The sequence below is a fragment of the Oncorhynchus nerka genome, linkage group LG17 (assembly GCF_034236695.1).
Source record: "Oncorhynchus nerka isolate Pitt River linkage group LG17, Oner_Uvic_2.0, whole genome shotgun sequence".
Lineage (NCBI taxonomy): Eukaryota > Metazoa > Chordata > Actinopteri > Salmoniformes > Salmonidae > Oncorhynchus > Oncorhynchus nerka.
The window spans coordinates 33,667,733-33,956,090 of NC_088412.1; the positions used below are offsets into that span (position 1 = coordinate 33,667,733).

General features: G+C 44.8%; 3 protein-coding genes, 1 long non-coding RNA gene and 1 other non-coding gene across 6 annotated transcripts in view; 1 reads left to right on the forward strand and 4 right to left on the reverse strand.

Moving 5' to 3' along the window:
* The window catches only part of LOC115145122 (uncharacterized), a 66,414-nt gene extending 63,408 nt beyond the window's left edge, over positions 1–3,006 (reverse strand). Inside the window, exon 1 of the long non-coding RNA XR_003865914.2 lies at positions 1,156–3,006. This is a non-coding gene — a long non-coding RNA (uncharacterized LOC115145122). The remainder of the gene's footprint in view (positions 1–1,155) is intronic.
* Positions 3,007–11,490: 8,484 nt separating this feature from the next.
* scfd2 (sec1 family domain containing 2) lies at positions 11,491–115,537 on the reverse strand. Its single transcript, XM_065003131.1, is given in 8 exon segments — positions 11,491–14,269; positions 73,102–73,221; positions 73,223–73,278; positions 97,771–97,804; positions 97,806–97,899; positions 114,216–114,239; positions 114,241–114,367; positions 114,613–115,537. Coding segments are annotated over 8 exon segments (1,563 nt in total). The 5' UTR covers positions 115,424–115,537; the 3' UTR covers positions 11,491–13,972.
* Positions 115,538–116,048: 511 nt separating this feature from the next.
* Positions 116,049–159,113, forward strand: fip1l1a (FIP1 like 1a (S. cerevisiae)). The gene is given in 17 exon segments (XM_029686411.2): positions 116,049–116,390; positions 116,720–116,759; positions 118,027–118,081; positions 118,288–118,394; positions 121,457–121,518; positions 121,936–122,046; positions 122,166–122,293; positions 123,876–123,979; positions 125,827–125,926; positions 127,718–127,784; positions 127,787–127,855; positions 143,694–143,720; positions 144,109–144,157; positions 149,565–149,623; positions 150,670–150,874; positions 158,475–158,621; positions 158,713–159,113. Coding segments are annotated over 17 exon segments (1,542 nt in total). The 5' UTR covers positions 116,049–116,323; the 3' UTR covers positions 158,858–159,113.
* A 78-nt stretch (positions 159,114–159,191) lies between these two features.
* lnx1 (ligand of numb-protein X 1) lies at positions 159,192–239,341 on the reverse strand. 2 transcript variants are annotated; one of them, XM_065003130.1, is made up of 11 exons: positions 239,042–239,341; positions 229,549–230,070; positions 198,219–198,466; positions 196,592–196,747; positions 188,141–188,346; positions 186,387–186,788; positions 184,475–184,609; positions 178,279–178,456; positions 170,471–170,729; positions 160,376–160,534; positions 159,192–160,145 (listed from the first exon to the last, which is right to left on the reverse strand). In XM_065003130.1, exons 1-11 carry the CDS (start codon positions 239,080–239,082, stop codon positions 160,010–160,012), a joined length of 2,442 nt encoding a protein of 813 aa, XP_064859202.1. In that variant the 5' UTR covers positions 239,083–239,341; the 3' UTR covers positions 159,192–160,009. The 2 variants fall into 2 exon arrangements, with proteins under 2 accessions (XP_064859202.1, XP_029542269.1); XM_029686409.2 differs by lacking the exons at positions 229,549–230,070; positions 239,042–239,341 and adding an exon at positions 223,665–224,365.
* Positions 206,497–206,549, reverse strand: LOC115145544 (U7 small nuclear RNA). Its single transcript, XR_003865992.1, has one exon. It is a non-coding gene; the product is annotated as a U7 small nuclear RNA (small nuclear RNA).
* Positions 239,342–288,358: the final 49,017 nt, after the last annotated feature.

Sequence of the window (288,358 nt, forward strand, 5' to 3'; positions counted from 1 at the left end):
TACCACTAATCAACACTACAGTGATGTTATGGGCTATTCAGGAGTCATCAGCTTGAAGAGAGAGAGAGAAGGGAGGAGGAATGGCTGGCGGAGAGAGGGAGCCAACAGGAAACTAGTAAATTAGAACCACATATCCCGTAAGTCCGTAACACATAACACATACTGTAGGTCTACCCTCCAGTGGATATTCTTAGGATTTGCTATCTCTACAGAGCAGAGAGGAAATTAAAAGACAGCCAGAAATAGAGGTTGTTTTAACAGGGGAGTCAGAGAGAGGCAGGCAGGCAGACAGTCTTCAGGGTCAGAGAGGGCTGAGGGGATCTATACGTCTTACAGAGTATGAAGCGTCTAAGGGGTTTAGCCTGAGGGACTGAATAACCCATTAGGAGGAATGTGTGTGTGTGTGTGTGTGTCTTCTAATGTATTTTATTTTCAGAGGTCAGAGTTTACATAGTCTTAAATGGCCTTTCCAGAACTCTCTGTTCACACAAACTAACACCACATACAGTAACGCTACAACACCACAGATATTACAGAGAGCCGTGAGATGACAGGGCTCCTCTATAAAGTGCCTCTCACCTAGTAAAGTCTGCCAAGCACTCGCATCCATAGCGCCATCTCTCTCTCTCTCTGTCTATCTCTCCATCTCTCTCAGTGTGAGAGGTTCACCTGGGTTTAAACAGGGTTTACCGGGCGGAAGTGAGAGGTTCACCTGGGTTTAAACGGGGTTTAGCCGGGCGGAAGTGAGAGGTTCACCTGGGTTTAAACGGGGTTTAGCCGGGCGGATGTGAGAGGGGGTGAGCTCATAGACGGAGCGCAGACGTAAAGCAGCTGTCAGCATCAAAGAGCAGAGCTGACCTGTGTGTGAGTGTGTGTGAGTGTGTGTGAGTGTGTGTGAGCCAGCGGGAGACAGACAGACAACCGGAGAGGACCAAGAGAGAGACCTGGCTCACTCAGAGCAGATAACAGAGCGGGGGGGAGAGGGAGAGTGATAGAAGGGGGAGAAAGTGAGTGTGCTTTTGTGCAAAATGGAGAGAAGACGGAAACGGCGAGAGCGAGAGTGAAAAAGGGTGCGCCGAGAAAGACCCGAGAGCGTGGAGATCTTGGGTTGAAGAGAGAGCGAGGAGGGTGAGACAGTTTTCTGTATTTACTCACAACAGAGCTTATCAGAGTCCCTGGATCCCCTTCCTCTGTGGTAGTGGAACAGCAACAGCACAGGAAGAACACTCATCTCTCTCTAGGTACTGACTGCTGCTGCTGGGAGAACCAACTGACAGCTGCTCTCTCTCTCCTCCACCTGAGGGAGGCGCTGCTGAGGGCACAGCTGGAAGCAGCTACACCAACGATGCTGAAACAGATTGACCCCTGTCTGTTATTTCTAAGGAACAGTGTAACAGAGGAGCTATTACTGTGGAATAGTGGGTTTGAATGAGTCACAAGTTTACTGATATTGGTATTGTATATCCCTGTCCTAAGGTCTGTGGGGACGAGCGCTTAGATGAGCATGTTGTGCCTGCTGATCCAGTGAGGAATTGGAGAGGAGGAGAGGGGTAGCAATAGAGGGAAGCGAGGGGAGCAGTAAAGGCTGTGGAGGAGAGGGGTAGCAGTACTAGGGGAGTAAAAGGGGGTCTGGAGGGCGTTCCCCCTGGCTCAGGGCTTGATTAACACCAGGCCTCCTGACAGGAAATGACCCGGCCAGCGCAGAGCAAAGCCGAGCGGCGGGAGAGCTTCCATCTGGCATCAGGGCTGTAGTAGAGGAGCACACACAACCACTAGGACCAGAACTACCCATCTATTCCCTCTATCTATCACTTCTCTACTGTCCAGTGTCCAGTACCAGCAGAGAATCCGTTTCTCTCCCCTACTACTACCACCTCCATTGTCTCTGTACTACAATCTAAATGTAGGCCCGGGATGTCAAACGTATGGAACACATGCTAATGAAAGTTGTCTAGATCTTCTCACAAGTCCCAAAAGCAACTCCATTCCAAACGCTAATCATTTCATGCAGTACTTAATGTAATTGTAAGGGGTTAGGGAAAACAAGTCAATCACAGAGTAACTTGAGCCGAGTGAGAGATAACTAGTTGCGAGTAGTTGATAGCAGAGCTGTAGGAGTGAGGGGGGGGGGACACGGAGGAGAGGGGACAGTTTGGGAAGGAAAGCGGGTACAGAGTGGCAGGTCATCTCTCACCGCTGTCTGGGATCCGTAATATAAACAGGCTCTCTAGTAGCAGCCAGATACAACACAGATAAGCCGTAAAACACAGAATACTCTGGGAACAGGAGAACACGAAGGCACAAGCACACATCCAGTCCCTAGTCTATTTCCATTAGTATTGAGACCCCTTCAAACTCTCCCCGTCTCTGGCTCTCTGTACAGTAGGAGTGCTGCAGATGCATTTGTAGTTTCATATAACTGGATGACCCTCTATGTGGGTAGCTCTGGGGTTGATGGGAGAGAAAGGTCAGGGGGAAGTAGAGAGCGGTTCAGGGGGCACACAGAGGACAGAGAGGGGAGACACACGGGGGAGTAGAGAGGACAGGAGGCCCAACAGGACCTCTCAACTAACCCTGTGTTAGAGGGTGACAGGGTGACCCCAGCCTGCACTGATGCGTGTGCAGGGGGGCCACTGTCACAGAAAGGGGTTCTCTGGAGCCAGCGTGTGTGTGTCTGTGTGTGTGTGTGTGTGTGTGTGTGTGTGTGTGCGAGTGAGTGTGTGGGTAGGAGGAGAGGAGAAGAGGACGAGTGTCCCTCTCCATTCTTGTAGTTATAACTGCTTATGACTAGCCTTTTATGATATGAATGTCCTGTCCATAAACACACAGAGGAAGAATTCTGAGCTGAGGTTTAACACACTCCATAAAGCCCACGGTCAGTCTGGAGGTGTAAACAACACATTGGGCCTGGTTCAGAGATGAAACCCCGTTTGGGGTCAAAACCTAAAGCGATATTGCAATGGTCAACCTTCAAAACAGGATCGCTGTGGATGAAGGGAACAGGCTGTTTTGTATTACTGATGACGACAGAAAAAGTGGAGTGGGCTGAGTGTGACGCGCGTGCACACACACACGCACGCACGCACGCACACACACACACACAGACAAACAAAAACACACGCACACACACACACACACACACAGACAAACAAAAACACACACACACACACAAGCACACCATGGCCTAACCTTCTGACCAGTTTAATTTCCGTTAATTAAAGCCTGGGGTTTCATGTCATCTGATGAACCGGAGAAGGCTGCACTATTGACTTCTCTGATAATCTCTCAGCATGGTTAAGGGCCCTGTGTGTGTGTGTGTGTGTGTGTGTGTGTGTGTGTGTGTGTGTAGAGGGGGTCGATGGGTTGATGAATGTTTTCCAATTAAAAATGCAGGCTAATTTTGAGTTATTTCATAAATGCAGTGAGGGAACTGGGGAAATAATCTTAACCAAGCCTAATCATCACCCATGCACCCTCACGCTCCACTTCCCCCTGTAACTAGTGCTCTGCAGCAGGGCCTAGGAGAGACATAGAGCAAGGAATGAACTGAGAGAAAGGATGGGAGGCAGAAAGAGAGTGAGAGAAAGGATGGGAGGCAGAAAGAGAGTGAGAGAAAGGATGGGAGGCAGAAAGAGAGTGAGAGAAAGGATGGGAGGCAGAAAGAGAGTGAGAGAAAGGATGGGAGGCAGAAAGAGAGTGAGAGAAAGGATGGGAGGCAGAAGAGAGTGAGAGAAAGGATGGGAGGCAGAAAGATGGGAGGCAGAGAGAAAGGATGGGAGGCAGAAAGAGAGTGAGAGAAAGGATGGGAGGCAGAAAGAGAGTGAGAGAAAGGATGGGAGGCAGAAAGAGAGTGAGAGAAAGGATGGGAGGCAGAACGAGAGTGAGAGAAAGGGAAAAGACAGCAAGAAGAAAAGAGCAAGAAAAAAAGACAGAAAAAGCGGATGGCCAGAGTGTATTAGAGAACCTTTTATGTCCCAGGACTGTTCCCATCAGTGGAGAGAGAGGCGTGTTGCCGTGCCAACCTAAACAGCAGCATTGGGGAGGTCCGTCTTTCCCGTCGCTCCCTACTTCCCCTCACACAGCCCATGGACAGGATGGAAAACAAACCCAACCCGTGTGTGTGTGTGTGTGTGTGTGTGTGTGTGTAAGACAGGGGTGCTCAGAACATAAAAAGAGTGCAAATCCAGTAAAATATACTTAAACCTTCCTGTCCTCCCCTTCACCACCATCGTCACATACAGTACCAGTCAAAAGTTTGGACACACCTACTCATTCAAGGGTTTTGCCTTGATGACAGCTTTGCACACTCTTGGCATTCTCTCAACCAGCTTCATGAGGTAGTCACCTGGAATGCATTTTGAATAACAGGTGTTCCTTGTTAAAAGTGAATTTGTGGAATTTCTTTCCTCAATGCGTTTGAGCCAATCAGTTGTGCTGTGACAAGGTAGGGGTGGTATACAGAAGATAGCCCTATTTGGTAAAAGACCAAGTCAATATTATGGCAAGAACAGCTCAAATAAGCAAAGAGTAATGACAGTCACAAAAACAGTCGCAAAAAGTGTAGTCGCAAAAACCATCAAGCACTATGATGAAACTGGCTCTCATGAGGACCGCCACAGGAAAGGAAGACCCAGAGTTACCTCTGCTGCAGAGGATAAGTTCATTAGAGTTTACTTACCAGCCTCAGAAATTGCAGCACAAATAAATGCTTCACAAAGTTCAAGTAACAGACACATCTCAACATCAACTGTTCAGAGGAGACGGTGTGAATCAGGCCTTCATGGTCAAACTGCTGCCAAAAAAACTACTAAAGGACACCAATAAGAAGAAGAGACTTGCTTGGGCCAAGAAACACGAGCAATGGACATTAGACTGGTGGAAATCTGTTTTTTGGCCTGATGAGTCCAGATTTGAGATTTTTGGTTCCAACCGTCGTGTCTTTGTGAGACGCAGAGTAGGTGAACGGATGGTATCCACATGTGTGGTTCCCACTGTGAAGCATGGAGGAGGTGGTGTGAGAGTGCTTTGTTGGTGACACTGTCTGTGATTTACTTTGAATTCAAAGCACACTTAACCAGCATGGCTACCACAGCATTCTGCAGTGATATGCCATCCCATCTGGTCTGTGCTTAGTGGGACTATCCTTTGTTTTTCAATAGGATAATGTCCCAACACACCTCCAGGCTGTGTAAGGGCTATTTGACCAAGAAGGAGAGTGGTGGAGTGCTGCATCAGATGACCTGACATCCACAATCACCCGACAACCCAATTGAGATGGTTTGGGATGAGTTGGACCGCAGAGTGAAGGAAAACAAGTGCCCAGCATATGTGGGAACTTCTTCAAGACTGTTGGAAAAACATTCCAAGTGAAGTTGAGACAATGCCAAGAGTGTGCAAAGTTGGGTGGCTATTTGAAGAATCTCAAATATAAAAAATACTTTTACTTTACCTTGAATAAGTAGGTTGTGTCCAAACTTTTGACCGGTACTGTGGCTTACAGCAAGTCTCCATCATCATCATCATCATCGTCATCATCATCACCCATCCTGTACAGGCTACAACACCATCATGGGACAGAGCCTGGGCTGGGATTTCACACTCTCACTGTAAATACACACTCTCACTGTAAATACACACTCTCTGTAACTGGAGCTGAGAATACACAAACACTGAAATACACCAACTTATTATCGACGCACCCACACGCTCTCACAAACACACATACAGACAGAAAGGCATGAACCCTCATCTTAAGCTACCTCCCGGTGTGGGACAATAGAGGGGTGGATGACTGTGGGTCAAACCAAACCTTGAACTACCAGGGGTGACAGGAAAAGTGACAAGGAATGGATGAGGATATGGTGTGTCTGCAGTATTCAACTGTGTACAGTATGTGCACCATAAAGGACCATATGCATTAGGAATTGATGTTGCGTTGGGTTCCTGAACTCATGCCCAGGTATTGGTGTGTGTGACCGTGCTGTCAGTGACTCCTATGAGACACACAGTCCTACACTTTACTACAGCATAAACCAAATAGAAGGCACAGTCAATGTAAGAATATCCCCTATCCCCACACAATCACGACTCACTGAAAAAATACAAGGCTCAAACTATTGGCCTCTACCTCTTGACTATTTGACACGGACCCCCCCCCCCCCACATTCTATCTTTTTCCCCTTCTCCTGCCTCCCAACCATCGCTCTCTCTCGACTCTCTCTCTCTCTCTCTCTCTCACACACACATACACACACAAAAACACAAAGCCACAACTGACAACGGGAAATTATCGAAGTCACTACGAAAAGTATTTCCAACCTACACACATCACACACTACTCATGTCTGGGACAGGCAGAAATGAACCAGCCAATCCCCCACTGTGTCTCAAAAGTGAGATGAGGCTCATGTCCAATGACCATCTCTCTCTGCTATTCACAGCGCTGTTTTTAGCCAATCATCGTCTGCCTCCTACATGTGGTGTTGGATGCGGAACACTTGGTTTCAGAGCTCATTTCCTAGTCTGAGCTCTAAGCGGAACCATTTTTATTGGGCAAACACCATTTTTCCCTTTAATTATACCCATACTCTGACTTCACACACAGAACTCATACAGTACTCATTCACATTCATCACGCATGCACACACACGTTTAGGTTACACACACACTTCCCCTTCAATTAAACACACAGACATTCTCTCGTTCACACTCTCCGAGTGTGTGTCAAATTGCCAGCCTTTTTGTCCTCTTCCTCTCCTCCTCCCGAATCCCTTCTTCCGCTAAGAGCGGTTGAGACAAGGTCTATTCTCATGTCGAGGATGTGGACCACGCCTCCACTTACTGTACCCCTCGATCACTTGCAGCTAATGTTGGTAAACAACATCCCCTCCGACCAGCTAGGTAACTCGTACCAGCTGTTCCTGGGTTTGTTGCGTGTGTGTGTGTTGTCTTGCGAGTGGCCATTAGTGCAGATTCATGCTCGTCTCCGGGACGGGGATGCTCTTTAACGTGTCCCTGAAGGGGGTTGTTAGAAGGTTCAGCGTGTGACTGAGACTGTCAGCCTGCCTTTAACCTGCTGTGTGTCTTGTTTGTTTTGCTATTCACTCTGTTTGTGTGCTCACTCAATCCTCCTCCTGGTATTTCCATCTGTTTGTTTGTGTATGTGCGTGAGTGTGTGTGTGTGTACAGTATGTATATTCATGTGTGTGTGTCTGCTAAGCCCAGGCTGCTTACTGTAGCCAAGGGGAACAGAAAAGAGAATTTGTAAAAACATTGTTCTCATGGCAAGTTGGTGACCAGGTTTCATGCAGCGTCTGGTTTCCATTTGACTGCTTTCATTTGGGACAATGTCGCAATCAAGGTTGTTCTCGGCTGCTCGGACAAAGACGGCCCCCTGCACACAAACCAGTTCATCTACAACCATGAAAACTAAAGCTATTTACACACACACAAACACAGAACACACACATGCACGCAGGTCGCAGGTACGCGTGCACACGCAAAAACAAGCCCACACATGCACACGCACACAGCTAAGAAAAAGTACTCTATTTCTCAGACACACCTGGTGTGCATTGACAGGGTCATTTCTAGTGAAGTGTTTATAACAGAGAGTCAAGTTTTTAACATGAGCCACATCCCTGGGCCAGAGCCTGCCAGGAGGCCCCTCAGCCAAATAGGACAGGAAGAGAGAGACAGAGCCCAGAATTCTTCATTAGCAGCTTTATAGTGAGAGGGGGAGAGAAAGAGAGAGCGAGAGAGAGCGAGAGAGAGAAAGACGGAGGGTGAGCGAGAGAGCAGGGGAGAGAAGAGAGAATGAGAGAGCGAGAAAATGAGAGAGAAGTCGAGAGGCAATTTAGAAAAACAGAGAGAGAGAGAGAGAGAGAGAGAGAGAGAGAGAGCGCTACCCAACCACGTCCATGTGTGTGATAAAAAGGTTGTAATAATAAGCAGTGTATTATTTCAGGGTGTGTGTTAGTTTGAGAAGGTAACGAGAGGGCCAAACTAAAAGCAGCTCTAATTATGAGCTATGTGGCTGGGGAGGACTGTGTGTGTAGCTTCAAGGTCAGAGAAACTCAAACTGGGGGAGGTACACTGTGGTCTGGAGGTACAGAGCTAATTCATCATCCGAAGGAGCTGGCCACAAACCCTGCTGCCACACAGAGACTGATCCATACAGAGAGACCAGTTCAGGGGCGGACGGGGACAAGAATTCGGCCCCGGCATTTTATCTACACCAGCCCACATCACCGCGCCGCAAACTAACTCCCTCCCCCCATGTGTGTGTGCGTGTATGTGTATGGCCACCAGCCATACACACATACCCAATCCCCACACATACACCCTGGCCTTACACACCATGCCTAGACACGGGAAGTAGTGCTGATACAGGACATTGCAAGTACGGCGTTTCTCTACCCTTTCTGTACCCGTGTCTGGCGAGACATGGTCGTCCTCCTCTTTTTTAACCAGCTCATGTTTAAAACATTACACAATATGTAAAAACCCCACTGGAGATGAAACTCACCACTATAGCCGTGCCTCTGCTCTAGCCATTTTGTCACTTTGTGCTTCCTGTCTGTCTGTCTGTCTGTCTGTCTGTCTGTCTGTCTGTCTGTCTGTCTGTCTGTCTGTCTGTCCAGAATCAATAGGATGTTTTGAGTGAGGTGACAATGTAGAATGTGCTCTTTCTATGTTTATAGGCACCCATTCCGTTTTTCTACGATCAGTGATCATAGCTATCCAACTGATGACAGAGTTGGGGAAGGTCTCTTTGACTTTGAATGTGTGACCTCAGCTCAGCCTATCAGAAAACCGGGCCGGCCTTTGTCCACTGATCTGCCAAAAGCTCATTATAGATTAGTGTAACAGCAAAATTTCTCAAACATCTTCATTAATAGGGTTTCGGTTTTATACAAAAAAAAACATTTTTGTGTGTGCCAATTTTGACCAGCCCACCTAACTCAAAAATTGTCCAGAACATCTGGCATTTGTCAGAATTGCCAAATGACCAATCCGCCCCTGGACCAGTTCCAGAGAGACCAGCTCAGACCTCGAGACTGTAATGTTTTCACAAAGTACAGTGTCAGTGGGCAGGGATCAGCAAAGCTAAGATAGTACACAGGCACCAGGCGAGAGGTCAAAGGGCGTGCACACACATACGCACACAGGCACACTCTCTCGATCACCCTGTGATTCTGCAGCAGGTTCCCACAGTCGCCTCGGTGTTTTGTGTAGTCTGTTACATGTGACCTGACAGGGTGTGTGTCTGAGTGTTTGTGTGAAGCGGGGAGAGAAATGGGGTGTAAAGTCTTTGACAGATTCCTCCTACCATCAAGCAGCACAGAGATATAAACAACAAGCGCCTTCTCCATCTCTACTTAAGTTAAATAAAGGTTCAATTAAATCAAATGAAATACTGACCATATGAACAGTTAAGTAACTGGGGTCATTCTGATATCAGTATAGACGGGTTGGCTGACGGCCTCGCGGAGATGACGCGCGTGCATTGTGGCTGGAAGCTGCGTGTTGTCATGATTCTGAACAGGTCAGATAGCGAGCACCAATGACAAGAAGCTGCCACGAGGGGAAACATAGTTGGATCTATTTTGATCAATTTCGATCAATTTCTTGATATCATGTCTTGTTCTGATGTGTTTTGACTGATTTCATGTCAATGCTAATATGGAAGAAAAAAACAAAAAAACAACAACAACAATAAGACCAAAATGGCGCCGGAAGAAATGGCAGCAGTTTTACGGCGCCCAACAAATTCTGCTATTATGTGTTTTTTCCCCCACATTATTTGTAACTTATTTTGTACATAATGTTTCTGCAACTGTATCTTATGGCAAAAAAGAGCTTCTGGATATCAGATCACTCACCTCGGACGAGACAAAGATTTTTTTCTTCAACAAGCAAGACGCACAAGACATTCTCCAAACACACGACAGGGCCGACATCCCTGTTATTTGCAAGAGGAAGCGCCGCAGGTAGAGAGGACAAAGAGACGGATGCCTGGTCAGGACCCGGAAAGCTGTCGTTACCGTCAATACCACTCGCCAACGTGCAATCATTGGAAAATAAACTAAACGAGGTACGATCACGAATATCCTTCCAACGGGACATCAAAAACTGTAATATCCTATGTTTCACGGAATCGTGGCTGAATGACGACATGGATATTCAGCTAGCGGGATATACGCTGCACCGGCAAGATAGAACAGCACACTCCAGTAAGACAGGGTCGGTCTGTGCATATTTGTAAACAACAGCTGTTGCACGAAATCTAAGGAAGTCTCTAGATTTTGCTCGCCTGAAGTAGAGTATATTGTGATAAATTGCAGGCCACACTACTTGCCTAGAGAGTTGTTAATTTACCACCACAGACAGATGCTGGCACTAAGACCGCACTCAGTCAGCTGTATAAGGAAATAAGCAAACAGGAAACCACTCACCCAGAGGTGGCGCTCCTAGTGGCGGGAGACTTTAATGCAGGGAAACTGAAATCAGTTCTACCAAATTTCTATCTACATGTTAAATGTGCAACCAGAGGGAAAAACTATCTAGATCACCTGCACTCCACACACAGAGACGCGTACAAAGCTCTCCCTCGCCCTCCATTTGGTAAATCAGACCACAACTCTGTCCTCCTGATTCCTGCTTACAAGCAAAAATTAAAGCAGGATGCACCAGTGGTCTATATAAAAGTGGTCAGATGAAGCAGATGCTAAACTACAGGACTGTTTTGCTACCACAGACCGGAACATGTTCCGGGATTCATCCGATGGCATTGAGGAGTTCACCACATCAGTCACTGGCTTTATCAATAAGTGCATCGAGAACGTCGTCCCCATAGTGACTGTACGTACATACCCCAACCAGAAGCTATGGATACAGGCAACATTCGCACTGAGGTAGGTAGAGCTGCCACTTTCAAGGTGCGGGACTCTAACCCGGAAGCTTACAAGAAATCCTGCTAACCCCTGCGACAAACAATCAAACAGGCAAAGCGTCAATACAGGGCTAAGATTGAATCATACTACACCGGCTCCGACGCTCGTCTTATGTGGCAGGGCTTGCAAACTATTACAGACTACAAAGGGAAGCACAGCCGCGAGCTGCCCAGTGACACGAGCCTACCAGACGAGCTAAATCACTTCTATGCTTGCTTCGAGGCAAGCAACACTGAGGCATGCATGAGAGCATCAGCTGTTCCGGACAACTGTGTGATCACGCTCTCCATACCCGACGTGAGTAAGACCTTTAACCTCTCTTGGGTAGGGGGTAGTATTTTCACTTCCGGATGAAAAGCATACCTAAAGTAAACTGCCTGTTACACAGGCCCAGAAGCTAGGATATGCATATACTTGGTAGATAGAAAACAGTTTCTAAAAGTGTTAAAATAATGTCTGTGAGTATAACAGATCTGATATGGCAGGCGAAACCCTGAGGACAAACCATTAAAAAAATAATTTCAGCCTACCACTGTTTCCATGGATTTCATGTTTATTATGAGACAAAGTCCCCACAGATTGCAGTTCCTAAGGCTTCCACTAGATGTCAACAGTCTTTAGAAAGAATTTCAGGCTGGTTTTTGGAAAACTTAGCTAGAAGTTGTAGTTTTTCTAAGTGGCTCCCATTTTGGCTGTAGTGCTTCCATGTGCAAGAATGAAAGCGCGTTCTTTGTTATTTATCTCAGGTAATGAACATACTATTCTCCGGCTTAAATTTGATCGTATATTTCCGTATTAGGGTACCTGAGGTTTGATTATAAACGTTGTTTGACCTGTATGGATAAGTTTATTGTTAGCGTTTGGCATTCATTTTATGTGCATTTTGAAGGAGGGAAACCGGTGGATTATTGAATGAAGCGCGCCAGCTAAACTGAGTTTTTATGGATATAAAGAAGGACTTTATCGAACAAAAGGACCATTTGTATTGTGTGCTCCCCCTAACCCCTCTTTTTACGCTGCTGCTACTCTCTGTTTATCATATATGCATAGTCACTTTAACTATACATTTATGTACATACTACCTCAATTGGGCCGACCAACCAGTGCTTCCGCACATTGGCTAACCGGGCTGTCTGCATTGTGTCCCACCCACCAACCCCTCTTTTACGCTACTGCTACTCTCTGTTCATCATAGATGCATAGTCACTTTAACCATATCTACATGTACATACTACCTCAATCAGCCTGACTAACCGGTGTCTGTATGTAGCCTCGCTACTTTTATAGCCTTGATACTGTATACAGCCTGTCTTTTTACTGTTGTTTTATTTCTTTACCTACCTATTGTTCACCTAATACCTTTTTTGCACTATTGTTTAGAGCCTGTAAGTAAGCATTTCACTGTAAGGTCTACACCTGTCGTATTCGGCGCACGTGACAAATAAACTTTGATTTGATTTGAGTTGACAAACAACTGTAAAAATCTATTTGAGAGACATGCGCTCATTGTGTAAATGTATTTACAGTGCATATGGAAAGTATTCAGACCCCTTGACCGTTTCCACATTTTATTTTATTCTAAAATGGATTAAATTGTTTTCCCCCTCATCAATCTACACACAATACCCCATAATGTCAAAGCAAAAACAGGTTTTCATACATTTTTACAAATTTATAAAAAAATATATATAATCATATTTACATAAGTATTCAAACCCTTTTCTCAGTACTTTGTTGAAGAACCTTTGGCAGTAATTACAGCCTCAAGTCTTCTTGGGTATGACGCTACAAGGCGTCACTGCACAGCTATTTTCAGGTCTCTCCAGAGATGTTCGATCGTGTTCAAGTTCAGCCTCTGGCTGGGTCACTCAAGGGCATTCAGAGACTTGTCCCTAAGCCACTCCTGTGTTGTCTTGGCAGTGTGCTTAGGGTTGTTGTCCTGTTGGAAGGTGAATCTTCGCCCCAGTCTGAGGTCCTGAGCTCTCTGGGGCAGGATGCGGCCACCACCATACTTCGCCGTAGGGATGATGCCAAGTATCCTCCAGACATGACACTTGGCATTCAGGCCAAAGAGTTCAATCTTGGTTTCATCAGACCAGAGAATCTTGTTTCTCATGATCTGAGAGTCTCTAGAGGCCTTTTAGCAAACTCAAAGCGGTCTGTCATGTGCCTTTTACTGAGGAGTGGCTTCCGTCTGTTCACTCTACCATAAAGGCCTGATTGGTGGATGGTTGTCCTTCTGGAAGGTTCTCCCATCTCCACAGAGGAACTCTGGAGCTCTGTCAGAGTGACCATCGGGTTCTTGGTCACCTCCCTGACCAAGGCCCTTCTCTCCCGATTGCTCAGTGTGCCTCGACACAATCCTGTCTTGGAGCTCTACGGACAATTCCTTCAACCTCAAGGCTTGGTTTCTGCTCTGACATGCACTGGCAACTGTGGGATCTTATATAAATCATGTCCAATCCCCTGAATTTACCACAGGTGGACTCCATTGAAGTTGTAGATACATTTCAAGGATGATCAATGGAAACAGGATGCACCGAAGCTCAATTTCGAGTCTCATAGCAAAGGGTCTAAATACTTACGTAAATAAGGTATTTCTGTTTTTATTTTTGAATACATTTGCAAACATTTCTAAAAACTTGTTTTCGCTTTGTCATTATGGGGTACTGTGTGTAGATTGATGGTATTTAAAAAACAAACCATTTTAGAATAAAGCTGTAACGTAACAAAATTTGGAAAAAGTCAAGGGGTCTGAATACTTTCCAAATGCACTGTATGTTTTCAATAAACATTTACACGTTGTCAACCATCTAAGCCAACCCAGTCTGTTTTGTCCCATAGTTGGTAAAGAAGCAACCCATCTATAATGTTGTGATATGTTGCATCTGGTTCAGTTGAGTCTTATCAAGAGAATGGTGCAATTTTAGGTTCCTCTATTTCAAACATACGCAAACCAGCGACCCCATCAGCCAAGATCCACCCCACAGTTCCCTTCACCCCTGCCCCCCACCCTCCTAACTGGTGAGTTTCTGCAGCAGCGGGCTGAGCTCCGTCTCTCTGGTGACGACTAGGGTGAGCGCTCCAATCAGCTCCCTCTCCACCTTCTCCACCTCTTCATCGTCTGCAGGCTGAGCCTCTCCAGCCAGGGAGTACAGGTAGACCAGCAGCACCAGCAGCTCGTCTGGACCACACTCATCCTCCCCCGACCGACAACCTGAACTGGACTCTGATCTGGACCCCTCCTCACCGCGGGGCTTCATCAGGGGCAGCAGCTGCCTCAGAACACCAGCAAAGTCAGAGTCTCCGAGAGCCTGCAACACACACAGGGCACAAGACACATTTTAGAGATACGAAGTAGAAACTACAAGCTGGGTAACACAAAACACATCAAATCCCCACACACATACAACAACTAGCAAGACAATGTCAATGATTGTCTAGAGCGGCATGTTTTTGCGTTTGCTTTTTTTTACGACTATGAGTAATCCAGTTGTATGTAAACTCATTCTCGTTTACTCTTCTCCATTTTTGCGTTTCTTTTATCATGCAAATGTGTATTAGACATCATTTACCTGATCATTTGCATGCATGCACAGACACAGGGTGCACGCTTCTATTCTGTTTAGGAGCAGTGACCTGTTTCTCTGTGTTGTTGTGAGTGAGTTTGTTCCCATATGCTGGTTTTGCCAGTCCTGGCCCACGTGATGTGGACCCTAGGCTCTTAAACAGAACGATACACAGTCTAACAGCCAGGCTGAGATCATACACACAGGTGTGTGTTTTGTACAAAAGAGTGAGAAAGAGAGAGAAGGAGAGAGAGAGGGAGAAAGAGAGGGAAAGAACAAGAGAAAGAGTGAGGGGAATCCGCTAGAGCTGTGGTCGGATGCCTCTGTGCTATCTCTCTCAGAAAGACCTTCTTGATCCAAATCAGTCAGGTTTCAAGACTTCTCTGTATCACGGAGGCGCTCCGCACTGCTAAAGCTAACTCTCTCTCCTCTGCTCTCATCCTTCTAGACCTATCGGCCGCCTTCGATACTGTGAACCATCAGATCCTCCTCTCTGGACCCTCTCCAGTACTGGGCATCTCCGGCGCGTGAATCCACGGCTTGGTCTTGCGTCCGTACCTGACAGGTCGCTCCTACCAGGTGGCGTGGCGAGAATCTGTCTCCTCACCACGCGTACTCTCACCACTGGCGTCCCCAGGGCTCTGTTCTAGGCCCTCTCCTATTCTCGCTATACACCAAGTCACTTGGCTCTGTCATAACCTCACATGGTCTCTCCTATCATTGCTATGCAGACTTACACACAATTAATCTTCTCCTTTCCCCTTCTGATGACCAGGTGGCGAATCGCATCTCTGCATGTCTGGCAGACATATCAGTGTGGATGACGGATCACCACCTCAAGCTGAACCTCGGCAAGACGATTAACAGCTGCTCTTCCTCCCGGGGAAGGACTGCCCGAACAATCCATGATCTCGCCATCACGGTTGACAACAACATTGTGTCCTGACTCCCAGAGCGCTAAGAACCTTGGCGTATCCTGGACAACACCCTGATCCATCTCAACTAACATCAAGTTCGGTGGCCCGTTCCAGTAGGTTCATGCTCTACAACATCCGGACAGAGTACAGTACCCTGCCTCACACAGGAAGTCGGCGCAGGTCCTAATCCAGGCACTTGTCATCTCCCGTCTGATTACTGCAACTCCTGTTGGCTGGGCTCCCTGCCTGTGCCATTAAACCCAACAACTCATCCAGAACGCAGCAGCCAGGGAGTGGCGTCTGGTGTTCAACCTTCCTGTTCTCTCACGTCACCCCGCTCCTCCGCTCTCTCCACTGGCTTCCAGTTGAAGCAATGATCCGCTACAAGACCATGGTGCTGGGAGCTGTGAGGGGAACGGCACCTCAGTACCTCCAGGCTCTGATCAGGCCCTACACACCAAACAAGGGCACTGCGTTCATCCACCTCTGGCCTGTCGCCTCCCTACCACTGAGGAAGCAACAGTTCCCGCCCAGCCCAGTCAAAACTGTTCGCTGCTCTGGCCCCCAATGGTGGAACAAACTCCCACTCACGACCCAGGACAGCGGAGTCAATCACCACCTTCCGGAGACACCTGAAACCCCACCTCTTTAAGGAATACCTAGGATATGATAAAGTAATCCCTCTCACCCCCCTTAAAAAGATTTAGATGCGCTACTGTTCCACTGGATGTCATAAGGTGAATGCACCAATTTGTAAGTCGCTCTGGATAAGCAACAGTACTGCTAAATGACTTAAATGTTAAATGTAAATGTAATTAAACCCCTGCAACTCATCCAGAACAAGCCCGTCTGGTGTTCAACCTTCCCAAGTTCTGGACTCAGCACAGTCACCCCGCTCCTCCGCTCTGAATCCACTGGCTTCCAGTTGAACAATGATCCATCCGCTACAAGACCATGGTGCTTGCCTACGAACTTGAGCTGTGAGGGGAACGGCACCTCAGTACCTCCAGGCTCTGATCAGGCCCTACACCCAAACAAGGGCACTGCGTACTCATCCACCTCTGGCCTGCTACCTCCCTACCACTGAGGAAGTACAGTTCCCCGCGCAGCCCAGTCAAAACTGTTCGCTGCTCTGGCCCCCAATGGTGGAACAAACTCCCTCACGACGCCAGGACAGCGGAGTCAATCACCACCTTCCGGAGACACCTGAAACCCCACCTCTTTAAGGAATACCTAGGATAGGATAAAGTAATCCTTCTCACCCCTTACTTAAAAGATTTAGATGCACTATTGTAAAGTGGCTGTTCCACTGGATGTCTTAAGGTGAACGCACCAATTTGTAAGTCGCTCTGGATAAGAGCGTCTGCTAAATGACTTAAATGTAAATGTAAATGACATTTTATTGACTGAGCTGTGTGTTAAGACCTCAATGTTCCTCCAAACCAAGACAAACAGACTCTCTCCCTACCCTGCTCCAAAATCTGAGCCCTGATCTGGTCCACTGAGGGGATCCAGTGTCCGATCCATTAGAACCCTGTTCTGGGACAGGGAGTGGCGAATCAGACCTAACACACTCTGGACCAGCAACAGTACTGAACTGACTGTCTGTGCGTGTGAATCCGGCTCTGGTCTTTTACTCCGTGAACAATGATCCATTACAACCCTGTTCTGGGACAGGGAGTGGCGAATCAGACCCAACACACTCTGGACCAGCAACAGTACTGAACTGACTGTCTGTGCGTGTGAATCCGGCTCTGGTCTTTTACTCCGTGAACAATGATCCATTACAACCCTGTTCTGGGACAGGGAGTGGCGAATCAGACCCAACACACTCTGGACCAGCAACAGTACTGAACTGACTGTCTGTGCGTGTGAATCCGGCTCTGGTCTTTTACTCCGTGAACAATGATCCATTGAACATCCACGTTTTTTAAAATTGGATTGAACCTTTATTTAACAACAAATTCTTATTTACACATGGGCCAAACCCGGACAGTTGGCACTACCCACTACCCTCTAGTTGGCACTACCCACTACCCCTAGTTGGCACTACCCACTACCCTCTAGTTGGCACTACCCACTACCCTCTAGTTGGCACTACCCACTACCCTCTAGTTGGCCCAACCCACTACCCTCTAGTTGGCACTACCCACTACCCTCTAGTTGGCACTACCCACTACCCTCTAGTTGGCACTACCCACTACCCTCTAGTTGGCACTACCCACTACCCTCTAGTTGGCACTACCCACTACCCTCTAGTTGGCACTACCCACTACCCTCAGTTGGCACTACCCACTACCCTCAGTTGGCACTACCCACCCTCTAGTTGGCCCCCACTACCCTCTAGTTGGCACTACCCAGGCACTACCCACTCCCTCTAGTGGCACTACCCACTACCCTCTAGGGCACTACCCACTACCCTCACTAGTTGGCACTACCCACTACCCTCTGGCAGTTGGCACTACACACTACCCTCTAGCTGGCCACTACCCTCTAGTTGGCACTACCCACTACCCTCTAGTTGGCACTACCCAGTACCCTCAGTTGGCACTACCCACTACCCTCAGTTGGCACTACCCACTACCCTCTAGTTGGCACTACCCACTACCCTCAGTTGGCACTACTACCCACTACCCACTCTAGTTGGCACTACCCACTACCCCCAGTTGGCAGTTGGCACTACCCACACTACCCACCTCAGTTGGCACTACCCAGTTGGCACTACCCTCTCAGTTGGCACTACCCACTACCCTCCCACTCTCACTACCCACACCCTCTAGCTGGCACTACCCACTAGTTGGCACTACCCACTAGCCCTCCCTCAGCTGGCACTACCCACTCACCCCCAGTTGGCACTACCCACTACCCTCCACTACCCACTACCCTCAGTTGGGCACTACCACTACCCTCTAGTTGGCACTACCCACTACCCTTGGCACTACCACTACCCTCTAGTTGGCACTACCCACTACCCTCTAGTTGGCACTACCCACCCCTCTACACTACCCACTCCCTCTAGTTGGCACTACCCACTACCCCACTCCCTAGTTGGCACTACCCACTCCCTCTAGTTGGCACTACCCACTACCCTCTAGTTGGCACCCCACTCTCTAGTTGGCACTACCCACTACCCTCTAGTTGGCACTACCCACTACCCTCTAGTTGGCACTACACCCCACTACCCTCTCTAGTTGGCACTACCCAGTTGGCACTACCCACTACCCTCTAGTTGGCACCCACTACCTCTCCCCCCTAGTTGGCACTACCCACTACCCTCTAGTTGGCACTACCCACTACCCTCTAGTTGGCACTACCCACTACCCTCTAGTTGGCACTACCCACTACCCTCTAGTTGGCCCAACCCACTACCCTCTAGTTGGCACTACCCACTACCCTCTAGTTGGCACTACCCACTACCCTCAGTTGGCACTACCCACTACCCTCTAGTTGGCACTATCCCCTTGTCTTAAAGTGCTTGATATCTATCTAGGAGATCTCATTTTAAAGTACATGAGACTGTAGTGTGTCAGAGCACCAGTTCTCTTCCAGCTAGTCCTCAGCCCCAGCCAACCACCGCCCTCAGGGGGTATTCAAACACACAAACCAAATCACAGAACACCTTTTTCCCCTTAAACACGGCATAATCAAATACATCTCCGAGGCCACACTTCTGCCAGATAATGTTCGGGCTCTTTCCCTTACTTTCTCCACTGTGAGGAGAAAGAGAAGCAAAGAGGTTTCAGGGTTTCACGGTAAGGCGAGCAGAGTAAACACCTCGTCTCTGTCATCACTCTCTACTCTCAGCGGACATGGATCTCCTGCTGCTCAGTCAGTCCACACATGTCCAGGGGCTGATCTGTCCTGTAGCCTGCAGAGAGGACGGTCAGCAGCAGCCACATGAGGCTGAGAACGGAGTGGCCTGGTTCGGGAAGCAGGTGAAGTGGAGGGAAATGGGTTCTATGGCCCCCTGGAGTTTTTCCACATGAGCTGCCCAGGAGAAACTCCTCGCCTTACTCATAAGACAGACTCTACGTGACATTAACTCTGACCTGTAGTCATGAGCTCTGTGGAGGGTTCAACTACACCGAGTGTCTGTGTGTATCCAGCTTTCCTTTCTCACCCCCTCCTCCTCCTGTTTCTGTTGTTCTACCTCCCACTTCTGACTTTCACTGGACCTTTGCTTCTTCTCAATCCCACGTTCACTCTTACTCTTTCTTTTTGCATCCATCTCCCCGCTCACTCACTTTCTTTATCCTTTGAGTGATTGAGTTCCAAGCATTGTAGAGATTAATGTTTTGTGTGTGTTTGTCTGTCACACACACACAAGCTCCATACGAAAACCTCCATGTCCTGTCCTGGCAGCTTTTGATATGTCTCCTGAAGACAAAAAGCTCAAAGGACACGTACACGTACACACACACACACACACACACACACACACACACACACAGACACACACAGACAGGTTTACAGACATAGTCCACTCAGCGCCAAGCCAAGGTGGAATTCTGATAGAGCCAGACATCCCTGCCCCTGTACCCCCGTCCTCGCCCCGCCAAGCCCCCTCTGACCGAGCCTTTCCCCTCAGCCTGCCTGTCACTATAAAAGTCTCCACACGACAGGCTCTAAAAGTATGCTGCTAATTCCATGTCAAGTTTTAGGTTCAGTCTGTAAAAAGAGATGTATTTTAGTGGCTGTAGTGAGGGCAGCCCAATACCAGACCATTACTGCAGTAATAACAGGAAGCTGTAGCCTGCTCGCTAAACGCTAACGTTATTATTACACACCATTACTGGATCGACTGGTCCTGTCGCCATGCCCTAAATGCCATCATTACACACAATTACAGAATAACCGTGTAAATACTGTCAAAACAATGGTAATATTAGGACGCGCAATTACTGAAATAATGCCATTACTTTAAATGACTACTATACAGTTTGTTATCGTGACATACTATTTCCATTGAAAGAAGAAAGAAATAACTATCTAAGAAAACACTCTTAGAAAAAAGTGCTATCTAGAACCTAAAAGGTTTCTTCGGCTGTCCCCATGGGAGAACCCTTTGAAGAACCATTGTTGGTTCCAGGGAAAAACCTTTTTGGTTCCAGTTAGAACCATTTTGGGTTCCATGTAGAACTCTCTGTCGAAAAGGTTCTACATGGAACCCAAAACATTTTTACTTGGAACCAAAAGGGTTCTACCTTGACCCAAAAAGGGTTATCCCTGGAACCAACAATGGTACTTCAAAGGGTTCTCCCATGGGAACAGCCGAAGAAACCTTTTAGGTTCTAGATAGCACCTTAGATTGCACGGCCGAAGAACCCTTTCGGAAGCTTTTTTTCTAAGAGTAAAGCTATGATAAAATGTTGATAGCTGATACCCTCACAGTGACGAGAGACAGAAGCCTCATGAAGTCCCTGATAGATACGGAACTTAACTGCTTGGCAATCTGCACCAATCAAACACTCTCTCTGGTCTGATGCTGTCAGTTAGGTCAGTGATTGACAGACTAGTGTTTGGCAGTTCCATCCATCCTGGGGTTCATAAAGCCTCCATCTCACCCAATCACAGGGCTGGGCCAAACCCCGCCCCTGGCCAGTGCAGTGCAGCCAGCCCAAACAGGAAACCAACTCCAGATGCAGCCCCTAGAGGAAGGTGAGTGTTTCAGATGGAGCTGAGCTAACCAGAACCAGGCGCCAAACGCTCGCTGCTGCACAATGAACCTTTTTCTGGGCCCAGGGGCAGAGAGGGAGGAGAGGGGGAGGGGGAGGGGGAGAAGAGGGAGGGGGAGGGGACAGGTCCAGGAGGTTCAGAGCAGGACGCTCTACACTGGTCAAGAGTCACTTTTCATTGGACGACTGACAGCTTGCCTTTACTATGGCTACGAGGATGAAAAACTATTTTGAATTAGACTGAAGCAGACACGCACACACACGGCAGGCTCCCACAACAATTTGCATTCACAAACTCACACCAGACATACGCAGCTGGAAGCGAGACAGGCAACTCGCTGACAACATAAAGCATAAATATTGAGGTGAAGAGACAATGATGAAGTTCTCGGAGTTAAATAACAGTGAGCATGGCTTGCTTTTTATTGATTTGTTGGAAAAGAAATTGAAAAACCATAATCAACTGCATGCAGCCGGACTCCAAAGAGAGGCGGAGCTTTGAACATGTAAACAACCCAAAAAACAGACAAAAACAGACACACACACCGCACGCACGCACGCACTCACACACACACACACACCGCACGCATGCACTCACTGTGACCCACGGTCACACACACACACACACACACACACACACACACACACACACACACACACAAGGTGACAACCATGATGAATTCTAGCCTGGTTCACCGGAATCTCTCTGTTTATCAGAAGATGGAAATTTGTGTGAAGTCCTGTCGGAAATGGAAAACTAAAGTGAATCCATGGTCTCTTTTTAGGGCCATAGCTCGGTCCGGTGTGAGAGGTGTGGATATCAAACAGAGTCTTTAAAAGAGGAGAGCGGAAATTAGACTATAAACACTGTGGCCACTGGCACTGAGCACACTCATAATGTAGATGAAATGAGAAAGAATGGTTGAGAAACTGCTCCCAGCTCTTACCTATACACAGTGGTTCTAGTGTGTGTGTGTGTGTGTGTGTGTGTGTGTGTGTGTGTGTGTGTGTGTACTGAAATGCACAAACAGGTCATTGCTTTCTATATCCGACACTCATTTGCATTCAGGCCATCCTGCTATTAACATAAAACCAAGAGGGAGATAAGAGACGCGAGCAGAGAAGGGAAATGGAATTGGATTTGCATTGGAATAGCTCCACTCATACCTACACAGACAATAAAGGAACCGCACCGTAGACATAAGGACAGTCCCTTTGCCTCTACGCTCTGCAGCATCTTTATTCACCGCTTTCCCTCTGTGTTTCTAAACGCAGGCTTGCCGTTTCCCCCAAGTTTTACAGTGCAGAGGCCTCTACTAATCCAGAGTATATTGTCTTTTAACTACACCCGCTCTCTCAATTAGTAAGATCAACGAGGGTTGAGGCAGTGAGCCGTCTATCAGGTAATCTCCTTAACGTCTCCTGGAAAACATGTCGTTCTTCCACCAGCTCTTTTACAGCACCTAAAATGGCCTCTTTGGAGAGGATCAAAGGCTCTGCTTTGAAGCAGTCAGAGTCAGACAGTCACTGTGCTGACTGTCCCCCACGGGTAGGCTCTGTCCCCCACGGGTAGGCTCTGTCCCCCACGGGTAGGCTCTGTCCCCCACGGGTAGGCTCTGTCCCCCACGGGTAGGCTCTGTCCCCCACGGGTAGGCTCTGTCCCACACGGGTAGGCTCTGTCCCCCACGGGTAGGCTCTGTCCCCCACGGGTAGGCTCTGTCCCCCACGGGTAGACTCTGTCCCCCACGGGTAGGCTCTGTCCCCCACGGGTAGGCTCTGTCCCCCACGGGTAGGCTCTGTCCCCCACGGGTAGGCTCTGTCCCCCACGGGTAGGCTCTGTCCCACACGGGTAGGCTCTGTCCCCCACGGGTAGGCTCTGTCCCCCACGGGTAGGCTCTGTCCCCCACGGGTAGGCTCTGTCCCACACGGGTAGGCTCTGTCCCCCACGGGTAGGCTCTGTCCCCCACGGGTAGGCTCTGTCCCCCACGGGTAGGCTCTGTCCCCCACGGGTAGACTCTGTCCCCACCACGGGTCCCCCACGACTCTGTCCCCCACGGGTAGGCTCTGTCCCCACGGGTAAACTCTGTCCCCCACGGGTAGGCTCTGTCCCCCACGGGTAAACTCTGTCCCCCACGGGTAGGCTCTGTCCCCCACGGGTAGGCTCTGTCCCCCACGGGTAGGCTCTGTCCCCCACGGGTAGACTCTGTCCCCCACGGGTAGGCTCTGTCCCCCACGGGTAGGCTCTGTCCCCCACGGGTAGGCTCTGTCCTCCACGGGTAGACTCTGTCCCCCACGGGTAAACTCTGTCCCCCACGGGTAGAATTTGTCCTCCACGGGTAGACTCTGTCCCCCACAGGTAGACTCTGTCCCCACGGGTAGGCTCTGTCCCCCACGGGTAGACTCTGTCCCCCACGGGTAAACTCTGTCCCCCACGGGGTAGAATTTGTCCTCCACGGGTAGACTCTGTCCCCCACAGGTAGACTCTGTCCCCCACGGGTAGACTCTGTCCCCTACGGTTAGGCTCTGTCCCCCACGGTTAGACTCTGTCCCCCACGGGTAGACTCTGTCCCCCACGGTTAGGCTCTGTCCACCACGGTTAGACTCTGTCCTCCACAGATAGACTCTGTCCCCCACGGGTAGACTCTGTCCCCTACGGTTAGGCTCTGTCCCTTACGGTTAGGCTCTGTCCCCCACGGTTGGGCTCTGTCCCCCACGGTTAGACTCGGTCCCCCACGGGTAGACTCTGTCCCCCACGGGTAGGCTCTGTCCCCCACGGTTAGGCTCTGTCCCCCACGGTTAGGCTCTGTCCACCACGGTTAGACTCTGTCCTGCACAGATAGACTCTGTCCCCCACGGGTAGGCTCTGTCCCCTACGGTTAGGCTCTATCCCCCACGGTTAGACTCTGTCCCCCACGGTTAGACTCTGTCCCCCACGGGTAGACTCTGTCCCCCACGGGTAGACTCTGTCCCCCACGGGTAGACTCTGTCCCCTACGGTTAGGCTCTGTCCCTTACGGTTAGGCTCTGTCCCCCACGGTTGGGCTCTGTCCCCCACGGTTAGACTCGGTCCCCGACGGGTAGACTCTGTCCCCCACGGGTAGGCTCTGTCCCCCACGGTTAGGCTCTGTCCCCCACGGTTAGGCTCTGTCCCCCACGGTTAGGCTCTGGGACATGCTTACAAACAACAACAACACACACTATAGAATATGACCTGGCAAAGAGACTCAAAATGGACATGGCATCAAAATGAGCGAGAAAAGTGTAAGAGAAAATAAATGACTTGTGGAAAATAAAACAAGTGAGGGAAAAAGAGGGTTGAGATAGATAGGAAAGAAACATGAGGAAAACTATGTTGAGAGATAAGTGGATATGGAAAGACAGATTGTTGGATACATTTACACTTAGAACGAAAGAAAAAGAGAGATGGAGTGATAGGGACTCCAGAAGGGGGATGGAAAAGCTCTTAAAGGTAAGGTGAAGCCTGCTTGGGCCCATCAGCCTGTTGCCTGTTACATTTATAGAAACTTGGGACCGTATATCTTCCCCTTTAAATGAGGCTTGCATTTCCAAACAACAGTGTGTGTTGAGACCAGGCCATTTCCGCTCAGCTGGCCTGGCCTGGACACACTCCTCGGCTAGGGACTCATTCAAAGTCAGACTAGCGGCAGAGAGGCAGGGACAGAACCACCTCCAGCAACCCCACTGAGGGAGGGACACACATCAACTGTCTGCCAATCAACAGCTATCTCTGCCAATCTCTTGCTCTTTCGAAATCTATCCCCATCTCAATGTCTTTCAGAATTCCTCTCCCTGTCTGTCTGTCTTTCAGAATCCCTCTCCCTGTCCGTCTGTCTTTCAGAACCGCTCTCTCTCTCTGGCTGTCTGTCTCTCTGGTTGTTTGTCTTCCAGGACCCCTCTCTCTCTCTGGCTGTCTGTCTCTCTGGTTGTTTGTCTTCCAGGACCCCTCTCTCTCTCTGGCTGTCTGTCTCTCTGGTTGTTTGTCTTTCAGAACCCCCCTCTCTCTGGCTGTCTGTCTCTCTGGTTGTTTGTCTTTCAGAACCCCTCTTTCTCTCTGGCTGTCTGTCTCTCTGGTTGTTGGCTTTCAGAACCCCTCTGTCGCTGGCTGTCTGTCTCTTTGGTTGTTTGTCTTTCAGAAGCCCTCTCTCTCTCTGGCTGTCTGTCTCTCTGGTTGTTTGTCTTTTAGAACCCTTCTCTCTATCTGGCTGTCTGTCTCTCTGGTTGTTTGTCTTTCAGGACCCCTCTTTCTCTCTGGCTGTCTGTCTCTCTGGTTGTTTGTCTTTCAGGACCCCTCTTTCTCTCTGGCTGTCTCTCTCTCTGGTTGTTTGTCTTTCAGAATCCCTCTCTCTCTCTGCCTGTCTGTCTCTCTGGTTGTTTATCTTTCAGAATCCCTCTCTCTCTGGCTGTCTGTCTCTGGTTGTTTGTCTTTCAGGATCCCTCTGTCTCTGGCTGTCTGTCTCTCTGGTTGTTTGTCTTTCAGAATCCCTCTCTCTCTCTGGCTGTCTGTCTCTCTGGCTGTCTGTCTCTCTGGTTGTTTATCTTTCAGAACCCCTCTCTCTCTGGCTGTCTGTCTCTCTGGTTGTTTATCTTTCAGAATCTCTCTCTCTTTGGCTGTCTGTCTCTGGTTGTTTGTCTTTCAGAACCCCTCTCTCTCTCTCTCTGGCTGTCTGTCTCTCTGGTTGTTTATCTTTCAGAATCTCTCTCTCTTTGGCTGTCTGTCTCTGGTTGTTTGTCTTTCAGAACCTCTCTCTCTTGGCTGTCTGTCTCTGGTTGTTTGTCTTTCAGAACCCCTCTCTCTCTGGCTGTCTGTCTCTCTGGTTGTTTATCTTTCAGAATCTCTCTCTCTTTGGCTGTCTGTCTCTGGTTGTTTGTCTTTCAGAACCCCTCTCTCTCTCTGGCTATCTGTCTCTCTGCCTGTTTATCTTTCAGAATCTCTCTCTGGTTCTGTCTTGTTGTTTGTCTTTCAGAATCCCCCTCTCTCTCTCTGGCTATCTGTCTCTCTGCCTGTTTGTCTCTCTGGTTGTTTGTATTTCAGAATCCCTCTCTCTCTCTCTCTGGCTGTCTGTCTCTCTGGTTGTTTGTCTTTCAGAATCCCTCTCTCTCTCGGTCTCTCTGGCTGTCTGTCTCTCTGGTTGTTTGTCTTTCAGAATCCCTCTCTCTCTCTGTCTGTCTGTCTCTCTGCCTGTCTGTCTCTCTGGTTGTTTGTCTTTCAGAATCCCTCTCTCTCTCTCTGGCTGTCTGTCTCTCTGGTTGTTTGTCTTTCAGAATCCCCCTCTCTCTCTGTCTGTCTGTCTCTCTGCCTGTCTGTCTCTCTGGTTGTTTGTCTTTCAGAATCGCTCTCTCTCTCTGTCTGTCTGTCTCTCTGCCTGTCTGTCTCTCTGGTTGTTTGTCTTTCAGAATCCCTCTCTCTCTCTGTCTGTCTGTCTCTCTGCCTGTCTGTCTCTCTGGTTGTTTGTCTTTCAGAATCCCTCTCTCTCTCTGGCTGTCTGTCTCTCTGGTTGTTTGTCTTTCAGAATCCCTCTCTCTCTCTCTGTCTGTCTCTCTGCCTGTCTGTCTCTCTGGTTGTTTGTCTTTTAGAATCTCTCTCTCTCTGGCTGTCTGTCTCTCTGGTTGTTTGTATTTCAGAATCCCTCTCTCTCTCTGGCTGTCTGTCTCTCTGGTTGTTTGTCTTTCAGATCCCCTCTCTCTCTCTGGCTGTCTGTCTCTCTGGTTGTTTGTCTTTCAGAACCCCGCTCTCTCTCTGGCTGTCTGTCTCTCTGGCTGTTTGTCTTTCAGAATTTCCCTGTCTCTCTTTCTCTCTCTCTCTCTCCGTCTGTCTGTCTGTCTCTGTCAGAATCCCTCTCTCTCTCTGTCTGTCTGTCTGTTTTTCTAGAATATATCTCTCTGGCTGTATGCTTTCAGAATCCCTCTCTCTCTCTGGTTGTATGTCTCTCTGTCTGTCTGTCTGTCTGTCTGTCTGTCTGTCTGTCTGTCTGTCTGTCTGTCTGTCTGTCTGTCTGTCTGTCTGTCTGTCTATCTGTCTTTCAGAATCCCTCTCTCTCTCTGTCTGTCTGTCTGTCTCTCTGGTTGTTTGTCTTTCAGAATCCATCTCTCTCTCTGTCTGTCTGTCTGTCTGTCTGTCTGTTTTTCTAGAATATATCTCTCTGGCTGTATGCTTTCAGAATCCCTCTCTCTCTCTCTGTCTGTCTCTCTGCCTGTCTGTCTCTCTGGTTGTTTGTCTTTCAGAATCCCTCTCTCTATCTGTCTGTCTGTCTCTCTGCCTGTCTGTCTCTCTGGTTGTTTGTCTTTCAGAATCCCTCTCTCTCTCTCTGGCTGTCTGTCTGTCTCTCTGGTTGTTTGTCTTTCAGAATCCCCCTCTCTCTCTGTCTGTCTGTCTGTCTGCCTGTCTGTCTCTCTGTTGTTTGTCTTTCAGAATCGCTCTCTCTCTGTCTGTCTGTCTCTCTGGTTGTTTGTCTTTCAGAATCCCCTCTCTCTCTCTGTCTGTCTCTCTGCCTGTCTGTCTCTCTGGTTGTTTGTCTTTCAGAATCCCTCTCTCTCTGTATGTCTGGTTGTTTGTCTTTCAGAATCCTCTCTCTCTCTCTGTCTGTCTCTCTGCCTGTCTGTCTCTCTGGTTGTTTGTCTTTTAGAATCCCTCTCTCTCTCTGGCTGTCTGTCTCTCTGGTTGTTTGTATTTCAGAATCCCTGTCTCTCTCTGGCTGTCTGTCTCTCTCTGTTGTTTGTCTTTCAGAATCCCTCTCTCTCTCTGGCTGTCTGTCTCTCTGGTTGTTTGTCTTTCAGAACCCCGCTCTCTCTCTGGCTGTCTGTCTCTCTGGCTGTTTGTCTTTCAGAATTTCCCTGTCTCTCTTTCTCTCTCTCTCTCCGTCTGTCTGTCTGTCTCTGTCAGAATCCCTCTCTCTCTCTGTCTGTCTGTCTGTTTTTCTAGAATATATCTCTCTGGCTGTATGCTTTCAGAATCCCTCTCTCTCTCTGGTTGTATGTCTCTCTGTCTGTCTGTCTGTCTGTCTGTCTGTCTGTCTGTCTGTCTGGTTGTTTGTCTTTCAGAATCCCTCTCTCTCTCTGTCTGTCTGTCTGTCTCTCTGGTTGTTTGTCTTTCAGAATCCCTCTCTTTCTCTGTCTGTCTGTCTGTCTGTCTGTTTTTCTAGAATATATCTCTCTGGCTGTATGCTTTCAGAATCCCTCTCTCTCTCTGGTTGTATGTCTCTCTGGCTGTTTGTCTTTCAGATCCCCTCTCTCTCTCTCTCTCTGGCTGTCTGTCTCTCTGGTTGTTTGTCTTTCAGAATCCCTCTCTCTCTCTGGCTGTCTGTCTCTCTGGTTGTTTGTCTTTCAGAATCCCTCTCTCTCTGTCTGGCTGCCTGTCTGTCTCTCTGGTTGTTTGTCTTTCAGAATCCCTCTCTCTCTCTGGCTGTCTGTCTCTCTGGTTGTTTGTATTTCAGAACCCCTCTCTCTCTGTCTGTCTGTCTGTCTGTCTGTCTGTCTGTCTGTTTTTCTTTTAGAATATATCTCTCTGGCTGTCTGCTTTTGTCTTTCAGAATCCCTCTCTCTCTCTGGCTGTCTGTCTCTCTGGTTGTTTGTCTTTCAGAATCCCTCTCTCTCTGGGCTGTCTGTCTCTCTAGTTGTTTGTATTTCAGAACCCCTCTCTCTCTGGCTGTCTGTCTCTCTGGTTGTTTGTCTTTCAGAATCCCTCTCTCTCTCTCTGGCTGTATGTCTCTCTGGTTGTTTGTCTCTCTGGTTGTTTGTCTTTCAGAATCCCTCTCTCTCTCTGTCTGTCTGTCCCTCTCTTCTCTGCCTGTCTGTCTCTCTGGTTGTTTGTCTTTCAGAATCCATCTCTCTCTCTGTCTGTCTGTCTCTCTGCCTGTCTGTCTCTCTGGTTGTTTGTATTTCAGAATCCCTCTCTCTCTCTGTCTCTGGTTGTTTGTCTTTCAGAATCCCTCTCTCTCTCTGTCTGTCTGTCTGTCTGTCTGTCTCTCTGGTTGTTTGTTGTCTTTCAGAATCTCTCTCTCTGGCTGTCTGTCTCTCTGGTTGTTTGTCTTTCAGAATCCCTCTCTCTCTCTGGCTGTCTGTCTCTCTGGTTGTTTGTCTTTCAGATCCCTCTCTCTGTCTCTGGTTGTTTGTCTTTCAGAATCCCTCTCTCTCTCTGGCTGTCTGTCTCTCTGGCTGTTTGTCTTTCAGAATTTCCCTGTCTCTCTCTCTCTCCGGCTGTCTGTCTGTCTGGTCTGTCTGTCGCTTCAGAATCCCTCTCTCTCTCTGTCTGTCTGTCTGTCTGTCTGTTTTTCTAGAATATATCTCTCTCTGTATGGTTGTATGTCCCTCTCTCTCTCTGGCTGTTTGTCTTTCAGATCCCCTTGTCTCTCAGAATCCTCTCTCTCTCTGGCTGTCTGTCTCTCTGGTTGTTTGTCTTTCAGAATCCCTCTCTCTCTCTGGCTGTCTGTCTCTCTGGTTGTTTGTCTTTCAGAATCCCTCTCTCTCTGGCTGTCTGTCTCTCTGGTTGTTTGTCTTTCAGAATCCCTCTCTCTCTCTGGCTGTCTGTCTCTCTGGTTGTTTGTCTTTCAGAACCCCTCTCTAACTCTGTCTGTCTGTCTGTCTGTCTGTCTGTCTGTCTGTCTGTTTTTCTAGAATATATCTCTCTGGCTGTATGCTCTGAATCCTCTCTCTCTCTCTGGCTGTCTGTCTCTCTGGTTGTTTGTATTTCAGAACCCTCTCTCTCTCTGGCTGTCTGTCTCTCTGGTTGTTTGTCTTTCAGAATCCCTCTCTCTCTCTGGCTATATGTCTCTCTGGCTGTATGTCTCTCTGGTTGTTTGTCTTTCAGAATCCCTCTCTCTCTCTGTCTGTCTCTATGTCTATCTGGCTGTCTGTCTCTTTGGTTGTTTGTCTTTCAGAATCCCTCTCTCTCTGGCTGTCTGTCTCTCTGGTTGTTTGTCTTTCAGAATCCTCTCTCTCTCTCTCTGTCTGTCTCTCTGCCTGTCTGTCTCTCTGGTTGTTTGTCTTTTAGAATCCTCTCTCTCTGGCTGTCTGTCTCTCTGGTTGTTTGTATTTCAGAATCCTCTCTCTCTCTGGCTGTCTGTCTCTCTGGTTGTTTGTCTTTCAGATCCCCTCTCTCTCTCTGGCTGTCTGTCTCTCTGGTTGTTTGTCTTTCAGAACCCCGCTCTCTCTCTGGCTGTCTGTCTCTCTGGCTGTTTGTCTTTCAGAATTTCCCTGTCTCTCTTTCTCTCTCTCTCTCTCTGGTCTGTCTGTCTGTCTCTGTCAGAATCCTCTCTCTCTGTCTGTCTGTCTGTCTGTCTGTTTTTCTAGAATATATCTCTCTGGCTGTATGCTTTCAGAATCCCTCTCTCTCTCTGGTTGTATGTCTCTCTGTCTGTCTGTCTGTCTGTCTGTCTGTCTGTCTGTCTGTCTGTCTCTCTGGTTGTTTGTCTTTCAGAATCCCTCTCTCTCTCTGTCTGTCTGTCTGTCTCTCTGGTTGTTTGTCTTTCAGAATCCCTCTCTTTCTCTGTCTGTCTGTGTCTGTCTGTTTTTCTAGAATATATCTCTCTGGCTGTATGCTTTCAGAATCCCTCTCTCTCTCTGGTTGTATGTCTCTCTGGCTGTTTGTCTTTCAGATCCCCTCTCTCTCTCTCTCTCTGGCTGTCTGTCTCTCTGGTTGTTTGTCTTTCAGAATCCCTCTCTCTCTCTGGCTGTCTGTCTCTCTGGTTGTTTGTCTTTCAGAATCCCTCTCTCTCTCTGGCTGTCTGTCTCTCTGGTTGTTTGTCTTTCAGAATCCCTCTCTCTCTCTGGCTATCTGTCTCTCTGGTTGTTTGTATTTCAGAACCCCTCTCTAACTCTGTCTGTCTGTCTGTCTGTCTGTCTGTCTGTTTTTCTAGAATATATCTCTCTGGCTGTATGCTTTCAGAATCCCTCTCTCTCTCTGGCTGTCTGTCTCTCTGGTTGTTTGTCTTTCAGAATCCCTCTCTCTCTCTGGCTGTCTGTCTCTCTGGTTGTTTGTCTTTCAGAATCCCTCTCTCTCTCTGGCTGTCTGTCTCTCTAGTTGTTTGTATTTCAGAACCCCTCTCTCTCTGGCTGTCTGTCTCTCTGGTTGTTTGTCTTTCAGAATCCCTCTCTCTCTCTCTGGCTATATGTCTCTCTGGCTGTATGTCTCTCTGGTTGTTTGTCTGTCTGTTGTTTGTCTTTCTAGAATCCCTCTCTCTCTGTCTGTCTGTCTCTCTGCCTGTCTGTCTCTCTGGTTGTTTGTCTTTCAGAATCCATCTCTCTCTGTCTGTCTGTCTGTCTCTCTGCCTGTCTGTCTCTCTGGTTGTTTGTATTTCAGAATCCCTCTCTCTCTCTGGCTGTCTGTCTCTCTGGTTGTTTGTCTTTCAGAATCCCTCTCTCTCTCTGTCTGTCTGTCTCTCTGCCTGTCTGTCTCTCTGGTTGTTTGTCTTTTAGAATCTCTCTCTCTCTGGCTGTCTGTCTCTCTGGTTGTTTGTATTTCAGAATCCCTCTCTCTCTCTGGCTGTCTGTCTCTCTGGTTGTTTGTCTTTCAGATCCCCTCTCTCTCTCTGGCTGTCTGTCTCTCTGGTTGTTTGTCTTTCAGAACCCTCTCTCTGCTGTCTGTCTCTCTGGCTGTCTGTCTCTCTGGCTGTTTGTCTTTCAGAATTTCCCTGTCTCTCTCTCTCTCCGTCTGTCTGTCTGTCGGTCTGTCTGTCTCTGTCAGAATCCCTCTCTCTCTCTGTCTGTCTGTCTGTCTGTCTGTTTTTCTAGAATATATCTCTCTCTCTCTCTGGTTGTATGTCTCTCTGGCTGTTTGTCTTTCAGATCCCCTCTCTCTCTCTCTCTCTGGCTGTCTGTCTCTCTGGTTGTTTGTCTTTCAGAATCCCTCTCTCTCTCTGGCTGTCTGTCTCTCTGGTTGTTTGTCTTTCAGAATCCCTCTCTCTCTCTGGCTGTCTGTCTCTCTGGTTGTTTGTCTTTCAGAATCCCTCTCTCTCTCTGGCTGTCTGTCTCTCTGGTTGTTTGTATTTCAGAACCCCTCTCTAACTCTGTCTGTCTGTCTGTCTGTCTGTCTGTCTGTTTTTCTGTCTGTCTGTCTGTCTATGTCTCTCTGGCTGTTTGTCTTTCAGATCCCCTCTCTCTCTCTAGAATATATCTCTCTGGCTGTATGCTTTCAGAATCCCTCTCTCTCTCTGGCTGTCTGTCTCTCTAGTTGTTTGTATTTCAGAACCCCTCTCTCTCTGGCTGTCTGTCTCTCTGGTTGTTTGTCTTTCAGAATCCCTCTCTCTCTCTCTGGCTATATGTCTCTCTGGCTATATGTCTCTCTGGTTGTTTGTCTTTCAGAATCCCTCTCTCTCTCTCTGGCTATATGTCTATCTGGCTGTCTGTCTCTTTGGTTGTTTGTCTTTCAGAATCCCTCTCTCTCTGGCTGTCTGTCTCTCTGGTTGTTTGTCTTTCAGAATCCCCCTCTCTCTCTGGCTGTCTGTCTCTCTAGTTGTTTGTATTTCAGAACCCCTCTCTCTCTGGCTGTCTGTCTCTCTGGTTGTTTGTCTTCCAGGACCCCTCTCTCTCTCTGGCTGTCTGTCTCTCTAGTTGTTTGTATTTCAGAACCCCTCTCTCTCTCTGGCTGTCTGTCTCTCTGGTTGATTGTATTTCAGAACCCCTCTCTCTCTCTCTGGCTGTCTGTCTCTCTGGTTGTTTGTCTTTCAGAACCCCTCTCTCTCTCTCTCTGGTTGTTTGTCTTTCAGAATCCCTCTCTCTCTCTGGCTGTCTGTCTCTCTGGTTGTTTGTCTTTCAGAATCCCTCTCTCTCTCTGGCTGTCTGTCTCTCTGGTTGTTTGTCTTTCAGAATCCCTCTCTCTCTCTGGCTGTCTGTCTCTCTGGTTGTTTGTATTTCAGAACCCCTCTCTAACTCTGTCTGTCTGTCTGTCTGTCTGTTTTTCTAGAATATATCTCTCTGGCTGTATGCTTTCAGAATCCCTCTCTCTCTCTGGCTGTCTGTCTCTCTGGTTGTTTGTCTTTCAGAATCCCTCTCTCTCTCTGGCTGTCTGTCTCTCTGGTTGTTTGTCTTTCAGAATCCCTCTCTCTCTCTGGCTGTCTGTCTCTCTAGTTGTTTGTATTTCAGAACCCCTCTCTCTCTGGCTGTCTGTCTCTCTGGTTGTTTGTCTTTCAGAATCCCTCTCTCTCTCTCTGGCTATATGTCTCTCTGGCTATATGTCTCTCTGGTTGTTTGTCTTTCAGAATCCCTCTCTCTCTCTCTGGCTATATGTCTATCTGGCTGTCTGTCTCTTTGGTTGTTTGTCTTTCAGAATCCCTCTCTCTCTGGCTGTCTGTCTCTCTGGTTGTTTGTCTTTCAGAATCCCTCTCTCTCTCTGGCTGTCTGTCTCTCTAGTTGTTTGTATTTCAGAACCCCTCTCTCTCTGGCTGTCTGTCTCTCTGGTTGTTTGTCTTCCAGGACCCCTCTCTCTCTCTGGCTGTCTGTCTCTCTAGTTGTTTGTATTTCAGAACCCCTCTCTCTCTCTGGCTGTCTGTCTCTCTGGTTGATTGTATTTCAGAACCCCTCTCTCTCTCTCTGGCTGTCTGTCTCTCTGGTTGTTTGTCTTTCAGAACCCCTCTCTCTCTCTCTCTGGCTGTCTGTCTCTCTGGTTGTTTGTCTTTCAGAATCCCTCTCTCTCTCTGGCTGTCTGTCTCTCTGGTTGTTTGTCTTTCAGAATCCCTCTCTCTCTCTGGCTGTCTGTCTCTCTGGTTGTTTGTCTTTCAGAATCTCTCTCTCTCTCTGGCTGTCTGTCTCTCTGGTTGTTTGTATTTCAGAACCCCTCTCTAACTCTGTCTGTCTGTCTGTCTGTCTGTTTTTCTAGAATATATCTCTCTGGCTGTATGCTTTCAGAATCCCTCTCTCTCTCTGGCTGTCTGTCTCTCTGGTTGTTTGTCTTTCAGAATCCCTCTCTCTCTCTGGCTGTCTGTCTCTCTGGTTGTTTGTCTTTCAGAATCCCTCTCTCTCTCTGGCTGTCTGTCTCTCTAGTTGTTTGTATTTCAGAACCCCTCTCTCTCTGGCTGTCTGTCTCTCTGGTTGTTTGTCTTTCAGAATCCCTCTCTCTCTCTCTGGCTATATGTCTCTCTGGTTATATGTCTCTCTGGTTGTTTGTCTCTCTGGTTGTTTGTCTTTCAGAATCCCTCTCTCTCTCTGTCTGTCTGTCTCTCTGCCTGTCTGTCTCTCTGGTTGTTTGTCTTTCAGAATCCCTCTCTCTCTCTGTCTGTCTGTCTCTCTGCCTGTCTGTCTCTCTGGTTGTTTGTATTTCAGAATCCCTCTCTCTCTCTCTGGCTGTCTGTCTCTCTGGTTGTTTGTCTTTCAGAATCCCTCTCTCTCTCTGTCTGTCTGTCTCACTGCCTGTCTGTCTCTCTGGTTGTTTGTCTTTTAGAATCTCTCTCTCTCTGGCTGTCTGTCTCTCTGGTTGTTTGTCTTTCAGATCCCCTCTCTCTCTCTGGCTGTCTGTCTCTCTGGTTGTTTGTCTTTCAGATCCCCTCTCTCTCTCTGGCTGTCTGTCTCTCTGGTTGTTTGTCTTTCAGATCCCCTCTCTCTCTCTCTCTCTGGCTGTCTGTCTCTCTGGTTGTTTGTCTTTCAGAACCCCGCTCTCTCTCTGGCTGTCTGTCTCTCTGGCTGTTTGTCTTTCAGAATTTCCCTGTCTCTCTCTCTCTCTCCGTCTGTCTGTCTGTCGGTCTGTCTGTCTCTGTCAGAATCCCTCTCTCTCTCTGTCTGTCTGTCTGTCTGTCTGTTTTTCTAGAATATATCTCTCTGGCTGTTTGTCTTTCAGAATCCCTCTCTCTCTCTCTGGCTGTCTGTCTCTCTGGCTGTTTGTCTTTCAGATCCTCTCTCTCTCTCTGGCTGTCTGTCTCTCTGGCTGTTTGTCTTTCAGAATCCCTCTCTCTCTCTGGCTGTCTGTCTCTCTGGCTGTATGCTTTCAGAATCCCTCTCTCTCTCTGGCTGTCTGTCTCTCTGGTTGTTTGTCTTTCAGAATCCCTCTCTCTCTCTGGCTGTCTGTCTCTCTAGTTGTTTGTATTTCAGAACCCCTCTCTCTCTGGCTGTCTGTCTCTCTGGTTGTTTGTCTTTCAGAATCCCTCTCTCTCTGGCTGTCTGTCTCTCTGGTTGTTTGTCTTTCAGAATCCCTCTCTCTCTCTGGCTGTCTGTCTCTCTAGTTGTTTGTATTTCAGAACCCCTCTCTCTCTGGCTGTCTGTCTCTCTGGTTGTTTGTCTTTCAGAATCCCTCTCTCTCTCTCTGGCTATATGTCTCTCTGGCTATATGTCTCTCTGGTTGTTTGTCTCTCTGGTTGTTTGTCTTTCAGAATCCCTCTCTCTCTCTGTCTGTCTGTCTCTCTGCCTGTCTGTCTCTCTGGTTGTTTGTATTTCAGAATCCCTCTCTCCCTCTCTGGCTGTCTGTCTCTCTGGTTGTTTGTCTTTCAGAATCCCTCTCTCTCTCTGGCTGTCTGTCTCTCTGGTTGTTTGTCTTTCAGAATCCCTCTCTCTCTCTGGCTGTCTGTCTCTCTGGTTGTTTGTATTTCAGAACCCCTCTCTAACTCTGTCTGTCTGTCTGTCTGTCTGTCTGTTTTTCTAGAATATATCTCTCTGGCTGTATGCTTTCAGAATCCCTCTCTCTCTCTGGCTGTCTGTCTCTCTAGTTGTTTTGTATTTCAGAATCCCTCTCTCTCTCTGTCTGTCTCTCTGGTTGTTTGTCTTTCAGAATCCCTCTCTCTCTCTCTGGCTATATGTCTCTCTGGTTGTTTGTCTTTCAGAATCCCTCTCTCTCTCTCTGGCTATATGTCTATCTGGCTGTCTGTCTCTCTGGTTGTTTGTTTTTCAGAATCCCTCTCTCTCTCTGGCTATATGTCTATCTGTCTGTCTGTCTCGCTGGTTGTTTGTCTTTCAGAATCCCTCTCTCTCTGGCTGTCTGTCTCTCTGGTTGTTTGTCTTTCAGAATCCCTCTCTCTCTCTGGCTGTCTGTCTCTCTGGTTGTTTGTCTTCCAGGACCCCTCTCTCTCTCTGGCTGTCTGTCTCTCTAGTTGTTTGTATTTCAGAACCCCTCTCTCTCTCTGGCTGTCTGTCTCTCTGGTTGTTTGTATTTCAGAACCCCTCTCTCTCTCTCTGGCTGTCTGTCTCTCTGGTTGTTTGTCTTTCAGAACCCCTCTCTCTCTCTCTCTGGCTGTCTGTCTCTCTGGTTGTTTGTCTTTCAGAACCCCTCTCTCTCTCTCTGGCTGTCTGTCTCTCTGGTTGTTTGTATTTCAGAACCCCTCTCTCTCTCGGTCTCTCTGGCTGTCTGTCTCTCTGGTTGTTTGTCTTTCAGAATCCCTCTCTCTCTCTCTGGCTGTCTGTCTCTCTGGTTGTTTGTCTTTCAGAATCCCTCTCTCTCTCTCTGGCTGTCTGTCTCTCTAGTTGTTTGTATTTTAGAACCCCTCTCTCTCTCTCGCTCTCTGTCTGTCTGTCTGTCTGTCTGTCTGTCTGTCTGTCTGTCTGTCTGTGTCTGTCTCTCTGGTTGTTTGTCTTTCAGAACCCTTCTCTCTCTCTGTCTGTCTGTCTGTCTGTCTGTCTGTCTGTCTGTCTCTCTCTGGTTGTTTGTATTTCAGAACCCCCCTCTCTGTCTGTCTGTCTGTCTGTCTCTCTGGTTGTTTGTCTTTCAGAATCCCTCTCTCTCTCTGTCTGTCTGTCTGTCTCTCTGGTTGTTTGTCTTTCAGAATCCCTCTCTCTCTCTGTCTGTCTGTCTGTTTTTCTAGAATATATCTCTCTGGCTGTATGCTTTCAGAATCCCTCTCTCTCTCTCTGGTTGTATGTCTCTCTGGCTGTTTGTCTTTCAGATACCCTCTCTCTCTCTCTCTCTGGCTGTCTGTCTCTCTGGTTGTTTGTCTTTCAGAATCCCTCTCTCTCTCTGGCTGTCTGTCTCTCTGGTTGTTTGTCTTTCAGAATCCCTCTCTCTCTCTGACTGTCTGTCTCTCTGGTTGTTTGTCTTTCAGAATCCCTCTCTCTCTCTGGCTGTCTGTCTCTCTGGTTGTTTGTATTTCAGAACCCCTCTCTAACCCTGTCTGTCTGTCTGTCTGTCTGTCTGTCTGTCTGTTTTTCTAGAATATATATCTCTGGCTGTATGCTTTCAGAATCCCTCTCTCTCTCTGGCTGTCTGTCTCTCTGGTTGTTTGTCTTTCAGAATCCCTCTCTCTCTCTGGCTGTCTGTCTCTCTGGTTGTTTGTCTTTCAGAATCCCTCTCTCTCTCTGGCTGTCTGTCTCTCTAGTTGTTTGTATTTCAGAACCCCTCTCTCTCTGGCTGTCTGTCTCTCTGGTTGTTTGTCTTTCAGAATCCCTCTCTCTCTCTCTGGCTATATGTCTCTCTGGCTGTCTGTCTCTCTGGTTGTTTGTCTTTCAGAATCCCTCTCTCTCTCTCTCTGGCTATATGTCTATCTGGCTGTCTGTCTCTCTGGTTGTTTGTTTTTCAGAATCCCTCTCTCTCTCTGGCTATATGTCTATCTGTCTGTCTGTCTCGCTGGTTGTTTGTCTTTCAGAATCCCTCTCTCTCTGGCTGTCTGTCTCTCTGGTTGTTTGTCTTTCAGAATCCCTCTCTCTCTCTGGCTGTTTGTCTCTCTAGTTGTTTGTATTTCAGAACCCCTCTCTCTCTCTCTGGCTGTCTGTCTCTCTGGTTGTTTGTCTTTCAGAACCCCTCTCTCTCTCTCTCTGGCTGTCTGTCTCTCTGGTTGTTTGTCTTTCAGAACCCCTCTCTCTCTCGGTCTCTCTGGCTGTCTGTCTCTCTGGTTGTTTGTCTTTCAGAATCCCTCTCTCTCTCTGGCTGTCTGTCTCTCTAGTTGTTTGTATTTCAGAACCCCTCTCTCTCTCTCTCTCTCTCTGGTTGTTTGTCTTTCAGAATCCCTCTCTCTCTCTGGCTGTCTGTCTCTCTAGTTGTTTGTATTTTAGAACCCCTCTCTCTCTCTCTCTCTGTCTGTCTGTCTGTCTCTGGTTGTTTGTCTTTCAGAACCCCTCTCTCTCTCTGTCTGTCTGTCTGTCTCTCTGGTTGTTTGTCTTTCAGAACCCCTCTCTCTCTGGCTGTCTGTCTCTCTGGTTGTTTGTCTTTCAGAACCCCTCTCTCTCTGGCTGTCTGTCTCTCTGGTTGTTTGTCTTTCAGAACCCTTCTCTCTCTCTGTCTGTCTGTCTGTCTGTCTGTCTGTCTGTCTGTCTGTCTGTCTGTCTCTCTGGTTGTTTGTATTTCAGAACCCCTCTCTCTCTCTGTCTGTCTGTCTGGTTGTTTGTCTTTCAGAATCCCTCTCTCTCTCTGTCTGTCTGTCTGTCTCTCTGGTTGTTTGTCTTTCAGAATCCCTCTCTCTCTCTGTCTGTCTGTCTGTCTCTCTGGTTGTTTGTCTTTCAGAACCCCTCTCTCTCTGGCTATATGTCTCTCTGGCTGTCTGTCTCTCTGGTTGTTTGTCTTTCAGAACCCCTCTCTCTCTGGCTGTCTGTCTCTCTGGTTGTTTGTCTTTCAGAACCCTTCTCTCTCTCTGTCTGTCTGTATGTCTGTCTCTCTGGTTGTTTGTCTTTCAGAATCCCTCTCTCTCTCTGTCTGTCTGTCTGTCTCTCTGGTTGTTTGTCTTTCAGAATCCCTCTCTCTCTCCGTCTGTCTGTCTGTCTCTCTGGTTGTTTGTCTTTCAGAACCCCTCTCTCTCTGGCTGTCTGTCTCTCTGGTTGTTTGTCTTTCAGAATCCCTCTCTCTGGCTATATGTCTCCCTGGTTGTTTGTCTTTCAGAATCCCTCTCTCTGGCTGTATGTCTCCCTGGTTGTTTGTATTTCAGAACCCCTCTCTCTCTCTCTCTCTGGCTGTCTGTCTCTCTGGTTGTTTGTCTTTCAGAACCTCTCTCTCTCTCTCTGGCTGTCTGTCTCTCTGGTTGTTTGTCTTTCAGAACCCCTCTCTCTCTCGGTCTGTCTCTCTCTGTCTGTCTGTCTGTCTGTATGTCTGTGTTTCTGTCTGTCTGTCTGTCAGAATCCCTCTGTCTGTCTGTGTCTGTCTGTTTTTCCAGAATATATCTCTCTGGCTGTATGCTTTCAGAATCCCTCTCTGGCTGTCTGTCTCTCTGGCTGTTTGTCTTTCAGAACCCCTCTCTCTGGCTGTCTGTCTCTCTGGTTGTTTGTCTTTCAGAACCCCTCTCTCTCTGGCTATATGTCTCTCTGGCTGTTTGTCTTTCAGAATCCCTCTCTCTCTCTCTGTCTGTCTGTCTGTCTGTCTGTCTGTCTGTCTGTCTGTTTGTCTTTCAGAATCCCTCACTTGGTCTGTCTGTCTGTCTCTCTGTCTTTCATAATCCCTCTCTATGTCTGTCTCTGTCTGTGTGTCTTAGAATCTCTCTCTTCAGAATCTCTCTCTTTCAGAATCTCTCTCTTTCAGAATCTCTCTCTCTTTCAGAATATCTCTCTCTTTCAGAATCTCTCTTTTTCAGAATCTCTCTCTTTCAGAATCTCTCTTTTGGCAGAATCTCTCTCTGGTTGAATCTTGTCTTTGAGAATCTCTCTCTCTGGCTATTTCTCTCTGGCTGTTTGTCTCAGAATATCTCTCTCTCTCAGATCTGTCTGTCTCTCTGTCTGTCAGAATCTGTCTTTCAGAATCTCTCACTCTCTCTTTCAGAATCCTCACTCTCTCTGTCAGAATCTCTCTCTCTGTCTTTCAGAATCTCTCTACTCGCTCTTTCAGAATCTCTCACTCGCTCTTTCAGAATCTCTCTCTTTTCAGAATCTCTCTCTTTCAGAATCTCTCTCTCTTTCAGAATATCTCTCTCTTTCAGAATCTCTCTTTTTCAGAATCTCTCTCTTTCAGAATCTCTCTTTTTCAGAATCTCTCTCTTTTAGAATCTCTCTCTTTCAGAATCTCTCTCTCGCTCTTTCAGAATCTCTCGCTCTCAGAATATCTCTCTCTCTCAGATCTCTCTCTCTCTCTCTCTCAGAATCTCTCTTTCAGAATCTCTCACTCTCTCTTTCAGAATCTCTCACTCTCTCGTTCAGAATCTCTCACTCTCTCTTTCAGAATCTCTCACTCGCTCTTTCAGAATCTCTCACTCGCTCTTTCAGAATCTCTCTCTCTTTCAGAATCTCTCTCTTTCAGAATCTTTCTCTCTTTCAGAATCTCTCTCTCTTTCAGAATCTCTCTCTCTTTCAGAATCTCTCTCTCTTTCAGAATCTCTCTCTTTCAGAATCTCTCTCTCTTTCAGAATCTCTCTCTCTTTCAGAATCTCTCTCTCTCTCAGAATCTCAATTCAATTCAATTCAAGGGGCTTTATTGGCATGGGAAACGTGTTAACATTGCCAAAGCAAGTGAGGTAAATAATATACAAAAGTGAAATAAACTATTAAAATTAACAGTAAACATTACACATACAGAAGTTTCAAAACAATAAAGACATTACAAATATTATATATATACAGTGTTTTAACAATGTACAAATGGTTAAAGTACACAAGGGAAGATAAATAAGCATAAATATGGGTTGTATTTACAATGGTGTTTGTTTTTCACTGGTTGCCCTTTTCTCGTGGCAACAGGTCACAAATCTTGCTGCTGAGATGGCACACTGTGGAATTTCACCCAGTAGATATGGGAGTTTATCAAAATTGGATTTGTTTTCTAAATCTTTGTGGATCTGTGTAATCTGAGGGAAATATGTATCTCTAATATGGTCATACATTGGGTAGGAGGTTAGGAAGTGCAGCTCAGTTTCCACCTCATTTTGTGGGCAGTGAGCACATAGCCTGTCTTCTCTTGAGAGTAATGTCTGCCTATGGTGGCCTTTCTCAATAGCAGGGCTATGCTTACTGAGTCTGTACATAGTCAAAGCTTTCCTTAATTTTGGGTCAGTCACAGTGGTCAGGTATTCTGCCGCTGTGTACTCTCTGTTTAGGGCCAAATAGCATTCTAGTTTGCTCAGTTTTTTTTGTTAATTCTTTCCAATGTGTCAAGTAATTATATTTTTGTTTTCTCATGATTTGATTGGGTCTAATTGTGCTGCTGTCCTGGGGCTCTGTGGGGTGTGTCTGTGAACAGAGCCCCAGGACCAGCTTGCTTAAGGGACTCTTCTCCAGGTTCATCTCTCTGTAGGTGATGGCTTTGTTATGGAAGGTTTGGGAATCGCTTCCTTTTAGGTGGTTGTAGAATTTAATGGCTCTTTTCTGGATTTTGATAATTAGTGTGTATCGGCCTAATTCTGCTCTGCATCCATTATTTGGTGTTCTACGTTGTACATGGAGGATATTTTTGCAGAATTCGGCATGCAGAGTCATTTTGTGAAATCTTGGTTGGTGAGTGGACCCCAGACCTCACAACCATAAAGAGCAATTGGCTATATGACTGATTCAAGTATTTTTAGCCAGATCCTAATTGGTATGTTGCATTTTATGTTCCTTTTGATGGCATAGAATGCCCTTCTTGCCTTGTCTCTCAGATCGTTCACAGCTTTGTGGAAGTTACCTGTGGCGCTGATGTTTAGGCAAAGGTATGTATAGTTCTTTGTGTGCTCTAAGGCAATGGTGTCTAGATGGAATTTGTATTTGTGGTCCTGGCGACTGGACCTTTTTTGGAACACCATTATTTTGAATCTGTGCAGAATATCTAGGTGTTGCTGTAGGCCCTCCTTGGTTGGTGACAGAAGCACCAGATCATCAGCAAACAGTAGACATTTGACTTTAGATTCTAGTAGGGTGAGGCCGGGTGCTGCAGACTAGTGCCCGCGCCAATTCGTTGATATATGTTGAAGAGTGTGGGGCTTAAGCTGCATCCCTGTCTCACCCCACGGCCCTATGGGAAGAAATCTGTGTGTTTTTTGCCTATTTTAACTGCACACTTGTTGTTTGTGTACATGGATTTTATAATATCATATATTTTACCCCCAACACCACTTTCCATCAATTTGTATAGCAGACCCTCATGCCAAATTGAGTCGAAGGCTTTTTTGAAATCAACAAAACATGAGAAGTCTTTGCCTTTGTTTGGGTTGTCAATTAGGGTGTGCAGGGTGAATACATGGTCTGTTGTACGGTCTGTTGTACGCCAATTTGACATTTGCTCTCTCTCTCTTTCAGAATCTCTCTCTCTTTCAGAATCGCTCTCTTTCAGAATCTCTCTCTCGCTCTTTCAGAATCTCTCTCTCTCTCTTTCAGAATGTCTCTCTCTTTCAGAATATCTCTTTCAGAATATCTCTCTTTCAATCTCTCTTTCAGAATCTCTCCCTCTCTTTCAGAATCTCTCTCTCTCTCTTTCAGAGTCTCTCTCAATCTCTTTCAGAGTCTCCCTCTCTCTCTCTGTGTGTTTGTGTTCAGAGGCTGTAATTTAGTGGAGACTGTGTATACAGAACACAAACAGAGACACACGCGACACACAGCCCCCACGCTCCACCATGTCACCGCCGCTAGCCACACACTGGTCACTGTGTCCGCACTTAGACCTCAGACGGCCAGGCACACCACACACACTATGACATATCAAACACACTTTGTATAACATATAACACACACAACCCTAAACTCCATATTGTACTAAACTCCATATTGTACTAAACTCCATATTGTAATCTACAGAATCTATGGCACAGTTCTCCATTGCTCAATAATCCATATGCGAAAATACTTCTAGTTTATGTCATGAACTTCAAGTTCAATAACCTCAAGTTCTACATGTAAACATCCATGTTTTTTTTGGAGACGGGGGAATTGGTGAAGCTCGGCTGCAACACTTTATGGCGTAATTCACCAGATGATAGTTTCTATTCAGCCGCAAACCCCTGGGCCATGTAAAAACTTCCACACTTTTCACATACGGGGAGAGAGAGAGATTCTGAATCACTCGCACACTGATTTACACACAGATACACATGATTCTAGTACACATCATTCTGGTAAAGCCAAGGATTACAGTCCCTAACACCCAGTCCTCATTTACTCTGGTGGTGCCAGCAGAGCAAAAACTTTGAGGCAAAAATACCCTTTCAGGACTAAGTGAAACAGAGTGTGTAGCCTTGCCACTAAGATTCAGAGAAGAAAAAAACTCACTCTCTCCTATACCACTCTCCTTCAGTTGCTCTCTCTCCTATTCACCTCTCCTTCAGTTGCTCTCTCTCCTATTCACCTCTCCTTCAGTTGCTCTCTCTCCTATTCACCTCTCCTTCAGTTGCTCTCTCTCCTATTCATCTCTCCTTCAGTTGCTCTCTCTCCTATTCACCTCTCCTTCAGTTGCTCTCTCTCCTATTCACCTCTCCTTCAGTTGCTCTCTCTCCTATTCATCTCTCCTTCAGTTGCTCTCTCTCCTATTCATCTCTCCTTCAGTTGCTCTCTCTCCTATTCATCTCTCCTTCAGTTGCTCTCTCTCCTATTCACCTCTCCTTCAGTTGCTCTCTCTCCTATTCATCTCTCCTTCAGTTGCTCTCTCTCCTATTCACCTCTCCTTCAGTTGCTCTCTCTCCTTCGTTGTACATTTAAGTCATTTAGGGGACACTTCTCCAGAGAGACAATTCATATAACAACAGAACCTTTATTTTTCTCAGCGAGAAACTACACTTAGTGTTTAAAAGGGTTAAGCTAGCCCATCTGATTCCAGTTTCAGTGTCTGGCGGTGGGGGGGGGGGGGGGGGGGGGGCATAGAGAGGAGGGAGGGAGCAGTGGATAACTATGAGTGTGAACAGTACAAAGGAGGGGAGGGACGGCTTTTTCACAATAAGAGTTGTGCCTTCATTCACTTTGAATCTGAATGAGAGTGAGTGTGTGTGTTTGAGAGCGAGTGTGTGTGAGCTAACTAGTGTGTTTAAGAGAGAGAAAAAACATGTATGCATGGGCAGGTGTACGAGTGTGTGAGTGGTCAAGAGAGAAAATGTGTGTGCGCACATAGATGTGAGAGCCTTTCAGTTTGTTTGTTCTCAGTTGTCCAGACAGTTCTATAGTGAGCCAGTGGGGGTCAGTATTACACCATGCATGAGTCGCATCACTCTAACACGGGTAGGGAAGAGGAGGAAGTCTTTATTAGACAGGGACCATATCATTTGAATAATAGTCACATTTTTGGACTATTAGCAGTGTGTGTTTCCTGTGTGCCGTTGCTTTGCAACTGTACATTCTGCACTGTTGACTTCAACGGTATGTCACAGCCATGGATATTCATTCAGTCCTAACTGCCATTTCTGCATAGTGTCCAGCCAGGGTGTGGCATCTTACGCTTCGTATAAAACATTGCCAAGGCTTTAAGAGTACACGGCAGTGTCTCATTGGTTAGAATACTAGGGTTGAGACCGTTTAAGAACAGCTGTGTTGCTGACACTGCCAGTCCCTTAGTGAAGGGGGGGGTACATAAATGAGGAGGAGCAGTACCCCACTTACAAACCCCACAGATGTACAGGGGTCACAGAGGTAACCCTGTGTTTACAATGTGTGTGTTTGTGCACGTGTGTGTCTGACAGAGAGCAAGAGGCTCAACATCTGCACATCTGCTTGAGGGGGGGGGCTTTGCCGTGAGTGTGCATATAAACAAAGTCTCCATCCCAGTCCACTCCATCCCCTCAACCTTCTTCCCCCTTCAATCTGACCCTGTCTGACTTGGATTACCCTGAGGACTGCATCTGTTTACCTCAACCTGCCTCGCTATCACACAGACTCCTCACAAACACACCTCCATACGCCTACGCTTCTACAAACATTTACACTCATCTGCCTGCCAGAGCTATACACAGGAAACGGCTAAATACAGCTTACACACACACTCACATACGTGACTGTTCAGCCGCGCACACCAGTGGAGGCTCCTTGGAAGAGGAATGGGAGTGAATTTCAGAGAAGAAAAAAATGGTCTTCCTTTTTCGATAAAACTATCCGAAATATATTTGAGTCACCCAATAACTGACTAAAACACACTGTTTTGCAAAGAAGGTCTACAGTAGCCTCAACAGCACTCTGTAGGGTAGCACCATGGTGTAGCCGGAGGACAGCTAGTTTCTTCAATCGACTTCAATACAAAACCTAGGAGGCTCATGGTTCTCACCCCCTTCCACAGACTTCCACAGCAACTATGACGACTTCCGGAGGATGTCCTCCAACCTATAAGAACTCTTGCAGCATGAACTGGCATGTTGTCCATCCAATCAAAGAATAAGAGAATGAATCTAGCACTGAAAGCATAAGCTACAGCTAGTTAGCACCGCAGTGCATAAAGTGTCAGAGAAAGACCATAGTTTCACAGTGTCGAACAAATTCATTTCTTTAAGGAGAAACTACAGAGAGAGAGAGCGAGAGAGATAGCTTATATTTCGCTGTTTCTTCTTAGTTTACCTTCCACTTACTTAGCTAGCTAATGCAGCTAATTTAGCCTACTCAACAACCTGACTCAAACAGAGAGGAATGCTATTTTTGTTAGCTAGCTGGCTAAGGCTATCCAACACGGCAACTCTTCCAAGTCAAGGTAAGCTTTCGGTTTTATAAATGCTTGCTATAGCCTACACTGTACTGCATGATTGTACACATGGATTGGATAGTTGGTTTACCAACGCATTAGTTCGAGTAGCTATGTTGACTATGACGTTAGCTAATATGGTGACAATGTAGGCTGTGTAGCGGTTAGCGGTTATGGTACAGTATGAAGGTTTGGCTTGGGAGAGTTTTTTGTTGTTGTTTCCTGGTCACAGACAGCTGTTGTGTTGTGCACTGAAGTCCACAAGCGAAGGGAAAAGGTGAGAGGAGGAGAGCACGTAGATGTGAGAATAAATTATACAGCGAACAAAGTGATGATACTGTAGGCCTATGTGACTGCTATGAAAGTGAACTGTGTGCGCGGGTGATCAGGGGTGTATTCATTCCGCCGATTCGGTTGCAAAACGTTTCTTAAAACGGAAGCAAACGGAACGAAACAGGGATGGACCTAGCTGAATTTGTCCAATGGAAACGCTCGTTTTAGTTTGGACTAATAATTACACCTGAGATAAACTAGATTCAGGCAAGAGTGTGCAAGGCGAAATTGAATGTTTTACTGTCTGTCACATCGTTACCTTGATTGCTCCCATTTGTATCTCGACCTGTCAAAAACTAATTCAGAGGCTAGGTTGTAAGCAACCTCATGATGGGTACAAGGAACATTTTAGTATCATGTAGTAGCCTAAACCTATCGATGTTACATTGAACTGGGAGAATGGAATACGAATAACAGTGCTGTAATAGAAACAAGGCCATGCTCATTAAAAAAACATTAGTCTTCCCTTATCTTAAATGGCACCGACCGCCACTGGCGCACAAACAGACACACATTTACAATCCGGCACTTACACTATCACAGAGACACATCTAGCCTGCAGCATGTAATTGTGGAAGACAATTATGGGGAGAATCAACAACCATGAGTCAACAAGCACAGAAACGTCTTCCTCGATGTCTATGGGAAAAAAATAAGATTGTGAAAAACAGAAGAATCCAAAAGATTCAGGAATTCTGATTAAGGATGCAGTGGACTTGGGGGAGATAAAGAGAGAGCGAGGAATTCTGATTAAGGATGCAGTGGACTTGGGGGAGATAAAGAGAGAGCGAGGAATTCTGATTAAGGATGCAGTGGACTTGGGGGAGATAAAGAGAGAGCGAGGAATTCTGATTAAGGATGCAGTGGACTTGGGGGAGATAAAGAGAGAGCGAGGAATAAACAGAGCACAAACACGAAAAGGAGACGTATAAGGAGAGATATTATCGCCTAGGTGAAGGGGGTGTACGTGCAGTTGGCTGGATGGTCGTCCCCGGCGACCGCTGCTGTGAGGTGACTCATAAAGCTCATATTTACGAGTCAATTATTATTATCATGATTTCTTTCTGCACACACAGCTCTGTCAGTGCTGCTAATACAGACTAGTTGTAACTACACAGTTCCACCAAATCACTGCCGAGTGCTGAAACCAGAAGGCACGCACGCACACACACACACGCACACACACCTTCACAATGACAAACACACACATTCATATTGAGAGCCGTGTTCACAAGGCTCATGCGAACATCCATATAAATGGAGTTTCCAACATGACGATGGGAATGAAGGACGGAGCCGTGTGATTGACAGCTGTCTGGACACATCATCCAACATGCAGGCCTCATTAAATAATTGACAAATAGGAGGAATGGTTCCTCACAGCAACGGTCATACCGTTGTGTGCCTGTTAGAAGGCAGGGGTCGAAGACAACATGCGGTAGCCAAAGACTGAGAAAGTTTAGTCAGACATACACGGATCCTTCCAGACACACACATCCTCACACCCATTTCCCTAAAATGACACCAGCGCTAACACTGAGGATATTACAGGATAGCAAACCTGCTCTCACATGGAACAGGATTGTATACGACACACCCTCACTCTCTCCGTCCAGCTCTGAAATCACAGAAATATCATTTGTTTTGCACCGTCCGCTCTCTTTTACGCACACACACACACACACACACACCTCTGCCCCGAGAGAGGTTGCTGGCAGAGGGAGTGTATTTACATGGGGTAGTCAGGGTGGAGACAGAGTGGCAGGCTGATGGGTGCACAGCACATCGGTCTTTGTGTGTGTGTGAAAACACACGCCCATGTCTGCTGACACCCGCTCTACACACACACGGTGAAACTGAACAATACAAACAACATTAAACCAGGGGGGAGGCAGTCGAGTCTCCACAGGACAAACTTTCCCACAGCTCAGCAGAAAACCACTGTGGCTGCAGCAGAGAGAGGTTCAAATGGAATATCCAGTCATGTAGTATTCTCCCTACCTCTTTGTGTGTGCCTCGCTCTAAAATGTTCTCCCTACCTCTTTGTGTGTGCCTCGCTCTAAAATGTTCTCCCTACCTCTTTGTGTGTGCCTCGCTCTAAAATGTTCTCCCTACCTCTTTGTGTGTGCCTCGCTCTAAAATGTTCTCCCTACCTCTTTGTGTGTGCCTCGCTCTAAAATGTTCTCCCTACCTCTTTGCGTGTGCCTCGCTCTAAAATGTTCTCCCTACCTCTTTGCGTGTGCCTCGCTCTAAAATGTTCTCCCTACCTCTTTGCGTGTGCCTCGCTCTAAAATGTTCTCCCTACCTCTTTGCGTGTGCCTCGCTCTAAAATGTTCTCCCTACCTCTTTGCGTGTGCCTCGCTCTAAAATGTTCTCCCTACCTCTCTCTATACCTCTTTGTATGTCTCTCTACCTCATCCTTCCTACATCTCTCTCGTCTTCTCACCTCTCTCTCCCCCTCTGCTTCTCAGGGTGTGATTCCGTTCCTCAATTCCAGAACACTCTGACCCTCAGTCTCTCTCCTCCCAGTCTGGGAAGATAAGAACTCCTATTCTTATTCCAGCTATGATAACTCAGAGTAATCACAAGATATATCCACAATAAACTCAGAGCTACAATAACTCAGAACTACAATAACACAGCTCTAATCAAATCAGCCCAGGCTGAGACTTCACAAGAAAGCCCATGTGTGTGATTAGGAGAGGGGCTCTGGGGGCCGGGGATGGAGACGGTGTGTGTATGTGTGCGTGTGTAGAGTGTTGGACTACAGTCAGCCAGGGTACACAGCCTAAACAACAGTTGTTTTTCGGATATACATTGTGTGTTCTATGTACATGGCTAAAAGTGCTGCAGAGGTTTAGAGGTGCAGCTGTCGGTTTCTGAATGCCTCTGAATTTATGTTCAAGGTGAAGCCTCTTGTCAAAGCTCAACGACAGGTTGTGATAGAAAAGTGTTTTATGGAGTCCTGACACTCTGATTGTATAAATGTCCGTGTTCAGACTGCAACCCCGCCCCCCACACACACACACCCTTAAAGCATTGGTTCACCATTTTTGAATCCCCTTTGGACTCAGAGATTTGCTATTTCCTACAATCTAGAGCAAAAAAGGGCCTTGTATGATAACAAATCAAGTTAAAAAAAAAATATATATATATTTTTTTAAAGAGTGCACCTCATATTCTTTGGGGAAAACCCTAAACCTCCCTCATCTCCATACCGTGAAAATGCCTCTTCCTCATCCGTCCTGAGCATCTCTCTTCCTGACCAGATGCTAAACACATCACTAATACTCCATCCAGCCTCCAACAACTCTCCAAACCTCAGCCCCTAAACAAGCCTTAAAAACATCACCACGTTATGGAGACAACTAAGAGCTCCCTGCTCCATTTCACTCCGCCCGGTAACTGGTCTGATAACCCAGACAGACCAACGTACATGGTCACAAATCTTTTTTCCAACTCTTTCATCTTTGAACTCCTGTTTACAGTATCTTTCCATTCCTATGTTCTTATTTTCTTTCAATCACCCGTCTCCTTCAATCTCCCTCTCTAGCATCCTGCTGTATCTTACATTGGTCTGCCATACAGGGTTGAGTTAGGACTGTATCTTACATTGGTCTGCCATACAGGGTTGAGTTAGGACTATATCTTACATTGGTCTGCCATACGGGGTTGAGTTAGGACTGTATCTTACATTGGTCTGCCATACAGGGTTGAGTTAAGACTGTATCTTACATTGGTCTGCCATACAGGGTTGAGTTAAGACTGAATCTTACATTGGTCTGCCATACGGGGTTGAGTTAAGACTGTATCTTACATTGGTCTGCCATACAGGGTTGAGTTAAGACTGTATCTTACATTGGTCTGCCATACAGGGTTGAGTTAGGACTGTATCTTACAGTGGTCTGTGTTACGAATCCCTTTTGGCCCGACAGTCTAGGGGGGATGGTAACGAGACAGGTGAAAAAGTATGAGTGAGAACAAAATAACCACAGACAACTAAATTACCGTCAAACACTCATGGTTTATTTGAAAACACACGGTAATGGGGGGAGCAGGAAAAGGGGCTGAGCTGGACCCAAGAAAAGAAATAAGTATCCAAAAACACCCCTAAGCTAGACAGACCGATGGCATTGACAGAGAGATTGAGCTCTAGAGCAAACAACAGACAGGGGTTTTTTAAACAAAGGGAAAGGGAATGTGATAGGGTAATGGGAACAGGAGGAGGTGTGTCTTCTGATTAGTGGCTGATTGATGACTGATTGGGGAATGATGATTGCCACCTGTGAGGAGGAAAGAAAAGAAATACACACACAGGATACCTGCATCCGTAACACTCCCACCCTTAAAAGAGCAACCCTATGGGGTGGATTGGGACCAAAGTATTACAATGAATACCCACAAGATCAACAACAAAGTCAATCTTACAAAACATACAAAAATCATCATTTTTACACACGAGACAAAGCATCTGCTAATACATTTTTCAGAACCTTTTTCATGCCGTATCTCCAAATTATAATTTTGCACAATAAGGGCCCAACGCATTAGGCGCTGGTTCTGGTTGTACATCCGGTGGAGAAACACTAAGGGGTTATGATCAGTATATACAATCACTGGTAGGGCACTGGAACCAATATATACTTCAAAGTATTGCAGGGCTAACAATAAAGCAAGAGCATCTTGTTCGATTGTCGCATAGTTTGTTTGACATTTGTTAAATCTACGCGAAACATAACAAACGGGATGATCCACTCCACTCTTGTCCTGTTGCAGTAGAACAGCACCAGCACCTCTGGCACTAGCATCTACCTTCAGTTTAAAGGTTGTTCAAAATCAGGAGCAGCAAGTACAGGGGTGTTACATAAGAGTGCTGTCGCAGATTCAAAAACTCTCTTACAATCATGGGACCACTCATACGCTCTAGCCGGACTGAGAAAATCGGTTAATGGAGCAACTACCAGAGAGAAATTTTGACAGAAACTACGGTAGTAGCCAAGCATCCCTAAAAAGTGGCGTAGCTCTCGTCTGGTGGTAGGTGCGGGTGTGGTATGCTTTCAACATGTTAATGTGGCACACACGAGATTGGCGTTTTCTATCAGGAGTTTGAAGCACATAGTCAGTTTCACTTATTTTCTTTTCAATGAAATAAGGACCAGAGAAACGAGCTGACAGTGAAGATCCTGGAACAGGCAATAACACCAGTACTTGGTTACCTGGCTGTAGTGGACGAGAAACAGCCTCTTTATCATCGTGTCTTTTCATCCTCCTCTGTGAGGAACACAGAGCTTCCTTTGCGAGAGCACAAGCTTGATGTAGGCGCTCACGAAAGCAACAAACATAGTCCAACACATTCTCATATCCTGTACACAACTCTTGGGACAAAAACTGTTCTTTAAGGACTTTCATTGGTCCTCTCACTGTGTGACCAAACACTAGTTCAGCCGGGCTGAAACCTAGGGGCACCTGCACAGTTTCACGAGCAGCAAACACAACTAGAGGGACTCCCTCATCCCAATCTTTCTCAGATTCCAAACAATATTTACGTAGCATAGACTTCAATGTCTGATGCCAACGTTCAAGCGCACACTGAGACTCTGGGTGATAGGCGCTTGACACATGGTTCGTAATTGATAAGGATTTTAACACCTGCTTGAAGAGCTTTGATAGGAAATTGGTACCTTTATCACTTTGTACCACCTTAGGTAACCCGAATGTCGTGAATAATTTATTTAAGGCCTTACTCACTACCGGAGCAGCAATCCTTCGCAGAGGAATGGCCACACATTGGTGTGGCAGGCTCACTAAGAAGCAGTCCGGGTTGGTTGGGTTGTGTTTCGGAGGACGCATGGCATTCAACCTTTGTCTCTCCCGAGCCCGTACGGGAGTTGTAGCGATGAGACAAGATAGTAACTACTAACAATTGGATACACGAAATTGGGGAGAAAAGGGGGTCAAATTAAAAAAATAAATTAAAATAAAAACATTTATGCACGATGGCGCACGCACGCAGATGGTTTGGGTTCCGTGTCACTCACGCGGCTCTCCGTCACGTGATCGGGTCTTTCTCACAGGCTACATACAAGTGAAGACCGACGCAACTCTGAGGTGTATATTAAAGAAATTGGAAGAACGTTCCACAAAAAAACATTTTTATGCAATGTGGCTGACGCAACAGATCAGAACGTTTAGCTTAAACTGTTGCTAAACCTATTAGGCTATTTCTTCACATTATACGCGCAGCAATGCACACATGGTATTATGCTATAAGCGCAAATGTTCCATTAGAGGAAAAACCCATTATCAAAAGTGACCGCAAATGCAATTATGCAAAAAGTAATGCTTTTATTATAAAAAGTGAATTTTTATGGTGAATATTATCTTCCTCAAACGTGAAACTCACGCGCAGCTTATATATGCCAGTTAGGCTTTACTCCCCTTGTAAAGCGGATGAATGTGCTTAATTTTCAGTTATTTGGCCACTTTAGTTAACCTTATTAAAATATATTAGGCCAGGCTACATGAGGTGTGCGACTATGATTAGAAAAAGTCACACAATGGGGCCTCCCGGGTGGCGCAGTGGTTAAGGGCGCTGTACTGCAGCACCAGCTGTGCCACCAGAAACTCTGGGTTCGCGCCCAGGCTCTGTCGTAACCGGCTGCGACCGGGAGGTCCTTGGGGCGACGCACAATTGGCCTAGCGTTGTCCGGGTTAGGGAGGGTTTGGCCAGTAGGGATATCCTTGTCTCATCGCGCACCAGCGACTCCTGTGGCGGGCCGGGTGCAGTGCGCGCTAACCAAGGTTGCCAGGTGCACGGTATTTCCTCCGACACATTGGTGCGGCTGGCTTCAGGGTTGGATGCGCGCTGTGTTAAGAAGCAGTGCGGCTTGGTTGGGTTGTGTATCGGAGGACGCATGACTTTCAACATTCGTCTCTCCCGAGCCCGTACGGGAGTTGTAGCGATGAGACAAGATAGTAGCTACTAATTGGATACCACGAAATTGGGGAGAAAAAGGGGTGACATTTTAAAAAATCACACAGTATACTTGTCACGTATACTCCCTCTCCAGCCTCTAGGTCACCAGGCTGCTCGTTATGGTGCACACCTGTCACCATCGTTACGAGCACCTGCACGTCGTCAGACTCACCTGGACTCCATCACTTCCCTGATTACCTTCCCTATATATGTCACTCCATTTGGTTCCTTCCCCAGGTGTCATTGTTTCTGTTTCATGTCTGTGTTCTGTTAGTGTTTCTTGTTTTGTATTATGTTGCGTTTATTTACTAAAACACTCACTCCCTGAACTTGCTTCCCGACTCTCAGTGCACATCATTACATTCTTATACTGGGCATCATTCACAAGTGATAGGCTAATATTGTCCCCCATCAGACTATTCTTGTTTTAATCTTGTCTTTACATATACTAAATAATATATGTGACATTTATTTTGATTTCGAATGGACTATTATCATGCACCTGTATCAAAATACATGCCGTCTATGCCCTTAAATAGCGAATGGAGGACACTTTTCCCCGTGGTTTATTTTCATGCCAGTCAGGTAGGCTATACTCCTGTTGTAAATATAAGCAATGTGCTTACCATTAGGAAAGTTGAGAAATAAATATAGTAGGTCTAGTCTATAGAAAGCTGATGTGATCCTCCTCTTTTTATTAGCGGCCATCACTCTGTTTTCTCCTGCAATTACATAGCCTATAGAAATGTTGAGCAACATGAGCTCATTGGCTCTCATGAAGTGTTTGATTTTCGATCACAGTTGCATTGAGTGATTAGAGGGACAATAGAGTGCTGAGTACCAGGCAGTTAGTATGTTTGGTAGGATACTAATGACCATCAACAGCATCAGAGCTTGGAGAAGTCTAATTACCGTGACTAAACGGTCATGTGGAATTTGACTGCCTTCATGACTCGTGACCACAGTTGTGGTCACCGCAACAGCCCCTAGATATGACCGTTTTTCATGTCACGTTGATAGGATAGTTTGAAACGGAGCTCATTCAGTTTGTTCCCAGTGACTGCACGTTCGCCAATAGAACAGAGGGCAATGGCGGTCTATTCGCTCCCAGACGTAGTCTCGTCAGGATGCCGCCTCGCCGGCCTCTCTTTCACCACCGCTTCTCTTTCAAGATTAGCACCTGGTCCAGAGTAAGCAGAACGTCCAGCGCTGCCAACTCATTTTCATCCAAATCGAGGATAGTGATCACTGTTCGGATGTCCAGAAGCTGTTTTTGGTCATAGGAAATAATGGCAGAGACATTATGTTCAAAAACAGTTAAGATCAGCTTTAAAAAAAAAATACACAAAATAGCAGAATTGTTCAGGAGCCCGTATGACGGCTGCTATACACTGCAGCGTCATCTTCTAGCCATCTTAGCCAACCTCAGATATGCAAAGCTGCAGAATATAATGTGGATTCTGCACTTTGATATTTGTATTATTATGTCATGAGCAGGATGTGGAGCAATGGTTAGAGTACCCACCAGAAGGTAATGTACAATGTGGTGATGTCAAATCCTGCGTGGGCCGTTGAACTTATGACCTTTATATTGTTGAAGGGCGTGCATCTTCATCTCAGTATCCGGAGCATTGGAGACCTACACAAAACATCTAACCTTCAACAAACTGGTGTCTGCTCCAGAACACTAGATGACACTGAGTGACTTGTCTAAAAACGCACAAGGCCAGCCGTACACACACACACACACACACACACACTTTAGATCCCAAACACACAACGTAACCATAAACCATCATCATGTCGAAGGCTTTCAGCCACAGAAAGATACCCTCCTGCCATGATGAGAGGGGAGGAGCAAAGCAGACAGCACTGCTGTTGGACTATGATGTTCATAACGCAGCTCTCATAACACACACACACACACACACCATTCACACACACACACACACGAAAGGGTGAGCCCTAAGAATCTTAAATAATTCATAACAGAGGAAAATGGGACAGGGGGAGAGGTAGGGGGAGCATATGGCAGGCGTATGAGCCACCCCACCCTCTCTCACTCCCCCTCTCCAGCCCCCTCTCCTCCACCACCACCCCATCCACTCATAATCAGCGGTTCGGCATCGGGGCTCATTTTGGGTTTCTTTCATTTATTTTGCCATTTCCATGAAAACAACACTGGGACAAACAGACCCACATGTATCTACTCATCTAGTCAGAACAATAGGCAGAGGGAGGAGGCCATTTGAGTTCACTACAGATGAAAGCTAGAGGGGGAAAAATAGAGAAATAAATGAGGTTTTCCCTACATGTGTTTCTGAGTGTGTTTTTCCATGTATTGCGTAGTTAGGGTTAGAACTACACTCCATCATGGCAGGCGATGGGGAAAAAACTCACTCAGTTAGACAGTATCTTCAACTATTTTCAGCATTAGAACCCGACTCAGAGCTCTACCTAATCCAATGTAACCACAAACGTGTTTTTATTCATGCATAATAACCATGAAAAGCATCATACATTTTAACTAACCATGTTTTGGCTTAGGGCTTTGTGTTTGACATGTGTTAGCAATAAACATGTTCAGTGCTTTGACCATTGTTCTCATACCTTTATAATATTGAGATGAGTGGCATTGTTATGACCATAGATACATATCTACTGCTGAAGGCGACTCTGGTCTGGGTTTGGTATTGAGCTCACAGAGAGAGGAGATCTGACAGTATGTTGAGCGCTCACAGAGAGAGGAGATCTGACAGTATGTTGAGCGCTCACAGAGAGAGGAGATCTGACAGTATGTTGAGCGCTCACAGAGAGAGGAGATCTGACAGTATGTTGAGCGCTCACAGAGAGAGGAGATCTGACAGTATGTTGAGCGCTCACAGAGAGAGGAGATCTGACAGTATGTTGAGCGCTCACAGAGAGAGGAGATCTGACAGTATGTTGAGCGCTCACAGAGAGAGGAGATCTGACAGTATGTTGAGCGCTCACAGAGAGAGGAGATCTGACAGTATGTTGAGCTCACAGAGAGAGGAGATCTGACAGTATGTTGAGCGCTCACAGAGAGAGGAGATCTGACAGTATGTTGAGCGCTCACAGAGAGAGGAGATCTGACAGTATGTTGAGCGCTCACAGAGAGAGGAGATCTGACAGTATGTTGAGCGCTCACAGAGAGAGGAGATCTGACAGTATGTTGAGCGCTCACAGAGAGAGAGATCTGACAGTATGTTGAGCTCACAGAGAGAGGAGATCTGACAGTATGTTGAGCGCTCACAGAGAGAGGAGATCTGACAGTATGTTGAGCGCTCACAGAGAGAGGAGATCTGACAGTATGTTGAGCGCTCACAGAGAGAGGAGATCTGACAGTATGTTGAGCGCTCACAGAGAGAGGAGATCTGACAGTATGTTGAGCGCTCACAGAGAGAGGAGATCTGACAGTATGTTGAGCGCTCACAGAGAGAGGAGATCTGACAGTATGTGGTTGCATGTTCTTCATTTATACTCCAGGAACAGATTGATCCCTGTGGAATACAAGGGGGCCCATATCTACCAATCAACATATGACATGAATTAGGCTATAAGTATAAAACCAAGAATAGAAAGAGGGGGAAAATAAAGATTGGGTAGCAGATTGGGTAGCAAGAGAGGGGTGAGAGGAGGAGGCACAGAGAGGGAGGGAGAAAGGTGATAGCCTACAGAAACAGAGTGGGGATAAAGAGACATATAGGAGGGAGAAAGGTCATAACCTACAGAAACAGAGTAGGGATAAAGAGACATATAGGAGGGAGAAAGGTGATAGCCTACAGAAACAGAGTGGGGATAAAGAGACATATAGGAGGGAGAAAGGTGATAGCCTACAGAAACAGAGTGGGGATAAAGAGACATATAGGAGGGAGAAAGGTGATAGGAAACAGAGTGGGGATAAAGAGACATATAGGAGGGAGAAAGGTGATAGCCTACAGAAACAGAGTGGGGATAAAGAGACATATAGGAGGGAGAAAGGTCATAACCTACAGAAACAGAGTGGGGATAAAGAGACATATAGGAGGGAGAAAGGTGATAGCCTACAGAAACAGAGTGGGGATAAAGAGACATATAGGAGGGAGAAAGGTGATAGCCTACAGAAACAGAGTGGGGATAAAGAGACATATAGGAGGGAGAAAGGTGATAGCCTACAGAAACAGAGTGGGGATAAAGAGACATATAGGAGGGAGAAAGGTGATAGCCTACAGAAACAGAGTGGGGATAAAGAGACATATAGGAAGAGAGGGGCGAGAGGAGGAGGCACAGAGAGGGAGGGAGAAAGGTGATAGCCTACAGAAACAGAGTGGGGATAAAGAGACATATAGGAGGGAGAAAGGTGATAGCCTACAGAAACAGAGTGGGGATAAAGAGACATATAGGAGGGAGAAAGGTGATAGCCTACAGAAACAGAGTGGGGATAAAGAGACATATAGGAGGGAGAAAGGTGATAGCCTACAGAAACAGAGTGGGGATAAAGAGACATATAGGAGGGAGAAAGGTGATAGCCTACAGAAACAGAGTGGGGATAAAGAGACATATAGGAGGGAGAAAGGTGATAGTCTACAGAAACAGAGTGGGGCTAAAGAGACATATAGGAAGAGAGGGGCGAGAGGAGGAGGCACAGAGAGGGAGGGAGAAAGGTGATAGCCTACAGAAACAGAGTGGGGATAAAGAGACATATAGGAAGAGAGGGGCGAGAGGAGGAGGCACAGAGAGGGAGGGAGAAAGGTGATAGCCTACAGAAACAGAGTGGGGATAAAGAGACATATAGGAAGGAGAAAGGTGATAGCCTACAGAAACAGAGTGGGGATAAAGAGACATATAGGAGGGAGAAAGGTGATAGCCTACAGAAACAGAGTGGGGATAAAGAGACATATAGGAGGGAGAAAGGTGATAGCCTACAGAAACAGAGTGGGGATAAAGAGACATATAGGAGGGAGAAAGGTGATAGCCTACAGAAACAGAGTGGGGATAAAGAGACATATAGGAGGGAGAAAGGTGATAGCAGGATATTTTAAGGTCCAATGCGTAGGTCTTTTAACTCAATGTCAAATAATATCTGGGTAACAATTTCTCAAGCAAGACTCTTGCTAGGACTGTCTGTGAGTGGTCTGAGTGGGGAGGGGAAAACTGAAAACTAGCTGTTATTACCAGGCAGGCTAGAACTCCATCCCACGAAAACAGGCAAAGATTTCAGGCAGTCTTTTCAAACAGCTCTTAAACTAAAAGCCCATTATCATCATGTTCACAAATTCACAGTATAATTCCAACCTCATAGTGTGGAAACATAGACTGAGTATACAAAACATTACGAACACCTGCTCTTTTCATGACATCCAGGTGTAGATCGGTGTAGATGAAGGGGAGGAGGCAGGTTAAATAAGTATTTTCAAGCCATGAGACAATTGAGGCATGGATTGTGTATGTGTGCCATTCAGAGTGAATGGGCAAGACCAGATATTTAAGTGCCTTTAAACTAGAGGTCGACCGATTATGATTTTTCAATGCCGATACCGATAGCGATTATTGGAGGACCAAAGAAAGCCAATACCGATTAAAACGGCCGATTTTTAAAATGTATTTGTTATAATGACAATTACAACAATACTGGATGAACACTTATTTTAACTTAATATAATATATCAATAAAAATCAATTTAGCCTCAAATAAATAATGAAACATTATCAATTTGGTTTAAATAATGCAAAAACAAAGTGGTGGAGAAGTAAAAGTGCAATATGTGCCATGTAAAAAAGCTAACGTTTGAGTTCCTTGCTCAGAACATGAGAACATATGAAAGTTGGTTGTTCCTTTTAACATGAGACTTCAATATTCCAAGGTAAGAGGTTTTAAGTTGTAGTTAAAATAGTATTTATAGGACTATTTCTCTCTATACCATTTGTATTTCATATACCTTTGACTATTGGATGTTCTTATAGGCACTTTAGTATTGCCAGTGTAACAGTATAGCTTCCGTCCCTCTCCTCGCCCCTACCTGGGTTCGAACCAGGAACACATCGACAACAGCCACACTCGAAGCAACGTTACCCATCGCTCCACAAAAGCCGCAGCCCTTGCAGAGCAAGGGGAATAACTACTCCAAGTCTCAGAGCGAGTGATGCTGGCAAAATGCACAAAGTGCTGTTTGAATGAATGCTTACGAGCCTGCTGCTGCCTACCATCGCTCAGTCAGACTGCTCTATCAAATCATAGACTTAGTTATAACACACAGAAATACGAGCCTTTGGTCATTAATATGGTCCAATCCGGAAACTATTTCAGTGAAATAAGGAACCGTTCGGTATTTTATCTAACGGGTGGCATCCCTAAGTCTAAATATTCTTGTTACATTGCACAACCTTCAATTTTATGTCATAATTACGTAAAATTATGGCAAATTATTCTGGCCAGGCGGCCCAAACTGTTGCATATATCCTGACTCTGCGTGCAATGAACGCAAGAAAAGTGACACAATTTCACCTGGTTAACATTGCCTGCTAACCTGGATTTCTTTTACCTAAATATGCAGGTTTAAAAATATATACTTCTGTGTATTGATTTTAAGAAAGGCATTGGTGTTTATGGTTAGGTACAGTCGTGCAGTTGTGCTTTTTTCCGCAAATGCGCTTTTGTTAAATCATCCCCCAGCTTTGCATCGATTATATGCAACGCAGGACACGCTAGATAAACTAGTAATATCATCAACCATGTGTAGTTATAACTAGTGATTATGATTGATTGATAAGGTTGCAAGATTGGTTCCCTTGAGCTGACAAGGTGAAAATCTGTCGTTCTGCCCCTGAACAAGGCAGTTAACCCACCGTTCCTACGCCGTCATTGAAAATAAGAATGTGCTCTTAACTGACTTGCCTAGTTAAAGAAAGGTATATAAAAATATTTTTTTAATTATTTTTTATTATCGGCGCCCAAAAATAGCAAACTCAATATTAAGAAGGTGTTCCGAATGTTTGGCATACTCAGTGTACATAAAACACAGAAAAATCATGTTTTTGACTGCACTGGGCCTTTAAGTATCTCCAGACCCGAGCAGACAGAGCGCTTGGGGCATCTCCCCCTCTCTGTGTCCAGCTGTCAATCACACTGTGAGAGAGAGAGGGGGTAACAGGGGGGCCGCCCCCAGAAAACTCCACAGATGAGTTTAATTTCTAACTCATAGCAGTTGATTCCAGAAACAACAAAAGTGAACCTGCCTCGTCAACGAAGCTAAGAAAAAGCGGCATGCAATTTCTCAAAGATTTCCTCACGAACGCAAACACCAGCTTCACTTGGAAAAAGAAAAAAGAAAAAGCATATAAATCCAGCGTTGTCAAAACATATAAACACAGAATGTTGGACAGGACTGGCGCTGTACACAGCGGTAGCTTAACTAAAACACGGGGAGAACAGTATTACATCTTCTTGCCTACATGAGGCCTTGCAATGACTCAGACAGGACACTACAGATCTACTCTCAGGGAAACGTTACTCCAAGGCCTTGTTGAATAGTGAAAAGGTCAAAGAGTGAGCTCAGGTTCTGGCTAACATGAGTCTGTTGTTTCCTAAACACTGTCAGAGGTGATTCACCTGTGTGACTAGCATAACACATAACATCACCCTGCTATACAGACAGATAGGGTGTCATGAAAATGCCAAACCCATCTCACTCAACTTCACCTGGACCTATCCTATTGGATTTAATGGGTTGACACCGCACCAGAGCACATGGGAATTGTTGGTAATTAATGACAGGGCTAGGGTGGCAGGATTCCGTCTCTGATTGACCCAGCCTGACCTGCGCTGCTTAGTTACCATGGAGATCGGGGGTCACCATAGTGACCGGGGGAGTCCTGTTCCATATGGGTGAGTGGGTTGCATCCCCGGGGCAAGAGGGAGGGCGGTCTAAAGGTGGGCATGAGTAAGCACTGGGGTGGAGGAGAGAGGAGGGGGAAGGGGGAGATGTGGGGGGATGACTGGAGGGGTCCATGGGTCTCAGCTGGGTATAATTACAGGGTGTTACAGAGAGGAGCCCTTGTCCCCTTGCCCGTGTTCTACATCGACCTGAGGGGAACACTCCTACACTCCCCTCACCTCCCCATCCCATCCCTGTGTCCACAAAGAGGAAGTCTGTGCCCCATCCAGGGAACTGTGGGCAGTAGGGGACACGACCAGTCTGCTGCCTGCCAATTCAGACTGCCCAGGAAGCTACAGGCAAACAGGGCTCTGCCCATAGTGCCCAGATCAGCTCTGAACATCCCACACACAGACTGGTCTTTCATCATCACACATACACACATTCCAGTCAGTTAGGTTTCCATCTGTACAGCATGGGCCTGCTGGGGTTAACCCTCTACAGGCCAATCACCCATTACAGCTCAAACAGATCAATTATCTCATCCTTAACTCTTCAATCAGATAAGCCCTTTGCCCTCGGTTGTTCAATCACCCCCTCCCCTCCCCCGGCCTGCGACCTCTGTTGGCCTGTGCTCAGCAGGTAGTGACAAATGAGCTGATAGCTAATCTCTGCTGAGGTGGAGCTGGTAGAGGGCTGAACAGAGAGCCTGTGTCTGATGCCATGGGACATGGCAGGAAGCACAGCCACTGTTACAGCCTCAGTGCACACACATAGACACAAACACACGGTATTGAGAGGGACCAGAAAGGATCTTTGTCCAATACTACTTACTGTATCTACAATGAATGGTAACTACACCATAAATAGTATAAAGAGAGACGTTGATACTCTATTAAAACAGACAAATAAACGGAAAGGTAGATGAGGTGTAGAGACAGCAGGATAAGGGTCCACCACAGGAAAGTGTTGTTCTAGCTGAATCACTCTCTGGCCTGGGCAGGGTATTTCTACACGGTCTGTCTGGGACACTGGGTCACTGTTAGGTCTCGTTCTCCAAGGGCCCCAATCTCTTTCCAGAACCTTCCTCATTAGAGTGAAGGGGTGAATGTAGAGCATTGTGGGGGATTTCCCCAGTCTGTGGTGTCCGGCTGGAGCCGAGTACGCTCAGAAGAGCCTGACGCCAGCAGGACCAGTCAGCAGACCACACTGACCCGATTCACCAGGAGAGGAGAGGTTCTACTGAGGACAGTCAGACCCTGCTCCCTATACCGCACAGCAGCCCTCTCCCCTGGACACTCACAGTCGCAACCCCAAACACACAGAGGGGAAGACAAAACACAGAGCTATGCATGAGATCACTTGTGTTTACACACCTCTCCTATTGGACATCATTCTTTACCTGCGATAGCAATGAGCATTGTGTTATGAGTATGTTCGCTTTGAGTTTTGTGTACAAAGTGTGTATTTCTGGCTACGTTGAGGTATTAGGTCTAAAGAGTGAGCCTGCGGAAACGCACGAGGTCCTCTCTCCCATGACTGGGAAAAACATTAGATCTACAGCCACACAGAAATAAATCCTAGCCACATGAAAACTCCTGACATCAATGGTTCTGACTCCACAGCCAAGCTGCCACAGCAAACAATAGAGCCAAGTTCAAAAATGTGTCACAGACGAGAAGTACTGACGTGGTGTGAACATCGCGCCAACAACACGTGAAGCTCTGCCAAAGGGGGAAAAATACCTCCTCCAAGGGAAGAAAGAGGGAAAAGTGGGGATATGAGAGCCAAGGATCCCTTAAGCACATCAGCCGTTTCAATGTTCTCAGGCATACTGTATACTAGTGATGGAGGGGTAACATGTGATATTATTTTTGGACTGTATTATATTGATATTTTGTTTGCTACTGTAGGTACTGTTAGTCGGTTGTACCTGAGCCAAAACTCTGGTATTTTTCATTCTATAGCTTGTTCTCCATCTTCTTTTTAAATACTGAGCCAACATGTTTTCAGCACTTTTATTTCGGACTGATCAAAACTGGCTCTCTTGTCTCTCTGCAGCAAACATACGGTGAGCAATATGTTTGGAACATCAAATCGCAAAAAAAATCAGAATATCGATTTTGCAACACATATCATATCGGCACCTATAGTAAGTATCGTGATAATATTGTATCGTGAGGTCCCTGGCAATTCCCAGCCCTACTGTATACTGTAATACTCAAATACATTGTCAATTCACACTAAGGCCTTTGTCATGAGGTATTATTTCAATGGTCTGTGATATGGATTTGAAGACCTTGCCACTGATGAAAATGTTAACATCAAGCGCTTGACAGCACATTATTAAACATACTACTGAGATTAATTGTGGTGGATCAAAATGGTTAAAGACTCCAGCCACCCAAGTCATAGACTGTTCTCTCTGCTACCGCACGGCAAGCGGTACCGGAGCACCAATTCTGGGACCAAAAGTCTCGTGAACAACATCTACCCCCGAGCCATAAGACTGCAAAACAGTTAATCAAATAGCCACCCGAATTATCTGCATTGCCCCTTTTCTGAAATAACAAATGTTTTTTAGAAATTTTTTTATTACCACTTTTTCTCCCCAATTTCATGGTATCCAATTGGTAGTTTACAGTCCTGTCCCATCGCTGCAACTCCCGTACGGACTCGGGAGAGGTGAAGGTCGAGAGCCGTGCGTCCTCCGAAACACAACCCAGCCAAGCCGCACTGATTATTGACACAACGCCAGCTTAACCCGGAAGCCAGCCGCACCAATGTGTCAGAGGAAACACCGTACACCTGGTGACCGTGTCAGCGTGCATTGCATCCGTCCCGCCACAAGAGTCGCTAGTGGCCAATAGTTTCTACCATTAAACCATCAGCTCTCCCCTACTTCCCCCATGGACATTTTCCCCCACACCCCCTCAACAGCATGTTGTTTTTCATTATTTTGTTTTAAGCCTTCCCTAAAACCATAGCCCTAACCTTAACTACTCAGAATGAATGCCTAAACTTGACCCTTTGAGTTGTTAATGTTTTAACCCTGTAACCACACAGAATAAACCCTGTAATCTTGCGGAATTGTAGAAAATAGACGTTCATCCATAATACGTTGAATTTTGAAGTGAAATTAAGAGATCTTGTTGCTCACACACCATACCAAAGACAGGCTTTTTCTCTCTCGGTCTGTCTCAGTTTGCTTAGGTTTTGCAGGTGAGTGTGGAACAGGGGGTGGTGGTGACACTGTTGAGGCGAGATGACCACAAACTTGTTGGGATAAACTGTCTCGTCAGAGAGAGAAACACACACTGTGACTCTCTCTCCTGTGGTTTATAAACACAGCCAGTTGTGTTTGGAGGAAAAAACATGCAGGTCCTGTAAATGTCTGGGGGGGGGCTGCTTTCCTGGAGGTGTGTTGTTTAGAGTTGTTGAGGAGACAGGAGACGAGGAAGCAGTGTACACGGGGATGGATGTGCACATGGTGTCAGACCATGGCAGGGTCAGGGGTTGCTGGAGAAGGGGAGCGAGGGAAACAGACAGGACAAGAGAGGGAGAGTAAGTCTCATCACTCGCTCTCATCACACCTCTAACCTATAGCAGTGGTCTGCTAACCGTTTAAAAACTCTCTCACACAGAGTGGCGACAGAGCCGTAAGGCGCCATGTTCTACCGTCTTCTAATCTAATTAATACTACTCTATTCCTAAGCCATTTCCTCGTCCTCTTACCTCTGTTTTCATAGTCTCTTTATATTCCTGAGGCTGTAAAGCCAGCAGCAGGACAGCACAGTATTTAGGAACTTATTAAAAGTAAATCACGGAAAAACAAAACAGTCCTGCACCAGTCAGCGTCCCATGCCAAAGTGGAATTTGAAAACAACCTTGTAAATCTGGTTTCTGAGCTGGACCCATGCTTATTAAAAAGGGAGGAAGAACCCGCGGCTTACTTGGTACCAGTATCCTTTGTCCCTCCTTGATCCACATTAGTCTATGCCTGTCCTGTACCCTTCTGACCTCTGTAGTTCTCACAGTCCACTCTGCCTTCCAGCTTTAGTATCATAGTAATCAGCAGGCTTTTATAGAAGAAAGTGGAAAATGTGTCCTCAGGTCCTCTGGATACCAGGTAGGCCCAGTGATAACCATCTGATCCCCACTGTGTATTGTCGTTTCTGTTTTTAGCTGATGTATGTGTGTTTTGTGTATGTTCGGAACCCCATTCAAAACATGGTCTTGCGAAATCAGATCTCACGATCAAGGCTTGTGACGGGAGAGTTGATGTTTGCAATCAAAATGGACCCGTAATATGTGAGCCCCAAGTTTTATTGAGCTATTAAGCGAAATGAGTTTGTGTGCTCCTCTCCTCCCTCTCTATTGATTTAATTTCACTGTTCTTGGGCTCTGGCTACAGGGTGGACACAGAGAAGTGTAATTATATTGGAAACTGCATGGCAGAATGAAATGGCTATTTTCTCTGGCTGGTGTGGTGGTTGCCCTGGGTTGCACTGAAGGGAACGGTGGGCAGAGCTGGGCACCCTAGTGGTGGTGTAATGTTAGTGAAGCCATGGGAATGGACTGGAACTATGTGAGAGAGGTCCTGTGAGGTCAGGTCATCCTGTGATCAGGTCGACACCTCTGACCTCTCATTCACTCTGTGGTTAACAGTAAAAAGACAAACAAACAGAAAACTGTAGATTGACTTTTTACCTACTCACGTAAGAAAGCTTTCCCTCACTTTAGAAGTTAGTTACAGTATATTGTCGAGGTTATAGAGTGTGAAATATAGTTTTATTTTTCAGTGATAAAAATGTGGTTGTAGTAATATAGATGTGGTTGTGTAGGCTGACATGGTGGTTGTAGTGATATAGCTAGATGTGGTCAGTGTGATCGGAGGTGTTAGTTCACGGTGTTTACAGAGTTATGAAGAGGGCTGTTTGGCTCCAGTAAATACCTCTCCATCAGGTTTTGCCTCAAGGTTGGTGGGGGTAGGGTACCCACTTTGCTGGCGCTGCCACGCTACCTGCCAATGCTGCCCCCGCCTCTGCCCCCCCACTGGAATGGAAGGGGGTTTGTCTGAATGGGGCAGATTGAGCAGGTTTGGGTCGTACCCAGTCCACAATCACAGGGCCTGTGTGCAGCCTGGGACTAGCGCTGGACAGGGGTGGGGTATGCCTCAACAAACACTCCCTTTCACCCCTTCCTGGAACATCACACTAGTTACCTCTACGTCAACAGCCCAGACTGAGCTACTCACACACCATACATGTACTACATCCCTCCCATAGACCAGCTAGTGGCTGAGCCAGTTAGTGAGGGATACAATCTCTCTGAAAGACAGGGATAAACTGAATGAACAGGGAGTAGGCCTACTTTATTGAATGAGGATACGAAAGGGAGAGCGACGGTCAGTCAATGATGTTGTCTGTTGTTCATTAAGAGGCATAGCAGTAGTCAGTAGTATGTATGTTAGCAATGGGAGAGCAGTGGAGCAGAGTAGAACTAACCTCTCCACCCCGGCCTGTTGCTCCATCCCTGCTGGGATTAGCCCGACCTGCCTCTCATAACATTCCGGCTCCCAGCTATTACTGATCAGAAACAAGGCTTCTGCTCTGTCTGTCCCTATGCCCCTGGGTCACATTCTAGAACAACCAGCCAGATGCTTTATCCCTGTCTAATTGTCTGTGGGTTGCTATTTTTGACTATCTGACTCTGGTTACTATGTTTGTATGCATGTTTCTATTTTTACGGCGTTAACATTGTACGAATGTGCAGAACAGCTGGCTGGGAGGTGTAGCAAGGATCGGACCAAATTGCAGCGTGGTAATTTTCATACATCTTTAATAAAGATAATGACGAATACAAAACAAAACAATAAACGTAACGCGAAAACCGAAACAGCCTATACTGGTGCAAACTAACACAGAGACAGGAACAATCACCCACGAAACACTCAAAGAATATGGCTGCCTAAATATGGTTCCCAATCAGAGACAACGATAAACACCTGCCTCTGATTGAGAACCACTTCAGGCAACCATAGACTTTTCTAGAAAACCCCACTATACCACAATCCCAATACCTACAAAAACCCCCAAGACTAAACACACCACATAATAAACCCATGTCACACCCTGGCCTGACCAAAATAATAAAGAAAACACAAAATACTAAGACCAGGGCGGGACAGCTGGTGTGTTTACGGACATATTCAATTGCTCCCTGTCCCAGTCTGTTGTCCCCAAATGCTTCAAGACGGCTACCATTTTTCCTGTATCCAAGGAGGCAAAGATAACTGAAATAAATGACTCCCACCCCGTAGCACTCACTTCTGTCATCATGAAGTGCTTTGAGAGGCTAGTTAACCTCTTCAACCTATGGGGGCGCTATGTCATTATTGGATAAAAAAACGTGCCCGTTTTAAGCGCAATATTTTGTCACGAAAAGATGCTCGACTATGCATATAATTGGCAGCTTTGGAAAGAAAACACTCTGACGTTTTCAAAACTGCAAAGATATTATCTGTGAGTGCCACAGAACTCATGCTACAGGCGAAACCAAGATGAAACCTCAAACAGGAAATGAGCAGAATTTTTGAGGCTCTGTTTCCCATCGTCTCCTTATATGGCTGTGAATGTGCCATGAATGAACCTGAGCTCTCTGCCGTTCGTCCAAGATGTCTGCAGCATTGTGACGTATTTGTAGGCATATGCAATGCCACTCTAAATAATACCACTTTAATAATGTTTACAAGGCCACATATCTTACATTACTCACATCACATGTATATACTGTATTTTATACCATCCATTGCACCTTGCCTATGCCGTTCGGCCATCACTCATCCATATACTTACATGTACATATTCTCATTCCCCCTTTAGATTTGTGTGTATTAGGTCATTGTTGGGGAATTGTTAGATGACTTGTTAGATATAACTGCACTGTTGGAACTAGAAGCACAAGCATTTCGCTACACTTGCATTAACATCTGCTAACCAGACTCCTGAACTCTAATCCCTGAACCCTAACCTCTGACCTCTCCTGCGCAGGCTCAAAACTACAGCCATGGTAGGCCCCGCAGAGTGTGAGTAGGCTGCGAGAAACATTTCTGCAAAATCAATGTTTTATTTTCCCTTTCAATCAGAAAAAGTTAATAAGAAGATCAATATCCAATCTAGTCTGGTTTAGTCAAATCTGGTTTACATCAACATGGCCAGTTTAGTCTAACTATTGGTCGGGTCCACTGTATGTAGTCTCTTATCTGACCTGCATGCCACAGACAGAGGGGCTTTAAGTCTGTAATTGTCTTTACCCCAGGGGTATGAAGACTGTCCCCAACCCAGCCCAGACATTCCTCCCCTCTCTGGACTGTCTCAATCTGCTACTGTTGTCCCCTACCTACCCCCACAAGGCATCGTGACATTCTAGACCAGTCCTCAAGTACCCCCAACAGCATACATTTTTATGTAGCACACCTGATTCAACTTGTCAACTAATCATCAAGCCCTCAAAGAGTTGAATCAAGTGAGTTTGTCTGGGGCATCAACAAAAATGTCTGCTGTTGGAGGTACTTGAGGACTGGAGTTGGGAAACACTGCCCTGGGGGGCTGCAGACTGTAACAAATGAGTGTGAATGACTGACATGCTGGTGTGAGTCATCCAGGAGTCCAGTGCTGCAGACTCCCTACCGTCTCTTTACAGCCTCATATCTGGGGTGACCTGGACTGACTGTCCTCTCATCTATTCCCCAGACACCCCCTCAACACTGGAGGAAGGGAGGAACCGGTAAGCCCGGTGGAGACAGAGGGCCACTTCACAGTGTGAACAGCAGGGGCCTGGAAGTCCCTGAGTCTCTCTAGCACAATTTCAGAGACTCTCTGTCTTACTTCAGAGATATCTCTCTCCATCTTTACTCTGTCTTTCCCCCTCTCTCCATCTCCTTCCCTCTCCCCATCCTAGCCTCTCTTCCGTTGTTCAGCATGTTGTGTCCTGCTCATATCTGTGTCACTCTGATCTACAGACATGCCACACACCAACATGGACATATCCTGACACTGTTACTGTTCGAGTCAAACCAATCCATTCAATTTACTTCAGGGAAGGAGAGAGAAGAAAAAAAAAAGTTGCTTGGTTTATCAGAGAAGTGAGTTATTTACCCATCTCTTCCTTCCTGTGTTTAGTCAAGGGGGATTACAGTGGGAGGGAATGCAGAGCAGATAGCTAATGGAGTTTACTCACTGTCAGGTGACCCAGGAATAAACCCCCCTCTCTCTCCCCCTGCACTGGACCCTGAGACAGTCTGAGATGGTCTGGGACGGCTGTGTTTACATACACCAGGCCTGACTGCACAGCCACCGCATGGCCCCAGCCCCAGAATAATGTACTATCTGTTTAATAGGGAGAGAGAGCCCTGTTTATAGAGAAGGCCCTTTTTAACTGGCTAATGGACTGTTGGGTCAGAGGTCAATATTAACCCATGTTACTTCCTGTTATCATTACCACTCTGCTCTGATGAGGATAGGTGCTCAACTCGCTGGACTCTCAGATCTACTTATCCAAAATTGACTCATTAGCCTGCTAAGCCTGGAACGGCCGTGATGCTTGCTCATTTTCCTCCGTGGAATCAGAGCAGCACTTTGTATGAAGACCTGTGGAAAATGTGCCCTCATTGAAGATCAAATCACATTTTTATTGTCATGTGCTTTGTAAACAACAGGTGTACACTAACAGTGAAATGTTTACTTACGGGCCCTTCCCAACGATGCAGAATACAAGAAATCAATCAATAATAATAATAGAAAAAAGATATCGTAACACAAAGAATAAATACACCAGGAGCAATAAGAGCTTGGTTATATACATGGCGTACCAGTACCAAGTCGATGTGCAGGGAAATTGAGGTAGATACAGTGCCTTCGGGAATTATTCAGACCCCTTGACTTTTTACACATTTTGTTACGTTGCAGCTTTATTCTAAAATTTACCCCAAAAAAAGTTTCCTCTTCAATCGACACAAAATAACCCAATAGGTTTTAGAAATGTTTGCCAATTTATTACAAATAAAACTTTGACAGCAAGTATTCTTGGGAATGACGCTACAAGCTTGGCACACCTGTATTTGGGGAGTTTCACCCATTCTTCTCTGCAGATCCTCTCAAGCTCTGTCAGGTTGAATGGGAAGCGTTGCTGCACAGCTATTTTCAGGTCTCTCCAGAGATGTTCGATCGGGTTCAAGCCCAGGCTCTGGCTGGGCCACAAAAGGACATTCAAAGACTTGTCCCGAAGCCAGTCCTGTGTTGTCTTCGGGTCGTTGTCCTGTTGGAAGGTAAACCTTTGTCTGAGGTCCTGGGCACTCTAGAGCAGGTTTTCATCAAGGATCTCTCTGTGCTTTGCTCCGTTCATCTTTCCCTTGATCCTGACTAGTCTCCCAGTCCCTGCCGCTGAAAAAACATCCCCACAGCATGATGCTGCCCCCACCATGCTTCACCGTAGGGATGGTGCCAGTTTTTCTCCAGATGTGATGCTTGGCATTCAGGCCAAAGGGTTCAATCTTGGTTTCATCAGACCAGAGAATCTTGTTTCTCATGGTCTGAGAGTCTTTCGGTGCCTTTTGGCAAACTCCAAGCAGGCTGTCATGTGCCTTTTACTGAGGAGTGGCTTCCGTCTGGCCACTCTACCTAATAGGCCTAATTGGTGGAATGCTGCAGAGATGGTTGTCCTTCTGGAAGGTTCTCCCATCTACACAGAGGAACTCTGGAGCTCTGTCAGAGTGACCATCTGGTTCTTGGTTACCTCCCTGACCTTCTCTCCCCCGATTGCTCAGTTTGGTCGGGCAGCCAGCTTTAGGAAGAGTCTTGGTGGTTCCAAACTTCTTCCATTTAAGAATGATGGAGGCCACTGTGTTCTTGGGGACCTTCAATATTGCAGACATTGTTGGTACCCTTCCCCTGATCTGTGCCTCGACACAATCCTGTCTCAGAGCTCTACGGACAATTCCTTCGACCTCCTGTCTTGGTTTTTGCTCTGACACCGGTGGGACCTTATAAAGACAGGTGTGTGCCTTTCCAAATAATGTCCAATCAATTGAATTTACCACAGGTGGACTCCAATCAAGTTGTAGAGACATCTCAAGGATGATCAATGGAAACAGAATGCACCTGAGCTCAATTTTGAGTCTCATAGCAAAGGGTCTGAATACTTATGTAAATAAGGTATCTGGGTTTTTTTTCCAATACATTTGTAAAAATCTCTAAAAACATGTTTTCGCTTTGTGGGGTATTGTGTGTAGATTGCTGAGGATTGTTTTTTATTTAATCCATTTTAGAATGAGGCTGTAACGTAACAAAATGTGGAAAAAGCCAAGGGGTCTGAGTACTTTCCGAATGCCCTGTATGTCCTCAGCGGGGACTGTGAGTATCTAGCCCACATTGTCATCAGGGGCTCTCATCGGCAGCTCAGGGTCATTGTGCTCCAACCGTGAGAAAAAGGTGTTTAACTCGTCCGGTATGGTGTCGTTGGTGACCGCGATGTGGCAGGTTTTCTTTTTGTAATCCATGATCGCTAGGAGCCTCTGCCACATATGTTTTGTGTCTGACCTGATGAATTCCTCCTCCACTTTGTCCCTATACTTCTGTTTCGCCATCTTGATCAATCTGCATAGGTCGTATTAGTACTGTTTAACTTCTCTAGGGTAGGGGGCAGCATTGGGAATTTTGGATGAAATATGCATATAATTAGTACATTTGGATAGAAGACACTCTGAATGATGTCTGTAAGTATAACATAACTCATATGGCAGGCAAAAATCCAACCAGGAAGTGGGAAATCTGAGGCTTGTAGTTTTTTAACTCAGCCCCTATTGAATTTACAATGGGATATTGGTTATGTTGCAATTCCTAAGGATTCCACTAGATGTCAACAGTATTTAGAAACTTGTTTGATGCCTCTACTGTGAAGTGAGGCTGAATGGGAGGGGATTGAGTCAGGTGTCTGCCAGCAGCCTCGACATCAGTCTCGCGCTCCTGTGAGAGCGAACTCTATTCCATTGCGTCTCTAGAGACAAAGGAATTCTCCAGTTGGAATATTATTGAAGATTTATGTTAAAAACATCCTAAAGATTGATTCTATAATTAGTTTGACAGGTTTCTATGGACCGTAATGGAACTTTTGGACATTTCGTCTGCAACTGGTGGACGTGCTTCGTGAGTGTGGATTTATTTACCAAACGGGCTAACAAAAAGGATGTATTTGGACATAAATGATGGACATTATCAAACAAAACAAACATTTAATGTGGACCTGGGATGCCTGGGAGTGCATTCTGATGAACATCATCAAAGGTAAGTGAATATTTATAATGCTATTTCTGACTAATGTTGACTCCAACATGGCGGATATCAATTTGGCTTGATTTTGTCGTCTGAACGCTGTTTTTTTAAATCTGACACAGCGGTTGCATTAAGGAGATGTTTATCTAAAGTTCCATGTATAATAGTCGTATCTTTATCAATGTTTATTATGAGTATTTCTGTAATTTGATGTGGCTCTCTGCAAAAATCACTGCATGTTTTGGAACTACTGAACATAACGCTCCAATGTAAACTCAGATTTTTGGATATAAATATGAACTTTACAGAACAAAACATACATGTATTGTGTAACATGAAGTCCTAGGAGTGTCATCTGATGAAGATCATCAAAGGTTAGTGATTCATTTTATCTATATTTCTGCTTTTTGTGACTCCTCTCTTTGGCTGGAAAAATTGCTGGGTTTTTCTGTGAGTTGGTGGTGACCTAACAATCATTTGTGGTGCTTTCGCTGTAAAGCATTTTCAGACACTGTGGCTGGTTTAAAGAGAATTTTATCTTTAAAATGGTGTAAAATACATGTATGTTTGAGGAATTTTAATTCTGAGATGTTTTAAAAGTTTGACGCCCTGCAGTTTCACTGGCTGTTGACAGGTGAGACGCTACCGTCCCACGTACCCTAGAGAGGTTAACCATACTATTGTCCCCAGTAACTCTCTCTCTCAGTTTTTCTACAAGGCTGCTATCGATCCACGGATTGTGATTTGGTTATGTTTTGAAAGACACTGTCAGCATCACATCCATGCATTTTTTTAATGAATCAGGTGACTGAGTCTGCAAATTCATTGATGCCATCTTCAGATGCGATCGGGACATATTCCAGTATACATGATCAAAACAGTCTTGGAGCATGAATTCTGATTGGTCTGACCAATACTTTACAGAATTCACCACCGGAACTTCCCTCGAGTTTTTGTTTGTTGGCAGGGAGAAGCAAGAAGGAGTCGGATTTGCCGAAAGGGCCTTATACCCGTAAAAAGTTAGGCCTAATTAGGTGTGATCGGGATCGGTGTGTATAGTGTACATGTAGTACCTGCAGCAGCAGTCTCTCGAAAGCCAGGCAGGTGTCCCAGTGTGGCAGGGTGGGGTGGCGGAGGGTCTGGGCGGTGGCCAGGCCCAGCTGGAGCACCCCACAGTGACTCTCTAGAGCCCCCCCAGCTACTTTTAAACAGCTGCACGTAGGAACACAGCTGCTCCGGGGTTACACGGCCTGAAAGGGGGACAACAACATAGACATCAGACATGAGGAAATTATATGAATTTCCTATTTATACAGTGGTTCCTCCTTTAACAATTGCGAGCTTATGCTGTGGGATTCAGAGGTCATTTGTGGTTTAGTACGGTACCTTGCGTCACCACTTCATTGCTCCAGACTAGCGCAAGGGGGAGTTAGAGCACTGATTATGCTTTTGGGTCCTACTGTGTCTCTAACTGACAATGAATTGGCGACATGAACCTAAAAAGAAACTGATAATTGTGCACGACTTCAGTATTACTTACTATTTTATTTTTATTTTCACCTTTATTTAACCAGGTAGGCCAGTTGAGAACAAGTTCTCATTTACAACTGCGACCTGGCCAAGATAAAGCAAAGCAGTGCGACACATACAACAACAAAGAGTTACACATAAACGAACGTACAGTCAATAACACAAGAGAAAAATCTATGTACAGTGTGTGCAAATATAGAAGGGTAGGGAGGTAAGTCAATAAATTGGCCATAGAGGAGAAATAATTACAATTTGGCATTAACACTGGAGTAATAGATGTGCAGATGATGATGTGCAAGTAGAGATACTGGGATGCAAAAGAGCAAGAGGATAAATAACAATATGGGGATGAGGTAGTTGGGTGTGCTATTTACAGATTGGCTGTGTAGAGGTACAGTGATCGGTAAGCTGCTCTGACAGCTGTACTTAAAGTTAGAGAGGGAGATATAAGACTCCAGCTTCAGTGATTTTTGGCAGCAGAGAACTGGAAGGAAAGGCGGCCAAATTAAGTGTTGGCTTTGGGGATGACAAGCGAAATATACCTGCTGGAGAGCGTGCTATGGGTGGGTGTTGCTATGGTGACCAGTGAGCTGAGATAAGGCGGTGCTTTACCTAGCAAAGACTTATATATGACCTGGAGCCAGTGTGTTTGGCGACAAATATGTAGTGAGGGCCAACCAACGAGAGCATGCAGGTCGCAGTGGTGGATAGTATATGGGGCTTTGGTGACAAAACGGATGGCACTGTGATAGACTACATCCAGTTTGCTGAGTAGAGTTTTGGAGACTATTTTGTAAATGACATCGCCGAAGTCAAGGATCGGTAGGACAGTCAGTTTTACGGGGGTATGTTTGGCAGCATGAGTGAAGGAGGCTTTGTTGCAAAACAGGAAGCCAATTCTAGATTTAATGTTGGATTGGAGATGCTTAATGTGAGTCTGGAAGGAGAGTTTACAGTCTAACAAGACACCCAGGTATTTGTAGTTGTCCACATCTTCTAAGTCAGAACCGTCCAGAGTAGTGATTCTTGTCGGGAAGGCGGGTGCAGGGAACAAATCAGTTGAAGAGCATGCATTTAGTTTTACTAGCATTTAAAAGCAGTTGGAGGCCACGGAAGGAGTGTTGTATGGCATTGAAGCTCGTTTGGAGGTTTGTTAAGAAGGGCCAGATGTATACAGAATGGTGTAGTCTGTGTAGAGGTGGATCAGAGTATCACCAGCAGCAAGAGTGACATAATTGAAGTATACAGAGAAAAGAGTCGCCCGAGAATTTAACCCTGTGGCACCCCCATAGAGACTGCCAGAGGTCCAGACAACAGGCCCTCAGATTTGACACACTGAACTCTATCTGAGAAGTAGTTGGTGAACCATGCGACACAGTCATTTGAGAAACCAAGGCTACTGAGTCTGCCGATAACAAAGCGGTGATTGACATAGTCGAAAGCCAATGAAGACAGCTGCACAGTATTGTCTCTTATCGATGGCGGTTATGATATAATTTAGGACCTTGAGCGTGGCTGAGGTGCACCCATGACCAGCTCGGAAACCAGATTGAACAGTGGAGAAGGTATGGTGGGATTCGAAATGGTCGGTGATCTGTTTGCTAACTTGGCTTTCGAAGATTTTAGCAAGGCAGGGCAGGATGGATATTGGTCTATACAGTTTGGGTCTAGAGTTTCTCCTCCTTTGAAGGAAAAGGGGGATGACTGCGGCAGCTTTCCAATCTTTGGGGATCTCAGACAATAGAAAAGAGAGGTTGAACAGGAGAGTAATAGGGGTTACAACAATTTCGGGTGGATAATTTTAGAAAGAGAGGGTCCAGATTGTCTAGCCCAGCTGATTTGTAGGGATCCAGATTTTGCAGCTCTTTCAGAACATCAGCTGTCTGGATTTGGGTGAAGGAGAAGCAGGGGGCTTGGGCAAGTTGATGCAGGGGGTGCTGAGCTGTTGGCCGGGGTAGGGGTAGCCAGGTGGAAAGCATGGCCCGCCGTAGAAAAATGCTTATTGAAATGATCGATTATCGTAGATTTATCGGTGGTGACACTGCTTGCTAGCCTCAGTGCAGTGGGCAGCTGGGAGGAGGTGCTCTTATGGACTTTCATGGACTTTTCAGTGTCCCAAAACTTTTTGGAATTAGTGCTACAGGACGCAAATTTCTGTTTGAAAAAGCTAGCCTTTGCTTTTCCTAACAGTATTTTGGTTCCTGACTTCCCTGAAAAGTTGTAAATCACAGGGGGCTATTCGATGCTAATGCAGAACGCCACAGGATGTTTTAGTGCTGGGCAAGGGCAGTCAAGTCTGGGGTGAACCAAGCTATATCTGTTCTTAGTTCTACATTTGTTGCATGGGCATGGAAAGAAAAACACTTTTAAAGAGCAACCAGGCATCCTTTTTTTATTTAAAATTTTACCCCCTTTTCGTGGTATCCAATTGTTAGTAGTGTCTGCGCGATGAGACAAGGATATCCATACCGGCCAAACCCTGCCTAACCTCCCTAACCCGGACGACGCTAGGCCAATTGTGCGTCGCCCCACGGACCTCCCGGTCGCGGCCGGCTGCGACAGAGCCTGGGCGCGAACCCAGAGTCTCTGGTGGCACAGCCCTAGACTACTGCACCACCCGGGAGGCCTACCAGGCATCTTCTACTGACGGGATGAGGTCAATATCCCGTCAATATACCTGGGCCAGGTCGATTAGAAAGGCCTGCTCGCTGAAGTGTTTTAGGGAGCGTTTGACAGTGATGAGGGGGTAGTCATTTGACCGCGGACCCATCACGCACGCAGGCAATGAGGCAGTGATCGCGGAGATCCTGGTTGAAGACAGCAGAGGTGTATTTAGAGGGCAAGTTGGTCAGGATGATATCTAAGAGTGTGTCCATGGTTACGGATTTAGGTTTGTACATTACATTTACATTTTACATTTAAGTCATTTAGCAGACGCTCTTATCCAGAGCGACTTACAAATTGGTGCTTTCACCTTATGACATCCAGTGGAACAGCCACTTTACAATAGTGCATCTAAATCTTTTAAGGGGGTGAGAAGGATTACTTTATCCTATCCTAGGTATTCCTTAAAGAGGTGGGGTTTCAGGTGTCTCCGGAAGGTGGTGATTGACTCCGCTGTCCTGGCGTCGTGAGGGAGTTTGTTCCACCATTGGGGGGCCAGAGCAGCGAACAGTTTTGACTGGGCTGAGCGGGAACTGTACTTCCTCAGTGGTAGGGAGGCGAGCAGGCCAGAGGTGGATGAACGCAGTGCCCTTGTTTGGGTGTAGGGCCTGATCAGAGCCTGGAGGTACTGAGGTGCCGTTCCCCTCACAGCTCCGTAGGCAAGCACCATGGTCTTGTAGCGGATGCGAGCTTCAACTGGAAGCCAGTGGAGAGAGCGGAGGAGCGGGGTGACGTGGAGAGAACTTGGGAAGGTTGAACACCAGACGGGCTGCGGCGTTCTGGATGAGTTGTAGGGGTTTAATGGCACAGGCAGGGAGCCCAGCCAACAGCGAGTTGCAGTAATCCAGACGGGAGATGACAAGTGCCTGGATTAGGACCTGCGCCGCTTCCTGTGTGAGGCAGGGTCGTACTCTGCGGATGTTGTAGAGCATGAACCTACAGGAACGGGCCACCGCCTTGATGTTAGTTGAGAACGACAGGGTGTTGTCCAGGATCACGCCAAGGTTCTTAGCGCTCTGGGAGGAGGACACGATGGAGTTGTCAACCGTGATGGCGAGATCATGGAACGGGCAGTCCTTCCCCGGGAGGAAGAGCAGCTCCGTCTTGCCGAGGTTCAGCTTGAGGTGGTGATCCGTCATCCACACTGATATGTCTGCCAGACATGCAGAGATGCGATTCGCCACCTGGTCATCAGAGGGGAAAGGAGAAGATTAATTGTGTGTCGTCTGCATAGCAATGATAGGAGAGACCATGTGAGGTTATGACAGAGCCAAGTGACTTGGTGTATAGCGAGAATAGGAGAGGGCCTAGAACAGAGCCCTGGGGGACACCAGTGGTGAGAGCGCGTGGTGAGGAGACAGATTCTCGCCACGCCACCTGGTAGGAGCGACCTGTCAGGTAGGACGCAATCCAAGCGTGGGCCGCGCCGGAGATGCCCAACTCGGAGAGGGTGGAGAGGAGGATCTGATGGTTCACAGTATCGAAGGCAGCCGATAGGTCTAGAAGGATGAAAGCAGAGGAGAGAGAGTTAGCTTTAGCAGTGCGGAGTGCCTCCGTGATACAGAGAAGAGCAGTCTCAGTTGAATGACTAGTCTTGAAACCTGACTGATTTGGATCAAGAAGGTCATTCTGAGAGAGATAGCGGGAGAGCTGGCCAAGGACGGCACGTTCAAGAGTTTTGGAGAGAAAAGAAAGAAGGGATACCGTTCTGTAGTTGTTGACATCGGAGGGATCGAGTGTAGGTTTTTTCAGAAGGGGTGCAACTCTCGCTCTCTTGAAGACGGGAGGGACGTAGCCAGCGGTCAGGGATGAGTTGATGAGCGAGGTGAGGTAAGGGAGAAGGTCACCGGAAATGGTCTGGAGAAGAGAGGAGGGGATAGGGTCAAGCGGGCAGGTTGTTGGGCGGCCGGCCGTCACAAGACGCGAGATGTCATCTGGAGAGAGAGGGGAGAAAGAGGTCAGAGCACAGGGTAGGGCAGTGTGAGCAGAACCAGCGGTGTCGTTTGACTTAGCAAATGAGGATCGGATGTCGCGACCTTCTTTTCAAAATGGTTGACGAAGTCATCTGCAGAGAGGGAGGAGGGGGAGGGGGAGGAGGATTCAGGAGGGAGGAGAAGGTGGCAAAGAGCTTCCTAGGGTTAGAGGCAGATGCTTGGAATTTAGAGTGGTAGAAAGTGGCTTTAGCAGCAGAGACAGAGGAGGAAAATGTAGAGAGGAGGGAGTGAAAGGATGCCAGGTCCGCAGGGAGGCGAGTTTTCCTCCATTTCCGCCGGCTGCCCGGAGCCCTGTTCTGTGAGCTCGCAATGAGTCGTCGAGCCACGGAGCGGGGAGGGGAGGACCGAGCCGGCCTGGAGGATAGGGGACATAGAGAGTCAAAGGATGCAGAAAGGGAGGAGAGGAGGGTTGAGGGAGGCAGAATCAGGAGATAGGTTGGAGAAGGTTTGAGCAGAGGGAAGAGATGATAGGATGGAAGAGGAGAGAGTAGCGGGGGAGAGAGAGCGAAGGTTGGGACGGCGCGATACCATCCGAGTAGGGGCAGTGTGGGAAGTGTTGGATGAGAGCGAGAGGGAAAAGGATACAAGGTAGTGGTCGGAGACTTGGAGGGGAGTTGCAATGAGGTTAGTGGAAGAACAGCATCTAGTAAAGATGAGGTCGAGCGTATTGCCTGCCTTGTGAGTAGGGGGAAGGTGAGAGGGTGAGGTCAAAAGAGGAGAGGAGGGAAAGAAGGAGGCAGAGAGAGGAATGAGTCAAAGGTAGACGTGGGGAGGTTAAAGTCGCCCAGAACTGTGAGAGGTGAGCCGTCCTCAGGAAAGGAGCTTATCAAGGCATCAAGCTCATTGATGAACTCTCCGAGGGAACCTGGAGGGCGATAAATGATAAGGATGTTAAGCTTGAAAGGGCTGGTAACTGTGACAGCATGGAATTCAAAGGAGGCGATAGACAGATGGGTAAGGGGAGAAAGAGAGAATGACCACTTGGGAGAGATGAGGATCCCGGTGCCACCACCCCGCTGACCAGAAGCTCTCGGGGTGTGCGAGATCACGTGGGCGGACGAAGAGAGAGCAGTAGGAGTAGCGGTGTTGTCTGTGGTGATCCATGTTTCCGTCAGTGCCAAGAAGTCGAGGGACTGGAGGGAGGCATAGGCTGAGATGAACTCTGCCTTGTTGGCCGCAGATCGGCAGTTCCAGAGGCTACCGGAGACCTGGAACTCCACGTGGGTCGTGCGCGCTGGGACCACCAGATTAGGTGGCCGCGGCCACGCGGTGTGGAGCGTTTGTATGGTCTGTGCAGAGAGGAGAGAACAGGGATAGACAGACACATAGTTGACAGGCTAGAGAAGAGGCTACGCTAATGCAAAGGAGATTGGAATGACAAGTGGACTACACGTCTCGAATGTTAAGAAAGTTAAGCTTACGTAGCAAGAATCTAATTGACTAAAATGATTAAAATGATACAGTACTGCTGAGGTAGGCTAGCTGGCAGTGGCTGCGTTGTTGACTTTGTAGGCTAGCTGGCAGTGGCTGCGTTGTTGACACTACACTAATCAAGTCGTTCCGTTGAGTGTAAAGTTTCTACAATGCTGCTATTCGGGGGCTAGCTGGCTAGCTAGCAGTGTTGATTACGTTACGTTGCGTTAAAAGAACGACAATAGCTGGCTAGCTAACCTAGAAAATCGCTCTAGACTACACAATTATCTTTGAAACAAAGACGGCTATGTAGCTAGCTATGTAGCTAGCTACGATCAAACAAATCACACCGTTGGGACTGTAATGAAATGAAATGAAAATGTGATACTACCTGTGGAGCGAAGCGGAATGCGACCGGAATGCGAAAGTTCTATTCAGTAGACGTTGGCTAGCTGTTGGCTAGCTAGGAGTGACTCCTACGTTAAGGACGACAAATAGCTGGCTAGCTAACCTCGGTAAATTAAGATAATCGCTCTAAGACTACACACTCTAAACTACACAATTATCTTGGATACGAAGACAGCAAAGACAACTATGTAGCTAGCTAACACTACACTAATCAAGTCATGGTACATGGTAGGTTCCTTAATAATTTGTGTGAGATTGAGGGCATCTAGCTTAGATTGTACGACGCCCAGAGTGTTAAGCATATCCCAGTTTAGGTCACCTAACAGTAAGAACTCTGAAGATAGATGGGGGGGCAATCAGTTCACATATGGTGTCCAGGTCACAGCTGGGGGCTGAAGTAGGTCTATAACAAGCAGCAACCGTGAGAGACTTGTTTCTGGAAAGGTGGATTTTTAAAAGTATAAGCTCGAATTGTTTGGGCACAGACCTGGATAGTATGACAGAACTCGGCAGGTTATCTCTGCAGTAGATTGCAACTCCGCCCCATTTGGCAGTTCTATCTTGTCGGAAGATGTTATAGTTAGGGATGGAAATGTAAAGATTTTTGGTGGCCTTCCTAAGCCATGATTCAGACACGGCTAGGACATCAGGATTGGTGGAGTGTGCTAAAGCAGTGAATAATACAAACTTAGGGAAGAGGCTTCTAATGTTAACATGCATAAAACCATTTATTTAACTAGGCAAGTCAGTTAAGAACAAATTATTATCTGGAGACTTACATTTCCCTCACTAACTTTAAACATCAGCTATCTGAGCAGCTAACCGATCGCTGCAGCTGTACATAGTCCATCTCTAAATAGCCCACCCAACCTACCTATCCCCATATTGTTTTTATTTACTTTGCTGCTCTTTTGCACACCAGTATCACTACTTACACACCATCATCTGCTCATCTATCACTCCAGTATTAATCTGCTAAATTGTAATTACTTTGCTACTATGGCCTATTTATTGGCTACCTCCTCATGCCATTTGCACACACTGTAAATAGACTTTCTTTTTTCTATTGTGTTATTGACTGTACGCTTGTTTATTCCATGTGTAACTCTATATTGTTGTTTCTGTCACACTGTTTTGCTTTCTCTTGGCCAGGTCGCAGTTGTAAATGAGAACTTGTTCTCAACTAGCTTACCTAGTTAAATAAAGGTGAAATAAAAGAAAGAAAAAATGTACAAGGACAGCCTACTCCTTCCTCCCCGTTGGGAATTGAACCCCGGTCTCCCATGTGCCCTGCCCGTAAATAGCCCAGTACTGTACTCCCGACCGTCACGTCGTGCAGCGCCATATTTTCCATTCCATCCTAACGGAAACCCAGAGGGTTTTTTATTTTTCTTGGAATAGAAACACCATACTATTAATCAAATTAATTAAGCAAGTACCAGTCAAATGTTTGGACACACCCACTCATTGCAGGGTATTTCCTTTATTTGGACTATTTTCTACATTGTAGAATAATAGTGAAGACATCACAACTATGAAATAACACATACGGAATCAGTTAAGAACAAATTCTTATTTACAAGGATAGCCGGTCTCCCGCATGTCCGCATTCTCTAGTACAGCCATTATTGAAGGCTATCAAATGCTTATCAAAGATGCCCTCTGGTGGTCAAACTAGCCCTAACTAGCATTAATGGTTCCAGTGGTTGGCAACGTGCCAACCACTGGAATGCTAGTAAAACTAACGTGCCATAGAATTCTGCGGCCCCATGCAAGCTGCGCCGCAGTACGCTGCAACTTTTAAAAGGAGGAACCACTGTATATTCATAGTCCTTAAATTAACCAATTGATCAAACAAACGATCACATGGTATGCTATGGTTCAGTGCATACACACTGGGGTGGCAGCCTGCCTGGGGTGGCAGCCTGTTAAGGTAAAGTTAGCTGAACTAATGGATGATAGTCACTTAACAGACCCACCCACCCACTGACAGACAACCACTTTTCCTAATATCCTGATGGGAACAACACTGTATGGAATCAGAGATCCAGACTCCACAGGTAGAGGAGAGAAGCTTGGAGGAGATGTGCTGTGAGAACCTCAGCTATAATCATGTTTTGGGTATGCTGCATACTCTGTGCAAGTGTGCATCTGTTACTTGAAGTGGTGTTGTTAAAGTGTGAGAGTCTATGTTTATGTACACCATAGTGTGTGATGGAATGTGTGTCTGAGAATGTGAGTGCGTGCACAACTGATAAGGTCCTGTAAGGCTGTCTCAGAGTGTGACTAACACATATGAATCAGAGGTTGTCTCTGATTATTTGCAGAGCTGGCAGAGTGAAGCAGGGTTAGTGCTCCCACCAAGACCCTCCTCTCCTCCACGGAGGATCCACAGAGACACAGGAGGAATGGGGGGGGGGGGGGGGGGAGACAGGGCGACCCCAGGGCTAGCGGCGAGAGGAGAGGGGTACACATGAACTCCTCATAAAGCCCAATTCTTCATGTTGAAATTCAGAGCCATGAACAGATGAGGGAGTATTTCCTGTTGGACTACATGGCCAATGTTTTCTTTAGTGCGGCCAAAAACATGACTGGAGGAGAAACAGACAGGAGGGATGAAAAATGAGACAACTTTCCAGAATGTAAAATATAAATGAATGGAGTCATGTCAAGTACAGATGTAACGACTTGACTTTGTTGATATTACACCAATGAGTTCCACCATAAGATGTAACATCTAACCCATTTTGAACATAGTGTGTCTGAGCTACCTACTTCTGGGTGCTTCTTCTAAATCCGTAGATACCAACCCTTAGTCTGTGTGATTAACAGGGGCTGAGCTAGAGTGGTGTTTGTGACATCTGCTGATGCTGGCTTGATAAATAAATGTGATTGATTGATTGACTCTAATAAACTCACATAGCTGCTGTCACAATCTCCAAACTCTACACAGTTGTCACCGGCTAGTTGGATATTCATCAAACAATTTCTGAACTTAATACGAGTTCAGTTTTATCAGGTTTTTGCTTTGTGGGACCTTACATTTTTTTATCCTCGACTTTGGCAATTGTAAATGAGAACTTGTTCTCAACTTGCCTACCTCGTTAAATAAAGGTGAAATAAAATTAAATAAATGGATGATTGTCAATAAAACGCATGAATGCAACTGTTTGTATCAAATTGTTTTGTGTTCTACTTGTAGCCCTGGTTGTCTTAAAAATAAAATGGCCTCACACTCCACTGTGAGGCTAAATATAGGGGCTGGACATGCAGATAAATGAATAGGTCATTTTTGCTTGGGTCTCAAGACTGAGGGGTAATGCTGGAACGGATGATAAAATGTGTTCAGTTTTCGGCAAGACCGGTTAGAATGGCAGCATTAACCTAACAATGGACTCCTATTCCCAGAAAGAATCCTAGTCTGGTGCTGAGTAAAGTTGACAGCACTAAAGACGGTTGAAACTCAGCCTGCTGGGTAATGTGGTCTCCTCACCTTCCTAAATCAACCTACGTGCTGTGCTCTCTGTGTGGCACCAACGGGCAGAATGGAAGATATGTGTACAAAAGCGAATCAGGTTACCTTTCCAACATTAAAACAGAATGGAGGAATGGACCCAGGTCCAGGAATATCCAGACAGTGAAAAGCCATATTGTGAACAGCACCGAACCGTGGCAGTAAAAAAAGCCTGGCAGTATACTCAAACATCATTTAGCCTGATGTGCCAACCATAACTCAGCCCAGAAGCGGGGAGGAGAACCACAGCCAGGGCCAAACATAATTTAGCCCTAGAATAGGCCTGGGAGCGCAAGATACTGAGGGACAACCATAATCTAACCCGGGGGTAGAGACACAGTGTGAGAGGAAGTACAAGCCAGTGAAAAAAATAGCAAATGAGAGAGGCACACAATGAGTTTGAGGATCAACCATGAGTCAACCCCTGAACAATGCTACAAGGCCAAGGGCCAAACATTATTAACCCTGAAACTGAACCAGAAGGATGACTTGCATTTTTGGTGGAGTGTGTGGGTGACTCAGGGGCTTAGAAGTTCTGGCTGTTTGAACATGAAGCTTTCCAGTGGTTTGCCTCACTCACAGTCCAGGCTCGTAACTCACGGTGCTGCCTGGCGCAGAGGAAGGAGCAGGGGCTTTTATTTATGGACATATCACTGGGCCTGCTCCCAGACTGTACAGTAGAGTACAGCACACACAACACACTCCACTCAGTCACATCGCCGCACCTGTGTGTGTGTGTGTGTGTGTGTGTGTGTGTGTATAAATGAGTAAAGCAGCAAGAGAGAGATTATGTAGCTGCATACAGCATGTCTTATGTTCAGAATATATGTGTAGCCTAGTCCTTTTTCTCCTGCTACTAATGTAACAGTGTGTGTTGTGATTCTTCTGACATGGTTCTGATCCTGTTGGCTGGGGAAGCAGGAAATAGTGGTTTGATGCATTGGTTTGGCTGCAAATGTGTGAGTGTGTGTACGTGTACAATCGAGTATCTGCCATAGTCAACTATTTCTGCAAAGTGAAAAATTCCACAATACACTGGGGGAATTAGGCCATATGCTACAGAGCCAGCACAGGTCCTGTCAACACTTTTCTCTTCTACTGCAACACACACACACACACACACACACACACACACACACACAAACCAACGCTGTCAAAATAACTCAGGGTTAAAACACCCAAAAAACAACACTGAACACCCTCAGACTGACACATGAACACACGACTTATGCCATGCCAATTTTTATTAATATGATATCTGAGTGAGAGTTACTAACAAAATCAAATGGGGACCCCCTGGAGGTCGTGGCCCCTGGGCAGGTACCCATCAGTAATACTGCATTTCTATACTATTTAAAAACTCTCAAATTCTACAGTGCCTTCAAAAAGTATTCATACATATATATACAGTGGGGAGAATAACTATTTGATAACCTGCAAAATTGGCAGTGTTTCCTACTTACAAAGCATGTAATTTTTATAAAACAAAAATCCAGAAAATCACATTGTATCATTTTTAAGTCATTCATTTGCATTATGGTTGTTCTGAGTGGAACCTGTCCAGTTAAACCGCTGTATGGTCTTGGCCACTGTGCTGCAGCTCAGTTTCAGGATCTTGGCAATCTTCTTATAGCCCAGGCCATCTTTATGTAGAGCAACAATTATTTTTTGCAGAGTTCTTTGCCATGAGGTGCCATGTTGAACTTCCAGTGACCAGTCAGTATGAGGGAGTGTGAGAGCGATGACACCAAATTTAACACACCTGCTCCCCATTCACACCTGAGACCTTGTAACACTAATGAGTCACATGACACCGGGGAAGGAAAATGGCTAATTGGGCCCAATTTGGACATTTAGACAATGGCTGTGTGTCGAGTTATTTTGAGGGGACAGCAAATTTACAAGCTGTACACTCACTACTTTACATTGTAGCAAAGTGTCATATCTTCAGTGTTGTCACATGAAAAGATATACTCAAATATTTACAAAAATGTGAGGGGGGGTACTCACTTTTTTGATATACTGTATACAAATATATATATATATATATACACACACACACACATACATACATACATACATACATACATACATATATGGAGAGAGAGAGAGATGGAGGGACGGCCAGGTCTTGGTAGATTTGCAGTGGTCTGATACTCCTTCCATTTCAATATTATCGCTTGCACAGTGCTCCGTGGGATGTTTAAAGCTTGGGAAATCTTTTTGTATCCAAATCCGTCTTTAAACTTCTTCACAACAGTATCTCGGACCTGCCTGGTGTGTTCCTTGTTCTTCATGATGCTCTCTGCGCATTTAACGGACCTCTGAGACTATTACAGTGCAGGTGCATTTATACGAAGACTTGATTACACACAGGTGGATTGTATTTATCATCATTAGTCATTTAGGTCAACATTGGATCATTCAGAGATCCTCACTGAACTTCTGGAGAGAGTTTGTTGCACTGAAAGTAAAGGGGCTGAATAATTTTGCATGCCCAATTTTTCAGTTTTTGATTTGTTAAAAACGTTTGAAATATCCAATAAATGTCGTTCCACTTCATGATTGTGTCCCACTTGTTGATTCTTCACAAAAAAATACAGTTTTATATCTTTATGTTTGAAGCCTGAAATGTAGCAAAAGATCGCAAAGTTCAAGGGGGCCGAATACTTTCGCAAGGCACTGTACATACATACATACATACATACATACATACATACATAAATATGGAGAGAGAGAGATATACATACATATACAGCCTCACCTGCTGAGGAGTGACGGACTCCATCCTAGCTGGAGGGGTGCTCTCATCTTATCTACCAACATAGACAGGGCTCTAACTCCTCTAGCTCCACAATGAAATAGGGTGCAGGCCAGGCAGCAGGCTGTTAGCCAGCCTGCCAGCATAGTGGAGTCTGCCACTAGCACAGTCAGTGTAGTCAGCTCAGCTATCACCATTGAGACCGTGTTCTGTGCCTCGACCTAGGTTGGGCAAAACTAAACATGGCGGTGTTCGCCTTAGCAATCTCACTAGGATAAAGACCACCTCCATTCCTGTCATTATTGAAAGAGATCATGATACCTCACATCTCAAAATAGGGCTACTTAATGTTAGATCCCTTACTTCAAAGGCAAGTATAGTCAATTAACTAATCACTGATCATAATCTTGATGTGATTGGCCTGACTGAAACATGACTTAAGCCTGATGAATGTACTGTGTTAAATGAGGCCTCACCTCCTGGCTACACTAGTGACCATATCCCCTGCGCATCCCGCAAAGGCGGAGGTGTTGCTAACATTTACGATAGCAAATTTCAATTTACAAAAAAATAATGACGTTTTCGCCTTTTGAGCTTCTAGTCATGAAATCTATGCAGCCTACTCAATCACTTTTTATAGCTACTGTTTACAGGCCTCCTGGGCCATATACAGCGTTCCTCACTGAGTTCCCTGAATTCCTATCGGACCTTGTAGTCATAGCAGATAATATTCTAATCTTTGGTGACTTTAATATTCACATGGAAAAGTCCACAGACCCACTCCAAAAGGCTTTCGGAGCCATCATCGACTCAGTGGGTTTTGTCCAACATGTCTCTGGACCCACTCACTGTCACAGTCATACGCTGGACCTAGTTTTGTCCCATGGAATAAACGTTGTGGATCTTAATGTTTTTCCTCAAAATCCTGGACTATCGGACCACCATTTTATTACGTTTGCAATTGCAACAAATAATCTGCTCAGACCCCAACCAAGGAACATCGTGCAAAAGTCGTGCAATAAATTCTCAGACAACACAAAGATTCCTTGATGTCCTTCCAGATTCCCTCTGTCTACCCAAGGACACCAGAGCACAAAAATCAGTTAACCTGTTAGTACTCTAGGGGCAGTATTTCATTTTTGGATAAAAAGACGTGCCCGTTTTAAGCGCAATATTTTGTCACGAAAAGATGCTCGAATATGCTTGGAATTGATAGTTTTGGAAAGAAGACACTCTTACGTTTCCAGAACTGCAAAGATTTTCACTGTGAGTCCCTTAAAACAAATGCTTCGGGCAAAACCAAGATGTATGACCGACCAGGAAATGAACAGGATTTTTGAGGCTACGTTTTCCATGATCGCCTTATATGGCTGTGAATGCGACAGGAATAAACGGACACTTTATCTTGTTTCCCCAAGGTCTCTGCAGCATTGTGACGTATTTGTAGGCATATCATTGGAAGATTGACCATAAGAGACTACAATTGCCAAGTGTCCCGCTTGGTGTCTGCGTGGCATTTGGTGCGCAAAAGTCAGCTCCCAGTATTTTTCCATTCGAATCAGACAACAAAGCAGGCTTCAAGGACGGTGCTTTCAATGGAGAGATATATGACAAACCACCTTCAGGATTGATTCAAACAACGTTTTCCATGTTTCAGTCGATATTATGGAGTTAATTCGGAAAAAAGTTCGACGTGTAGGTGACTGAATTTTCGGTTAGTTTCGGTAGCCAAATGCATAGTAACAAAAGGGAACGATGTGTCCTACACAAGAATCTTTCAGGAAAAACTGGACATCTGCTATGTAACTGAGAGTCTCCTCATTGAAACATCTGAAGTTCTTCAAAGGTAAATTATTTTATTTGATTCCTTGGCTGGTTTTTGTGAATATGTTGCGTGCTAAATGCTAACGCTAAATGCTAAGCTAGCTATCACCACTCTTACACAAATTATTGATTTTCTCTGGTTCTAAAAGCATATTTTGAAAATCTGAGACGACAGGATTGTTAAGAAAAGGATAAGCTTGAGAGCAGGCATATTTATTTCATTTCATTTGCGATTTTTAGAAATCGCTAACGTTGCGTTATGGTAATGAGCTTGAGGCTGTAGTAACGATACCGCATGCGGGATGGGGCAGACTATGAGGTTAACCACCTAACTGAGGAACTCAATTTAACCTTGCGCAATACCCTAGATGCAGTTGCACCCCTAAAAACTAAAAACATTTCTCATAAGAAACTAGCTCCCTGGTACACAGAAAATACCCGAGCTCTGAAGCAAGCTTCCAGAAAATTGGAACGGAAACGGCGCCACACCAAACTGTAAATCTTCCGACTAGCTTGGAAAGACAGTACCGTGCAGTACCGAAGAGCCCTTACTGCTGCTTGATCATCCTATTTTTCTAACTTAATTGAGGAAAATAAGAACAATCCGAAATTCCTTTTTTTGGATTCCCCAAGAGAGGATGACTTTCACTTTAGCAGTGATAAATTCATGAACTTCTTTGAGGAAAAGATTATGATTATTAGAAAGCAAATTACGGACTCCTCTTTAAATCTGCGTATTCCTTCAAAGCTCAGTTGTCCTGAGTCTGCACAACTCTGCCAGGACCTAGGATCAAGAGAGACGCTCAAATGTTTTAGTACTATATCTCTTGACACAATGATGAAAATAATCATGGCCTCTAAACCTTCAAGCTGCATACTGGACCCTATTCCAACTAAACTACTGAAAGAGCTGCTTCCTGTGCTTGGCCCTCCTATGTTGAACATAATAAACGGCTCTCTATCCACCGGATGTGTACCAAACTCACTAAAAGTGGCAGTAATAAAGCCTCTCTTGAAAAAGCCAAACCTTGACCCAGAAAATATAAAAAACTATCGGCCTATATCGAATCTTCCATTCCTCTCAACATTTTTAGAAAAGGCTGTTGCAACTCACTGCCTTCCTGAAGACAAACAATGTATACGAAATGCTGGTTTTAGACCCCATCATAGCACTGAGACGGCACTTGTGAAGGTGGTAAATGACATTTTAACCTCTTCAACCTATGGGGGCGCTATTTCATTATTGGATCATTTTTTTTGCCTGTTTTAAGCGCAATATTTTGTCACAAAAAGATGCTCGACTATGCATATAATTGACAGCTTTGGAAAGAAAACACCAAAACTGCAAAGATATTATCTGTGCGTGCCCCAGAACTGATGCTACAGGCGAAACCAAAATGAAACTTCAAACAGGAAATGAGCAGGATTTTTGACGCTCTGTTTTTCATTGTCTCCTTTATATGGCTGTGAAAGCGCCACGAATTAGCCTGCCCTTTCTATCATTTCTCCAAGTTGTCTGCAGCATTGTGACGTATTTGTAGGCATATCATTGGAAGATTGGCCATAAGAGACTACATTTACCACGTGTCCGCCCAGTGTCCTTTGTTGAAATTGTTTCGTAATCTCCAAGCTGCTCGCATTCATCCATGTGATTGAGACAGAGAGGAGACTTCCAGGAATGATATATCATGAAGAGATATGTGAAAAACACCTTGAGGATTGATTCTAAACAACGTTTACCATGTTTCAGTCGATATTATGGAGTTAATGTGGAAGAAAGTTTGGCGTTTGGATGAATGAATTTTCGGGTTTTTTTGGTAGCCAAACATGACGCAGAAAACGTACCGATTTCTCCTGCACAAATAATCTTTCATGAAAAACTGAACATTTGCTATCTAACAGAGTCTCCTCATTGAAAACATCAGAAGTTCTTCAAAGGTAAATGATTTTATTGCCTGCTGAATGCTAACGCTAAATGCTATGCTAACTATCAATGCTGTTACACAAATGCTTGTTTTGCTATGGTTGAGAAGCATATTTTTGAAAATCTGAGATGACAGTGTTGTTAACAAAAGGCTAAGCTTGAGAGCTAGCATATTTATTTCATTTCATTTGCGATTTTCATGAATAGTTAACGTTGCGTTATGGTAATGAGCTTGAGGCTGTAGTCACGATCCCGGATCCGGGATGGCTCGACGCAAGAAGTTAATGGCATCGGACCGAGGCTCTGCATCTGTCCTCGTGCTCCTAGACCTTAGTGCTGCTTTTGATACCATCGATCACCACGTTCTTTTGGAGAGATTGGAAACCCAAATTGGTCTACACGGACATGTTCTGGCCTGGTTTAGATCTTATCCGTCGGAAAGATATCAGTTTGTCTCTGTGAATGGTTTGTCCTCTGACAAATCAACTGTAAATTTCGGTGTTCCTCAAGGTTCCGTTTTAGGACCACTATTGTTTTCACTATATATTTTACCTCTTGGGGATGTTATTCGAAAAGATAATGTTAACTTTCACTGCTATGCGGATGACACATAGCTGTACATTTCAATGAAACATGGTGAAGCCCCAAAATTGCCCTTGCTAGAAGCATGTGTTTCAGACATAAGGAAGTGGATGGCTGCAAACTTTCTACTTTTAAACTCGGACAAAACAGAGATGCTTGTTCTAGGTCCCAAGAAACAAAGAGATCTTCTGTTGAATCTGACAATTAATCTTAATGGTTGTACAGTCGTCTCAAATAAAACTGTGAAGGACCTCGGCGTTACTCTGGACCCTGATCTCTCTTTTGAAGAACATATCAAGACCATTTCAAGGACAGCTTTTTTCCATCTACGTAACATTGCAAAAATCAGAAACTTTCTGTCCAAAAATGATGCAGCAAAATTAATCCATGCTTTTGTCACTTCTAGGTTAGACTACTGCAATGCTCTACTTTCCGGCTACCCAGATAAAGCACTAAATAAACTTAAGTTAGTGCTAAATACGGCTGCTAGAATCCAGACTAGAACCAAAAAATTTGATCATATTACTCCAGTGCTAGCCTCCCTACACTGGCTTCCTGTCAAAGCAAGGGCTGATTTCAAGGTTTTTACTGCTAACCTACAAAGCATTACATGGGCTTGCTCCTACCTATCTCTCTGATTTGGTCCTGCCGTACATACCTACACGTACGCTATGGTCACAAGACGCAGGCCTCCTAATTGTCCCTAGAATTTCTAAGCAAACAGCTGGAGGCAAGGCTTTCTCCTATAGAGCTCCATTTTTATGGAACGGTCTGCCTACCCATGTCAGAGACGCAAACTCGGTCTCAACCTTTAAGTCTTTACTGAAGACTCATCTCTTCAGTGGGTCATATGATTGAGTGTAGTCTGGCCCAGGAGTGGGAAGGTGAACGGAAAGGCTCTGGAGCAACGAACCGCCCTTGCTGTCTCTGCCTGGCCGGTTCCCCTCTTTCCACTGGGATTCTCTGCCTCTAACCCTATTACAGGGGCTGAGTCACTGGCTTACTGTGGCTCTCTCATGCCGTCCCTGGAAGGGGTGCGTCACCTGAGTGGGTTGATTCACTGATGTGGTCATCCTGTCTGGGTTGGATGGTAAGTTGGTGGTTGAAGATATCCCTCTAGTGGTGTGGGGGCTGTGCTTTGGCAAAGTGGGTGGGGTTATATCCTTCCTGTTTGGCCCTGTTCGGGGGTGTCCTCGGATGGGGCCACAGTGTCCCCTGACCCCTCCTGTCTCAGCCTCCAGTATTTATGCTGCAGTAGTTTGTGTCGGGGGGCTGGGGTCAGTTTGTTATATCTGGAGTACTTCTCCTGTCCTATTCGGTGTCCTGTGTGAATCTAAGGGTGCGTTCTCTAATTCTCTCCTTCTCTCTTTCTTTCTCTCTCTTGGAGGACCTGAGCCCTAGGACCATGCCCCAGGACTACCTGACATGATGACTCCTTGCTGTCCCCAGTCCACCTGGCCGTGCTGCTACTCCAGTTTCAACTGTTCTGCCTTATTATTATTCGACCATGCTGGTCATTTATGAACATTTGAACATCTTGGCCATGTTCTGTTATAATCTCCACCCGGCACAGCCAGAAGAGGACTGGCCACCCCACATATGCTCTCTCTAATTCTCTCTTTCTTTCTCTCTCTCTGAGGACCTGAGCCCTAGGACCATGCCCCAGGACTACCTGACATGATGACTCCTTGCTGTCCCCAGTCCACCTGACCGTGCTGCTGCTCCAGTTTCAACTGTTCTGACTTATTATTATTCGACCATGCTGGTCATTTATGAACATTTGAACATCTTGGCCATGTTTTGTTATAATCTCCACCCGGCACAGCCAGAAGAGGACTGGCCACCTCACATAGCCTGGTTCCTCTCTAGGTTTCTTCCTAGGTTTTGGCCTTTCTAGGGAGTTTTTCCTAGCCACCGTGCTTCTACACCTGCATTGCTTGTTTGGGGTTTTAGGCTGGGTTTCTGTACAGCACTTTGAGATATCAGCTGATGTACGAAGGGCTATATAAATACATTTGATTTGATTTGATTTGAGTGGGGCAAAAAGTATTTAGTCAGCCACCAATTGTGCAAGTTCTCCTACTTAAAAAGATGAGAGAGCCCTGTAATTTTCATCATAGGTACACTTCAACTATGACAGACAAAATGAGAAGAAAAAACATGTATGTATTTGGGAGTAACTACAATGTTGTTGATCCATCCTCAGTTCTCCTATCACAGCCATTAAACTCTAACTATTTTAAAGTCACCATGGTGAAATCCCTAATTGGTTTCCTTCCTTTCCAGCACCTTGAGTTAGGAAGGACACCTGTATCTTTGTAGTGACTGGCTGTATTGATACGCCATCCAAAGTGTAAATAATAACTTCACCATGCTCTAAGGGATATTCAAGGTCAGTTTTTAAACGCATCTACCAATAGGTGCCCTTCTATGCGAGGCATTGGAAAACATCCCTGGTCTTTGTGGTTGAAATTTACTGCAGGATTGAGGGACCTTAAAGATAATTGTTTATGTGGGGTACAGTAAGTACACTTATGAGTCCATGAAACTTGTTAATGTGACTTGTTAAGCACATTTTTACTCCTGAAGTTATTTAGGCTTGCCATAACAAAGGGGCTGAATACTTATTGACTGAAGAAATTTCAGCGTTACATTTTTTATTAATTTGTAAACATTTAGAAAAACATAATTCCCCTTTGACATTATGGGGTATTGTGTTCGGGCTGTTGCTTCATTCACCTCAGGTGGTTCCGGAGCTCGGTCCTCATATGTAGCTACAGCCCTGGCGAGCGTCTGGATGGATACTACTACAGTATGTGTGAATGAGCAGTCAGTGTGAAATCTGCCTAACTTACAGCTCTGTTTTCTCCCTTGTCATGTGACCACACAGGCATTATACCAGGGCTAGAATGTGGCGTCCCACAGTGCTGGTGGGCATGATGGGAACAGTGTGGGGGCAGGACGGACACTGTGAGGGGTAGGAGGGGAGTGGAGGTTTGGTCCTCTGCTAGGGAGGTATAAAGATCCAGTTTGTCAAGGCTTTGGCACTTCCCTCTTGCCTGGACACAGGCTAAGTCAACAGGCTGTCAGAGGGGAGCAACAGCTTACGGCTATACCAACATATCTCTCCCTCTCTCCCTATCTCCCTCTCTCTCTATTTCTCTCTATTTCCCTCTCTCCCGCTCGTATAAATCTCTCTTTCTCCCTCTTTACTACCCTCTCCCGCTGAGGTGTTTTTCTAAATGAACCCATAAGAGAGCAAGCCACCCAGAATTAGAAGGATACGACGATGCTGCTCTCAGACACAGATGTGTAGAAGGAAACCACCATGGCGGCAGCATACTGCATGTGTGTGTGTGGGACCCCCTGTCATATATTCCAACCTGCTTGTTAAGTGAGTCTGCTTACCTCTGTGATTACAGCAGCAGCAGGACCACAGAGCCCCTCTATTACTGCTGCAAACAGACCTGCCACATGCCAATATACATTCTGTATCAGCCCAGTGTGTGTGTGTGTGTGTGTACATAGCATACTACATATAATTAATGTATGCACCTCCTACACTACCGTTCAAAAGTTTGGGGTCACTTAGAAATGTCCATGTTTTTGAAAGAAAAGCACATTTTTTTGTCCATTAAAATGACATCAAATTGACCCGAAATACAGTGTAGACATTGTTAATATTGTAAATGAATATTGTAGCTGGAAACAGCAGATTTTTTATGGAATATCTACATAGACGTACAAAGGCCCAATATCAGCAACCATCAATCCTGTGTTCCAAAGGCACGTTGTGTTAGCTAATCCAAGTTTATAATTTTAAAAGGCTAATTGATCATTAGAAAACCCTTTTGCAATTATGTTAGCACAGCTGGAAACTGTGGTTCTGATTAAAAATAAGTAAAACTGGCCTTCTTTAGACTAGTTGAGTATCTGGAGCATCAGCATTTGTGGGTTCGATTACAGGCTCATAATGGACGGAATCAAATAAATTTCTCCTGAAACGTGTCAGTCTATTGTCGCTTCTGAGAAATGAAGGCTATTCCATGCGAGAATTGCCAAGAAACTGAAGATCTCGTACAACGCTGTGTACTACTCCCTCCACAGAACAGCGCAAACTGGCTCGAACCAAAATAGAAAGAGAAGTGGGAGGCCCCGGTGCACAACTGAGCAAGAGGACCAGTACATTAGTGTGTCTAGTTTGAGAAACAGATGCCTCACAAGTCCTCAACTGGCAGCTTCATTAAATAGTATCCGCAAAACACCAGTCTCAACGTCAACAGTGAAGAGGCAACTCCGGGATGCTCCGACTCCGAGTTGCAAAGAAAAAGCCATATCTCAGACTGGCCAATAAAAAGAAAAGATTAAGATGGGCAAAAGAACACAGACACTGGACAGAGGAAGATTGGAAAAAAGTGTTATGGACAGACAAATCTAAGTTTGAGGTGTTCGGATCACAAAGAACAACATTCGTGAGACGCAGAAAAAATGAAAAGATGTTGGAGGGGTGCTTGACGCCATCTGTCAAGCATGGTGGAGGCAATGTGATGGTCTGGGGGTGCTTTGGTGGTGGTAAAGTGGGAGATTTTTACAGGGTAAAAGGGATCTTCAAGAAGGAAGGCTATCACTCCATTTTGCAACGCCATGCCATACCCTGTGGACGGCACTTAATTGGAGCCAATTTCCTCCTACAACAGGACAATGACCCAAAGCACAGCTCCAAACTATGCAAGAACTATTTAGGGAAGAAGCAGTCAGCTGGTATTCTGTCTATAATGGAGTGGCCAGCACAGTCACCAGATCTCAACTGTATTGAGCTGAATTTGTGGAAGGTGCTTCACTAAGCATGTGGTATAATCTCTTCAGATTACCTCAACAAATTGACAACTAGAATGCCAAAGGTCTGCAAGGCTGTAATTGCTACAAATTTAGGATTTTTTAGATGAAAGCAAAGTTATTATTTCAATTAAAAATCCTTATTTATAACCTTGTCAACGTCTTGACTATATTTTCTATTCATTTTGCAACTCATTTCGTGTATGTTCTCATGGAAAACAAGGACATTTCTAAGTGACCCCAAACTTTGAACAGTAGTGTAAATTAATCAAATTGGAGTTTGAGTGTACAGTATGTGTATGTTATGAGTACATCTAGTAGTACATGTAGTATGTTTACCGTCCGCTTCAGACCCCTTTAACTGGCACAACAAGAAAGAAAAATCTGCTAAATATATTTTAGCCTCAGTATAGGCTAAATATGTTTTATCCTCAGTATAGGCTAAATATGTTTTATCCTCAGTAAAGGCTAAATATGTTTTAGCCTCAGTAAAGGCTAAATATGTTTTATCCTCAGTATAGGCTAAATATGTTTTAGCCTCAGTATAGGCTAAATATGTTTTAGCCTCAGTATAGGCTAAATATGTTTTAGCCAAATATGTTTTAGCCTCAGTATAGGCTAAATATGTTTTAGCCTCAGTATAGGCTAAATATGTTTTAGCCTCAGTATAGGCTAAATATGTTTTAGCCTCAGTATAGGCTAAATATGTTTTAGCCTCAGTATAGGCTAAATATGTTTTAGCCTCAATATAGGCCATAAATTAAGAATTTTGGTTTGCATTAATTACACTTTGATAAATAATACATTGCAAACATCTCAACCAGCCAGTTAAGTTGCTCAATTAGAGTAAACACATTTTGCATTGGAATATGCAGACTTTTTAATCATTCAAAAATGATATATGCGTCATTCACTTATATATTTCTTATTTTTAGTTAACCTTTATTTAACTAGGAAAGTCAGTTAAGAACACATTCTGATTTACAATGACGGCCTACCGGGGAACAGTGGGTTAACTGCCTTATTCAGGGGCAGAATGACAGATTTTTACCTTGTCAGCTCGGGGATTCGATCAAGCAACCTTTCGATTACTGGCCCAACACTCTAACCACGAGGCTACCTGCCGCCCCATAATGGAAGATAGTTAAATGAGGACTGATATCAAATATTAATAAAATATTATACAATTGTGTGTAAAAAAAAAAAAAATCTTCAAATGCATATAAATGAATGTGTTTACAGTTTATTAGCTTAGAATACCATTAAAATGACATGTACTGAATGACATTGTGAAACATATTGAAGATAACAGTAAATAATTACGTGGATTTGAAAGGAGTTGGGTATTTCCACAGACACAAAGTCCGATAATAATATTTCTCCTTTGTCCATTATCACACTAAATGGCATTCCTTTATTGGGAAACTCAACCACCTGGTACACCATATTTTTCAAGAGTATCTAAAATTGTAAAACAACATATTTGTCATTTACTCTTTAATCTTAAATGATGTTCTAAAAGGTCAACAACATTTTACAAACTTGTCATTTCTAATTTTATACACAATTAGTATAAAAGATGTGTGGTAAATGATGTTCGGTTTTGGTAATTGTTGAATGTGTATTTACAAAAATATGGGAGTCCGATAATGAAAACCACTTAATAATTGTATTAAATTGCATTGGTTGAGATGATCAAATATTCCAAACAAAATTCATATATTCAATTTGACTGAAAAATCGGTTGTCAAAATTAGCTCAACTTCCCGGGTTGAGCTGCCTGTTAAAGGGTTAACAAACAACAAAGGTATTCAAGTATGTGTGTGTGTGTGTGTGTGTGTGTGTGTGTGTGTGTGTGTGTGTCAGAAAGCCAACATGTGGTTCAGATTCCCTCTGTGGCCACATGGGCAAATAAACACAGACGCAGTGACCACAGCTCTCTGTAGGTGGCGCTGTGTCTCTTTGTTGAAACAGCAGGACACTGCACTCTCCACCCCCCCTCTCTCTGTCACTCATTCTCTCTATCAACATAGTCATTTTCCCCTCAATGCCATGCCTTCCAAATTCTGAGTTTGACTATATATTATAATAACGTAATTATGTGTTTACTCACAGCAATCATTTCCCCTCTGTTATTAATTATTCAGCCATAGATCAGACAGTGTCTGTGCATTCTGTGGCATTTTGATTTGGCAGAGAAAGTAAGAGAATATACATGTATTTAGATATAGTGAGTAGTGTGGTCATTGTATGTCCGTGTATAATGGTTGATGTGTCCTGGCCCTTCCTTACCCAGACTCATCTTGATTGGCAGGTTCTCCTTGCTTGGCGGCCTCCACCAACTGTCTACGAACCTCCATCACAGCCTCCTTCTGCTTACTGGCCAGCATCGTTTCCCATAGCAATCAGGCTGTGGACAACCTAAGAGGTAGAGGGCAGACACACATCAGTAAGGTCACCCAGCTTCTACTGGAAAAATACTCTCAACATGTTTATTGCCACACAGAGGTTAACACAAATACCGGTAAACAGACACACGCAGACATATGTACTACCTGCATTTACCCTTTTTTGCACTTGACTCCACACACACACACACACACACACACACACACACACACACACACACACACACACACACACACAGAACATTGACTCTCTAACTGGCATAGAGCCAAGTTAGTTTTACTTGTTATTGTTATTCACTGTGTAATTATTCCTCCTGACACTATTTAATTGTGTATCTTTAACTCTGCATTTTAGAAAAGTGACCCTTAAGTAAGCATTTCACTGTTAGTCTACACCGGTTGTTTAAGAAGCATGTGACAAATACAATTTGATTTGAAAGATCTCTCACTCTCTTATGTACACACACAGACGCACACACATGCACACACACGCACGCATACCATGAATATGACCGAGTGCTTGTCCTGTAGGTTGGGGATCCTGGCAGTGGAGGTTGCTGAGGGGAGGAAGGCTCATAAAAATGGCTGGAATGGAGTGGTATCAACCACATGGAAACCATTCCAGCCATTGATACCATTCCATTGACTCCATTCCAGCCATTATTATGAGCCGTCCTCCCCTCAGCAGCCTCCACTGGATGCTGGGTACTAAGGGGGCGTTCACTCCCCTGTTGCACCACTCGCAGGAAAAAACACAAATTAGCGGGAACATCAGAAACTTTCCCAACATCCCTAAACGCTGCCGATGTGTCAACATTCCCCGGAGCAGTCTTTCCCAACATCCCCAGAACCTCTCAAAACCACAACCTGGACCGAGGGGCTATCTGTAGCTCCCCCATAACCTTTCCCTCTATGTCCACCAGGTCAAGAAGAAGAACTGTTATCATCTGCCATAAGCAGTAACGTGAGCTTCAATCGTTTCCCCCGGAAAAACCCAAAAGGTTGTTGCGAACGCATCTCACTATCATGACACTGTGTCTTATACAGGGTACTCTGCAACGGAACCAACATCATATTTCATCTCTCCATTTCTCCCTCTCGCCGTCTTTAAGAGACGTGTCAGTGTTTGGTTCTGTAAAAAGGCCACCAAACGCCATGGCAGAGACTCGGCACTGTTCTGTTGGGTTCGTCCCCAGTGTGTCTGTGACCTTCAGTCGGGCGTGTGCATACTTCTGATGAGCATGTGAACACCAGAGAGGGAGGAGTTCGGGGACTAACTCAGGACTAAAGACAGGAAACAACAATGTTAGAAAGGTTAGATCCTTTATATGCTGATAGAAGGAGGAAGGAGAGAGGAAGAGAGAGAAAGAAAGAACCAAAGAAGGGGGGGGGGGGTTTGCTGACACGGATCCCAAATGTTAAAATCTACTCTGTTTTTCTTTTTCGTCTCTTTTTTCTCACTCCTTTTCCTCTCTCGATCTCTCTCTCTCCGTCTAACTGCTGCCATGTGTTTAATATCAGATGGAATCGGTTCCAGAGTGAGCCTGGGCCTGGACTGGGGCTGGATGGGGAGAAAGAGGGGCTCACATTGGGCCGCATGCCATCTTCACACAGAAAATGAGACACAAAGACAAGAGAACAGAGCTCGACTGAACCAGAGACCCTGCTCCTCCACAAAGAGAACAGATATAATGGAATATTAGAAGTCCCACAGCCAGATAAACGTTTGGTTTACTTCACTGTCACTATGATGATGAATGTGGGTGGGAAGAATTTTAAAAACGTTCAACAAACTTTCTGAAAAGCATGACCGAGAAATTGGTGTCATTTATCGAGTATTTTCCTCAGGAAGACACACATCATGAGCTTAGCTGTGTGCTGAGGCGGAGGGGCTGTAATGATTAAGCGTGTCGTAAGCGGACACATAGTTAGCGTGATTAAAATGCCAGGGCTGTGACCTGGCCATATGTGTGTATGCATGCTTGTGTGTGGGTCCTAATGTGTACCGTTTGTGTAAGTGTGTGTGTGAGATAGAGAGAGAGAGAGAGAGAGAGAGAGAGAGAGAGAGAGAGAGTGAGAAATAGTTAGAGAGAGTTAGAGAGAGAGAGTGAGAGAGAGTTAGAGAGAGAGAGTGAGAGAGAGTTAGAGAGAGAGAGAGAGCACATAAGCCTGTATTTCCTTGTTAGTTCCAGGAAGACAAGAGTTCTTATAAAGGGGTAGAAAGAGGGGGGGGGGGTTGAGGAGGTATGGTTGTAATTTGCCCCCCCTCCCCCCTCTCTGCCCCTCTCCCCTGGTGTTTTCCCCAGGCCGTTTGGTCAGACGGGGGCGGGGGTGAGGTTTTTACTGGCAGGGTGTGAGACAAGGCTCCATAACCAGCCAGTCTTGTTGAGTAACTGCTCTACTATGGACAGGGTGCTGGGGGCCATGGAGTGCGTGTGTCTGACCTCCTGCGTGTGTGTGTGTGTGTGTGTGTGTGTGTCTGACCTCCTGCGTGTGTGTGTGTGTGAGTGAACTCCAGTGTGGCTCTCTGTTAGAAGTGGCTATTCTAAACCTTAAGGGGGCACTCTTGCCCCTCCTGTGGACTGTGTACCCCTGCTGACTTGCCCAGTCAGTCTGACTGGATAAACAATGTGTGGGTGTGTCTACATGTGTGTGTGTGTCTCCAAACTAAATTCCACCAGATGTGTAATGACTGTTATGCCATTAAGAGATAGGCATGAGTTAACGTATCCACACACAAACAATGCACGCAACACACACACACACACACACACACACACACACACACACACACACACAACCTATTTACTATTCAATTCAAGGGGCTTTATTGGAATGGGAAACATATGTTAACATTGCCAAAGCAAGTGAAGTAGATAATATACAAAAGTGAAATAAACAATAAAAATGAACAGTAAACATTACACTCACAGAAGTTCCAAAAGAATAAAGACATTACAAATGTCATATTATATATATATACAGTGCTGTAACGATGTGCAAATGGTTAAAGTACAAAAGGGAAAATAAATCAACATAAATATGGGTTGTATTTCCAACGGTGTTGGTTCTTCACTGGTTGCCCTTTTCTTGTGGCAACAGTTAATAGGTCTGAGGGTGGAGGAGTGGTTCCGGGAAGCTTGTGACGCAGCAGTAAAGAATGGGTCTGACCATTTGGGTCCAAGTCTAGTAGTCACGCATTCAGACACATAGACCCACTTAATATAAACCAGGTACGTGTATGCTTTTCAAGTGGTTCAGAAATGAGGTAGATTTCCAACAGTTTCCACGGCCTGTTTGTAGAATAACTTTAGTCCTAATCAAAGTCTCTATCAAATGGAATGGACCCCAAAACCAGATTCTGGCTCCACCCAGCACACATACAAACACAATACAGAAACCTAGCAATAAAACCATTGACAGGAAGGCACAGCCTCTTAGCAGGACAGGATCTCCTTCTAAAAGTCTGTAGTGAGTGGAGGATAAATGATTCACTTGACCAGAGAGACTACTCAAAAAGTCAGGCAACAGCTCTGCATCCCCAGTTAGCCAAGTACATCAAATACAGAATGAAATACAATCAGGACATGCCTCAAAGAGAAGCAGAGCAGCTGATGCAGAAGTTATCAGGTTAGCATTTGGCTAATCTAATCATTGACAGCCTTTGCTATTGGAAGTTGTATTAGATACTGTTGTCACACAGCCAGAGGATGCAGTTAGCAGCCAAAAGATGAGCAACAAGCTAACAAACTAATTTGCTCGCGAAGAGCCAGCCACAGACCTTGACCATTCCGCAGCGAGTGGAGTGTGTCTTTCTGTGCCCAGTGTGCGTTACTGGGGAGGTGTTACACAGAGAGAAGAACGCTGTGTATTTCCTGTCAACACACCAGAATACCACAGGACATCAGGCCTCTCTGGTCTGGTGTCTCCGTCCTGGCAGGAGAGACCACAAACTGGATTCATAACAGAACCAGAGGAGAGAGAGACAGGGAAAGAGAGGGGGCAGAGCAGAAGAGGAATGGTTCAAATGGATATTAAAAGGGGGGTGATGAGACAAGGCAAAGGGAGGAAGATGGAGACGTCAATAAGAGGAATCCAAGTAGAGTGAATCTGCTTATCTCTCCGTCCCTCCCTCCTCATGTGTCATGTTAGCTTACTCCACTTCAAATGCTGGCTGGCAGCAGGGGCTCTTTGAAGGGCTAGCACCAGGGAGGAAGGAGAGGGAGGAGACATCTAGAGGGTGATGAAAAGAGTAGTCTTTTGAAATATACTTTCATAACAAATCAGCCCTGAGATTTAATCTAACAAATCACAGCGCAGATGCAGAATTATCTACCAATCAGTGTTTTATCACTCAAAAATATATTTTTGGAGCCTCTATAAACTCAAATAATTGACGACAATATTTTGTATTATTTCAGAGATACCGGTCTTATGACTTCAGTCTTCAAAAGAAATTGTTGGCTTAGAAGGGCTGGGAACAAAACAGAACAGTCCGAGCAGCTGATAAACAACTCCGTTCTGGTTAGAGGAATCTACTGGAAGAATGACAAGAGACTCAAGGCCTCACAATGGGATGTCCTAATCGTCTTCTACACAACAGTGGTAGCAGAGGAGAAAAAGTGAGGAGGAAGACATTGAATAAATGGATGGAGAACTCACAGCTGTATCACGATACAAGCTGGGACAGGTGTTTCCCTCCAAATTCCTTATCAGATTCAGGACATGATAGTGCTGTTTTCTGAGGGGGCACTTCCTCTTCCTGTGACATATGAGAGAACCAACCCTCCACCTCCTTCTGCTCTGCTCCAACTCTGTTCTATTTCTGACCACTACACTGGCCACTTGTTACAGGACTGGCCTCTGTCAGCTCTATATCACTGGGAGAAGGCGATACTCCTCGTCTCTCATTCTTAAGATAGGAAATGAAGCGCAGGTAAAATTTGGAGTCCAATAGGGGTTAGGGTTAGATTTGGAGTACAATTGGACCAGCGTTGTCCGGGTTAGGGTTTGGCCGGGGTAGGCCGTCATTGCAAATAAGAATTTGTTCTTAACTGACATGCCTCGTTAAATAAAGGTTAAATAAAAAAAGATGTCTGGGCCCTCCAGCACACGTGGTAGGAGATACACGCCAATCATCGACTTCAACATACCTATGAGACTCTCCTCTGCAGTCGTGTGATGTTGCATGCTAATTATTAGCCAGCCCCAAACTGGATTAGTGAGCTCCCTATAGCTGGCCCTGACCCAGCTCTATGAGTTTTAGGGGATCAGATGTGGAGCAGGGTTAAAAATCAGGCCTGTAGGGACAACAGGAAGACCCCCTCCAGAGACTCTTTCTCACTACAATCCAGTGGTCAACATTGCTTCGGCTTCTCCTCCTCATATAGCTTGCTGCTCAAATAAATCCACAACTCATGCAAGAATAATAACACACCCTTAGGAAAATAAGCCTTGCCGGGTGTGTGTGATGGAGCTGAACAATATAGTTTTGACGGGCTCAGAAGTAGCAAAGATGTCACTATAGGAAACCCAGATGATGGGTGTGGCCAGATGATGGGTGTAGCCTTTTAACTCACAGTGGGGTAAGCTACACAGGCCATAGTCATGTCTCTCCTTTCATTATTATTTGTTCTTCCTCTCCACACACTTTCCTATCCCTGTTCTTCCTTACTCTCTTCCCATGTCTTTCACATGCAGCGGCCACAGAAATAATTGTGTGTTTTCTTTCTTTTCACTCTCTTCGTTCCCAGCCCGTACAGAAATAGGTGTGTTTTCCCTCTTTCCTGTTGGCAGGCAGAGTCTGGTCTGCTGGTCTAGAGATGAGGAGGTGGCAGACTCATTGTGTTTTCTCACGGCAGGGTGCGGTTGGGTGCTTTTTTTTCTGAGGCTTGTCTCAAGGCTCGGCAGCACTTGGACCAGAACCAGAACATCTTGGCCACCCGCACAGACCTCTCCCTCTACCCGCCTGTCTGCCCACCACAGGACCAGGGTCCAGGTTACCAAGTTAGTGGTTGATGGTTTCAGTCGGGGGAAATATAGCTCCCTGGGCCAAGAGGGTTCATATGTCCCATAGAGGAACAAAGAGCATCAATGTGAATACCAGCCAAGCACAGCACATTACACAGGGTGGCCTGGAGGGTACCTCACCTCTCACACGAATGCACGCACAGTTGCACACGCACAAATCTCACCAGCACAAACACTCTGTCATCATCACACACTCTCGGGTCATTCCACCTTAAAAAGCACAAGAAAGAGTTTTGGGCTTGTAGGAAAAATCTTCATATGAGAATTGTACGATAATGATAGACCTCTCAGCGAGCTGTCATTTGTTGGACTATTCAAAGATTTGGGTTGAAGCATTAGGTTGCTTAGAGAAGGACAAAGTTAATTGCTTTCATGAAGGACTGGCTTGACTTGTGAGGATGATCACACTATTTATTTTCATCATGCTTAAAAGCTTTTGGTTTTCTACCCAAAGTAAGTAAGAAAATGTTGTGATCCATTTAATAAACACAAAAGACCAGCAACATGGATAAAAGGTTGTGACAATAGCAGGAACAGCGGCATCTCGTGTGCAAAACCTGGTACTTCCACACTAATTGATTGTGAAAATGCAAGAGACTTCAATGGCTAATTTCTCTGAATGGGATGGGGACGACAATCACCAGATTTACAGGGAATAGATTACATAGGATGAAGAAGCAATACTCCAAGGATGAAGAAGCAATACTCCAATACTGAAGCTCCATACTACTTGTCAGACATAGAACTCAGGCTAGGGTTAGGGTTGAGATTTCATGTCAGACTCTCCAAATTGTAGTACTGCCTGGAGGTATCACACTGCACTGCTCGTTCACACTGCTCGTTCACGCTGCTCATTGGGGTAAGTGTTTTGGCTCACTGCCCTGCAATTTACTGCTTGTTTCTACAGCACCAACTTGCAAGTTGGTAAACTCCCGCATGTATAGTGTATGTGCAGCCAGGATCCATACAGTGAGCAAGTCCTCCGCTTTCTCTGTTTTCCGTACTGATGTGTGACTCGGGTGTGTGTTTCTTGTGTGGGCTGTATTTACGAACTCACTGGAGCTCATAGCCCACTAGTAAATTCCTGTCAAGAAGAGAGACACGGAAGCCCAGCTAGCCTAGCTAGCCTGTAGTTTCAAATGGAGGTAGCTAACGAACGTTTTCAACGCTGCAGGATCTGTGTTTATTTTGCTCTATTCTGGGAACATTTGGAGTGTCTGGACTTTCAATGTAGCAACTGTTGGCTTGCAGAGGACTACAGGGGCAAAGTGGCTACTCTTAGCAAACAAGTATAGAATTTACACACGCTACTAGGGAATCCACACCTGCCTACTTTCTCTTTCTCTTCTACTCCAATAGCTGGATGCCGCTGTCCCGTCTCTCCACAGTCGACTGGCCGGTGCTCTGCAGGGATCCCTCCTCGAAGGGGTCCCCCTTCCCTGAAGAATGGAGTTAGCAGGATGCTTCTGGATGACTTAGTGGATGTTCCTATTCTTGACCCTACCAACCAGCCATGAAGGCACGTCAGTCGCCGTGGAAGTTGAAAGCAGCAGCCTTTGGCAATAGGGGCCTCGCTTGCTGTGGTAAGCCTGGACTGGACACAGACTTCTTCACTGGGGCCTTCCGCTTCGTGATCGGATTCGGAGGTACCTGCACCTTCGTCCTCGGTTCTGTCTCCCACTCCGGTGGCTTCTACCTCTGGTTTACATCTTCAGTGCTTGCCCCTGATAGGGCCATGATGATGTATGCGATTCCGGCCCCTGGCTCGAGTCCATCAGGCCCCACCTCCCATCGGTCCTCGAGGGATCTCCTAAACCACTTGAGGCAAGAAAATGCCGGATCTCCTCAACCTCAACAATTGATGAGGGATTGAAAAATTGTATGGTTGAGAGGGATAAGGGAATATGAATGGCAAATAAGTCTGGCTGCACATCCAATTGGCAAATGTAATGCAAATAGAGATATTGTGACTAAACTTAACAAAAATAAGAAGAAACTGTACTATGAAACAAAGATAAATGATATAAAGAATGATAGTTAAAAGCTTTGGAGCACCTTAAATAACATTTTTGGGAAAAGGGCAAATTTGGCTTAATTGTTCTTTGAATCAGATTGCTCATTCATCCCAAAACACCACTGATATTGCCAACTACTTTAATGACATGCCACCCACAAATTCTGAACCCACTGTCTACCTCCATGACCAAATTATGATAGACAAGCATTGTAATTTTGAATTCCATAAAGTAAGTGTGGAAGAGGTGAAAGAAGAATTGTTGTGTATCAACAATGGCAAGGCACCTGGGTCGGACAACATGGATGGAAAATGACGGAGGATGATACTGGAAGATATTGCCACTCCCATTTGCCATCTCTTCAAACTAAGCCTACAGGAAGTGTGTTCCCTCAGGCCTGGAGGGAAGCACAAGACATTCCGCTACCCAAGAACATCAAAGCACCCTTTACTGGCTCAAACAGCCGACCAATAAGCCTGTTACCAACCCTTAGTAAATTTTAGGGAAAAAGTGTGTTTGACCATATACAATGCTATTTCACAGCAAACAAATTAAGAACAGCTTTTCAGTATGCTAATAGGGACGGGCATTAAACATATAGGGCACTTACACAAATGACTAATGATTGGCTGAGAGAAATTGATAATAAAATAAAAATTGTTCGACTTCAGTGCAACTTTTGACATTATCGATCATAATCTGCTGCTGGAAAAACGTATGTGTTAGGGCTTCACATCCCCTTCTATATTGTGGATCGACATTTACCTGCCTAACAGAACACAGAGGGTGTTATTTTTTCTTATTTTTTTATACCTTTAATTAACTGGGCAAGTCAGTTAAGAACAAATTCTTATTTTCAATGACGGCCTAGGAACAGTGGGTTTAACTGCCTTGTTCAGGGGCATAAGAACAGATTTTTTCGATCAAGCAACCTTCGATCAAGCAACCTTTCGGTTACTAGTCCAACGCTCTAACCACTAGGCTACCTGCCGCCGCGCCCTTTAATGGAAGCCTCTCCAACATAATCCTGGTAGTCAGGCATTCCCCAGGGTAGGTGTCTAGGACCCTTACTTTTTTCAATCTTTACTAATGACCTGCCACTGTTTCTAAGTAAAGTCTGTGTGTCTATTGGCATCTATTGTATGCTGATGGCTCAACACTACACATGTCAACTACCGCAGCAAGTGAAATCACTGCAAGACTTAACAAAGCGCTGCAGTCAGTTTCAGAATGGGTGGCAAGAAAGAAGTTAGTTCTAAATATTTATAAAACTAAAAGCATTGTATTTAGAACAAATAATTCACTAAATCTCAACTAAATCTTGAAATGAATAATGTGGAAATTGAGTAAATTGAGGGCACTAAACTGCTTGGAGTAACACTGGATTGTAAACTGTCATGGTCAAAACATATTGATGCAACAGTAGTTAAAAATTGGTGAGGGTTGTCCATAATAAAGTGTTGCTCTGCCTTCTTAACAACAAGGCAGTTCCTACAGACCCTAGTTTTGTCGCACGTGGGCTACTGTCTTGTGGGCAGGTGCCACAAAGAGGGACTTAGGAAAATTACAATAGCCCAGAACAGGGCAGCACGGCTGGCCCTTAAATGTACACAGAGAGCTAATATTAATCATATGCATGTCAACCTCTCCTGGCTCAAAGTAGAGGAGGGATTGACTTCATCACTACTTGTATTTGTGAGAAGTATTGACATGTTGAATAAACCGAGCTGTCTGTTTAAACTACTAGCGCACAGGTCAGACACACATACATGCCCCACAGGACATGCCACCAGAGGTCTCTTCACAGTTCTAAAGTCCAGAACAGACTATGGGAGGGGCAGATTACTACATAGAGCCATTACATGGAACTCTAATCCACATCAAGTAAATTCATGCAAGCATTAAAATCGGATTTAAAAAAATACAGAACAACGGGGACTGTGGAGAGACACACACACAAGCACAGACAGACACATACACACGATAACCTACACCCTATACAAACATGTACCTGTACATGACCATCTGATCATTTATCACTCCAGTGTTAATCTGCAAAATTGTAATTATTCGCCTACCTCCTCATGCCTTTTGCACACATTGTATATAGACTCCCCCTTTTTTTTCTACTGTGTTATTGACTTGTTAACTGTTTACTCCATGTGTAACTCTGTGTTGTCTGTTCACACTGCTATGCTTTATCTTGGCCAGGTCGCAGTTGCAAATGAGAACTTGTTCTCAACTAGCCTACCTGGTTAAATAAAGGTGAAATAAAATAAATAAAAAATGTACACATGGATGTTGTGTTGTAGATGTGGTAGTAGAGTAGTGGCCTAAGGGCACATAGTTAATGTGGTGTGAAATGTAATGTTTTTAATAGTATATAACTGCCTTCATTTTGCTGGACCCCAGGAAGAAGCTAATGGCAGCAGCTAATGGGGATCCATAATACATACAGATACAAATAGAGAACTAATACTGTGTACTGGTTGTTGGGGTGGGATTGGCGTGGCTGTGGGTGGTCCGTGGGGGGTGGCATTTGAATATGTATTGGATTCGTCATGAAGGTCAAAAACAAAGGACACATTTGCAACAGATCAAATAAGGGGGGAGATTGCATTTCAACTTAAAAAATGATTTAATGAATCAGTAAGCACATAATAGGAAGAAGTTTGTTTCAGGGTACTATATTGAATATTATACAAATCCTAAACATTTAAAAGGGCCAATTTGGATGCAATCACTTAGCTTAATTTCTCAGCACTCAAATAAAATGTTTCAAAAAATGATGTTGCAGGAATGCTAATCTTATCTGTTCCTAACTACAGAAACTTCTGAACAATCTGTGATGGTGGGCGTCATGGCTTGCAGAAGTTACATGGAACTACCCTCTCAACATCACCACATTCAGCCTACTCTCATCAACAAACAAAGGAACTTTAATACATAGCAAACCTAAATGCATACATGTGTAGGCACACATACACAGAGTGTAGAAAACATTAGGAACACCTGCTCTTTCCATGACAGACTGACCAGGTGAAAGCTATGATCCCTTATTGATGTCCCTTGTTAAATCCACTTCAAATCAGTGTAGATGAAGGGGAGGAGACTGGTTAAAGAACAATGTTTAACCCTTCAGACATACACAGTGTGCCGGTGAAGAAAACAAACAATTTGCTGTGTGTATTAAGAATGGACCACCACCCAAAGGACATCCAGCCAACTTGACACAACTGTGGGAAGCATTGAAGTCAACATGGGCCAGCATCCCTGTGGAAGGCTTTTGACACCTTGTAGAGGCTGCATCACATCAGGCTGTGTAAGGGAGTCCCATAGGGCGGCGCACAATTGGCAGAGTGTCTTCCTGGTTTGACCGGGGTAGGCCGTCATTGTAAATGAGAATTTGTTCTTAACTGACTTAGACTCCATGCCCTGACGAATTGAGACTGTTTTGAGGGCAAAAGTGGCTGCAACTCAATGGTAGGAAGGTGTGCCTAATGTTTTGTACACTACGTGTACATTATAAACCTCCACACACACTAGACTTGCAGACTGTAGAGAGAATCTGGGCTCCCTCTGGTATGAGCAGGAAAAACACAGTTAGAGCCCAGGCTGGTGTTGAAGGTACACTCACACCAGGTCATGAAACATCATACTAATTGCACAGCAAAGTGTGGGGTCCGTTTTGGAAGCTAAAATCAACGACCACCCACAGCAGCCTTAAACATAGTGATGTAAAAGAAAATATCCTGAATTACGAAAGTGAAATATCAAGCAATAAAATAGCAATTTTAGGCCCCAACCTACTGTTTAAAGCTTTAAAAACCGGGCTCATAATAAAGCCAAACAAAACACACCTCTGGGAGGAACTTCATAATACAGCCAATCATACCGTGTAGCCTGGCTGGGCCACATAACCAACTAAGCATAAGAATTAATATGGTACCGTATCATATGAACAAGTATACACAGCCAAACTATTAAGACTTGATCCCAAACCTTCCGTCAATTAATCAAAACAGGTGCAGCCCTATGTATCCAGTATAGACGAACACATTCCAACTTTAGTAGTGTACAAATGTTCTATGAGTGTGTAAAATGGGTCAGGAGCTCCAGGTGCGTTACTTTTTTGTGTCTGGGCTGCGCTTCAATCTCCTAAACAGCTGTGATAAGAGTCAACTGGCCCATCTGCTCTGAGATAGGGAAGGCAATAACGAGCCTGCTGGCCCACATCACACACTCACCCCCTAAAGGCACCAAGGCCCCCGGCTGGAAGATCATCCTATTATTGCTATCTGCACTCCACTCTGTGTGTGTGTGTGTGTGTGTGTGTGTGTGTGTGTGTGTGTGTGTGTGTGTGTGTGTGCGGGAGAGAGAGAGATAGCTGATCCCATCCTCACCGAGTGCTCTCTGCGATAAGACATTTGGCTCCGAGGCTCTCTGATGACAGTCTGAATGTAGATAAAGTGATAGCAAGGGATATGATACTATCTAATACCTTCTAACACCCCCTAAGGTCTACTGCCCAATCCAGTTCAACACCTTGCAGCCTGATGGCGCTGGAGATGGCTGCCGTTTTACGGTCTCCTAACCAATTGTACTATTGTGTGTTTTTTCGCGTTATTTGTAACTTATTTTGTACAGAATGTTTCTGCCACTGTCTCTTATGACCGAAAAGAGCTTTTAGATATCAGGACAGAGATTACTCACCCCTTACTGGAATAATATTTTTTCTTTAACAAGTCGGACGCGAAGCATTTCCCTCTGACACCCGAAGAGGCCCTCATCCCAGTCTTTCGCAGGAGAAAGAGGCGGAGATATCGGGGACGTAGGTCTGGGTACGGTAAGGATTAGACGGCGAGTGGGTAATCTACCTTTACTGTCAGTCCTATTAGCCAATGTACAATCATTGGATAACAAAATAAAATAACTAAAAAGCACGTATATTCTACGAACGGGACATTAAAAACTGTAATATCTTATGTTTCACAGAGTCGTGGCTGAACGACGACATGAATAACATATAGCTGGCAGGTTTTAAGCTTTTTCGGCAGGATAGAACAGTGGCCTCTGGTAGGACAAGGGGTGGCAGTCTATGAATATTTGAAAACAATAGCTGGTGGACGAAATCTAAGGAAGTCTCAAGGTTTTGCTCGCCTAGAGAGAGTATCACATGATAAGCTGTAGACCACACTGTCTATCAAAGAGAGTTTTCATCTATATTCTTCGTAGCTGTCTATTTACCACCACAAACCACTGCTGGCACTAAGACCGCAGACAATGAGCTGAATGAACACTTGTTTTAACTTAATATAATACATCAATAAAAATCAATTTAGCATCAAATAAATAATGAAACATGTTCAATTTGGTTTAAATAATGCAAAAACAAAGTGTTGGAGAAGTAAAATTGCAATATGTGCCATGTAAAAATGCTGGTCTTAGTATTCTGTGTTTTCTTTATTATTTTGGTTAGGCCAGGGTGTGACATGGGTTTATTTTGTGGTGTGTTTTTGTATTGGGGTTTTAGTAGGTATTGGGATTGTGGCTTAGTAGGGTTGTCTAGCATAGTCTATGGCTGTCTGAATTGCTTCTCAATCAGAGGCAGGTGATTATCGTTGTCTCTGATTGGGAACCATATTTAGGCAGCCATATTCTTTGAGTGTTTCGTGGGTGATTGTTCTTGTGTCTGTGTTTGTTGTCACCAGATAGGCTGTATAGGTTTTCACGTTAGGTTTGTTGTTTTTGTATTGTTTGTTTTTTCATCTATATTAAACATGTATGAAAATTACCACGCTGCATTTTGGTCCGATCCTTGCTACACCTCTTCGTCAGAGGAGGAGTTAGAAGAAAACCGTAACAATTAGGCTGATATTGGGGGGGCGGCAGCGTAGCCTAGTGGTTAGAGCGTTGGACTAGTAACCGGAAGGTTGCGAGTTCAAACCCCCGAGCTGACAAGGTACAAATCTGTTGTTCTGCCCCTGAACAGGCAGTTAACCCACTGTTCCCAGGCCGTCATTGAAAATAAGAATGTGTTCTTAACTGACTTGCCTGGTTAAATAAAGGTAAATTAAAAAAAAATAAAAAATAGGCTTGCGAATGCTTGCGAAGAGCTGCTGGCAAAACGCACAAAAGTGCTGTTTGAATGAACGCTTACGAGCCTGCTGCTGCCTACCATCGCTCAGTCAGACTGCTCTATCAAATCATAGACTTAATTATAACATAACACACAGAAATACGAGCCTTTGGTCATTAATATGGTCCAATCCGGAAACTATCATTTCGAAAACAAAACGTTTATTATTTCAGTGAAATACGGAACCGTTCGGTATTTTATCTAACGGGTGGCATCCCTAAGTCTAAATATTCTTGTTACATTGTACAACCTTCAATGTTAAGTCATAATTACGTACATTTCTGTCAAATTAGTTCGCAATGAGCCAGGCTGTTGCATATACCCTGACTCTGCGTGCAATGAACGCAAGAGAAGTGACACAATTTCACCTGGTTAATATTGCCTGCTAACCTGGATTTCTTTTAGCTAAATATGCAGGTTTAAAAATATATACTTCTGTGTATTGATTTTAAGAAAGGCATTGGTTAGGTTAGGTACAGTCCTGCAACGATTGTGCTTTTTTCGCAAATGCGCTTTTGTTAAATCATCCCCCAGCGTTGCATCGATTATATGCAACGCAGGACACGCTAGATAAACTAGTAATATCATCAACCATGTGTAGTTATAACTAGTGATTATGATTGATTGTTTTTTATAAGATAAGTTTAATGCTAGCTAGCAACTTACCTTGGCTTCTATTGCATTAGCGTAACAGACAGGCTCCCCGTGGAGTGCAATGAGAGGCAGGTGGTTACAGCGTTGGACTAGTTAACCGTAAGGTTGCAAGATTGAATCCCAGAGCTGACAAGGTACAAATCTGTTGTTCTGCCCCTGAACAAGGAAGTTAACCCACCGTTCCTAGGCCATCATTGAAAATAAGAATGTGTTCTTAACATACTTGCCTAGTTAAATAAAATAAAAAAATAAAACATTTTTTTTTTTAAATCGGCACCCAAAAATACAGATTTCCAATTGTTATGAAAACTTGAAATCGGCCCAAATTAATCAGCCATTCCGATTAATTGGTCAACCTCTAACACAGGACTAAGACTGAATCGTATTACAGCGGATCAGACGCTCGTCGGATGTGGCAGGGCTTGCAAACTATTACAGACTACAAAGGGAAGCACAGCTGCAAGCTGCCCCATGACACAATATTTTCAATGGGTCCTCAGATCCTCAAAAGTTTCTACAGCTGCACCATCGAGAGCATCCTGAATGGTTGCATCACTGCCTGGTATGGCAACTGCATGGCCTCTGACCACAAGGCACTAAAGAGGGTAGCGCGTATGGCCCAGTACATCACTGGGGCCAAGCTTCCTGCCTTCAAGGACCTCTATACCAGACGGCAATTGCTAACTAGCGCTAGCGCAATGATTAGAAGTACATGGTAACTGCTAGCATGCTAGTAGATACCATAGACTTTTAATTATTGCGCTAACGCTAGTTAGCATTGGCTTGTAAAACTGACTTCCTTCACACTGGGTGCAGAGACATAAAAAGGTGTCCATCTGACACTAGGGAAGTAGATAAAGGGCTTCATTGCCAAAATCCCGAAGTATCCCTCTAATGTCAGTCATGTGTTCCCCCATAAATGTAGGGGTAAGGGGGGAGAGATTATGAAAGAGAGAGATAATGACTGACCCAAGACTCAGAGAACAATATTAGAGAGAAAGAGAGAGGGGAAGAGAGATTCAGCACAACAAACAACACTGTTTTCATGCTTGTGGGCCAAGAGAAATTAACCTCAACATTAGAAACCTTGTTATACAGTAGACATGATAAATTAGAGCTTGGGTCATAAACATCACAGCAAAATTACAGTCAGACTAACCTTCCTGGACAAAGGAAATTAAATGGACAGAAACGTCACCAAATCAAACAAAATTCAGCTTAAAATGATGAGAAAATAAGAACAGATAGAGCAGCATAATCACTACTGATCAGAGGTGATCTAGGTGAGAAAACATACAGAACCCATTCTCTAGTGTTCCCCTTTTCTATATCCCCTGTGCCTACATTAACCATAATGAATGTAGGCACATTAAACAACAACCCTCTTTAAATACAAAAAAAGTGAACTATCTAACTGAATCATGTGAAATTTGACTTTTAAACAGTATTGCAATATTTTGCCTACAACTGTTCCAGCACAGATTTACTCACTGGGTCTGTGCCAGGCAGCCTGGAGTCTGGGATGTGCTGCAGGTTAATGAGCTCCAGCATGTCCACCTGAACATCAGTGGTGTGTCCTGGCAGAGGTTGCAGCACAGTCAAGATCTTCTCCATCAGGCTGTCACCATGGTGACCAGCAGCCCCTGAGGACAAGGACAAACAGAGAAATGTAAACCAACAACATAGTCCAAGTAAACATAAACTCCTGTGTAAGTGGAATAGAATAGGGACTATGGAAGTGTCACAATAAAATACCCTTTCTGTTGGGAAGGGAGGTGCAGCAAGATTATGTAATTGAGATGTGGGGAAAGTGTGCATGTGTGTTTGACTCTGCTGCAGCTTGACATGTTTATGGACATCAGACATTGTACAAGACCGTGACATGCACCTGTTAGACCCAGTGTCCTGTCGATGAAGACGATGGATGCTTTATTGGTGGCAGTCTTTCTGCGGCTTTTTGCTTGAGGATGGTTGGCCAGTTCCCCAGCGATAAGACGGCTCATTGGACCCACTGCAAAGTTCTCCTGCCGGGTGCTGGTGGACTCAAACATGGAATTAACCGCACAGGCCAGGGTTTTAATTTCAATCTGCAACTCCGGAGTAAGAGACTGCATGTCAAAATCAGTCAAACTGACAAACCTCTTCACTGTTCGCTTTATTTTGATGGTCTAGAGGTCCTGTGGCAACAGCGAAAACAGGTGCGCGAAGATTGGCGTGAGAAGAAGCTGTGGTGACACCTGAGCGAAGACCACAGGCGCATGTATAACTTCAGCGGTGTAGTTCATGTCTCCCATCCACTCGCTCAGCTTCTCTTCAAACTGCTCGAACACAGGGTTCCCCTCTAATACAGCAGTGACATTGTTAGCGAGGAGTTGTATAGAGTGGGCTACGGTGGTGAAAACAACACAATACTGAAAGTGACTGAGTCCAATAATGTCTTTGATAATGTCAGCTGTCCTCCCCTTCAGCAGAGTGCTCACCACAAACACAGCCTTTGGTTCGTTTTCACCACCAGCTTCGAAGCTTGAAAACTCTTTTAAATTACGAGCCCCAGCCTCAAATACACTTGTAGCTCCACCGTTCCAATGAAGACTCCCAGCACACTTGTCGTCCATGAAAACAACAGCTTTCTTTACCTTTGACAACACTTTGTCCCACATCTGACCGGGGAAACACGTAAAGACCTCAATCGGTAACATTTAGTAAATGGAACTGTCGTTTATACCGACCAAAAGTACAAGATTTCTATCAAATTGTCAGGAAAAGTTATTTCAAAACAACAACACAAACACATGTGAGTCTCTTAACAGTGATGTGGCGTTCCACGTCGCGACAGATATACGTCATCATGCAGCTGCTGTGCCGGTTTCATGTAAGAATCTGCTGCATTTGCTATTTCTTACCCCCTAGCATATGCTATCATTGTCTATTTGTGTACTTATTGTATGTATCCAGACTATTCTACATTATAACAAAAAAAAAAATATATATATATATATATATATATATATATATATATATATATATATAAAACTGAAAGCAAACTAATTTGAGTTTCCTCATCATAGCTATATACACTACACTACACAAAAATACATACATTTTTTGAATAAATTGAAAAAAATAAACCATACAAAAATAAATGTATGCTTGTCATGAGTTCAGAAACAAAGCAAGCTTGTTTGACCCTGGCAAATACTGTACTACTTTATATACTTTCAGAAATGGATACATTGTCTCATCTAGAGACATACTGACCAATGGTAGAGTCCTGTTTCTTCCGACGTACGTTTACGTCGTGAATAGAAAGGTCCCTATAGAAACGTGTGTGGGTAAAGTAAACTGTCACTTTTTTTTTACCATTAGGGTTTATTTTACGCATGCTACCGAATACCGATAAGGTGACACGCCGTCCTATTCCGTTATGATTCTTTTTTAAATCCCCGTTATATGTAACAGTTTGACATTTGAATATCTGTTCTGTAAAAATCTCAAGTTTGGCGAAATAACTGGATTTTCAATTCGTTGCCAGTTGTTGTATTTGATAGAATATCTGTCAAGTTGTGATTCACAGCAGAAGTGACTGGGTTTGGGTAGACATGTCCGCAGAAATGGACAAAACAACTGATGCAAGCGGGGGCGATGAAGAAGAATGGTTATATGGAGGTATGCTAGTCAAAACAGATTTGATGACACTATCTAGCGCATAAATAGTAACATTTTGTCCACTGTGTTTGGCAAACTTGAAAGTACGTGAGCTAAACAGTTATGTTAGCAAGAAAGCTAACCACAACACCAGAAACAACACGTGCACCAGCTTACCACGTTGACATCGCAACAGCTGTTGGGGATGTTTTTTTTCCTCTCTTGCTAAGCAGAAGGAATTATTGAGTTCTGGCATTTACAGTAGATATTTGGAGACTGTCATTTTGTCTGTTTTAGGTTTTGAAGTGTGTGTATGATGCACACATGCTGATGTTTCTTTTCTGTGATAGATGAGAGTGAGGAGAAGGCAGAGGAAGAGGCACCTAATAGGTAAGTGACAGGTAAAACACCCACTGTTAAACTGTCTACAGTCACCTGGCTGTCTGTCCTATTCTGTCCTCAATTTACCACTTGCCTAGATCTCAAATATGTACTGAGCGTTCCTGCAAACCAGACCTACACCAGACTACACTGTTAAATTGTTCCTTTTGTAAAATACGTATGCCCACATAAATTAGGTGTGTATTCTTGCAGCATACTACAAATGTTGGACACACATGATTTATTTATACCTATCTTAGACACTTTTTTTTGTAGCACACAAATGACACCTGTTCAGCTTTCTACACGAATATACTAGTCACTTGTCTATGTTATGCTGTTTGAGATTCACAACGTATAGCCACACTATTCACTCTTAGTCAGTTTGTACTGGTTCTGCAAATCTGTTTTATTACATTCTCCAGCATCATCTCCCCTGTTTGCACTAATGATTCTTGTGTTCAAACCATTTTGATCGTGAGTGATAATTTACAACAGTAAGCAGTGAACTGATTTGAAATAAGATGGGCTAGCAGCAGCTTCATGCCCCATTAGGACCAATTTTGCTTTATTAATGAAGTGTTCAGATTGAATGCACTTTTCACTGCTCAATAATGACTGAGTGATATCATAATCGTTGTCTCTGGGTTGTGTGTGTTTGACGCCTGAAATGTGCGGCCTGTCAAGTGGCACATTAAAAACAGTTTGGATGCTTGTTAAATCCGTGGCAAGGCAAGCACTGTTTGTTTGTTTGAACGGGGTAAAGTGGATCTAAGCCATCATTAGATAGGGGTTCTGATGGTCGCTGCATTGGGCTTTGTTAAAGCATATCGCCTCGGCGTAAACGCAGCATGATTCATCAATTAAGCTACAGTTACTTCACCTACAACACAGCCCTCAGAGAGAGAGAGAGAGAGAGAGTGTGTGTGTGTGTGTGTCACGCAACATGCCATGGGTAGCATGTTATCTAAATGATATCACATCTATCAAGCTCTGGTTCACTTAAAGAAATGATGAAGAGAGTTGACCCTTTTCAGAATCAAACATGGTCCAGCAGCTCAAAAAGAGACTATTACGTCACATTAGGGATTCTTCAGGCAATAGGCTGTCATTTTACATGTATCCCTTTACAAGGAAATGTATTTAGTCTGCAGACAAGTGATATCCCTGTTTGAAAATATCTTAACTTTCCCCTTATTGTCTATTCTTCAAATGTTACAAAAGTCTCAGTTTAAGTAGACGTTGTGGTCCTAGTGATGTTTTTTTTTTTTCACAGTGCAAAAACCCAGCAGACTGCTGAAGAGGTCCATGAGAATGGAGTAGTGAAGCAGGTACCTACTGCTTAGGGTTATGGCGGAGTCAACCTGGGATAAACAACACCCTTCTGAACCTGACTCACCTGTTGGAATGGCAATCCATCATGGAATTCCCTCAGAACCAAACTTTCTACTTGGAATATTCCTCTTTAACTGTGTGTGTGATTCATATAAACATGCTTTTATGAATGTATATTGTCTTTGTGTTTCTGTAATGTCAGGATACAGGCCAGGAAGATGAAGAAAGTGACAGTGACAGTGAGGATGATGATGACGTGTGTGTAACCATTGGTGATATAAAGACCGGAGGCTCGTCTCAGCCTTTCAAGTGAGTATCTAGACAATAGCAAGGTGTTAATCTATTAGATGTAAGGTCCCCTTTTTTGACCTGCTTGGTTCTTGTACCGGTTCCCACCAACATTTTCACTTCTAAATCGATCTGTGGATACCATAGATCGAAATGGCTTGCTTTGACCGATAGCCCTGGTTCCCTCGGACACAATAGGATTTCTGAGCCTGTGTGACGTAGGATGTGAAATCTGAAACCACTTGAAGCTGGGATGTACCTCCTACTGTTTAATTCGCTCTTCCAACTGTCCATCAACACCTGGCTATTTCCTATATTACAGCCACGGACAAAGCACATGCCTTCAATCATTACATCATTACAGCAGCAGGAGAGAGGGGTTTCATCACTGTAGCACATTCAGAGATTTATAGCCATTAAAAAGCACTTTCTGTTTGTCATAGATGGACAGGATTAATATGAGATGAAAGGCGAGATCATAACGAGTTCAGGAAGCCAAGCTAGATCTCCCGTGAGACGTTCACAACAACGTGGGCAGACGTTTTGATCAAGAGAGACCTTCAGAAAATATGCAAATGTTCTCGAACACTAAACATACATATATGTATTTTACAGTTCTAAGGAAGGTGTAATTGTATAATTTGATTATGCTATATTTAGAAAGCATATACAGTTGAAGTCGGAAGTTTTACATACACTTAGGTTGGAGTCATTAAAACTAATTTTTCAACCACTCCACAAATTTCTTGTGAACAAACTATAGTTTTGGCAAGTCTGTTAGGACATCTACTTTGTGAATGACACAAGTCATTTTTCCAATAATTGTTTACAGACACAGTGATTTATAAGTGAAATAATCTATCACAATTCCAGTGGGTCAGAAGTTTACATACACTAAGTTGACTGTGCCTTTAAACGGCTTGGAAAATTCCAGAAAATGATGTCATGGCTTTAGAAGCTTCTGATAGGCTAATTGACATCATTTGAGTCAATTGGAGGTGTACCTGTGGATGTATTTCAAGGCCTACTTTCAAACTCGGTGTCTCTTTGCTTGACATCATGGGGAAATCAAAAGAAATCAGCCAAGACCTCAGGGAGAAAAAAGTGTAGACCTCCACAAGTCTGATTCATCATTGGGAGCAATTTCCAAATGTCTGAAGGTACCACGTTCATCTGTACAAACAATAGTACTAAAGGATAAACACCATGGGACCACACAGCTGTCACACCACTCAGGAAGGAGACAAGTTCTGTCTCCTAGAGATGAACATACTTTGGTGTGAAAAGTGCAAATCAATCCCAAAACAACAGCAGTGGAAACGGGTACAAAAGTATCTATATCCACAATAAAAAGAGTCCTATATCGACACAACCTGAAAGGCCGCTCAGCAAGGAAGAAGCCACTGCTCCAAAACTGCCATTAAAAAGACAGACTACGGTTTGCAACTGCACATGGGGACAAAGATCATACCTTTTGGAGAAATGTCCTCTGGTCTGATGAAACAAAAATATAACTGTTTAGTCATAATGACGATCATTTTGTTTCGAGGAAAAGGGGGAGGTTTGCAAGCCGAAGAACACCATCCCAACCGTGAAGCACGGGGGTGGCAACATCACATTGTGGGTGTGCTTTGCTGCAGGAGGGACTGGTGCACTTCACAAAATAGATGGCATCATGAGAAGGGACAATTATGTAGATATATTGAAGCAACATCTCAAGACATCAGTCAGGAAGTTAAAGCTTGGTCGCAAATGGATCTTCCAAATGGACAATAACCCCAAGCATACTTCCAAAGTTATGGTGAAATGGCTTAAGGACAACAAAGTCAAGGTATTGGAGTGGCCACCCTGACCTCAATCCTATAGAAAATTTGTGGGCAGAACTGAAAGCGTGTGAGCAAGGAGGCTTACAAACCTGACTCAGTTACACCAGCTCTGTCAGGAGGAATGGGCCAAAATTCACCCAACTTATTGTGGGAAGCTTGTGGAAGGCTACCTGAAACATCTGACCCAATTTAAGTAATTTAAAGGCAATGCTACCAAATATTAATTGAGAGTATGTCAACTTCTGAGCCACTGGGAATGTGATGAAAGAAATAAACTGAAATACATTATTCTCTCTACTATTTTTGTGACATTTCACATTCTTGAAATAAAGTGGTGATCCTAACTGACCTAAGACAGGGCATTTTTACTAGGATTAAATGTCAGGAATTGTGAAAAACTGAGTTTTTAAATGTATTTGGCTACGGTGTGTATAAACTTCTGACTTCAACTTTAAGTCATTTCAAGCCTTATTCGTACAGTTTTGTTGAATAGGAAATACATCATGTAAAGTATTTTATATTTTCATCATATTTGTACTGTACTCCAGCTTGTGTCCTCAGTAGTGACTACACCTCAACAATTTAACTATTTTTACCAGAAAGGTTTTAACCTTTCTTTGAGTATTCAGCATTACTAGTTATTGTTTATGGCCCTCTCATGATAAATCATTACTTTTGGGGATTATGTAGATTACATTTCTGATTACTTTAGTTACATTTAACTGGTTTAAAATACATCAGTGTGTTACTGTCCTGCAATCTGGATTAGTTTTGATGCTCCAACTTGAGTTGAAAAGAGCATAATATATTAGACCCTGTACATTTTAGGTGGAAAAAACTTTTGTGGAACGCTTTTTTTCACCTGGCTGTCAGCGCAACTAACATCTATTGCTGTTGCCTCTCCTTTGTCACATCATTTTATGAGTCCTGATTATGATTACAGTATGCATCTTTGGCAGCATTTTATCTCACCACCCATGTCACTTTCAGTGGTCTTCAAAGCACAAAGTCTCCCGCATGAGTCATGGGCAGTGTTTACACAGGCAGCCCAATTCAGATTTTTTCTTTCAATAATTGTTTTTTGGACCAATCAGTTCAGCTCTGAAAAAGAGATGTGAAAAAATCTCATGTGATTGGTCAAAAGAACAATTAGTGGAACCAATGAGTTGGGCTGCCTGTGTAAGCGCCGCATGTCTCTGTGTGTGTCCCCTTCTTGTGGTGGTGATTTGTGTTTTTTTTCCTCCTTTCATTGTGTAGTGCTTTTGGATCCACACCAGTTAATCTCAACATTAAGGCTGCAGGGAGAACACATGCGTCAGGTAAACACCCCTCATTCCTGACTTCTGACCTTAGAAGTGAGTGTACAAAACGTTAGGATCACCAGCTCTTTCCATAACAGACTGACCAGGTGAATGCTATGATCCCTTATTGATGTCACTTGTTAAATCCATTTCAATCACTGTAGATGAAAGGAAGGAGACAGGTTAAAGAATGACTTTAAGCCTTGAGACAATTGAGACATGGATTGTGTGTGTGTGCCTTTCAGATGGTGAATGGGCAAGACAAAATGTTTAAGTCCATTTGAACGGGTTATGGTAGCAGGTGCCAGGCGCACCGGTTTGAGTGTGAATTATGGTCACTGCATGCGTAGGAACTCATCCACACCCACATTCATGGTAGTGGTAAGAGTGTGAAGTGAATTTATCATTGACTGTGTCCTGTCGTTTCCGGTGCAGTTGGCCCCAAAGCCAAAGGAGTGGACCTGGATGCACTGGGCAGTGTTAACGGAATCCCTGTGTTGGAGGTCGACATTGAGTCTTTTGAAGAAAAGCCGTGGAGAAAGCCTGGTAAGGGGGGTGTGTGTTGGTTGGTGTGAGGTTATGTCTTTGTCCGTGTTCTGTGCAGGTGTGGCTGATGACTGGTCTGTCACGCGGTCTGTTCAGCTTTCAGTTATGTTTGTGTTTAGGTTCGGACCTCTCAGACTACTTTAACTATGGCTTTAACGAGGACACCTGGAAGACCTACTGTGAGAAACAGAGGAGACTACGCATGGGGTATGAGGGCATGAACCATGCTTCAGCCACTAAAATCATGGTAAGACATTACTTTTGAACATACAGTGCCTCCAGAAAGTATTCACACCCCTTGGCTTTTTCCAAAAAATGTTGTGTTACAGCTGGAATTTAAAATGGACACACAATCTACACACAATACCCCATAATGCCAAAGTGGAATTTTGTTTTTAGAAATGTTTACAAATAAATTTAAAATTAAAAGCTTAAATGTCTTGAGTCAATAAGTATTCAACCCTTTTTTGTAATGGCAAACTAAAATAAGTTCAGGAGTAAAAAAGTCTTATAATAAGTTGCGTGGAGTCATATTGTGTTCAATAATATTCTCTTACATGATTTTTAAAAGACCCCATCGCTGTACATACAATTATCTGTAAGATCCCTCAGTCGGGCAGTGAATTTCAAGTACAGGTTCAACCACAAAGACCAGGGAGGTTTTCCAATGCTGCGCAAAGAAGGGCACCTATTGTTAGATGGGTCAAATAAAATAAAAAAGCTGACATTGATTTTCCCTTTGAGCATGGTGCCGTTATTAATTACACTTTGGATGGTGTATCAATACACTCAGTTGCCGGAGAGGAAGGAAACTGCTCAGGGATTTCACAAAGGCCAATGGTGAATTTAAAACAGTTACTGAGTTTAATGGCTTTGATAGGAGTCTGAGGATGGATCAACAACATTGTAGTTACTCCACAATACTAGCATAAATGAGTGAAAAGAAGGAAGCCTGTAAAGAATAAGAGAAATTCCAAAGCAAATACTGCAAAACATTTGGCAAATAAATGTTACTTTTTGTCCTGAATACAGAGCATTATGTTTGGGGTAAATCTGACACAATACGTCACTGAGTATCACTCTTCATATTTTCAAGCATGGTGGTGGCTGCATCATGTTATGGGTATGCTTGTCATCGACAAGGACTAGGGAGATTTTTTTGGGATAAAAAAAATATGGAATAGTCTAAGCACAGGCAAAACCTTAGAGGAAAACAGTCTGCTTGGTTCAGTCTGCTTTCCAGCAGACACTGGGAGACAAATTCACCTTTCAGCAGGACAATTACCTTAAACACAAGGTCAAATATACACTGGAATTTCTTACCAAGACGACATTGAATGTTCCGAAGTGGCCTAGTTTAGACTTAAATCGGCTTGGAAATCTATGGCAAGACTTGAAAAGGGCCATGTCTAGCAATGATCAACAACCAACTTGACATAGTTTTAATATATTTTTTTATAATGCGCAAATATTATAAAATTGAGGTGTGCTATGTTCTTAGACTTACCCAGAAAGACTCACAGCTGTAATCGCTGCCGATGGTGATTTTAACATGTATTGACTCGGGGTTGAATATTTATCTAATCAAGATATATTAGTGGTTTATTTTCTATTAATAAAATAAATTATACAATTCAATCCATTTAATTCCACTTTGTAACACAGCAACATGTGGAAAAAGCCAAGGGGTGTGAACACTTTCTGAAGGCACTGTATATATAATATTACAGATTATCACAGTATAAGTGCAAGAATTGTTCCCATTTTAAGAAACATTCTCAGGCTTTGACATTGTTGAGGCTGTGTGAGTGAGTTGCTCTTCCTCTTAGGTCCACCAGGGACGTTCAGCCCATGGTGATAGGGATGGGGCCCTTTCCTGCTTTAGGTCTGACTATTCCTCCCCCAGCAACCACTACAATTCAGGCTCCTCCAGGTAGGTACCCCGGTCGATCACTGCCACACTTCACTGGTCAGTGTCACCTGGACCCCATCAAGGTGGTCAATTTGTTTATATATATTTTTTAATTTCACCTTGATTTAACCAGGTAGGCCAGTTGAGAACAAGTTCTCATTTACAACTGCGACCTGGCAGTCAATGAGTCTTGAGTTTGTATTGGTCAGTGGTACCTGTGTCTGAGGTAATGTTCTTACCAAACACAATGTTACATCCTGAAATGTTACATGTCATGGAAGGTATGCTAAGTCACTTAACTATTAAGTGGTTTGAAATAAAGGTAGAGGTGCTGCGAGCGTTGCTTAGTTAAAGTGCTCTGTTCCCTCTCTAATGAAATCCTGATGTGCACCACCTCCCGTCACGTTCCTGTTAACGGCCACCTGTGAAGCGTTGTTTAGCTTTGGGGCAGGCTGAGCCCTGCGGGGGGGGGCTTCTTTTACCGTGTGAAGACAGAGGCCATGGAATTTGACTGCTCAATTACAGCGGCCAATCATTTACTGGCTTGGGCCCGTAGTAGCAGGCATTAGCAGACTGTTAGTAAATACTCCTCCTCTCAGCCCCATGGGCTCATTCTGGTTCCACTCAGGGACCAGGTGCTCTACGCCTCAAGGAGGAGTGATGGACTTTTTCAAACACACACCCGCCCCTCCTCTCCCTCCCTCTCTCTCGCCCTCTCTCACTCTAGCTGTCTCTCTCTCTTTCACACGTTCTTTCACTCTAGCTGTCCTCTCTTTCACACACGCTCTCTCATTCTAGCTCTGGCTCTTTCCGTCTACCCTCAGCTACCCTCTCGCTCACTTGCTTCCTCCAATCCTGTCTATTGTGAGTTTTAGCATGGCTCATGTCAGGTTGGTCCAGACTACAGACAGGGGGACAAAGGTGACTAAGATGGGCCCCTTAATTAAAGGTCGGTCTCTATATAAGGCCCCCTCCTCCTCCTCGCTCCCTCAGCAAGGTTCCCCCAGTGGAGGTCATATGATTCTGAGCATTATTCAGCCAGGGGGAAAACAGGAAGTCAGAGTATGACAAATGCACACGACATTGTGCAAAGGATAAAGTGTTAAACGAGGTCCCACACTACACTACAGACCATCTCTCTCACTCTATTGAGCTGTGAGAACGCTGGCAGCTCCAGAAGGGCGAAAGTGGAAACTTGATGCTTGGTTGAAGGAGCACGTATTGTATTCTTTCCACATTCTCTAGATGACTGTGTCCAGACTAAGGGAGGCTGTTGGTGGAATGGGGTTATTGTAGACCTTTCTTGTTACATAAAACTGTCATTTTAAGTTGCGATGTGTGTGTCAGCTTCCGGGGCTAAGCTGCTTTGTTTTCTATTTATCTGATATTCTGGTGTTTTTAGAGGCCAGAGAGAGGGCCAGAGAGAGGGGGCATTAGTGAGCCTGTGGCTCTTAGCATCACATCGGGCTGCTGCTTGATGCAGTTTTTATGCTTTCCTCTTGTAATGTTTACTTTAGATTAAGTCCTAGTGACAGAAAGGGGTTAGTGTCCCATCTGTCTTTGGGGACGGGGGTTGTTTTGGGGAAGTGTTGTTAGCAGAGTGCAGTGAGAGGATGACCCAGATAAGGAAGGTCATGAATTAATGGACCTGGAGGATGGTGATGGGGTCACAGGCATTATATAAGTCTTCTACATCTGTAGTTTATGAAATTTGAAGGCAAAAGGCCATACCCAGGTCACATCCTGAAATGTATCTGCATTTTCTAACTTGACAAAAACAAGAGCTATGCTTACTTGTTATACATGCTCCATGCACAGATACCAGTTGTATTCTGTATGTTTACTCTGTGTTCTGCCCTGGTCAATAGAAAGCAGAGCGGCACCATTGATGTTATTGGGGGACAAACTGGTACCATCAGCCGGGTAGAGGGACGAAGACGTCACAATATAGAAGGAAATAACATCCAGGTAATGTGTGTCTGTTTTAATGTGATATTCTAAAATACACCCTGGGTGTTTCTCAATATGCATACTACCGTAGGTCGCACTCTCATGCTCAAGTCCATTCTCCGAGGGCGTTCTCTGGAGTACATTCTTGTGAGGACAAGTGTGGAGAACACATAAAATATTGATTTGAGAAGCACTCTCACTTCCCCCTACTGTATTACCTCACCCTGCACCTCTCCATTCATTGAACCTTCTTCCAGCCAGGACAATGGCAATAGAGACCAAACAAGTTTACACACTAAGCAAATGTTTTACTTCATACTTATGAGCTAGCTGTATGGGAATTGTAATAATCTAGCTAGCCAGCTAGTTTAACAGGTAAGAACGACAGAAAAACAAGTGTTATGATAGGTATATGGCTAGCTGTCTATTTGTGGGTAGATGGCTACCAATTCTAAGTTGTTAGCCATATTACATTTCTATGTGCTTTGACATTGGGTATTGTAGGAAGGTAAACTGGCCACAAATGTACACGGTATGTATTTATTAAAGTACCAAGATAAAATATTGTAGTCAGGCAACATATTAGTTGAATGGGCAACATCTCTTGTGTCAGATCAAATAATGTCCGACATTGTTTTCAAGAAATGTTGCGTTGTTTTTTTACACGGTTGGGTCATATTCCTGTGCATACTCGCTGAAGCTTGCATCGATGCATGCTTCAAAACACACCACATCACCAAAAGTATGTGAACACCCCTTCAAATTAGTGGAATCGGCTATTTCAGCCACACCCGTCGCTGACAGGCGTATAAAATCGAGCACACAGCCATGCAATATCCAGAGACAAATGTTGGCAGTAGAACGGCCTTACTGAAGAACTCTGACTTTCAATGTGGCATCGTCATAGGAAGCCACCTTACCAACAACTCAGTTTGTCAAATTTCTTCACTCCTTGATCTGCCCCGGTTAAAAAGTAAGATGCTGTTATTGTGAAGTGGAATCATCTAGGCGCATCAACAAGCTCACAGAACAGGACAGCCGAGTGCTTAAGTGCGTAGCATGTAAAAAATCGTCTGTCCTCGGTTGCAACACTCACTACCGAGGTCCACTACCGAGTTCCAGTGAAGGGAAATCTTAACACTACAGCATACAATGACATTCTAGACGATTCTGTGCTTCCAACTTTGTGGCAACAGTTTGGGGAAGGCCCTTTTCTTGTTTCAGCAAGACAATGCCCCCTTGCACAAAGCGAGGACCATACAGAAATAGTTTGTCGAGATCAGTGTGGAAGAACTTGACTGATCTGCACAGAACCCTGACCTCAATCCCATCGAACACCTTTGGGATGAATTGGAACCGTGAGCCAGGCATAATCGCCTAACATCGACCTCACTAATGCTCTTGTGGCTGAATGGAAGCAAGTCCCCGGGGCAATGTTCCAACATCTAGTGGACAGCCTTCCCAGAAGAGTGGAGGCTGTTATTGGAGCAAAGGGGGGACCAACTCCATATTAATGCCCAAGATTTTGTTGTAATGAGATGTTCGACAAGCAGTTGTCCACATACCTTTGATCATGTAGTGTATGTACTAACATAATTATCATCCGAGAAGTGCTCCGTGCTCCGTTTCACATACTTTGATTTAGACTCATGCTCTCCGACCCTCCTGTACTGCAATTTGCATGTTCACGGTAGTATACATAGTGAGAAACACCCCCTATCTTTCCTCCTTGCATTAAGCTAGTAAATGTACCTACCTAGTCTGAGCTTTGTTTTTGTATGTATGTGTGTGTGGGTGCATGCATTGCAGGTGCTTTCTGAGCCCCCCTCTGATGCTGAGCCTACTCCCACTAAGATGCCCCCCTTTTTTCCTCCCAACATCCCCCGCCTCCTTTCCCGCCTCCACCCCACAATGTCAGCTCCGCCCCTCCACTCATTCCTCCACCACGTAAGTGACCTCAGCCCCACAAACGCACACTAGCGCACAAACACTGCTCCCTTTCTGGGTGTCCTCTGATCAGCAGCACAGTTATGGAATGTAGAGGATACGGTTAAGGATTGCATAAAGACACTGCTTGGAGGTCAGACAGACTGGTGAGGGTCACTCTCGTGACGCCACGGCGTGTTGGCTCCCTGGGGTCATGGGAAGATGACGTTCAACTATGACATTTCCCACTGTGATTAATTAGTGTTAGTGGCCACAATTTCTCTCTTTTTCGATCTGTTTTTCTCTCTCTCATTCTCTCACTTGCTCTTTTTCTATCTCTTTCTCTCATTCGCTCTTTCTTTCTCTCCCTCTGGCTCTCATTCTCGCTTTCTCTTTTTCTATCTTTATTTCTCTCTCTGGCTCTCTCTTTCTGTCTTTCTCTCTCTCTCGTCCCACTGTGATTAATTAGTGTGAGTGGCCACAATTTTTCTCCATTTTTCTCACTCGCTCTGTCTGTGTATGTGTTGATGCATCATTAGTACAGCTGAGGGGTTTGGGTGAACAGATTACAGTATAACCCAGAGTTGCAGGTGTAAATCCCATGCTGAGAACCCTTGAAGGAAAGCCTTGTTTTAACCCGCCATGCATCATGGAGCATCCAGCTGTATAAATGACTGATACGTTCACCATGCCAATCCTGGAGGAATTGTGTTTGAAGCTGCACCATAAGTGATAATAAATAACACTGCATGTTGAAGGACAGGGTTGAGAGTTGGAGGTGGGTTAACATAACATAAATGTTTGTGTGCGCATGTGTCTGCCCTCTCTGGGTGAGTGTCTTTTCCCCCAGGTGTGTGTAATTCTGTCCAGGTGGGTGTCTGTCAGTGCTGTCAGTTGGCCTGACTTCCTCCTCATCTCCTGATGAATATGAGGCAGAAGGCAGGAAGGACCCTCTGGCCTAAGCTCACAGCTGATCGCAGGCTGCCACCGCTTCATCTTCAAAGATTTCAAAATAGCAGGCCCCCTACTCACCCCTCACACACCCCCAGCACACCCTACATTCAATGAGCTCCATACCGCCTGTTCAATGTGTGCCAAAACTCCTAATACAACGAAAATAGCAAAAATCCTGGTGACCCTGGCTTTGAAGTGTTTTTTAAAGATCTGTGCCACTCCTCCTCCATTAAGTTACAGGCCCTGCCTCCTTTTGTGATGCAAATGTCCAACGTGATAAAAATAGCTCCTGGAAAAAATAAAAAGTGCAGAGCCAGCAGATTGTGGCACAAGAAATGTGCTGAACAGACCAACCATGGAAAGAGGGAGAGAGAGGGGGCTTTGTTACTCTTGGTGCAGTAGGGTCACATTAGTGGTCTAGTATTATTGCATGATGGGGACACGTTTTAGTGCAGGGTTGTGTTGTCGTTGCAGGCCAGTTTGTGTAGTGAAGCACTAAGGGATGTTGTCTGGAGCTCTAGTGTAGTACTTCTTGTACTGATCAGTGTAATTTGGCAGATACAGTGTGGGTAGTTTGACACCTGTACTGACACTATCCCTGTAAAAGCAACGTTATCTGTGTCTGTAGAGCAGGTTTGTGGGTCTGTTATAGTCCCAGCAAACAACAAACGTTCCTTACGTCATTACCTAACGTTTTCATAGGAATGTTCCGGTGATGTGCAAGGACTGTTTCCAAGAGACCGTTCCATTTAATGTTAAACTGAATTTACCCAGAACGTGGTTATCATGTTCTCAGAATATTCATGTTTTAGACACATTTCATGGGATGTTGCAAGAACGTTAATGTGTCCGTTTTTTTTACGGGTTAGGACAATATTTAATCAACGTGACACCAAACGCACACAGAACATGTTTTCAGAATATAAGATATTAATGTTCTAGACACTTTTCGTGGGAATGTTACAAAAACATTTCGGTGTCCAATACATTTTAAAACAGGATGTTCCGTCATTGTCTAGATACCCAGCTTGTTCCGAGGACGTTCCTAAAGAAGCCTGATGGTTTCAAAGAAAACGTTCCCCCCCCCTGCCCATTCTTTACACACCACACCTTGTTACTGTTGCCGAGCCCATCAAGACTCTGGTTGGATCTATTTACATATCTTTGTCTGTTGGCAAGGTAATGGATATCCACACACAACCAAACAGTGTTTTTAACATAAAATAGGCCTTTTCACAATGCGTTGTTCTTAGCCCCGGTCTACACTGGCCTTGGGTTAATTTATCATCAAATTGTATTTGTCACATGCGCCGAATATATCAGGTGTAGACCTTACAGTGAAATGCTTACTTATAAGCCCTCACCAACAATGCAGTTTTAAGAAAATACCCCCCCTCCCCCCAAAAGTAAGAGATAAGAGTAACAAATAATTAAAGAGCAGCAGTAAAACAACAATAGCGGGGCTATATACAGGGCTACCGGTGTCGAGGTGATATGTAGGTAAAGTTATTAAAGTGACAATGCATAGATAATAACAGAGTAGCAGCACTATAGAAGAGGGTGGGTGGGAGGCAATGCAAATAGTCTCTGTAGCCATTTCATTAACTGTTCAGGAGTCCTATGGCTAGGGGGTAGAAGCTTTTTAGAAGCGCTTTGGACCTAGATTTGGCACTCCGGTACCGCTTGCCGTGTGGTAGCAGAGAGAACGGTCTATGACTAGGGTGGCTGGAGTCTTTGACAACTTTTAAGGCCTTCCTCTGACACCGCCTGGTATAGAGGTTCTGGATGGCAGGAAGCTTGGCCCCAGTAATGTACTGGGCAGTACGCCCTACCCTCTGTAGTGCCTTGCGGCCGGAGGCTGAGCAGTTGCCATAACAGGCAGTAATGCTCTTGATGGTGCAGCTGTAAAACATTTTAAGGATCTGAGGACCCATGCCAAATCTTTTCAGTCTCCTGATGGGGATGACAGTTTGTTGGTGTTGTGGACGCTCTTGACGCTCTCAACCTGCTCCACTACACCCCCGTCGAAGAGAATGGGGCTGCTCTTTTCCTGTAGTCCACAATCCTCTCCTTTGTCTTGATCACGTTGAGGGAGAGGTTGTTCCCTGTAGACTGTCTCATTGTTGTCGGTGATCAGGCCTAACACTGTTGTGTCATCAGAAAACTTAATGATGGTGTTGGAGTCGTGCCTGGCCGTGCAGTCAGAGTGAACATAGAGTACAGGAGTGGACTGAGCACGCACCCCTGAGGGGCCCCAGTGTTGACGAGCAGCGTGGCGGATGTGTTGTTACCTACCCTTACCACCTGTGGGCCATCAGGAAGTCCAGGATCCAATTGCAGAGGGAGGTATTTAGTCCCAGGGTCCTTAGCTTAGTGATGAGCTTTGAAGGCACTATGGTTTTGAATGCTGAGCTGTAGTCAAGGAATAGCATTCTCACATACAGTTGAAGTCTGAAGTTTACATACACCTTAGCCAAATACATTTAAACTCAGTTTTTCACAATTCCTGACATTTAATCCTAGTAAAAAATCCCTGTCTTAGGTCAGTTAGGATCACCACTTTATTTCAAGAATGTGAAATGTCACAATAATAGTAGTGATTCATTTCACTACACTCAATTAGTATTTGGTAGCATTGCCTTTAAATTGTTTAACATGGGTCAAACGTTTCGGTTAGCCTTCCACAAGCTTCCCACAATAATTTGGGTGAATTTTGGCCCCTTCCTCCTGACAGAACTGGTGTAACTGAGTCAGGTTTGTAGGCCTCCTTGCTCACACACGCCTTTTCACTTCTGCCCACAAATTCTCTATAGGATTGAGGTCAGGGCTTTTTGATGGCCACTCCAATACCTTGACTTTGTTGTCCTTAAGCCATTTTGCCGCAACTTTGGAAGTATGCTTGGGGTCATTGTCCATTTGGAAGACCCATTTGCGACCAAGCTTTAACTTCCTGACTGATGTCTTGAGATGTTGCTTCAATATATCCACCTAATTTTCCTCCCTAATGATGTCATCTGTTTTATGAAGTGCACCAGTCCCACCAGCACCAGTCCCTGTAGTAAAGCACCCCCACAACATGATGCTGCCGCCCCCATGCTTCACGGTTGGGATGATGTTCTTCGGCATGCAAGCCTCCCCCTTTTTCGTCCTAACATAACGATGTTCATTATGGGCAAACCGTTCTATTTTTGTTTTATCTGACCAGAGGACATTTCTCTAAAGAGTACAATATTTGTCCCCATGTGCAGTTGAAACCATAGGCTGGCTTCTTTTATGGTGTTTTTGGAGCAGTGGCTTCTCCCTTGCTGAGCGGCCTTTCTGGTTATGTCGATTATAGGACTCACTTTACTGTGGATATAGATACTTTTATACCTGTTTTCTCCAGCATCTTCACAAGGTTCTTTGCTGTTGTTCTGGGATTGATTTGCATTTTTCGCACCAAAGTACGTTCATTTCTAGGAGACAGAACGTGTCTCCTTCCTGAGCAGTATGACGGCTGCATGGTCCCATGGTGTTTATACTTGTGTACTATTTGTACAGATGAACCTGGAACCTTCTGGCATTTGGAAATTGCTCCCAAGGATGAACCAGACTTGTGGAGGTCTCCAATTGTTTTTCTGATTTTTATTTTTTCCCATGATGTCAAACAAAGAGGCACTGAGTTTGAAGGTAGGCCTTGAAATACATCCACAGGTACACCTCCAATTGACTCAAATGATGTCAATTAGCCAGAAGCTTCTAAAGCCATGACATCCATTTTCTGGAATTTTCCAAGCTGTTTAAAGGCACAGTCAACTTAGTGTATGTAAACTTCTGACCCACTGGAATTGTGATACAGTGAAATAATCTGTCTGTAAACAATTGTTGGAAAATGTTCTTGTTTCATGCACAAAGTAGATGTCCTAACCGACTTGCCAAAACTATAGTTTGTTAACAAGAAATTGTGAAGTGGTTGAAAAACTAGTTTTAATGAGTTTTAATGACCTAAGTGTAAGTAAACTCCCCGACTTCAACTGTATGTGTTCCTTTTGTCCAGGTGGGACAGGGCAGTGTGGAGTGCAATATAGATTGCTTCATCTGTGGCTCTGTTTGTAATGTATGCAATTTGGAGTGGGTCTAGGGTTTCTGGGATAATGGTGTAGATGTGAGCCATAACCAGCCTTTCAAAGCATTTCATGGCGTGAGTGCTACGGGTCGGTAGTTATTTAGGCAGGTCACCTTAGTGTTCTTGGGCACAGGGTCTGTGGTGGTCTGCTTGAAACCTGTTGGTATTACGGACTCAGACAGGGAGAAATTGAAGACTCTTGCCAGATGGTCTGTGCATGCTCGGTGTACACGCCTTGGTAATCCATCTGGCCCTGCGGCCTTGTGAATGTTGACCTTTTTAAAGGTCTTACATCGGCTGCGGAGAGCGTGATCACACAGTCTTCCGGAACAGCTGATGCGCTCATGCATGTTTCAGTGTTACTTGCCTCGAAGCGAGCATAGAAATGATTTTGTTCATCTGGTAGGCCCTCGGCTGTGCTTCCCTTCTGTAGTCTAATAGTTTGCAAGCCCTGCCACCTCCGACGAGTGTCGGTGTTGGAGCCGGTGTAGTACGATTTGTTCTTGTGATACGATTCAATCCTGTGTTTACACAAGCACTTGTTAACCCTAGGCTAAGGATTCACACTTGTAGTCCAGTGTTTTGGAATAACGGACAAACACAACATGTGACCAACAGCCATGCCGGTCAGTGCCGTATTAAGATTAGAGAGGACTTTTTTTTTTTATATGACCATGGCCTTGTTTCTATTACAGCTTATTGGATGTCTGTCATTCATATTTCATTCACCCAGGTCAATGTAACATTAATAAGTTTAGGCTACTACATGATACTCTGATTTGCCCTATAATCATCATGCGGTTGCTGCAACCTAGCCTACAAATGAAAGTTTATAACTTAGGTGCACAGGTCGAGAGACATTGGAGTAATTAAGGTGACAGACGGCGACACATTCAGTACAGCATTGCACACACTTGCCTGCATCTAGCTGATCCAGGGTCGAGTCATTCGTCCAACCAGTTTCTATTGGACAAACAATCTTCTTTTTTGGGGGGGGCAAAAATAGGTAGGTCCCTCACCATTTCGTTCCGTTTGCTTCTGTTTAAGAAACGTTATGCAACGGAATCGGCTGAATGAATACACCCCTGATCACTCGCGCACACAGTTCACATTTATAGCCTACATCTTTGTCATCATAATGTTATAGTCAACTAACTTTAACTAATGCCTTAGTGAACCCACAATCCAATCAATGTGTACAATCATGCAGTACAGCAAAAGCATTTGTACACATTGATTGTATCATGGGTTTACTATCACGCGGTACAGTTTACAGCAAGCAGACGTGGCGTAGCGGGATGATCGGAATGAACCAAGAGCAGGTGTGTTCAAGTCCTAGGTAAGAACATGTTGAATAGTAATGACTGTATAAATGACCATGCACAATGTGATCATTTGTGTCAAATATGTATGTTGAAAATGCTGTGTATTGAAAGCATTGTGTGTGTGTGTGTGTGTGTTCCTCACCTTGCCAACAGACACAGAGCTCTGAATGGATCAGGTCCTTGATGGGCTTGGCAACAGTAACACTGGGTGATGTTTCTTTGGGACCATCAGGCGACGTCCTAAAAACGTCTTTCGGGAACAAGCAGTGAATTATCCAATAACCTACATGGGACCAGGACATTCTGTCATGGTCCCATGTTTTAAACCTTCTTGGACACAGGAATGTTCTTGCGGTGTCCCGTGAAACGTGTCGAGATCATGTAATATATTATATTCTGGCAACCATGTTCTGTGTGGTGTAGGCCGTCATTGTAAAATAAGAATTTGTTCTTAACTGACTTGCCTAGTTAAATAACGGTTACATAAAAAATGTTGGGTGTGACGTTGGAATATTCTCCTAACCCTCAGAAAACTGGACACTGGAATGTTCTTGCATTGTCACATTAAACGTGTGTAGAATATGAATATTGTTTATTCTGAGAACATGGTAACCATGTTCTAGGTTAATTCTGTTTGGGATTAAGGAAATAACTCTTAACGCCTAAACATGCTAAATAGATTCACGGGAGATGTTTGTTGACATGCATAGAATGTTCCCGTAACTAACGGAAAACTGAACCCTAAAACATCAGGGGACCATAATGGGTAACGTTACAAAAAACGTTCCATTTTCCTAGAATTGCTAGCTGGGGTGGTATCAGCCTATATCTACACTGATGCAGTAGTCGGAACATAATAGTTTTTGGATCAGTGATTGGCTAATTCTGCTAGGGCGGAGGTCAATGTGACTCACTTAGGGCAAGATCAATAATGGAAGAAACATTGACAAGCTAGTGCTGCCAGTTCAAAGTAGTGTATTTAGCTAACCATTGTGAATGCAGGCAGCCCATAGAGTGGGGCAGCAGTAGGCTGCATTCTGTAGAGCATATCGGTTCAATCTAAAAGCCTCCTGCATAATGACTCTGAAACGTTAGCATGCGAGAGAGCCACGCAAGCACAATCACCAGCAATTAGCCCTCAGCCATTATCTTTCTCATACGCTGCCAAGCGTGGAGCTTCAACCCTAATCAAATGCTTGCTTTGAGATCACGACAGGTAGGAACAATTACACACGCAAACATATATGGCATGTGTGAGTGTTTACTGTGTGCGTGCGAGCAAGCCCAATGCATTGGTCCATTGAAATACAGTACCAGTCAAGTTTGGACAAACCTAATTCAAGGTTGTTGCTTTTTTTAAACAATTTTCTACATTGTAGTGAATAATAGTGAAGACATCAAAACTATGAAATAACGGATATGGAATCATTTAGTAACCAAAAAAGTGGTAAACACATCAAAATATATATTTTATATTTTTCAAAGTAGCCATCCTTTCCCTTGATGACAGCTTTACACACTTGGCATTCTCTCAACCAGCTTCACCTGGATAGTTTTCCAACAGTCTTGAAGGAGTTCCCACATGCTGAGCACTTTTTTTTCTTCTTCACTCTGCGGTCCAACTCATCCCAAACCATCTCAATTGGTTTGAGGTCGGGTGATTGTGGAGGCCAGGTCATCTGCTGCAGCACTGCATCACTCTCCTTCTTGGTCAAATGGCCCTTACACAGCCTGAAGGTGTGTTTGGTCATTGTCCTGTTGCAAAACAAATGATAGTCCCACTAAGCACAAACCAGATGGGATGGCGTATTGCTGCAGAATGCTGTGGTAGCCATGCTGGTTAAGTGTGCCTTGAATTCAAAATAAGTCACTGACAGTGACCAGCAAAGTAAAGCACCCCCACACGAAGCATGGAAAAGGAGGTGTGATCAAGGTTGGAACGACAGATACGAAGATCATTCGTTCACCTACTCTGCGTCTCACAAAGACATGGTGGTTAGAACCAAAAATCTCAAAGGACAGATTTCCACCGGTCTAATGTCCATTGTTTGTGTTTCTTGGCACAAGCAAGTCTCTTCTTATTATTAGTGTCCTTTAGTAGTGGTTTCTTTGCAGCAATTTGACCATGAAGGCCTGATTCACGCAGACTCCTCTAAACAGTTGATGTTGGGATGTGTCTGTTACTTGAACTCTGAAGCATTTATTTGGGCTGTAATTTCTGAGGCAGGTAACTTTAATGAACGTATCCTCTGTAGCAGGGGTAACTCTGGGTGTGGCGGTCCTCATGCGAGCCAGTTTCATCATAGTGCTTGATGGGTTTTTGCGACTGCACTTGGAGAAACTTTCAAAGTTCTTGAAATTTTCCGGATTGAATGACCTTCATGTCTTAAAGTAATGATGGACTGTCGATTCTCTTTGCTTATTTGAGCTGTTCTTGCCATAATTTGGATTTAGCCCTATTTGGTCAAAGCTCTTCTTTGTACCATCCCTACCTTGTCACAACACAACTAATTGGCTCAAACACACCAAGGAAACTTTTAACAAGGAACACCTGTTAATTGAAATGCATTCCAGGTGACTACCTCATGAAGCTGGTTGAGAGAATGCCAAGACTGTGCAAAGGGTGGCTACTTTGAAGAATCTCAAATATAAAATTATATTTTGTTTTGTTTAACACTTTTCATTCCATATGTGTTATTTCATAGTTTTGATGTCCTCATTATTATTCTACAATGTAAAAATAAAGAAAAACCCCTAAATGAGTTGGTGTCCAAACTTTTGACTCGTACTGTATGCTCAATGACATTGAGCAACAGCGTTTGGAATTTAAATGGGTTAGTTAATGGATTTAAAATGGGCACAATCAAGACAAGGCTGGGATTTTGGAGTCCAATGTATAAGTCTATGCACATTTTGCAAAGCACAATGCCATTGACGGAGGAATGGAGGAGAGGAGCCAGACTTGAGTTGTTTAATCAGTTTTATATTACATAGTGTTTCATTTATTCTCCATCCTCCCATTACTGATGCATATGCATAAAACTGGAAAACAGATTTGAACAACTTGTTTTTAGGGCATTTTGTTATGTTCTATGTATTCTGGATGGATGTATGCATGTGAAGCTTTTAGTTGAGTGCTTTGTTGCAGGGCAGTGTTTCTTTGAGTGTTTTTGTGTGGTTCAGTTTCCTCCAGGCCAGGTCCTAGTGAAACCCATTGCACTGTGCCTTCAGGGTTGTTCTGTCAATAAATGCAGTGCCTGAAACTAGACCAGCAGCAGGAGAGGCAGACGGCACCATGTCCAGAGATTTGTTTTCAGTGTCCCTCTGCTCCTGCATCAAGGAAGGACTATTTTTCTCTGTGAGGAGGTTCATCTGCGATCTTACTAGCTGTGTGGCTCCCCTTAGTTACCAGGTGTCTGAGGTATCAAAGGCTTTGGTTCTCCATAGTGAGTAGTTCAGCCCCTGTTTCCACAGTGAGAGGGAAGGAAGACACTTCTACATTTCACTCTCAACGCAGGGGAGCTACTGCATGCTCTTTTAAAACTTCACAAACTTACTTTTCTTCTTTTTTTTTCAGCTCTTTACGCTTTTTTTTCTGTTGATGAAAACTTCTCTGAAATTTACTCACATCAGGGGTCTTTGTGAAAAAACAAAGGCATGGTGCCCAGATGTGTGTGTAGTGTTTTAGCCTCTTCAAAGGAGTTTGTGTGTGTGCGTGTTTTGAAGGGCAGTTTGTGTGTCACTCCCAGACATGAAAGCTTCTAGCATAAAATAGTGGGTTCATTTACAAGTGCAGTCAGCCATTTGACTGGGGCTGGTTTTATGAATGTTAGAGGGGTGTGTGATTCTGTTTTGACATTCTGGCACCTCCCCAATATAGGATATGCCTGTTTTCAAGTTTTTCTGCCTCAAACCGAAATCTCCTAAATACGATAAAGCCTAATAAAAGATAATGTGGTGGTTGTGGCAGCTTATTTTACTGTCTGCTTGCTTGCATGTGTGCACACAGATGATTGGCTCATGATGAGTAGTACAGTTGTTGGCCTCGAGCAGTGATACACTACATGACCAAAAGTATGTGGACACCTGCTCGACGAACATCTCTTTCCAAACTCATGGGCATTAATTACATTTACATTTTTTACATTTAAGTCATTTAGCAGACGCTCTTATCCAGAGCGACTTACAAATTGGTGCTTTCACCTTATGACATCCAGTGGAACAGCCACTTTACAATAGTGCATCTAGGTCTTTTAAGGGGGGGGGGGGGAGAAGGATTACTTTATCCTATCCTAGGTATTCCTTAAAGAGGTGGGGTTTCAGGTGTCTCCGGAAGGTGGTGATTGACTCCGCTGTCCTGGCGTCGTGAGGGAGTTTGTTCCACCATTGGGGGGCCAGAGCAGCGAACAGTTTTGACTGGGCTGAGCGGGAACTGTACTTCCTCAGTGGTAGGGAGGCGAGCAGGCCAGAGGTGGATGAACGCAGTGCCCTTGTTTGGGTGTAGGGCCTGATCAGAGCCTGGAGGTACTGAGGTGCCGTTCCCCTCACAGCTCCGTAGGCAAGCACCATGGTCTTGTAGCGGATGCGAGCTTCAACTGGAAGCCAGTGGAGAGAGCGGAGGAGCGGGGTGACGTGAGAGAACTTGGGAAGGTTGAACACCAGACGGGCTGCGGCGTTCTGGATGAGTTGTAGGGGTTTAATGGCACAGGCAGGGAGCCCAGCCAACAGCGAGTTGCAGTAATCCAGACGGGAGATGACAAGTGCCTGGATTAGGACCTGCGCCGCTTCCTGTGTGAGGCAGGGTCGTACTCTGCGGATGTTGTAGAGCATGAACCTACAGGAACGGGCCACCGCCTTGATGTTATTTGAGAACGACAGGGTGTTGTCCAGGATCACGCCAAGGTTCTTAGCGCTCTGGGACGAGGACACAATGGAATTGTCAACCGTGATGGCGAGATCATGGAACGGGCAGTCCTTCCCCGGGAGGAAGAGCAGCTCCGTCTTGCCGAGGTTCAGCTTGAGGTGATGATCCGTCATCCACACTGATATGTCTGCCAGACATGCAGAGATGCGATTCGCCACCTGGTCGTCAGAAGGGGAAAGGAGAAGATTAATTGTGTGTCGTCTGCATAGCAATGATAGGAGAGACCATGTGAGGTTATGACAGAGCCAAGTGACTTGGTGTATAGCGAGAATAGGAGAGGGCCTAGAACAGAGCCTGGGGGACACCAGTGGTGAGAGCACGTGGTGAGGAGACGGAATCTCGCCACGCCACCTGGTAGGAGCGACCTGTCAGGTAGGACGCAATCAAGCGTGGGCCGCGCCGGAGATGCCCAACTCGGAGAGGGTGGAGAGGAGGATCTGATGGTTCACAGTATCGAAGGCAGCCGATAGGTCTAGAAGGATGAGAGCAGAGGAGAGAGAGTTAGCTTTAGCAGTGCGGAGCGCCTCCGTGATACAGAGAAGAGCAGTCTCAGTTGAATGACTAGTCTTGAAACCTGACTGATTTGGATCAAGAAGGTCATTCTGAGAGAGATAGCGGGAGAGCTGGCCAAGGACGGCACGTTCAAGAGTTTTGGAGAGAAAAGAAAGAAGGGATACTGGTCTGTAGTTGTTGACATCGGAGGGATCGAGTGTAGGTTTTTCAGAAGGGGTGCAACTCTCGCTCTCTTGAAGACGGGAGGGACGTAGCCAGCGGTCAGGGATGAGTTGATGAGCGAGGTGAGGTAAGGGAGAAGGTCACCGGAGATGGTCTGGAGAAGAGAGGAGGGGATAGGGTCAAGCGGGCAGGTTGTTGGGCGGCCGGCCGTCACAAGACGCGAGATGTCATCTGGAGAGAGAGGGGAGAAAGAGGTCAGAGCACAGGGTAGGGCAGTGTGAGCAGAACCAGCGGTGTCGTTTGACTTAGCAAACGAGGATCGGATGTCGTCGACCTTCTTTTCAAAATGGTTGACGAAGTCATCTGCAGAGAGGGAGGAGGGGGAGGGGGAGGAGGATTCAAGAGGGAGGAGAAGGTGGCAAAGAGCTTCCTAGGGTTAGAGGCAGATGCTTGGAATTTAGAGTGGTAGAAAGTGGCTTTAGCAGCAGAGACAGAGGAGGAAAATGTAGAGAGGAGGGAGTGAAAGGATGCCAGGTCCGCAGGGAGGCGAGTTTTCCTCCATTTCCGCTCGGCTGCCCGGAGCCCTGTTCTGTGAGCTCGCAATGAGTCGTCGAGCCACGGAGCGGGAGGGGAGGACCGAGCCGGCCTGGAGGATAGGGGACATAGAGAGTCAAAGGATGCAGAAAGGGAGGAGAGGAGGGTTGAGGAGGCAGAATCAGAAGATTGGTTGAAGGTTTGAGCAGAGGGAAGAGATGATAGGATGGAAGAGGAGAGAGTAGCGGGGGAGAGAGAGCGAAGGTTGGGACGGCGCGATACCATCCGAGTAGGGGCAGTGTGGGAAGTGTTGGATGAGAGCGAGAGGGAAAAGGATACAAGGTAGTGGTCGGAGACTTGGAGGGGAGTTGCAATGAGGTTAGTGGAGGAACAGCATCTAGTAAAGATGAGGTCGAGCGTATTGCCTGCCTTGTGAGTAGGGGGGAAGGTGAGAGGGTGAGGTCAAAAGAGGAGAGGAGTGGAAAGAAGGAGGCAGAGAGGAATGAGTCAAAGGTAGACGTGGGGAGGTTAAAGTCGCCCAGAACTGTGAGAGGTGAGCCGTCCTCAGGAAAGGAGCTTATCAAGGCATCAAGCTCATTGATGAACTCTCCGAGGAACCTGGAGGGCGATAAATGATAAGGATGTTAAGCTTGAAAGGGCTGGTAACTGTGACAGCATGGAATTCAAAGGAGGCGATAGACAGATGGGTAAGGGGAGAAAGAGAGAATGACCACTTGGGAGAGATGAGGATCCCGGTGCCACCACCCCCGCTGACCAGAAGCTCTCGGGGTGTGCGAGAGCACGTGGGCGGACGAAGAGAGAGCAGTAGGAGTAGCGGTGTTGTCTGTGGTGATCCATGTTTCCGTCAGAGCCAAGAAGTCGAGGGACTGGAGGGAGGCATAGGCTGAGATGAACTCTGCCTTGTTGGCCGCAGATCGGCAGTTCCAGAGGCTACCGGAGACCTGGAACTCCACGTGGGTCGTGCGCGCTGGGACCACCAGATTAGGGTGGCTGCGGCCATGCGGTGTGGAGCGTTTGTATGGTCTGTGCAGAGAGGAGAGAACAGGGATAGACAGACACATAGTTGACAGGCTAGAGAAGAGGCTACGCTAATGCAGAGGAGATTGGAATGACAAGTGGACTACACGTCTCGAATGTTCAGAAAGTTAAGCTTACGTAGCAAGAATCTAATTGACTAAAATGATTAAAATGATAGAGTACTGCTGGGGTAGGCTAGCTGCGTTGTTGACACTACCCTAATCAAGTCGTACCGTTGAGTGTGAAGTTTCTACAATGATGCTTTTCGGGAGCTAGCTGGCTAGCTAGCAGTGTTGGTTACGTTACGTTGCGTTAGGAGAACGACAATAGCTGGCTAGCTAACCTAGAAAATCGCTCTAGACTACACAATTATCTTTGAAACAAAGACGGCTATGTCGATCAAACAAATCACACCGTTGGGACTGTAATGAAATGAAATGAAAAAGTGATACTACCTGTGGAGCGACGCGGAATGCGACCGGAATGCGAAAGTTCTATTCAGTAGACGTTGGCTGGCTATTGGCTAGCTAGGAGTGTCTCCTACGTTAAGGACGACAAAATAGCTGGCTAGCTAACCTCGGTGAATTAAGATAATCACTCTAAGACTACACACTCTAAACTACACAATTATCTTGGATACGAAGACAGCAAAGACAACTATGTAGCTATCTAATACTACACTAATCAAGTCGTTCGGTTGAGTGTGATAGTTACTACAGTGCTACGGTAGCCGGTGAACGTATGCTAGCTGGCTAGCTGCTAGGCAGATAGGAGGGCGACGAAATACGATAATAACGCAATTATCACTCTAAGACTCCACACTCTAAGCTACACAATTATCTTGGATACGAAGACAGCAAAGACAACTATGTAGCTAGCTATGTAGCTAGCTAACACTACACTAATCAAGTCGTTCAGTTGAGTGTGATAGTTACTACAGTGCTACGGTAGACGGTGAACGTGTTGGACAGATAGGAGACGACGAAATACGATAATTACGCAATTATCTTTGATACAACGACGACTATGTAGCTAGCTAAGAAGAAATTGCTAAGATTAGACAAATCAGACCGTTGTACTATAATGAAATGTAATGAAATGTAATGAAAAAGTTATACAACCTGCAGACCGAAGCGCGGATGCGACCAGATCGCTCCAACCCGGAACTAATGGAGTTGGTCTCCCCTGTGCTGCTATAACAGCCTCCACTCTTCTGGGAAGGCTTTCGACTAGATGTTGGAACATTGCTGCAGGGACTTGCTTCCATTCAGCCATGAGCATTCGTGAGGTCGGGCACTGATGTTGGGCGATTAGGCCTGCCTTGCAGTCGGTGTTCCAATTCATCCCAAAGGTGTTTGATGGGGTTGAGGTCAGGGCTCTGTGCAGGCCAGTCAAGTTCTTCCACACCGATCTCGACCTCGCTTTGTGCACGGGGGCATTGTCATGATGAAACAGCATTGGGCCTTCCCCAAACTGTTGCCACAAAGTTGGAAGCACAGAATCGTCTAGAATGTCATTGTATGCTGTAGCGTTAAGATTTCCCTTCACTGAAGGGGCCTAGCCCGACAAACAGCCCCAGATCATTATCCCTCCTCCACCGAACTTTACAGTCGGCACTATAAATTCAGGCAGGTAGCGTTCTCCTGGCATCTGCCAAATCCAGATTCATCAGTCAGACTGCCAGATGGTGAAGCGTGACTCATCACTCCAGAGAATGTGTTTCCACTGCTCCAATTGCGGCGGTCCCGTTCTGTGAACGTGTGTGGCCTACCACTTTGCGTCTGATCCGTTGTTTCTCCTAGACGTTTCCACTTAACCATAACAGCACTTACAGTTGACCGAGGCAGCTGTAGCAGGGCAGAAATTTTACACATCGACTTGTTGGAAAGGTGGCATCCTATGACAGTGCCACGCTGAAAGTCACCGCTCTTCAGTAAGGCAATTCTACTGCCAATGTTTGTCTATGGAGAGTGCATGGCTGTGTGCTCAATTTTATGCAACAAGTGTGGCTGAATTAGCCGAATCTACTAATTAAAAGAGGTGTCCACATACTTTTGTATATTTAGTGTATGTCCAATGACCTCAGATAAAAAGCCATCAGAGGTCATTAACTACTGTGTTGTGTGGGATCTTATAAAATATTAAATTTTCTGGGGTGGGAGGAGTTTTCATTTGTACATTAGGCCTACTCTCTACCTGCTGCCATGGTGTCTGACTGACTGTTCTGTTGAAGATTGGAGCGATAACGTTGTTTTTACCTGATATTATTATAACTGTGTCTGTTCGTGTTGATGTGCCTTCCAGGGATCCCCATCAATGTTCCTCCACCTGGTAAGCATTTCTACTGTGATGGAAACAGGATATTTTGTGTCACCGATGTTGGTTCTGGTCTACACTGGATGTTGTGCATGGTGGATGTTGTTGATAGTGGATTGTCAATGATGAATGATGGCTTAACCATGAATGTTTGGTGAAAACAAAACTAGTTAGCAATAGTAGTTTTTTAAAGTTAGCATCGTGAGAAGAGGGGAATTTGAACATGTTTAATGCCTATGAGAAATGAAACTGATGCAATATTCAACAATACTGTCATGATTCTGGTCCAACGCGGTGAGCAACGGTTGCCTTTCCGGGGTCTGGAAGAAACGTTTTCTGCTATCTGTTTATGCCCAGTAATCACGACTTGATGACCTGACAGACGGTGTCGTCTCTCCTGCAGGCTACCCTCCTGGCGCACCACCTCCTTCTCTGATTCCCACCTTAGACAGGTGAGTCTGTTCTGTCCTGTGTCTGTCTGTCTGTCTACAGAACGATAGCGTTCTGGTTGTTTGTACAGGCTGCACTACAGGGGGAGTAGGATCAGGAGCGACAGAAGGAGAAAGGCTGGAGACAATGACATAAATGGAGACAGAGCAGGAGAAGGGCGAGAACACAGCTACTGCCCAACCAGACAGACTGGAGCCAGGAGAACACGCAGGCAAGAGATAATGAAAAGGATCATATAGACATATACAAGTCAAAGGGATACTGCTAGATTCTGGCATGTTCTAATTACCCAGGGTCCGATAAACACGTGGATAGCATTTTTATGTATTTGATGGTATCCACACGTTTATCTGACTCTGGGTAATTAGAACAAAGGCTTAAATGCCAGAATCTCAGTAATCCCTTCACAGGGAAGGAGATGAATGTATTTAGAGAGATTATTGTAGATATGTATTGACGGTTCATTGATGACAGCTACCATTGCTTGATTGACAGGGATAAACGCTCAGTTGAAATTAAGAATTTAGAGCAGTGGCTTCTCAGCAGCTTTAATAAAAAATGGTGAAATAAACTCAGCAAAAAAAGAAACGTCCCTTTTTCAGGACCCTGTCTTTAAAAGATGCTTCGTAAAAATCCAAATGGCTTCACAGATCTTCATTGTAAAGGGTTTAGACACGGTTTCCCATGCTTGTTCAATGAACCATAAACAATTAATGAACATGCACCTGTGGAAGGGTCGTTAAGACACTAACAGCTTAGACAATTAAGGTCACAGTTATGAAAACTTAGGACATGAAAGAGGCCTTTCTACTCACTCTGAAAAACACCAAAAGAAAGATGCCCAGGGTCCCTGCTCCTCTGCGTGAACGTGCCTCCGGCATGCTGCAAGGAGGCATGAGGACTGCAGATGTGGCCAGGGCAATAAATTGCAATGTCCGTACTGTGGAATGCCTAAGACGGCACTACAGGGAGACAGGATGGACAGCTGATCGTCCTTGCAGTGGCAGACCACGTGTAACAACCCCTGCACAGGATCAGTACATCCAAACATCACACCTGTGGGACAGGTAGAGGATGGCAACAACAACTGCCCGAGTTACACCAGGAATGCACAATCTCCATCTGTGCTCAGACTGTCCACAGTAGGCTGAGAGAGACTGGACTGAGGGCTTGTAGGCCTACCAGTCACAATGTCGCCTATGGGTACAAACCCAACGTCGCTGGACCAGACAGGACTGGCAAAAAGTACTCTTTACTAACAAGTCGCGGTTTTGTCTCACCAGGGGTGATGGTCGGATTCGCATTTATCGTTGAAGGAATGAGCGTTACACCGAGGCCTGTACTCTGGAGCGGGATCGATTTGGAGGTGGAGGTCTTTCATGATCTGGGGCGGTGTGTCACAGCATCATCGGATTGAGCTTGTTGTCATTGCAGGCAATCACAACGCTGTGCTTTACAGGGAAGACATCCTCCTCCCTCATGTGGTACCCTTCCTGCAGGCTCATTCTGACATGACCCTCCAGCATGACAATGCCACCAGCCATACTGCTCGTTCTGTGCATGATTTCCTGCAAGACATGAATGTCAGTGTTCTGGCATAGCCAGCGACGAGCCTGGATCTCAATCCCATTGAGCACGTCTGGGACCTGTTGGATCGGAGGGTGAGGACTTGACCCCCCCCCCTTTCAGTTAGTCACATGTCTGTGGAATTGTTAAGTTTGTCAGTTGTTGAATCTTATGTTCATACAAATATTTACACATGTTAAGTTTGCTGAAAATAAATGCAGTTGACAGTGAGGACGTTTCTATTTTTGCTGAGTTTATTAAAGTTGTTATTTTTACATAACTATATTCACGTCACAAAATAATTGTTTTAAACAAACTGTTTTGCAAAGGTCTACAGTAGCCTCAACAGCACTATGTACGGTTGCACCATGGTGTAGCCGGAGGACAGCTAGTTTCCGCCCTCTGGTTACATTGAATTCAATACAAAACCTAGGAGGCTTGTGGTTTTTACCCCCTTCCATAGACTTGCACTGTAATTATGACAACTTCGTCCTCCAACCTATATATTTTTTCACTTACTAAGCTAGTGAATGCAGCTAGTTAGTTTAGCCTACTCAAACACCTGGCTCAAATAAAGAGGGATGCTATGTTGCCTAGCTGGCTATGGCTATCCAACACTGGAACTCTTCCAAGTCAAGGTAAGCTTTTATGTGAACACCTGCTTGTCGAACATCTCTTTCCAAAATCATCGGCATTAATATGGAGTTGGTCCTCACTTTGCTGCTATAACAGCCTCCACTCTTCTGGGAAGCCTTTCCACTAGATGTTGGTACATTGCTGGGGGGACTTGCATTCAGCCCCAAGCGCTTTAGTGAGGTCAGACACTGATGTTGGGCGATCAGGCCTGGCTCGCAGTCAGCGTTACAATTCATCCCAAAGGTGTCCGATGGGGTTGAGGTCAGGGCTCTGTGCAAGCCAGTCAAGTTCTTTCACACCGATCTCGACAAACCATTTCTGTATGGACCTCGCTTTGGCACGGGGCATTGTCATGCTGAAACAGGATTGGGCCTTCCCCAAACTGTTGCCACAAAGTTGGAAGCACAGAATCGTCTAGAATGTCATTGTATGCTGTAGCGTTAATATTTACCTTCACTGGAACTCTGTAGTGGAAGATGTAGTGAGTGTTGCAACTGAGAACAAACCATTTTTAAGCTCTACACGATTTAGTCAAATCAAATCCCTATGCCTGTCTACAGACCGAGAGAACATTTGAATACGTATTTGACCCTTTTTCGGGTTTTGCTTCACTGTGCTCCATCCCTGACCTTGTAGTTGGAGGAGTGGCCAAATAAGGCAGTTAAACCAGGAGAGTAATCTCCTGTTTGTGACTTCAGTCTCCTGTTTATCAGTTACTATCCAATGCCTCCCTCCCTCATTCCCTTGCTCCCACTCTCCTTAACAAAACAGCCTCAAGTCACAGCCTTTCTGCATACTCCCACAACTCAGCTTGAATTTATACCACTTAGATCACCACAGGGCCATGTTCTGCTGCAGGCTCAGGCTGTGTCTGGATGTTCTTACATGGCCTAATTGCATCGTTGCCTTTTTTATTCTGTTGATTTATTTATTTTGTTTATCTACCCACGTGGATTTAGTTATTTCAATTTCTTTGCCTCCCTTTTTCTTTTGTCTGTCTATCCTGCTTCCTGTCTGCCTGTTTTTCTGACTTTCTATTCTAAATAAAATGTTCCCCTAATTTCCTTTATCTGTCTGTCTGAATTCAATCACCACTCACCAGTCTCCAGTCTAATGGTCTAAACTCACCAAAGCAGAGCGTGCGAGGCGTGTGATTTTATTTTAGAATGCATTGTTTTGAATTATAATAACCCAACCGAAGCAGTGCGGGTGGGTTGTCTGCTTTGACGCCTCGCTCAATTAGAAAGTGTCTCTATTTTTGCGTTTTATCGCTAGAGCTGTAGTCACACAAAACAAACATTTTGTCATTAACTTTTTTTTTTAGCTCCTTTGAATTGGAAGATGTAGCTAAAGGTTAAGCCTACCATACATGCTAAATTAGACCAACTTATGGAAACCAACATCGCTATCAGCAAAGAAGATCGGAGATAGGGACTATCCTGCTAGCATACAGTCATTGCTCTGACTGTCCCGTCTGTTCCACCCAACTCTGCTTTCTCCGCCAGCCTGGTTCTGGTGAGTTTTTCACTTACAGGATGGTTCCTCTCACAGCTGTCCTCTGCCAAATCCTTGTCTCTCTCTTCCAGCCATCTCCACTCACATGTATTAATCATTTCCTCTTTTACCTTCAAACGTCTTTCTCTCATTCTGATGTGTGCACACACACATACACACTCCTGACTTTGAATATTGTGTTGAATTTTTCCCTAAGGGGATTTTAGGAACTGCAGGTAGTACTGGCATGGTCCTGAGCTCTGATTCTTCTGCCAGTGACTTTGAGGCCCAGGGGCCTCCTTAGGCCCAGTTCAGGGGCCTCCTTAGGCCCAGCCCCAGGGAGAGTATAAGACCCACTCCTCTCTTTGTTGATCTCACATACTCACCCTACGTCTCTCTCTTTTCTGAGAGCCAACTGCCATGGAACCCCAATTGGTCCTCTGACCCATTTCCTCCTCTTGACCAATCAGCCACAGAGGAATGTGCCTCCCAACTCTGTTTCTGTACTGCACTGACTCCCCTATGACAGTCTGCCTCTAAAGGCACTACATTTCCTGCATAGATTGAGTTTAATTTTTTTTAAATGTTTATGGTGATTACAGGCAAAGTGGTGTGGGGAAGTCCTGTACACTGATTAACCATTAAACACTGCCAAGAGTAATGATCCCCATCTGTAAGGGCCACAGCCAAGTCATCCTGCATGTATCCATTCACAAATAGACCCATCCATCCGCCTTCTACCACTGTTCCTCATTTTCCAGTCATTCCACAGAGAGAAGCCTGCCAGGCCTAAAAGAGGGAGCAGGTGGGAGTATTTATAGATCAGTATGTTTGGGGACACACCTGGTGAGAAGCAGTCCTCTTAGACGGGCCTCACCCTCTTCACCTTCGGGCCCGTGTGGAAAATTTAAATTGTAACTAAGCGAGCGTGTCGCCAGGCTGTGGCGGTGGATCCTGCCAATATCAGTAATACACCCCCCCCCCCTGCCTCCCTCTTCCTCCCCCCTGGTTGGCGGGCGAGTGCTGCGCCTTGACAACGAGCCAGTCACATCAAACAGGCGGGAAATGGAGCTCTGAATTTTGAAGAGCTCTTTGATCGTTAAGTTACCAGACCCGTTCCCTTACCTTCCTTTCTTTTTTCATTGTTTCTTTTTTGAACTCCATACGTTTATTTGCCTTCTTTCTTTTATCGACCATTAAAATGAATGACTTCCTGCGCTGAGTGTTCTGGCTGCCACGGGCTGACTGGCTGCTCTCAGTCCAATTGTTAGACGTTATTTGTTCTCATTTTATCCGTGACGTGTGTTTGCCTGAAGTTTTCCATATGTTTAGGAGAATGTGAGAGCCACTACTCGGTCACATGTGGTGTCAACCAGAGGTTAGAGGGTTGAGCTGAACATTAGGACTACGTGGCCTACTACTAGGCCGTCGGACACTACTCCAGCCATCAAGGGCCCCAGTCCTGTTCTTACCGTCTCCATGGAACACTATACTGTAGCAATTATTCTGCTGTTATGGCCATTCAAGTTCAAAATAGATACACTGCTGTATGATCTAGAGATGTGGATGAAAACTCTAATCAGATACACAGGAGTACAAATGTGTTTCTCCTAGAGTGGACTGTGTGTTATACGCTTCTGGCTTGTGTAGTTGTTTCGTGTGTGTGTGAATGATGTGACCTCGCAATGACGTTCTCTATGTTCTCCCTACCAGTGGACGCCCTGGAGGCTATGATGGTCGCTCAGCTCCACCGTACCCCCCCTTCCCTCCAGGTAGGCCTCTCCTAGAGTACAGAGTGGAAATGATAGAGGATGTCACATTCACATCTTGCAGTTTGTACAGGTAACTTCCCGAAATGATGGAAACACTTGATTAAATGAGGGATACAAAGTATATTGAAAGCAGGTGCTGCCCCACAGGTGTGGTTCCTGAGATTAAGCAATTAACATCCCATCATGCTTAGGGTCATGTAAATAAATGCTGTTTTGCCTAACATGGCTATCTCCACAGAGGAGGAGGAGGATGATGATGATGATAAACAATGTAAGTCAAATGCCATGGCCAGGTCAATCACCAGATCTCAACCCAATTGAACACTTATGGGAGATTCTGGAGCACTGCCTGAGACAGCGTTTTCCACCACCATCAACAAAACACCAAATTATGGAATTTTATCTTGACCTTCAAGTCACTAATGGAAGGGATGTGAAGGTCAATACATGTGCCAGTGATGCCTCTGGAGCTTAGGGATATAATGGGACATTTGTGGGCTATTCCACTGGAGGAACCAACTATCAGTCATTCACACCATTTCCTGCTTCCGCTGACATTTTTGGAACATGTAAAATTATTTTCTTTCTGAAGAAAATTGACCCTTCAACTGGTGTGTTTTAATCAAAGCCTCAAGTTTTGAATTGTGTGTACGGTGTAAGAGAAGGGCTCTGAAAAAGTTTTAACATGTAGATTTTTTTTCTCCAGAAAAGTCTAACAATTAACACAACTTTGGTTTGTTCTGTTTCCCTCCTCAGCAACTGTCCTAAATATGCTGTTTGAGTTAGATTAGCATGTTTGTGGCTCTTTCTAAAAATCCTGTTATGAGAGATTATTTGTTTTGGTGAAGCACTGCACTCTGAAGTTACATTGTTCATTTATTGTGCTGTCATTTCGATTTTTCTTAGCAGAAAGTTGAATACAATGGCTCAATAGCTATCCTCATAAGTCAGTCCGTAATTTTGGGGAGGGGAAGCTGAACACGTGTAGTGTAGAAATATAACTGTGTCTCCTCCAATCAGATGACTGACCTGCTTTTTCCCCTCAGGTGTGTACCCTCCTCCTCCTCCCCCGGGTAGCGCAGCAGCCTCCTGGGCCGGGGTATTCGACAGTGCCAAGGCCTGGGAGTACTACGCGCAGCGGGACAACGAGCGAGAGCGCCACAAGGAAAGAGACCGAACCAGAGAACGTGGACACGAGAAAGAAAGAGAAAGGGAGAGAGAGCACAACCCTTCCTCCCAGGTCGTCAACAGGTGATATAGACAAACAGACAAACATTGGCAGTAGAATGGCCTTACTGAAGAGCTCAGTGACTTTCAACGTGGCACCGTCATAGGATGCTACCTTTCCAACAAGTCAGTTCATCAAATTTATGCTCTGCTATAGCTGCCCCGGTCAACTGTAAGTGTTGTGAAGTGGCAACATCTAGGGGCAACAACGGCTGAGCCGTGAAATCGTTGGCCACACATGGCCCTCTCTCTCTCTCATCCTCCCACCACACACTCAATTGACTCCACTGTTGGGCAGACAGGCCTGGGCTGATCCAGTGCTGCCAGCTGTGGTACTGGATGTTGCTGCTGGGTGCATATCTACTGTAGGTGCCAGCCCAGCCTGGCCTCCCCTCATACACATGTGCAGCAGGCGGAGAGAGAGAGAGAAGGAAACAGGACAGAATAGATAGGAGAGCAACACTGCAATCCTTCAGACTAGAGTGGTTGCCAGGTGGTATTATTAGGAAAGTGGAGGCAGGGGTGGGGATGTCTACTGACTCTGCCACTCGGGTTGGAGTTGGGTAGTAGGTAGTAGGTGAAACCCCTGGTTGTCTGCTCTACAGCTGTTGCAACAGGGGATGGAATAGAGCTGAGAAATAACTATTATAAGACACACTGTCTGGTGCAGAGGGGCCAACAAGAGGAATGTGGAGAGATCACAACATATTCAGTCAGTGAAGGAGCTGCAGAGGGCAAGATGCACACAGTTCAGACGCTACATTTATGGCTGACACGGTTAAGAGCTTTGCTTGACGTACCGATTGGTTTCATACAACTGCTCTCAACACTGCAGCAGACGTACTTGTTGGTTTTGGATTGACTTCAGGCATAACAGTGACCAGTTACAGAAGTCCTCCACCTGAGAATCAGAGGCCATGATTGTGCGTGTGATAGAGGAGCAACCTTTGTTTGCATGCAATTAACATACACGAAGTGTACAAATCATTAGGAACACCCGCTATTTCCATAACAGACTGACCAGGTGAATCCAGGTGAAAGCTATGATCCCTTATTGATGTCACTTGTTAAATCCACTTCAATCATTGTAGATGAAGGGGAGGAGAACGGTTAAAGAAGGTTTTAAGACTATTGAGACATGGATTATGTATGTGTGCCATTCTGAAGGTGATTGGGCTTGGCAAACGATTGAAGTGCCTTTGAACAGGATATGGTAGTAGGTGCCAGGCAGACCGGTTTGAGTGTCTCAAGAACTGCAACGCTGCTGGGTTTTTATGCTCAACAGTTTCCCTGGTGTATCAAATCAAATGTATTTATATAGCCCTTCGTACATCAGCTGATATCTCAAAGTGCTATACAGAAACCCAGCCTAAAACCCCAGACAGTAAGCAATGTAGGTGTTGAAGCACGTTGGCTAGGAAAAACTCCCTAGAAAGGCCAAAACCTAGGAAGAAACCTAGAGAGGAACCAGGCTATGAGGGGTGGCCAGTCCTCTTCTGGCTGTGCTGGGTGGAGATTATAACAGAACATGGCCAAGATGTTCAAATGTTCATAAATGACCAGCATGGTCAAATAATAGGTCTGGGACAGGTTGCACATCCGGTGAACAGGTCAGGATTCCATAGCCGCAGGCAGAACAGTTGAAACTGGAGCAGCAGCACGGCCAGGTGGACTGGGGAACGCAAGGAGTCATCATGCCAGGTAGTCCTGAGGCATGGTCCTAGGGCTCATGTCCTCCGAGAGAGAAAAAGAAAGAGAATTTGAGAGAGCATACTTAAATTCACACAGGACACCGGATAAGAGGAGTACTCCAGATATAACAAACTGACCCTAGCCCCCCGACACATAAACTACTGCAGCATAAATACTGGAGGCTGAGACAGGAGGGGTCAGGAGACACTGTGGCCCCATCCGATAATACCCCCGGACAGGGCCAAACAGGAAGGAGATAACCCCACCCACTTTGCCAAAGCACAGCCCCCACACCATTAGAGGGATATCTTCAACCACCAACTTATCATCTTGAGACAAGGCCGAGTATAGCCCACAAAGATCTCCGCCACGGCACAACCCAAGGTGGGGCGCCAACCCAGACAGGAAGATCACATCAGTGACTCAACCCACTCAAGTGACACAAGAATGGTCCACCACCCAAAGGACATCCATCCAGCCAACTTGACATAACTATGGGAAGCATTGGAGTCAACATGGACCAACATCCTTGTGGAACGCTTTCGACACCTTGTAGAGACCATGGCTCAACAAATTGAGGCTGTTCTGAGGACAAAAGGGGGTGCAACTCAATATTAGGAAGGTGTTCCTAATGTTTTGTACACTCGTGTATATTAACATGTGTTACCATTTCTCCCGACAGTGGAAGAACTGCTCTGGCACTCTGGGAAACAAAGACGTGCTTCACCCGCACCGTGCCCAAAGAGCGGCAGAGGCTGCCCAACTACCTTCAAAGTCAAACAAGGCAATCTATTGTTTCAGACGGCACTCTATCGCCATTCTTCCATAGAGAAAGTGACATCTTTTTTGAGTTTAGTGCAGCGATGGAGCACTGTTTGAACGTGCTCTGCTCTACTGCCCTACAGTCTGAGTCTACCACCCACACACGTTCACATTTTCAGTGCTCTACTCACCTACCCTACATTTCCACAGCACACAGTCGGGTTGACCAGTAGCCAGATGTCTCATTAATTTATATTAACTCAGATAAATGCCAAGTATGATACACACGTCCTGCCTCTTGCTCACCCACTCCTTCTCATGCCCATAATACTGTGCAGCTTACCAACCCTCCCTCTCACTGTGCCTACTTGACAGAATCCCTACACATTCACAGTCTCCCTCCTAAACACGCTGTGACTAGTGATGTTCATCATCTAGTGTCTTTCTGTCGCAACTCTCTGCTGCAGAGGATCATATGGGGGAGAGCTGTGTTTCGTGTCATATGAGGGAAGAGGGGCTGTGAGGCTGTAATGTAACCGCAGGAGGGGAGGAGGAAGTCGGGGAGGGCCAGCCATGTGTGTGACAGACCCACTGGAACAGACAGAACTGCTCTTAAAGCCACTGTGGTTCTGTTCTGGTCCCCATGGGTAGCTCCTGTTTCCCTGTCTCCCTCCCAGGGTGGTCATGCCTCCAGTGTGTGTGCACCCACGCCACATTCTGATCACATGGCATGATGCATGTTGGGTACATGGAGGTGTGCCGATGGTATCTATTTTGAGTATTGAGTGATATATTTTGTGTGTGTTGGCAGCAGAGGCTCATACCTTCTGGCCTATGGCCACCCTGGTTGCATAGTGGTGTCAGTGGTCTATGTTCTGTCTGCAAGCTGCTCTTTAAGGGCTCTACTTAGCACCACTGATGGCCTCTGAGGCAGAGCCCTCTGGGCGCCAGCTTCTGGCACGACCACCAGCCAGGCATGTTTTGGAGTTAGCACCTAGGTTAACACTAGCTAATGCAACACAAAACTGTCAGGCTCACCTCCTAAAGACACCGACCACTCACATTTTACACTCACTAGCATATTTTCTCTGTCTCTTCTGCCCGGTACAGACAACCCTGGGCAGCTGGTTTGCCATTTGGTGAACACTTGTCCTCTGAATGTGATCTCATCCCTGTAGCTCATTATGGAGGGGCTGGGTTTGTCCTCTCTCCATGACAACATGACAACACACACACACACAGGGATTGTATTAGTGTTCTGAGTGTTTATAATAGTAATCCATATGTATAAGTTACACACACTTTCTCTTTCTGACACCTCTACACAGGTGGCTTGTATCTGTTCAGTGTTAATGGAGACTGAATTTGGAAACACATTCTTGTTTCCCAGGCTTACAGTGACACAGCTCATTCTCACTCATGCATTTGTTCCTGTATTATATCTGCACTAGGAAGCACTCACTTATTCATTCACAGTTACAGTGACTCTGTGAAGTGGGTATAAGTGTGTTAGTGCTAACAACTGTGGAAGACTGTAAACAGGCCTTCAGGTCTGCACTCCCACTGGTAATAGAATAACTGCCAGTGCCCAAATATTTAATGAGTCCTTTAATCTTAGCTCGCTCTCTCTCTGGTAGAACGCCCTTCTTGCCTTGCCTCTCGGATCGTTTACAGCCCCCCTGGGTTGGGGACAGAAGCACCAGCTCATCAGCAAACGGTAGACATTTAACTTCAGATTCTAGTAGGATGAGGCAGGGTGCTGCAGACTGTTCTAGTGCCCTCGCCAATTCTTTCTCGCTCTCTATCTCGCTCTCTCTGGCAAGTCGTTTTTTTTAATATGTCAGCTAGAGTTAGCAAACCTTTCCCCTTGTTCAACGCACCTCTGGTTTGGATTTAATCACCCTCACTACTAGCTATAGATTGGAACGTAAGGTAATGTGATTTAACCCAAAAATGTTGGACCATTATACTGGTAGTTACAGGTGTGGCTATACAAAACGTTGGTAGAAATGTTTCAACTATCCTGGTATTGGGGATACTATCTTCGTCCTCGCTTCTCGTAAAATGTCTGTATTCAGTTGCAGTGGGTCCATTTGAATATAGAAAATGCTCCGTTATTAAAATACACTGCTCAAAAAAATAAAGGGAACACTAAAATAACACATCCTAGATCTGAATGAATGAAATATTCTTATTAAATAATACTTTCTTTACATAGTTGAATGTGCTGACAACAAAATCACACAAAAATTATCAATGGAAATCAAATTTATCAACCCATGGAGGTCTGGATTTGGAGTCACACTCAAAATTAAAGTGGAAAACCACACTACAGGCTGATCCAACTTTGATGTAATGTCCTTAAAACAAGTCAAAATGAGGCTCAGTAGTGTGTGTGGCCTCCACGTGCCTGTATGACCTCCCTACAACGCCTGGGCATGCTCCTGATGAGGTGGCGGATGGTCTCCTGAGGGATCTCCTCCCAGACCTGGACTAAAGCATCCGCCAACTCCTGGACAGTCTGTGGTGCAACGTGGCGTTGGTGGATGGAGCGAGAGATGATGTCCCAGATGTGCTCAATTGGATTCTGATCTGGGGAACGGGCGGGCCAGTCCATAGCATCAATGCCTTCCTCTTGCAGGAACTGCTGACACACTCCAGCCACATGAGGTCTAGCATTGTCTTGCATTAGGAAGAACCCAGGGCCAACCGCACCAGCATATGGTCTCACAAGGGGTCTGAGGATCTCATCTTGGTACCTAATGGCAGTCAGCCTACCTCTGGCGAGCACATGGGAGGGCTGTGCGGCCCCCCAAAGAAATGCCACCCCACACCATGACTGACCCACCGCCAAAACGGTCATGCTGGAGGATGTTGCAGGCAGCAGAACGTTCTCCATGGCATCTCCAGACTGTCACATCTGTCACATGTGCTCAATGTGAACCTGCTTTCATCTGTGAAGAGCACAGGGCACCAGTGGCGAATTTGCCAATCTTGGTGTTCTCTGGCAAATGCCAAACGTCCTGCACGGTGTTGGGCTGTAAGCACAACCCCCACCTGTGGGGTCCTCATACCACCCTCATGGAGTCTGTTTCTGACCGTTTGAGCAGACACATGCACATTTGTGGCCTGCTGGAGGTCATTTTGCAGGGCTCTGGCAGTGCTCCTCCTTGCACAAAGGCGGAGGTAGCGGTCCTGCTGCTGGGTTGTTGCCCTTCTACGTTCTCCTCCACGTCTCCTGATGTACTGGCCTGTCTCCTGGTAGCGCCTCCATGCTCTGGACACCACGTTGACAGACACAGCAAACCTTCTTGCCACAGCTCGCATTGATGTGCCATCCTGGATGAGCTGCACTACCTGAGCCACTTGTGTGGGTTGTAGACTCCGTCTCATGCTACCACTAGAGTGAAAGCACCGCCAGCATTCAAAAGTGACCAAAGCATCAGCCAGGAAGCATAGGAACTGAGAAGTGGTCTGTGGTCACCACCTGCAGAACCACTCCTTTATTGGGGGTGTTTTGCTAATTGCCTATCATTTCCACCTGTTGTCTATTCCGTTTTGCACAACAGCATGTGAAATGTATTGTCAATCAGTGTTGCTTCCTAAGTGGACAGTTTGATTTCACAGAAGTGTGATTGACTTGGTGTTACATTGTGTTGTTTAAGTGTTCCCTTTTTATTTTTTTGAGCAGTGTATGTTTGAGTAGTTCATTTTCCTAGGGTGGCAACACAAAATTATAAGTGATTTCAAGGGGGCTTTCTCAATTTATACTGTTCTATTCAACTCCAAACAAAACACATTTTCATCAATTTACGCATTTCCTGCCCTTTTATTATCATTTCCACACTGTACTACGCAGCATGATATGGGCAAAAACTATAGGCCTAGTTAATTGGTGAACTGTTGGAATCTTGGTAATATAATGATTATTGTAATTCTATAGTGGGCAACACATTGAATAAATTGTTGTCTGACATGACAATGAATGAATAAACCAGGGAGGAATCATTAACAGGGTAGGAAGCAAAGTGTTGGTCAGTGTTTCCAGGTGACCCTTAATTAATGTTACATTACATGTTTTCTTACTACATGTAGCTAGCTAGCTAACATATTCATCCTTTGCCTATTCCTCTCTGTTAAGGGCTTGTAAGTAAGCATTTCACGGTAAGGTCTACACTTGTTGTATTCGGCGCCTGTGACAGTTTGATTTGATTAGAAAAGCATTAAGAAGGAAATAAATTCCTCTAAATGAACTATTAGCAATGCAAACCTGTTAATTGAAATGCATTCCAGGTGACTACCTCATGAAGCTGGTTGAGATAATGCTAAAAGTGTGCAAAGCTGTCAAGGCAAAAGAGTGGCTACTTTGAAGAATCTCAAATATAACATATTTTGATTTTGCTTCATAGTTTAGATGCTTTCACGATTATTCTACAATGTAGAACGTATAAAAATAAAGAGAAATCCTGGAATGAGCAGGTGTCCTAACTTTTAACTGGTACTGTATAATAAAATGCGGTATTATCGCCCAGCCTTAGTCCTTGACGTAGATTTTTTTTTAACCCCTGCTTTAGAAGACTGGAGGTGAATGCCTGTTTCAGCTGCTGTCACTGTCGTACCTGCAGCTCTGCAGCATAAAAAAACACCCCCACTGTGTGTGTGTGTGTGTGTGTGTGTCACACACACACACACACACACACACACAAAAAGACACTGTTGAGGTCGTGAGAGGGGAGGGAAGGGAAGGTGTGAGTTAGTGAATGATGGTGTGAAAGAGCATGGCCCTGTGGGACCAGGAGTCCTCCAGTAAATAATGGAGCTGTTTTTGAGTCCAGAGGATAGGGGGGATGCTGCTGTTGCTTTCATCTAAAGGTCACAGGAGGACATGGGTGGGCTTTGTGTTCAAAGGCTGTACCACACCATGCTATTAAACTAAAGTCAAAAAACAGAGCTTTGAGTAAAGGTGTTGGTATCGCCTGGGCCCAGCCTTTCTATAGAAACGACCCTGCAACACATGAGGAGAGAGCAGAGAAAATGGGCCAATAGAATCATGTTACCTGGCTTATCACTGTTTTTTTGCCACTGTGGTGTCCATTGTCCAATAAGAAGGCTCAATGTTTCAGCGAGGAAGCAGTGTTTGTGGTTATTGACCAGTGAGTTGTTATTGCAGTGAGGAGGATCGGCACCGGCACAGGGACTATGGGGAGAGAGGATATGACCGCCACCACCACGAGAGATCCAGCAGAGAGAAAGAAGAGAGACACCGAGAGAAGAGACACAGAGACAAAGAGGAGGGGAGACACAAGTCCTCAAGCAGGTACGGCACACATCCACACTCTTAACACACAGTAGACACCGGCATGTTCAGGTAGACAGTGTAAGTAACCAGTGATTGTCTGTGTTAACAGTAGCAGCAGGAGGAGACATGAGAGTGAGGAGGGGGACAGTCATCGAAGACACAAACACAAGAAGGTCAAGAGGAGCAGAGAGGACAAGGAGCCCAGCCAGGAACTCTCTGCTGACCAGGAGAACCAATCAGAGCCCACAGAGTGATTCTCTGTCCCTCTCACCAGTCAATAGGGGGACCCGCTGTGACCCTCAGGCATTCTGTTTAACATATCAGACACTGGACTGCTCCTCTAATATATTTCAGTTCACTTTGAAGGTGAAAAACCCAAAGCATTGTTTTATGTATACGTTGTATACAACTTGTATATTTTGACTCATCTGAGAGACGTGTTTTGTTTTATTGAATTTAAGAGATATGTTTGGATAAAGGAGCTGACTGGACCTCAGTTGATTGTTCAAATTTGAGTGAGCTGTGTTAAATATCTTATCCCAGGTCATTTCACGTGAACCCCAACCCTTGCCGAAGCTCTGACAAGTGTCCTTTTCAAATGACTTTATTGATTATTTTACCAAAGGTACCATCAGATATACTACGTAGGCTGACGCGTGAGACAGAACTGTGTTCGATGGTCCTAGACCAGACTCATCCACGGAAACACACACAGAAACCAAGTCAGTTTGTTTTTTTTTCTTCTCAAAAGTAGGAAAATCAGTAAGGCCTCCACAATTTTACCTTAATATTACTTTTAACAGATTATGAACACATTTTTACTTTATTTTTTACTCTACTTTTTTTGCCTGTGGTTTGATAATTTAGCAACAGCTTCTGAAAACATCTCAACACAGACGACTACTTGGCAATGTGTCCTCAGTCTCAACAGATGAACATTAAAGCCACTGTCAGTACAAACATAACGAAGAATATATTCAAAGGCCATCAAACAAACGTGAAAAGAAAGAGAAACGGTACTTGAATCAGTATTTTTTTTTTCACATCCAACAGTTACAGTAAAGAAATGCGAGTCCAATTAAATGCATACTCTAACATAGAACTAATGTTTCCCCATCCACCCACCCACCAGGGGTGGGGCCACAGATCCACATCCTCGCAGCTCAGTGTCTCGGGGGGGGGTTTGGTCAAACTCCTGTCACATGGTTGATTGGCCCCCTCTGAACTCCCCAAAGTCTCAGCCGTCCATCGGGAGTCAGGGTTCTAAGGTCCGCCTTCCATAGCTACATCACTAGTGTAAGCCCATCCCATAAGGTATGGGTCAGCATTATAAGCCAGTCTAAAGCTCCACCCACATTCTTGGTCAGTGTTGGCCCCTCCCCATGGCTCTGCGACTTGCAGCAGGGCTACAGCAGGCTGCCTGGCCAGGATACGATGGTCAGGGTGATTCTGCCCCGCAGCTCCTTCAGTAGACGCACCAGGGCTGTGTGGGTCATCCCCCACGTACTCTTTCCGTTCACCTCCAGCAGAATGTCCCCACACCTACACACACACACAGAGCGAGAGAGGGGAAGAGGGGTTAATGCAGAGATGGACTCAGTCTAGTACAGCAGACCCATAGAGCAACACTTGTGTGTAAATACAAGACTACTGTAATGATTAGACCAATACTGCATATAATTAGTCACAGACAAATAGAAGAATCAGCAGACAGGCATTAGCCAGTTATATAGGTTCTTTGGCCAGTGTGTTCTAGGTTTAGTAGTCCGTACCGTATCCTGCCATCGTTGTAGGCTGGCGTGCCCTCCACGATGGAGCGGATGAAGAAGGACTGATTGCAGTTGACCTCCTCCTGCCCCCCCACGATGCTGAAGCCTAGGCTGCCAGAGGCGCTCCGGCGCAGCACAATATCTTTGCAGCAGTACAGGTGCCTGCAAAGGACAAAAACGGAGCTTAGGAAATCTCTAGACTGCCGCCAGCATCCAAATGTGTGCCCAGCCATTACTATGTGCACATACTGTATGCAGCAGTGAGATTGCAGAGTCCAGTGGAAGTCTGTCAGAAAAAACAACTGCTTGGCTGTCGTCCAATGAGAATGGGGAAATGATTTTTTTTCCCCACAAGTAAGGCAGAGCTGTGAAAATACAGCGCTGAGAAGGGAGCGATTTTAGTATCAGTCTCTCACACTGCCCAGGGGTGAGTGAAAATTGCATTTAAATCCTGTTAGAACCGTTGCCCGTCTGGACTGAATTCCCAGGGTGATTCACTAGTTAGTTTTCCCTTTTCTTATACATTTTGCTGGTTGGGGAGAAATAGAGTTTTAGCTACTCCTGTATTTTATACATTTTATTTTACAGTAAGAGCACTTTTATACCAGCAGTGGCAGATCTGATGAGAAACGGGAATACCCCTCACTCTGCCAGTCTGACCTCTGTCCAAAAGAGAGTGATTGGAGGGGTTTATTAATACCCTAAGCTGCTTAAAAGAGCATGAGGAGACTGAAAGGGGGGGGGGGGGGGGCAGGATGAGAGTGTCAGTGACCAATGTCTGAGACTGGGATGTGAGGATGAGCAAGAGACAGTGAAGGCCATGGAGATAAGGCCTGATGATGTATACAGTAGTGTCTATTCATCATTCTGTCATCAACCTCCATCTCCCCTTCTCTCCCATAGCGGCCTTGTAATGTAGCCTGTACATCCTGAGATCTCTGTACCCTCTCTTAGTTGTTGGCCTGTGCTTTTCATTGAGGCCCTCACTCAAATAACAAGCCATGTTGATCAGCTCATCAAGTGCAGTGCCTTCAGAAAGTATTCATACCCCTTGGCTTAATCCACATTTGATGTTACAGCCCAAATTCAAAATGAGTAAAACATTTTCTCACCCATCTACACACAATACCCCATAATCAAAGCGAAAACATGTTTTTAGATATTTTTGGTGCAAATTGAATACATAAATATGTAATTTTCTTAAGTACTCACACCCCTAGGTCAATACATTGTAGAAGCACCACTGGCAGTGATTACAGCTTTGAGTCATCCTGTATCAACTTTGCACATCTGGATTTTCCCCAGTTCTTCCTTGCAGATTTTCTCAAGCTCTTAAATTCGATGGGGATTGGCGGTGAACAGCAATCTTCAAGTCTTTCCACAAATTTTCAATGGGATTCAAGTCTGGGCTTTGGCTAGGCAACTCGAGGACTTTCACATTCTTGTTCTGAAGCCATTCCAGTTTTGCTTTGGCTGTATGCTTGCGGTCATTGTGCTGTTGGAATGTAAATCTTCACCCCAGTCTAAGATCGTTTGCACTCTGAAGCAGGTTCCCATCAAGGATTTGCCTGTATTTGGCTCCATTTATTGTTCCCTCTATCCTTACCAGTCCCTGTTGCTGAAAAGCATCCCCATAGCATGATGCTGCCACCACCCTGCTTCACAGTAGGGATGGTGTTAGACGGGTGATGAGCTGTGCCTGGTTTTCTCCAGACATAGAGCTTTGCATTCAGGCCAAAGCATTACATTTTTGTCTCATCAGACCACAGCATCTTTTGCCTTATGCTCACGTCCCTTTTTGCAAACTTGAGGCGTGCAGTCATGCCTTTTTCTCAGGAGTGGATTTGTCTGGCCACTCTCCCATAAAGCCCAGATTGGTGAAGTGCTGTAGAGACTGTTGATCTTCTATCAGGTTCTCCCATCGTGGCCAAGGAACTCTGTAGTTCTGTCAGTGGTCACTGGGGTCTTAGTCACCTCCCTGACCAAGGTCCTTCTTGTCCGGTTGCTCAGTTTGGCCGGGTGACCAGCTCTAGACAGAGTGTGTAGTTCCTTGTTTTTCTAATACCCATTGACAGAGACCACTGTGCTCGTGGTAACTTTCAACACTATATAAATTGTTTTATACCCTTCCCCAAATCGATGCCTCATCACAATTCTATCTCAGAGATACAGTGGGGCAAAGAAGTATTTAGTCAGCCACCAAATTTGCAAGTTTTCCCACTTAAAAAGATGAGACCTGTAATTTTCATCATAGGTACACTTCAATTAAAATCTAGGATTTTTAATGAATTTATTTGCAAAGTATGGTGGAAAATAAGTATTTGGTCAATAACAAAAGTTTATCTCAATACTTTGTTATATACCCTTTGTTGGCAATGACAGGGGTCAAACATTTTCTGTAAGTCTTCACAAGGTTTTCACACACTGTTGCTGGTATTTTGGCCCATTCCTCCATGCAGATCTCCTCTAGAGCTGTGATGTTTTGGGGCTGTTGCTGGGCAACACGGACTTTCAACTCCCTCCAAAGATTTTCTATGGGGTTGAGATCTGGAGACTGGTTAGGCCACTCCAGGACCTTGAAATGCTTCTTACGAAGCCACTCCTTCGTTGCCCGGGCCGTGTGTTTGGGATCATTGTCATGCTGGAAGACCCAGACACGTTTCATCTTCAATGCCCTTGCTGATGGTAGGCTTTGTTACTTTGGTCCCAGCTCTCTGCAGGTCATTCACTAGGTCCCCCCGTGTGGTTCTGGGATTTTTGCTCCCGTTCTTGTGATCATTTTGACCCCACGGGGTGAGATCTTGCGTGGAGCCCCAGATCGAGGGAGATTATCAGTGATCTTGTATGTCTTCCATTTCCTAATAATTGCTCCCAGAGTTGATTTCTTCAAACCAAGCTGCTTACCTATTGCAGATTCAGTCTTCCCAGCCTGGTGCAGGTCTACAATTTTGTTTCTGGTGTCCTTTGACAGCTCTTTGGTCTTGGCCATAGTGGAGTTTGGAGTGTGACTGTTTGAGGTTGTGGACAGGTATCTTTTATACTGATAACAAGTTCAAACAGGTGCCATTAATACAGGTAACGAGTGGAGGACAGAGGAGCCTCTTGAAGAAGAAGTTACAGGTCTGTGAGAGCCAGAAATCATGCTTGTTTGTAGGTGACCAAATACTTATTTTCCACCATAATTTGCAAAAAAAAATCATCACAGTGTGATTTTCTGGATTTTTTTCCTTAATTTTGTCTGTCATAGTTGAAGTGTACCTATGATGAAATTTACAGGCCTCTCATCTTTTTAAGTGGGAGAACTTTCACAATTGGTGGCTGACTAAATACTTTTTTGCCCCACTGTATACAGACAGTTCCTTGGACTTCATAGTATAGTTTCTGCTCTGACGTGCACTTGACGGCCTACCTACATAAAATTATCTTCATTAGCCCTGTTCCTATTAAGAAATGAAAATATAGCCCTAGACACCACTTCTCTCCTCCCACTACACCATCTAAACCCTAACCCCGCCCAGCCTCTCTAACCCTTTCACACACTCTCCCTATCTATGTCATACAAATAGAAATATAAACACATGCTCCACCGTTTCCTCCACTAAACACTCATCACACAGACCTGTTTCAGGTATCCCTATCATCCACAAAGTGGCATTGAAAACTGTGTGCTTAAACCGTAGTCTTACTCCACACAACTTCCTCTCTCCTACATCCCAGTGTGACCTGAATATCTACCCCCTCTCTCCCCGCAGCACTCTTAGCCACCACATCAGCGTTCTCATTACTCTCCACACCCACATGGGCTTGAACCCAGCAAAAGCTTACCACCACTCCCATCCTCTCCAATCCCATTAACAGCACCATCATCTCCACAAACAAGTCTCCCCTATCCGGTCTGCCCGCCGTAACACTACTACTCAACACTGCAGCCGAATCAGAGCAGATCAACACTGAGTGGTTTCACCTCCTCCACCCATCTCAAACCTATAATCATGGCCATCAACTCAGCCGCATACACTGACATATAATCATTTAACCTCTTACATAATCTAACATTTAAATCTGGGATATACACCAGTGGAGGCTCCTCAGAGTAGGAAGGGGAGGGACCATCCTCCTCAGTGAATTTCATACATTTTAAAACATTTAAAAAGTTATCCTAGATAAAACTATACTAAATATAATCACATCACCAACTAAATATAATCACATCACCAACTAACTGATCAAAATACTATTTTGCTAAGGTCTACAGTAGCCTCAACAGCATTCTGAAGGGTAGCACCTTGGTGAACCCGGAGGACATCGAGCTTCCGTCCTCCTCTGGGTACATTGACTTCTATACAAAACCTAGGAGGCTCATGGTCCTCACCACATTTCATAGACCTGCACAGTAATTATGACAACTTCCGGAGGACGTCCTCAAACCTATCAGAGCTCTTGCAGCATGAACTGACATGTCCACCCAATCAAAGTATCACAGAATTAATCTAGTACTGAAAGCATAAGCTACAGCTAGCTAGCACTGCAGTGCATGAAATGGGGTGAGTAGTTGACTCAAAGAGAAAGAAAATAGTTGAACACTTTTGAACAAAGTAATTTCTTCCTAAATGAAGGAGAAGCAAGAGAAATGGAGACTTAGCTGCATTTGATAAGTATCTAGTTTATCCTACTAAAACACCCTGCTATGTTAGCTAGCTGGTTATGACTATCCAACACAACAATGGAACTATTCCAAGTCAAGGTAAGCTTTTGGTTTTGCTCATTTATTGCCACCGGGGCCCGCCAGTGTAACTGCTTACTGACTGGACACTAACGTTACTGCATGATTGTAGTGGGTTTACTAACGTGTTAGCTCTATTAGCTTTGCTGACAATTACATTAATTTAGGCACGGTTGGGTAGGTTAATTTCTAAATGTAATCCGTTAGTTACTAGTTACCTGTCAAATTGTCATCAGTAATGTAACTTTTGGATTACCCAAACTCCGTAAGGTAATCTGATTATTCAGTTACTTTTAGATTACTTTCCCTTTTAAGAGGCATTAGAAGAAGACAAATGTATGTTACCAATTAAATTACATCTATTGCAGGATAAATCAATGTTAAAGTTTACATAGCTACATGTTAAATTTTACTTTACAGGTTGGTTAAGTAGGCTTCTTCTAACCCATCGCTTTCTACTACATATAATAATACGATTCAATTATATCTTTACATTAAAAACCAAAGTCTACCAGAATTCCAATACATTTTATACCCCTTGATCTTCAAGAATAGGACTTGGAAATATGGAAGTATATATTTGACAAATTGTTTTACCAGAGCATGATCCCAAAACTAAGGATTTATTAGCCAGCCCTACTCTGTTTATGATTTTGTTGTCATGGAGGACTGATTGGACTCATTGATTCGAGATGAAAAATAAAAGCTGCGCTCGTGGAATGGCATGCTTTGAGCACTACTGAAAAGTGCTATTTACATGTGAAAAATTAATGTCATATGCTGCATTTGCTATAGGCCTATTGTTTACCTTATTGTTGGTGACTCTTTGATAGCTTGAGAATATGCAGCTGTTTTAAAGGGCAAATCCACAGATGAAACAATAACAAAATGGTTGCCCAGCCTCTGTTTTGGTAAAAATATGAGGGATGGGCCTGGAGAAATGTAACCACTCTCAGGTTAATAGACAGAGCTATGGATGCAAGGACTGACCATCCATGATATCAACATTATTGTTTTAACCGTGGTATGAGGCTGTACAGTGTTTGTTTACATTTACAATGTTTACACACATTGGTGAAAGACAAGCTCATATTTTGGGTTCTCATGGAGTGTGACATGAGCTCATGAGGAGCTCATGAGGCATTTATTTATACGTTATACTCAAGAATCAATGGATATATATATACACACACATACATATATATACTCAGCAAAAAAGAAACATCCTCACTGTCAACTGCCTTTATTTTCAACAAACTTAACATGCTTAAATATTTGTATGAACATAATATTCAACAACTGAGACATAAACTGATCAAGTTCCACAGACATGTGACTAACAGAAATTGAATAATGTGTCCATGAACAAAGGGGGGGGGGGGTCAAAACAGTCAGTATCTGGTGTGGCCACCAGCTGCATTAAGTACTGCAGTGCATCTCCTCCTCATGGACTGCACCAGATTTGCCAGATGTTACCCCACTCTTCCACCAAGGCACCTGCAAGTTCCCGGACATTTCTGTGGGGAATGGCCTTAGCCCTCACCCTCTGATCCAACAGGTCCCAGACGTGCTCAATGGGTTAAATAATTAAGCCAATTTGTATATCGCTGATTCATGATTTAGGCTAGGATTTGTGATGTTCAGTAATGAGAACAGATGAGGTAATAATACATTAATACAAGACTGTACTCGATAAGATATGAAAATATCTTCGATTTGGGAAATAGACTCGACATTTTCCCGTGGTGCCCTAACTTCCCAGTTAATTATAGTTTACATGATTAGTTTAATCACGCAATAATAATTACACATTGATTTGATAAAATAACAGTCTTCACATTTAATGATAGTCACAGACACAGCAATATATACATCCGAAAATGGATGTAGCAACTACAGATTGCCCCTTTTAAGTCTATCAAAAGTGTGTGTTTGAGCAAGTCTATTAGGCCTATGGATTATGTTTTTTAATCTACGTGGATTAGATTGAGCAATAAAAGGCTCACTTTTATTCAATAGGCTGGGATCTGCACTATGCAGCTGTTGCAAGAGCACATTTTTCACTAGCTGTCCACTGGTTTCAAAAACAATGATTGATAGGCAGCTTAAACTTATTGAATTCAACCCTTATTGGGTTCAAATACAAATTTAGATTTGTGGACAGCCATCCACAACAACCACAATCCGTAAGGCGCAAATAGCTAAATGTGAGATTCACATCAATGCGCTATGTAGATATCAATAATAAGGGATATCCGTATTGCCGTAGACTACACCATCGGTGTCATCCTTACCTTCAAGCGTTTATTCAAGTTGGATAGTCTTTGGGTGCTGACAGCAGTCGCACCATTGCTAGACATAGCTTGGACTGTAGGCTACAAAAGCCTATTCCTGCTCATTTCCTGAGATCCATCAAACACAAATTTAGATGTGCGCCTTTTTTCAATGCCGATTTGAATGTCATTGAGAAACAGAGAAGTGTCAAAGACTTAGCTCGCATTTCTTAATTTAAAAGTAATCCTTAAAGTACTCATCTAATTTTTCAAAAGTATCTAATCTGATAATATTTTATCTTGTAACGGATTACAGTTAGTTTTGTTTGTAATCCCTTACATGTAACGGATGACATGTAATCCGTTTCTCCCCAACCCTGATTTAGGTAATATGGTGACAACTACAGTATGTAGGCTGTGTAGCAGTTTGGCTTGGAAAGGTTTCTTCGCATGGTCACACACAGCTGATATCTTGGGCATTGAAGTCCACAAGCAACTGGAAGAGGTGAAAGGAGGAGAGCATATAACGTAGATGCGAGAAGGAATACAACATGGCTGCTATGAAAATGAACTGTGTTTACACGTGATCAGGGGTGTACTCACTCCACCGATTCTGTTGAAAAAAATGGTCTTAAACAGGGATAAACATAACTGAACTTGTCCAATAGAAACTCTCGTTTGCAACTGTTGGACTAATAATTACACCCAAATGTGTCTCTCGACCTGTGTGCACCTACGTTGTAAACGTTCATTCATAGACTAGGTTGTAGCAACCTCATGATGGGTATAGGGAACATTTGAGTATCATGTAGTAGCCTAAACCTATCAATGTTACATTTAACTGGGTGAATGGGATATGAATGACAGTCCTCCAACATGATGTAATAGAAATAAGGCCATTCTCATGGAAAAAAAGTGTCCTCCCTCATCTGAAACGGCACTGATATACACCCCTACCACTGATTGGCTCTTTTGAACCATCTGTATATATCCTTAGAAACAAATACAACTGAATCTATATATCTCTCCACACACCGTCTCACGTCCACACCCCATTCTCTCCTGCCCTCAATCATGTCCACATCTACGCTTGGTTACGGAAACAGCCACGGAGGAACGTTCCCCAACACAATTGTCAGCCCTATCTCGCTCTCCCCCTGTCCATATTCGATCCACCTTCTTCCCGATTTGTCCACCTGTACATCATCTGCTTATCCTCGCACCCAGCATTCCCGTGACCGCGGAATATCCTTCTGAACTCCCTTTCAACCTCTCCCAGTATGCTAAATCAAGTTTGTCCCGCCTTATCCTCAGTGGCAGTTCCCCACTATCCACCTGCAATGCCTCAACAGGTGTCATCCTGAAAGCACCCACACACAAACTCAGGGCCCTTGACTGTATCCTTTCCAGGCACCGTAGTACCGTTTTGGCTGCCGATCTATATACAAAGAACCCATAATCCAAAAATGACCTGATCAATGCGTGGTACATACAGTACATACAACAGTGTTTGTCTATCCGACCCCAAATCATATCCTGCCACTGCCCTCATGAGGTTCAGCACCATTCTACACTTCATTTCATTATGCTCAACATGTCTCTTCTACGTAAGCCTCATCAAACCACATACCTAAGTACTTAAACGCAGACACCCTACCTACATATGTATATTTGCAGCCTAACATCTTTATCCTTCCTCTTAGAATACACCATAAAGCACAACTTGGACACAGACATCCTAAACCCCCATGTTAGAGACCAATCTTCCACAACTCCCATAGCTTCTTGCATCTTCCTCATCAAATATTTCACATTCCCAACTCTCTTCCATATAGCCCCATCATCGGTACACAATGCCACTCCCTGTCCCACCTCCTTAAATATGCCATATCATCAGGATGAACAACACCGGACTAACCACACTTCCCTGAGGAGTACCATTGTCCACAGCCCCATTGACAATTCAAACCCCCACCCTCACCTGTATGACTCGATCGAACAGACATCCCCCAACGCACTCAACTTGATGAACAACCCTACCCTCCACATGGTATCGTAAGCTTTCTCAATGTCAAAATACACAACACTCATCACCTATTTTATTGTCAGGGCCTTGGCTATCTGTCACACCCTGATCTGTTTCACCGGTCCTCATTATTGTCTCCACCCCCTCCAGGTGTCACTTATTTTCCCCAGTGTATTTATCCCTGTGTTTCCTTACTCTCTGTGCCAGTTCGTCTTGTATGTTTCCAAGTCAACCAGCATTTTTCCCGTTGTCCTGCTTTTTGCATTCTCCTTTTTCTAGTCCTCCGGGTTTTGATCCTTGCCTGTTTCTGGACTTTGTACCCGCCTGCCTGACCATTCTGCCTGCCTTGACCACGAGCCTGTCTGCCACTCTGTACCTCCTGGACTCTGATCTGGTTTTGACCTTTTTGCCTGTCCACGACCATTCTCTTACCGACACCTTTGGATTAATAAACACTGTAAGACTCCAACCATCTGCCTCCTGTGTCTGCATCTGGGTCTCGCCTTGTGCCTTGATACTATCTCTGTACTAACTGTCAGCAGGGCATCCTGACATGCACTGTCAACTGTGGGACCTTATATAGACCGGTGTGTTTCTTTCTAAATTATGTCCAAACTATTGAATCAGCCACAGGTGGACTCCAATCAAGTTGTAATTGGATGCACCTGAGCTCAATTTAGAGTGTCATAGCAAAGGGGAGTGAACACATTTCTTTATTTAATTTTCAATACATTTGCTAACATTTCAAAAAAACATTTTATTTTTTTCATCATGGGGTCTTGTGTGTAGATGGGTGAGAAAAATCAAATAAATGTTTTATTCAGGCTGTAACACAACACACTGTGGAATAAGTCAAGGGGTACGAAAACTTTCTGAAGGCACTGTATGTTGGTCTGTCAAACAAGGCTACAAAATATGCCAAACAAGTGGCTATTGGTGGCTGGGCAACAGTACCACCGTGTTCAGACTGAGTTCTAAACCTTGGAGTGTAATGTGTATAATTAGCATTCTTCAGAGAAGGGAGGAGAGAGAGAATGAGATAAGAGAAGGCTACCTGGTGGGGTACTGCCACTCACCTGGGCAACTGCAGCCATGACACCCACAATGGGGAGTAGTCATCGGTGTGTGGCAGCGTGGCGAGGCTCTGCTTGGTGCTGTCAGTGGGCGAGGGTGAGAGGCAGGGGGGCGAGGGGCACTCTGGCTGGATTTCCTCTGGAGGCCTCATCTCCAGGACCTTGAGCACCACAGGGGAGGTGGTGTTCTTTAGGTTGGCCACAGCCTCGCCCCGCGTCACACCCGTCAGGTCCAGCCCGTTCACATTCAGCAGGATGTCACCTGCATAGAGATGGGAGGACAGAACACAGTACCACTCAGAACAGCCACTCAGCACAGTGTTGCCCTGACTACTGTCCATTCTGACATCTTTCAAAAGCAAAAATTCCCAGCGACAAGGACTTGCCTATTTGAATATTCCATCACCTCCCGCAGGAACACAAAGCAGTGGGAACAAAGAGCCACCTGCACATGAAATACCTCCCTGATGATCAAGGTGGGCTTGGACAGTACAGCACTGCACAGCCAGCTGCCATCTGGAGAGGAGGCTGACTCAAAGGACAACATCCACTCCTTTGATTAGGATGCACTATGCAGATACAGATAGTTGAAATTGGGATAATTCTTATGTCGACGGCTGTATACACAAGCATATTCACATAACTGATATGCATGGCAATACACTCTCAAAATCAGGCCTTTGATAAAGGTCATGTAATAACCACACTGAATGTCATGCACACTTCCTCACTCTCCTCACACATAAACCACCTTTCCATCCACAGTTTCTATGCGAGTAAAGTCATACTGTAAAAGAAAAATCACGACAGCTGAGATGGAAACAGGCCATTTCAGTACAATTTGAAAGAAACATACAGGAACTCAAATCCTTCTGTTCACCTGATTTAGAATTCCTCACAATCAAATGTAGACCGCATTATCTACCAAGAGAATTCTCTTCGATTATAATCACAGCCGTATATATCCCCCCCCAAGCAGACACATCGATGGCTCTGAACGAACTTTATTTAACTCTTTGCAAACTGGAAACCATTTATCCGGAGGCTGCATTCATTGTAGCTGGGGATTTTCACAAGGCTAATCTGAAAACAAGACTCCCTAAATTTTATCAGCATATCGATTGCGCAACCAGGGGTGGAAAAACCTTGGATCATTGTTACTCTAACTTCCGCAACGCATATAAGGCCCTGCCCCGCCCCCCTTTCGGAAAAGCTGACCACGACTCCATTTTGTTGATCCCTGCCTACAGACAGAAACTAAAACAAGAGGCTCCCATGCTGAGGTCTGTCCAACGCTGGTCCGATCAAGCTGACTCCACACTCCAAGACTGCTTCCATCACGTGGACTGGGATATGTTTCGTATTGCGTCAGATAACAATATTGACGAATACGCTGATTCGGTGTGCGAGTTCATTAGAACGTGCGTTGAAGATGTCGTTCCCATAGCAACGATTAAAACATTCCCTAACCAGAAACCGTGGATTGATGGCAGCATTCGCGTGAAACTGAAAGCGCGAACCACTGCTTTTAATCAGGGCAAGGTGTCTGGTAACATGACCGAATACAAACAGTGCAGCTATTCCCTCCGCAAGGCTATCAAACAAGCTAAGCGTCAGTACAGAGACAAAGTAGAATCTCAATTCAACGGCTCAGACACAAGAGGCATGTGGCAGAGTCTACAGTCAATCACGGACTACAAGAAGAAATCCAGCACTGTCACGGACCAGGATGTCTTGCTCCCAGGCAGACTAAATAACTTTTTTGCCCGCTTTGAGGACAATACAGTGCCACTGACGCGGCCTGCAACGAAAACATGCGGTCTCTCCTTCACTGCCCAGACGGCATCCCCAGCCGCGCCCTCAGAGCATGCGCAGACCAGCTGGCCGGTGTGTTTACGGACATATTCAATCAATCCCTATACCAGTCTGCTGTTCCCACATGCTTCAAGAGGGCTACCATTGTTCCTGTTCCCAAGAAAGCCAAGGTAACTGAGCTAAACGACTACCGCCCCGTAGCACTCACTTCCGTCATCATGAAGTGCTTTGAGAGACTAGTCAAGGACCATATCACCTCCACCCTACCTGACACCCTAGACCCACTCCAATTTGCTTACCGCCCAAATAGGTCCACAGACGATGCAATCTCAACCACACTGCACACTGCCCTAACCCATCTGGACAAGAGGAATACCTATGTGAGAATGCTGTTCATCGACTACAGCTCGGCATTCAACACCATAGTACCCTCCAAGCTCGTCATCAAGCTCGAGACCCTGGGTCTCAAACCCCGCCCTCTGCAACTGGGTACTGGACTTCCTGACGGGCCGCCCCCAGGTGGTGAGGGTAGGCAACAACATCTCCTCCCCGCTGATCCTCAACACTGGGGCCCCACAGGGGTGCGTTCTGAGCCCTCTCCTGTACTCCCTGTTCACCCAAGACTGCGTGGCCACGCACGCCTCCAACTCAATCATCAAGTTTGCGGACGACACAACAGTGGTAGGCTTGATTACCAACAAGGACGAGACGGCCTACAGGGAGGAGGTGAGGGCCCTCGGAGTGTGGTGTCAGGAAAATAACCTCACACTCAACGTCAACAAAACTAAGGAGATGATTGTGGACTTCAGGAAACAGCAGAGGGAACACCCCCCTATCCACATCGATGGAACAGTAGTGGAGAGGGTAGCAAGTTTTAAGTTCCTCGGCATACACATCACAGACAAACTGAATTGGTCCACTCACACAGACAGCATTGTGAAGAAGGCGCAGCAGCGCATCTTCAACCTCAGGAGGCTGAAGAAATTTGGCTTGTCACCAAAAGCACTCACAAACTTCTACAGATGCACAATCGAGAGCATCCTGGCGGGCTGTATCACCACCTGGTACGGCAACTGCTCCGCCCTCAACCGTAAGGCTCTCCAGAGGGTAGTGAGGTCTGCACAACGCATCACCGGGGGCAAACTACCTGCCCTCCAGGACACCTACACCACCCGATGTTACAGGAAGGCCATAAAGATCATCAAGGACATCAACCACCCGAGCCACTGCCTGTTCACCCCGCTATCATCCAGAAGGCGAGGTCAGTACAGGTGCATCAAAGCTGGGACCGAGAGACTGAAAAACAGCTTCTATCTCAAGGCCATCAGACTGTTAAACAGCCACCACTAACATTGAGTGGCTGCTGCCAACACACTGACACTGACACTGACTCAACTCCAGCCACTTTAATAATGGGAATTGATGGGAAATTATGTAAATATATCACTAGCCACTTTAAACAATGCTACCTTATATAATGTTACTTACCCTACATTATTCATCTCATATGAGATGGCCAGCTCTCCCGCTATCTCTCTCAGAATGACCTTCTTGATCCAAATCAGTCAGGTTTCAAGACTAGTCATTCAACTGAGACTGCTCTTCTCTGTATCACGGAGGCGCTCCGCACTGCTAAAGCTAACTCTCTCTCCTCTGCTCTCATCCTTCTAGACCTATCGGCTGCCTTCGATACTGTGAACCATCAGATCCTCCTCTCCACCCTCTCCGAGTTGGGCATCTCCGGCGCGGCCCACGCTTGGATTGCGTCCTACCTGACAGGTCGCTCCTACCAGGTGGCGTGGCGAGAATCCGTCTCCACACCACGTGCTCTCACCACTGGTGTCCCCCAGGGCTCTGTTCTAGGCCCTCTCCTATTCTCGCTATACACCAAGTCACTTGGCTCTGTCATAACCTCACATGGTCTCTCCTATCATTGCTATGCAGACGACACACAATTAATCTTCTCCTTTCCCCCTTCTGATGACCAGGTGGCGAATCGCATCTCTGCATGTCTGGCAGACATATCCGTGTGGATGACGGATCACCACCTCAAGCTGAACCTCGGCAAGACGGAGCTGCTCTTCCTCCCGGGGAAGGACTGCCCGTTCCATGATCTCGCCATCACGGTTGACAACTCCATTGTGTCCTCCTCCCAGAGCGCTAAGAACCTTGGCGTGATCCTGGACAACACCCTGTCGTTCTCAACTAACATCAAGGCGGTGGCCCGTTCCTGTAGGTTCATGCTCTACAACATCCGCAGAGTACGACCCTGCCTCACACAGGAAGCGGCGCAGGTCCTAATCCAGGCACTTGTCATCTCCCGTCTGGATTACTGCAACTCGCTGTTGGCTGGGCTCCCTGCCTGTGCCATTAAACCCTACAACTCATCCAGAACGCCGCAGCCCGTCTGGTGTTCAACCTTCCCAAGTTCTCTCACGTCACCCCGCTCCTCCGCTCCCTCCACTGGCTTCCAGTTGAAGCTCGCATCCGCTACAAGACCATGGTGCTTGCCTACGGAGCTGTGAGGGGAACGGCACCTCAGTACCTCCAGGCTCTGATCAGGCCCTACACCCAAACAAGGGCACTGCGTTCATCCACCTCTGGCCTGCTCGCCTCCCTACCACTGAGGAAGTACAGTTCCCGCTCAGCCCAGTCAAAACTGTTCGCTGCTCTGGCCCCCCAATGGTGGAACAAACTCCCTCACGACGCCAGGACAGCGGAGTCAATCACCACCTTCCGGAGACACCTGAAACCCCACCTCTTTAAGGAATACCTAGGATAGGATAAAGTAATCCCTCTCACCCCCCCCCCTGAAAAGATTTAGATGCACTACTGTTCCACTGGAGGTCATAAGGTGAATGCACCAATTTGTAAGTCGCTCTGGATAAGAGCGTCTGCTAAATGACTTAAATGTAATGTAAATGTAAATATGCATACGTATATACTGTACTCTATATCATCGACTGCATACTCTATATCATCGACTGCATCCTTATGTAATACATGTATCACTAGCCACTTTAACTTTGCCACTTTGTTTACATACTCATCTCATATGTATATACTGTACTCGATACCATCTACTGTATCTTGCCTATGCTGCTCTGTACCATCACTCATTCACATATCCTTATGTACATATTCTTTATCCCCTTACACTGTGTATAAGACAGTAGTTTTGGAATTGTTAGTTAGATTACTTGTTGGTTATTACTGCATTGTCGGAACTAGAAGCACAAGCATTTCGCTACACTCGCATTAACATCTGCTAACCATGTGTATGTGACAAATAACATTTGATTTGATTTGATTTGATGGATGGCGACAGATCATTTGTTCGTTCGACATGGTGGGATCTTTTGGTGTCTGTAAAAGGAATTATCTGTGAATGGTGGTGGAATCGCAAATAATTATGTCATAACCATCATATCGAAGTGAACTCGGAGTCACACAATGATATGGTGTGTGGTAGAGCTGTACCGAGTAGTCGGACCAAACGAGTATCGTAACGGATATGGGCAATTTTCTGGATACGATTATGATCAGAGTATTTTTTTGTAATAAGGGTGCCAGCACCTAAGCATCTTTCTCATGTCAGTCAGTCAAGTGAGGCGCTGCGTTTTCTAAGTAACTCAAGTGGCTAGTTTTCCTGTCTGTAAAGAGAAGGGCGGTCTCTCCGTTGAATCCGCTGCTCTGATTGGATAGAGTGAAGCTGTATATCTAAGTCCACTTCCACATCATAATTTCACCCGATCACTTTCACTTCTCTGTTTCGGTGTGATCATTCAGACTGCTACTATGATAAATCAAATGGCAAGGACGTTTGCTATCAATGTGCATAATATCTAACAAGCGGGGCGAGGGTAGGGAAAAAAATGCCTGACGTGCATTCTGACAGATAGCAAACTTGTCTGCTCGCTGCAAATTGAGGACACACAGACACTCTGCGGCTCCTAATATGCAGCTTGTTTGGTCTATAAAGGTGCATGGAGGTATTTTTCCAACATCTACTTAGACATATTAAAACATTTACGTTTTTTCCAATCACAAGTATCACCCGATCCAACTATCAACTGTCAATTTATGTATACAATTACGAATATGAGTATGGCCATGTCACCTAGTGTGTGTGCTCCTCCCACTGCGACTAGGGGAAACCATGCAGTTTATCAGGCTACAGATGAAACAAGTTATGATGAACTTCACAACTTTGAATGATGTTCAATGTACCCTGGATAGGAAGCTGCATTGTGTATCTGTATTCATAGACTTGTCAAAGGCGTTTGACACTGTGGACCATACCGTCTTGGTGCAGAGATAGAAGTGTGTTGGGTTTACTGGTCATGCTCTGGAGTGGTTTGTGAACTACCTGTCCAATCGAACCCAGCGTGTTAAGTCAGATGTAAGTCGGACACAGTGGAGTTGTGCTCGGGTGTGCCGCAAGGATACGTTTTAGATCCCTGTTGTTTATTAACTACATCACCAACATTGGGAGACAATACTGAGACAGCTGATATACATTTGTATGCGGATGACACTGTGCCCTATTCAAGTGGCAGCAGTTTGACTTCAGTTCGCCTGCACTCACACACACTCATCCATTGTCTGTTTGCTGTTTTATTTGTGCTTTTGCCAGTGTTTTCTGTCTGTGTTGTTTTGTCTTACATCAGGGTTTTGTTGGTTTGTTTTTATAAGCCCCCGTCCCGACAGGAGGCCTTATTCATCATGCCAGTCCATCCGTTGTAAATAAGAATGTGTTCTAAATTGACTAGCCTGGCTAAATAAAAACATGATGGTGAAAGTGCACAGTGTGATGATTTTTGATGCTGCTTTTCAAGAAACACCTTTGGTCTTATTCTGGTGTCATGATGATCAATGCTTGACCGCCGCTTGACAAGTAAAAATACTCTGGCTCTTTATCAATAACAATGTCCTCATGTAGACTAGCCTACCCACACTGTATCTGCTAGAGCACACGTGCCAAGACCGGAGTAGGCACCGTTGCTATTTAACGCAACAGTTTTTGTCGAGTTTAAAATCGACACTTAAGTGGAAAAAGTACATGTTGTGTGCGCAACGTCGTCACGCACTTTCTAACGGCGACAAGGAAAATGCACATATTTTCTTTATGCAGATTTTAGAATATTCGCATGAAAATCTGTCACCAATTGGATGGAAACCTAGCTAGTCGCAGGCAGGCAGGCAGGCAGGCAGGCAGAGCGGGGTCTGGTCTCTCTGTACTGTGGTTTTCTGAGGTGGATCCCTAGGATCAGCAGGAGGTTCTGGGTTTAAATGCCTCCACTGCCCTTTGATGTCTGGCCCGGCACAGAGAGCTCCCTCAGATGTTCTGACACCCCACACACCCGGAAACACAACTATACTTTCACACACTGCAGTACATAGCCATAACAGGCCCGCCGCAAGTGTATCCAATCATTTTGGGAGTGCGTCTGTTTGTCTATTTCAGAGCTGACTAATTTTGTATAATGAGCTGATAAAGTGCAACCTGTCATTTCCTCTGGAACTTACTTAATCAAATTTGAGGTGTGTGTATGTGTGTTAGACTCAATTTGGTGAGCCCTGATCCGCAGCACTACCCCTGTGTTTCCTGTTGGATAAATAACCTTGGTAATTAAGCACCAGTCTGACTGTTTATCTCAATCAGTCTGTTCTACATAAGGGACAAGTCACTCACACACATCTCATGACAGATGAAGCCCGTCTGCAGTACCAACTCTGGAATCGTGGTGACCAGCAGGGACTGCACGAAACAGAGAAACTAAACTATCATGCCAATATTGGAGCAATTCAAGGAAAAATGGAAAGAAAAAAAACTCCCTTTCCGGAATATTGGATTTGAATCTACCGTATGACTGAGTGAGAGTGTATGAGTGTGTATTGTGCGAGTGTGTGGGGGACTCTGTGGGTGTGTGTGGGACTGTTTGAGTGTGAGACTGTGTGCGTTGTACAGTAGAAGGTTTGTCACCAGGCTGTACCTTTGCGGATGGTTCCCTCCTGTCCCACTACTCCGTTGGGGTCCACATTAGTGACGTAGACCGGGAGATCCCAGCCGCGGGAGGACATACCCCCTGCCACCGTCATCCCCAGGGAGTGATGGGGCTCCTTGGACAACGTCACCGTCTTCTCATAACACGCCGGCTTCTCACATGAGTCCTGTAGAGGGGAGTGGTGCAACGTGAGAAATGTGTTGAATGGTTACACTGTAATAGATGTTTATTCACTATATAGTGTTTATTGTGTCGTTTGTTTCTGCCGAATGGGTTTTCTTGTATTCTAAGCGTTGAGGTTTAGTGTGTAAGACTAAGTACAGTGTGTGATGTTCAGGATTATTTAGAATAGTTGTGGTTTGTGGAAGTGAGAGAGTGTATGTACAGATGTCGGATCTTAATTTGACACATTTCATTGAAGAAGGAAAATAATACATATTTAAAAACACAACCAGGGGCAGTTGAAAGCACTGTTTTGTTTACTGTATTATTATAATAATGTTTTAAGGGTATAGATCAGCTTTAATATTGCAGATTAAAGTGGCCTTTTATTGTCCCCAGCACAAGGTGCACCTATGTAATGATCATGCCGTTTAATCAGCTTCTTTGATATGTCACACCTGTCAGGGGGATGGATTATCTTGGCAAAGGAGAAATGCTCGCTAACAGGAAGGTAAACACATTTGTGCACAACATTTGAGAGAAATAAGCTTTTTGTGAAACATGAACACGAAACATGGGACCAACACTTTACATGTTGCGTTTATATTTTTTGTTCAGCATAGATCGTGGCTTCTATCAATGTAATTGTCTGCATCATTTCCAAATGCCATATATCATACTATATACATTTTACAGACACAGTATATTATACATTAGTTATCTTTTGTTTGTTTGTAGTCCCCTCCCATCTAACTTTGAGGACCATCCAGTTTTGATTTCTAGCTGCCATATATTTTTCCACTGTGCTGTTTCACAAAAGTTCTGAACCTTTCTATTCTCATAGTTAATTCATATTGTAAATTAAAGATACAATTTTTTCCTAAGAGTATTATATCATTGATCGTTTGACTATGACTTTTCCAATCAGCCAGCAGTGCTATTTGCGGAGTTAGCTCTAAGTAAATGTTGCAATTTTTCAGCCATTCCTGAATCTGCAACCAAGGACAAGCTACAGCATATATACGCAGCACCAAAACGAGTGATCTAATGACTGTGTCTCTTCTCAGTGACATCTGCAGAGCTAGGATGAGTGTATCCCCCATATATATAACATTATATTGTTTGCAAAAATGTTGTATCATAATTTAAATTGAAAAACTTGAAGTTTTGAATCCGCCGTCTAAAAGCTCACTAACAGGAATGTAAACAAATAATTTTGTGCAATTATTTGGAGAGAAATAAGCTTTTCGGATGTATGGAAAATTACAGGGATCTTTTAGTTTAGCTCATGAAACATGGGACCAACACTTTACACTTTACTTTTTGTTGCGTTTATATTTTTGATCAGTATACATAGCCTAACTATACAACGTGGGCGGGCATCCACACTGGAGGAAAATCTATTGTTTTACAGTAGGCCTGTAAATCAGCTGATGGTCCACAGGTTAGCCTACAGAATGTATTGGAATATATGCCACGTTCCTAGTTCCGACTAGCACGTCGCCAGCTGATGTCTCATTAAACCATCAATACGTGCTAAATTCACCTGCACAGCTGAACTCAATTGCAACCATTATTGCTCACCTCATTACCGCTCCCTAAAAGATGACGTTGGTGTTGCCTCCTTAGTCCTGCTTGCAACCAAAGTCTTTCAAGATATGTTCGGCCTCTGGTTCGTCTTATCATCGGAACAACTTTTTGAACCGATTAAGAGCGATTCATCTATTTGACAAGCATTCTATACAATAGAAATCAAGTATTTCCTCATTTACCACGGCAAATCTGTCAGGATTTGGCCAGGGTTGTTCCGGTTTTGGTCAATAGATGCCCCCATTGTGCTTTTTGACCCTTTTGTTTCCCCTTGTTTCCAGTTATTATTTGCACCTGTGCCACGTTTCCCTCGATTGTATTGTATTCCTGGGACAACCACGAGCTTCCCCTTCAAGCCTTGGTAGACTCTGGAGCCGGAGGTAACTTCATGGATGGTGTCTGGGCGAAGGAGAATGGCGTTCCCTCTGAACCTCTAAGTGACCCCATGAGGGTTACTACATTGGATGGAAGCCCTTTGGGATCTGGACTTGTCACTCGTGTCACTACCCCCTTGCGACTTTCAGTTTCCCAACACCAGGAAGTGATGAACTTTCATCTGATCTCCTGTTCCGAGTTCCCTCTCGTCCTTGGATACCCCTGGCTTCACAGCCATAACCCTCACATCGACTGGTCTGTGGGCACTATCAAGCAGTGGGGTCCTACGTGCCAAGCCACTTGTATATCTTCCCGAGTTCCTCGAGTTCTCCTCCCGAGTCTCTAGAATCCATCGACCTGTCCCGAGTTCCCGAGTGTTACCATGACCTCAAACTGGTATTTAGCAAACAGAGGGCCACCATGCTACCACCCCATAGACCTTACGATTGCCCCATCGACCTGTTTCCGGGCACCTTCCCCCCCAGGGGTCGGATCTTTTCCCTATCTCCACCCGAACGAGCTGCTATGGATACCTACATCAAGGACACTCTGGCAGCAGGCCTCATGCGTCCATCCACCTCGCCGGCGGGAGCAGGGTTTTTCTTTGTGGCCAAAATAGACGGTGGATTACGTCCTTGTATCGACTACCAGGGACTCAATGCCATAACCGTCCATAAGTGCTACCCGCTACCCCTTATGGCCACAGCCTTTGAGCTGCTCCAGGAAGCAGTTGTCTTCACTAAGCTTGACCTGCGGAACGCATACCATCTTGTGCGGATCAGACCCGGTTTCAACACGCCTACTGGTCACTACGAATACTTGGTGATGCCCTTCGGCCTGACCAACGCCCCGGCTGTGTTCCAAGCGCTCATAAACGATGTGCTTAGGGATATGCTTAACATATTTGTGTTTGTTTACTTGGATGACATCCTCATCTTTTCGAGTTCCCTTCAAGAACACACAAAGCATGTCAGTTTGGCTATGCCCCTCCATTGTTCCCGGAACAGGAGGCAGAAGTCGGAGTGCCTTCAGCCTTGAAGTTCGTCAGACGCTGTCGGCTTACGTGGAGGAAGACCTGTCTTAATCTTCTGCGTTCCTCACAGCGGTACCAACAACAAGCCAACAGACGTCGTCGTCCCGGGCCTACCCTGCGCCCCGGCCAGAGAGTCTGGCTCTCCACAAAAAAGTTACCGCTACGGGTGGAGTCTCGCAAGCTGTCCCAGAAATACATCGGTCCCTTTAAGGTTGCCAGGAGAGTGAACCCCATTTCATATCGCCTACACTTACCCAGATCCCTTAAGATTAATCCCACGTTTCACATTTCCTTATTAAAAGCTGTTGTTTTTTCTCCCGTTGTCTCGGCAGGCAGACCTCCCCCTCCGCCCCGTGTCATCGGAGGCCAGTCGGCTTATACCGTGCATCGGATACTGGATTCCCGCCGGGTGCAGAGGTCCTGGCAGTATCTGGTGGACTGGGAAAGCTACGGTTCCTAGGGGGATTCTGTCAGGATTTGGCCAGGGTTGTTCCGGTTTTGGTCACTAGATGCCCCCATTGTGCTTTTTGACCCTTTTGTTTTCCCTTGTTCCCACCAGTTATTATTTGCACCTGTGCCTCGTTTCCCTTGATTGTATTTAAACCCTTAGTTTTCCTCACTTCTTTGCTCTGTGTTTGTATGTTAGCACCCAGCCATGCTGTGAACTTGAGGTACTCTGGTTTTGTTCTTGTTTATTTTTGATTGTTCTTTTGAGGTTTGTTTTTTTCCCCTGCTGTTCTTACCACTTTGTGGATTTTCCTTGTGTCTTGGAGGATATACATTTTTTTCTCTTGGAATTACTTTTGACATTGTGGATTTGTATTTTTTCCTGAAGATCTTTTTCTTTATTAAATCACTGTCTCTAGTACTGCTGTGTCTGCCTCATCTTCTGGGTTCTGCCGACTATTAGTGGCTCAGTTTACTAAGTGACTGTTTCTCACACCGGAGACCTGAGTTCGTAACCGGGTCCTGACAAAATCTACTGTGGCAATTTACCTAAGACTTTGTATGAATGTAAACTGGTGTTTTGATAGGCTACAGTAGAATATAGTTTAGGTGTAGCAGCCTACTACCGTATGGCTGCATTTTGGATCCACTTGACACTTGTCTATCTTGTGTTATTAAGATACATAACATTAGGGTTGTTGATCTGTACGGTTGCATTTTAGATACATTTTTGTACATTTGAATGTTGCATGAACAGGACATGTAGGACATTTATTCATATTCTGTCTGGTGCTTTTAGCGTTTTGTGTACGCGAGTGTGATTGGATCATTTTGATAGCTGGCACCAGTCCAAATGACTTGACTGTTCCGGCATAGAAAGAAAGAGAGGTTTTCAGCGAAGGTGTCAATCACGAGGCTCATTAGAATTTCCCGATTCGCAGGACATTTTTTCCGTGACAAAACAGTGAAAAAAAAATGAAGATCTGACATCTGTACTGTACAAAGTGTGTATGTGAGTGTACGTGTGTGAATCAGGGAGAGTAGAGTAGTGCAAGTAAAACATGGACACATTGGGGTTGATGTGATGTGGCCTGTGCTGCTTCTCTACTGTGCTGCACGCACACATTTCTGACCCTCAAGTCACATGCCATGACTACCCCAGGACACTACTCTAACCACAGCTGTCACAAGCACTAACCAGTACTGCACACGGTGGTGTATGCGTGTGCAAGGCATGTATGATGTAAGAGTGTGTGTGAGCGCGGGCGAGTGTGTGCGTATATGTCTGTGTCTGTAGCTGTAATTGTATATCTCTGTGAATGCGCCTGTGTTCAAATTTAAAGGGGTGTACGGCCCTGTTTTTCTTCCAGTAAAACTAGGATTGCTGACGGCCCTAGAGCGGCTACAACAGACACACACACACATCCAACAGGAGCCAACTTCATTACTGTGTTTCAATATTAAAACACAATATAAAGGCCTGGTCAGATTTAGTCTAAATATGATCTATAGTCCTGCTGGAGGTGACTTGGCTTATCTCAGAACAATAATACATTGTTATTGTTGCTACCTGCTATCGCTGCAGGGTTCTTTTTATTACAGCCTCATTCTCTCTCTACTAGCTTTTGATGCCAAGGTTTTATCTGAAGAACACGGTAAGATTCCGCCGTCACACATTCTCCACTTTTAACAGTGTGTCTGTGAGAATTACAACTTCAAAATCTTAGAAAGTGAGGTGTGAGAGCTGTGAAGTTAATCGTTATTAGAATAAGGGAAGTTGTCAGCTCCAATAACGGAGCTGGAGAAAATCCTGTTTTAGCGTGTCAGTGGAGGGGGTGTGAATCCTGTAGGTTGGTGGCGATGTTTTCTTCGGGATAATAAGCTGAGAGAGAGAGAGAGAGCGCGAGAGGAAGCAAACAAGAGAAGGAAGCGAGAAAGCCAGAGAGACTGTGTAGAGAGAGAGAGAGAGAGAGAGAGAGAGACTGTGTAGAGAGAGCGAGAGAGAGAGGTGGCTGCTCCGAACGTGCGTAATGGCTCTCTGAGAGGAGTGGAACACTCTGACACAACTCAGGATGACACACTCCTCTTTGATGGAGGAATAATACGGCTCAGGATCATTTTCACATCAAATTCAATATTTAGCATGAGAAGAAGAGGCAGGAAAACAAAGTATTTTTTTTGGTGTGTGTGTGTCAAATCAAATCAAATGTTATTTGTCACACACACATGGTTAGCAGATGTTAATGCGGTATGTGCGTGTGTGTGTATAAGGGCTGTATGCAATCTGTGTTGCTGAAGCGTTACAGATTGCGTAATAGAGATGTAAAGGTCATTTCTGATTGAGCCGACATCTGCAGTGTTTACAGTGAACAGCAGTCTCTGCTAAAGCGGGGACATTGCCTTTAAATTGAAATCCCTGTGTATGAATAGATGAATAGATGCCCTATGTACAGTATGTAAACGTGTGTGTCCAATCTGAAGAAAAGCGCCTCAATCAAAGCAGTGTCTGACGTATTTGTGTTTGTTTGTGTGTGTGTTTGTGTGCATATGCTCGTACATACGTCATGCATTGCTCACCAGTAGTGTGTGTTCCATGTCCACTGGAGAGTATGGTGGGGGGCCTTCCATGCCCCATGGAGCCTCCTGCAGGATGTCAGGGTTAGGCAGACAGATCTGACGAGAAACAATGAAGTGGACCCGCTCCTCACTTGCCTACAGGAGACAACCAGATGGACAACTAAGCTCAGACCCAGACAGACACACAGAGCAATGCAAACTCATGGTTAAGCTCTCATAAATACTCACTGAACACAGCTTCAGTAAAGTTGATCCAGACAAGTCCTTAAAAACAACTTTCACTGCCGCGTAAACTAGACCCAGACACAGAAAACACACTGCTACTGTGTCTAGAACCTAAAAGGGTTCTTCGGCTGTCCCCATAGGAGATCCATTTGAAGAAGCCTTTTTGGGGTTCCATGTACAACCCTTTCCACAGAGGGTTCTACATGGAACCCAAATTGGTTCTACCTGGAACCAAAAATGTTTTTACCTGAACCAAAAATGGTGCTCCTATGGTGACAGCCGAAGAACCCTTTCAGAACCCTTTTCTCTAAGAGTGCATAGCTGTTCAAACAGGCCCATCTTGCTCTTCCCAGATGCTGTGTTGGGGGTAGAGTATGAGCTATTTCCTGTTGACATTCTCTACCCTCTCCTACCACCCCCTGAAGAGAGCTCTAGGGAAAGAATCCCCCACAGAGAGCTTGGCCAGGCAGTAAAATATATCAAACATTTTATTACCCCCGATAGGTTCATCCACATAATAAACAGATGCTCTGTTACAAATCACTCTCACTCACTCACTCACTCACTCACTCACTCACTCACTCACTCACACACACACACACACACACACACACACACACACACACACACACACACACACACACACACACACACACACACACACACACACACACACACACACACACACACACACACACACACACACACACACACACACACACACACACACACACACACACACAGTCTACAGTATATGTGAGTACATTTGTTCAGGTTGGTGTGTGTGTGACACTCTTATCCTCCCATTAGACCCCCATCCTGCTGAGACAGAGCTGCTCCATAGATCATAGATTAGTAGTCAGGTCATTTTCTCTTCGGTCTCTAAGAACACTGCAGTCTTTCTGCAGCCCTCCTTCTCTCACTACCCCTTTTCCAACTTTAAACTCCTCATTTTTCTTACTCGTCTGTATGTCTCCCCTCTCTACAGCCTTTTCCTCCAGCTTCTTTCACTCAGTCTCTTTATTACTCTGTGTTGTCCACCCACTCACACAATGACTCACTCACTCCCTCATTCACTCCCTCATTCACTCATATGAACTTGCACACACACACGTGCGCATATTACACATTCAAGCGCACACACACGCAGCAGCTCAGCCTTCAGAGTTGCTCTTTTGAGAGTGCCTGTGTTCTCTGTGGAGCAGAGCTGACTCCTAAATTACCCAGTCCAGCTTGTAATTGCCTTAATTGGACTCATTTAATTGGTTTCCCGCCAGTTCTTAATATCTGACAGAAACAGCCTGATGTGAGCAGCCATGTTGAGTCCTCAGAGACCCTCAAGAGCCAGCCAGTCTCCTCAGATAAGAACCCAGAGAGCACAACTACATCCCACAGTCAACAAGAAACACACCACCGCAATTACCCAGCATCCACCAGGAAGCAGTGCCTCAGCCAAGCAGCAGAGCAGCGCCCAGTCGAACACAGACACACCACAATTAACCACAATTAACCGCAATGGACGGGGTCAAAGCCAGCCAACAGAGTGCAATTTACCAGAACCACACTCCGCTAATAGTGATACTATACCAGGAACCCAGAGCATACCAAGCACACTACCAGACACACACCATTACCAAGAATTGTAAACGACAACCAACCAATGCTCCCCTGACCCCTGCAGACTGACCTGGATGAGCAATGCGGCATGTTCAGGCGCTCCGTAGCGCAGGTCGTGTCCGTTGATGGCGAGGACGCGGTCGTTGATGCTGAGCTGCCCGTCGTGTGCCGCCAGGCCGCCCTCCAGCAGGTGGAAGATGAAGACGCCATGTCCCTCTGGTCGTCTCACCAGCTTGATGCCCAGCTGCTCCTCTGGGGTGCTCTTAGCCAGGACCACATGGATGCTGTCATCCCTCAGGGGATGGCCGTGGGAGAGGCCGTGAGGCAGGTAGCCACCGGCCGCATCGTGGGGGTGTGAACGGTAGCGGTGGCGCTGCTCTCTCAGCACTGTGAGTCGCAGCAGCTGGCAGGGCTGTTTGAGAGTGGCCAGGGCGTAGCAGTGGGGAACATTGCTGATGTCTATGCCGTTCACCTGAAGACGAGCGGGAGAGATATGTAAAGGTGGAGTTAAGTCTCAGATTATATTGCAGGTTATATTGAAGAGTTTATGTCCAAAAACGTTATATCCACAAATTGTTCACCTTTGTGTTTTTTTTATCAGAAATTATTGGTTATGGGTATGTTCATGGCTATGTAAAATATTGCTGTTCTTTTTTTATTCATAGATTTTAGAAATGTTTTGCAATGCGCTGTTTAGCTGGAATGGAGTATTTGTGTCCTGTATATTTGATATGAGTTTGTCTCACTACAGATCTCATATTACTATATATATATATATTTATTTATTTATTTAAATTTTAAATTTGACCCCTTTTCCCCCCATAATTTCGTGGTATCCAATAGTTTTTCAGTAGCTACTATCTTGTCTCATCACTACAACTTCCGTACGGGCTCGGGAGAGATGAAGGTTGAAAGTTGAAAGTCATGCGTCCTCCGATACACAACCCAACCAAGCCGCACTGCCAGTTGTGCGTCGCCCCACGAACCTCCCGGTCGCGGCCGGTTACGACAGAGCCTGGGCGCGAACCCAGGGTCTCTGGTGGCATCATATTACTATATTGAATACTTAAAAAATATATATATATAATACTATTGATGTCACAAATGTATAATTTGTACACTTATGTAGTTATTTGTTAGATTTGACTATGTAAAACCTAGCTGTACTACTTATTTATAAAGAATGTAGTTATTTCTTACATTTGACTATGTAAAACCTAGCTGCACTACTTATTTATAAAGAATGTAGTTATTTCTTACATTTGACTATGTAAAACCTAGCTGTACTACTTATTTATAAAGAATGTAGTTATTTCTTACATTTGACTATGTAAAACCTAGCTGTACTACTTATTTATAAAGAATGTAGTTATTTCTTACATTTGACTATGTAAAACCTAGCTGTACTACTTATTTATAAAGAATGTAGTTATTTCTTACATTTGACTATGTAAAACCTAGCTGTACTACGTATTTCTCAGAGTTTGGCGGATACAGTATGTAGCATTCTGCTTAAAACATGATTATTGGTCTCTCTGAAATGAAACAATCAAGTGATAGATTTTAAACAAATGCATGACTTTAATTGAAAAACCCAATGCCATGATTAGATAGTGAAAAAACACACCAATCTCTTTCATAATTTCATTACACAATAAAAGCTCATTTGCCAACCTTTCTGAAAATGGATTTATAGCATTTTGAAATTAGGAGTTAGGTCTATAGCTGTGATGTAATTCAAATTCGAACACAAAACACAATACATACAGTCACATACATGGCGAGTAGTACTCCACCGTACTCCAAACAAAAACACACACTGACCTTGAGGATAATGTCCCCGGGCAGCAGGCGTCCATCCCGGGCGATAACCCCCTCCCTGTAGATGTCCTGGATGAGGATACGCACCAGGGGAGTCTCGTTGCCCCCCACAATGCTGATGGCCAGGGGCTCCGAGGGCTCACGGTTGATCTTAATACTGGTAACCTCACCATCAGGGATCAAGTGATGGAGCTGCGGTAGAGCCAGCACTGAGAGAGTGAAGGTGGTAAATATATATATATATATATATATATATATATATATATATATATATATATATATAGAGAGAGAGAGAGAGAGAGAGAGAGAGAGAGAGAGAGAGAGGGAGAGAGAGAGAGAGAGAGAGAGAGAGAGAGAAAGAGTGTGATACTCTGATTTCTATGATGAGAAGGAAATCTCTCAAAGACGCATTGCAAGGCCAACAGAGAGAGAGACAGGTGTATGTCCGTTTATATATATATATATATATATATATATATATATATATATATATATAGAGAGAGAGAGAGAGAGAGAGAGAGAGAGCAAACAAGAGAAGGGTGCGAGAAAGCCAGAGAGACTGTGTAGAGAGTTTTGGTGTTGAAGCAGCTGTCTCGACTCCCCCGGGTTACCAAAACAAACTTTACAAGCCGAAAGGGAGAATCCACTTGGCTGATCATCCTTTCTTATGTTTGTATCATTAGTCACATCTGTACCAAGTATGCTTGGGAAAAACCTCACATTTAATTTTCTACAAGGTTATTGCTTGGGTGGATAGAACATCACACAACTTTTACACAGGGTTTGCACCGATACACAGTGACTGTACAGGCACATAAATGAGATCTAAAATTCTCACAAATACACAACCACAACCTCATATGGTACACACACATATGCACCCATGCACTTACACACAAACACACAGTGTCAGCTTTCAGGTGTAAGAGTGAAAGTAATACCACTGTCACCAAAGGGATGGTCTAACTTCAGCCTCTCCCAAGCAGAGTTGTTCCTGTATGTTGTCCTCTCTGTTTCCCAGCTCTGAGCAGCAGACACACCCTGACTGGACTGGACAATTAGATAGGGGAGGCAGGGACTGGTATGTGTCCGTTCAATACTACCAACAGTCTGGGCCAAGAGCTAACCAGCTCACAGCTACCTCGGACAATGTGTGCTATATACACTATCTATATCGCTCTATATCGCTCTGTACCTATCAGTGGTTCTATCTCTCCCTACCTCTCCATCTTTCTCTCTCTCTGGCCCACTCTCTCCCCCTATCTCACTTGTTCCATAGCCCCAGTCCCTAGTTCTACTCACACTGCAATTTCTCCCTTCCAAAGTCAATATTTTCTCTTCATCACCGCAGATTGCTTCCAGGGAGTAGAGCACATTAACACACAGACCTATGCTGGTTATATAACCTCGCTCTCTCTCCCCCCTCTTTCTCTCTCTCTCCTTCCCCTCTCTCTCTCCCCTGTCTCTCTCTCTCTCTCTCTCTCTCCCTCTTTTCTCTCTCCCTCCCCCTTTTCTCTCTCCTCCCCCCCTTTCCCTCTCTCTCTCTCTCTCTCTTCTTCTTTCTCCAGAGGGATTCTATGAATATTTAATCTATTCTCACAGCCTCCTCAACGACGGCCTTAGAGAATAATATGGTCTCTGATCCTTCTCTCTCTCTCTCTCTCTCTCTCTCTCTCTCTCTCTCTCTCTCTTTCTCTCTCTCTCTTTCTGACTCACAGCCCAATGGTCCTCCTCATAATCACCATCAGGAACATCATGGTTCATCCTCCACTTTCTCCTCCTCCTCTACATTCCACTCTTCATGCCTCTGTCCATCCCTCTCGTTCTCCAGGGTCGTCCTGTATACTGCATCCATCTGAAATGGATTCTAAATGCCTCTGCAATAAACACTGCATCAATAAAATGCGTTTTTTGTAACTTATTTTGTACGTAATGTTTCTGCAACCGTATCTTATGGCAAAAAAAGAGCTTCTGGATATCAGGACAGCAATCACTCACCTCGGATTAGACAATGATTTTTTTCTACAACAAGGAGGACACTGAGGACGTTCTCCAAACACCCCACAGGGCCAACATCCCCATTATTTGCAAGAGGAAGCGACGCAGGTACAGAGGACAAAGAGTCGGACACCTCGTCAGGACCCAGAGAAGGCAAGTGGGAAAGCTGCCGTTATCGTCAATACTACTTTCCAAAATGCAATCATTGGACAATAAATTAGACGAGGTACGATTGCGAATATCCTTCCAATGGGACATCAAAAACTGTAGCCTATAGCCTATGTTTCATGGAATAGTGGCTGAATGACGACATGGATATTCAGCTAGGATATATACGCTGCACCGGCAAGATAGAACAGCACACTCCAGTAAGACGAGGGGGTCGGTCTGTGCATATTTGTAAACAACAGCTGGTGCACGAAATCTAAGGAAGTCTCGAGATTTTGCTCGCCTGAAGTAGAGTATATTGTGATAAATTGGTGGCCACACTACTTTTCAGCTATACTTTTCGTGCCTGTTTATTTACCACCACAGACAGATTCTGGCACTAAGACCGCACTCAGTCAGCTGTATAAGGGAATAAGCAAACAGTAAACCGCTCACCCAGAGGTGGCGCTCCTAGTGGCCGGAGACTTTAATGCAAGGAAACTGAAATCAGTTCTACCAAATTTCTATCTACATGTTAAATGTGCAACCAGAGGGATTTTTTTTGATCACCTGTACTCCACACACAGAGACGCGCACAAAGCTCTCCCTCGCCCTGCATTTGGTAAATCCGACCACAACTCTATCTTCCTGATTCCTGCTTACAAGCAAAAATTAAAGCAGGAAGCACCAGTGACTCGGTCTATAAAAAAAGTGGTCAGATGAAGCAGATGCTAAACTACGGGACTGTTTTGCTATCCGATGGCATTGAGGAGTACACCACATTAGTCACTGGCTTTATCAATAAGTGCATCGAGGACGTCGTCCCCACAGTGACTGTACGTACATACCCCAACCAGAAGCCATGGATTACAGGCAACATCCGCACTGAGCTAAAGGGTAGAGCTGCCGCTTTCATGGTGCGGGATTCTAACCCGGAAGCTTACAAGAAATCCTGCTATGCCCTGCGATGAACCATCAAACAGGCAAAGCGTCAATACAGGGCTAAGATTGAATCATACAACACCGGCTCTGATGCTTGTCTTATGTGGCAGGGCTTGTAAACTATTACAGACTACAAAGGGAAGCACAGCTGCGAGCTGCCCAGTGACACGAGCCTTCCAGATGAGCTAAATCACTTCAATGCTCCCTTCGAGGCAAGCAACATTGAGGCATGCATGAGAGCATCAGCTGTTCCGGACGACTGTGTGATCACGCTCTCCGTAGTCGACGTGAGTAAGACCTTTAAACAGGTCAACATACACAAGGCTGCAGGGCCAGACGGATTACCAGGGCGTGTGCTCCAGGCATGTGCTGACCAACTGGCAGGTGTCTTCACTGACATTTTCTACATGTTTCTGATTGAGTCTCTAATACCAACATGTTTCAAGCAGTCCACCATAGTCCCTGTGCCCAAGAACACAAAGGCAACCTACAGAAATGACTACAGAGCAGTAGCACTCACATCTGTTGCCATGAAGTGCTTTGAAAGGCTGTTCATGGCTCACATCAGCACCATTATCCCAGAAACCCTAGACCCACTCTAATTTGCATACCGCCCAAACAAATCCACAGATAATGCAATCTCTATTGCACTCCACACTGCCCTTTCACACCTGGACAAAAGGAACACTTATGTGAGAATGCTATTCATTGACTACACCTCAGAGTTCAACACCATAGTACCCTCAAAGCTCATCACTAAGTTAACGATCCTGGGACTAAACACCTTCCTCTGCAACTGGATCCTGGACTTCCTGACGTGCCGCCCCCAGGTGGTGAGGGTAGGTAGCAAAATATCTGCCACGCTGATCCTCAACACTGGAGCTCCCCAGGGGTGCGTGCTCAGCCCCCTCCTGTACTCCCTGTTCACCCATGACTATATGGCCAGGCACGACTCCAACGACAAATCCTATTCCCCCTCAGGAAACTAAAAAGATTTGGCATGGGTCCTGAGATCCTCAAAAGGTTCTACAACTGCAACATCGAGAGCATCTGATCAATTGCTCGGCCTCTGACAAGGCATAGTCACTTTAACTATACATTCATGAGAGCATCCTGACTGGTTGCATCACTGCCTGGTACGGCAATTGCTCGGCCTCTGACCGCAAGGCATAGTCACTTTAACTATACATTCATGTACATATGTACATACTACCTCATTTGGACCAACCAACCAGTGCTCCCGCACATTGGCTAACCGGGCTGTCTGCATTGTGTCCCACCACCCGTCAACCTCTCTTTTTTACGCTACTGCTACTCTCTGTTCATCATATATGCATAGTCACTTTAACCATATCTACATGTACATAGTACCTCAATCAGTCTGACTAACCGGTGTCTGTATGTAGCCTCACTACTTTTATAGCCTCGCTACTGTATATAGCCTGTCTTTTTACTGTTGTTTTATTTCTTTACTTACCTATTGTTCACCTAATACCTTTTTTGCACTATTGGTTAGAGCCTGTAAGTAAGCATTTCACTGTAAAGTCTACTACACCTGTTGTATTCAGCACACGTGACAAAAATACTTTGATTTGATTTGATCCTGGCAATTCTGCCGCCCTAGGCAAGACAAAAATATTGATGCCCTCCAAAAATTAAAATACTCCCAGTATGCAAAATTATGTTTAAAATAAGTATTGTCCGGATGTTTAAAATACGTATTGTCCGGATGTTTAAAATACGTATTGTCCGGATGTTTAAAATACGTATTGTCCGGATGTTTAAAATCAAATCATGCCTTTTGCACAAATTGTATTAGTCCGGATGTTTAAATCATAGTGCCATCTGTATTGTCCGGATGTTTAAAATGGCTCAGGTCAACGTATTAGCCTCCTGGTTCATGTTTAAAAATTAAAAAGTATCTCACTGATTGTCCCTGGATGTTTAAAATTAAAATACGTATTGTCCGGATGTTTAAAACACGTTTTCCGGATGTTGAAAATACGTATTGTCCGGATGTTTAAAATACGTATTGTCCGGATGTTTAAAATACGTTTTCCGGGTGTTGAAAATACGTATTGTCCGGATGTTTAAAATACGTATTGTCCGGATGTTTAAAATACGTTTTCCGGGTGTTGAAAATACTTATTTTCTGAACATTGAAAAATATGTATTTTTCACATGTTGAAATCGGGTTCATTTTAATTTTTGAATGAAAGTAGAAAATACGTCATTTACAATGAGACAATCCTACAGGACGGAGGTGAGAACCCTGGCGGAGTGGCGCCAGGAAAATAACCTCTCCCTCGCCGTCAACAAAACGAAGGAGCTAATCGTGGACTACAGGAGACAGCAGAGAGAACACGCCCCCACCCACATCGACGGGCCACAGTGGAGAGGGGTAAAAACATCAGGTTCCTCTGTGTGCAAATCCCAGAGGACCTGAAATAGTCCCTCCACAGTGAAAGTGCGATGAAGACGGTGCAACAGTGCCTTGGCGAATTCGCCTTGGCCCCTAAGACCCTCACAAACTTCTACAGATGCACCATCAAGAGCATTCTGTTGGGCTGTACAGAACCTGCACTTCCCGCAACTGCAGGACTCTCCAGAGAGGGGTGCGGTCAGCCCAATGCATCACTGGGACATTTACAGACCTTGAGGACATTTACAGCACCCGGTGTCACAGGAAGGCCAAGAAGATCACCAAGGACCTCAGCCACCCGAACCACGGCCTGTTGACCCTGCTACCATTTACAGTTGAAGTCGAAAGTTTACATACACTTAGGTTGGAGTCATTAAAACTCGTTTTTCAACACCTCCACAAATTTCTTGTTAACAAACTATAGTTTTGGCAAGTCGGTTAGGACATCTACTTTGTGCATTACACAAGTCATTTTTCCAACAATTAAGTTGACTGTACCTTTATACAGCTTGGAAAATTCCAGAAAATTATGTCATGGCTTTAGAAGCTTCTGATAGGCTAATTGACATCATTTGTGTCAATTGGAGGTCTACCCGTGGATGTATTTCAAGGCCTACCTTCAAACTCAGTGCCTCTTTGCTTGACATCATGGGGAAATCAAAAGAAATCAGCCAGCTCCTGTCGAAGTCTGGTTCATCCTTGGGAGCAATTTCCAAATGCCTGAATGTACCACGTTCATCTTTACAAACAATAGTACGGAAGTATAAACACCATGGGACCACGCAGCCGTCATACCGCTCAGGGAGAAGACGCGTTCTGTCTCCTAGAGATGAACGTACTGTGGTGCGAAAAGTGCAAATCAATCCCAGAAAAACAGCAAAGGACCTTGTGTAAATGCTGGAGGAAACAGGTACAAAAGTATCTATATCCACAGTAAAAAGAGTCCTATATCGACATAACCTGAAAGGCCACTCAGCAAGGAAGATGCCACTGACCCAAACCGCCTTAAAGCCAGACTACGGTTTGCAACTGCACATGGGGACAAAGATCGTACTTTTTGGAGAAATGTCCTGAGGTCTGATGAAACAAAAATAGAATTGTTTGGCCATAATGACCATCGTTATGTTTGGAGGTAAAAGGGGGAGTGGTGCACTTCACAAAATAGATAGCTTCATGAGAAAGGAAATGGGAAAGTGGGAATCCTAACTGACCTAAAACAGGGAATTTTTACTAGGATTAAATGTCAGGAATTGTGAAGAACTGAGTTTAAATGTATTTGGCTCAAGTGTATGTAAACTTTAGACCTCAACTGTTGAATGAGGAGACAGTACAGCTGCATCAAAGGAAATGGAACAGAGGGGACTGTGAAGGGACAAACACACAAACACATACACACACTGACACACTACCACACACACACACATTGTTTTAGTTTTGGTTTGTACGTCATTGTATTTTACATTCGTGTGACTGTCCCTGTTTTTTGTGGACCCCAGGAAGAGAAGCTGCTGCTTTTGCAAAATCTAATGGGGATCCAAATAAACAAACAAAGCTTGGACCAACAGACTGATAAACAGCTTCTATCTTCAGGCCACCAGACTGTTAAAGAGTCATCACTAGCCGGCCTCCACTCGATAGCCTGCCCTGCACTTTAGAGATTACTGCCCTATGTACATCTATGAATTGGGATTTTAAGGGGTTTTAAGTGGAGTGTTAAAGTTAAAATCAAAATTGAAGAGCATCTCAGAATAATTAATTGAACACTGGTCACTTGAATAATGTTTACATACTGTTTTTCCCACTTTATATGTATATACTGTATTTTAGTCATGGCTCATACTATATAATGTAGGGCATGGTCTCTACAAGGTGTTGAAAGCATTCCACAGCCCATGTTGACTCCAATGCTTCCCACAGTTGTGTCAAGTTGGCTGGATTTCCTATGGTGGGGGATGGACCATTCTTGATACACACGGGAAACTGTTGAGCGTGAAAAACCCAACAGCGTTGCAGTTCTTGACACAAAGCTACCTCCATAACCCGTTCAAAGGCACTTAAATCTTTTGTCTTGCCTATTCACCCTGTGAATGGCACACACAAAATCCATCACTCAGCTGTCTCCTCCCATTCATCGACACCGATTGAAGTGGATTTAACAATAAGTGACATCAATAAGGGATCACAGCTTTCATCTGGAATCACCTGGTCAGTCTATGTCATGGAAAGAGTACGTGTTCTTCATGTTTTGTATACTCTGTATAGTCCAGACTGTGTCCAGCAGCTCTCTGTGCCTGTCCCCTGAAGCTCCTACTCTCTCTCCTCCAGCCTGGCCCACAGAGCCCCAGGCTCCCACTCTCCCATCTGATCACTATCTTCTGCTCTGTTCTGGGGACCAGAGGACTCTTACACAATGTGCAGCTGAATTATTAAAGGAACATATGCTGCAGCAGTTACCCAGCCGTGTCAAACTCAGCACAGAGCCAAAGGAACTGCTCACACACACACGAACAAACACAGGCACACACTCTCGCAAACACATAGACTCTGGCACACAAACACAGTCAAGTAAACACAGACACAAAAATCCATGCAAGCGCAGGCATGCGCCTACACACGGACACACGCACAAACATGCACACAAGTCCTGACGTACACACACAAACACACGCATGTGCACGCACACACACACACACACACACACACACACACACACACACACACACACACACACACACACACACACACACACACACACACACATCTTATACCCTCTACAGAGAATCACAGAAACTGCAGACACAGCATAGAGATCACCGACATCATACTGATTTAAACACAATCGCCACTGACAAAACAATATAGACATAGACACACAGCATATACACATTTCATATAGTGCACAAAAGAAAACACACAACCACTCACTCAAACGAACACACACATACCTTCCTGGGGCACACTGGCGTTCCTGGCATTATCTTGTTCCTCTGCGGTCTCATTGGACACGGAAGTGCCACTCTTGGTCCTCCGCAGGACACTGAAAGCACGGTTCAACCGCCTGAAGGAGCGGCTCCTGACCGAGGTGCGGTCATAGTTTCGGACTGAGGGGAGAGAGAGACAGGGGCACACTTTATAGATCAGCCCTGTTCTGACTGAACATGTCTGGACAAGTCTCTGAGACCACTTCTCCACAGCCAATCAGATGCCGGAGATCTCTCGTTCTCTCTGCCTCTACAAAAGCCCTAACAACAGCTTGAACACATTTGTTTTAGGGATTCCAATCAATACCCTTCAGCAATTCCCCAAAACACTCATTATTACAAGAAAGAATAGAAATTCACACTCGAGGGAGGGGGCCTAGAAACTCTGCAGGGGTGATGGGCTTTGTAAACTGCAGCAGTCATTTTTATGTAATCTCTCAGCTAAAACTGGGTGCAGTGAGACCCTACTATAATCTTCTATAGTTGAGATTCTGGCAGGGAGTGTGCGTCCCTGGCTCTACCAGAGCAGAGCAGGCTGCAGTGGAGTGAGAGCCCCAGCCTGGCTGCCCTGAGAGCGGAGCAGTGGGCCTCTGCAGCGCCCCTCCCTCCCTCTGCGGGCCTGGGGAGATGCGAGGCCTCCTGACAGCCACATTATTCTTTAAACGCACCCAGCGCTTCTGGAGCTGACAGCTTGTTCAGCAGCAGTGGCTCTGCATGGTGGTGGGTACTCCGCTCCGCAGCCCTGGTGCCAAAGTGCTGGTGCAACGTCATTTGATGCCCCCCCAAGAGCGGTGCGCTCACGTTGAGAGGGGGGATGTGAGTGAGTGTGACACGCGTGAGTGGCTCCAGGGTTCACAGGTGGGATGAGTGGAGGGTGAGGGGCTAACACGTCATTCAGCATTAATGGACCTGGGCTATATTTAACCCTCATTCCTCCCACTCTCACTCCCTCTCTTTACATTTTCCCTCCCTGCCTCCCTCTCTCTCTCGCTCTCTTTCTCTACCCCTCCAGCCCAGGACAGAGATTTTATAGATCGGTGAAAAATCGATGCTATAAAAGCTAATTGAAGAACAGGATTTCCATCAAAGATCATTAAGTAGTACAGATACTGTATGTAAGTCTGCGTGGGTTATGGGATGTACACTACAGCTCAAAAGTTTAGGGTCACTTTTTTATTTTTTTTATTTTAATGGACAAAAAATGTGCTTTTTTTTTTTTAAACAAGGACATTTCTAAGTGACCCCAAACTTTTGAACGGTAGTGTATATCTGGTGTGTGGGTATGAGGGGGGAAAATACATGTTTGAATAGTGTTTACTGGTGGTATCTATGTAAGTGAGGGACTATGAAACTGTGACTAGAAAGCCTCCACTGGCTCCCTGCTTTCTATTGATTTTCAATCAGTCACAGTGACAAACAGTGTGATGCGCGCACGCACACACACACACACACACACACACACACACACACACACACACACACACACACACACACACACACACACACACACACACACACACAGTGCTTTATAGATCAGAGAAAGGTTACTAGGTGCAGCACTACCCATAACCGTACGCACACACACACTCACTCTTCTTGGAACTGCTGCGGGCTGCCAGGCTTGTGGTGCTTCCTGATTGGCTGTTGTCCTCCATGCTGGGGTCGAAGGCAGGGTTGACGAGGCCGGGCTCGTCTGATAGGAGAGCGACCGCGGAGGAGGTGGGGCCATCGCCGGGCAGGGTGGCCACAGTGAGTTCTGACGTGCTGTCAGTGCAGTCCCCCTCCTGGGAACGTCGCTTCCTGTCGGCAGACAGGCCATAGTGAGACGCCCCTTTACACCTTCAAAAACACACAGGGAGACAAGAACAGCCTGTCAGAGACACACACTATAGACCCAGCTGGGAGAGGTCACGCATCAACAACAACAACAGCAACCTACCAAGAAAAACCTAAAAAGAGGTTAAAATGGGATACTGCAACAGAGACGTTGTATAATGTAGCCTGTGATGGAAGGAACTATTATTACACTCTCAGTGACTCATCACCAATTACAGGATGTGTCATGAATATATGATGCAGTGAACACACGACAGCCACTGAATCACGGAACAGAATAGACTATCAGTCAACAGTCCTGAATCCTCTTGAATCGTCAGTGGCTCAGTAGTGACAAATAGTCCAGTCCAGGTAGAGAGGATATGGACAGGGATTAAACCAGAGAGATTAAGGTTAAAGGTCACCACCATCTCAGGAGCAGTGGTTAATATGATGTGACCTCTGACCCATCACCCCGTGGATGCATCCATCTCCTCACCTCTACTTCCTGATCCAAGCTGCCCAGAGGGGACATCTATTTGACCTCATGACTGATGTCATCATCTTGACAAGTGATTCCTCCTCAAGCAACATCACACACTCAATACACAACCTGCTAGTGTATAATAGTATATTTTCTTATGTAGACAACTGATCATTGTATTTGTATTTGTATTTTTTATGGTTGTTCTTCTGAATTAAAAACTGGATTGATACTGTCATATTGTTATTCTGTCTTGTCACCGTTTCTGTCTTATTTGATCAGTCAGTGTATAATTAAGCAATAAGGACCAATGGGGTGTCATGACGTTGGCCTCTTTGGGTATAGCAACCCCACCCGCAAATGGATTGATCTCTGACCTCAGCAGCTAACCCTAATTCAACCCTAATTATGCCATTAGTGGAAAAGCAGACAACAACACTTTCCAAAACCAACCATCGGGCGCAGGCCTCGTAAAGGTTCTCTCCAGTCTAGCCCTGATGTCTTGCCACCCAAGAGTGGCATCTGTCCAATACCGCAGTGCACAGCTGAAGCACGAGCAGGTAATGGGAGACATAAAGGGACAAAGGGAGAGAACCGGGAAACCGACGACAAATGCAGGAAAGGGAAAGATTCTGCTAGCTATGGAACTGCGCTTGAAAACTGAACAATTAAATGTAATTGCAAAAACGTATGACGATGAACAAGCACAAGCTCTTCAACAAAATCGTTTTCTACAGGAACAAAATCATATGCTACAGGAAGAAATCAATTGAGGCAAAACTAAATACGATGACGTTCACGCCAAACTAGATCAATCTGAAGAGTTATCTACAAACAGGAGCGCTCAACTTGATAACATGCAGTTTTGTTGAACGTTACTCAAAGTAACACGGTTCTACTCAAAACGCTGCAGACCAAAGACGATCAGTTAATGAACACAATGACAAAGTTTGATGACAAATCAGCAGAACTTGTTGAAGTCGCTGACCAAATGAATGATGAGAGAACTCAGGTGATGAAGATGGAAAGAAAAAGATGTTGAAAATCCTCTTGGGGCAGAATCCGATCCGAGGAGGTATTACGATATCTCGACACATTCCATCAGCCAACATGATTGACCATTCTTTTCATGATTTTGAGCCAGCTGTCTCTGTGAATAAGCAACTTCCCTCCTCCTTGCAGTCGTGCAAGATGGTAGTTGAGATGAACTTCTCTTGCCCTTCGGACACTTCCGCAAGCACTGCGGCCGTCGCAGCAAGAAAAACATCAATGCGCAGAGTATACTCTGCTTCCGATGATACACCTTCGACTTTGTTGGGGACTGTCACCCCTTACAATGACACTAATGGCGTCAGTTCAGCAACTGACCCGATGACTCCCACTGGTGAAACACTTTGTGATATCACAGACCGATATCCTCGTCTCAGTTCGCAGGTACTGAAGAAGTTGCCACACGCGGACACGGTGGTGATTGACATGCCTCTACTGCCACTGAGGGTGTTGAAGCACAAACACCAGGAGATTTGGTTGAAGGGCTACAGCCATTCTCATAACAACGCGTCTGCTGACAACTCGTACATAGGGTTCGACCTTTTCGTTTGCGCCTCGGACACCAACACCACCCGCTGGTGGGGGGGTCCGGAGACACAAAGGGGGGGAATAGTAGCCCAGACCCATGATGAGCCTCATCGTGGCCGGTGGGGGGGGGGTCGAGACTACGGACAACACCGTACGAGGCCGCCAGAGCATAAATCAAATCTAGTTGTAAACTCCCCTATGAGAACAGTGAGTAGCAGACAGGCCCCTGTACGGGGATTAACACATCTAAGATAGTACTGAGGTATACCACACTGGTCGTAAAGGAAGTCCAGTGGACTTGTCCACCTCCAAAACAAATGGCAACAATAATCATTCCTTGCCATGTGTAGGATCAACTACAATACAACTAGTAAAATGCTCCAATCATGTGTTCTGGTAGTATAATATTTCAGAATAAATCGGTAGGATAACTGGTCCCTTTGAGCACCAGTACCAATACCAGCGACAGTCAGTCTAGCTACAATCAGTAAGAAGGTTAGAGACCTAACCAATCAAATTACCCTTGACAACAGCGACATAGGAGTCACTCAGAGTGCAACACGTGGAAGGGAATCTTCAGTGCACTCTTCCAATGGTTAACACACATGTTACTAATAAATAGAATCCTCCATTCAGGAGGAATATTATTAGAATCATTAACCACGATCACACCACGTACGACTGGTCCAATACTTAGAGTACTTCCGTCGTGAGGTTAGCTCCTCCGTGGATAACATAGCTATGAAATAGACTTCATACCTATCACCACTACAATAGTGGAAGACACAGTGACTTGTAGTAAAAACTACTATAGACTCCCTTGACACCAATTCTGACTGACTTCCAGGCATTGACCTGAAAATTACCTAACTACGTCAGACTCATTCAGAACAAGTTGTAATCTGCCAGGATACTTGCTTTTCTTCCCTTGACATGCGCGCTTGTGTAAGCATAAACGCACATGCACAACGGAACATCCCATTAGGATTTATGCTAGAAGGGTCCAAGCAAAATACCAGCCTTAGTAAATGAAGTTGAACATTTACTTCTAGGCCTTTGACTCCGGACGTAGGTCATCCCTGTAGACTGCCCAAAACTAGTGCCTTACAGCTGTAAACTTATCACATAGTTATCAATTTAGGATAGTGCCTACGCGACACACCAAGTAGGAAAACCCTAGATATGGCATAGAGACAATGCCATGATAGTCATTTTGCCAGAACATTGGACGAATGTAGAATACAGTCCAATTAGATGATTTTTGTGTGAGAACTATATTTTGTACATCTTTTGTTTATGCTTTCATTCCTTTTCGGTTCAGTTCCTTTGACACTTAAGAAGTGATAGAGCCATAAACAAAGTCCACATACAACCATCACTTAGTGCCACAACGCCTCTCATTGGGGAATGAATGTAATTGTAATGTGAATGTAATGAATGTAATGTATATTTCATGAGTGTGTGTGCGTGCGTGCGTTGTTAACATCTGCCTAAGTTACTGCCACAGATCTTCCAGTCTGGACGACGACCAGACTACGGGTCCGGAACGGCGACCCCAAATCCGGACACACATGGTCCATCCTTGTGGCGGCATGCCCTGCTGTCAGGGAGCCTACCAAGGTAAACCACCAGCGATCACGGCGATCACCAACCAGGACATCCCCTGGCCCTCCCTGGGGTACTTTGCAGCTTCCAGGGAACCTACCAAGGTATATCACTAGAAGGGACCGCAACGGCGATCACCAACCGGACATCAACTGCCATCCTTGTGGTGGACTGCTCCGCTTTCAGAGAAGCCTACCAAGTTCAACCACCAGAGGGGACTGCAACGATGATCTACAAACAGGACATCACGTGATCATGATTTTATGTTGACAAACAAGATCCGAACCACCAGGGGCGGTATGTCATGATGTTGGCCTCTTTGGGTATAGCAACCCCATCCCCCTCTCCCTGCCTCCCCCTTGCCTCCTTCAACTAGGCTGCTGTGGTCAGAGGTCGTAAATTCCTGAGAAGACCCTGCCACATGGCCACATAGTAGAGAGAGAGTAAACTTTCATAGAGGACAAAGGAAATCCTTCCACCTCACAGAACTTGAGGTACGAACAAATGTCATGTTCCGGAGAAAGTATAAAAGATCGGTGAAGAATCCAGCTACGAACTAGTCCGTTTGTCACAACTTGGGAAAGCTCATGGGAGACAGTGTGGCCACATTACCATAACGCTGTTTATATAATAGCCTCAGATATGAGATTTACATCTAATTATTGTATACGATGAATGAGTGAGTATGATACTGTTTGTATAATTGTGTAATGTGATTTTGGACTGTTTTATGAAGACAAAATAAAATTCCCTTTTGATTTGAACTAAATCAGAGGACCGCCCCTGAGCCCAGTTAGGGTCAGGCCTCCTGGGACAGCCCCTTTTCTGCCATTCCGGATAAAATCCAACTTTGAGAAATTATCAGCAGACCGAGCTTACTTCAATTACGAGATGGCTAAAGGTTGCAGACCATGTTTTTCTCCATTAGGAGGACAAAGGTTGTAGACCATTGCTGAATCTTTTAACCATACCACGTGGTTAAACTCTTAGACTATTGATACCGACAGAATAAGAACAAGTCTTTTATACTAATTACTAATCTGCAGCTAGGAATTCGGTATCATTGAACGCGAAGAACGACAACCGCCGAAACATCCCTTCTATATCGAATGTCACTTTGAACTACCCCCTCTAACCTAGACAGAGAGAGAGAGGGAGAGAGACGGACAATTCTACGAAAGACACAAACTTTTCACCAGCGATCAAGACGACACACTGAGCGTAAATATATTGATTTATTGCAATTGTTCCCGAATGAGTGAGCGTTCATGTGTAAAGGATTAGCATTTCAATTGTTATAATTATCACTCCGTAGTGACTTCTTAGTCGACCCCCACTTCCCCTTTTATCTAACAAGCCGCCATGCCGGTTCAGCCCACTAGGGCACATTCTCCTATCATTTCATGTAACCACATTTACCTTGTTTGTTTGTTTGTTTATGCATTTCTGTGAATTACTTAGTTAGTAATACATAAATGATTTAAGACAATTGATGTATGGATGACTCATAATGAAGACTGGGTTTGTGCAGATAACCAACAATTTACGACATTTGGAATGAGACTAACGTGAGGTACAGTAAATAATTAATTAATTCGAAGACTAATTGATCAGATAAAATATCTGATATATAAGTTAACTTTGTAATCTGAATATTTTTCTTGGTGCCCCGACTTCCTAGTTAATAAGTTACGTGATTAATCAGTTGATCGCGCAGTAACTAATTACAGAGAATCTTTGATAAAAACTATCAGTCTTCAGTTAATGACAGTAAAGACACGACAGGCGTGTGGTATATGGCCAATATACCACGGCTAAGAGCTATTCTTAGCCAGGATGCAACGAGGAGTGCATGGATACAGCCCTTCGCCGTGGTATATTGGCCATATACCACAATCCCCAGAGGTGCTTTATTGCTATTATAAACTGGTTACCAATGTAATTAGAAGAGTAAAAATATATGTTTTGTCATACCCGTGGTATATGGTCTGATATAGCTTTCAGCGAATTAGCATTCAGAGCTCGAACCACCCAGTTTATGTATTGTGCTGCTCTTTGAGTCACTGTGGATAGGATCGGCTGACAGATGATTGAATTCAAATGTGAACAAATAAATGTTACAGTGGTTATAGAGAGCAGGTAACACAGGAGACATGAGGAATATAAAACACCACAGAGGTCTCAATGTCAAATTCTCCCTCATGAGACTAAGCGTATTCTCAAATTCCCAGTATTGTTCACGTGTTTCACGTCCCTACACTCGCTCTGCAACACAAACTGAACACTCGCTCTGCAACACAAAGAGAACACTCGCTCTGCAACACAAACAGAACACTCGCTCTGCAACACAAACAGAACACTCGCTCTGCAACACAAACAGAACACTCGTTCTGCAACACAAACAGAACACTCACTCTGCAACACAAACAGAACACTCGCTCTGCAACACAAACAGAACACTCGCTCTGCAACACAAACAGAACACTCGCTCTGCAACACAAACAGAACACTCGCTCTGCAACACAAACAGAACACTCGTTCTGCAACACAAACAGAACACTCACTCTGCAACACAAACAGAACACTCGCTCTGCAACACAAACAGAACACTCGCTCTGCAACACAAACAGAACACTCGCTCTGCAACACAAACAACTCGCTCTGCAACACAAACAACTCGCTCTGCAACACAAACAGAACACTCGCTCTGCAACACAAACAGAACACTCGCTCTGCAACACAAACAGAACACTCGCTCTGCAACACAAACAGAACACTCCCTCTGCAACACAAACAGAACACTCGCTCTGCAACACAAACAGAACACTCACTCTGCAACACAAACAGAACACTCGCTCTGCAACACAAACAGAACACTCGCTCTGCAACACAAACAGAACACTCGCTCTGCAACACAAACAGAACACTCCCTCTGCAACACAAACAGAACACTCGCTCTGCAACACAAACAGAACACTCGCTCTGCAACACAAACAGAACACTCCCTCTGCAACACAAACAGAACACTCGCTCTGCAACACAAACAGAATACGCGAAAGGCACAAACACCAACGTGCACATACACGCACAACCCTACAATTGAAATCCTCACAAACTGAGCATGTCGGAGAGTGTGTTTGCAAATAGACAGCAAATAGCTGTCTCTGGTTTTCCCTCTCTTTCCCATAATAAAGGCTTTTGGTTGAAGTGCCAATAGCGGAAGCTGAAACAACATTGTCCTGTCTCTGCCTCTCTGTAGAGCTATGAGAACAAACATTCATTAACTGTCTTTTTATGGGCTGGATCATACCAGGCCCAGTTAGAGCTTCTACTAACACACTCAGACATACACAGCAAACCAGTCTGAAGCAGTGTTTTGTCTCAATCGAGGTCTGTCTGAGCAGGTCATGCTCTGTCCATACATCATAGACGGAGACATTTCATTCTGAACTGGCCTCTATATCTCACTTCCAGCCATAGGGCTTGACTGGCTCCACCAGTCAGCTCTAACACTAGACTAACAGACAGAGTTTGGGGAGCAGTCGGTTCAGTTCGGCATGGGGACTGACATTCAAAGACGAGGGAGACGTTTCAGACAGTGGAGCCAAGCAGAGTCCCATTGATCATGATTTGTGGCCCAGTCAGAGCTTGGCTATGCTGGGACACTTGCTATTACTAAACTCCACCTGTGTTCCACAAGCCTGTCAGATGGAGGGAGGTGTGTGTGCTTACGTGCATGCTTGCGCGCGTGTTTGTGCATGTATTTGTGTGGCGGTCTCTTTCTATCTACCGGAGACTCACCCTAATTCAGAGCTAACATATTGAATCCTATCAAGAGTGTGGAGTCAGCAATATACCACTTAAGCAAGGGTGGTTGGAAGTGGTTGGATAGAAGAAGAATATTTCAGTCCACAACGCTGAGCCCTGCTTCAGTTGAGAGGGGCAGCATCCTTCCACCTGTCACTCGACATCAATTTGTGTAATTAAAGCTGCATGTACATCAGTCACAAAGACTGCTGTTACACCAGCAAGTTACGTGCTTCAAGTGGGGCTAAATTAATTACTTCAGGACATTAGGAACTTTACAACGTGCACAAGAACACATGCGTATGCACGTACGCACGCACACTCACACACCGCAGACACTGGAATACACCTACAGATGACAAGCCTGCAGTACAATACCTTTGGAGAAGCTGACAGTATGGAATTAAATCCTGAGAAAACATTCCCACATTTTACCAACACGGAGGTGTTCAGAGAGTGATTAACAACCAACATGACAAAATATTATGGTATAAATATTATAGTATTCACAAAAGTTTTTGGGCTGTCTAGTTTAGTATTTACTATAGTGTTTTAGTTTTATTATTTTCGACATCGAAGTGGAGGCTTTCTCCTTCAGGAAACCTACTGGAGAAATACTAAAAGAGCACATTTTTGAAAAACTGTAGGTAGGTAGATAGGTAGTGTCGTGACTTGACGTTAACATTCATCTGAAGACTGTTATTTATTCAATGTATTAACTATGTTTCATTGTTACCGAATTAAATGAATCACGTAACAATTAACTCATTAGCATCTGGGGCACCACGAGACCGGTTCTTTAAAGAGTTACCATTTCCCGAATTAAACCCTAAAAGGTCTTTACATATCACATACATAAACTATCAACGGCGGCAGGTAGCCTAGTGGTTAGAGTGTTGGGCCAGTAACCGAAAGGTTGCTGGGTTGAATCCCTGAGCTGACTAGATAAAAATCTGTTGTTTTTCCCCTGAACAAAGCAGTCAATCCCCTGTTCCCTGGTAGACCGTCATTGTAATAAAGGTTCAAGGTTACCTGACTAAATAAAGGTTAAAATAAAAACGTATATCATTCTAAACAGTCGTAACCTCCATGCATCTGCAAAAACCCGAGCCTTACTTATGATTCAGTACCACACAAATTGGTTTAATTATTTATTTACTTGCTAGTTTAATGGGAACACAGGATAAACACACACACTCTGTACTGGTTATTGACTGGAGACGTAATACGCTGAAAACAGGTCCCTAGCGGAATGACAACAACATGGATGCTTGTTATAGAAGAGATGGGGAGAGAGGGACAGAGACACTTAACATTGCCACATTCAGAAACTACTCTCACATACAATAACCATATACTTTGCACACAAACCTCCACCCGTTTTGAGCAAGAAATCATAAAGGGTATGAAAGAAGCAGTAGAGTCTGTACCATCAATCTGTACATCCAAATATGATCCAAGTAATAAGTTCACACAGGGTGTGCGACCAGTGCATCCCAAGTGGTTTGAAGAATGCATTTTCTATGCTAGAGGAAGCTCACGGTACAATATGTTTTTTCTCTCAGAGACAACACCCTAGTCATTGTCTCGTGTGTGCCTTGTTAAAGGCTTTGATACCCTTAATTCAAATCCCCTTCCTTCTGGGGATCAGAGGCACAGGGTTTAGCCACTTAGGCATATCTCCACTGCTGTTTAGAACATTAAAGACTGTCTGGAGGAATTAAGGCCACAATCTCTCCAGTCTGAGGCCAGAGCAGGGAACCCAGACAACAGTCCCCAAGTCGCAGAGGGACAGGGTGGTCCTGAAGCTGGGGACCCTAGAGAAAAGAACCAATGAGCGAAGACAAACAAATGTTGGATAATTTTCTTCCGAACAAACTACTCTTTTTATTTCTCTGCCCTCCTATCTAATACACAAACAAAACCTCCTGCTGTACTGTTGTGTAAATTGTGTTTTTCTGCCCCCTCTCTTCCCTCCCCTGTGTGTGTCAGTGTGTGATTTGTGTTGCGGGGGGATCATGGCTCAGCTTAGTGCTGGCTCATTAGAGCTAGCTGCCTGCCTCAGCAGCAGTACACCATGCCTAGTTCTCCACAGTCACAGACAGACACAGAGAGACGCTTCAGTAATCGCATCATCTCCATTAACCCTGTGATCTGGATAGAGATAGCTAAGAAACACCTTCTCTGGCACAATAATAATTACCCAGCATTCCGTGGGAGGAGCGGCGGAGGAGAGAGGGGAGGATGCGCCCTGGCTGGCTGTGACAAAAACAGTCTTCTTCTTGTGATGTGAAATAAACACCAGCTCACAACTCATCAAAGCCTGTGAGATTCTCCAATCCTCTTTAGGGGTGAGTGGATTATCCTCCCTAACCCAAATACGCTACGCTCTCCCTCTCTCGACTGACTGCAGCAGACAATAATATTATCAGCACAGAATACACAGACAGCACAAATAACCACAGACCATTATCAAAATATGAGCTAGATCAGTCAGTCTGGTGTGGACATGTAACGGCATTTGTCTTCCTCTGACGAGGATTATGAGAGATCGGACCAGTGTGCAGCGTGGTATGTGTCCATGTTAATATTTAATAAATCAACTGAACCCTGAATAACAAAACAACAAAGTGAAAGAACGAAACGACAAAGAAACAGTCCTGTCTGGTGAAGACACAAAACAGAAAAATAATCACCCACAAAACACAGGGGGGAAAAGGCTACCTAAGTATGATTCTCAATCAGAGACAACAAACAACACCTGCCTCTGATTGAGAACCATACCAGGCCAAACACATAACCACAACATAGAAAAAAGAACATAGACTACCCACCCCAACTCACGCCCTGACCAAACTGACACAAAGACATAACAAAGGAACTAAGGTCAGAACGTGACAGGACACAGGGTTGCTTGTATTTGTGTGTGTGGATGTGTGTGTATAGTGTGTGTGTATATGTGTGCAAGCATGTGAATGGCCTTGACTACCCAGAGTGTCTGTCAGGGATGGTCCAGTGTTGTGACCTGAACCCTGATGGACGTATCCATTCTGAAGTTGGTGTATAGCAGGGGTGGGCAACTCCAGTCCTCGAGGGCCTGATTGGTGTCAGGCTTTCCCCCCATCCCTAGCAAACACAGCTGATTAATCAGATGTCATTCTAAACTGGAGATCATGATTAGGTGATTATTGGAGTCAGGTGTGTTAGCTGGGGCTGGGGCAAAACTGTGACACCAAGCAGGCCCTCTAGGACTGGAATTGCCCACCCCTGGTGTATAGCATCCTCTCTGTGGTGTGTGATGGCTGCCGAAAGTCATGAACCAACCCAGTCCCCGGCCCTTCCCCCCTACTGGCGGTAGAGATGCCAGCAGTGTTAATCCGGACTGTTGGAGTACTGCAATCCTTTCCCAGCTCACTCCATGACAGCTCAGTTCTTAAGATGTATTGGGAAATATAACTTGGCATAACAGGCTGAGAGAAAGGGAAAATATGATTCTGTTCTGCTTCAGGCCTGGAGGAAGAAGCTTTTCTTTGGCACTGTGAAAGGCGGGACATTTGTATGTGAAAGAGATAGTTGTTTGGGACAGACAATACCTCCCAACAGTAGGCCTATATTGGGAATACAAATGACATTAAAGCATTCTGGGAAGTATGATATCCAATCATTCCCGAGCGTTTTTAATCACCCTATCGTCTAAACCGAGGAGTATCATCTTCCTTATCTCTATCCGTGCTTTGTCACAAGATCAAACTAAAGCTCCTTGCTTTGGCGAAAAAGCCTCTGGATTAAGAAACTCTAAATCTCACTAATCTTACAAAAAGAAGAGGAGAAAAAACCTTCTTCTTCTCCTTCTCGCTCTCTGTCTAATAAAAACGTATCCCTCTGAGCTCCTCTTGATGTCTGCTCCAAAAGTAAAACTCTTGACAGCAAACTGTCTGCATGTCAGACAGAGCTTTTGGCTAAGACACGTCACAGAGGAACACTCGCAACCCACTGGGTACAGACGTCATTTCAATGTCTAGTTTTGATTTAATTTTGGATAGGTTGTCAACTAACGTGAATTCAAAGTGAAATCAACAAAACATTTCACCATGTCAATGGATTTAGGTTAATACAAATACAAAATTCCCTTAAATTGCTGACTTTTTCAAATCCATTCAGTTTTCCACATTTGTTTTGAAATGGTATGGAAACAATGTAGATTGAAGCAAGTTTTGCCCAATGGGTTTAAACTGTCTGATGAAATAAAACGCAGCTCTTCCTTTCTTTGCCTCAGCCTCTCCACATGCACACATACGCTACAGGAGGTTGGTGGCACCTTAAAGGGGGAGGACGGCTCATGGTAATGGCTGGAGTGGAATAAGTAGAAAGGTATCAAATACACCAAATACATGGTTTGATGCCATTCCATTTGCTCCGTTCCAGCCGTTATTATGAGCCGTCCTCCCCTCAGCAGCCTCCACTGATGTACGCACGCACACACACACACATACACACACTCACTCACAGGCTCACAGTCCGCTGAGGCATGACATGGGGAGGGAAATTGTTAATTAATTAAATACATATTGACAAAGGCCTGGAGAAAAGAGGAGAACATCTGTGTTCACTAGCTCCTTAATTAGATCAATTTATCAATTATAAAACCTTGCTTTATTTTGGGAAGATCATATACGTAGGGAGGGAGGGTGGGAGGGAGGGGGGAGGGAAGGGGGGGGGGGAGAATGAATGATGAACTGAAAAAACTTGAATTAGTAGGCGTGCTGGTGCGTTGATTGGATTGTGTTGCTTTTTCTCCGAGGAAATGTCAGCTATAGGGTGTGACTCAACGACAAAGCACTTCAGGTCCCGAGACGAACACGTCCGGGGCCAATATCACAGGCTCCCCCCACGCACACAATCCGGCTACTGTAAGTCTGGTTTGGCAGGATTGGTTCATCTGTGTTGATGATCTAAAAGAAAACCCTCCCATCCCTGAGTCAATGAGGTCATCTTCCTCCAACTTCCTGAGCTCTGAATCAGGCCTTTTCTCCAATCAATACCAGAGACAGATCATCAGCCAATGCCATGACCTGACATGATCAGCTAGGAAGGACATTGATGCAGCAGTCATTGCATGAGTGTCGCGTTTCAACCAACCCGAGAGTCTTTCTCTCTGTCCTCTGTACTCCTCTCTCTCTCCCTCATCTCCTATTCCTCCATCCTGTTCTCAATTTTGTACACTCTCCCTCCATCCTTTATGCTCTATCCTACTCTCTCTCCCTCCACCTCTGTAACTCTGTCTCTCTCTCTGTCAGATTTATTCTCTCCTCCTCGGTTTGGGAGCGTAGCTGGCTCTGAGATCGCTACAATCAGCGGCAGCTCCACTACATAAAAAGGAAGCCTACATGAAGAAGCCTATCTCAATAGAACAATGTGCACACCAAACGTTGTATTTCATGCAAATTCCAGCAAACGTCAGTGCTTCAGTCAGTGTACGCACATAAGGCAAAAACCATGGCAGCTAAGAATGACTGCAGTGGGAATTGTGAATGTATCATTCTTTCCAGCACCTACGTATGTCTGTGTTAATTGATGTGAAGAAAAACACAATTAGCTATAAGGGGAGGTATGTGGAGGTTGTGGAGATATGTGGAGGTATGTGGAGGTTGTTATACGTGTGTGTATGTGTGAGCACTTTGCATGCGTGTTTGAACGTGAACGTAAGAACCTTCAATGTTAAAAGTCATGGACAGCCTAAGGCTCCAGATGACTTGTAGGTGAATTCTACATCTGTCCTATTCACTGTGACATTAGAGGCCTGTGTGTGTGGGTGTATAGTTATATGTACGGGAGTCATGCAGTATGTACAGTGGGGCAAAAAAGTATTTAGTCAGCCACTAATTGTGCAAGTTCTCCCACTTAAATAAATGAGAGAGGCCTGTAATTTTCATCATAGGTACACTTCAACTATGACAGATAAAATGAGAAAATAAATCCAGAAAATTACATTGTAGGATTTTTAATGAATTTATTTGCAAATTATGGTGGAAAATAAGTATTTGGTCACCTACAAACAAGCAAGATTTCTGGCTCTAACAGACCTGTAACTTCTTCTTTAAGAGGCTCCTCTGTCCTCCACTCAATACCTGTATTAATGGCACCTGTTTGAACTTTTTATCAGTATAAAAGACACGCAACCTCAAACAGTCACACTCCAAACTCCACTATGGCCAAGACCAAAGAGCTGTCAAAGGACACCAGAAACAAAATTGTAGATCTGCACCAGGCTGGGAAGACTGAATCTGCAATAGGTAAGCAGCTTGGTTTGAAGAAATCAACTGTGGGAGCAATTATTAGGAAATGGAAGACATACAAGACCACTGATAATCTCCCTCGATCTGGGGCTCCACGCAAGATCTCACCCCGTAGGGTCAAAATGATCACAAGAACGGTGAGCAAAAATCTCAGAACCACACGGGGGGACCTAGTGAATGACCTGCAGAGAGCTGGGACCAAAGTAACAAAGCCTACCATCAGTAACACACTACGCCGCCAGGGACTCAAATCCTGCAGTGCCAGACATGTCCCCCTGCTTAAGCCAGTACATGTCCAGGCCCGTCTGAAGTTTGCTAGAGAGCATTTGGATGATCCAGAAGAAGATTGGGAGAATGTCATATGGTCAGATGAAACCAAAATAGAACTTTTTGGTAAAAACTCAACTCGTCGTGTTTGGAGGACAAAGAATGCTGAGTTGCTGAGTTACCTACTGTGAAGCATGGGGGTGGAAACATCATGCTTTGGGGCTGTTTTTCTGCAAAGGGACCAGGACGACTGATCCGTGTAAAGGAAAGAATGAATGGGGCCATGTATCGTGAGATTTTGAGTGAAAACCTCCTTCCAACAGCAAGGGCTTTGAAGATGAAACGTGGCTGGGTCTTTCAGCATGACAATGATCCCAAACACACCGCCCGGGCAACGAAGGAGTGGCTTCGTAAGAAGCATTTCAAGGTCCTGGAGTGGCCTAGCCAGTCTCCAGATCTCAACCCCAAAGAAAATCTTTGGAGGGAGTTGAAAGTCCGTGTTGCCCAGCAACAGCCCCAAAACATCACTGCTCTAGGGGTAGTGCCAACTAGAGGGTAGTGGGTAGTGCCAACTAGAGGGTATGCATGGAGGAATGGGCCAAAATACCAGCAACAGTGTGTGAAAACCTTGTGAAGACTTACAGAAAACGTTTGACTTCTGTCATTGCCAACAAAGGGTATATAACAAAGTATTGAGATAAACTTTTGTTATTGACCAAATACTTATTTTCCACCATAATTTGCAAATAAATTCATTAAAAATCTTACAATGTGATTTTCTGGATTTTTTTCTCTCATTTTGTCTGTCATAGTTGAAGTGTACATATGATGAAAATTACAGGCCTCTCTCATCTTTTCAAGTTGGAGAACTTGCACAATTGGTGGCTGACTAAATACTTTTTTGCCCCACTGTATGTATGCTAGTCCAGTATATATGAACAATAGATTGTAATCTCCTATTAACTTCAATTTATGTTGTATTTTTGTTTGTGGTTGGCCTACTTTCCCCTCATATGCTACTAATACAGCGCCAGAGTAGCCTAGCACGCAAAACATTTCACATATCTTGCATTTTGTCAGTATGTGCAACACTGTGTTTCAGTGTGTGTGTGTGTGTGTACATTATTATCCTGGGTATACAACAACACTCCTATATAAACCTCTGTTAAGTGCATCCCATGGGTCCTGTGTGCTCTTTCTGCTGGTATCCCATAGTGCTCAATGCGCCTCTCCTCTCTACGGTCTCGTTTCTCACATGGTCACATGGTCTGAGGGTGTTGGTGGGGGTGGGGGTATTGCTCTCGGACCCATGCCTACACCAGCCTGTTCAAGGTTGGTCAGCCTGTCCAAACAAGGCAACTATCCCTGCAGCGCCATACCGTAGTTACGCTGGACACTGGTCCCTAGTCCCTGTTTGTTTCCCGGTCCACACAACGTGCTGCAACAAGCTCTCACAGTCTCATTCATGTTTTCATAAAACACATTTTGAAGTTGTTCCAAACATCAAATTGTGAAGTGTTTAAGATTAGGGTTAGGGTTAAGTTCAAGCATGAACTCTGAACGGTCAAGGTAAATTATAAGATTTGGGAAAGGCTTTAAACAGAAATCTCAAAAACGACTTTCTATTGCTGGATTTGAACATGCAACCTTTGACACCAGATGCTTACACCAATCTCCCCTTCCACAGCAACCTCACCAAACAGAAACCTACCCGAAGGTAACAACGCTCACTGTTACCCCTAGTGGCCGGTTTCCATGTCATCTCCCGACGTCCTCAGGCATGGATGGATGTTGAATACTGACTTGAATCAGGGGGGACCTGGCTGTACGTATCACGGTGGTGCTGGGTGACGGGACACCAGCTCAGCTAGGGGCGTGGCAAGAGGCAGCCACTGTTACCCCTAGTGGCCGGTGGTGCTGGGTGACGTGACACCAGCTCAGCTAGGGGCGTGGCAAGAGGCAGCCAGGGCATCAAATCACTGACATGACAGATTAGACTAGATTCTGCTTTCCTCTCCTCTGCCCTTCTCTCCTCTCTCTCTCTGTCTCTCCCTCTGTCCCTGTCTCAGAGACGGCTGCACTCCAGTGTCTCTGGTCTGGCCACTCATATGGAACGTCCAGTGTCTCTGGTCTGGCCACTCATATGGAACGTCCAGTGTCTCTGGTCTGGCCACTCATATGGAACGTCCAGTGTCTCTGGTCTGGCCACTCATATGGAACGTCCAGTGTCTCTGGTCTGGCCACTCATATGGAACGTGTGTGTCTCTGGTCTGGCCACTCATATGGAACGTCCAGTGTCTCTGGTCTGGCCACTCATATGGAACGTCCAGTGTCTCTGGTCTGGCCACTCATATGGAACGTCCAGTGTCTCTGGTCTGGCCACTCATATGGAACGTCCAGTGTCTCTGGTCTGGCCACTCATATGGAACGTCCAGTGTCTCTGGTCTGGCCTCTCATATGGAACGTCCAGTGTCTCTGGTCTGGCCACTCATATGGAACGTCCAGTGTCTCTGGTCTGGCCACTCATATGGAACGTCCAGTGTCTCTGGTCTGGCCACTCATATGGAACGTCCAGTGTCTCTGGTCTGGCCACTCATATGGAACGTCCAGTGTCTCTGGTCTGGCCAGGTACACTGATACACTGATACAGGCAGAACAAAGACACACTGATACAGGCAGACCAAAGGCACACTGAAACAGGCAGACCAAAGACACACTGATACAGGCAGACCAAAGGCACACTGATACAGGCAGACCAAAGACACACTGATACAGGCAGACCAAAGACACACTGATACAGGCAGACCAAAGGCACACTGAAACAGGCAGACCAAAGGCACACTGATACAGGCAGACCAAAGACACACTGATACAGGCAGACCAAAGACACACTGATACAGGCAGACCAAAGACACACTGATACAGTCAGACCAAAGGTACACTGATACAGGCAGACCAAAGACACACTGATACAGGCAGACAAAAGGCACACTGAAACAGGATAGTATGATTGCCTTGTTATTCTTCAGTATGTGTCATTATTTTACGATACGGATAGGCAGTAGAATACTACAGTACTAAAGTATAGTATACATGTACAAACAAACACATGCTCTGCAAAATGCATACCCACCCAATGAACACAGTATATTGAATAAAACCGGTAATCCCCACACGTTTTAAGATGACCACCATCATGCCTGTTCCCAAGAACTCTAAGGTTTCATGCCACAATGACTACCTCCCTGTAGCACTCACATCTGTAATCATGGAGTGATTTGAAAGGCTGGTTATGGCACACATCAACTCCATCATCCCAGACACCATAGACCCACTCTAATTTGCGTACCGCCACAACAGATCGATAAACAGATCCACTCCACACTGCCCTCACCCACCCAGATAAGAGGAATACCTATGTGAGAATGCTGTTCAATCATTACAGCTCAGCGTTCAGCTCAACACCATTGTCCCCTCCAAGATTTTCACCAAGCTTAGTACCCTGGGGCTGAACACCTCCCTCTGCAACTGGATCCTGGACTCCTTGATGGACAAACCCCAGGTAGTAAGGGTAGGCAGCATCACCTCCGCCACGCTCACCCTTAACACGGGGGCCCCACAGCGGTGTGTGCTTTCCCCCCTCCTGTGCTCCCTGTTCACCCACGACTGCATGGCCACGAATGACTCCAACACCATCATCAAGTTTGCTGACGACATGAATTTGGTAGGCCTGATCACCGGCGACGATGAGACAGCCTGCAAGGAGGCGGTGTGGTGCTGGGACATCTCCCTCAACGTCAATATGACCAAGGAGCTGATTGTGGATTACAGGAAACGGGGGGTGGCAAGCAGACCCCCATCCACATCGACAGGCTGCAGTAGAGCTTCAAGTTCCTCGCGGTCATAAAAAGAATTGAAATGGTCCACACACAAGCACAGTTGTGAAGAAAGCGCAACAGGCTCTCTTCTCCCCCAGGAGGTTGAAAAGGTTTGTCATGGGCCCTCAAATCTTCAAAGAGTTCTACAGCTGCACCACTGAGAGCACTTTGACAGGCTGCATCACCGTTTGGTATAGAAACAGCACCGCCCTCGATCGCATAACGCTACAGAGGATGTTGCAGACAGCCCAGTACATCACTGGGGCAGAGCTCCCTGCCATCCTGCCATCCAGGACCTCTATATCAGGCGGTGTGAAACAGGTGTAGACTTTACAGTGAAATGCTTACTTACAAGCCCCTAACCAACAATGCAGCTAAAAAATATGAATACGAATAAAAAATAAAAGTAAGTAAGCAAGTAATTAAAGAGCAGCAGTAAAATAACAATAGCGAGCCTATATATACAGGGGGTACTGGCACAGAATCAATGTGCAGGGGAACCGGTTAATCAAGGTAATTGAGGTAATATGTACATGTAGGTAGAGTTATTAAAGTGACTATGCATAGATAATAACAGAGAATAGCAGCAACGTAAAAGGGGGGCTGTGTAAATAGTCTGAGTAGCCATTTGACTAGATGTTCATAAGTCTTATGGCTTAGGGGTAGAAGCTATTTAGAAGCCTCTTGGACCTAGACTTGGCGCTCTGGTACTGCTTGTCGTGCGGTACCAGAGAGAACAGTCTATGACTAGGGTGGCTGGAGCCTGTGACAATTTTTGGGCCTTCTTCTGACACCGCCTGGTATAGAGGTCCTGGATGGCAGGAAGCTTGGCCCCGGTGATGTACTGGGCCATACACACTACCCTCTGTAGTGCCTTGCGGTCGGAGGCCGAGCATTTGCCATACCATGCAGTGATGCAACCAGTCAGGATGCTCTCAATGATGCAGCTGTAGAACATTTTGGAGTCGTGCCTGGCCGTGTAGTTATGAGTGAACAGGGAGTACAGGAGGGGACTGAGCACGCACCCCTGAGGGGCCCCTGTGCTGAGGATCAGTGTGGCGGATGTGTTGTTACCTACCCTTACCACCTGGGGGCACCCCATCAGGAAGTCCAGGATCCAGTTGCAGAGGGAGGTGTTTAGTCCCAGAATCCTTAGCTTATTGAAGAGCTTTGAAGGTATTATGGTGTTGAATGCTGAGCTGTAGTCAATGAATAGCATTCTCACATAGGTGTTCCTTTTATCCAGGTGGGAAAGAGCAGTGTGGAGTGCAATAGAGATGGCATCATCTGTTAATCTGTTGGGGCGGTATGCAAATTGGAGTGGGCCTTTCCATGACCAGCCTTTCAAAGCACTTCATGGCAACAGACGTGAGTACTACGGGTCGATAGTCAGGTTACCTTTGTGTTCTTGGGCACAGGGACTATGGTGGTCTGCTTAAAACATGTTGGTATTACAGACTCGGACAGGGAGAGGTTGAAAATGTCAGTGAAGACACTTGCCAGTTGTTCAGTGCATGCTCGCAGTACACGTCCTGGTAATCCGTCTGGCCTGGCGGCCTTGTGAATGTTGACCTGTTTGAAGGTCTTATTCACATCGGCTGCGGAGAGCGTGATCAAACAGTCATCCGGAACAGCTAGTGCTCTCATGCATGTTTTTACCCCTATGCATATCTGCCTTTGTTACTCCAGTAGCTCTGCACATTGTAAATATGATATTGGAACTGAACCTCTACATAGCTTCTTACTTTCTCGTGTTCTTCTTATTTCTTATTTCTATATCTTGAAGTGTTTTTGTTCTACCTTATGTTATTTTTAGTTCTACATTGATTATTGATGGCTGCATTGTTGGGTTTAGAGCTTGCAAGGAAGGCATTTCACTGTACTTGGGCACGTGACATTAACACTTGAAACTTGAAAGTGCTGACTTGCATACAAACTGCATCTCTCGAACCTCACAATCTCCGTCGCCTCCCCCATGTCCTCCAAGCGTGTGACCCGCGGGCCTTGCTCAACATGTCTGCATGAATACAGTGAAATTAGTTAGAGGAGAAGACTCTCAAAGTCACAAAGACGACCCTCTGCTCTCTTCCTCTCATGAATAAATTATTATGTAAATAATTAATCACTGCTTTTGTGTGTGTTTCTTGTGCACATGGGCCCGGTGATAATGTGTGCCTGTGTGTGTGTGTATGTATGTATGTGTGTGTGCCTCTGTGTGCGTGTGTATATGCAGTACACTGCATCTCTCTTAAAGTGTGTCCTTTACACTTGTCCGGGGGGCTCCACACACCACAGTTGTCTTTTCATCCATGTATACCGCATGTTCTTATGGTGGTGAATAGCTAAAGAAAATGTGTTTTGCGCATGCTACGTGAGCACCATTCACTAACAGTCTCCACAGGGAAAGGTAAGAATATAAGCATAATAAGTCTAGTAGGATAAGAAGTTGCCTGTTGGCTTGATGTTAACCATAGCCTGTCACTCTGCCCTCCGCTCCTCTGCTCTCCTCTTCCTCCAGCCTGATAGACACGCTGAGATGAAGAGCTGCAGAAAAAGGATTCATATTTAATCCCAACAAAAGTCTAATTAGGGAAGCCAGCCCTCCACCCTGCCACTGGGCTGAGATGGACCAGGATGGTAGTCGACTAGCATGGGTAGTCGGGGTACTGTATGTCTTTGACTGGGGATGGGTTGGACCTGGATGGTAGTCGACTAGCATGGGTAGTCGGGGTACTGTATGTCTTTGACTGGGGATGGGTTGGACCTGGAATCAACAAATGCCTCTTATCGTTCAGATCCCTTGCTCTGTGGCCGGGTGGCGGGCTGATCCCATTAGGATGTGTCCGTGCGGAAAGCGTCTGGGACGCCACAGCTCTCTACGTCGAGCTTTGGAGATTCAGGCTGAAAGGACGGAAGCTAAGTTAATCATAGCGTTTAAGACAAGTCAGCCCAGGCCCCAGAAATGAACGCAGATGAATCATTAACGTTCTATAGCACTGCATTGTGATTATCAGGAGAGTAGAGGGCGTGTGTGCTGGGTGAGAGGTGAGACATCTGTGTGCTGGGTGAGAGGTGAGACATCTGTGTGCTGGGTGAGAGGTGAGACATCTGTGTGCTGGGTGAGAGGTGAGACATCTGTGTGCTGGGTGAGAGGTGAGACATCTGTGTGCTGGGTGAGAGGTGAGACATCTGTGTGCGTGGCAGCGTGTGTGCGTGGCAGCGTGTGTGCGTGGCAGCGTGTGTGCTGGGTGAGAGGTGAGACATCTGTGTGCATGGCAGCGTGTGTGCGTGGCAGCGTGTGTGCGTGGCAGCGTGTGTGCGTGGCAGCGTGTGTGTGTGTTATGGAAAAAGAGAGTGGATTATAATGTACGTTTGCAAAAGGGGTGGTAAGTGGATGCAGTGTTTATGTATTGTGTGTGTGTGTGTGTGTGTACTGCATGTACAGGGACACATGGGGATAAATGACATAGGTGCTCTTGTGTGTATGCCAGTGCTGCGCTGGTTGTTGCTGAAGGAGGATAAGGGGGATAAGTCTATTCCAGATTTAATTACGGAGCAACTCTCTCTCTCTCTCTCTCTCTCTCTCTTTCTCTCCCCTGCTTGTGCTGTGTATACTATGTGTGTGTGAGTGTGCAAGATAACATTTATGCACACTCACAGGAATCTACTCACACACACTGACAATCTCACACAAACACACATACATATGCATACGCACACACACACACACACATAACACACACATTTAAATGTTCATATTTTTAACTCTGCATCATTGGGAAAGAGCAACTGCGCACGAGACAAATACAATATCATTTGATTTGACAATATATTACAATGTGATTTCTCTCATAGAATGAAACCCCTTTTGTGGGAAACAGGGAAATGCAGCACGACAACTGAGACACAGAGAAAAGCGAGAGGGTGAGAGAGATGAGAAGATGGTCAGACAGAGGGAGGCTCCTGGCTGTCAGGGCACTGGATAAAGATGAATGGTGTGCCACTGCTCTCCAGCCAGCCAGAAAAACACCATGTCCGCTCCTGTTTTCCCTCTCTATCATGCCACAATCAGCAAAAGCCCCGTCACAGAGACAGCACTGCGCACACAGAAACACACACACAAACACACTCACAGAAACACACACACAAACACACTCACAGAAACACAAACATGAGGAGAGGAGAGAAAGCACTCGTGGTATTTACAAACAATCATTCATTGCAATGACCCACATACTGAGTGTGCTCCCAATGAGCCCCTCAGTCTCCCATTGCTAAGGCAGCCATACGCATGGATGGAGCGATGGAAGTGACCTTATCCCCTCCTGTCTCCTCTTATTTCCCCTGCTCTCTCTCCTCTCTTCTGCCCTTCTTCTTCTATTCCCAGCTTTCTATTTCCATTCTCCTCTCCTCCTTTACTGTCCCCTCCTCTCCCTCACCTCTTTCGCTTTTCCCTTCCCTTCTCTCCTCCTCTCCTCTTTTTTGTTTTTACCTCTCTTCCCTCTCTCTCTCTCTCTCTCTAGCCATCTCTCTCGCTCTCTCTCTAGCCATCTCTCTCGCTCTCTCTCTAGCCATCTCTCCCGCTCTCTCTCTAGCCATCTCTCTCGCTCTCTCTCTAGCCATCTCTCTCTCTCTCTAGCCATCTCTCTCTCTCTAGCCATCTCTCTCGCTCTCTCTCTAGCCATCTCTCTCTCTCTCTCTCTAGCCATCTCTCTCGCTCTCTCTCTAGCCATCTCTCTCTCTCTCTCTAGCCATCTCTCTCTCTCTCTCTAGCCATCTCTCTCTCTCTCTAGCTCTCTCTCTCTCTCTCTAGCCATCTCTCTCGCTCTCTCTCTAGCCATCTCTCTCTCTCTCTCTCTAGCCATCTCTCTCGCTCTCTCTCTAGCCATCTCTCTCTCTCTCTCTCTAGCCATCTCTCTCGCTCTCTCTCTAGCCATCTCTCTCGCTCTCTCTCTAGCCATCTCTCTCTCTCTCTCTAGCCATCTCTCTCGCTCTCTCTCTAGCCATCTCTCTCTCTCTCTCTAGCCATCTCTCTCGCTCTCTCTCTAGCCATCTCTCTCTAGCTCTCTCTCTAGCCATCTCTCTCGCTCTCTCTCTAGCCATCTCTCTCTCTCTCTCTCTAGCCATCTCTCTCGCTCTCTCTCTCTCTAGCCATCTCTCTCTCTAGCTCTCTCTAGCCATCTCTCTCTAGCCATCTCTCTCTCTCTCTCTCTAGCCATCTCTCTCGCTCTCTCTCTAGCCATCTCTCTCTCTCTCTCTAGCCATCTCTCTCGCTCTCTCTCTAGCCATCTCTCTCTCTCTCTCTCTCTAGCCATCTCTCTCGCTCTCTCTCTAGCCATCTCTCTCTCTCTCTCTCTAGCCATCTCTCTCGCTCTCTCTCTAGCCATCTCTCTCTCTCTCTAGCCATCTCTCTCGCTCTCTCTCTAGCCATCTCTCTCGCTCTCTCTCTAGCCATCTCTCTCTCTCTCTCTCTAGCCATCTCTCTCGCTCTCTCTCTAGCCATCTCTCTCTCTCTCTCTAGCCATCTCTCTCGCTCTCTCTCTAGCCATCTCTCTCGCTCTCTGTCTAGCCATCTCTCTTGCTCTCTCTCTAGCCATCTCTCTCGCTCTCTCTCTAGCCATCTCTCTCGCTCTCTCTCTAGCCATCTCTCTCTCTCTCTCTCTTTCTCCCTCTCTCTCCCTCCCCTCTCCCCTCCCCTCTCCCCTCCCCCTATCTCTCTAGGTTTCATGGCTGTCCAATATAGGATATGAGTGTCTGCAGGAGCTAAAGCTCCACTCAATAAAGGATCCTCATAATGGAACGGGAGGATTTGTAAAGCTTTGCATTGTTCCCTGTATTCATACAGCATAATGGGACATTACCGTCAGACTGGCGAGGACTGGAGAGGATAGCAGGATCCCAGCTTATAGATCTGTGAGCCCCAGGCTTCAAATGAGTCGACTGAATATAACCAATATCACTGACAGAGACACATACAAAGGACCACTATAGACTATTCCCAGAAAGACTGAAGACTAAAAATGACTACGTAGAGAACGAATGGCCACATAGTCAAACGGCTCAGAAAGACTAAACCGATATAGACACACTTAGAAACACACAGACAGAAATGTGTTTCACCAATAAGATTCAGCTGCACAGCCCACATCTCCACACACCACACAAACCTACAATTAAAACGAACAGTCGCTGTGCAGACACAATACGTGTTTAGGCTACTTCAGGGAGGATGGTGTCTATTTTCAAAAATGACAATCTGAGCCAAGGGAACGAAGGAGGCGAGATCGTCACCTGCTCCTCGGTATGAAGAGTACAGCTGGCTGGATGAGACGGTTGTTGCCATGGTGTCAAAGTGTTTCATATGAACTATGACCGAATGAATGGTCTCTGGGAGTGTTTTCTTCCCCCCAGAGGGTGTTGTTTGTCGTTATCGTCTTTATCTGTGTATCTATCTTTCTGAATCATTGTGGCGGCGGTGAATGTCTGTGTTGTTGTGTTGTTTGTAGCGATGGCTGTGTTCTCTGTGTGGATATAGCGAGTGTTTGCTCTTTGTTTTGCCTGGAGTGCTCCTCATGAATATGGCCATTCACACAGTGAACAGGTAGAATGAAGCAGGAATCAAACGGGCACCCAGGTATTGAAAGGTATGTACTCCACATGTAAAAACCTCACAAACAACTCAATAACACACACATACAGAGACAATCAATCACATACAGCGTTTAGCAACAGGCATGCAGAGGTACACATTTCATTACTGATCAATAGACAGCACGCACACACACACACACACACACACACACACACACACACACACACACACACACACACACACACACACACACACACACACACACACACACACACACACACACACACACACACACACACACACACACACACACACAGTAAACACACACACACACATCCTGCAGTCCTGATGAGAGTGCTGCCATGCTGCAGTGCTACCCAGGAACATCCAAACAGACCTTGTCTGCACAAACCTCTATATCTGTCATGTCAACCGCATCCCGCTGCCACGGCAACCAATGGCCACTACCCAAGTCAATAACCCCACAAATGGCCATAGCGCCGTACACTCTCTTTGTAGTCAGATTAAAAGAACACACACGCAAACGCGCACGCACACAGGCATACACAAACGCATGTACGCTCACACACAGACACACAGACACACACACACACACTACAGGGCTGTATTGGTGAAGGGGAGTGATGGGGTGATGTTATGGAAGTGAATGGATGCAGCAGGTCTATGCTGAGTGGGACAGTGGTACAGTACTCACAGCTCAGAGTAGAGGATGTGCAGGTTGCCCACATTGTCAGTGTAGTTGGCTGGGCTGAGCCAGGGTAGAACGAGCAGCAGTAGAGCTTTCATGGTTGATACACAGTCAGCTCTCTCTCGCTCTATTTCTCTCTTTTCTCTTTCTCTTTCTGCACCGGAGCGCTCTTCTCTTCTCTCCCCCCCGACTTCCTCCTCCTCCACTTCCCCCTCCTCTTCTCCGAGCCTGGCCGTGCTGACCCTCTCCCTTTTCCCCTTCTTTCTTCAGAGTAGCTCTCAGGACGAAATGACTCCCTCTCTTCTTTCTTTCCCCCTTCCCTCGTTTTCTCCTTTCTGTCTCCTCCTGTCTCTCTCTCTCTCCCTCAGGCAGGCTGTGTGGTCATCTCAGCCGCAGAGGCGAGTGGGCCAGCTGCCAGAGGATGAAGAAGAAGAAGAAGAAGCAGCAACAGAAGTAGAGGAGAAGTCCTGCGGAGGTAGAGGATGAAGAGGCGGAGGAGGAGGAGGAAGAGGAGGGAGGATACCCAGGGGAAGGTGGCACATTTGGAATATGATTTGAGATGTGCAGGCTTTAATCTGCTAGCGACGTGTAAGAGGATTTCCGCTCGTACGAGTATGTGTGTGTGTGTGTGTGTGTGTGTCTCCCTCCGTGTATGTGTCAGAGGGAACAGCGCAGCCTGTGACTTATACTGCAGCAGGAACCACTGAGAGGGAGAGATGGAGCAGACCAAACCAAGGGTGGGGGAGGGGGGCACCCGATGCTTCTCTGATTGGTCACAATCCCTCTCCCCCTCGCACTCACACACAGCTACTGCATTAACCTCCTCCTGCCTGCACATACGCTGGTCGGCTGACTCTTAAACACCTCCCCCTTAAAGATGGGTGGCAGCAGATTGGTCTGAACGCTCCAAAGACCTTACCTACATGTGTAGAAAAAAAACACAAAACGAGAAGGGGAGAGGAGAGGAAAAACACACTGCCAAATCAATATTCATTACAGAGATACAGGAGAAGCCTGTTATTTCTGAATGGAGTGAAACAGACTGACAGAGTGGGAGAGTTTACAAAGGGGAGTTTACTGTTATAATAATTCTTCATTGAACCAAACCAGTGGTCAGACGCCCATCAATTTATTCAGGGAAATTGTTGTTGGGGTGTGTGAGTTGGGACAGGGGGATGAGAGAGGCTGGGCCATGTTTGATATCTTGAGATTGGGGCTGGGTATGGATAACGAGGGGATGGTTAATAAAGAGGAGTGATGAGGGCACCGTAAGGTAGCATAAGGGCAGGTCCTAGCAGACTGTTTTTGTTGGGAGTGTTTCCCGGGCTAAATACACACAGTGAGTGTACAAAACATTAGGAACACCTTCCTAACATTGAGTTGCATCCCCTTTCGCCCTCAGAACACCTTCAGTTCGTCGAGGCATGGTCTCTACAAGGTGTCACAAGCGTTCAACAGGGATGCTGGCCCATGTTGACTCCAATGCATATGGGAAACGGAAAAACCCAGCAGCGTTGCAGTTCTTGACACGAACTGGTGCGCCTGGCAGCTACTACCACACCCACTTCAAAGACACTTCAATCTTTTGTCTTGCATTCACCCTCTCTCTGATTGGCAGACATACACAATCCATTTCTCAATTGTCTTCCCTTCATCTACACTGATTGGAGTGGATTTAACAAGTGACATCATAAGGGATCATAGCTTTCACCTGGATTTTCCTGGTCAGTCTATGACATGGAAAGAGCAGGTGTTCTTAATGTTTTGTATACTCAGAGTCGATCTCTCTCTCTCACTCTACATCTTGTTCTCTCTTTTCATTGCTCTCATCTCCCTCCCCTCTTTCATCCCTCTCTCCTTTAGCAGTAATTAGAGAGCCAGAGGGAGGGACTGATGGTGGTGAGAGAACTTTGATCTCCAGTCATGATATCACGTAACACTTCAAGTCTGCAGCGTCTCACACTTATCTGCTTCCCATCTCCTCTCCTCTCCTCTCCTCTCCTCTCCTCTCCTCCCTCTCCTCCTCTCTCCCTCTCCTCTCCTCCTCCTCTCCTCTCCTCTCCTCTCCTCCTCCCCTCCTCTCCTAGTGGTTAGTAGTGGTTTGGGATTAGTCTCAGTGAAGTCCTGTCTTAAGGTGCACCGGAGTAAGGCACTTTACTGGTGTAAATATGAATATTTAATGTGTAAATATATGCGTGTGTGTTTAGTTGTGTGTTCTGGGCTGTGGTGTGAGCAGTGTGAACCCCACAAGGCCACGGGCTGGCAGGAGATGTAATGTAATGTAATGTAATTGGATTGTCACAGGATGCAGTTTGAAAGCAGAAACCAGTCTGGCCCAAATAAGTAATCAAACACACTCAAAAACAAACACACACACACACACACACACACGCACACACACGCACACACACGCACACACACGCACACACATATTAAGAATATTTGCCTATTTCCATTCCTCTTCAGTTTTCGATCTCAATCCCAGTCTTCCAGAAGGAGACTAGTTGAGGCTAGACGAACCAATAGAGCAGAGGTTATGAAAGTGCAGGGTTTTTTTCTGGCTCAAAATGGGGCAGTGGGCGTGGCCAATGGCTGTCGTTGATCAACATTTTTAGAGGCGCTCATCTTGGCCGCATAGTTTTTTGTTTGTTGCTGTTTTAAAGCTAATTTTCTGAAATTCGACACATTTTGCTATGGGGCTGAGAAATTCTGTCACTCAAAAGGTGAGGGGCTGAAGCTAATTGGCGAGAACTTGAATTGGGTGAATTTGGGAAAATGCCGCAGCACAACTTCAAGGAAAATATTTGCTTTCAAACTAGGGATTTTTTGGCTAATTGAGGTAAAACAGTCATTCTGATCATAGATTATTGCCATTAAATAAAGTTCAGGAGGAAATCGAAGCCTACGCAGCCTGAATGCAAAATGCCGAACCGGTCCATGAGGGATAACGATGTGTTGCCGGCTGCATACAATGTATTTGGACGGTAAAATGACACGACTCAATATTGCCATCTGCCCCCCCACCACCAACACACACACACACATCAGGAAGTGACATGGCCAGAAAGGTCAGGGACAGAACGGCCACCTGTCACTGCAGAGATCAGAGATCAGCCCGCTGGCACAGAGCCAGGTGGACTTACATCACACTAACACATACACAACACCAGCATATACACAACACCAGCATATACACAACACCAGCATATACACAACACTAGCATATACACAACACCAGCATATACACAACCCCAGCATATACACAACCCCAGCATATACACAACACCATATACACAACCCCAGCATATACACAACACCAGCATATACACAACCCCAGCATATACACAACCCCAGCATATACACAACCCCAGCATATACACAACCCCAGCATATACACAACCCCAGCATATACACACACACAAAGGCCTGCACGTAAGCACACACACACATAGATCCATGCATTAAAGCATACATTTCCTATTACTGTCTATGCATATGGACAGACAAGAACCACATCTATTTCATGTCCACTGGGTCATGGCTGTGTCTGAAATGGCACCATATTCCCTTTATAGGGCTCTGGTCAAGCACACTATATAGGGAACAGTGAGCCATTTGGGATGCTCCCACGTAAGAACACAAAACAAGGACCTAAATCTCTTCAATACTCACAAACTCACTGGCATGCAAAGGGATTTGTTCATTTCCCGTTCATCTCATGCTTTGACAGAGTTCTTTACTTGACATTTGCACGGTAATCTGAATTGAGATAAATCCCCCTCCAATCCCACATGACATAGACAGCACTCCCCAAATGAACAGCATGTACGTATACTGAAAGACATGAAACACCATGCTACAGGCACGGAAACACCAAGCATGGAAGAAATCAATGCACAAATGCCTGAACACGCAGGCAACCCAATGACCCGACCAAAACATGAACAGACAAGTACAAGAACGTCAACACAAGCACTGCAATGACACACACATTAAAAAGCCAAGTGCAAATAGTTCACATATTTTCACTGGGAAAGGCCCTTTATAAATGCATATTGAAAATTCACTGTAAAAGGATTTGCAAGATAAACAGGCTATAAACACCTGACCATAAACACACCTAATGAAATAAGACCATAAACCCTACATCATAAACGTAACACGCAACCCTGCATGACATCAAGCGCAGGACCCCAATTACTGGACCGCAAACACAACCTCAAACACAGGACCACAAACACTGAACCCCAAAAAAGTGCCAAACCACGAGCACAAAACCAAAGACCTTATGAGGCGGGTGTATCAGGCTGGATGAGCCAGAGAGTATCTTCTCTTCCCCCAGGGCGTAGCCTCTCCCCTCTACAGATAGATACTGTAACACCTCGTGACTCCTCCCAGAGAGGAGCTGGCCCCCAGAGACCCCTGGCCCACCCACATCACACTCACACATCATGAACGGGACGGGGAGGTAGACATGGAGGCGTGAGTGACAGGACACCAGAGGATGAAGATTGAAGAAGGAGAGGGAGGGGAGAATGGAAAAGAAAGGGGGTGAACTTCGAGGGGATTGCAGGCTCAGGAGATAGTGATAGCATAACTATCACTTTATGGAAAACACATTGTTGCACAGTCCCAGTGTATAGTTCGGGTGTTATTTAATAATTATCCTGTGGGCCTCTAGGCTAGCAGAGTGTTAACGAGCGCTAATGAAGAGAGGAGCCAAGACACTGAACAATGAGCAGCCAAACCTCTGACTCTATAATGATAAACAGAGGAGCTGGGCTGGTTCAGATGAAAGGACCTGGGAGAGGAAGTGCGCTCTCCCCCTCTGGGACTGGAGGGGGTGGGGACAGGGACAATAGGGACGTGGGGGTGGGGATGTTAAGTGTGTATGTTAAATGGAGGTCAACACAGATGTACCACAACAACGTTACGAGCCCTGAGAGAGAGAGAGAGAGAGAGAGAGAGAGAGAGAGAGAGAGAGAGAGAGAGAGAGAGAGAGAGAGCGAGAGAGCGAGAGAGAGAGAGAGAGAGAGAGAGCGAGAGAGCGAGAGAGAGAGAGAGAGAGAGAGAGAGAGAGAGAGAGCAGATGGGGAAAGCAGAACACAAATGATATGCAGCAGTTATTATGGGTGCTGCAGGGAGCTTAGCGGTTAGAGCGGTGGGCCAGAAACTGGAAGGTTGCTGGATTGAATCCCTGAGCTGACAAGGTAAAAAATCTGTCGTTCTGCCCCTGAGCAAGGCGGTTAACCCACTGTTCCCCTGGTGCTGAAGACGTGGATGTTGATTAAGGCAGCCCCCCGCACCTCTCTGATTAAGAGGGGTTGGGTTAAATGCGGAAGACACATTTCAGTTGAATGCATTCAGTTGTCCCTGCAATATCTAACTGTGTTTAGGAAGACTTATGTTGCAGACATCCTGTGGGTGTGGAACACTCTTTGCTCTTACAGTGGATTGTGGGTAAAAGTGTTTAGGGGTAGTCTTCCAGTGGTGACATGCATGTTGGGATTCTAACTTCTTCTCCTACCTGTTCTTGATGTGTCCCTCCATCTCCCCCCGGGGCAGGGCATCAGTGCAGTGGGTTAAGGTGTGTTGGGGTAATGTGTTATTATAGTACATAGTGGGTATGATGGAGGTACGAGACCTACCTGTTCTTGATGTGTCCCTCCATCTCCCCCCGGGGCAGGGCATCAGTGCAGTGGGTTAAGGTGTGTTGGGGTAATGTGTTATTATAGTACATAGTGGGTATGATGGAGGTACGAGACCTACCTGTTCATGGTGTGTCCCTCCATCTCCCCCCGGGGCAGGGCATCAGTGCAGTGGGTTAAGGTGTGTTGGGGTAATGTGTTATTATAGTACATAGTGGGTATGATGGAGGTACGAGACCTACCTGTTCTTGATGTGTCCCTCCATCTCCCCCCGGGGCAGGGCATCAGTGCAGTGGTCAGTGAAGGGGCAGGCCACGGCCAGCTTGTCCAGTAGCTTGTGCACCAGCAGGCTGGACTTGCGGCAGTTCTGCAGCATGAGATGGGTTCGGTCCACGGGGCAGAAGTCACTCTCCAGCAGGAAGCTGGTCAGACACTCCTGGCAGTAGGTGTGTCCGCAGGGCGTGTCCAGCGGCCTGATAAACGGCTGCAAACAGATGTGACAGATGAGGTCATCGTCCACCTCGTCTCGGTACAGGTACTCATGGTTCTCCTCAAGGAGATGTCTCTGGCCGCACGCCTGGCACAGCTCCGGGGGAGGGGACTCCAAACCGCCGTAGCCAATCGTTGCAGGTGATGGGAGTTGTTGTGGGGGTGCTGGTGCCATCGCCATCACCATGGCAACATCAGGCACCTCAGCCAAATCAAACTCCCCCTGGCTACTCATGAAGAGGGCTCTTGGACAAGGGGGGCTTGGTAATGGTGCTCTACAGAGAGACAGAGAGAGGCACATGGATATTGGATCAAGCTGGAAGGGCGTGACAGTGTTCATAATGTCAGCGTTCTCTGAGCTGAGCTACAGAACTTGATGTTGCATAGACACACAAGCAGGCGGACAGACAGGCACACACACATAGATATACCCTCAGCAGTGAAACATAGAGCAGGAATCACGGCCACCGTGAGAGCGGGAGACAGGTAGCCTAGTGGTTAGAGCGTTGGATTAGTAACCAAAAGGTTGCAAGATCGAGTCCCCGAGCTGACAAATGTCAAATTCTGTCCTGCCCTGAACAAGGCAGTTAACCCACTGTTCCTAGGCTGACATTGAACATATGAATTTCCTCTTAACCAACATGCTGAGTTAAATAAAAAACATCCTTTCTTCTAATTTTGCTCCTTTTCATTGGTCTGTTCTCCTCTGGCAGAGAAGACTGATATCGAAGCACAGAGGAACCCCTTTGTTTCTCTGGCTACACATGGCATTCACATTCAGTACGTGTGTTCCGTGTGGGACATAATATGTACGGTATGAGACAGCGCTCAGAACCACGACGTCATCTCCCAGTCAGGCGGTCTGGCCTGGCACGCCGCCCTGAACAGATGGGCAGAGACGACTGGCATCCAGGAACCACGTCACCCTGGCAACGGCCATCTTGTTGGCAACCCTATGGCCCCTTTTTCTGGAGCAACTCTTGGGTCGTCCCGCCCGATTGGCTATTACTTTGGCTGACTATGTTATACATAGTCTGACATGGACTGAAATCCACTAACCTTATTGGGTTTTAACCCTAGAATTAGAACACAGATTTCACACACTGAGCATCAATGCTCATGTACTGCAATGTACAGTGACTAATGGAGCATAAAGTACACCATGCGGTATAAGGGATAACCTTGCCTCTAGTGTGTGAGAACTTGGCGTGAGGGTCCTCTTTAACCTATAGCACACCTCTCCATCTTTGCGTGTGGTTGGGGGTCAGGTGGGAACCCAGAAGGTACTAAGCCATTTCCCATGACACGTTCAAAAGCTTTCCAAAGGTGATACACCTGACTGTAACAGACGGCATTCAGTAACTGCACACACACACACACACACACACACACACACACACACACACACACACACATGCACACCAATGACTGTATGGTGCACAATATGCACTGTACACTAACAAACATGCCCACTAACACCCAGAAACACTCGTACATAAACACGGATGCAATACGCATCACCTAGTTGTGAACACACACACAGACCTTGGCTTACATAAGTGGCCTAAGAGGAAAGCTATGAGTTGTGGCAGTCATCAAAGCTCTGTTTGTTTGCTGTGTGTGTCTGGGAGGAGGACCGTGGTAATAACAGCAGTCTGAACAGTACTATAATTAAGTTAAAGCTCCCTGCTGTGATGAAGTGACTGCATTATCCTGCTACACTCACTCTCTCTCTCTTACTCTCTCTGTCTCCCACTCTCTCTCTCTCTCTCTCTCTCTCTTTCTCTCTGTCTCTCACTCCCTCTCTCTCTCTCTCTCTCTCTCTCTCTCTCAGTCTCTCACTCCCTCTCAGTCTCTCTCTCTCTCTCTCTCTCTCTGTCTCTCTCTCTCTCTCTCTTATTCTCTCTGTCTCTCTCTCCCTCTCCCTCTCCCCCCCCCCCCCTCTCTCTCTCTCTCTCTCTCTCTCTGTCTCTCACTCTCACTCTCTCCCCCTCTCTCTCTGTCTCTGTCTCTCTCTCTGAGGGGGGGAAGCTTTCATCTCAATACAGACGGACAGAAGGAGCAAAAGGAGGGAGGGAGCAGTGTACACTAAAGCTGAACATCTCTCTCTCTCTCTGTCTCTCTCTCCGTCTCTTTCTCTCTCTCTGTCTCTCTGTTGATCTCTCTCTGTCTCTCTCGCTCTCTCTCTCGCTCTCTGTCTCTGTCTCTGTCTCTGTCTGTCTTTGTCTTTGTCTCTCTTTCTCTCTCTCTGTCTCTCTCCCTCGCTCTCTCTCTCTGTCTCTGTCTGTCTTTGTCTTTGTCTCTCTTTCGTCTCTCTTTCACAGAGACCTCTGTATCTGAAATTCATTAATCCTTTGTGTCATATAACAGTAAAATCTCTGAAGCTTCCATTCACTAAGAGATTTGAAGGGGACACACCTGTGTCCAGGGAGCACCTCCCAGAGCTCATTAGTGTTAATCCTGAGTGACAACATGGCTTCACAAAAACACCGCCGAGGAGCTCCAACCCAGCCTGCTCTAACCTGCTGTGGAAAAGAAAGTGAAACCAGGGGAGAATTCTTGCCCCCTCTAAATGAAGCCACAGAAGTTCAAGGCTACTGCAGGCATTGTTAACAGGAAACAGGATCCCCGTTACAGTGAATGGAAAAAATGTGATCTTCGTGGTCAATCTTCAGGTAAATAAATACATCTTGAGAAAAACACACCAGATGTATGTCCTTGAACCTTTTATTTTAAAATCGTACGCAGAAGAAGTTTTTAGGATAATTGAGTTGCTAATGGCAGCCTGCAGTACCCCGGTCGGCCTTCAACTTGACTTACGCAATGAGAGGGGGCAGCACTGAGCTAGCCTGCAACATCACTTCCTGGAGTTGCTCAAACTGCATCTTAACCGACTTAATTTGGCTTCAGTGCTCTATTGAGTCTCACAAAGGAATGAAGTGTCACGTGATCAATGGCTTTGTTCCATTCATATATACAGCCATTGAGTGACACACAGCTGACAGCCATGACAGGCTGAAACGTGACCAGGCTAAAGCCCTGTTTATAACCTCACCTTCCAATTACCAGGCCTACAGGATTAATAAGAAAGATCAATTAAGCAGAGCCCTTATAAAATCGTCAGTCTGTTTGGACTTTCTCTGTTGGCTTTTGTTCACGCCATGTTTAATGAAAGAGAAAGTGCTGTTTGTGTTAAAAAAAAACAGACAGTATCGTCATCCAATTTCAAGTGACAAGGTATTTGTGTTGCCATGGTAACCTTTGCCCAACATTCAGGGAGAAAAGGCTATGAATGATGGCAAAAAAGGGTTCACATCTATGTCCATACACTATACACTGTATCTAAAAGTATGTGGACAACCCTTCAAATTAGTGGATTTCTTCCCTGCTAGAGCTGCCCTGGTCAACTGTAAATGCTGTTATTGTGAAGTGGAAATGTCTAGGAGCAATAATGGCTCAGCCTCGAAGTGGTAGGCCACACAAGCTCACAGAACAGGACCACCGAGTGCTGAAGCCCGCAGCACGTACATATCATCTGTCCTCTGTTGCAACACTCACTACTGAGTTCCAAACTGCCTCTGGAAGCAACGTCAGCACAGGAACGGTTGGTCGGGAGCTTCATGAAATGGGTTTCCATGGCCGAGCAGCCGCACACAAGCCTAAGATCACCATGCAAAATGCCAAGCATCGGCTGGAGTGGTGTAAAGCTCGCCAACATTGGACTCTGGAGTAGTGGATACGCATTCTCTGGAATGATGAATCACGCTTCACCATCTGGCAGACAAATCTGGTTTTGGCAAATCCCAGGAAAACGCTACCTGCCCCCATGCATAGTGCCAACTGTAAAGTATGGTGGAGGAGGAATAATGTTCTGGGCTGTTTTTCATGGTTTGGGCTAGGCCCCTTAGTTCCAGTGAAGATAAATCTTAATGCTACAGCATACAGTGACATTCTAGGTGATTCTGTGCTTCCAACTTTCTGCATCCGTTTGGGGAATGCCCTTTCCTGTTTCAGCATGACATTGCCCCGTGCACAAAGCGAGGTCCATACTGAAATGTTTGTCGAGATCGGTGTGGAAGGACTTGACTGATCTGCACAGATTCCTGACCTCAACCCCATTGAACACCTTAGGAATGAATTGGAAGGCCGACTGCGAGCCAGACATAATCGCCCAACATCAGTGCCCAACCTCACTAAAGCTCTTGTGGCTGAATGGAAGCAAGTCAGCAATGTTCCAACATCTATTGGAAAGGCTTCCCAGAAGAGTGGAGGCTGTTATAGCAGCAAAGGGGGGGACAGGCTCCACATTAATGCCCATGATTTTAGAAAGAGACGCTCGACAAGCAGGTATCCACATACTTTAGGTCACGCTGTGTGATATTTGACTAATTTTGCAGTTGTAAGGAAAAACCAGTAAATGTGGACAGAGGCCAGAACCGCGCATAGGAGACAAAATCCCCATTTAATGGCTCATGGATAAGAACGGCTCACACACAAGGCACATTACACAGACATTCATACAGTGCACAGAAACTCTCTCATAGACATGTTGGTTACTGTGTTTGTCCAATGATCCCATGACACACTGCGAGTTGATTAGCTAATAATCATCCAACCCAATGCCGACTCAGCTCATTCCCTTACGGCCCTGGTTGAAAAACAACTCTTTGAACAAGGTGAGTGTGTTTGTGTCAGCATTTTAATGTCTGCCGTATACTAGTGCGTAGCTCCCATGTGTCCCATGCTCCTATAGTAATGTAAACGAAGACCCTGGATTGGACCTGACAAATCCAAACCTTTCAAAAGCACACAAATTAAAGTTCCAGTCACAAACACGTCCTGTCCCACACCCACCCTGAAACAAACAGTAGGCACATAGAGCACATGCAGGGGTCAGAGTATCATTTGACATGGTGTATGTCATGTGAAATAGCACCGCATTAACACAATAGGGATGCTACAGTGATCATAATGAAGGTTCCATTTACGGTTTGCCTTTTCAACTAAAGTATGCCTGGTTCTCCAAGGAGTTACTAGTGCACATAGGTAGGGTATGGTATGTTATCCCTAGCACATGCAGGTCCACAAAGCAGGCCTGCAGGCTCAGTGTGTTGTCTGAAAGGGAGGGGCAGGCACAGCTGTTCAGAGGTAAAACATTCCACAGACCCATGTTTCTCCTCAAAACACACATGCTCAGAGCAGGAACCCGGGACCTCATTTATAACCGTTGCGTAAATTTCACACATAAACTCGGCGCATGCCATACATACACATGTTTCCCGTTATCAATCAGACCTGGAACTAATTTGGAACTATCGTAATTAGACCACGGCAGTTTCTAAAAGAAAGAGCAATGGCAAATTTGATCAAATGTTTTTCGGAGGTGTTGGCGGAATGTTTTCTCTTCTGCTGTATTTGGCAAATGACTGTGACAGTTTCTAAAATAAAAAATAAGGCAAATTGTTTTGGAGCCGTCGGCGCACAATGTTTGAATTCAATTTTGCATTGACTTTTCCCCAACCTAAACATGCTGGACTGCCCGCGAATTCTGAATTACAGTACTAGGGTTGGCCTCTCCAGTCCTGTTCTAAATAGGTTTAGGATCTATTTGACTGGTTAAGAGTTTTTTTTGTCACCCTTGGTAAACATAACCCATAGAAATACATATCACGTGGCATTCCACAAGGTTATATTTCGGGTCCAGTACTGTTCAATTTATTTATGCTACCCCTTGGCAGCATTATAAGAAAACACAGCATTGATTTTCACTGCTACGCAGACGATACACATCTTTTCATTTCTGTGTCACCAGAAGATTTTAGCTACACGGATACATTATTAGACTGTATTAGTGATTTAAATACTTGGATGGCTCACAACTTCCTCCAGCTAAACAGCTTTGTAGTGAATTTCCATGAATACAATTTTTTTTAACAGCCAATTGTTGCAGGATATCCAAGGATTGTTAATGTTGGAACCAAAGCAAAGAGAGAGAATCTGGATGCACATTTGAATTCACTGGCAATAAAGATAAAATACCAAGTATAAAACCTGGGAATTATTTTATTATTCTGAACTCAATTTTGGATCATACATTAGGAATGTGACCAAAATAGCTTTTTGCTGCCTGAGGAACATTGCCAAGGTGTGGCCGTTTCTCTCTCAGGCTAGTACAGAGAGACTCATCCATGCTTCTATTACAAGCAGACTTGACTTCTGTAATGCTCTCCTGTCTGGTCTACCCAAGAATGCCATTGGTCAACTGCAAAACATACAAAATACTTCAGCATGGGTACAGACCAAGACTAGACAGAGACCACACATTACATCGGTTTTAAGTTCTCTACACTGTGAGTTTTAGAATGAATTTCGAATGAATTTTAAGATTATTCTATTGTTTTTTTTAACCAATCCACGATTGGACCCCAATACATGTCAGACATGCTTTTAAGTTATGTACCCAAAGCCTAGGACCAAGAGGCATGGAGAGGCAGCCTTTAGTTATTATGCCCCCAGCCTCTGGAATAGCCTGCCAGAGAAGACATTTTTGAAAGATATCTTAAAACACACCTTTTTAGCTTTGATATTCCTCAGGGTGCTTTTTAGTCATTCAGTTTTTAATTGTTGTTCTTTTGTTTTTTATTCTCTTATGTTTGTTCTGTAGTAAATATTTCTGTTTTTATTTGATTATTTTCCGGTAAAGCACATTGTGTTGCATTCCATGTCTGAAATGTGCTGTATAAATAGGTCTTGGTTTGATTTTATACTTAGGCTACAGTGGCAGCATAGCCTACATAGAACTACGTCAATGTCAAATGTCAACTGTCTGTCCACCGGTTAAATTCAACTGTGTATTATAAACCGCACTGCCTATGGGATTGCATACAGCAAAACTTGAATACATAACCTATCTATTTACTAGGCTCGTAGGCTGAATTAAACGAAACATGCGCATGGTAATTTGTGGTATTGCTACTTCTGGAATATGAACCCATAACAGCCAGAAAAGGTGAGGAATTATTCTGCAATGGTTATGAAAACAAAATAAATAGGAAATAGATTCCGATGTATAATTATTTTAGATTCCAAAAATAAAACACATAAATTTTTGCTTTTCTCACTAAAGACAAATGTTTTTATTATGATTTATCTTTTTTTTGTAGGCTTATCATCATATCATATATCATATCATAGATACTTACTTGCCTGTTTGCAATACGATACTTCAACAACTACAAAAATGTGCTTACTTAAGGTGTAAAGTCTGCGTGGAGAACATTCTCACGCCAAATAACTGGCGCACGCATGTTTTTGGGGTATATTGCTGCTTATGCAGCGGTTATAAATGACGCCCCTGGTGATTATAAAGCTGATGAATAATAAGAAGCAAATGAATAATGAATGTCACACTGCAGATAATCATGACATGTTAAGGGACACAGAAGGAGACGACTCATGACGACTGCACAGAGAACATGGGAATACCATAATACACAGGATGAGACCAAATGTATTCGTACTGAGCGCAAGATACAATGAACACATGCACACACACCCTGTAAACACACTCTGTCAACAGAAACCCATACTATACAAATGGTTTGGTTTGAAGTGTGTACACATATGAAGTGTATGCACACAAATATCGAGTGTATGTACACAACACAGGCAAAGTACTTGACACTTGTAATGGATAGGATGAGACCTACATTTGGTCCATGAAGGATGTAGGTTAGCCTATGCAACATAATATGTGTTAAATATGTGTACATAAGATTTCAAAACTCTAAACATCCATTTTCAGAAATGTTGGTAAAGATTATGAAAGAGATTGGTGTATTTTTTCACTATCTAATCATGGCATTGGGTTTTTCAATTAAAGTCATGTTTTAAGCAGAATGCTACATACTGTATCCGCCAAACTCTGAGAAATACGTAGTATCAGCTAGGTTTTACATAGTCAAATGTAAGAAATAACTACATTCTTTATAAATAAGTAGTACAGCTAGGTTTTACATAGTCAAATGTAAGAAATAACCACATTCTTTATAAACAAGTAGTACAGCTAGGTTTTACATAGTCAAATGTAAGAAATAACTACATTGTTTATAAATAAGTAGTACAGCTAGGTTTTATATAGTCAAATGTAAGAAATAACTACATTGTTTATAAATAAGTAGTACAGCTAGGTTTTATATAGTCAAATGTAAGAAATAACTACATTGTTTATAAATAAGTAGTACAGCTAGGTTTTACATAGTCAAATGTAAGAAATAACTACATTGTTTATAAATAAGTAGTACAGCTAGGTTTTACATAGTCAAATGTAACAAATAACTACATTCTTTATAAATAAGTAGTAAATATTAAATGCATTTATCTTAAGATATCTAGGTGAGACAACCACATATATCAGTCAAATATACAAGATGCAAACATTCCATTGCAGCTAAACAATGGATGGGTTTTGCAACAAAAAAAAAAAACGCATTTTCATAATTAATTAAACAGCAATATAAGCAACATAATTAATTAAACACCCATAAGAAATAATTTTCTGATGAAAAATGTGAAAAATGTGAAAAACTGGCTGATATAACATTTTGGAATTAAAGTCTTCATAAGTAGTCAGTTCATCCTTATCTACCCAGGTGGTCGAGATCAAAGGAACTCAAGCCTACTACATGTACAACTACTTTTAAAAGCACCCGTAAACAAAGAACTTAGATACGAGCAAAGAGGCTTCCCAGATATAGAAATATATCAAATACAAATATAAAACATCTACACCCTGCCCATCAAGGTTCTGTCTATCCTCTCTATCTCTATGATCTGAGTGTCTATTAGAAATCTCCACAGATCTGGTGCTGAGTCTCTCTCTCTCTCTCTCTCTGAGCCAGACCTCTAAATCTGACTGCCCAGTCTTGGACAACAGAGCTCAGGGCAGGGCAGAGGAGCAGGCAGCCATGGAGCTCTTTGGAGCGACTCTAACGGCTCAGAGTCTGTCTGAATCAGCACATAGTTACTCTCACTCAGACGTTCAGGTCACTGATCACAGATAGAATGGACAAGATACTTTACAGACACTTACAGACACAGGCAAAACATAGGGAGAGAACGTGTCTGACATCCACTCACACAGACACAAACTCGCAATGCAAGCCGGATTCAAATGCATCTCTTAAAAGTACACAGACAGACGTATGAGACAATAGACAAACTGTCAAGTAGACTACTCCTACTTACTGTAGCAAGTCAAACTTTAGCAAGTAACAGTGATACAACATCCAGTACAGTCGGTACAGTTCCGACTACAGGGACAAGAGCTTGCAGGACTCACAGAGCGATGTTCACTTCAGGCAAAGCAGCTTCACCTGGACAGGTAATACTCAGGAAATAGGGTGTAACTCTAGACCTGTCAGAGAGCTACAGAGGGAGAGGGGGAAGGAGGGAGAAAGAGAGTAGGTAGGTGAACTGACAAAGGACTTTGCCCCGGTCACAGCGTCTGTTGATTGGCTGATGGAGTTTAGCCGGAAATGTTAGCTGGCTGCCCGTCCTGTGAGAATTCTGGGAAAGAGAACAGGACAGAACAGAGTCAGAGAGTTTTGGGTGTGCTGTGACGACCCAGAGCCTGCTGCTCACGTCAGGAAGCTGGTCCAGGTGACCAGGAAGTGGCAGAGACGGGCAGGGCCAGAACAGAGGTAAACAGAGAAGTGGCCAAACCTGCTCTGGGAGGAAGGGAGGGAGGATGTGAGAGACTAGGGGAAAGAGGAGGGTGGGGGAGCAAGGGGGGAAATAAAACTTAACGCACAACCAAGATGAGAAATCTTTTGTTTATTGTCAGATAATGAGGGATATTACAGATAATTTCCAGTGCTGGGCAGGCTTGGACAGGGCTCCATACCACCTACACACAACATGAAATAACACACACAACACACATAGACTAACCATAACAAAATCCTGTTCTTGGAGTCACATGGCCACTACTGTGCTACAGAGGCACTGTTCTAGCAAGTTCCTGAACAAGGCAAATCATCACCTCGTAATCTGAAGCAAATAACACAATGGCAGCTATGCTAACCAGAGACAGACTGCATACGGCTAAGGCTTAGACAACAATACTTCAGTGTGTGTTGAGGTGTGTGTGCAACGCAGATGAATACAGATATTACACCAGGGGGTTGGACAGCTTCCGGTGTTTTTGTTGTGGTTTTCCTGCTTTCTGACAATAGTTCCTTCTTTCAACCCACAAAATGACCTGTCTATGTGTGTCAGAGTGTAAAAAACAACTGCTATCCTAAGTTTCTGTTGTGGTTTTTCGTGCATCCCAGTTTTCTCTGTAAACCCAGAACATGAGCCACCTACAGGTGTTACAGTGAGACAGACTGACAGAGACTTGAGACTTAATGATGTATTTAATCGTGAGTCAGAGTATGACACATCTGATAATTGACTGAGATTGCTGAAGGCTCTTTAGTTGCTAGCCCTGGGATCATTAAAACCCCACTCACTTCTATTGTATGTTCTAGCCAGTCAGTGTTTTCTTTTATTACAGCATTTGGAATAGGCCTGGCATTGGACAGGCAAAAGTTGATCCTTCAGTCACACAATTTGCAGTCAGTATTTTTTGGCAGCTTCCCCGTTCTGGAGTCCCTTAAGTTAATGGAAGTGGGTGTGTGATTAAAAAAAAAAAAAAAGCATGTTTGTGCTTTAAAAACGACCTGTGTGTGTGTGTGTGTGTGTGTGTGTGTGTGTGTGTGTGTGTGTGTGTGTGTGTGTGTGTGTGTGTGCGTGCGTGTGTGTGTGTGCGTGTAGCAGAGGTGGGACCAAGTCATTGTTGTACAAGTCACAAGTAAGTCTCAAATCTTAGCACTCAAGTCGCAAGTCAAGTCCCAAATCAAGACAGGCAAGTCCGAGTCAAGTCTCAAGTCAAGACCGTCAAGTTTCAAGTCAAGTCTCAAGTCCTAAACTTTGAGTTTCGAGTCCTAAACAAGTCATAATGTGCTCAAGTCAAATGTAATACCATTTCATATTTTTTTAACAACAGTAGTAGTTAGTATATTACATTTACGCAAATCATGAATGCTTTAAAAAAATATATATATTTATTACTTTCCAAATAAACTTTATATCTCCATGGAAATACATGGGTAGCCATGAGAAAGACTATTGAGGATTGCAAACCTTAACACACACACACAAACACACACACACACACACACACACACACACACACACACACACACACACACACACACACACACTCTGTGTGGTTACAGTAGGCTAACGTATGTCAATGGTTTTAGGAACAGCAGTAACATCAGGCAGGATTTAGGCTACCAACTGCCTAGCCAGTTGTAGCCACGAATGTCGAACAAAGTTGCAGACGTTCCTCTGCACTGCCACACACAACTTTTTCTCAGCTGGCACAATTTGATTGACTGCTGTCCGATTCAAACTGTAATCCGTTAAATGAAGAGTTGATGCGCTGCACACTTTTTTTAATAGCATCATTTGTAATATTTGGGCTTGAGGAGGGTATCAATTCAGGTTGAGTCATAAGTCTCAAGTCCAAGTCATGCCACGAGTCATTGGTGTTAAAGTAAAAGTCGAGTTGCAAGTCTTCATATTTGTGACTCGAGTCTGACTCGAGTCCAAGTCATGTGACTCGAGTCCACACCTCTGATGTTTACTGTAGGGTTATCATGCCACAAAGCACCAGTAAGTAATATGGTGCCAAATAAGTAGGACAGAAATGGTACAGAAACCGAATTTAATTTACTGTAGCCTCTAAATCCATCAAAAATCCTTCCCCATCAAAACAGACCAAAACAAAGGAAATCTTCAGAGATGACCGTATTCAAGAACGCACACACACACACACACACACACACACACACACACACACACACACACACACACACACACACACACACACACACACACACACACACACACACACACACGCAGGCAACATCAAAATAGACACTGTGGCACGCAACCATCGTGACCCTTTGTGCAACCTCACAGTAATCTTGTCACCTGGCAAAATCGCAGCAGAAACTCCACAAGTGCATCTGTTTAAAGCATCAAATAACATCTAAGTGTTTATGCAGATTTCCAGGTCCTTTGCATAACAGATCCAGCCATTGAGTGGAGTTTAATGACCAAAACCAATTCACGGGAATTTGAGAATGGCATCTATACATCACATTTGATTGTGTAAGTGTCTCTGTGTTTAAATGAGCTGCCATCTGTGCATGTGTTTCGATATGATCATTTCTCTGCTATATCTCCCTGCATCCTTCTGCTGGCTTTAGCCTGAAGCAAAGCATTTTTGCAGGGCCTGGTCAGTAGCACCTGGATAGGAGATTGTATGCTGCGGTGGAAAATGTGGTGTAGGGCCAATAGAGCAGACTCCTTCCTCTTGTAGTAAACAGGAGTCAATTGCTCCCCTGGGAGGAGTTAAAACAAAGACCTGACTTTCAGAGATCATCAAAACCTTTTAATGCAGTGGGCTAAATCGGGGTCACACAGAGTGTTTCTTTGTAGTCTTAAACAAATCTTCTTTGAAACAAAAGTATACACCTCACACACATGGTTATGCGTTTCAGAAAAAGATGGCACCGGTACAATGTCAGATAAAGAGTTGAAATGTATTCCATCTTGAGTTTGAATCCCAATATTACACTTTATATGCTTCACAGAAGACTGAAATATAACCACACCGTTTGGCATAGAAACACTGGATCTTCTGCATGAAATACAAAGTTTATTAGTTGTAAAAAACATGAATAACATTCCACCCATGCGGCCACTAGAGGGCGATTTGGTCATTTTACTGCAGGAAAGGGTTTAAATAACTCACAGCACTTGTTGCAAGACTATGTGACTACCTAAAGTAATCATCCTTAGCTTCCTATTGGCACAATTAGCCCCTAACCACTAACCACTAACCCCTAACCTCCCCACAGCATCTCTTCACCAGGTAATTGTTGTAAATAGTTTCCCCAATCTGTGTACCTAGTAGGATAAAAGAAAACACGGACAAAAATGTGCCTTTTGGGAGTTTAGATTGGATCTCTTCATCAATGCTGTCCGCTCTTGGATTGTGTTGTTTCGCAGTCAACCACCTGTCTGTTTTTAGTTAGCAACCACTCTGCGAAGAGATAGAGTCATTAGATCATTTATTTTGGTACTGTCCATATGTACTGTAGCTTGTTTTTGGTCACAGGCCCAGGAATGGCTGAAGAGTTGCAACAGTCATCTGGAGCTAACTCTGCAGACAACACCGCTGGGTGATCTGAAAAGTCATAGTCAATCGATCAATAATATACTCATACTTTTAGAAAAACATTTGATCTTTAATTTACAATCTGTAGAAACCATGAGAATAGACAGGTTCAAAACGTTTGTAAAACATCACAACACAGTTGAAAAATACATGGCAAATAAAATAGATAGCTGGGAGGGGTTGGATGGAGCTGAAGGGTGGGACTAATAACAACATAACTCATGTAAAATATACAGTGTCTGTAAAATGTATGTAGGATCAGAACGTTTGGCAAATAGAAATAGATGGGAGAGGTTGTGGGTAGAGGAAGGACAGGACTAAAAACAAACAAAATACAACTATTGTAAAACAGACTGTGTCAGTAGAATGTATATAGTAGGTATAAGCTGGAGGTAGAAGCCTAAGTTTTGCTGTTTGTTCGTTTGCTCCAATTAGGGGATGGGTGGTAGGGTTAGTGGAAAATAATAAGAGTTTATTCGGAAGACAACAGCTCTATAAACATTATTCTGTGGTGCCCCGACTCCCTAGTTAATTACATTTGCATGATTCGTTTAAATCAGGTTATATTAATTACAGAGAATTGATTTTATAAAATAGCATGTCATAATTTAATCCATAGTAAAATGTATATATACAGTACCGGTCAAAAGTGTGGACACACCTACTCATTCAAGGGGTTTTCTTTCTTTCTTTTTTTTAAACTATTTTCTACATTATAGAATAATAGTGAAGACATCAAAACTATGAAATAACACATATGGAATCATGTAGTCAACAAAACATCTACATGTATTTTACATTTGAGATTCTTCAAATAGCCACCCTTTGTCTTGATGACAGGTTTGCACACTCTTGGCATTCTCTCAACCAGCTTCACATGGAATGCTTTTCCAACAGTCTTGATGGAGTTCCCACATATGCTGAGCACTTGTTGGCTGCTTTTCCTTCACTCTGCGGTGCAACTCATCCCTAACCATCTCAAATGGGTTGAGGTCGGGTGATTGTGGTAGCCATGCTGGTTAAGTGTGCCTTGAAGTCTAAATAAATCACAGACAGTGTCACCAGCAAAGCGTCTCCACACCACACACGTGGAGATCATCCGTTCACCTCCTCTGCATCTCACAAATACACGGCGGTTCATACCAAAAATCTCAAATTTGGACTCATCAGACCAAAGGACAGATTTCCACCGGTCTAATGTCCAGTGCTCGTGTTTCTTGGCTCAAGCAAGTCTCTTCTTCTTATTGGTGCCCTTTAGTAGTGGTTTCTTTGCAGCAATTCGACCATGGAGGCCTGATTCACGCAGTCTCCTCTGTACAGTTGATGTTGAGATGTGTCTGTTATTTGAACTCTGAATCATTTATTTGGGCTGCAATTTCTGAGGCTGGTAACTCTAATGAGCTTATCCTCTGCAGCAGAGTTAACTCTGGGTCTTCCTTTCCTGTGGTGGTCCTCATGAGAGCCAGTTTCATCATAGCGCTTGATGGTTTTTGAAACGGCATTTGAAGAAACTTTCAAAGTTCTTGAAATGTTCCTGATTGACTGACCTTCATCTCTTAAAGTTGTGATGGACTGTCATTTCTCTTTGCTTATTTGAGCTGTTCTTGCCATTATATTATTCTGTATACCAACCCTACCTTGTCACAACACAACTGATTGGCTCAAACTCATTATTAAGAAGGAAAGAAATTCCACAAATAAACTGTTAATTGAAATGCATTCCAGGTGACTACCTCATGAAGCTGTTTCAGAGAACACCAAGAGTCTGCAAAGCTGTCATCAAGGCAAAGGGTGGCTACTTTGAAGAATCTCAAATAAAATATATTTTGATTTGTTTAACACTTTTTGGTTACTGCATAATTCCATATGTGTTATTTTATAGTTTCGATGTCTTCACTATTACTCTACAATGTAGAAAATAGTAAAACACAAAGAAAAACCCTTGAATGAGTAGATGTTTCCAAACCTTTGACTGGTACTGTGTAAATATATTCACAACAAAAATATGTGGGGGATATGAAATGATGCAGACAATTACATTGATGGAAGCTACAATCTATCTGCAATATTAAAGCTTGGGGGTGGGGGGTAGATTGCCTCTCTTCATCAATGCTGTCTGTGCTTAGACTGTGCTTGGACTGTGCTTGGACTGTGCTTGGACTGTGCTTCGTTGATTTCTACCACTTGTCTGTTTTTACTTGGCAACCACTCAACTCTCACTTTAAACAAAGTACTACTTATAAAGGCTTTATACAGCATACATAAAGGCTTCACAAATCATTCATCAGTGTGTGTCACACTCTAGTAATGGTGTATGAAGGGTGACATAACAATTACCACTGTAGGATGAATGGCCAAATATAACATATCGCATGTTTATACACCAATTATAGAGTTTAGCAAATGCTTCTAGATGATATGTGAGCACTAACGTAATGTTTATGAAGCCTTCATGTACACTATATACACCTTTATTAGCCGTGCTTCGTTTAAATTGGGACCCAACTCTTTTGCATTCTCATCCTCTCTTTCCATCTATCTTTTTCTCTCTCACGCCCCCACAACATTCCCCCCCTTCTCTCTCTCTCTCTTTCTCTCTCTCTCTCTCTTTTTCTCTCTCTCTCTCCCTCTCATCAGTCTGTGATTAGGAGTCTACATCAGGGTATTTGTCACAATGCATCTCTGGGGTTTTGAGCCCATCTACCAACCAATAGGGATGACGAGGGTCTTTGTGAGTGAGGGTTGATGAACTGACAGCTCTGTTTTGCTGAGTACTATTTACTGCTGTCATCTATCACTCTGTCCATCCGTCCTCTCCTTTCCTATACAGGGCCAGGGAGGCTCATTGATAACGGGTTTGCAGGCTTGATAACATGCAACAGCTATTAAGGCATTAGGTCCCTACTAGGATTGGTTGTACATTTGCAGCCCCTAAGAATGTGCAATATATTAAATATTCTGCTCAGTATTTGTCATAACATGTGTAGCTGTGGCGACTGTCACTACAAATGCTCCTCTGAGCCCTTGCTGTGTCCTCTATCTGTTGGTGTGAAATTAGACTTCATAGTGATACAGTTACTACTGTCTGACAGGGTCCCCCCTCTCACTGACCGACTGTCACCCCTATCAACACACCTGCTGGGATTCAGATAGGAAGCACCCCTATGCTCTCTCCTTGTCGTTCTCTAGCTCTAACAAACACTCTCTCTCCAACCCTCTCCATTCCGCCTGTCTATGGCTTAGGAACAATTAGACTGTAAGAAGAACAGAGCATCACTATCTGTGTCCATGCCGACTGCCCAGGGACGGTTCAGAATGGGCATGGAAATGTGTCTTATTCAGGGGAGTATTGGGTTATGCGATAGGGAGCTATACCACTGTGAGACTAACCGGGCTGTTTCACACTGTCTGTAACTCTGGGAGTAGTGCAGCTAAACTCCCGACAGATCTATTAAAGGGAGTGAAAATGTTCCTCTGCTTCATTTTTTGTTGCCCTGTAGGATAGTACATAAACACTAGGATCTAGGAGAAACCAATATCCCTCTCTATTGGACTCTTTCTCTTTCACTGTCATCTCTACGACACTTTCTTTCTCCCTTTCTTTCAATTAAACTTTGTCCGCTCTCCCTCGTCCCTGTCTCACTTTCCTCTGCCTTTCTCATGCTCTCCTGCCATCTGTATTTAATTACATTTAGATTGCATGGCAGGAATGATTATAACATTATTATAAAACTAGACATGAAAACACTAAATCAAACAAATGCAGAAAATCTCTCTTCTAATCCCCCTCTCTCTCACCTAAGCTCTCTCTCTCTATCCTTGTTGCCCCTCTCTCTCACCTAAGCTCTCTCTCTCTATCCTTGTTGCCCCTCTCTCTACTGGCTAGGAAATGTCAAGCGGCTCTCTCTCTCTCTATCCTTGTTGCCCCTCTCTCTAGTGGCTAGGAAAGGTCAAGCGGCTCTCTCTCTCTCTCTATCCTTGTTGCCCCTCTCTCTAGTGGCTAGGAAAGGTCAAGCGGCTCTCTCTCTCTCTCTATCCTTGTTGCCCCTCTCTCTAGTGGCTAGGAAAGGTCAAGCGGCTCTCTCTCTCTATCCTTGTTGCCCCTCTCTCTAGTGGCTAGGAAAGGTCAAGCGGCTCTTCCCTCCATACGTCATCCATTGTTCATGGTAACAATGCAAATGCTCCCCTTAGCATGAATATTGAAGAGGAAGACAGTGGGAGGAAGGTCACCAAGAAGAACGAGGTCCCTCTCTATCCCCGTGGAGACGCCATGCACCTCAGTCTAGCAGAACTAATGTGATCATTTAAAAGAGAGAGGGGGGGGGGGGGGGGGGCGTGAGGGTGAGGAAGGATTCTCAATTAGAGAAGCATGAAGACCCCTTGTATGACCTGATGTATGACACCACAACCATTAGCATGTGCTTTGAAGTGTATGAGTTTTGTTTATTGGTGTATGTCAAATGTAGGTTACTGATTAGTGTGCATGCAGTTACGGTACATAGTCAAAGCTTCTGTACATAGTCAAGATTTCCTTAATTTTGGGTCAGTCTGTCACGCCCTGACCTTAGAGAGCCTTTTTATGTCTCTTTTTGGTTTTGTCAGGGTCTGATTTGGGTGGGCATTCTATGTCCTTTAATTCTATGATTTGTGTTTCTATGTGTCTATCGTTGTCTCTGGTTAGGAATCATATTTAGGTGGCCCTTTTCCCTCCTTTCAGTGTGGGTAGTTGACTTGTGTTCATGGCACTTAGCCCTCATAAGCTTCGCGGTTGTTTATATTGTTTCTTGTTTTGTTGGCGTCATTCTAAAATAAAATAAAACGTACGCTCACAACGCTGCACTTTGGTCCACTTCTTTCGACGGCCGTGACACAGTCACAGTGTTCAGGTATTCTGCCACTGTGTACTCACTGTTTAGGGCCAAATAGCATTATAAACTCAGCAAAAAAAGAAACGTCCCATTTTCAGGACCCTGTCTTTCAAAGATAATTCATAAAAATCCAAATAACTTCACAGATCTTCATTGTAAAGGGTTTAAACACTGTTTCCCATGCTTGTTCAATGAACCATAATTAATGAACATGCACTTGTGGAACGGTTGTTAAGACACTAACAGCTTACAGACGGTAGGCAATTCAGGTCACAGTTAAGAAAACTTAGGACACTAAAGAGGCCTTTCTACTGACTCTTAAAAACACAAAAAGAAAGATGCCCAGGGTCCCTGCTCATCTGTGTGAACGTGCCTTAGGCATGCTGCAAGGAGGCATGAGGACTGCAGATGTGACCAGGGCAATAAATTGCTATGTCCATACTGTGAGACGCCTAAGACAGCGCTACAGGGAGACAGGGCGGACAGCTGATCGTCCTCGCAGTGGCAGACCACGTGTAACAACACCTGCACAGGATCAGTACATCCGAACATCACACCTGTGGGACAGGTACAGGATGGCAACAACAACTGCCCGAGTTACACCAGGAACGCACAATCCCTCCATCAGTGTTCAGACTGTCCGCAATAGGCTGAAAGATGCTGGACTGAGAGCTTGTAGGCCTGTTGTAAGGAAGGTCCTCACCAGACATCACCAGCAACAACGTCGCCTATGGTCACAAACCCACCGTCGCTGGACCAGACAGGACGAGTCGCGGTTTTGTCTCACCAGGGGTAATGGTTGGATTCACGTTTATCATCGACGGAATGAGCGTCACACCGAGGCCTGTACTCTGGAGCGGGAGGGTCCGTCATGGTCTGGGGCAGTGTGTCACAGCATCATCGGACTGAGCTTGTTGTCATTGCAGGCAATCTCAACGCTGTGTGTTACAGGTAAGACATCCTCCTCCCTCATGTGGTACCCTTCCTGCAGGCTCGTCCTGACATGACCCTCCAGCATGACAATGGGTCACGTAGTGTAGGCCAGAAGGCTAGACTGTAAAACCTAACCTCTATCAAATAAAAAGATGTCAGAGCCGCAGAAGTACCTTTATGCATATGGGTGTTTATTTACATAAAGTGAATCCAGAAGAAAAACCAACAGTACTGCCATATGGGGACAGCTTAAAAACAATGCTGCCCCCATCAACAGCTCAATCCAAAATGGTTCCCCCTTGAACTGAAAGAGAGGCTCCTTTTGTAGGGGAAGCCCCTCCCATCAGAACATACCTAGCACTAATTAATTAAGCAATTACCTTCATCACAGCCTACATTTTCCACTCAGCTAAACATCATGAATTATATACATTGCAACACATTTCTCATGATACAATATACCAATATAACACATTTACAAAATTCCCATCCCTACTGACATGGAGTCTCCCAATATGCCCATTCACATGAACGAGCCATTTGGGACAGGCACTACAAAGCCAGCCTGATTACCGTAGCTCTGGTCCTTATCCCAGCATACCCGGAAGCTACAGAGATGGAGAGAGAGGAACAGAACCAAACAAGCAAGGCACTCATCCATAACATTGATAAGTACGATAAACATTGCTTAAATTAAACATGAACGCTTGTCTGTATATTCTTTATACCATAAATTGTTACTGACGGGAGGCAAGAATAAAGTGTGAAATGTATGAACTAAGATAGAGAAGTTAACTTGTGTGTCGACCTACATTGGAGCAGGGAGGCGTGCTGAATGTGTGTGTGTTAGTGTACCAAACGCTGCCAGGGGCCAGTGATGGACTTCTCCGTTACACAATGCCATCAGCCATACTGATGAGGGCTAGGGCCATTCCCAGAAATGTCCGGTAACTTGAAGGTGCCTTGGTGGAAGAGTGGGGTAACATCTCACAGCAGGAACTGGCTAAATCTGGTGCAGTCCATGATGAGGAGGAGTTGCACTGCAGTACTTAATGCAGACACTGACTGTTACTTTTGATTTTGCACCCCCCCCCCTTTGTTCAGGGACACATTATTCCATTTCCGTTAGTCACATGTCTGTGTAACCTGTTCAATTTATGTCTCAGTTGTTGAATCTTATGTTTATACAACTATTTACACATGTTAAGTTTGCTGAAAATAAACGCAATTGACAGGACGTTACGTTACTTGCTTAGGGGACCAGGTTCATCTCTCTGTAGGTGATGGCTTTGTTATGGAAGGTTTGGGAATCTTCCTTTTTGGTGGCTCTTTTCTGGAGTTTGATAATTAGCTTGAATCAGTCTAAATCTGCTCTGCATGCATTATTTGGTGTTTTACGTTGTATGCAGAGGATATATTTTGTAGTGTCTCAATTTGGTGTTTGGCCCATTTAGTGAATTATTGGTTGGTGAGCGGACCCCAGACCTCACAACCATAAAGGGCAATGGATACTATAACTGATTCAATTCATTTTTGCCATATCCTAATTGGTATGTAGAATTGTATGTTCCTTTTGATCGTGTAGAAGACCTTTCTTGCCTTGTCTCTTAGATCGTTAACAGCTTTGTGGAAGTTACCTGTGGCGCTGATGTTTAGGCCAAGGTATATATCATTTTTTTGTATGCTCTAGAGCAGGGGTCCCCAAACTTTTTCCTGTGAGGGCCACATAACTTTTCCCTTCTCTGATGGGGGGCCGGTGTCAGTTTGTAACAGAAAAAGTGTGACGATCGTAGGGGAGCTTAAAATATTTATTGTTTTCCAGAAAGCCACACATAACCAAATAACCCTTTCCAGGTTCTTTACAGAAAACAAGTCAGGAAACAAATAATAACACTATTAATGAAATAAATAATAACTAAATAACCCTCTCTGAGTTCTTCACAGAAAAAACTGGAAATAAATAATAACTAAATAACTCTCTCTGGGTTCTTCATAGAAAAAAAAGCCATGGAACATTAACTTTCTGTCGTGCCATGCACAATCTTAACAGATAAAAGTTCAGCTCAGTTGTCAGAGCAGAATCTCTCTGACACATATGAGCAGTCTCTTAAAGTTCTTGTGTTCCTTCCTTATAATCCTTTTGTAGGTTCCAGTAGGCTTGTAGACACCGCTGTTTGCAGCTCTCTCTCATCAACTTCCCTGTGAAAACCACAAAAGAAGCAGGTTGAGAAACTGAACTAAGTGATACAGCACCTACACAGCACAATACATTTCACTACCAGTATGGTTGTAAAGATGGATTTTATCCCAGTAGATTTTATTATGATTATATTTGTTTATGCTCAGAATGACTCATTCAAGTCAGAAAAGTGAGCTTACCTATGTATGTTCATCAGTGTGAACTGTGGGCCTGCATCTGGCTGGTGAGAAGTTGAATATCAGGTTCCATTCTAGTTACAGCCAGTCTCAAGCACTGATGCAAATGTTCATCTGTCAATCTTGATCTCATCGGGGTTTTCAGCAGTTTCATGCGAGAAAAGGTTTTCTCGCAGATATACGTGCTGCCAAAAACTGTGGACATTTTCATTGCGTGTTTTTTGATGTTTGGATATGTGTCGTTTGGGAGGGCGGCATAGAAGTCAATGAGACTGTTGGGCTTGAATGCGTCTTTCAGAACATCACAGTTCTGTAACTCAGCCAACTCAAACTGATATGAAGGCTGGGCTTCATCAATGTCGGCAACAAAGGGGTTCTGAAAAAGACGGATTTCTTTTGCATGAACATGTAGTTCACTGAATCGCACACCGAACTCCGCCTTCAGCATTTCCAGTGCTTCCACGCACTTTTCAGCTGGGAACGGACCGCTGGGTTCTCTGTCGACAGGTTTTGGGTAGCAGGAAGATGGACGAAGTTGCGCTTTTTCACTTGTTCCAAAAGCAGCGCTAATTTCACCTCAAATGCTTTTATGTGTGAATACATGTCGCAAATGAGTTTCCCCGCCTTGTAGCTGCAAGTTAAGGCTGTTAAGTATTTCTGTCACGTCTGTTAAAAATGCGAGGTGCCATTTCCATTCTGGGTCGATCAGCTCTGGGACCGTTTTGTCTTTTAAATGAAGAAATGCGTTAATTTCGGGTAGCAGCTCGTAAAAACTCAAAACTCTGCCCCGGCTCAGCCATCGGACCTCTGTGTAGTACAGCACATCTCCCCCTTTGCTCTGATGAAGTTTATGCACGACACCACAACCTTCATTACAGAATCCCACTTCAACACTTTGCAGCACAGTGCTTGCTGGTGAATTAGGCAGTGGACTCGTAGCGGGGCGGTGAGACCCCTTTTTTCCAACTCCCGGTTCATGCATCCTATTAGACCGCGAGTTTCGCCCACCATGCTAGGAGCCCCGTCAGTCGTGATGCTAGCTAGCTTTGACCAGTCCAGGTCCAACTTCTCCATGGTTTGGCACACTTTGTCAAAAATATCCTCTCCCGTTGTAGTCCCTTTGAGACTTTGGAGGGCTGCCAGCTCCTCGCATATCTCAAAGTTTGCGCTAACTCCACGAATAAAAATGAGCAGTTGCGCTGTGTCTTGCACGTCCGTGCTCTCATCCAGTGCTAATGAAAAAAAGTCAAATTCTTTCGTCTTCTGCTGCAGCTGGGCATATACATTACTCCCGATTTCTTCAACGCGTCTGGTGATTGTACTCGCCGACAGACTTACGGCATTAAATGCATCTTTCTTCTCGGGACACACCTCCTCCGCGACAGCATCCATACATTTCTTAACAAACTCTCCGTCAGTGAAAGGCTTACCGCTTCTTGCTATCAGTTTAGCAACCCGAAAGCTGGCCCGAACGGATGCCTGGTTCAGCTGAGCTTGGCGTACAAATGTATTCTGCTGAGATAGTAGTCCACTTTTTAGCTTTGAGAGTTTGTCTGCTCGTATTTGGCCTTGCAAGCTATCGTACTTGTCTTTGTGACGGGATTCATAGTGTCGGCGAAGATTGTATTCTTTGAATACCGCCACCGTCTCTTGACAGATGAGACAAACAGCCTTTTCTTTGCATTGAACAAAAAAAAATTGTTTGTCCACTGCAGGTTAAATACCCTGCATTCTGAATCAATTTTTCTCTTACCTAACCTTTTCGCCATTATTCCGTTCTCTCTTTGACAGGGCCGGGCCTAGGATTTTTTTTCTGGAGGCCAAATAGGAAAAAAATTCGATAGCGTCTCTGGTATTGTTCAGAGGGCCGGGCCAAATGTGCTGACGGGCCGTATCCGGCCGTAGTTTGGTGACCACTGCTCTAGATTAATGGTGTCTAGATGGAATTTGTATTTGTGTTTTCCCCCCAAGCCGCTTTCCATCAATTTGAAAAGCAGACCCTCATGCCAAATTGAGTCAAAAGCTTTTTTTTAATCAAATCAAATCAAATTGTATTTGTCACATGCCCCGAATACACCTTACAGTGAAATGCTTACTTACAAATCAACAAAGCATGAGAAGACTGCTTTTGTTTTGGTTGGTTGGTTTGTCAATTAGGGTGTGCAGGGTGAATACGTGGTCTGTTGTACAGTAATTTGTTAAAAAGCCTATTTAACATTTGCTCAGTACATTGTTTTCACTGAGGAATGTACGTGTCTGCTGTAAATGATAATGCAGAGGTTTTTCCTACGGTTGCTGTTGACGCATATCCCACAGGAGGTATCGTGGCCAAATTTGTCTCCACTTTTGTGGATTTGCGTGATCAGTCCTTGGTTTCAAATAGTGTGGAAGATGCCAGAGCTGAGGATGATGTTAAAGAGATTAAGTATAGCCAATTGGAATTTGTGGTCTGTATATTTGATCATTTCATTTCGGATACTATTAACACCACAGGCCTTTTTGGGTTGGAGGGTTTTTATTTTGTCCTGTAGTTCATTCAATGTAATTGGAGAATCCAGTGGGTGCTGGTAGTTTTTAATAGTTGATTCTAAGATTTGTATTTGATCATGTATATGTTTTTGCTCTTTGTTCTTTGTTATAGAGCCAAAAAGATTGGAGAAGTGGTTTATCCATACATCTCCATTTTGGATAGATAACTCTTTGTGTTATTGTTTGTTTAGTGTGTTCCAATTTCCCTCTCTCCATCTCTCTCTCTCTCTCTCTCTCTCTCTCTCTCTCTGTGCTGTGCAGCCAACTGACGCACGGACGCAGAAAATAGAAACAACTTATCTCACTATTCCCTTGTTCCTGTCCATTTGGTTGTACACCCTCCAATCTTTTCTCATGTCCTGGCTTTAAATGCACTTTCTCTCTCTTTACTTATTTTCTTCTATGTTCTATCTCACACAAACTTGAAAGAACCAGAATGAGAATTTTGGAGTTGGGTTGTGTTTTTAAAAAACTTTGTTAGAACATTGTTCAAACACATTTTTCAGTGAGCATTGCAAACATTCACTCACAAGTTCACATGCACGTTCTACATCACTAATGGAAGGTGGCATTTGAAATGCACCGGCACTCCCATTTCATCTGGTTTCCCTTGCTCTCCATTCACAAGAGTAATGGACTGTGCTTTTCCCCATCACTCCGGTCCAGACAGGCACTAAAAAAGAAACAGTTTCATATATTTACACACACAAATACCCTGAGTCAGAGAGGAGCGCATCCATTACTTCTGTCTGTCGGTCCCTCCCCTCCCTGAGCTCCTTTTCCTGGCCTGGTCCCTTGCCAGCGTCCCCTGGCTAGCTCTTATCAACACCAGTCACCCAGTCAAACTGCTTCAGGTGCCTTCAGTAAAACCATCTGGGTGCCACTTTACTTCAGTACAGTGACTGTCAGTGTCGGTCAGTCGGTGGTGAGGTAGCTGCAAGTGCCCCCTTCCTCTCTCATGTGCCCTTTTCTTTCCTCTCTCTTGATGATTATATCACGGGCTCATGGTTTTAAAAACAACCCAGGCATGAAAAGGAGGACAGTCGATTTTAATTCTCTCTGCTCTGACAAATGAATGTGGGAAAATAATGGTGTGTTCGATAAGCCATTGGTCTCATGTTAAAGGGTTGTTCCATAATCCTATCAGTGTTCTGCTCCTCAGTATGGCCCATGCAGCTACACACAGACCTGACAACAGACATTGCATAACCAGTAAAGAATAGCTTCAAAAGCAGCTTTTTAAAACACATGGGATTGATAGCATTATCAGTCAGATCATTTGTCAAATGTCACAATGGCGAAGAGAAGGCATATGCGCATGTCGAAAGAGGTTGGACATATTTAGAGAAACGAAAACAGAGGAAAACACAGAGACAGAATGATGGAGAGAAAGAAAGAGAGAGAAGATGGAGTGTGCCTCCAGAGTGAGGTGTCCCATCCCCAGCCCCAGGCTCAGTAAGTGTTTTCCTGGTGGTCTGGGTCTCACAGTAACCAGAGCGTTTCTGTTCCACCAGGTAACACCGCTCCTGCTCACGGCAGCCACCAAATGAAGATGAACGCACTTAATCTCCCCAGCCAAATCTCTACGCCTGTGTACTGATACCGCACACTCACACTTGCACACCTTTTCTCTATCACACACATACAGTGCCAGTCAAAAGTTTGGACACACCTACTCATTCAAGGGTTACCCTTTATACACCATTACTAGAGTGTGACACACACTGATGAATGATTTGTGAAGCCTTTATGTATGCTGTATAAAGCCTTTATAAGTAGTACTTTGTTTAAAGTGAGAGTTGAGTGGTTGCCAAGTAAAAACAGAAGTGGTATAGAGCAAAAAATCACAGTCCAAGCACAGACAGCATTGATGAAGAAAGGCACTCTTGGCATTCTCTCAACCAGCTTCATGACATAGTCACCTGGAATGCATTTCAATTAACAGGTGTGCCTTGTTAAAAGTTAATTTGTGGAATTTCTTTCCTTCTTAATGCGTTTTAGCCAATCAGTTGTGTTGTGACAAGGTAGGGGTGGTATACAGAAGATGGCCCCATTTGGTAGAAGACCAAGTCCATATTATGGCAAGAACAGCTCAAATCAGCAAAGAGAAACGACAGTCCATCATTACTTTAAGACATGAAGGTCAGTCAATACGGAACATTTCAAGAAGTTTTAAAGTTTCCTCAAGTGCAGACAACATTTTGGAGTTACTTTAATTGTAAATAACAATAGAATATGTTTCTAAATTAAATGTGGATGCTACCAGGATTATGGACATTCCTGAATGAATCGTGAATAATAATGTGTGATCGCACCCCCAAGACATGCTAACCTCTCACCACTACAATAACATGGGAGGTTAGCATTTGTGGGATATGATATTATACCTCTCTAACTTTCTCACTCATCATTATTCACGATTCATTCAGGACTATCCGTAATCATGGTAGCATCCACATTTAATGTAGAGGTGTTTAGAAACATATGATATTCTTATTTACAATAAAAGTTACTCGAAAATGACACAATACATTATTTACCATTCATTTCTATTGGGCACAAAATGATCTGAAATAGAATCAAAACAAACAGCAAATGCATCCAACACGTTTGTAGAGCCACAAGCTTGATGTACTCATTGTGTGCTAGGAATATGGGACCAACTACTAAACTTTTGACTACTTTAATGCACATAAAAGTGAATTTGTCCCCTAAATTGGTGGGACTATGTACAAAATGTACTGTCATTTTGAAACGGTGTACCCGATATAACTGAAAATACCCACAAATGAAAGCTGATAGTCTGCACTTTAACCTCATAATCATTGTATAATTTAATATTACAGAGCTAAAACAAAAACAAAATGTTTCACTGTCCCAATACTTTTGGTGCTCACTGTACAATGTACTCTATGTGTGTGAGACTCCCATAGACAGCAGACAGTACACTAAAGAATGCTAATTCTATGCAGGACAATCTGGTATGTATGTATGCCTGCTCATATAATTCCACTGCAGCCCTGTATGAGCAGACAGAAAGACATCCCAGGATGCAGTGTCTCTCAGCGGGAGGTCTCTCCTCACACTGCTGACAGCTCTCTCCCCAAATCCCAGCCTTAAACAAGCACACTCCCTCACAGCCGGACCTAAAGCCATCAAGAGAACTGAGCGCACAGACAGAAAGACAGAGATCATGCAGACAGGCAGGAGTAGAAAGAGCATCGTCCGCACCATAACCCTATATGACATGTACGTTAGGCCCATGCAGTAGAGATGGGAGGAAAGGGCTCTCCAATCTCCACACAGCATCTCAGCCCTTCCTCTAAAGAAATGAAATCCCCCTTCCCACCTAGCAACCCTGTCCTCTCTCTTGTCACAGCACAGCATCATGATGATGGAACTTCACACTTGTCTGTTAAGGATGTACCGTCGGATGTGGCACTATGTAAGACTATCAGAGCTTTTATGTTATATAAAAGCTGTAGGCAGGTTGGTAGATGTGTGAATGGAGTCCCTGTCAGTGAGCATGGTGGCGGGTCGTGGTTGCTCTGCTCAGTTCCTTTGGGAGGGAGGGTTAACTGTATGGGCGAGTAGAGATTCAAATGGCCTTATGATGCTACAGTCCGGATGAACATGATTTACAGGTATGTGAACACATGGATTCAATCATCATAGACTTAAACCTCTCATACTGTTGTTGGACACAATTGCACACAATGCCAAATAACCTCTCACACTCATACACAAAAAGGTTCACAGTGATGTGCGAATACAAATTGTACACTTACACAGGGAGCCATCCTGCTTACATCATCACATAATCACATAATCACACACATACAGACAAACACACACACACACACACACACACACACACACACACACACACACACACACACACACACACACACACACACACACACACACACACACACACACACACACAAACACACATGCTACAGAGAGTTGAGATTCTCCCAAGGTAACGGGAGAGAGAGATGGGAGCTGTGTTCCTGTTTAGTGGTTCTGAGAGCATCATTTTGGGGAGGTCTGTCGAGCTTTGGATGAATTAAGAGTCATAAATATTCATGAATCTCTCCTCTCTACCCTCCTGTGATCGCTTAGTAGCCCGTTCAAAAAGCCTTAGATCTCTCCATGAGCTAAGTTCCTCATCGACGCAGGGTCATTTTTACTGGGAGGAATTTTGTCATGTTTATTTGTATTTTTCTTCCAGTATGATATTCACACACAAGAGGCTAGAATACAGTCAAACTTTGCATTAGCTCCCATTGAACAGTTTATTATATTTACCTGTACTGAGATATTGTAGTTGATTTGAACCAAAGAAATTGCCGTTGCAAGCGCCACACTCTATCAACTAGGCCCCACAAGGCCATATTGTGACACTCTCTGATACTGTATGGTACCTTCAATTATTACATCACTCTGCTTGTTCTGTTACCTTCCATTGTGACACCATCCATTGTGACATCACTCTGCTTGTTCTGTTACCTTCCATTGTGACACCATCCATTGTGACATCACTCTGCTTGTTCTGTTACCTTCCATTGTGACACCAGCCATTGTGACATCACTCTGCTTGTTCCGTTACCTTCCATTGTGACATCACTCTGCTTGTTCCATAGAGATCATATGTAATTACTATTATTAATTAATAGTATTGTAATTCCTAATTCTATGGCTTGTTCTGTTACCTTCAGTTGTGACATCAATCTGCTTGTTCCATAGAGATCCTATTAAATTACTATTATTAATGAATAGGTCGTTATCAATAAAACGTCACAAGTTGCAGAGCATTCGATTTGCCTGCTGCGGGGCAAGGAGACCCTCAGCTCCGCTAACACCGCATGACCTTTTCAAGGATTGCTAATAAATGTTAACTATTTGGTTGTAATATCATCACCTCTTGTAGAGCATGGTCGGAACTATATATTTCAGATTATTCCATGCGAAACAATTGCGCACATTTAGCTCTATCATCAGAGTCATACAGTAAGAATCTGCATGCTTTTCATGAACAGTAAACGTCAATTGATCACGTCATTTCAGATACATGAGGGTAGCTTCACAATATCTCTCAATATTGGCCACCATTAACTGGATATTTGAGTGATATAAAATGAAAGTGAACTATACCTGACATGTATGAGTGGTTTAGGTTCATTTCCCATCCCTTATGGGCTCTGCCTGTCAAGCGGCAGAAGGGCACATTTGCCGATGCACTGTTAGCTGATAATGTTTACTTTGCAAGCTACCGGTAGAAACGTTGTACGGTTGGCTAAACATAGTGGTAAATACACCTAATGTACTTTTTTCTCCAACCAATGTTGGCCTACCTAGCATAGTTAGCTAACATTATCCGCTTTTCAGCATTGTTTTTAAGTGTTTAATCACGATTGCTGCTGACAGACATGATAGGCTACATTCATTGACTGATCGACCACATCAAACTGACTAGCTTGCAAATAATGTCAATATGGTTAGTTAATAACAAGCTAACTTTCAGGGTATAAACTAGATGGCTATATACAAATAGTATTTTAATTCCTTGCAATCTATAGTTGTGATGACATAAATCCAACTGACAACTTTACCAGGGCGAGGACTTGCTGATGTCAAGCTCTTTCCAAAAGCCTAATCTCTGATGAAGCAAGCTACACATGTTGTTTGCCTAGATAGCTAGCTGCATGCCAAATGGATAGGCCATCCTCACATATCTGAAATTACATAATCAATTGCTTACTGATCATGAAAGCACGCATTTACTTGCTGTTTAAGTGTGATGACAGATATAAATGTGGCTTAGTCGGAAATTTGTAGTTCTGACTATGCTCTTCAAGAGATAATGATATTAAAACCAAACAGTTATAACATTTATTTAACAATCCCTAAGGATGTTAACAGAGCTGGGGATCTCCTTGTCGAACACTCGGCACCATATTGCAACCTTTTATTGATTACGACTTGTAGTATTGTAATTCCTAATTCTAAGGCTTGTTCTATGTTACCTTCCATTGTGACATCACTCTGCTTGTTCTATGTTTAACTTCCATTGTAACATCACTCTGCTTGTTCTATGTTACCTTCCATTTTGACATCACACTGATAGCTCCATCAGTGCTACCCTCTATAATGACATCATACTACTCGGCCTTCCTGATGTTTTTAGGGGTTTACAGCGAAGATAGTTTTTTTGCCCTTGACATGGTCAAATAAATCAAGCATAGATTCGTAACTGTCTAATTTGGCACACATAAACTTGAGGACACGAGTAACTTGGTCAAAAAGAATGGCACCGATTGGCCTACATGTGGCTCTGTTATGAGCAGTCTAATTTGTCATATCCGCCGCCCCGTTTGACCTGGAGACTTTGCATGTAGGTGGATTTCCTCATGTTGAACACATTTACTTCAAGGACACATTAGGTCCGTCAGGATAGATTTTCCTTCATCTTGGACATTTTGGAAAACCTTTTAAAAACGTATTCTCATGAACCATAAGTCCGAATAACACCAAATATGGTGTGTAGGCCCATGGAAAAGCTAAGGGATTGGATAAGACATGGCTGAGTTATTGATAAATCAGGACATATGGTTTTACGTGTCCAATGAAATCCTTTGTAAATCCACTTCACAATGGCCTTGAAACTTTTTAGGGTAATCAAAGACATTAGCATAATACACCATGTTAAATTTGGCATTGATATCTTTAAAAAATAAGGAAACTATGAACAATTAACTTTTCGGACTATTTGTATTTGAATGTATTATGTATCCCCATTAGCTCCTGCCAAGGCAGCAGCTACTCTTCCTGGGGTCTGGCAAAATGAAGGCCGTTATACAATTGAAAAACATTACAATACATTCATAACAGATTTCACAACACACTAAGTGTGTGCCCTCAGGCCCCTACTCCACTATCACATATCTACAACACAAAATCCATGTGTAAGTGTGTGTATAACGTGTATGTTATCATGTGTGTGTATGCATGTGTCTGTGCCTATGTTATCATGTGTGTGTATGCATGTGTCTGTGCCTATGTTATCATGTGTGTGTATGCATGTGTCTGTGCCTATGTTATCATGTGTGTGTATGCATGTGTCTGTGCCTATGTTATCATGTGTGTGTATGCATGTGTCTGTGCCTATGTTATCATGTGTGTGCATGCATGTGTCTGTGCCTATGTTATCATGTGTGTGTATGCATGTGTCTGTGCCTATGTTATCATGTGTGTGTATGCATGTGTCTGTGCCTATGTTATCATGTGTGTGTATGCATGTGTCTGTGCCTATGTTATCATGTGTGTGTATGCATGTGTCTGTGCCTATGTTATCATGTGTGTGTATGCATGTGTCTGTGCCTATGTTATCATGTGTGTGCATGCATGTGTCTGTGCCTATGTTATCATGTGTGTGTGTATGCATGTGTCTGTGCCTATGTTATCATGTGTGTGCATGCATGTGTCTGTGCCTATGTTATCATGTGTGTGTATGCATGTGTCTGTGCCTATGTTATCATGTGTGTGCATGCATGTGTCTGTGCCTATGTTATCATGTGTGTGCATGCATGTGTCTGTGCCTATGTTATCATGTGTGTGTATGCATGTGTCTGTGCCTATGTTATCATGTGTGTGCATGCATGTGTCTGTGCCTATGTTATCATGTGTGTGCATGCATGTGTCTGTGCCTATGTTATCATGTGTGTGTATGCATGTGTCTGTGCCTATGTTATCATGTGTGTGTATGCATGTGTCTGTGCCTATGTTATCATGTGTGTGCATGCATGTGTCTGTGCCTATGTTATCATGTGTGTGTATGCATGTGTCTGTGCCTATGTTATCATGTGTGTGCATGTGTGTCTGTGCCTATGTTATCATGTGTGTGCATGCATGTGTCTGTGCCTATGTTATCATGTGTGTGTTATCATGTGTGTGTATGCATGTGTCTGTGCCTATGTTATCATGTGTGTGCATGCATGTGTCTGTGCCTATGTTATCATGTGTGTGTATGCATGTGTCTGTGCCTATGTTATCATGTGTGTGTATGCATGTGTCTGTGCCTATGTTATCATGTGTGTGCATGCATGTGTCTGTGCCTATGTTATCATGTGTGTGCATGCATGTGTCTGTGCCTATGTTATCATGTGTGTGCATGCATGTGTCTGTGCCTATGTTATCATGTGTGTGTATGCATGTGTCTGTGCCTATGTTATCATGTGTGTGCATGCATGTGTCTGTGCCTATGTTATCATGTGTGTGTGCATGCATGTGTCTGTGCCTATGTTATCATGTGTGTGTATGCATGTGTCTGTGCCTATGTTATCATGTGTGTGTGCATGTGTCTGTGCCTATGCATGTGTCTGTGCCCTATGTTATCATGTGTGTGCATGCATGTGTCTGTGCCTATGTTATCATGTGTGTGCATGCATGTGTCTGTGCCTATGTTATCATGTGTGTGCATGCATGTGTCTGTGCCTATGTTATCATGTGTGTGCATGCATGTGTCTGTGCCTATGTTATCATGTGTGTGTATGCATGTGTCTGTGCCTATGTTATCATGTGTGTGCATGCATGTGTCTGTGCCTATGTTATCATGTGTGTGTGCATGTGTCATGTTATCATGTCTGTGTCTGTGCCTATGTTATCATGTGTGTGCATGCATGTGTCTGTGCCTATGTTATCATGTGTGTGTATGCATGTGTCTGTGCCTATGTTATCATGTGTGTGCATGCATGTGTCTGTGCCTATGTTATCATGTGTGTGCATGCATGTGTCTGTGCCTATGTTATCATGTGTGTGCATGCATGTGTCTGTGCCTATGTTATCATGTGTGTATGTTATCATGTGTGTGCATGTGTCTGTGCCTATGTTATCATGTGTGTGCATGCATGTGTCTGTGCCTATGTTATCATGTGTGTGTATGCATGTGTCTGTGCCTATGTTATCATGTGTGTGTATGCATGTGTCTGTGCCTATGTTATCATGTGTGTGTATGCATGTGTCTGTGCCTATGTTATCATGTGTGTGCATGCATGTGTCTGTGCCTATGTTATCATGTGTGTGCATGCATGTGTCTGTGCCTATGTTATCATGTGTGTGCATGCATGTGTCTGTGCCTATGTTATCATGTGTGTGCATGCATGTGTCTGTGCCTATGTTATCATGTGTGTGTATGCATGTGTCTGTGCCTATGTTATCATGTGTGTGTATGCATGTGTCTGTGCCTATGTTATCATGTGTGTGCATGCATGTGTCTGTGCCTATGTTATCATGTGTGTGTATGCATGTGTCTGTGCCTATGTTATCATGTGTGTGCATGCATGTGTCTGTGCCTATGTTATCATGTGTGTGTATGCATGTGTCTGTGCCTATGTTATCATGTGTGTGTATGTGTGTGTCTGTACCTGTGTGTGTGTCTCTTCACAGTCCCCGCTGTTCCATGAGGTGTATTTTTATCTGTTTTTTAAATCTGATTCTACTTCTTGCATAATTTACTTGATGTGGAATAGAGTTCCATGTAGTCATGGCTCTATGTAACAAAGTACTGTGTTCCTCCCATAGTCTGATCTGGACTTGGGGACTGTGAAGAGACCTCTGGTGGAATGTCTTGTGGGGTATGCATGGGTGCCTGAGCTGTGTGCTAATCATTTAAACAAACAGCTAAGTGCTTTCAACATGTCAATACCTCTCACAAATACAAGTAGTGATGAAGTCAATCTCTCCTCCACTTTGAGCCAGGAGAGATTGACATGCATATTATTAATGTTTGCTCTCTGTGTACATCCAAGTCCATATTTGTGGCACCTGACCACACGACTGAACAGTAGTCCAGAAACTAGAGCCTGTAGGACCTGCCTTGTTGATAGTGCTGTTAAGAAGGTAGAGCAGCTCTTTATTATGGACAGACTTCTCCCCATCTTAGCTACTGTTGTATCTACATGCTTTGACGATGACAGTGTTCCAGGGTCACTCCAAGCAGTTTAGTCACCTCAACTTGCTGAATTTCCACATGATTTATTACAATATTTAGTTGAGGTTTAGGGTTTAGTGAATGATTTGTCCCAAATACAAAAGGCACTTAAGGCACTTGCTTATCCCAGTTACCAATAAGCATTCACCTGTTAAGAAAATGACAGTAAATACTGTTAAATCCCCATGGATTGATGAGGAATTGAAAAATTGTATGGTTGAGAGGGATGAGGCAAAAGGAATGGCAAATAAGTCTGGCTGCACAACCGACTGGCAAACGTACTGCACATTGAGAAATCATGTGATTAAACTGAATAAACTGAATAAAAAGAAGAACAAACTACACGATGAAACAAAGATAAATGACAAAGAATGATAGTAAAAAGCTTTGGAGCACCTTCAATTACATTTTGGGAAAAAAGGCCAACTCAGCTCAATCATTCTTTGAATCAGATGGCTCACTCAATACAAAACCGACTGATATTGCCAACTACTTTAATGATTTTTTAAATTGGTAAGTTTAGCAAACTTAGGCATGACATGCCAGCAAGAAATGCTGACACTATTCATCAATTTGTCAGATCAAATTATGAAAGACAAGAATTGTAATTTTGAATTCTGTCATTTGAGTGTGGAAGAGGTGTGTCAATGTATGCGGATGACTCAACACTATACACTTCATCTACGACAGCGACTGAAATGACTGCAACATTTAGCAAAGAGATGCAGTTAGTTTCAGAATGGGTGGCAAGGAATAAGTTAGTCCTAAATATTTCAAAAACTAAAAGCATCAGCTGTTCCGGACGACTGTGTGATCACGCTCTCCGTAGCCGACGTGAATAAGACCTTTAAACAGGTCAACATACACAAGGCTGCGGGCCCAGACGGATTACCAGGACGTGTGCTCCGGGCATGTGCTGACCAACTGGCAGGTGTCTTCACTGACATTTTCAACATGTCCCTGATTGAGTCTCTAATACCAACATGTTTCAAGCAGACCACCATAGTCTCTGTGCCCAAGAACACAAAGGCAACCTGCCTAAATGACTACAGACCCGTAGCACTCACGTCCGTAGCCATGAAATGCTTTGAAAGGCTGGTAATGGCTCACATCAACACCATTATCCCAGAAACCGTAGACCCACTCCAATTTGCATACCGCCCAAACAGATCCACAGATGATGCAATCTCTATTGCACTCCACACTGCCCTTTCCCACCTGGACAAAAGGAACACCTATGTGAGAATGCTGTTCATTGACTACAGGTCAGCGTTCAATACCTTAGTACCCTCAAAGCTCATCACCAAGCTAAGGAACCTGGGACTAAACACCTCCCTCTGGAACTGGATCCTGGACTTCCTGACAGGCCACCCCCAGGTGGTGAGGGTAGGTAGCAACACATCTGCCACGCTGATCCTCAACACTGGAGCTCCCCAGGGGTGCGTTCTCAGTCCCCTTCCTGTACTCCCTGTTCACCCACGACTGCATGGCCAGGCACGACTCCAACACCATCATTAAGTTTGCTACTGACACAACAGTGGTAGGCCTGATCACCGACAACGACGAGACAGCCTATAGGGAGGAGGTCAGAGAGCTGGCCTGGTGGTGCCAGAATAACAACCTAACCCTCAACATAACCAAGAATAAGGAGATTATTGTGGACTATAGGAAAAGGAGCACCGAGCACGTCCCCATTCTCATCGACGGGGCTGTAGTGGAGTGGGTTGAGAGCTTCAAATTCCTTCGTGTCCACATCAACAACAAACTAGATTGGTCCAAACACACCAAGACAGTCGTGAAGAGGGCACGACAAAGCCTATTCCCCTCAGGAAACTAAAAAGATTTGGCATGGGTCCTGAGATCCTCAAAAGATTCTACAGCTGCAACATCGAGAGCATCATGACCGGTTGCATCACCTGGTAAGGCAATTGCTCGGCCTCCGACTGCAAGGCACTTCAGAGGGTAGTGCATACGGCCCAGTACATCAATGGGGCAAAGCTGCCTGCCATCCAGGACCTCTACACTAGGCGGTGTCAGAGGAAGGCCCTAAAAATTGTCAAAGACCCCAGCCACCCCAGTCATAGACTGTTCTCTCTACTACCGCATGGCAAGCGGTACTGGAGTGCCAAATCTAGGACAAAAAGGCTTCTCAACAGTTTTTACCCCCAAGCCATAAGACTCCTGAATAGGTAACCAAATGGTTACCCAAACTATTTGCATTGTGTGCCTCACCCCCAACCCCTCTTTTTTACGCTTCTGCTACTCTCTGTTCATCATATATGCATAGTCACTTTAACCATACCTACATGTACATACTACCTCAATAAGCCTGACTAACAGGTGTCTGTATATAGCCTTGCTACTGTTATTTCAAATGTCTTTTTACTATTGTTTTACTTCTTTACTTACCTAAACACACACACACACACACACACACACACACACACACACACACACACACACACACACACACACACACACACACACACACACACACACACATACCTTTTTTTTCTCACACCATTGGTTAGAGCCTGTAAGTAAGCATTTCACTGTAAGGTCCACACCTGTTGTGTTCGGCGCACGTGACAAGTAAACTTTGATTTGATTTGAGATTTACTCCAGATTGTGTATTTGTTTGCACATAAATTAAGATAGTTCCTATATGATAGAAAGCTTGCTTTGTTATCCAACTGATCTTGTGTCCTTTTTGTCATCCCGTGAACCTCATTCATTGCTGCTCGCAGTTATATTTACTTTTTGTGTTTCCATCCACCGTGACATCTTCATGCTCCAGTTTGGTTGTAGAATAGATGTTCCGCTCTAATGCCAGTCCATGTATCTCTGCTTGAGGTCCATATCCTCCTGATCCATTCGACCGTACTCTTCTGTTTGGCTTTACAGCATCAAATAATGAATAGCATTTGAAACCAGAGATTAGTCCGAAAATTAAGAAATGAAAGGAATAAGTAGCTCATATGCTGTACACAAGGATGTACTAAAAGTAAAAAATAAAAGCGCTATTTTACATATAATCACACTGGGCATCAGTGAAACGGATGACTAGCATAAAGGTTAGCATAATTACATCCAATACAGAGACTTCATCTGAAAGCCTTGCCCTGCCAGTCTTCTATGCATGAGGTCTTGGTTATTCCTAGGACTATTTCCCAATGCACCGTTGTCATGCTGGGTGGTCCATATTGTGTGAACTACTGTTGATATCTGCAGCACAAGCACATAATGTATTAGTTACTGCACAAGATGATAGCATCAAATAAAACATCAAACCAACACTGTCCGATCATGTGAGAAACGTTGAGACGAACCAGAGCCAGAGACAGATAAATAGGATTAGTAATAAAAAAAAGGCTAGAGGACAAGAAGATAAGAAAAGCCAATAGGATACTGCACTGTGTTAAAGCGATATATAAAACGAGCTGTGTATGTCAATGAAGAGAAGGATTGAAGACATTTGAAAGACAGGGAGAAGGGAGAGAGTACTGATGGTAAGAGCCTTTAAAGCTTCCTTGGTCAGGGAAGTGAAGAAGGGGAGGAGGGATGGGAGGACGAGTGGGTGAGAGAAGCAGGTAGAGAGATTGTGAGATGACGGGGAGAACTGAGCCAGGGATTAATGGACGTGTGTAAAATGAGACTGTTCCTCCTGAGGGAAAAGGCCAAGAGTGACACATGGAGCTCTGACGTCCATCCCTCCCTCCCCGCACCTCTCTCTCCTTACCATGCTCTCACAGTCTCTCCCTCCCTTCCCCTCCCTCTCTCCACCTCTCTCTGACGTTGAGCAGACACGGAGGTTAACATTACTGAGAGCAGGGGGTAATGGGGGAGGGTCGAGTCATACATAAACATACAAAGCACACACCACACACACTGACAGCCCAATAAACAGATTAATGTATGGATGTACACAAAGGTCACAGGACTATACATTTAGAAACATAATCTCCCTCTTTATGGTGAATTATGCTCGTGGAAGTTCTGAATATCGTATAAAGCTAGTTGTTCAGATTTGACATAATCCTGTGTAAAACAAGAGCTGAGATAGTGATGCTGGCTGGTGACTCAGAGAGATGATGTCATGTTCTGGTTCTTTGTCTCTCCTGAGCCTGAGCTTGGCTCTACTTCAGAGGTACATAAGCCAGATTATTCAGGTGGAACCAGCAAGGCATTGTTGTTACACTCTGTCTACCAGAAGCCTGGAACATCACATTTTCAAATCAACAGTCTGCACCCAAAATGTACGCCAGTCTGGGAAAAGTGATAAGACTTCTGTTACTTAGCGATAACAAATTGGAACCAAACTCAACATTTCACATCGCAATATCATGACTCCAAAACAATTGGGGAAAGTGTAATGGAACATGTACTGTGGAGGGGTAACAAGGGCATAACAACGAGAGGTTGACATGTCTAGCTAGTAGCTACCCATCTAAGATGGCTGACTGTTTGTTATGCTGTCTTATTTGGGACAAGCCCTTGGCGAGATCATAAAGCTGTTGGGAGATGAGGGGGGTGGGTGAGGGAGGGAGAGAGTGAGTCAATGATATTGGGTCCTTGGCCTGGTCCTAATCCCATCTCAACTAGCTAGTCCTGGGGGACAGCTGGGTTGAGCCTGGGCTGAATGAATGGACCGCATACGATGCTAATGACAAAAGTCCATTGATTGTGCTGGGGGCCTATTGTTTTTAACTGAAATTGTTACATAATTAAGAGGTGATCAATAAGTCGATTGCAGGAGAGAGACGACCGGGGGGCATACACATCCTATAAACATGTCAACAATCACCCAGGGAACTTTGCACGTGTGTGTGTGTGTGTGTGTGTGTGTGTGTGTGTGTGTGTGTGTGTGTGTCTGTGTGTCTGTGTGTGTGTGTGTGTGTGTGTGTGTGTGTGTGTGTGTGTGTGTGTGTGTGTGTGTGTGTGTGTGTGTGTGTGTGTGTGTGTGTCTCCTTTTGTCATATGGGTGACATCCACAGAGCCATCTCCGTGTGAAAGGAGTGATACACTGTGTATTGTATTAAAGGCGGAAAACAAGAAGCAATCTAAAAACCACAGTACAACATAAAATGAGCATGGAACTGGTGGAGCGGGAACGTATTTACAGAACAAATTCAATTAATTTTCTTTTGTCATTTTTACAACCACAATTAAACTCTGTGCTTGTTGGGCATATGCTAAATCGCTTTAATTAAGGCGATACAGCGCATCCACCGAACAAGTAACATATTTTCCTTCGCACAAGAAAAACTAGCCAGAGACATTTTTATTTTGATGAATGATACAGTGTTTATATATGAATAGAGCAGTGGTTCTTAACCTGGGTTCGATCGAACCCCAGGGGTTCGGTGAGTCAGTCTCAGGGGTTCGGCGGAGGTCAAGACACACATCCGACTCATAAGATTCGTGATGACACGCCCTGCTTGGCCATCATTGGCTGCAGGTGATCACGCTACAACGCTTGGCCTATCTGTGCTGCAGGGAATTTGGTGTGCCCAGTAGTCTACTTGTGACTGTCATGATGGTATGTCTTGTGATTTCTTTCTTAATATTTGAATCCCTTCATACTTACTATGTCGAGCAAAAAATGAAAGTGGTCGGACGAATATGTACAATATGGATTCACATGTATAACGGAACGTGATGGGCGTCCTAACTGCATGATTTGCAATGCCAAGTTGAGTAATTCTAGTCTAGCACCGGCAAAACTAAGAACACTTCCTTAAGCTGCATGGAGATGGAAAATACAAGAACACAACGCTCGCTGAATTCAAGGTGAAGAGAGCCAGATTCGATTTAAAAGCTACTCTGCCTGTTCTCGGCTTTGTACCCATCAACAAACTGATCCTCACAGCATCGTACGAAGTTGCTTACCTGATCGCAAAGCAGGGCAAACCACACACCATTGGTGAAACACTCATAAAACCAGCTGTGTTGAAAATGGCGAATATCATGGGAATGGGAAGAAAGTGTGGTTTTGGTGCGCTAGTGAAAGCCGATGTACCACACATCATTGTTACGCATTGTATTCAGCATAGGCATGCGTTGGCAACAAAAACCTTGCCTCCAAAACTGGCAGAAGTATTAAATATTGTAGTGGAATGTGTGAACTATGTGCCAACTAGTGCTCCTGAGGCACCGCATCTTCAGTGAGCTGTGTAAATAAATGGGCTCTGAATTCGAGGTACTTCTGTACCATTCTAACGTTCGGTGGTTATCCCGGGGACAGGTGCTGAATCGTGTTTTTGCCGTGCGTGTGGAATTAACCCTGTTTTTGCAAGAGCACCAACATTGTCATGCAGATTGCTACAAATTCTGAGTTCATTCTCATTTTAGCGTTCATGGCTGATATCTTCACAGCTCTCAATCATCTCAATCAAAAGATGCAGGGCGGTGGAGTCAACATCATCGAAGCGGAGGAAAACCTGAAGGCTTTTCAAAAAAAGCTACCGTTATGGAAACGACGAACAGAGAACGATAACTTCGCTAACTTTCCCCTGCTGGACGACTGTGTAAGTAAGATCGAAGATGTATCTGGAATCTGAGACATTTCTGTACCTGCGGAACTGAAGCAAGCAATTGTCACACACTTAGATGAGCTTCCAAAGTCTCTCGACGGATACTTCCCTACAAGAGAGTCATATCCAGCATGGGTGAGACAGCCGTTCACGTTTAGTGTTGAGACAACAGATGTCAATGATGAATACCTCGATGAAGTCATTGAAATTCAGCAGAGCCAGGTTCAACAGCAACTCTTCAGAAAAACAACGCTTTCAACATTTTGGTGTCAACAAATGGTAACGTTCCCTGTTATTGCTAAGAAAGCTCTTGAGATTTTCATACCGTTTGTTACAACATATCTTTGCGAGCAATCCTTTGAGGATGCTGGACATAAAAACGAAGAAAAGGAACAGACTTTGTTGCGAAAATGACATGAGAGTGGCACTTGCCAAGGTGAAGCCGCGCATTTCTGAACTGGTCTCTGAAAGGCAACAGCAGAAGTCACACTGATTTGCAGTAAATATTCATTATTATGTTTATGTTTTTGTGTGAAAATCATGTTTTGATGATTTTGTTCTTTGAACACAGTGATGTTGATGCACGGTTCATTTTGTGCACCAGTAAAATATATACCTATGTTTTTGAATTTGAAAAAATCATAATTTATTTTTCCAATTAAGGGTTCGGTGAATGCGCATATGAAACTGGTGGGGTTCAGTACCTCCAACAAGGTTAAGAACCACTGGAATAGAGAGAGAGAGAATCATCAAATATAATTATTTGATTTGAATTAGCAAAAAAAAAAAACAGAAAACTAGAATGCTATTTGGCCCTAAACAGAGAGTACACAGTGGCAGAATACCTGACCACTGTGACTGACCCTAAACAGAGAGTACACAGTGGCAGAATACCTGACCACTGTGACTGACCCTAAACAGAGAGTACACAGTGGCAGAATACCTGACCACTGTGACTGACCCTAAACAGAGAGTACACAGTGGCAGAATACCTGACCACTGTGACTGACCCAAACATAAGGGAAGCTTTGACTATGTACAGACTCAGTGAGCCCACCCTCTACAAAGGGTGGTGTGGACGGCCCACTACATCACTGGTGACGATTCAGGCCGTGTAGTACATACCAGGCGGTGTCTGATAAAGGCCCAACAAATTGCCAAAGACATGGACTGTTCTCCATGATCCTATCCAGCAGGAGGTACCAGTACATCAAGGCTCAGACAAACAGACTCCTAAACAGCATCTATCCCTTGGCCATAAGACTGTTACATGGCTAACAACTACTGCTCTCCCTCTTCCACAGAATATCCACACAGACTCTATGCCCATACACAGGTCTCTACCCACTCAGACACAATCTACTGTGCGCTGCTGCTAAAACGATTATTGATCAGATATATTACTCTATTACACTGCTGTCCATTGATTATTGATTGCAGTACCATTAGTATTTATCTATTTATCCTGCTACTGGTCACTATTACTCCAGTGTACATGTAATGTATATACAGTATTACCATTAGTAAGTATATTAGTATATTACAATAAGTATTTATATATTCCTGCAACCAGTCACTTTTCCAGCCCTGTTTATCCTACTACCAGCCACTCTTTATGTATAAACCCACCTCAACCACGCCAGTACACCTGCACAGTGAATAAGGTACTGGTACTGATCTGTATACAGTATACTTGCATTCTTTAAGTCTCATCGTAGTTCTTATGTGTTTTTTATTCATACTTTTATTTTTGGTCTATTATTATCGTAATGATAATTATCATTATTATTATAATTTTGTATGATTATGATTATTATGATTATTATGATTATTATTATTATTATTATTATTATTTTATTATTATTATCATTATTATTATTATCATTATTATTATTATCATTATTATCATTATTATTATTATGATTATTATTATTATCATTATCATTATTATTATCATTATCATTATTATTATTATCATTATCATTATTATTATCATTATCATTATTATTATTATCATTATCATTATTATTATCATTATCATTATTATCATTATTATTATCATTATCATTATTATTATTATCATTATCATTATTATTATCATTATCATTATTATTATTATCATTATCATTATTATCATTATTATCACTGCATTGTTGGAAAGAGCTTTCAAGGTAAGAATGCCCAGGTACTGTTTTACACCTGAATAAGCATTGAAACTTGACACACAGACTCTTGTTAGTTTACTAAGGATGTCATTCCTCTGTTGTAAACACATGGTTGTTCAACTCGCCAGTGAGTTCCTTTACTGTGGGTGTAATGATGGAGCCTGGCTGATTCATTTCATTTATCCCCCAGTGGTCTACTTTGAAGCTAAACTGAGAGAAAGAACTGAGAGAGACAAAAACAGACAAACTGCACACAGAGCATGCAGGACACACTCACTCACACAGACACACACCCACGTGCGCACAGACACACACACACCCACAGACACACACCCACGCGCACAGACACACACCCACGTGCGCACAGACACACACCCACGTGCGCACAGACACACACCCACGTGCGCACAGACACACACCCACGTGCGCACAGACACACACCCATGTGCGCACAGACACACTCCCACGTGCGCACAGACACACACCCACGTGCGCACAGACACACACCCACGTGCACACAGACACACACCCACGTGCGCACAGACACACACCCACGTGCGCACAGACACACACCCACGTGCGCACAGACACACACTGTGATTTTTTTGTTTGTTGTTGTATTAACTCAGTATTATTAAGTAAATGGTTCCACAGCCTTACTCAACTTGTCCACGTATTACCTGAATAAAAACATTTTGTTGGCCCAAACTTAACTCCAACTTGAGAAAACAGAAGAGTTAGAAGCTTGTTTACATCGGGTGTGGCTTTCAGATGGTTCTTTTTGCCCACCCGTCAGAGAGAATGTCATTCTAGTTAATCTTGTCCATTGTATTCATCATTTAAACCCAAAGTTACAGTCATTGTGTACGTCACATGAAAACAGATAGTGTGGGAGGGTCTACATAACAAAGACATCAGTGCAATTTATTCTGTTGCATGGAAGGCTCTGCCAATGGATGACAGTGTTCCAGGGGAACGGTGCATGGAAGGCTCTGCCAATGGATGACAGTGTTCCAGGGGAACGGTGCATGGAAGGCTCTGCCAACGGATGACAGTGTTCCAGGGGAACGGTGCATGGAAGGCTCTGCCAATGGATGACAGTGTTCCAGGGGAACGGTGCATGGAAGGCTCTGCCAACGGATGACAGTGTTCTAGGGGAACAGTGCATGGAAGGCTCTGCCAATGGATGACAGTGTTCCAGGGGAATGGTGCATGGAAGGCTCTGCCAATGGATGACAGTGTTCCAGGGGAACGGTGCATGGAAGGCTCTGCCAACGGATGACAGTGTTTTAGGGGAACGGTGCATGGAAGGCTCTGCCAATGGATGACAGTGTTCCAGGGGAACGGTGCATGGAAGGCTCTGCCAATGGATGACAGTGTTCCAGGGGAACGGTGCATGGAAGGCTCTGCCAATGGATGACAGTGTTCCGGGGGAACGGTGCATGGAAGGCTCTGCCAATGGATGACAGTGTTCCGGGGGAACGGTGCATGGAAGGCTCTGCCAATGGATGACGGTGTTCCGGGGGAACGGTGCATGGAAGGCTCTGCCAATGGATGACGGTGTTCCGGGGGAACGGTGCATGGAAGGCTCTGCAAATGGATGACGGTGTTCCGGGGGAACGGTGGATGAGGCTAAAGAACACAAGGAATCATGGCGGAAGTGAATGCCGTTGGAGAAGAGGAAGGAAATGGGATGAAAAACAAAAATGTGAAGGGGTTGGTAAGTGTATATTGGACAAGGAGGCGTTTCTTGTTGGGAGGTGATTTTTTTTCTGGGAGATCCGTTTGGGGTTTCGAAGAGGGTGAATCGTATTTTGGGAAAAGTTAAGTCAATCAGAGTGACCAGGAGTGGGCTTGTGAACAAAAGTATTCCTGATTATTCCTGATAGTATATATAGTATATATTCCTGATATATTTACCTATTAGAAACTATTTGAGAAACAAATTCACAAAAATTATAATTAAACAATTACACACACTTACCATAAAATGTGCTAATTGTGATGGTAATTGTGACGGTAGCCATTTTGAAAAATCAGATAGAAAAACATCTCAAGTTGACATCCCCACAGTTGCGATATCATTGAAAAGCCAAGAATGTCCTCTCAAAGGTACAACATGACCTAACACAGTGATATGTATGGCCTTAGAGATAGGGACCAAAAACGAATGTCCATTAGAGAGGACAAAAATGAATTTCTGGGTCTCAGGAGGCTAGAGGAGCTGCTGCAGGAGTGGAGATTTAGTGTTTCTCTCTAATGAGCCCCTGAGACACATCAATAAGTAGTCTCATTCTTAATGAAGACCCACAATCCTGCAGGGTGAGAGCTAAATGAACTGGGACGAAGTGCAGCCAAACAGTTTACTGTGCTCTCTCTCTCCCTCTCTCCCTCTCACTCTTAGATGAAGCTGAGATAATTAGTGGAGCAGCTAAAGACTACAGAGGCCTGCCACAGTTGCTACTGCTAATGTTTGGCTGACAGAGCAGATATCACTAGAGGGCCACTATATGCACACAATATGCTAAACAGGACAACTAATTATACACTCTAGCCTAATTCAATATTTACATAATGGCCATGAAATAAGTCAAACCAGGATACATGCACCCTAAAGGCATCATATACATGATACAAAGAGCTGAAACTCATGTAACAGTGCATAACCGAATAAAGCAACCAAAGATGACACGTGCCAATAAAAACAAATCAAGGATACTACCCCTCATTAATTCCTAGAAATAACTATTGAAATGGGACCGAGGCATTTTGGGATGTGGGGGTCAGGGTGAGATGACTCACGGAGCAAAGCCAACAAATAATCAAACAAAATCAATAACAAATAAACGGAGACCTATGTTATGCCCTGTGGAGCGGGAAATGGCGTCAGCGGCACTAATGAACCCCGCCGTGCACCTCAGCAGAAGGAAGCCACGCCGGATAGCGGCCACGCAGGTCAGCTCTGACTGTGATTGATCAGCAGGCAAGGCTAGTTAGTCGAGTAACACAGCACAATGTCACAAGAGATGAGGGGAGGGGGGCAAAGACGGGCATGACAGAGTAATCATCACACGTCTGTTTGCCACATGTTACACCAGAGGATGCCACCTTACCTCACAAACTGTATCATGCCATTAGCTGAACTAACATCCTGCACTGCACAAATGGACACACTGTGTACAGTAGGCTATGTTTTTTTAAAACTCAACTGTATGTGGCACAACTACGAAAGCGTACACACGCAGACACAACTAGGCTGCCTAAAATCAAGGTGTGTAAATATACACAAACTCCAAATGAACACACCTGAAATCAGTGTGTCGTCTTAAAATTCACACTCTTTGCTTACAGTGCTTCGCTTGTCTTCATCTCAGTCCGAATATCACAGAATACCGTATTCGGACATCTAGACACTCACAGTCACAAAGTTACATAAAAAGCACAGGCTGTGACCTCACTCATAATCTTGTCCTTCTAAAAAAGTATCTAAAGGTGATGATGCGTTGACAGGAGTTTGAACACTGTGATCAGGGAAGTGCCCTTGACCCGTCAGCCAACGTGAACACTGTGATCAGGGAAGTGCCCTTGACCCGTCAGCCAACGTGAACACTGTGATCAGGGAAGTGCCCTTGACCCGTCAGCCAACGTGAACACTGTGATCAGGGAAGTGCCCTTGACCCGTCAGCCAACGTGAACACTGTGATCAGGGAAGTGCCCTTGACCCGTCAGCCAACGTGAACACTGTGATCAGGGAAGTGCCCTTGACCCGTCAGCCAACGTGAACCCTGTGATCAGGGAAGTGCCCTTGACCCGTCAGCCAACGTGAACACCCTGTGATCAGGGAAGTGCCCTTGACCCAGGGAAGTGTCAGCCAGCCAACGTGAACACTGTGATCAGGACCCGTCAGCCAACGTGAACACTGTGATCAGGGAAGTGCCCTTGACCCGTCAGCCAAACACTGTGATGAACACTGTGATCAGGGAAGTGCCCTTGACCCGTCAGCCAACGTGAACACTGTGATCAGGGAAGTGCCCTTGACCCGTCAGCCAACGTGAACACTGTGATCAGGAAGTGCCCTTGACCCGTCAGCCAACGTGAACACTGTGATCAGGGAAGTGCCCTTGACCCGTCAGCCAACGTGAACACTGTGATCAGGGAAGTGCCCCTTGACCCGTCAGCCAACGTGAACACTGTGATCAGGGAAGTGCCCTTGACCCGTCCAGCCAACGTGAACACTGTGATCAGGGAAGTGCCCTTGACCCGTCAGCCAAAGTGCGTGAACACTGTGATCAGGGAAGTGCCCTTGACCCGTCAGCCAACGTGAACACTGTGATCAGGAAGTGCCCTTGACCCGTCAGCCAACGTGAACACTGTGATCAGGGAAGTGCCCTTGACCCGTCAGCCAAACGTGAACACTGTGATCAGGGAAGTGCCCTTGACCCGTCAGCCAACGTGAACACTGTGATCAGGGAAGTGCCCTTGACCCGTCAGCCAACGTGAACACTGTGATCAGGGAAGTGCCCTTGACCCGTCAGCCAACGTGAACACTGTGATCAGGGAAGTGCCCTTGACCCGTCAGCCAACGTGAACACTGTGATCAGGGAAGTGCCCTTGACCCGTCAGCCAACGTGAACACTGTGATCAGGGAAGTGCCCTTGACCCGTCAGCCAACGTGAACACTGTGATCAGGGAAGTGCCCTTGACCCGTCAGCCAACGGCAATCTACAAATATGGACTGTTTTATTGTTCACAGGTTACAAAGGGAAGAAAGTGCAGAACAATGAAGTACAATCAAAACATTGTAACACTTATATTTTATCATGGAGTTTGAAGAGTTCTCAGTCAACAATTTATAGTAGAACCATGAACATTATAATTCTCTGTCTTGAAAATCAAAACATTCTAACAGCATATATTTTATGCACTGTGCACTATTTAACAGCATACAACAGTGTACTGCAGTCATTCTAACAGCATACAACAGTGAACCATGAACTATTATACAACAGTTACTGCACTGTCTTGATAAACAGTGTACTCCACTGTGCTGTGTACTATTCTAACAGCATACAACAGTGTACTGCACTGTGTACTATTCTAACAGCATACAACAGTGTACTGCACTGTGTACTATTCTAACAGCATACAACAGTGTACTGCACTGTGTACTATTCTAACAGCATACAACAGTGTACTGCACTGTGTATAAGCTAAGATAAAAAACAAAGGTACACTGCTTATTGAACAATAATCTGCCTCTTTGTACAAGCAGTTTAACTAATCTTTTTTATTTATTTTTATGTTTTTTTTATTACCCCCTTTTCTCCCCAATTTCGTGGTATCCAATTGGTAGTTACAGTCTTGTCTCATCGCTGGTCGAGAGCCGTGTGGTCGAGAGCCGCGTGTCCTCCCGAAACACAACCCAACCAAGTCGCACTGCTTCTTTACAAAATGCACACTTAACCCGGAAGCCAGCCGTACCAATGTGTCGGAGGAAACATTGCACACCAGGCGACCGTGTCAGTGTGCACTGCGCCCGGCCCGCCACAGGAGTCACTAGTGCGCGATGGGACAAGGACATCCCTGCCGGCCAAACCCCTCCCTAACCAGGAAGACGCTGGGCCAATTGTGCGCTGCCCCATGGGTCTCCGGGTCGCGGCTGGCTGCGACAGAGCCTGGACTCAAACACATAATCTCTAGTGGCACAGATAGCACTGCGATGTAGTGCCTTAGACCGCTGCGCCACTCAGGAGGCCCAGTTTAACTATTCGTAATGTTTTATGAGAAAGAGGGATAGAGCAAGAGAGATTAACCGAGGGAATGCATTTTTACATGTTCCAAGTTGCACTTAGTTGCCGTCAGTCTCTTCGGTCTGACGTAGGTCTGACGTCTTTTCATCCATTCTGTCTCCATCCTGTTTTCCATGGTGACTAAGAGCCTGCATCTCTCTCTTTTAACTCTGCCTGCCCCATTGTGTTTTTTTTTAGACGGAAGAGGGGCAAAATTGCTCCACTAAAGCTTTAAGAACGGTATCCCTGGAGAGGACTCAGGGCCTTTCCAGTCCTGAATCGACTGCAATCTTGTGGAATTATGGGTATTAAAAAGGTATGTCATAGAGAGGTGGAGAGTGAGCAGAAATCAGCGTGAGACATCGGCACAGTCATACGGTGTGACTAATGCTAAATTATGTATGTGCAACATAAAGACAGACCATCATGGTAATGACTTTTCTGAAAACAATAGAGTCAGGAAGCAATGGAGCTCCCCTACATATCCTTTACATCTACAGAATACACACATACAAACACACACACTGATACACTGATACAGAACACACACACTGACACACTGATACAGAACACACACACAGACACACTGATACAAACACACACACTGACACACTGATACAAACACACACACTGATACAAACACACACACTGACACACTGATACAAACACACACAGTGCCACACTGATACAGAACACACACACAGAACACACATTGACACACTGATACAGAACACACACAGTTTTCATGTATCAAGACGTATCAAACATTCGTCACAAGCAATACCATACCAACCTCTACACACATACTACACACAAATACTGCAAAGCATGGTAAACATACATTATGAAATTTAATTTCGAAGCAAATATGCGAACTTACCCGGTTGGTGGGACTTCCTCTCCCTCTGCTTAACAAGTCTTGTTTTAAATCACTGAACTCTACTGTTCTGAGGTTGTAAACTTCCTTCCCAGGATGAGATGGGAACATTTGGGACACAACTGTTTTTAACATTATGTCTAGGCGCAGAGGTCAAATCCAAAACAAACAAAACTGCCGGCCAGGCGAGCCCGAGCCAGGGCTGTGTCACTTGGCTCTAATTAGATGGGCTTTCTAGGAACTTAGGTGTGGATAGGAACACTGAGGATTGGCAGAACCTGGACCACGCTCGCTTGTACTGTATGCTGTTAAACGCTCAACTAGGAACATATTTTCCAGGCAACCTATTGAGATACAATATACTATTTGGTGCAAATAGCAGCCCTTTGAAAATACATGTAGTAAAAGTGGAGCACCTCATACAGTAGATCACCATACACTTACTGCATATCACATACACAGATCATTAACCCTCTCCCTCACTGCTCTCCTCTTGGCTGAGCTCCATCAGTGATTCATCATGGTGACATTTCGTTTGGCTCCTAAGCTAAAGCACTTGCAGCACTCCTGCAGGAGGGAGTATCATTGACAGAGAAACATGCTATGTTTTTTGTGATTTCCCTTCCGCTCCCTCCATCCAATCCATCTCTCCCTTCTATCTTCTCCTTCATGCCCTCTTTGCTTCTCCCTTTCCGCGTGTCTCCCTCTATCTCTCCCTCCCATCGTCCTTCCTTCCATTCTATCATTGGGGACTTGTTTCTGTACATGTTTCCACTTGATTAACCCTGAGGGCAGGACACTGTGTCTTCACTGGGGGGTACCATAAACAGTACATTTATACAAATATAGACTGAACACAATTACTGTCCGGCCTCTGCGACCACTTAGGCCTGAAATAGCCTGAGAGAGCCAGGCGAGAGATTTATGAAGCCCAGAGTCAATCACCTTCCTCCAGGCTGGGGGCACAGAGGCATTATGCGTACAGAGACTGCAGTTTTCTCTCAGATGATGCCCGCTCGGCTCAGGCCCAGGGGTGCATGACGCATCAACCGTTTACACTCGGTGGGGATATTGCCATTGCAGGCTGGGGATTATGCGATAATGGATACTTTATAATATCACATGTAGGCTCAGTTCCCGTGGGAACGTCATCACAGCCGTCACCAGCGGCAACTTTGTGAGAGGGGCCTGGTGGACGCTACCAAGCTTCTGATTGGCTTTTTAATAATGACTTTACCTTTACAAAGAGTCACCCTGCTGTCAATCAATCCCATGTAAACAGAGTGGGTGTTATTTTCCCTTGCCATTTCTTCCTCCATAAAATGTTCCATTTCTATTTCTTCTTTTTTTGCTTTTATCTTGGTGAGACACATGACTCACACAAAGCAAGTGTACCCGAGTGAGTGTTTTTATCAATCCCTCCTTTTCCCGTCTCTCCCTCTCCTATTGCTAATTCATACTGTCATTTTCCACCACACTAATGTCTCTGTCTCCGTCTGTGTTTCTCTTTCAATTCAATTCAAGGGCTTTATTGGCATGGGAAACATATGTTAACATTGCCAAAGCAAGTAGGTAATAAACAAAAGTGAAATAAACAATACAAATTAACAGTAAACTTTACACTCTCTCTCACTCTCTCTCTTTCACTCACTCTCTCACAGTCTCTCACAGTCTCTTACTCTTTCACTCACTCTCTCACAGTCTCTTACTCTTTCTCTCTCTCTCTCTCTCTCTCTCTCTCTCTCTCTCTCTCACTCTCTCTCCCTTTCTCTCTCTCGCTCTCTCTCTCTCCCTTTCTCTCTCTCGCTCTCTCTCTCTCCCTTTCTCTTTCTCTCTCTCTCTCTCTCCCTTTCTCTTTCTCTCTCTCTCTCTCTCTCTCTCTCTCTCTCTCTCTCTCTCTCTCTCTCTCTCTCTCTCTCTCTCTCCCTTTCTCTTTCTTTCTCTCTCTCTCTCTCTCTCTCTCTCTCTCTCTCTCTCCTTTTCTCTTTCTCTCTCTCACTCTCTCTCTCCAGGCCCTCCAGGCTGTGGCCGGTAGCAGTATTGTAGCAGGCATTTGGAAGGCTGGTGCAGTCTTCGCTTCTTTCTCCAAATGTCACCCACTCATGGTGTCACGTGACATTTGGGATGAGTCCTCTGGGGCCCCTGCATTTGAAGTATTGATTGAAGTGCCCTCGTCCCCTGTGTGACGTTATGTAACAGATGAAAAAGATTGACATATTCAGAGAGATAGAGAGGGAGGGAGGGACTGAGCAAATGAGGGAAAGAGAGCGAGAGAGAGAGAAGGGACAGAGAGAGAGAGAGAGAGAGAGAGAGAGAGAGAGAGAGAGAAATAATTAACCATGTGGTATAGAGGAGTAAGGGCATCACTGTAATGAATCTGCATTCCATCATGGTTCCATCCTGAGGAATTAAAAGTTGTGTCATAGATCACCTCGTGTTACGGCCTAAAATAGAGCTATGAATAATGTTATCATTACTCCACCCTCTGTAATTACCCTATTAAATGGACACTTCGATCTAGAATGAGATGGGGATCAGATAAGTGTACCAGATATGATTGTGAAAAATCTGAGAAACATGAAAACTTTGGCATGAGGCTCAAAGTTAAGGTCTGGAAATTATACAGAGCAACACACAGGGATTTAAGAAACAAAAGAAAAAAGAGAACGTTTTGACAGGTGTCGAGATTTGCACGCTCAATAAAAGGGAAATAGGGGATTTGTTTACAAAACCAAACAGAGACGGTGTTGAGGGAAAGTTAGCTGTTTCAAACAACATTCCTTGACAGCTGTGCAGTTCAAGCTCTATTTGAGATTGTCAGGTACAACGGTTTCTCAAAATCAAAATCCCAAAACACACAGTTGTTCTCTTTTTAACAAATTAAAAGCATAGACATGCTCGTGTTCAAGCACACACACACACACACGCACACACACACACCACACACACACACACACACACACACACACACACACACACACACACACACACACAGGAAAGATCCCACCTGGCAAAAACTGGTTGACTCAACGTTGTTTCAATGTAATTTCAACAAAATAATTCAATGTGATGACGTTGAATCAACATGGGAAACTGATTGGATTTGCAAAAATTCATCAATGTAAGGAAATGTGGTCTTTTTTTACCCCCACCAAGAGGTTAACCTAAATCCAATGACATGGTGAAATGTTTTGTTTATTTCACTTTGAATTGATGTTAGTTGACACCAAATTGAAATAAAAACTAGACGATGAAATGACTTCTGTGACCAGTGGGATGGCCCTGGCTCTGGGTAAGGTAACACAAGGTCTTTGTTTGACACAGAGTGAGGACTCCCTATGATGTACGATCTCTCTTCAAAGGTGTCAGAGATGGACATTTGCTGAGAAAAGTCTTAATACAGTATGTGACCTCTGATCTGACTCCTGAACCACTATACAGCCCTGGTGTTCTACCAGCCAATGTGTCCTTGTAGGGGTCTGTGTATGTGTGTGTGCAGTGGCAACCATAGACAAATGGCCCGCTGTCGTGGGCTGCTCAGCTCATTGCTCCCATTCTGTCTTGCTTCAGCAGGTTGGGTCAGCAGCAACAAAATCTGTGTGAAGCTTCAAAGTTGCAAAGGAAATGGCGAGGGGGGTTTGCCTGGCCACAGTACTCAGGTTAATGGTGACTCGTTTCAGGAAACTAGGTGTATGTCACACGTCACTACTTCACAGGAGACCATTTGAACGTAAACTTTTCAGGGAGTCATTTTCATTTAAAGTGCATTTCAGAGCATCTTCATCTCAGTGTGCCAGAGCTCAGAATAACTGACAAACGCTCAACACCCATTGAATATGGCCGGTGTCAGTAAACGTAATTAAATTGGCAAGGCAAGTCAGTTAAGAACAAATTCTTATTTACAATGACGGCCTACCCCGGCCAAACCTGGATCACGCTGGGCCAAATTGTGCACTGCCCGATGGGACTCCGAATCACAGCCAGATGTGATATAGTCTGGAATCGAACCAGGGACAGTAGTGACACCTCTTGCACTGAGATGCAGCACCTTAGACTGCTGCATCACTCATCATTATTCACAATTAATTCAGGATTAAAAAATCTTTCTCTGAGCAATTGTATTAGTATAAAATAATATAATTCCCCCAAAAAGTATTTATTTTATATATCATTATTGCTCATCTTTATCAATGGTGTCAATAATTTCGGACCACGGACTCCATCCTAATCTAACTCTAACTCCACAATGAGATAGGGTACAGGCCAGGAGTCTGTGGAGTCTGCCACTAGCACAGTCAGTGTAGTCAGCTCAGCTATCCCCATTGAGACCCTGTCTGTGCCCCAATCTAGGTTGGGCAAAACTAAACACGGCGGTGTTCACTTTAGCAATCTCACTGGAATAAAGACCTCCTCCATTCCTGTCATTATTGAAAGAGATTGTGATACCTCACATCTCAAAATAGGGCTACTTAATGTTAGATCCCTCACTTCCAAGGCAGTTATAGTCAATGAACTAATCACTGATCATAATCTTGGTGTGATTGGCCTGACTGAAGCATGATGAAACATGAAGAATTTACTGTGTTAAATGAGGCCTCTCCTCCTGGTTACACTAGTGACCATTTCCCCCACTCAACCTGCAAAGGCAGAGGTGTTGCTAACATTTACGATAGCAAATTTCAATTGACAAAAACATTTTTTTTTTGTCTTTTAAGCTTCTAGTCATGAAATCTATGCAGCCTACTCAATCACGTCTTATAGCTACTGTTTACAGGCCTCCTGGGCCATATACGGCGTTCCTCACTGAGTTTCCTGAATTCCTATCAGACCTTGTAGCCATGACAGATAATATTCATATTTCTGGTGACTTTAATATTCACATGGAAAAGTCCACAGACCCACTCAAAAAGGTTTTCGGAGCCATCATTGCCTCAATGGGTTTGTCCAATATGTCTCCGGACCTACTCACTGCCACAGTCATACTCTGGACCTAGTTTTGTCCCGTGGAATAAATACTGTGGATCTTAATGTTTTTCTTCATAATCATGGACTATCGGACCACCAATTTATTACTTTTGCAATCAAAACAAATGATCTGCTTAGACCCTAACCAAGGATCATCAAAAGCCGTGCTATAAATTCTTGGACAACCAAAGATTCCTAGATGCCCTTCCAGAATCCTTCCACCTACCCAAGGATGTCGGAGTACAAAAACCTTGCGTAATACCCTAGATGCAGTCTCAAATGACCTTTTAATGGCTCTGCATCTGTCCTCGTGCTCCTAGACCTTAGTGCTGCTTTTGACACCATCGATCATGACACTCTTTTGGAGAGATTATTTTCACTATATATTTTACCTCTTGGTGCTGTCATTCGGAGACATAATGTTACCTTTCACTGCTATGCAGATGATACACAGCTGTAAATTTTGATGAAACATGGTGAAGCCCCAAAATTGCATTCCCTGGAAGCCTGTGTTTCAGACGTAAGGAAGTGGATGGCAAGACATTTATTACTTTTAAACTTGGACAAAACAGAGATGCTAGTCCCAAGAAACAAAGATATCTTCAGTCGGACCTGACAATTAATCTTGATGGTCGTCTCAAAAAAAATGAAGGACCTCTGGGTTATTCTGGACCCTGATCACTCTTTTGACGTACATATCAAGACTATTTTAAGGGCAGCTTTTTTCCATCGTCGTAACATTACAAAAATCAGAAACATTCTGTCCAAAAATGAAGCAGAAAAGCTCATCCTTGCTAATGTCACTTCTAGATTATAAGCACTAAATACACTTCAGTTAGTGCTAAATACAGCTGCTAGAATCTTTACCTGAACCAAAATAAATGATCATATTACTCTAGTTCTAGCTTCCTGTAAAGGCTATGACTGACTTCAAGGTTTTACTGCTAATTTACAAAGCATTACATGGGCTTGCTCCTACCTATCTTTCCCATTTGGTCCTGCCGTACATACCTACATGTACGCTACGGTCACAAGACGCAGGCCTCCTTATTGTCCCTAGAATTTATAAGCAAACACCTGGAGGCAGGGCTTTCTCCTATAGAGCTCCGTTTTTATGGAATGGTCTGCCTGCCCATGTGAGAAAAGCAGACTCGGTCTCAACCTTTATTGAAGACTCATCTCTTCAGTCGGTCCTATGATTGAGTGTAGTCTGGCCCAGGAGTATGAAGGTGAACGGAAAGGCACTGGAGCAATGAACCGCCCTTACTGTCTCTGCCTGGCCGGTTCCCCTCTCTCCACCAGGATTCTCTGCCTCCAACCCTATTACGGGGGCTGAGTCACTGGCTTACTGGTCCACTTCCATCTTGAGTGGTTGAGTCACTGCCGTGATCTTCCTGTCCGGGATTGGCACCCCCCTCGGGTTCATGCCGTGGGGGAGATCTTCATGGGCTATACTCAGCCTTTTCACAGGGTAGAAAGTTGGTGGTTTGAAGATATCCCTCTAGCGATGTGGGGGCTGTGCTTTGGCAAAGTGGGTGGGGTTATATCCTGCTTGGTTGGCACTGTCCGGGGGTATCGTCGGACAGGGCCACAGTGTCTCCCGACCCCTCCTGTCTCAGCCTTATGTTGCAACAGTTTATGTGTCGGGCGGCTAGGGTCAGTCTGTTACATCTGGAGTATTTCTCCTGTCTTATCCAGTGTCTTGTGTGAATTTAAGTATGCTCCCTCTAACTCTCTCTCCCTTTCCCTCCCCTCCCGGAGGACCTGAGCCCTGGGACCATGCTTCAGAACCCTGACCTGTTCCAGTCCTGCTGTTTTCGACTCTCTCTCTCTCTCTCTCTCTCTCTCTCTCTCTCTCTCTCTCTCTCTCTCTCTCTCTCTCTACCGTACCTGCTGTCTTTAACTTTGAATGTTCGGCTATGAAAAGACAACTGACAGAGGTGCTGACCTGTTGCACCCTCTACAACCACTGTGATTATTTTTATTATTTGACCCTGCTGGTCATCTATGAACATTTGAACATCTTGGCCATGTACTGTTATAATCTCAACCCGGCACAGCCATAAGAGGACTGGCCACCCCTCAGAGCCTGGTTCCTCTCTAGGTTTCTTCCTAGGTTCTGGCCTTTCTAGGGAGTTTTACCTAGCCACCGTGCTTCTACATCTGCATTGCTTGCTGTTTGGGGTTTTAGGCTGAGTTTCTGTACAGCACCTTGTGACATCTGCTGATGTAGAAAGGGCTTTATGAATACATTCAATTGATTTTTTCTCATAGTAGTAGTAACAATTGTAATGAATTACCTATGGACTGGTTTATAATAGTTAGATATTCCTCCCTGACAGAGTTCCTGCGCATTGTTTCACGCGATGTGATTGTAAAACGTAACATTCTTTGAAATTAAGCTGCAGCAATGAGGAACTTTCAGAGCCGGGTAGAAAAAAGAAAAATAAGCAAAGAAGATTTCATTTGAACAGAAAAATGTCTTCAGTTTCAAAAAAAATCTTTCGTAAAAAGACAGGGGCTGCTGTGACACGTCGTCGAGGCAGAGAGGACATACATATGTAGCCCGTGTGTCTGATGCTGTCTGGGCAAAAAGAGAATGACACACTTGCTCCCAAGTGGTGCAATGGTCTAAGGCACTGCATCTCAGTGCAAGAAGCATCACTATCACATCTGGCTGTGATTGGGTGTCCTATGGTGTGCTGAACAATTGGCTGGGGTAGGCTGTGATTGTAAATCAGATATTTTTCTTTGTTAAATAAAGGTTATAAAATACTGTTTTTGACCTGACAGCATCAGCTACATGGGCTACATTTAGTAAGACAGAGGGGTGCTGTTTCACTTGCTCGGATGCTTTTTCTAACAAGATAGTTTCAGCCACTAGCAAATTGAAGGAAAGTTGGAGTGTGCACCATACACTGTTCCGATGCTGGAATTATTTTGGATGAACGTGCGAAGGTAACCTACTTTCTGAAGTGATTTGTTTGATAATCAGATGAAAACATCATGACTGGTTGTTTTCATGGCACATTAAAAGGTAATACTTGTGTTTATTATAAAACTCAGACTGTTGACTACGGGTATCACGACCATCTTCGGCTGATTCTGAGTGTTTGAGACATATCTGCAATGCTTCAGCACTGTGTGCGTGCGTTTGTCTCTGTGTGTGTGTGCCCAGCCAGATACTCTCCAGTGTCTGGGAGTCTTATCTGAAACGCTTCACAGAGCTTGTTCCCTCCACATGACTCTCCTGAGTCCCCAAGTTTACTTCCAGGAAAGTTTCCTCCTCCACTGACTGTTTGTCAGTCTGCATCGACTAACTGTGTCTGTATTCCTGTGGGTGTCCAGCCACTCAATCTCCAGGGTCTTCCTTAAGTGTCTTAAAGGATACTGATGCTGAAAGTACATTCCAAAAAGCACTGTGATTCGAAAACTAAATTGGTTTCTGTCTGTATGCTCATCAGTCATTACGCCACCGGCTGTTGTAATCAAACTACATGAGATACTGAGGGTAGATATTCTGTTAACTATTGCTTTTTGGGCTGAGACTTCATACGGTATGCATGCCATGATCTAACCAATTCACACTAATAATCTGTAGGTGTTTCTATAATGTGATGCTCTGTTAAGTTTCTCTTCTGGTGTACTCTCTGAACTCTTCTTATCTCTAACCTATAGCATTCTCTTTCCTGCTGCTACCTCCCTCTCCGCCTCCCTCTCTGTTTCTCTCCTCAGATCTGTGTTGTTATTGCGTCTCCATCTCTACGTGAAGTTGAAGCCCCGTCACCACAAAGTCTTTCTGATGCCTCTGGTATCCTGTCGCTTCAAGAAACCTCTCTCTTTCTCTCTTTTTCTCTCTCCTTCTCCCTCTCACTCTTTCTCTCTCTTTGGCAAATGCAAGTTTCATACTGACCCCTCCTCCAGTCTTTCATCTGCTTTACGAGGCCTTCCATGTCGTCTCCACACCCAAACGGGAAACAAGCACCCCTCCTAATTAACTCCAGTGACTTTCGCTTCCCTGCCCAGAATCCCACGTCAGCGATTGTTTCCTACACACAGCCATGTATACCAGCTACACGCAATGAGCACAGCGGTTACGTTCACTGTCTGTTTCTTTTACTAGCCAGTGTAGCAGCCTGGAAGGCATTTGTAAAATAAAATAAAAACAGAATGGTGCTCCTGAGCAGAGCTCAGATGATTAGGAGTAAATATAATGTGAATGGGATTCTATTTAAAGGTT

Coding starts and splice junctions, on each gene's coding strand:
- lnx1 (XM_065003130.1), bottom strand. CDS start 239,082: ATGTTGTATCACTGTTACTTGCTAAAGTTTGACTTGCTACA. Junction 196,748..198,218: donor CCGCAGCAGTTCCAAGAAGA/GTGAGTGTGTGT, acceptor CTCTCCCCTCAG/TCCGAAACTATGACCGCACC. Junction 186,789..188,140: donor CCGGGGACATTATCCTCAAG/GTCAGTGTGTGT, acceptor GCTCGTCTTCAG/GTGAACGGCATAGACATCAG.